A 288,358-nucleotide genomic window follows, 5' to 3' on the forward strand; every position below is an offset into this window, starting at 1 on the left:
TAGACAACGAATCGCTGCACGACCAAGTTTAAGACGTGTGCTATGCATGGCACGTGTGTAATTTTGCCCTGTTTCAATGCGCTAAGCAGATTGGCACCGTTGTCACACACCACTTTACCAACTGTCAAATTGAGCGGTGTTAGCCACTGATCTGCCTGTGAACACAAAGCTGAAAGGAGTGCAGGGCCAGTGTGGCTCTTGGCTTCTAGGCACAACAGACACAGCACAGCATGGCACCTGGCATGTCGAATAGGTTCTGGGGAGCTTGGGCGGTGCAGCGGAAGAGACGCTAGCAGCGGAAAAGGAGGAGTCAGCCGAGGAGGAGAGGGAGGAGGATGGAGTAGGAGGAGGAGAAGAGCAGGCCTGCACGCAATCCGTGGCGGTAAAACCAAATCTACACGGGTGCCACGGGTTTACATGCTTGACGGCCATCAGAAGGTTCACCTAGTGGGCAGTAAAAGTTATATACCTTCCCTGCCCGTGTTTGCTAGACCACGTGTCTGTGGTCAGATGTATCTTGGCACTGACACTGTGTGCCAGAGATACATTCACTTGCCGCTGAACATGGCCATATAGCTCTGGGATGCCCTTCTCTGAGAAATACTTCCTTCTGGGACCTTCCATTGTGGTGTTCCAATGGCCACAAATTTTCAAAAGGCCTCCGAGTCCACCAGTTTATATGGCAGTAGTTGACGGGCTATCAGTTCTGACAAGCCAGCCGTCAACCGTTGGGAAAGAGGGTTATCCGGCATCATCATTTTTTTTACGTTCGAACATTTGGCCCACCGAAGCCTGCCTTTTTCCAGATAAACGTGAGGACGGCATGATGGAAGGTGGAGTGGAGGACAATTGTAAGGAGAGAGGAGAAGGAGAAGTGAAGACGAGGCTGGACGGTGAGAGCCTGGAGTGTGGCTTTGTGGGTTCCGTTGCTCCCACTGGGCTCTGTGATGGCAGCTCATGTGCCTTCTTAAGGTGGTCGTCCCTAGGTGAGTGTTGGGCTTACCGCGACTTATGCGTTGACTGCAAAGTTTGCAGATGGCAACACTATTGTCAGCAGTGGACACGTTAAAAAAAGCCCACACTGCGGAGCCATGTGCCGTCGTCCTGGGACGCCAGATGTGACCATACATGGTTGATGCCTTGCTCCTGATACATTAGCAGTCTGCTTTGTCCCTCCTGTGCAATGTAAGTTCCGCCTGCTTCTCCGCCCTATCTGCTGGTCCATATCTCCCTCTGAGCTCCCCTCCTCTTCCTCTCTTGTGGGCACCCACGTGACATCACTAGACATGTCATCATCAACGTCACCTTCCCCACCGCTATAATTAGAGATCTTGGAGTAGGCAGCAACATCGGGGACCAACCTTCTCCTTTGGCTGATCTGGGTACTGTCGTCAGACTGCTGAGTGGTGGTTGTTGCTACCTCCTCTTCCTGATCCAATGCCAAGAATGACTGCGCATCGGAAATGTCTTGTGATGGATCAGAAAATAATTCCTGTGACTCTAGCGGAAGGTATATGGTGGTGGTGGTGTTGCTAGTTGTGTCTTTGGGGTGCACACAGCAGAGAGTGAAGAAGAGGGTGCAGATCGAGAGGATGAGGAGGGTGCAGAAGAGTAAGGCTGAGTGAGCCACTTAACTAAGTCTGGTGTGTCCTTTGATGTAATCGCACGCACCTTCTGCAATTTGCCACTTTGGCTCAAGTCTGTTGCTCTTGCCCTACCCCTATCACCCTTGCGGAAGGGCCTGCCTCTTCCTCTGCCTGTCATTTTTTAAATGACCCTGTGACAAAAGTCTCTCAAGGTGCAGTATATGTGGAAGAAAGTATATAACACCCCGCTTCAATCTGTCATTTTTGAGGGCCACTCGTCTATCACACCAGTTATAATACTTTTTTTTTCAATTGCGTTTGTCACTCTTTGTAGTATCACTGCAGAACCGCTCAGCAGTCACAATGCTGCACAGTGGAAATGTACTATACTATGCTTTCTATATGTGCAAGTATTTTATACGTGTATTACACCCCTATATACTGCACACGAAATAATGCACCTATACCAGTCCTTAAAAGGACCTTTGTGGACCTAGTAGCTAGTGATTTGCAGACTGTCCCTCAATCCCTACACTGATAAAAGACAGCTGCAGAATCGGTCAGCAGTCAAGTATAATAGGTTTTCTATATTTGAAAGAAAGCATATTATACGTGTACAACCCTATATACTGTACACCTATACCAGTCCTTAAAAGGACCTTTGTGGACCTAATAGTAATAGCTAGTGATTAAACTGACTGTCCCTGCTCCACACAGCGTCCTGTCCCTACACTGACAAAAGACAGCTGCAGAATCGGTCAGCAGTGCACTCAGCAATCACCAGCACAGCAGTCAGCAGCAGTGCACCAGAACCCTATATACTGTACACCTATACCAGTCCTTAAAAGGACTTTTGTGGACCTAATAGCTAGTGATTTGTGTCACTACAGTCTGTCCCTGCTCCACACAGCAACCTCTCCCTACACTGACAAAAGACAGAACGTAAAATGGCCGCCAGATCAGGTCTATTTATAAGGTGGGGGAATGTCTAATTGTCCATGTGCTGAAATGTCTCAATTGGCTGTCCTGTACCCCATGATGGATGGGTCAAAGTTCTTTCACAATGTAAAAGCATATGTCCGCCGCGCGAACAGCGCCAGAAGTCTGGCGGTTTGGCTAATCGCAAGCATGCAAAATTTGCCGCAAACTGACTGCCGGGCGAACCGCAAGGCCATCCTTATTTATTGGCCTTTAGCCTTTTCTTTAGATGTTGAATTCGAAGGATAGCCAGCCTCTTATTGTTTGGTAGTGTTGGTTGACTGTTGTCTTTGTAGGGTAACGGCATCTCATAGTGTCCATCTTTCCTTTTCATTATGGTTTCAGAGAGAAGCTGCACAAAACGAACGTCATCTTGAGACACATACTTATCTTCATAATTTCTTTCAGAGAAGTCCATTTCTAGAGCCTTTAACACTGCGACTCTGTGTACGAAGCTCTCGCTACCCTGTCTATCAAGATGTGGATTTGCTGATCCTATGATGCTCCAGCCGAGCATAGTTTTTTGAGCAAAGGGTTCATCTTCAGAGCCCATAATGACCTCCAAGGGAGCCAGTGCTGATGGGCAATCATAACCGAACAGCAGTCTGACTTCTCAGTCTTTAAGTGGCTGTAACTTGTTTGCCAAATGCTTGAGAAGTGGTCACTGAAGTGCAGTCTCCTTGGTAGGGATGTGAGACTTATCTACTGGAATGAAGTCTTTCGTATAGGCTTGACGCAGTTGGACTATAGCTTTAGAGTTGAAACCATGCACTTGCAGACCATGAGCAATTTGGCTTGATATAACTGTGTCAATGGCTGTCATGGTGCTGAGCTTTAACTGTAAGGGCTTGGTGCTCACACTTAGCTTAGATGCCAGGTCTGCCAAAATAAATGAATCACTCTGCGTGTCAAGTAAGGCTTAAGTGAGGATTTCTCTCTGAGGCTCCGCTGCAGCTGACAACAGAACTGGAACAATGCAAGAGTATGCCTTGTCAATGTATGGGACATAACTTTGGGAACATTGTCATTTACCTTATCTCCCGTAGCTACTGAATCATCATTTGGTGTTTTGACAGGCTCAATGTTTCTCTGTATGTGCAAACAGGTTGGATGACGATGACTGCATATGCTACATGTGTGTCTTCCTTTGCAGTCTTTTGAAGTATGGCCCTTTCTTAAGCAACCAAAGCAGAGATGGTTTTCATAAATGAAGGCCTTCTTTTCATCAATGGTCCTTGCTGCAAAAGACAGACATTTAACGACACTGTGCGTTTTGTCTTTGCAGACTAGGGAAGGTGGTTTTGGTCTTGAAGCTGAGATCTCTGGAACACTGGAGGTGGAGGGTTTCATTTGAATACTTGTGTTGAGAGCCTTGCCTCTCTTGAGAATTCTCTCATCTGTGGTCTTGGTACTGAAGAGGAAGGGGGAGGCAATGGGGGTTGCATGCTATCTTGGCTTCCTTCTGCAGGAACTCAAACGAGTAAAGGTTGGGTATTCTTGAGACGTGTCTAATTCGTCCACAACGATGCGACTCCATCTTTGCACAACCCATTCAGGCAGTTTCTTGAGAAGCTTGTGGTTTTCTTCACAATCATTTAAAATAGATAGGCCTTTAACATAGGGAATTGCCTCCACGCAGCCTTGAAGGAAATCCGCAAACTCTCTTAATGGTACAGGTTTGTTTGCTGATATCTTTGGCCATTTTGTCAGCCTTTCTCTGAAAGCTCTTTGCACTATGAATGGACCTCCATACCTGTCCTGTCGGATTCCCCAGGCACCCAGATAAGCGTCTTGTGAGTTCAGATAGAAAAACCTTCCACTGCCTTATGAGCTTCACCACCAAGAGAACTCTTCAAGTGCAGCATTTTTTCGCACACAGGGATTGGTTTTGGATCAATCAGCGCCATAAAGGATATCTTCCAATCTATGAACTTTAACCACTTTCAGACCGGACCATTTTGCTGGTAAATGACCAGAGGTCTTTTTACACTTTGGCACTGCGCTGCTTTAACTGGTAATTGCGCGGTCATGCAATGTTGTACCCAAACAAAATTTGCGTCCTTTTCTTCCCACAAATAGAGCTTTCTTTTGATGGTATTTGATTGCCTCTGCGATTTTTATTTTTTGCGATATAAACGTAAAAAGACCGCAAATTTTGAAAAAAAATGATATTTTCTACTTTTTGTTATTAGAAAAATCCAATAAACTCAATTTTAGTCATACATTTAGGCCAAAATGTATTCAGCCACATGTCTTTGGTAAAAAAAAAGTCAATAATTGTATATTTATTGGTTTGCGCAAAAGTTGTCACATCTACAAACTAAGGTACGTTTTCTGGAATTTACGCAGCTTTTAGTTTACGACTGCCTATCTCATTTCTTGAGGTGCTAAAATGGCAGGGCAGTACAAAACCCCCCCAAATGACCCCATTTTGGAAAGTAGACCCCCTAAGGAAATTGATAAGAGGCATGTTGAGCCCATTGAATATTTTATTTTTTTGCCTCAAGCGATTGAATAATGACAAAAAAAAAAATTTTTTTTTTTTTTTACACAAAGTTGTCACTAAATGATACTACCTATTACAGTTTTGAAGGTCATAAAATGCCAAGATGGCACAAAACCCCCACAAATGACCTCATTTTAGAAAGTAGACACCCCAAGCTATTTGCTGAGAGGCATGTTGAGTTCATGGAATATTTTATATTTTGCCACAAGTTGCGGGAAAATTACAAACTTTTTTTTTTTTTTTTTTTTTTTTTCACAAAGTTGTCACTAAATGATATATTGCTCATGCATGCCATGGGCATATGTGAAATGACACCCCAAAATAAATTCTGCTGCTTCTCCTGAGTACGGGGATACCACATATGTGGGACTTTTTGGGAGCCTAGCCGCGTACGGGGCCCCGAAAACCAAGCACCGCCTTCAGGCTTTCTAAGGGCGTAAATTTTTGAGTTCACTTCTCACTACCTATTACAGTTTTGAAGGCCATAAAATGCCAAGATGGCACAAAACCCCCACAAATGACCCCATTTTAGAAAGTAGACACCCCAAGCTATTTGCTGAGAGGCATGTTGAGTCCATGGAATATTTTATATTTTGCCACAAGTTGCGGGAAAATTACAAACTTTTTTTTTTTATTTTTTTTTTCACAAAGTTGTCACTAAATGATATATTGCTCACGCATGCCATGGGCATATGTGAAATCACACCCCAAAATAAATTCTGCTGCTTCTCCTGAGTACGGGGATACCACATATGTGGGACTTTTTGGGAGCCTAGCCGCGTACGGGGCCCCGAAAACCAAGCACCGCCTTCAGGCTTTCTAAGGGCGTTACAGTTTTGAAGGCCATAAAATGCCAAGATGGCACAAACCCCCCCCAAATGACCCCATTTTGGAAAGTAGACACCCCTAAATTTAGGGGTACACTAGTGAGACTAGGTAATAAATGGCGGGTGCCCTGAAACTATAAAAAAAATAACTAACCAACCAGCGTCACCTGTAACAGTTATATGGTGATCACTGGTAAAAGGGTTAACTAGGGGGCAATCAGGGGGCTTTATGCGGTAGTATATGGGGGTCCCTGGCGCTATAAAAAGCTGCGGCGAACCTAAATACCTACCTGCCTAACTAGCGTCACCTGTGACACTAATACAGCGATCAGAAAAACTATCGCTTATTAGGCTGGGTTCACACTGGAGCGATGCGGGAACGCCACGAATGCGCGGCGGGTTCCCGCATCGCATGCCTCCCGGCGGCAGTTCACACTGCCCTATGCGAACTGCTGGGAGTGTCAGTGAAATGTTACTGACACCCCCAGATCAGTTCGCATATCGCAGTGCGATCTGCAAACTCGGATCGCATGGTGTGAACACCCATGCGATCCGATTCTGCTGCGGGCCAAAAAAAAGGGTCCCGTGCGAATTTGCGGCGGGTGCGGCGGGTGTGGCGGGTGCGGCGGGTGCGGCGAATGGCTGAACTCGAATCGCACAGAGATCGGATGTGATTTGCACTGCAGTGCGGTGCGAATCACATTCGTTCTCATAAACCGCTGCAATGTGAACCCAGCCTTAGTGACACTGGCGACGGGGGGTGATCACGGGGTTAAACCTTTATTGGGGGGGTTAGGGGGGTACATTAGAACTAAAGGGGGCTAACTCTAACTGCCCTAACAGTTATTACAGTCACAAATGACACCAATGCAAAAAAAAAAAAAAAAAAATTACATTGGTGTCACTGTGACTGGGGGGCAGGGGTAATTGGGGGGGTGATCGGGGGGTAAAGGGGGGGTGTGAGTGTGCCTGGCATGTTCTACTGTGTGTGTAGAGTGTTGGTGCAACTCACCGCTCCGCTCTCCTCCGTGTCGGAACGAAAAATACCGACACGGAGGAGAGAATACATCACTTCCTCTCCTGTGTTTACATTACAGGAGAGGAAGTGATGTCACGGGGGATTTCTATTTGTCGGGAGCGATCGCGAGGGGGTGGCCATGAATGAATGGCCGCCCCCTCATCCCGGATCGCTCTCGAAGGAATGCCGACCGCCGCAGGCACCGGGGGGGGGCCCGATCGGGCCCCCCACCCGCGGGCAGGCAGGGACTTATATATACGCCCATATGCCTGCCCGTGCCATTCTGCCGACGTATATCGTCGTGCGGCGGTCGGCAAGTGGTTAAAGGATCACCGGTAAATATGGTAGGTTCAGGTATAGGGACACGGTTGGAGGTGAGCAGACTTGCGAGTCCTTGAATTAGACTACCTTCTTCTTGTGGTCTTGTGGTGTATTTGAAGGTTGAAATGACACAGCTTTCTGATTCAATGAGGTTTGTGGTTCATTCCCTTTGTAAAGGTTTTGTATCTTGTAGTCTGTCTCCTGTTCACAATATTCAAAACTATCATAGGCGTTGTAAGCTTTCACTCTTGCTGCAGCTACCTTGACTTCATTTTCTGCTTGTAGCTGTTGCAGTCTGGTCTTTTCTTAGCTTAACTTGTTGCTCACGCATCTGTTGCATCGCCTTTGCCTGTTTTATCTTGGCTGCAAGGTCGGCTTCTGCATCTGCACGTTTGCTAGAAGATCTGGAAGTGTCTCTTGAGCTTGAGCTAGAGTCTGGTAAAGACTCTGAGAGGACAGTTTCTGTTTCCGTGTTTCCAAAGACTGACTCGTGCTCTTCTTTATTAAGTACCATCCTCACTCTTTCCTTCTCAAGTTGATCGTTTTTTCCACATTCTCTAGCCGTTTGTTGGTGAGGTTGCAGATTTCAGCTGTTAATGTGATGCATGCATCCATTCCTTTAACAACGTATGGGCTAGTGGTATGATTATGGCAAATGGACTCATACTGTTGGTGTACTAACGATTCTTTGGCTTTAATCTACTTCATTCTCGTATCAAGGTCTTCGGCTGGGCAGAAGTTTTTTAATTTCATCCTAATTTCTTTTGCTAGCTCCTTCCAAGAGTCGTACACCTTGTTAAATGCTATTTCATTTTTCTTAACTGTTTCTTTGTGCATTTCTTGGCCCTTTTCTGTTAATCTTCGCTCTCTGGAGCTGGACTGCACTTGTTGTGACTCAGTGGGTTTGTCTGTTTCTTTAGGTGCTGAAAACATTTTGTTTTAGTGTTCATTTGCCTTTTCAAGTGTGTGTGTGTGCCTGAAGCCTAATCTGAATGAGAGTTGGCTCAAACTTGCTACCAATAGGCTACGAAAGAAAATAGGCATTTACACCAAAGATTAGCAAACAATGCATACCATATGTCAAATGTTGTTAAACGATTATACTGCTCATAATTTTTAACCAGACTATTTACCCTTACGTAATTAACAGTTTAGTGGATTAGGAGTTTAGGAGATAGCGTTGTTTACAATTTGACACTAGGCCTCATATCACGAATACAATAACAATCATTGCTTTAGTAATATATTAATTATTTGGTTTGTATACTAAATGAAGGTGATTTCCAGTCTGCGTGTAAAGCAGCCTGCAATATTTTAAATGTCCATGTGACGCGTTTACTTTTCAGCCTATTCTCTGTTGCTAAAATGGCATCCGCACATGTCCTTGCGAGGCATTGGGAAGCCCTTGCTCACAGTTTGATGAAAACAGCGATGCAGCTGGCAATGCCAGAGATGTGGCCTTGAGTCTCCACCTCAGCGACAAATTTTCACTCAGCATCAAGTTTTCATCTCAGCGACAAGTTTTCACTGTAGCGGCCCCATTGGCTTTAAGTAAATAACGAGAGGAGAGCTTCGGACGGGTGCAGTGCGTTTATTCTTTTGCCTCAATGATGTGCATTAAGGTTGAACACCACAGAGGTTAATCTTTTGACTCCTTAAACACCATAAGCACTATATGCACCATATGCATCGTGAAAACTTGCTCCGCTTGCCAAGGTGTGCTGAACTTTAAACTTTAGAAAAAACTTCCATAGACTATCGCCTTCCCATGAGATGCTGCTGCTTGCCTGGATGCTGAATAAATGAGAAAGCCCCTTGCAAACTAGAAGAAACATGAAGTGTCTGGTGATTAAAACATTCCCCAGGAGAACAAAAGTAAGGCAATAAAGATTCCACCTATATTCAGTGCTGAAAAAGACACAAGTCCACCCAGTTCAACCATAAAAAAATAAATAAAATAAAAAATATTGTACAATCCAATATACCCAATTCTATACCCACAGTTGATCCAGAGGAAGGCAAAAAAAAACAGCATAGCATTCTTCAATTTGCTACAGCAGGGGAAAAAAATTCCTTCCCCCCAAGAGGCAATCGGTTTTTCCCTGGATCAACTTTACCTATAAACGTCAGTACCCAGTTATATTATATACATTTAGGAAATAATCCAGGCCTTTCTTAACCACTTCGCCCGCACGCTATAGCCAAAAGACGGCTACAGCGCGGACGCTAACTGCCGGGTGGACGTCCCTGGATGTCCTGCTGTTTACTTCCCCTCTGCGCACTGCCGCGGGTGCGCATTGGAGAAGTTCTGTGTTGGCCATGTCCCTTGGACACAGCCAATCACAGATTGTGCCAAATGGCCAATCACAGTGGCCATTTAGCACTCGATTGGCGTGTCCAATGAGAGGTGATCTCATAGATCATCTCTCATCAACGGCTCTCCCTCCTCACACAGAGACAGCGACAGCAGAGGGAGAGCTTCCATGCTGCAGCATCAGTGAACAGTAAGTTACCACTCACACAGTGAAACACACACACTCCCACCTGTCCCCAGTGCCACCTGTCAATGTCATCTGTCCCCAGTGCCACCTGTCAGTGTCATCTGTCCCCAGTGCCACCTGTCAGTGTCATCTGTCCCCAGTGCCACCTGTCAGTGTCATCTGTCCCCAGTGCCACCTGTCAGTGTCATCTGTCCCCAGTGCCACCTGTCGGTGTCATCTGTCCCCAGTGCCACCTATCGGTGTCATCTGTCCCCAGTGCCACCTATCAGTGTCATCTGTCCCCAATGCCACCTGTCAGTGTCACATGCCATTAGTGCCATCTCTCACCAGTGCCACATATTAGTGCCATCTGTCATCAGTGCCACGTATTAGTTCCATCTGTCATCAGTGTCACGTGCCATCAGTGCCACGTATCAGTGTCACGTGTCATTCTCCTGGTGCTCCAGGGCCCTCAAAAGTGTAATGCCGCGTACACACGATCGAATTGTCTGGCAGACTTAGTCCGGCAAACAATCCGCCGGACTTTCTAACGAACGGACTTGGCCACACACGGACACTCCGAAAGTCTGGCGATTTCTAACGCGATGACGTACAGCACGTACGACGGGACTAGAAAAAGGAAGTTCAATAGCCAGTAGCCAATAGCTTCCTTCTCGTACATGCTTCTGAGCATGCGTCATTCTTAGAAATAGAGTTATGAGGTATTCTCACGCCAAAATATGGATAGAAATAAACTAAAATTAAACTATGGTTGCAGCAAACCACCGACAGGGGTACAAACCCTCCCCAAATGTGTATATTAAAAAATCAATGAATGGTGTTGCGCTCCAGATAAATAATCAGTATCACTCCTAAATATCAAGGAATCATAATATCATGCCTATAAAAGTCCTTAGAATAATATAAGTGCAAAGTTGTGCTAAATAATAATTATGACTGCTACATATATTCAGCTTCTAAAGTGCATAAGTGCCTAATCCTTTAAAACATTCAATAAAGTGCATAGTCAAGTGCAAAAAAACGAATTAATACAAGACGTTATTCAAACACATATACCATAAAGTGCATCAGTGACAGCTTAAATAAAATAAAAAATGTCCAATAGAAATTTGATGTATCTGAATCCACAACACTAAACCATCTATATTAGATCATGCAATCTGTGAATCCACACAGTGCCAAAAATACTAGGAAACTCCGTGAACAGGTAAGTGATTCCAAAGGTGATATTGCAAATCCTCAAAGTGTTCACACAATGGGTGCAGTGGCCACCTTACCTCACTGCTGTAAGGTAAACAGCATTATTGGCTCCAGGAATCTAGGTGTTGCTGACAACTGCTGTAAGCACTGCAGATATTTCCCCACTAGATGCTTAGTCATTCGTTGATTACCAAGAAGGAACTCCAATAGTGAAGTATGCAACAATATCTCCGTTTACAAAGTCCTGGGTTCTCACATTTAATAATAAAGATCATAGATAATAATCATAAAGATCATAGGTAAAATACAAAACGAGCACCGCACTCGTGCTCCGGACGTCAAATGCCATAAACTATCCCTTATTTTGTAGACACTATAACTTTTGCGCAAACCAATCAAGATCCGCTTATTGCGATTTTTTTTTTTTTTTTTTACCAAAAATATGTAGAAGAATATATATTGGACTAAAGTGAGGAAAAAAAAAAAAAAAATGGGATATTAATTATAGCAAAAAATAAAAAATATTGCCTTTTTTTTCAAAATTGTTGCTTTTTTTTGTTTATAACGCAAAAAATAAGAACCGCAGAGGTGATCAAATACCACCAAAAGAAAGCTCTATTTGTGGGAAAAAAAGGACGCCAAATTTGTTTTGGTACAGTGTTGCACGACTGCGCAATTGTCAGTCAAAGCGACGCAGTGCCGTATCACAAAAAAATGGCCTGGTAATTGAGCAGCTAAATCTTTTTGGGGCTGAAGTGGTTAAAACGCTCCTAGACGCACACGCGGCAAAACGAGGCATATAAATGCTGCAAAACAGATGTTTTTAAACATCAGTTGCTATCCGTCAAGTCGAATCATTCAGGAGAGGTTGTAAAAATGTCCCGTGTACATTAAGCCTAACGATCCGAAAATCGGCAGATCATTCGTCGAACAATTTATCTTCCAATTTTCGTATCGTGTGTACGGCCCTTTGGAGTTTGGGTTTTGGCTAAATACTTTCTCTCAGGTTTCACAAATTTTTCACAATTGGATCCAATCAGAGAAATGTGAGGATCTTTGTGAATTTTGTGTGACAACAATGACAAAAACAATTCCTTTTTCTTGCTTTCAGTTTCGTTCCTCTGAATCAGTATTATTTCTTCATTAGCTCCTCCCCTTACAGGCTCCTCTGTACAGCATTCCTTTTAAGCTAAAACAGAATAGAACTCAGAATCTATATATTTCTGCAAAGTGAAGTTGTGCCATATGAGCGTAAGTTCTGCTGACTTTTATCATTCAATCACGTGCAAGAAAATATGCATTTTTTTTTTATTTAGCTTGCAGGTAATTTGATATTATTTTAAAAGTGAAGCTTTACCTCATTTACTAAGCTGTGGAGCTACTGCACTTGCAGAGTACACAGTCTATTGGCCTTTAGTAAATCAACCCCAATACGTCACCTCCTCACTGCCTGCTGTAAAGTGGTTTTAAAAGCTAAAGTTTTTTTTTACCTTTGTGCATTCTATGCATGAAGGTATAAAACCTTTAGTGTGAAAGGAAAATTTGAAAAAAAACAAAAACAGCATTTTGGCTTGTACATGATTGGATGATGGATGTCAGCAGAGCTTCTGCTCATTTACTAAGCTCTGGAGCAACTGTAATTGCAGAGTGCAACTAAGTGGCGTCAGTATGGGTGTACGGGGGAGGGGGAGGAGGGGTGTGTGGCTCCCACCCGAGTGACACCCACAGAGGGGTAACAGTGATAGGAGATCTGTACTGAGGGGGGTCTATACCGAGGGAGGGGGGTCTATAGTGATAGAGGGGGTCTGTACAGATGGAGAGGGGTCTATACTGATGAAGGGGGTCTATACTGAGATAGGACTATACATGGAGGGGGGTCTGTACTGAGGGAGGGGGGTCTGTACATGAGGGAGGGGGGTCTATACTGATAGAGGGGGTCTGTACAGACGGAGGGGGTCTATACTGATGAAGGGGGTCTATACTGAGATAGGACTATACATGGAGGGGGGTCTGTATTGAGGGAGGGGGGTCTGTACATAAAGGAAGGGGTCTATACTGATAGAAGGGGTCTGTACAGACGGAGGGGGGACTATACTGGAGGGGGGTCTATACTGAGATAGGACTATACATGGAGGGGAGTCTGTATTGAGGGAGAGGGGTCTGTACATGAGGGAGGGGGGCCTATACTGATAGAAGGGGTCTGTACAGACGGAGAGGGGTCTATATTGATGAAGGGTGTCTATACTGAGATAGGGCTATACATGGAGGGGAGTCTGTACTGAGGGATTACTATACTTGGAGGGGGGTCTGTATTGAAGGAGAAGGGTCTGTACTGAGAGAGGATTATAATTGGTGGAGGGGGGTCTGTACTGATGGAGGGGGATCTGTACTGATAGAAGGTATTTACAGATTTACTGAGGGGGGGCTCTGTACTAATGGAGGGGGACCTATTCTGATGATGGGGTCTGTACTGAGGAAAGGGGGTCTATACTGATAGCGGGGTCCTTGCTGAGGGGGGTCTGTACTAATAGAGAGGGGTCTGTACTGATGGAGGGTCTGTACTGAGGGAGAGGAATTTGTACCAATGAAGAGGGGGTCTGTGCCGGGGGAGGGTTGGTCTATACCGATGGGAGATCTTTACTGAGGGGGAGGTCTATACTGAGTGAGGGGGTCTATACTGGAGGGGGGTCTATACTGGAGAGGGGTCTATACTGATAGAGGGGGTCTTTACTAAGGGAGTCTGTACTGATGAAGGGGGTCTATACTGAGGGGGGGTCTGTACTTATAGAGAGGGGTCTGTACTGAGGGAGGGGGGTCTATACTGGAGGGGGGTCTATACTGATGAAGGGGGGTCTATACTGAGGGAGGGGGTTTGTACTGATGGAGGTGGGTCTGTACTGAGGGAGGGGGTCTGTAGTGAGGGGATACTATACTTTGAGGTGGGTCTGTACTGACGGAGGGGGGTCTGTACTTAGTGAAAAGTCTGTACTGAGGGAGGACTATAATTGGTGGAGGGGGTCTGTACTTTGTGTAGAGTGGTCTGTACTGAGGGAGGGGGGTCTGTACTTAGTGTAGAGTGGTCTGTACTGAGGGGCGACTATAGTTGGTGGAGGGGGTGTGATATCATGTTTTAACACACCAGGTGACACCAACCCTAGTGACATCACTGGCGCAACTGCACTTTGTAAAGTGAACAGTCTCTTTGCCTTTAGTAAATCATCCCTAATGATCACTGCTGATGGCTACAGATGCTGGCAGTTATTGCATGAAAAATATCTGTCCGGCTGGTTGTACAGAAATCGATTAGTTCTGCCTGCCCATAGATGGATCAGAATTCAGCCAGATCCTTCTGGCAGGATCACCAAGTGAAAATAAAGGAGTAAGGGGTTAATTTACTAAAGACTGTGCACTTTGTAAGGTGCAGTTGCACTTTTCAATTGCAATTGCTCCAAAGCTTAGTAAATGAGGAAAACATTCACTTTGGAAAGAATACTCAATCATGTGCAAGCAGAGTTTAGAAAACAGCGTTTTGCTTGCATACGATTGGATGATCATATCATTTGTTAAGCTCTGGAGCAACTGCTCTTGCACAGTCTATTTGCCATTAGTAAATCAACCCTTAAAAGTCTAAAAAAGAAAACGAATGCAGCCATCACATCTACGAGTCCATTCACACAGGGGCAACATGACTTCCAGCAAGACTTTGGGAGGCAACTTGGACACGACTTGAGTATAAATCACAGCGCGACTTGGGGCAACTTACTTAAAGTTGCCTCCGGGACAGGGGATTTTTCCAGTGGCCAATCACATAATAATCAGCTCTGTGGGGGGGGGGAGGGGGGAGGGGTTTGCCTAGAAAACTATTATTACTTCCTGGAAAGTTGCTTCAGTTATGACAGGGGATCCGACTTGTAGGCAACTTCCATTGAAATCAATGGGTACTGGTCGCCTAGAAGTCGGATTGAAGTAGTACAGGAACCTTTTCTGAAGTCGGAGCGACTGCAGTAGTGTGCAGTAAGACGGCTCTCATTCACTTACATTGATTTTATCATGTTGCGCGATTTAAGGCGACTTGGGACGACTTCAAGTCCGATCCAAAGTTGCCGCTGTGTGAATGGACTCTAAGGATCGGTAAACTGCAATATATTAACACATTTTGTTCTTGAGATTAGATATACTTTACAGTGATGTGTGATCAGATTTCATTGTGCAGTGGGCTTTAAATTGTTTCTGAGGGTTACAGACAGGGGCGGACTGACCAGTCGGGCTCTCAGGCACTGCCCGAGGGCCCCATGCCACTAAGGGTCCTCATCAGGGTTGCCACCCTCAATAAAACCAGAGGCAATATGTAAAAAATCTGTGTTTTTTCTAAAAATCCCAAGATTATAGCTGCCCCGCCTCTCCAGTACCTTTTCAGTGTGTGTATGTGTATTCTGTTTGTGTATATAGTATGTGTATATTGTGTGTCTGTGTGTGTATTGTGTGTGTATATTGTGTGTCTGTGTGTGTATATACTGTATGTGTGTGTGTGTGTACTTTGTGGCCCCATAAGCTATTGCCTGGGGGCCCTATAATCTCCTATTGCCCAGGGGCCCCATAATCTTCTCCTATTGCCCGGGGGCCCCATAATCTCCTGTTGCCCGGGGGCCCCATGAGTTGTCAGTCCGCCCCTGGTTACAGAATCTCTGGGCAACTACCTTGGACCTGTGGCAAAAAGTGACTCTTTCACAGAAAGAAAAAACTATTAATGAAGAAAAGGTCAAATAAAATGACAGCAAAAGAACACAAATAATAATCAAATAGTTACATAGTTAGTCAGGTTGAAAAAAGACACACGTCCATCCAGTTCAACCAAAAAAAAAATAATATATATAATAAATATCATACCAGCCCATATACCCAATTCTATACCCACAGTTGATCCAGAGGAAGGCAAAAGAAACCCAGCAGAACATGATCCAATTTGCTAAAGCAGGGGAAAAAATTCCTTCCTGATCCCCCGAGATTACACACATAGGGGAAAAAAATTAAATACAAACAACACTACATTGAAATCAGCTAAACTACCCCGACTAGGTTGTCTTAAACCCCATACACATGATCGGACTTTTTGACAACAAAAATGCTAATTAGCTGTTTTAAGGCAACATCCGACCGTGTGTGCACGCCATTGGACAAACTTTTTCAGTTTTCATCAGACAAATGTTGGCTGAGCGAACGGACAAACTTGGCGGCAACAAAAGTCTGACGTCGGTTAGTCCAATCGTGTGTACACAAATCCATTGGACTTTTGTACAAAGTACAAACACGCATGCTTAGAACCAATGCAAAAGATCAGACAACAATACAGAAGTTGACCAAAGGGTGGCGCCGGAGAATTGAACGTCCTCAGTGCTGCTTTCTTTTTACATTTAGTGCTATTATTTACATGTAGAGATGGCCTTGCGGTTCGCCCAGCGGTGAGTTTGTGGCGAATTTTGCATGTTCGGGATTCGCCAAACCGGCGGACTTCTGGCGCTGTTCATGCGGTGGACATATGCGTTTACATTGTGAAAGAACTTTGACCCATGATAACACATCCATCATGGGAGACAGGACAGCCAATTGAGACATTTCAGCACATGGACAATTGGACATTCCCCCTACCTTACAAATAGACCTGATCTGACGGCCATTTTACATTCTGTCTTATATCAGTGTAGGGACAGGACGCTGTGTGGAGAAGGGAGAGACTGTAGTGACACAAATCACTAGCTATTAGGTCCACAAAAGTCCTTTTAAGGACTGGTATAGGTGTACAGTATATAGGGTTCTGGTGCACTGCTGTGCTGCTGATTGCTCATTGCACTGCTGACTGATTCTGAAGCTGTCTTTTGTCAGTGTAGGGACAGGACGCTGTGTGGAGCAGGGACAGTCAGTTTAATCACCAGTTATTACCATTAGGTCCACAAAGGTCCTTTTAAGGACTGGTATAGGTGTACAATATATAGGGTTGTGGTGCACTGCTACTGACTGCTGTGCTGCTGATTGCTACCCGATTCTGCAGCTGTCTTTTATCAGTGTAGGGACTGAGGGACAGTCTGCAAATCACTAGCTACTAGGTCCACAAAGGTCTTTTTAAGGACTGGTATAGGTGTACAGTATATAGGGTTGTATACGTATAATATAATTTCTTCCAAATATAGAAAGAATATTATACTTGACTGCTTACCGATTCTGCAGCTGTCTTTTATCAGTGTAGGGAATGAGGGACAGTCTGCAAATCACTAGCTACTAGGTCCACAAAGGTCCTTTTAAGGACTGGTATAGGTGTACAGTATATAGGTTTGTACACGTATAATATACTTTATTCCAAAAATAGAAAAAATATTATACTTGACTGCTGCCCAATTCTGCAGCTGTCTTTTATCAGTGTAGGGGCTGAAGGACAGTCTGCAAATAACTAGCTACTAGGTCCACAAAGGTCCTTTTAAGGACTGGTGTAGGTGTACTATTTGGTGTGCAGTTTATAGGTGTGTAATACACGTATAAAATACTTGCATAACTCTATAAACAATTTATTTAATCGAGCACACAGACCTTTTTTCTACCTTTGGCTCACTTCCTTGTACAAAAAAAGCACACCATACTATATGCCCGTACCCTCCTGTTTGAAGAGGTTGAGCGGTGTCATATTTTTGGGTCCCACAGCGAGTTGCTGGTATCAGTGCTGCTGTCAGTGCTCTCTATCTCGGTGCTGGTGTCAGTGCTCTCTCTCTATGTCTTTGCTGGTGTCAGTGCTCTCTATCACGGTGCTGGTGTCAGTGCTCTCTATCACGGTGCTGGTGTCAGTGTTCTCTATCTCGGTGTTGGTGTGGTCTCAGTGTTCTCTATCACGGTGCTGGTGTCAGTGCTCTCTAACTCGATGCTGGTGTCAGTGCTAACTCGATGCTGGTGTCAGTGCTCTCTATCTCAATGCTGGTGTCAGTGCTCTCTATCTCGGTGCTGGTGTCAGTGCTCTCTATCCCGGTGCTGGTGTCAGTGCTCTCTATCTGAGTGCTGGTGTCAGGGCTCTCTATCTTGCTGCTGGTGTCAGTGCTCTTTAACTCAATGCTGGTGTCAGTGCTCTCTATCACAGTGCTGGTGTGGTGTCAGTGCTCTCTATCTCGGTACTGGTGTGGTCTCAGTGATCTCTATCTCAGTGCTGGTGTCAGTGCTCTCTATCTCGGTGTTGGTATGGTGTCAGTGCTCTCTATCTCGGTACTGGTGTGGTCTCAGTGATCTCTATCTCAGTGCTGGTGTCAGTGCTCTCTATCTCGGTGTTGGTATGGTGTCAGTGCTCTCTATCACTGTGCTGGTGTGGTGTCAGTGCTCTCTATCTCAGTGCTGGTGTCAGGGCTCTCTATCTTGGTGCTGGTGTCAGTGCTATTTAACTCAATGCTGGTGTCAGTGCTCTCTATCACAGTGCTGGTGTGGTGTCAGTGCTCTCTATCATGGTGCTGGTGTGGTGTCAGTGCTCTCTATCTCGGTACTGGTGTGGTCTCAGTGATCTCTATCTCAGTGCTGGTGTCAGTGCTCTCTATCTCGGTGTTGGTATGGTGTCAGTGCTCTCTATCACTGTGCTGGTGTGGTGTCAGTGCTCTCTATCTTGGTTCTGGTGTCAGTGCTCTCTATCTCGGTGCTGGTGTCAGTGCTCTCTATCTCGGTGCTGGTGTCAGTGCTCTCTATCTCGGTGCTGGTGTCAGTGCTCTCTATCATGGTGCTGGTGTCAGTGCTTTCTAACTCAATGCTGGTGTCATTGCTCTCTAACTCAATGCTGGTGTCAGTGCTCTCTATCTTGGTGCTGGTGTCAGTGCTCTCTAACTCGATGCTGGTGTCAGTGCTCTCTATCTCGGTGCGGGTGTCAGTGCTCTCTAACTCAATGCTGGTGTCAGTGCTCTCTATCACGGTGCTGGTGTCAGTGCTCTCTATCACGGTGCTGGTGTCAGTGCTCTCTATCACGGTGCTGGTGTCAGTGCTCTCTAACTCAATGCTGGTGTCAGTGCTCTCTAACTCGATGCTGGTGTCAGTGCTCTCTAACTCGATGCTGGTGTCAGTGTTCTCTAACTCGATGCTGGTGTCAGTGTTCTCTAATTCGATGCTGGTGTCAGTGCTCTCTATCATGGTGCTGGTGTCAGTGCTCTCTATCTCGGTGCTGGTGTCAGTGCTCTCTATCTTGGTGCTGGTGTCAGTGCTCTCTATCACGGTGCTGGTGTCAGTGCTCTCTATCACGGTGCTGGTGTCAGTGCTCTCTAACTCGATGCTGGTGTCAGTGCTCTCTAACTGGATGCTGGTGTCAGTGCTCTCTAACTCGATGCTGGTGTCAATGTTCTCTAACTCGATGGTGGTGTCAGTGTTCTCTAACTCGATGCTGGTGTCAGTGCTCTCTATCATGGTGCTGGTGTCAGTGCCCTCTATCTCGGTGCTGGTGTCAGTGCCCTCTATCTCGGTGCTGGTGTCAGTGCCCTCTATCTCGGTGCTGGTGTCAGTGCCCTCTATCTCGGTGCTGGTGTCAGTGCTCTCTATCACGGTGCTGGTGATCATCTCCTGCACCCTCTTCATAGCCTGCCCTGACCTTGCATCTCCTCCATGGCCTTCATGCTCTCTTGAGTCCTCAATTGTCACAATTTCACAGATAAAAAAAGAATGCTTGTCGTCGATCCCAGATTCACTTCATACTTTTGTTATGTCAGTGGCCATGTGGTGGGACTATGTGTGCACAGCTAGTAAGTATTTTGTGGCTGAAAATATGACCTGTAGGTTTTTAAGGTTCGCCTGCCATTAAAGTCAATGAGGCCTGTCACAAACTTTGCGGTTCTCAAACATTTGGCTGCGTTCTCGATTCGTGTTCACGAAAACGTCCCGTCGGAAGTTAATCCATCACTTTTACATGTATGTTTTTCTTTCCCTTTTACATTACAAAAATACATCTTTTTATTTTTTTCTGATTTTTTTTTTTTTATTATTTATTTTTTTACTTCTGTATCAATGCAGTTTTTTATTAATTTTTTTTTTTTTTTTTTTTTGTATTTGTGTTTTTTCTGTGTATGTGATCAGTGTGTGCTCTGTTAGATATTTTACAACTTTCTGAATTTGGAAAGAGGGGCACCTACTAGAAAACATAATATAAAACAAAGGACACGCTCTTCACACACAGAGAATTAATACACTAAAATGATCAGTTAAACTGACAAGTCCTTTTCTTTTACCACAATTATTCCATTCCTTTATTGTGTCTTTTGAAACTCACAAATGCAACAATGTAGCGAATGGATGTAGGGAGGTTTAGCAGTGTAAAACTCTTTTTGATAAATTTAGACCAAAATGAGAGACAGGAAAGAGGGATAGAAAGACTGTCCCTTCATGTTGTTGCTACAAATTTTGTATTTTATGTAATTATATATATATATATATATATATAATTATTTTTATTTTTTTAACTGGATAACTGGTATATGTGTTTTTTTTTTTTTTTCTTTTTTGTATTTGACAATTTTTTTTTTTTTTGTGCCCTGTCATCATCAAATCATAAAAAAATAAGTCGCCAATTTTTTCACTACAAATTCAAGGTTGACTGGAGCTTCTGTAACTCTCTAAGGCTAAGTTTCCACTATTGCGTCTTTGTACCTCAAGTCACATCAAAATGGGACCAAAGTAGTGCAGGGACTACTTTGAAGTCACTGCGACTTGAAGTCACACAGATATGAACGGTACTCATTGGAAATCATGGAGTACGACTTGTCATGCGACTTCTCAGTCCCAAGTCGCATGAAAAGTCGCACTAGTGGAAATATAGCCTAAAGCTCATTGCATGCTTTAAAGACTGAGAATTTATCAAAACTTGAGCAGGCAGAATCTGGAGCAGCTCTGCGTGTCAACCAGTAAGCTTTTAGCTTTTATTTTCAAAGTTCAACTGAACAAGCTCAAGATAGAAGCTGATTGGTTGCTGTGCACAACTGCTCCAAATCCTGTCTGTTCTAGTTGTAGTAAATTTCCTTCCGTATCTAAGAACATTTTACATGAGACTTTCTAACAATGTAATCTGACGGGTTGGCTGAGAAGTGGTGATTACAAGAATGTATAGGATTTAACCAAAGCCATACTGTCTAGAACAGAGTTTTTTTTTTCACAACTTTCCAGTGATAATACCAATAAAAAATATGAAAAAATAATAATGCAAAAAAGTCCCCAAAAAAATAAAAAGTATGGGAACTAAAATGATGATACTGCAATAATAAATAATATACCAAAATACAAACTTTCCAGTGATAATCAAATATGTAAAAAAAATATAAAAATATAAAAAAAAGAAAAAAGAAATAAAAATAAATGAATGCAAAAAAAAAGTCCAATAATCAATAATGAGAAATCCTCCACAGTGATGGTTCTTCTAAACAAAACTTTATCCTGAGTGCTCCCACCACAACATGCACCTCCTTTATGTGACCCCTAGGCGTCAAACACTCCTTTGCACTTTGCTTATTAGCGCGCCAATTCTTTTTTTTTTTTTCTCTTTTTTATTACATTTCAAACAGGTTACCATCATATGACACAGCTCTTAAAACCCACCATTGCAAACAAGATACAAAAAACAAAGCACTTCATACAAAATTACATTTTTTATAGAATACCATTATCTTACCCCAAAACCCATCCTAACCCACCCACCCAAATGCACACCGCTTGTACCAATTAGCTCCAATCCAGATGTTCCTCGATTGGTTGGGAGAGAGGAGACAAGGGCAATGGGAGGGGAGTCCCCGGGCCCTGCTGGGTGATATGCCCTAGGGCTCGACCGAGAAAGAGAGGGGGAGATGCTCACCCCCCCCCTCCCTCCACCCCACCCCATTCCTCCCGCCCAGGCAGAGGGTCAGCAGAGCAGGGGCTCAGACCGCCCCCCAGGCACCACCCATAACGGACAACCCATCTCATTCAACCAAAGGCTCCACAGGTCCCAAAACTTCTTTAAATTGTTTTGTTTAGTATACATCACCCTCTCACACCAAATTGTAGAGCTGATGGCTTCAGCCCAAGCCTCCGAAGAAGGGGGGTTCTTGGCCTGCCAGTTCAGTGCTATTATACGCCTGGCCTGGTACAAACCTCTTAATACTGCAATTCTTGTCGAGGAAGGCAATCTATCCTCCTCCAGAATACCTAAAAGACAGGCCTTGACCTCCGGCTTTAATGTCATTTTAAAAGTCCTATTTATCCTCTGGACTATTTCAATCCAATATCTATAAAGCTTTGGACATTTCCATACCATATGGAGAAGGTCTTCAGAGGCTTTGCACCTGGGACATTCATCCCTAGGTACTCTGCCAAACTTCCACATTTTTTGGGGGGTGTAATATGCTCTATAGATAAGGAACAGGTGGGACACCCTCTGCGAGGGGGATATTGAAACCAGACTCCCTTGTTCTAAAATGTTCCCCCATTGTTCCTGAGTGATCAGCCCTACATCTCTGGCCCATCCCTCCCTACTCTTCTCAGGTCCTTTACCACTTAGGAGTTTATCCCCTAGCTTGGCAATTAGTTTGGAAATCAAGCCTTTCACCTGAACTCGTTCAACAATTCCTTGAAGGGGAGTTTTAATCCTTTCAATAATTAGGGACCTAAATTGTGCTTGAATTTCATGCTTGATCTGTAAATATTTGTAAAATGCCCTGCTTGAAATATTGAATTCTTGCCTAAGATCTTCAAATGATTTCATAAAATTTCCTTCATACAATTGCATCAGCCTGCTAATTCCTTGGCTTTCCATTCCCGAGGTCTTTCTATATTACTTATTTCAGCCAAATTCTTATTGTACCATAGGGGGGTATAATCTGTCACTCCTGTGTATCCCACCAGCGAGTTTGTTACCTGACACACTTTACTCATTAAGTCGCTAGTGGGACACTTATGGACAAACAAGTTCGCCTCCAACACCTCAAGCTCAAGATAGAAGCTGATTGGTTGCTGTGCACAACTGCTCCAAATCCTGTCTGTTCTAGTTCTAGTAAATTTCCTTCCGTATCTAAGAACATTTTACATGAGACTTTCTAACAATGTAATCTGACGGGTTGGCTGAGAAGTCTTATATTTGGTGAGCTGACTAATGATTACAAGAATGTATAGGATTTAACCAAAGCCATACTGTCTAGAACAGAGTTTTTTTTTTCTTCACATTTTTATTTTATTCTATTTTTCTTGTTATTATTTTGTCCTATCAAATACACAATGGGGGTTATTTATTAAAGGAAAATGCACTTTGCACTGAAAGTGCACTTGGGAGTAAAGTCGCTGTAGATCCGAGGGGAACATGCAAGGAAAATAAAAAACTGAATTTTATCTTACTCTTGATTAGATAAAACCAGCAGAGCTTCCCCTCATTTTAGATCTACCCCTTAGATTTAGAGCGACTGCACTTTCAAGTGCACTTGCAGTGCAAAGTGGATTTGCCTTTCGTAAATATCCCCCTATGTCCAGTGAAATGGATATTTTGTAGATAGGCAACTCCTATCCTCATATTGATTAGTGGTTCCAAATTAATAATAACTACTGCAGTAGGGAACAGGCACAAAATATACGCTCAGCATCTTTCCAAATAACTGTTCTTTATTATGACGCATTTGAAGGTTTTTATACACATGATTACGTAGGTATCACATTAATATTACAATTGTACGTTTATGGTAACAAGGGGCGTTACATAGGCAGGCTAATTCTAATCAGGACTCGAAAGAATGCAAAACATGTACTGAAAACATTATCAGTGCTGTGTGCACAGTGAGGGCATTGTGCAATACATATATAAATAGAATACAATTATATACAGAACCTACAAATTTCCATTACACCGGATTGGTGAATTCTGCTTTTTAAAGAAAACAATGTTTAACTGCTTGCCGACCAGCCGCCGCAGTTGTACTGCGGAAGAATGTCACGGGCAGGCGAATACAAAGTATGAACAGCGATCTGTCATCTCCCCTAGTAAGTCCCATCCCCCCCTCAGCTAGAACACACACTAGGGAACACAATTAACCCCTTAAACGCCCTTCACTGTCAGTGCCATTTTTACAGTAATCAATGCATTTTTATAGCACTGATCGCTGTATTAATGACAATGGTCCCAAAATGTGTCAAAATGTGTCCGCCATAATGTCACAGTCATGATAAAAATCGCAGATCACTGCCATTACTAGTAAAAAAAAAAAATCTATAAAAATGCTATAAATCTATCCCCTATTTTGTAGACACTATAACTTTTGCACAAACCAATCAATATACGCTTATTGCAATTTTTATTACCAAAAATATGTAGAAGAATACGTATCGGCCTAAACTGAGGAAAGAAATAGCTTTTAAAAAGAAAAAAATGGGGATATTTATTATAGCAAAAAGTAAAAAATATTGTGTTTTTTTTCAAAATTGTTGCTCTTTTTTTATTTATAGCGCAAAAAATAAAAACCGCAGAGGTGATCAAATACCACCAAAAGAAAGCTCTATTTGTGGTGAAAAAAGGACGTCAATTTTGTTAGGGAGACACGTCGCACACCCGGATAATTGTTAAAGTGACGCAGTGCTGAATCGCAGAAAGTGCTCTGTTCAGGAAGGGGGTAAAATCTTCCGATCTGCTGAAGCGGTTAAGGAGGCGTGGCTTCCTGGTTTGAGAAAAGAAGGAACAAAACAACACGTAGACATCTACTGCTGCCAAGTTTTTTTGTCGAGTCTAGGGAATGAGTAGCCAGCGATACCATATGGTATACAATTATGTTGTGTCTTCAGCCCTATAACTGCAAGAGGCAAGTAATACAAAAATGTGTCATATACCTGTTCACAAAATTTAAAACTTTACGGCAACTACTTTTATGTGGGAAAAACAGCAAATAAAATAATGTAGTGTATACATTTGCTACACAAGTCATATTATAATTGAATATTATTAAAAATGACTTTTCCTTTTCAATCTGCAGCTCTCTCATTTTCTTTAAAATTCAATATGACAACCTGGAGGTGTTCTAAAGTGGAAAGTGGCAGGGTCTGCATCCCTTTAGACATGTTTCTATTGGAAGTATCTCACCAAACATGGCATTTTTGTTGCAGGGGATGCCTGAAATCTGACTTGTATCTTAGTGTAGACTTCTAGGAAAATCAGAGAGCCAATCACACAAGCAAGAAATTACATTTTTGGGGGGGGGGGGGGGGGGCGTTCTGTATACCAACTTGTGTGTTCCACTGTTCAACAATGGTTTCAATGCAGACTATTGAATTCAAATATGTCTGTCAATTCTATGCATAGAATGAAGCTGCACAATTGTCATATTCAAACTTTTTGGCAGCATTCACAACCGTACACATGGTCGGAAATTCCAACGGAAAAGATTTGAGAACAGGACCTCAAATTTTCCGACAACAAAATCAGATCAGACTTTTTCCGATCGTTTGTAGAGAATTCCGATCGAACAAGGTGCCACGCATGTTCAGATCAAATTACGAGACCAAAGCTATTGGCTACTAGCTTCTACGTAGTCCCGTCGTAACAAACAGACGTCGTCGCATTCCGAACGATCGGATTTTCCGACAACGTTGTCCAACCGTGTGTATGCAAAACCACTTTCAGACAAAATCTGGCAAAAAACCTGATGTATTTTGTGGGCGGAATGTCTGACCGTGTGTACGGGGTATTAGGGTTTATTGGCAGGTAGGTATACTGGGCAAAGCTGGAAAGGTTAGCCAGGAAAACATGGAAAGGATCCCCAACTGCTAGTTTTAAATAATATAACATTTCCTATTCTATATCCATGTTAACAAATATATATATATTTTCAAATATTATTCAGTCCAGACTATAAAAAAAAGGAAACTTTACACAAAACCGCACATTGCCTTTAATGAGATGGACTTTGGCTTTCAACACAGTTTAATGCTGAAACAGTTAAAGTAGATCTATATTTACTTCTGCTCCACAAATGCAAATTTTTGAATAAGCAACAGCCTTGGCAATAGAACAAACTTATCTGGTTTGCAACATGAAACCAAACAGGAGCCAATGCCTAATATGCCTATTATGAGAAACAACCACAGTATGAGGCATTGAGTTAGAGAAGGGGGGCCTTAGGGTTGCTGTGAGATGCAACATGAAGCACTTTGCAATGAAGTGCACAGGATTCTGAGACAATAACATACATTATTTATACCAGCAGTAATTAAATTAACCTCCCTGGCGGTAATCACGAGTGTGTTTCCATTAAAAAAAAAAAAACAATAAAAATATAAGTGTGACAGTGATGCAATACTAATATAACAAGATATGACTTTCCAGTGATAATACCAATAAAAAATATGAAAAAATAATAATGCAAAAAAGTCCCCAAAAAAATAAAAAGTATGGGAACTAAAATGATGATACTGCAATAATAAATAATATACCAAAATACAAACTTTCCAGTGATAATCCAATATGTGAAAAAAATATAAAAATATAAAAAAAAGAAAAAATAAATAAAAATAAATGAATGCAAAAAAAAAAGTCCAATAATCAATAATGAGAAATCCTCCACAGTGATGGTTCTTCTAACAAAAACTTTATCCTGAGTGCTCCCACCACAAGATGCACCTCCTTTATGTGACCCCTAGGCGTCAAACACTCCTTTGCACTTTGCCTATTAGCGCGCCAATTCTTTTTTATTTTTTTTATTTTCTCTTTTTTATTACATTTCAAACAGGTTACCATCATATGACACAGCTCTTAAAAACCACCATTGCAAACAAGATACAAAAAACAAAGCACTTCTTACCCCAAAACCCATCCTAACCCACCCACCCAAATTCACACCGCTTGTACCAATTAGCTCCAATCCAGATGTTCCTCGATTGGTTGGGAGAGAGGAGACAAGGGCAATGGAAGGGGAGTCCCCGGGCCCTGCTGGGTGATATGCCCGGGGGGCCCGACTGAGGGAGAGAGAGGGGGAGATACTCACCCCCCTCCCTCCACCCCACCCCATTCCCCCCGCCCAGGCAGAGGGTCAGCAGAGCAGGGGCTCAGACCGCTCCCCAGGCACCACCCGTAACGGACAACCCATCTCATTCAACCAAAGGCTCCACAGGTCCCAAAACTTCTTTAAATTGTTTTGTTTAGTATACATCACCCTCTCACACCAAATTGTAGAGCTGATGGCTTCAGCCCATGCCTCCGAAGAAGGGGGGTTCTTGGCCTGCCAGTTCAGTGCTATCATACGCCTGGCCTGGTAAAAACATCTTAATACTGCAATTCTTGTCCAGGAAGGCAATCTATCCTCCTCCAGAATACCTAAAAGACAGGCCTTGACCTCCGGCTTTAATGTAATTTTAAAAGTCCTATTTATCCTCTGGACTATTTCAATCCAATATCTATAAAGCTTTGGACATTTCCATACCATATGGAGAAGGTCTTCAGAGGCTTTGCACCTGGGACATTCATCCCTAGGTACTCTGCCAAACTTCCACATTTTTTGGGGGGTGTAATATGCTCTATAGATAGGGAACAGGTGGGACACCCTCTGCGAGGGGGATATTGAAACCAGACTCCCTTGTTCTAAAATGTTCCCCCATTGTTCCTGGGTGATCAGCCCTACATCTCTGGCCCATCCCTCCCTACTCTTCTCCGGTCCTTTACCACTTAGGAGATTTTCCCCTAGCTTGGCAAATTGTTTGGAAATCAAGGCTTTCACCTGAACTCGTTCAACAATTCCTTGAAGGGGAGTTTTAATCCTTTCAATAATTAGGGACCTAAATTGTGCTTGAATTTCATGCTTGATCTGTAAATATTTGTAAAATGCCCTGCTTGAAATATTGAATTCTTGCCTAAGATCTTCAAATGATTTCATAAGATTTCCTTCATACAATTGCATCAGCCTGCTAATTCCCTGGCTTTCCATTCCCGAGGTCTTTCTATACTACTTATTTCAGCCAAATTCTTATTGTACCATAGGGGGGTATAATCTGTCACTCCTGTGTATCCCACCAGCGAGTTTGTTACCTGACACACTTTACTCATTAAGTCGCTAGTGGGACACTTATGGACAAACAAGTTCGCCTCCAACACCTCAACAAGTAGATTATGGGGTGCGTTCTCGATCACCATTTTATTACTGGGTCTCTCACTCCCTTGTACCCCCCCCACCAGGTGCTGGAGTTGAGCTGACAGAAAATATAGACTCGGTGTGGAATTGCCACTCCTCCTCTCCTAACAGGAAGCTGCATAGTTTGCAAGGGAAACCGAGCTTGGTCCTTCCTCCAGATGAAGTCACGAAATAACGATTCGAGCTTCTTATACCATTTCTGCTTAATACAAGTTGGAGAGTTATGAAGGATATATAGTATTTGTGGGAGCCAGATCATTTTAACCACTTTGCGACCGGCGCACGCCGATGTACGTCGGCAGAATGGCATGGGCAGGCATATTGGTGTACAGGTACGTCCATTTCTATATGCCGCCCTGCCATCGCTCGTGTGCCAGTCGGGACCCTTGTGTGCCGGTCGTGGACTCGATCGCCATGGGGATACCCACGATCGTCTCACGGGGGAGGCTGAACGGGGAGATGCTGTTGTAAACAGCATCTCCCCGTTCTGCCTAGCAACAAGTGACACTGATCTCTGCTCCATGTGATTGGAGCAGAGATCAGTGTTCACTAACACAAAGCCCAGCCTCCCACAGTTAGTAACACGCCCCTAGGAACACTTAACCCCTACACTGCCACCCCCTGGTTAACCTCTTCACTGCCAGTTTCATTTAGACAGGAATCAATGCATTTGTATAGCACTGATTGCTGTATAAATGACAATGGTCCCAAAAATGTGTCAAAAATGTCCGATGTGTCCGCCATAATGTCGCAGTCACAATAAAAATCGCTGATCGCCACCATTACTAGTAAAAAAAAAATATTAACAAAATTGCCATAAAACTATCCCCTATTTTTAAATGCTATAACTTTTGCGTAAACCAATCAATAATCGCTTATTGCAATTTTTTTTACAAAAAATATGTAGAAGAATATGTATCGGCCTAAACTGAGGGAAAAAACTGTATTTTTATATATTTTTGGGGGATATTTATTATAACAAAAAGTAAAAAATTGTCGCTCTATTTTTGTTTATATCGCAAAAAATAAAAAACGCAGGGGTGATCAAATACCACCAAAAGAAAGCTCTATTTGTGGGAAAAAAGGACGTCAATTTTGTTTGGGAGCCACGTCGCATGACCACGCAATTGTCAGTTAAAGCAACACAGTGCCAAATCGCAAAAAGTGGTCTGGTCTTAGGCCAGCAAAATGGTCCGGTCTGAAAGTGGTTAATTAGATTGCAGCGTCTTGCCATGGAAAAGGGGAGGCGACACCAGATATCCACTTTTTGTTTTAATTTCACAAGTAATGGTATTAGGTTCTCAGTAACATAGTGATTTACTTCACCGGAGATCCGCCTAGATATTTCAACTTGATCACCACATCCAGGCCCGGAATTATAGGGAATGGTTGGCCCCCAATTCTAGTCAACGGTAGTAGGGCTGACTTGTTCCAATTAACTAAAACCCCTTAATAGTGCAATTCACATGTGAAACAAATATACTAATCAAACATTAAAAGGAGATAAGGCAGAAGTGTGAGAGGAGAAAAACAGGGGGTGTTTTTCTCCTTCCCCCTCCCTCCCCCCCCCATGTCATACAGTACCTCTCCCAAACCTCTCTTTACCTTGTGCATTTTCCACGTTATGCTATAAACAGCTTAGTAATACATTTCATATATAATGAGAAAACCCTCACCATCCTCAATCCAATCCCCACCCCTGCACATAATTAGCTCCAAGAGTATAATAATCCTACAAGTCCCCTTTATGTTCCTCCAGCCACCTATCGACCTCAGATGGAACATTGAAAAATAAAGTTGAACCCAAGACAGTCATTCGTAGTCGAGAAGGATACAACAATGCATAAGTGATCTATTTTTGAAGAATGCGCTTAATAGGGATAAACTCTGCCCTCTGCTTCTGTAAGTCCAGCGAGTAATCCAGGTAGAAAGACACTCTAGACCCCTTATAGAAAATGTCCCCCAGTTCTCTAGCCTTACGCAGTAAAATCATCCGATAATTATGATTCATAAATTTCAATAGTAATGGTCTAGTACATTCCTCAGGCTGCCGAGCCCTAGAGGGGACTCTGTGGGCCCTTTCTATAGCAAATAATGGTGTAAAGATGGTGTCACCAACTAGCTCTTTGAACCAACTTTCCAAAAAGGCTATGGGTTTGGAACCCTCGCTCCCCTCTGGCAAGCCTATCAGATGGACATTATTTCTGCGATTTCTATTGTCCATTTCATCGATTTTTGATGCCTGCATAGCGAGCTGTTTCTGTAATCCCATGATTTTTTGTTTTAATGGAAACAGCCGTGCTTAATCTTCCCTCAAGCGCAGTAGTTCTTTCCACAGTATTACTTAACATTTGGCTCATAGAATATAATTCATTTTTAATACCGCTCATCTGATTGTCAAGATCAACAATAGAGTCTTTACATTCATTGACTGCCTGCAATATTTCCCGCAACGTGGGTTCCCCTTCCCCTGTCTCAGGGCGTTCTAACAAATTTACTGTAGTATATGCTGTTTTGCCCTCTCCTGGACCCAAATTATTCACATTTTTCCTAGTAGATGGGGTGGTGGGATTTGATGCTAGTTGGTTAATCCTTCTCCTTTCTGAAACCACTCCCTGCAGCTTTGTTTGCCCCACTGACTGGTGATGTCCTCCCTTTGTTTGTGAGGTTGCGCCGGCAAAACTTTCAAGTTGTTCGGCCGCTGCTACCGCAGAGGCCTGATTTGCCTTTTATTTTTCTTTTGCCGCATGGGTTTTTTGGCTCCCCTCATAGTGTGGCATATCCTCAGTGGCCCTTTTGCTGAGCATAGTCTATCTCCTAAAGGTTAGTACAAGCTGGGCTAGCAGTATAATAGAACCCTAACAGGGGTTCAACCAATGGTAGGGGAAAGAGCCAGACCCTCTAACAGGGAGGAGAGGGGGACACTGGTTCCATACAACCCCCCAACCACTCACCACTTCCCCACGCTTGCTCAGCTCCCAACTTGTCCACACTGTATTTTGATATAATTTAATATAGTGTCCTCGTGAAAACAGTCAAGCAGTCTGGCCCCATAATAAATATCCACAAGTACTGCTAGGGGGGAGGGGGGGGAGAAAGATGCTGCTTCATAACGCCCAACCTTACTTATTACTGTTAAAAGTCCTTTTCCACCCCTTCCTCATTTATCCGCATTACCTTTAGCCCATGCCGTTGCTGTTAGGTTATTGAAAGGCACCCACCAACTCACAAGTACTTCTCGGAACGAACAAAAACTGGGACCGGGACCTCCGTGATATTCGATTGTGCTTTCGGTCTCCACCAGTGGATCGGAGCGCTCTCTCTCTTTGCTGTGCCACTCAAAGGTCTCGCAGTATCCAAAACAGCGGCGGGGCTTCCTTCGGGTATACTCAGCGGCTATGGAGAAACATCGGAAACACTCTGGAGAGCATGGCTCTGTTCGCTGTATCAACGAGTATCAATGAAACCCTCCAAGCCCGTGCGATCCACCGCTCTCTACCCCGCCACACAGTTAGGGGTCTTTGGAGCTCTGTAGGGAAAAAGGGAAGCAACACAGGCACTGGACAGCAGGCTGCTCAGTTCAGGCACCCATTGCAATGCAGGTATCCATCAGTGGGAGTAGAAGCAGGTGTAGGTGAGACACCCGGACACGCTCACACCCACCCTCCTCTATTCGGCCACACCCCTCCCCCAACGCACCAATCACGAGTGTGGCTCGGGGTGAATTTTCTTTACCAAAAGCGGTAACCCCGAGCCACACTCGGGATCGCAGGATCCAGACAAAGTTACCTACCTTGTCCCCAGGATCCTGCGATGTCTCCCGCTGTGTGTGCGGGCCGTGTCCTCCGCCAGATCTATCACAGTGCCAGGCTCCGTTCCCTCGCAAAGCACAAGGGCAGAGCCCGGCACCAAATTCAAAAAGTGAAAAACACATAAAGCATACAGTCAGGGCAGCTATCAGAAATTGTGGGGCCCCTTACACAGCTTTAGGCCTGGGCCTGCCCCCCCCCCCCCCGAGCCTGACCACCAACATTCCCCAGGGTCCCACCCACTGGTCGCCCCATACACTCCCAGCACCACTCACATGTGTATATATAACATGCACATACACACGCACACACACAGGCATGTATGCACACACAGGCATGTGTATACACACACACACACACGACATGTACAGACACACAGAGGCATGTACACACACATACACACAGACATGTACACACACACACACACATATACACACACATGTACACACACACAGGCATACACACACACGTACACGCACGTACACATACACACACAGGCATGTACACAGACAGAGGCATGTATACACACACAGAGACATGTACACACAGGCATGTACACACACACGTACACACACACACACACACACACACACACACACACACGTACACACACAGACATGTACACACACACACACACAGACATGCGCAGTGCCGCATTGCAAAAAATGGCCTGGTCATTGAGCTGCTAAATCTTTCGGGGCTGAAGTGGTTAAAACGCTCCTAGACACAAACGCGGCAAAACGAGGCATGTAAATGCTGCAAAACAGATGTTTTTAAACATTGGTTGCTATCCGTCAAGTCGAATCGTTCAGGAGAGGTTGTAAAAATGTCCCGTGTACATTAAGCCTAACGATCCGAAAATCAGCAGATAATTCATCGAACAAAATTTATCTTCCGATTTTCGTATCGTGTGTACGGCCCTTTGGAGTTTGGGTTTTGGCTAAATACTTTCTTTCAGGTTTCACACATTTTTCACAATTGGATCCAATCAGAGAAATGTGAGGAACTTCGTGAATTTTGTGTGACAACAATGACAAAAACAATTCCTTTTTCTTGCTTTCAGTTTCGTTTCTTTGAATCAGTCTCGTGAAGCTTTACCTCATTTACTAAGTTGTGGAGCTACTGCACTTGCAGAGTACACAGTCTATTGGCTTTTAGTAAATAAACCCCAATACGTCACCTCCTCACTGCCTGCTGTAAAGTGGTTTTAAAACCTGAAGTTTTTTTACCTTTATGCATTCTATGCATGAAGGTATAAAACCTTTAGTGTGAAAGGAAAATTAGAAAAAAAACAGCATTTTGGCTTGAACGTGATTGGATGATGGATGTCAGCAGAGCTTCTGCTCATTTACTAAGTTCTGGAGCAACTGTAATTGCAGAGTGCAACTAAGTGGCATCAGTATGGGTGTACGGGGGAGGCAGTGGAGGGGTGTGCGGCTCGCACCCGGGTGACACCCACAGTGGGGTAACGCTGATAGGAGATCTGTACTGAGGGGGGGTCTATACTGAGGGAGGGGGTCTATACAGACGGAGGGAGGTCTATACTGATGAAGGGGGTCTATACGGAGATAGGATTATACATGGAGGGGGGGTCTGTATTGAGGGAGAGGGGTCTGTACATGAGGGAGGGGGGCCTATACTGATAGAAGGGGTCTGTACAGACGTAGAGGGGTCTATACTGATGAAGGGAGTCTATACTGAGATAGGACTATACATGGAGGGGGGTCTGTACTGAGGGGATAATATACTTGGAGGGGGGTCTGTACTGAGAGAGGACTATAATTGGTGGAGGGGGGTCTGTACTGATGGAGGGGGGTCTGTACTGATAGAAGGTCTTTACAGATTTACTGAGGGGGCGCTCTGTACTAATGGATGGGGATCTATACTGATGATGGGGTCTGTACTGAGGAAAGGGGGTCTATACTGATAGCGGGGTCCTTACTGAGGGGGGTCTGTACTAATAGAGGGGGGGGGTCTGTACTGAGAGAGGAGGGACTATACTGGGGGGTTCTGTCCTGAGCGGGGGTCTGTACTGAGGGAGAGGAATCTGTACCAATGGAGAGGGGGTCTGTGCCGGGGGAGGATTGGTCTATACTGATGGGAGATCTTTACTGAGGGGGAGGTCTATACTGAGCGATGGGGGTTTGTACTGAGGGAGGGGGTCTATACTTGTGGGGTCTATACTTGTGGGGGGTTCTATACTGAGTGAGGGGTTCTATACTGATAGAGGGGGTCTTTACTAAGGGGCTCTGTACTGAGGGAGGGGGGTCTGTACTGAGGGAGGGGGGTCTATACTGATGAAGGGGGGTCTATACTGAGGGAGGTGGGTCTGTACTGAGGGAGGGGGGCAGGGGAGTAACTATAGGGGGTGCAGCAGTTGCGACCGTAACTGGGCCCTGTGATGCAGGGGGCCCATGCAGCCCCTCTAAATATGGCCAGCAGCAGCAGCATAGGCAGCTAGGGTTACCAGTGCACCATGCACACGGATGACTGGAGGTGGAGGGTGACTAGCAGAGCTCCATGCTCGACTATCACACTGGCTGCTCTTTAGTTGTGCATTCCCCGCATGACCTGTGTCCTGGGACAGCTCTTCAGAGTACCCCTCTCCTGCTCCGTGCATTGCCGCTCAGTCCGATGTCTGTTCTCCCCAGCCAGAGTCCCGCCCCCCCTGAGTCTGACCCACACTGCACTGCATACTTCTCCCGGGTAAACAAACGTTAAGCACAAAGATGCAGTGCAGCCCTATGATAGCCGGCTCCCCGGAGGACAATACAGGCTTGTCTGCCAGCCCACCTCCTCCCCCGTCATACACAGATGATGAAAGGTCTTTCTGGGAGATATGCTGATCACCCGTCCAGCACACTGGATGGCGCCCAGGCCAACATGGATGAGTGCGTGGCCTACAGCTTGGTCATGGTGAGTGAGAGGACCCCATCCCCCACACACCATTACATACCCCCTCCATCTCCCCCTGGGGACAGGGACCCCTTCTCACGTGGGGATAGGGACACCCACCTCCCCTGGGGACAGGGACCCCTTCTCACCTGGGGGCAGTAACTTCATCTGCCCTGGAGAAAAGGACCTCATCTCTTCTTGGGATGGGGACCCCATCCTGCCTAGGGACAGTCCCCCAATGGGGCACCTAAAAATTAAAAAACATACAAAAAAAAAAACGACTTATACCAGTGGTGGAACTACAGGGCTCACAAAGGTCATACCTGTGGCCATGCCCTGGAGTTCCACCACTGGACTCGGAGGGAAGGGCCCTGGCTGGGGTTTAGGGGGGGCCTTCATGGTTTCTTGCATCGGGGCTCTGAAGGTTCTAGTTACGCCACTGGAGGGGGGTCTATACTTAGTGAAAAGTCTGTATTAAGGGAGGACTATAATTGGTGGAGGGTGGTCTGTAATGAGGGAGGGGGGTCTGTACTTAATGTAGAGTGGTCTGTAATGAGGGAGGGGGGTCTGTACTTAATGTAGAGTGGTCTGTAATGAGGGAGGGGGGTCTGTACTTAATGTAGAGTGGTCTGTAATGAGGGAGGGGGGTCTGTACTGAATGTAGAGTGGTCTGTACTGAGCGAGGGGGGTCTGTACTTAATGTAGAGTGGTCTGTAATGAGGGAGGGGGTCTGTACTTAGTGTAGAGTGGTCTGTAATGAGGGAGGGGGTCTGTACTTAGTGTAGAGTGGTCTGTAATGAGGGAGGGGGGTCTGTACTTAGTGTAGAGTGGTCTGTAATGAGGGACGACTATAGTTGGTGGAGGGGGTGTGAAATCAAGTTTTACCACATCGGGTGACACCAACCCTAGTGACGTCACTGGCGCAACTGCACTTTGTAAAGTGAACAGTCTCTTTGCCTTTAGTAAATCATCCCTAATGATCACTGCTGATGGTTACAGATGCTGGCAGTTATTGCATGGAAAATATCTGTCCGGCTGGTTGTACAGGAATCGATTAGTTCTGCCTGCCTATAGATGGATCGGAATTCAGCAAGATCCTTCTGGCAGGATCACCAAGTGAAAATAAAGGAGTAAGGGGTTGATTTACTAAAGACTGTGCACTTTGTAAGGTGCAGTTGCACTTTTCAATTGCAATTGCTCCAAAGCTTAGTAAATGAGGTAAAGATTCACTTTGCAAAGAATACCCAATCATGTGCAAGCAGAGTTTAGAAAACAGCGTTTTGCTTGCATACGATTGGATGATCATATCATTTGTTAAGCTCTGGAACAACTGCTCTTGCACAGTCTATTTGCCATTAGTAAATCAACCCCTAAAAGTCTAAAAAAGAAAACGAATGCAGCCATCACATCTACGAGTCCATTCACACAGGGGCAACACGACTTCCAGCAAGACTTTGGGAGGCAACTTGGACACGACTTGAGTATAAATCACAGCACGACTTGGGGCAACTTACTTGAAGTTGCCTCCAGTACAGGGGACTTTGCCAGTGCCCAATCACATAATAATCAGCTCTGTAGGAGGGAGGGGTTTGCCTAGAAAACAATTTTTACTTCCTGGAAAGTTGCTTCAGTTATGACAGGGGATCCGACCCGGAGGCAACTTCTATTGAAATCAATGGGTACAAGTCGCCTAGAAGTCGGATTGAAGTAGTACAGGAACCTCTTCTGAAGTCGGAGCGACTGCAGTAGTGTGCATTAGGATGGTTCTCATTCACTTACATTGATTTTATCATGTTGCACGATTTAAGGCGACTTGGGACGACTTCAAGTCCGATCCAAAGTTGCCGCTGTGTGAATGGACTCTAAGGATCGGTAAACAATATAACAATATAACAATATGTGGTATGGTATAACAATATATTAACAATTTTTTTCTTGGGATTAGATATGCTTTAAATTGTTTCTGAGGGTTACAGACAGGGGTGGACTGACCATTCGGGCACTCAGGCACTGCCAGAGGGCCCCATTCCACTAAGGGGCCTCATCAGGGTTGCCACCCTCAATAAAACCAGGGTAGTATGTAAAAATCTGTGTTTTTAAAAAAAAATCCCAAGATTATAGCTACCCCGCCTCTCCAGTACCTTTTCAGTGTGTGTATGTGTATTCTGTTTGTATATACTGTGTGTGTATATTGTGTGTCTGTGTGTGTGTATACTGTGTATGTATACTGATTGTGTATATTGTGTGTGTGTATACTGTATGTGTGTGTGTGTGTATACTGTGTGGTCCCATAATCTCCTATTGCCTGGGGGCCCTATAATCTCCTATTGCCTGGGGGCCCTATAATCTCCTATTGCCCAGGGGCCCCATAATCTCCTATTGCCCAGGGGCCCCATGAGTTGTCAGTCTGCCCCTGGTTACAGAATCTCTGGGCAACTACCTTGGACCTGTGGCAAAAAGTGACTCTTTCACAGAAAGAAAAAACTATTAATGAAGAAAAGGCCAAATAAAATGACAGCAACAGAACACAAATAATGATCAAATACACACATAGGGGAAAATTTTTTAATATAAACAACACTACATTGAAATCATCTAAACTACCCCGACTAGGTTGTCTTAAACCCCATACACATGATCAGACTTTTTGAAAAAAAAAAAATGCAAATTAGCTGTTTTAAGGCAACATCCAACCGTGTGTGCACTCCATTGGACAACCTTTTTCGGTTTTCATCAGAAAAATGTTGGCTGTGCGAACGGACAAACTTGGCGGCAACAAAAGTCCGACATCGGCTAGTCCGATTGTGTGTACACAAAACCATCGGACTTTTGTACAAAGCACAAACACGCATGCTTAGAACCAATGCAAAAGATCAGACAACAATACAGAAGTTGACCAAAGGGTGGCGCCGGAGAATTGAACGTCCTCTTTTGAAGTGTCGTCAGTATGTTGAAACGTCACTACGTTCGTGTTTGTTGTCTAAAGCCGCGTACACACGGGCGGACTGTCTGTCCAACTTAGTCCGCTGAAACACATTTCAGCGGACAATCTGCTCGTGTGTGGGCTTCAGCGGACTTTTTCAGCGGACAGTCTGGCGGACTAAGTCTTTCGGAATTTCCGTAATATTGTCCGTCCAACTTTGGTTTCAGCGGACAGTCCGCTCGTGAGTAGGCAAGTTGGACGGACTAAGTATGGCGCATGCTCAGAAAGGATTTACACGGCGAAAGGTTGCATTGCAGTGTATTGGACGTCCTATTTCTAGTCCCGTCGTACGTGCTGTACACGTCATCGTGCAAGCTTTCAACGGACTGTCTGTTCATCATGTGTGGTCAAGTCCGTTCATTCAAAAGTAGGACGGACTGTCCGTCGGATTGTCTGACGGACTTAGTTGGCCAGACAGTCCGCCCGTGTGTACGCGGCTTAAAGAGGAAGTAAACCCTTCCAAACGACTTGGACCTACAGGTAAGCCTAGATTAAGGCTTACCTGTAGGTCCAAGCAATATCTCCTAAACCTATATGGTTTAGGAGATATTTGCCCGAAAATGGGCACCGCTGTCTACGGCGCATGCGCCGTAGACAGCGGCGCGCAGGCGCACTAAATGCGGCAAATCCATGAATGGATTTGCCTAATTTGTCGACTCCCGTGCGCATGCACGGGAGTGACGTCATCGCGGCTTCGCCGAGTGGCAGCGGCGGAGCTGCGAGACGCGACTCCCGTGCGCATGCGCGGGAGTGACGTCATCGCGGCTTCGCCGCTGTGATTCGTCGGAGCTGCGAGACGCCACCAGCAACATGGATGCGGCGGACTACAGGAATCAGCGGCGACTTCGCTGGCTCCTGTGTCAGGTAAGTGACACATAATGGACTACTATGCGATGCATAGTAGTCCATTATGCTTTACCTTTGCAGGGAAAAAAAGAGGAAGTAAACCCATCAGGGTTTACTTCCTCTTTAAGAAGTCTGGCCAACACTCTTGGTACAGAAATCCACAGGAAAGTATGTGCAAAGTGCAATCCTGTGTCTGAGGCTTTAGTCTGCACAATGAATGTGAGCATATGTATATCCAGGGTAGGGACTAGGGAGGAGCTTCTCCACTATGTACAGTGTGTGTTTCCTCCTCTCTACAGCACTTGTACAGAACACTTGGAGGATACACATCCAGCCTAAGATGGAGTTTGCAAATCACAGTGGAGAGCCCAAGGACAAGGCATTAGAAGAGGGCGAGAGTCTCCTTTCCTTCGCACTCAGAGCAGTAATAGTCACAGCTCCTCTAAGACACATCACCATTACTCAGCACCAAGCTGAAGCTGTTTCTACTGAACAATATCTCAAAAGAAACCGAGCAATTACTCTAAAATATGGACAAAGTCTGCAAGCTTTTAACTGAAAGTGCTGCTTTCTTTTTACATTTAGTGTTATTATTTACATTTATGTTTTTCTTTCCCTTTTATAATACAAAAATACATCTTTTTATTTTTTTTCAGAATTTTTTTTTTTTTTTTTTTACTTATTTATCAATGCAGTTTTTTTATTTATTTATTTTTGTTTTGTTTTTCTTTTTATGTATTTGTGTTTTTTCCTTTTCTTTTCTGTGTATGTAATCAGTGTGTGCTCTGTTAGGGTCCGTTCACACAGGGGCAACACGACTTGGGGCGACTTGAAGTCGGATCCCAAGTTGCCCCTGTGTGAACGGACCCTTAGGTACTTTCCAACTTTCTGAATTTGGAAAGAGGGGCACATGATATAAAACAAAGGACACGCTCTTCACACACAGAGAATTAATACACTAAAATGATCAGTTAAACTGACAAGACCTTTTCTTTTACCACAATTATTCCATTCCTTTATTGTGTCTTTTGAAACTCACAAATGCAACAATGTAGCGAATGGATGTAGGGAGGTTTAGCAGTGCAAAACTCTTTTTGATAAATCCTGTGTTTATTTTTTTATTTTTTTCATGCAGATATAAAAATCAGACCAAAATGAGAGACAGGAAAGAGGGATAGAAAGACTGTCCCTTCATGTTGTTGCTACAAATTTTGTATTTTATGTAATATATATATATATATATATATATATATATATATATATATATATATATATATATATATATATATATATATATATATATATATATATATATATATATATATATATATATATATATATATATATATATATATATAATTTTATTTTATTTTTTTATTTTTTTAACTGTATAACTGATATATATGTTTTTTTTTTCCTTTTTTGTATTTGACAATTTTTCTTTTTTTTTTTGTGCCCTGTCATCATTAAATCATAAAAAAAAAAAAGTCACCACTTTTTTCATTACAAGTTCAAGGTAGTTGACTGGAGCTTTTGTAACCCTCTAAGGCTAAGTTTCCACTATTGTGTCTTTGTACCTCAAGTCGCATCAAAATGGGACCAAAGTAGTGCAGAGACTACTTTGAAGTCGCTGCGACTTGAAGTCACACAGATATGAACGGTACTCATTGGAAATCATGGAGTACGACTTGTCATGCGACTTTTCAGTCCCAAGTCGCATGAAAAGTCGCACTAGTGGAAACATAGCCTAAAGCTCATTGCTTGCTTTAAAGACTGAGAATTTATCAAAACTTGAGCAGGCAGAATCTGGAGCAGCTCTGCGTGTCAACCAGTAAGCTTCTAGCTTTTATTTTCAAAGTTCAACTGAACAAGCTCAAGATAGAAGCTGATTGGTTGCTGTGCACAACTGCTCCAAATCCTGTCTGTTCTAGTTCTAGTAAATTTCCTTCCGTATCTAAGAACATTTTACATGAGACTTTCTAACAATGTAATCTGACGGGTTGGCTGAGAAGTCTTATGTTTGGTGAGCTGACTAATGATTACAAGAATGTATAGGATTTAACCAAAGCCATACTGTCTAGAACAGAGTTTTTTTTTTTTCACATTTTTATTTTATTCTATTTTTCTTGTTATTATTTTGTCCTATCTAATACACATTGGGGGTTATTTATTAAAGGAAAATGCTTTTTGCACTGAAAGTGCACTTGGGAGTAAAGTCGCTGTAGATCCGAGGGGGACATGCAAGGAAAATAAAACACTGAATTTTATCTTACACATGATTAGATAAAACCAGCAGAGCTTCCCCTCATTTTAGATCTACCCTTGAGATTTAGAGCGACTGCACTTTCAAGTGCACTTGCAGTGCAAAGTGGATTTGCCTTTCCTAAATAACCCCCTATGTCCAGTGAAATGGATATTTTGTAGATAGGAAACTCCTATCCTCATATTGATTAGTGGTTCCAAATTAATAATAACTACTGCAGTAGGGAACTGTTGTGAATTCATTAAGAAAAAATCATAATAATACATTTAATATTTACTGTCAGAGAGCCTGGTAACATTTAAATCAGCAAACCAAAGGACCACTTTCCCCTCCCATCAGAATTAGGTGACCAATTTATATGACCCCTTGAAAAGCTGGGCTGCGACAAACAAAAGTCTCAAGCTGACTCAGACTGGAGCCACGATAACTTTTAAGTCAAGGAAAGTTTAAATAAATAAACCGATTGTATTAGAGAGTGAACAGATATCCTAAAGTCAACCTCAATATGGACTCAGATGCCAATGAGACAATGGCTAAGATACGAAATGGAGATCTTCCCCACAGGGCAATAAGACATCTCTATTAGAAAAGTAAACAATGGGACTGTATGCATGAATGTTCACTGTTCAATTGAAGACACGACGAGGAAACATTGAAAATTGTGTATTTTTTTTTATCATAATATACGTATATTAGAAGCAGGGATATGATATCTTACTATAGTACAATTGTCTCAAAACATGCTGTAAGATTCATATACCAGTATCATCCATATTTTTCTAAGCCATTCAAATTATACATGGGTCAACAAGGAGATATTGTGGTTTGGTACCTAGTGATCTGGGGAAATTTGTCATGGAGAGATTGTATATGAAAATGTGATCATAAGTAGAAGTGTTTTAGCAACAAAATAGTATTATGAAAAAACATATAATCATGATTAGAATTGTATAAGAATTTAACCTATGTTTAGATAAACAAATATTGATTGGATACCCAAATTATACATGTATCCATATAGATAATAATTGTATGTGATTTGTTTGATATATATCTAACCTGTGTCCTTTCTAAACAGACTAAAGATTAACAGATATACAGTGATATGCATATATATCACCAATTTATGCAAGTGATTATTGGAAATTTATGTTAAAGCGTATTCTACATTATGCCATAATTCTTGAACACTCAAATATATTCGTTAGAACATATAAATAACGAACACATATTACAGAATTAGAAAAATATTCACTTAAAGAAATAAAACACCAAACATAGGTGAGACACCTGGTGGTGGAAGGTGCTATTACCTTAAAATCACAAGACTCCCGGGAAAGCTAACCATTAAGTCTGCCGGCCAATGAGGGGGGAACACATACCCTCTGGGCAGAACTTAGTATAATTTTATGATCCTTTTGTTTAAAAGGATATTTAAGAAACTAGAAAGATGGAGAAAAAAAAAAGGAAGCTCGGAGGAGAGCTGGGGGGAGAGAGTCAGGGGGAAGCTTAGGGACCCCCCCTGAGAAGGGACACTGGAAGACATGCATGAATACACATTTTACATTCATGAAGATCCCTGCTCCTTGGAATGTTGAAGCCACGGCAGCCATCTTAAAATTCCTGGTAACTAATACTCCACACTAATAGCCATATTGGAAATGGGTAAATATATATTTATCATCTATTTTATGTTCTCTTAAATATTGATGTTTTTGAAGATTCTATTATTGAAATACTTCTCCCGAATCAATAACCGCCTTTTAGATTTTTCTCTAAATTAAATTTTTCATACATTTCTTTTTGCATAGATGCCAATTTTATTGACAACAAATGTCTAATTTATTTCACATTGTTAACCACTTACTTACCTGCAGTATAGTAACGGTTGGATGTGTGAAATACAGACATTCTGTTTAATTGTCAATTATCAAAAGGTTATTGATTCTACCGAGAAATGATAATGGTGATAATTGTGTCCAAGGTACTACTACGCCCAGTTTTAGGGTGTTCCCAGTAATTGTCAAAATGATCAAGTAATGTAATCTGTATTTTAATATTTCATGTAAATATTTGTTTTCTGTCAACCAATAAATGTAGCTATTTTGTATGATCACTCGTCTCCGTGAATAAGTTTCACATATATAGACTGTGTCATATAGACTGATTCGGTATCTTAAAAATATCTTCGTTAAAAATTACTTAGGAAATATTGTGCGGGAAAATTCCTTAAAAAGCACAACAGAACAGACACAAAATATACGCTCAGCATCTTTCCAAATAACTGTTCTTTATTATGACGCATTTGAAGGCTTTTATACACATGATTACGTAGGTATCACATTAATATTACAATTGTACATTTATGGTAACAAGGGGCGTTACATAGGCAGGCTAATTCTAATCAGGACTCGAAAGAATGCAAAATGTACTGAAAACATTATTAGTGCCGTGTGCACAGTGAGGGCATTGTGCAATACATATAAAATAGAATACAATTATATACAGAACCTACAAATTTCCATTACACCGGATTGGTGAATTCTACTTTTTAAAGAAAACAACATTTAACCGCTTGCCGACCAGCCGCCAGAGTTGTACTGCGGAAGAATGTCACGGGCAGGCGAATACAAAGTATGAACAGCGATCTGTCATCTCCCCTAGTAAGTCCCATCCCCCCCTCAGCTAGAACACACACTAGGGAACACAATTAACCCCTTAAACGCCCTCTAGTGTTAACCCCTTCACTGTCAGTGCCATTTTTACAGTAATCATTGCATTTTTATAGCACTGATCGCTGTATTAATGACAATGGTCCCAAAATGTGTCAAAAGTGTCTGATGTGTCCGCCATAATGTCACATTCATGATAAAAATCGCAGATCACAGCCATTACTAGTAACAAAAAAATAATAATAAAAATGCTATAAATCTATCCCCTATTTTGTAGACACTATAACTTTTGCACAAACCAATCAATATACGCTTATTGCAATTTTTATTACCAAAAATATGTAGAAGAATACCTATCGGCCTAAACTGAGGAAAGAAATAGCTTTTAAAAAGAAAAAATGGGGATATCTATTATAGCAAAAAGTAAAAAATATTGCGTTTTTTTTTCAAAATTGTCGCTCTTTTTTTATTTATAGCGCAAAAAAATCAAAACCGCAGAGGTGATCAAATACCACCAAAAGAAAGCTCTATTTGTGGGGAAAAAAAGGACGTCAATTTTGTTAGGGAGACACGTCGCACACCCGGATAATTGTTAAAGTGACGCAGTGCCGAATCGCAGAAAGTGCTCTGTTCAGGAAGGGGGTAAAATCTTCCGATCTGCTGAAGCGGTTAAGGAGGCGTGGCTTCCTGGTTTGAGAAAAGAAGGAACAAAACAACGCGTAGACATCTACTGCTGCCAAGTTTTTTTTGTCGAGTCTAGGGAATGAGTAACCAGCGATACCATATGGTATACAATTATGTTGTGTCTTCAGCCCTATAACTGCAAGAGGCAAGTAATACAAAAATGTGTCATATACCTGTTCACAAAATTTAAAACTTTACGGCAACTACTTTTATGTGGGAAAAACAGAAAATAAAATAATGTAGTGTATACATTTGCTACACAAGTCATATTATAATTGAATATTATTAAAAATGACTTTTCCTTTTCAATCTGCAGCTCTCTCATTTTCTTTAAAATTCAATATGACAACCTGGAGGTGTTCTAAAGTGGAAAGTGGCAGGGTCTGCATCCCTTTAGACATGTTTCTATTGGAAGTATCTCACCAAACATGGCATTTTTGTTGTAGGGGATGCCTGAAATCTGACTTGTATCTTAGTGTAGACTTCTAGGAAAATCAGAGAGCCAATCACACAAGCAAGAAATTACATTTTTTTGGGGGGGCGTTCTGTATACCAACTTGTGTGTTCCACTGTTGAACAATGGTTTCAATGCAGACCATTGAATTCAAGTATGTCTGTCAATTCTATGCATAGAATGAAGCTGCACAATTGTCATATTCAAACTTTTTGGCAGCATTCACAACCGTACACATGGTCGGAAATTCCAACGGAAAATATTTGAGAACAGGATCTCGAATTTTCCGACAACAAAATCAGATCAGACTTTTTCCGATCGTTTGTAGAGAATTCCGATCGAACAAGGTGCCACGCATGTTCAGATCAAATTACGAGACCAAAGCTATTGGCTACTAGCTTCTACGTAGTCCCGTCGTAACAAACAGACGTCGTTGCGTTCCGAACGATCGGATTTTCCGACAACGTTGTCCGACCGTGTGTATGCAAAACCACTTTCAGACAAAATCTGTCAAAAAATCTGATGTATTTTGTGGTCGGAATGTCTGACCGTGTGTACGGGGTATTAGGGTTTATTGGCAGGTAGGTATACTGGGCAGAGCTGGAAAGGTTAGCCAGGAAAACATGGAAAGGATCCCCAACTGCTAGTTTTAAATAATATAACATTTCCTATTCTATATCCATGTTAACAAATATATATATATTTTCAAATATTATTCAGTCCAGACTATAAGAATCAGTTCACACAGCGAGGCGAGGCGAGGCGACACGGCTCGGCTCGCCTCGCTCCCGCAAGTCGCCCCCATTCAGTACTATGGAACCGTTCTGAGAGGAGCGACTCGAGTCGCTCCGACTCAGAAAAAAGGTTCCTGTACTACTTCGGGGCGACTTCGGGGGCGACTTGCATTGACTTCTATACAGAAGTCCTCTGCAAGTCGCCGCTGAGCTCCCCGCAGGTCGCGGCGAGGTAAGTCGGAGACGCCTCGCCGCGCCTCGCTGTGTGAACCGGCCCAAAAAAAGAAGGAAACTTTACACAAAACCGCACATTGCCTTTAATGAGATGGACTTTGGCTTTCAACACAGTTTAATGCTGAAACAGATAAAGTACCGTATATACTCGAGTATAAGCCGAGATTTTCAGCCTCTTTTTTGAGGCTGAAAGTGCCCCCCTCGGCTTATACTCGAGTCATCGCTGTCTGCCTGCTCGATCAGCGTGTCGAGCAGACAGACAGCGGCCATTCTATAATTCAAAAGCCGCGCCTCCGGCTCCGCCTTCGCCTGTGATAGGCGGAACACTGAATTTCCCAGCAGCCTGTGTTCCGCCTATCACGGACATCGTCTCATCCTCGTACTACGGACGAGGATGAGACGATGTCCGTGATAGGCGGAACACAGGCTGCTGGGAAATTCAGTGTTCCGCCTATCACAGGCGAAGGCGGAGGCGCGGCTTTTGAATTTTACAATGGCCGCCGAGGCGCCGACGAAGAGCGGCGATCCTGGCAAGGCACGGGACGGAGGCAAGGCAAGGCACGGCACGGGACGGGACGGAGGCAAGGCACGACACGGGACGGAGGCAAGGCACGGCACGGGACGGAGGCAAGGAGGCAAGGCACGGGACGGAGGCTCGGGACACAGGCTCGGGACACAGGCTCGGGACACAGGTAGGCTGGACACACACACACACACACACACACACACACACACACACACACACACACACACATGGACACACACACACAGGGATGGATGGATGGAGACACACACACACAGGGATGGATGGATACACACACACACAGGGATGGATGGATGGATGGATGGAGACACACACACACAGGGATGGATGGATGGAGACACACACACACAGGGATGGATGGATGGATGGAGACACACACACACAGGGATGGATGGATGGATGGATGGACACACACACACACAGGGATGGATGGATGGATGGACACACACACACACAGGGATGGATGGATGGATGGACACACACAGGGATGGATGGACGGATACACAGGGATGGACGGACACACAGGGATGGACGGACACACAGGGATGGACGGACACACAGGGATGGACGGACACACAGGGATGGACGGACACACAGGGATGGATGGACACACAGGAATGGACGGACACACACACAGGGATGGACAGGCATGTCTCACCCTCGGCTTATACACGAGTCAATAAGTTTGCCAGTTTTTTGGGGGGTAAATTGGGGGCCTCGGCTTATATTCGGGTCGGCCTATACTCGAGTATATACGGTAGATCTATATTTACTTCTGATCCAGCAATGCAAATATTTGAATAAACAACAGCCTTGGAAATATAACAACTTAACTGGTTTACAACATGAAACCAAACAGGACATGCCTAATGTGCCTATTATGAGAAACAACCACAGTATGAAGTAATGAGTTAGAGAAGGGGGGCCTTAGGGTTGCTGTGAGATGCAACATGAATCACTTTGCAATGACGTGCACAGGACTCTGAGACAATAACATACATTATTTATACCAGCAGTACTTAAATTAACCTCCCTGAGGTAATCACGAGTGTGTTTCCATAAAAAAAAAAAAACAATAAAAATATAAGTGTGACAGTGCTGCAATACTAATATAACAAGATACAACTTTCCAGTGATAATACCAATAAAAAATATGAAAAAATAATAATGCAAAAAAGTCCCCAAAAAAATAAAAAGTATGGGAACTAAAATGATGATACTGCAATAATAAATAATATACCAAAATACAAACTTTCCAGTGATAATCCAATATGTGAAAAAAATATAAAAATATAAAAAAAAAGAAAAAATAAATAAAAATAAATGAATGCAAAAAAAAGTCCAATAATCAATAATGAGAAATCCTCCACAGTGATGGTTCTTCTAACAAAAACTTTATCCTGAGTGCTCCCACCACAACATGCACCTCCTTTATGTGACCCCTAGGCGTCAAACACTCCTTTGCACTTTGCTTATTAGCGCGCCAATTCTTTTTTTTTTTTTTTTGCTCTTTTTTATTACATTTCAAACAGGTTACCATCATATGACACAGCTCTTAAAACCCACCATTGCAAACAAGATACAAAAAACAAAGCGCTTCATACAAAATTACATTTTTTATAGAATACCATTATCTTACCCCAAAACCCATCCTAACCCACCCACCCAAATTCACACCGCTTGTACCAATTAGCTCCAATCCAGATGTTCCTCGATTGGTTGGGAGAGAGGAGACAAGGGCAATGGAAGGGGAGTCCCCGGGCCCTGCTGGGTGATATGCCCGGGGGGCCCGACCGAGGGAGAGAGAGGGGGAGATTCTCACCCCCCCTCCCTCCACCCCACCCCATTCCCCCCGCCCAGGCAGAGGGTCAGCAGAGCAGGGGCTCAGACCGCCCCCCAGGCACCACCCGTAACGGACAACCCATCTCATTCAACCAAAGGCTCCACAGGTCCCAAAACTTCTTTAAATTGTTTTGTTTAGTATACATCACCCTCTCACACCAAATTGTAGAGCTGATGGCTTCAGCCCATGCCCCTGAAGAAGGGGGGTTCTTGGCCTGCCAGTTCAGTGCTATTATACGCCTGGCCTGGTACAAACATCTTAATACTGCAATTCTTGTTGAGGAAGGCAATCTATACTCCAGAATACCTAAAAGACAGGCCTTGACCTCCAGCTTTAATGTAATTTTAAAAGTCCTATTTATCCTCTGGACTATTTCAATCCAATATCTATAAAGCTTTGGACATTTCCATACCATATGGAGAAGGTCTTCAGAGGCTTTGCACCTGGGACATTCATCCCTAGGTACTCTGCCAAACTTCCACATTTTTTGGGGGGTGTAATATGCTCTATAGATAAGGAACAGGTGGGACACCCTCTGCGAGGGGGATATTGAAACCAGACTCCCTTGTTCTAAAATGTTCCCCCATTGTTCCTGGGTGATCAGCCCTACATCTCTGGCCCATCCCTCCCTACTCTTCTCAGGTCCTTTACCACTTAGGAGATTATCCCCTAGCTTGGCAATTAGTTTGGAAATCAAGGCTTTCACCTGAACTCGTTCAACAATTCCTTGAAGGGGAGTTTTAATCCTTTCAATAATTAGGGACCTAAATTGTGCTTGAATTTCATGCTTGATCTGTAAATATTTGTAAAATGCCCTGCTTGAAATATTGAATTCTTGCCTAAGATCTTCAAATGATTTCATAAAATTTCCTTCATACAATTGCATCAGCCTGCTAATTCCTTGGCTTTTCATTCCCGAGGTCTTTCTATACTACTTATTTCAGCCAAATTCTTATTGTACCATAGGGGGGTATAATCTGTCACTCCTGTGTATCCCACCAGCGAGTTTGTTACCTGACACACTTTACTCATTAAGTCGCTAGTGGGACACTTATGGACAAACAAGTTCGCCTCCAACACCTCAACAAGTAGATTATGGGGTGCGTTCTCGATCACCATTTTATTACTGGGTCTCTCACTCCCTTGTACCCCCCCCCAACAGGTGCTGGAGTTGAGCTGACAGAAAATATAGACTCGGTGTGGAATTGCCACTCCTCCTCTCCTAACAGGAAGCTGCATAGATTGCAAGGGAAACCGAGCTTGGTCCTTCCTCCAGATGAAGTCACAAAATAATGATTCGAGCTTCTTAAACCATTTCTGGTTAATCCAAGTTGGAGAGTTATGAAGGATATATAGTATTTGTGGGAACAAGATCATTTTAACCACTTTGCGACCGGCGCACGCCGATGTACGTCGGCAGAATGGCATGGGTGGGCATATTGGCGTACAGGTATGTCCATTTCTATATGCCGCCCTGCCATCGCTCGCGTGCCGGTCGGGACCCTTGTGTGCCGGTCATGGACTCGATTGCCATGGGGAAACTCGCGATCGTCTCACGGGGAGGCTGAACGGGGAGATGCCGTTGTAAACAGCATCTCCCCGTTCTGCCTAGCAACAAGTGACACTGATCTCTGCTCCATGTGATTGGAGCAGAGATCAGTGTTCACTAACACAAAGCCCAGCCCCCCACAGTTAGTAACACGCCCCTAGGAACACTTAACCCCTACACTGCCACCCCCTGGTTAACCTCTTCACTGCCAGTTTCATTTAGACAGGAATCAATGCATTTGTATAGCACTGATTGCTGTATAAATGACAATGGTCCCAAAAATGTGTCAAAAATGTCCGATGTGTCCGCCATAATGTCGCAGTCACAATAAAAATCGCTGATCGCCACCATTACTAGTAAAAAAAAAATATTAACAAAATTGCCATAAAACTATCCCCTATTTTTAAATGCTATAACTTTTGCGTAAACCAATCAATAATCGCTTATTGCAATTTTTTTTACAAAAAATATGTAGAAGAATATGTATCGGCCTAAACTGAGGGAAAAAACTGTATTTTTATATATTTTTGGGGGATATTTATTATAACAAAAAGTAAAAATTTTTTTTTTTTTCAAAATTGTCGCTCTATTTTTGTTTATAGCGCAAAAAATAAAAAACGCAGGGGTGATCAAATACCACCAAAAGAAAGCTCTATTTGTGAGAAAAAAGGACATCAATTTTGTTTGGGAGCAATGTCGCACAACCTCGCAATTGACAGTTAAAGCTACACAGTGCCGAATCGCAAAAAGTGGTCTGGTCTTAGGCCAGCAAAATGGTCCGATCTGTAAGTGGTTAATTAGATTGCAGCGTCTTGCCATGGAAAAGGGGAGGCGACACCAGATATCCACTTTTTGTTTTAATTTCACAAGTAATGGTATTTGGTTCTCAGTAACATAGTGATTTACTTCACCGAAGAGCCGCCTAGATATTTCAACTTGATCACCACATCCAGAACCGGAATTATAGGGAATGGTTGGCCCCCAATTCTAGTCAACGGTAGTAGGGCTGACTTGTTCCAATTAACTACTAGCCCGGATTGTTGTCCAAACTCTCCCATTATATGCATCACCTTGTTTAGGGTGGAGTTTATATCCCCGATAAAGAACAAGACATCATCCCCGAACAGCGCCGCAACCCCTGGATGTCCGGAGGCCACCTCGTCAGGATTGCCAGGGGTTCCATTGCCAAAACAAACAGGAGACAGGAGGCAACCTTGTCTCGTCCCTCTCTCTAACTGAAATATTTCAGAGAATGCCGTATCCATTTTGACCTTCGCCCTGGGCTCGTTATAGAGTAATTTTACCCATCTAATAAATACAGGGCCAAAGCCAAATCGCTCCAGCACTATCAAAGGCTTTAGTGCCATCCAAGGCTAATATAGCCCTGGCGCCATTGTTGTCAGTTGGAATTTGGATATTTAGGAAAACTCTTCTAATATTGGTGCTGGTTGATCTGCCCGGAATGAAGCCTGACTGGTCTGGATGTATTAATTTATATATATATTTATTTAAGCGGGTCGCCAAAACTTTAGCTAGAATGTTAACATCCGAACATAACAAGGAGGTTGGACGATACGAGGAAACCTCCTGCTGATCTTTCCCCTCTTTGGGGGTTAGAATGATATTAGCTTCGAGCATCGAAGCAGGGAGTTTACCCACGTCCAATGCCCACTTCAATGTTTGAAAAAGCTCCGGCAGTATCGCTTCACAATAACGATTATAGATTTCTATTGGCAACCCGTCCGAGCATGGGGCTTTTTGATTGGGCATTCTGGCTACTGCACTTCTTAACTCGTCTAATGTCAGTGGTGCCTCAAGATCTATTTGATCATGTTCTGATACGGTTGGAATTGTCATTTGATGTAGAAAATCAGCTACTGTTACCTCACCTTCCCTTGTAGCTGATTTATATAAAGTTTGATAATAGTCACCAAGTACTTTCATTATTTCTGGCGGACTCTAAATAAGATCCCCATTTGAAGCCTTGATCACCTGCATCGCGGCAGGGGAACTGTTTGTTTTGATCAAAAGGGAGAGGGTGCGAACCACCCTCTCCACCCTCTCCCCTTAGCCAAAATAATGTTGGCGTTGAAAAATTCTCCTATTCTCTGCCTGCTTTATAAGTAGCATTTTATAGGCTTGTTGACTATTTAACCATTCCTTCTGTTTAGCAGGCATGCTGTCTAGACACCACATATGGAGATTGTTTGTCACCCCAACAGCATAATATAAGACTTATGTGCGGGTTTGATGCGGGCCACCTATGGGTCCCTAGCACTTTTTGGCTGTGCATCTCCATGGGTAATCTATCACTAATTCTGGCAGACAACATCTTTGATATACATTTATATATATACTCACACACAACTATTTACTCTTGATATGAGATTTATTCTCAGTTGTTTTGCTCATTTACAAATAAATGACTACAGCTATTTGTTCTCCTTAGATATGCCTCTGAAGAAGGGAATGTTTTCCTGAAACATGTCAGGCATTTTGGAGTTCACATTATAAAACCATATATAAAACCTTTGATGTTGTGCAGATTATATATTTATATGTATGATTCCACACATTGATATATGTATGGATTTTTATACTGTTCTGTAAAACGATTTTGTGTATCATTTTTGTGAATAAATTTGTAATATATTTTTTACTCATATTTTGGTCTGCCTTAAATGTCCTGCTGTACTGGGGGGGTACTGTGATCTTTGTTAGGTGATCTTTCTGTTTAGCAGGCGTCGGGTCTGCTATATATGCTCTCTCAGCTTGTACAGTTCCATTTTGTGCTTCCCTTTCCTGCTCCCTTGACTTACTCTTAATTATTGCCACTTGTTGTATTAGCATGCCTTTAAGGTAAGCTTTTAGGGAGTCCCAGACCACTCCAGGTGCAGCTGAACCCCCGTTAATTTGCAGGAATTTCCTTATCCTATCAGTCAAGTCATTTGGGTTATCCATCAGTTCCAAACAACAGGGATTGATCTTCCACTCCCCGGGGCAAATTCTACCCCCTGCACTTATAGTGATGGTCAAAGGGGAGTGATCTGAGACCCCTCTTAACCCATATTCTATGTCCTGCACTAACGGGGACGCCTCCCCATTCCCCAGGACTATATCAATTCTTGAGAGAGTACGATAGGAACTTGAGAAGCAGGAATACTGCCTTTCTTGTGGATGTCACATACGCCAAAGGTCGCTTAGCCTTATTTCTGACAAACTGCAGCAGGCCGCTCCCCCCCACAGCCCTGGACCCAGCAGGCATAGGGAATCTATCCAGGCTATTATCTAATACTTTGTTGAAGTCACCTAATATTAATATTGGAATTCCTGGTTTATCCAAACTAAACACAAATAGTTTGAACATGACTTCTAACTTGAAGGGGGGGTATGTAAATGTTTGCCAAAATATAAGGTTGTTTACCAATCAGACAATATGAGAATACATACCTCCCCTCTTCATGAATAGAGGACTCCCTACAAGAGAATTCCATTCCCCTCTTGACTAAAACACTCACACCCCTTGAATAAGAGGAGTGGAAAGAGTGATAATAAGCCTGGAACTTTCGACTAATTAACTGTGAGGCAGTGCTCGGTGTCTCCTGCAGAAATAATAAGCCAGGTCGCCTCCCCTCCATTTCCGACAGGACCATGGCTCTTTTGTTTAGATCATCCAAACCCCTAACATTAAATGAAGTAATGCTTACTCTATTTGTTTGCATACGTAATGATATAATCAAAGTGAGAAAAGGGGATAGGGAGGGGAGGAACAGCACCACCGCCATTTAGTGGTACAGCTCTTCCCCCACCCCCCCCACACCCTGCCGCGCCCCAGCTCCCCCAGTACCTGCGGTGTGCATTGTCTAACCACCCACCCTTGCCCAACTGAGCTACCACTAGGGGTCTCTCCTGTGACCGACTTATTCTCAATTCTCCCAAACTCCAAGGTGCCCCCCCCCACTCCCATCCTCCTACCAAATTTAATTACAAACCCGCCTTCCCTTTTCCCTTGGAAAATTTTAATTGGCAATTGACATCACCCCTACCTGAAACAGGGAGGGAGGAGAAAAAAAAAACCTTAATAGTGCAATTCACATGTGAAACAAATATACTAATCAAACATTAAAAGGAGATAAGGCAGAAAAGTGAGAGGAGAAAAACAGGGGGTGTTTTTCTCCTTCCCCCTCCTCCCCCCCCCCCCCCATGTCATACAGTACCTCTCCCAAACCTCTCTTTACCTTGTGCATTTTCCACGCTATGTTATAAACAGTTTAGTAATACATTTCATATATGAGAAATAATAATGAGAAAACCCTCACCATCCTCAATCCAATCCCCACACCTGCACATAATTAGCTCCAAGAGTATAATAATCCTACAAGTCCCCTTTATGTTCCTCCAGCCACCTATCGACCTCAGATGGAACATTGAAAAATAAAGTTGAACCCAAGACCGTCATTGGTAGTCGAGCAGGATACAACAATGCATAAGTGATCTATTTTCGAAGAATGCGCTTAACCACCTTCAGACCGGACCATTTTGCTGGTAAATGACCAGAGGTCTTTTTACAATTTGGCACTGCGCTGCTTTAACTGGTAATTGCGCGGTCATGCAATGTTGTACCCAAACAAAATTTGCGTCCTTTTCTTCCCACAAATAGAGCTTTCTTTTGATGGTATTTGATTGCCTCTGTGATTTTTATTTTTTGCGATATAAACGTAAAAAGACCACAAATTTTGAAAAAAAATTATATTTTCTACTTTTTGTTATTAGAAAAATCCAATAAACTCAATTTTAGTCATACATTTAGGCCAAAATGTATTCAGCCACATGCCTTTGGTAAAAAAAAAGTCAATAATTGTATATTTATTGGTTTGCGCAAAAGTTGTCACATCTACAAACTAAGGTACGTTTTCTGGAATTTACGCAGCTTTTAGTTTACATTTCTTGAGGTGCTAAAATGGCAGGGCAGTACAAAACCCCCCCAAATGACCCCATTTTGGAAAGTAGACACCCTAAGGAAATTGATAAGTGGCATGTTGAGCCCATTGAATATTTTATTTTTTTGCCTCAAGCGATTGAATAATGACAAAAAAAAATATATATTTTTTTTTTTACACAAAGTTGTCACTAAATGATATATTGCTCACACATGCTATGGGCATATGTGAAATGACACCCCAAAATAAATTCTGCTGCTTCTCCTGAGTACGGGGATACCACATATGTGGGACTTTTTGGGAGCCTAGCCGCGTACGGGGCCCCGAAAACCAAGCACCGCCTTCAGGCTTTCTAAGGGCGTAAATTTTTGATTTCACTTCTCACTACCTATTACAGTTTTGAAGGCCATAAAATGCCAAGATGGCACAAAACCCCCACAAATGACCCCATTTTAGAAAGTAGACACCCCAAGCTATTTGCTGAGAGGCATGTTGAGTCCATGGAATATTTTATATTTTGCCACAAGTTGCGGGAAAATTACAAACTTTAATTTTTTTTTATTTTTTTTTCACAAAGTTGTCACTAAATGATATATTGCTCACACATGCTATGGGCATATGTGAAATGACACCCCAAAATAAATTCTGCTGCTTCTCCTGAGTACGGGGATACCACATATGTGGGACTTTTTGGGAGCCTAGCCGCGTACGGGGCCCCGAAAACCAAGCACCGCCTTCAGGCTTTCTAAGGGCGTTACAGTTTTGAAGGCCATAAAATGCCAAGATGGCACAAACCCCCCCCCCCAAATGACCCCATTTTGGAAAGTAGACACCCCTAAATTTAGGGGTACACTAGTGAGACTAGGTAATAAATGGCGGGTGCCCTGAAACTATAAAAAAAAATTAACTAACCAACCAGCGTCACCTGTAACAGTTATATGGTGATCACTGGTGAAAGGGTTAACTAGGGGGCAATCAGGGGGCTTTATGCGGTAGTATATGGGGGTCCCTGGCGCTATAAAAAGCTGCGGCGAACCTAAATACCTACCTGCCTAACTAGCATCACCTGTGACACTAATACAGTGATCAGAAAAACGATCGCTTATTAGGCTGGGTTCACACTGGAGCGATGCGGGAACGCCACGAATCCGCGGCGGGTTCCCGCATCACATGCCTCCCGGCGGCAGTTCACACTGCCCTATGCGAACTGCTGGGAGTGTCAGTGAAATGTTAATGACACCCCCAGATCAGTTCGCATATCGCAGTGCGATCTGCAAACTCGGATCGCATGGTGTGAACACCCATGCGATCCGATTCTGCTGCGGACCAAAAAAAGGGTCCCGTGCGAGTTTGCGGCGGGTGCGTCACGAATTCAGCCATACTATCTGTATAGCTGAACTCGAATCGCACAGAGATCGGATGTGATTTGCACTGCAGTGCGGTGCGAATCACATCCGTTCTCATAAACCGCTGCAATGTGAACCCAGCCTTAGTGACACTGGCGACGGGGGGTGATCACGGGGTTAAACCTTTATTGGGGGGGTTAGGGGGGTACCTTATAACTAAAGGGGGCTAACCCTAACTTCCCTAACAGTTATTACAGTCACAAATGACACCCGCCGGGTGATCAGGGGGTTAAACCTTTATTAGGTAATAAATGGCGGGTGCCCTGAAACTATAAAAAAATAACTAACCAACCAGCGTCAACTGTAACAGTTATATGGTGATCACTGGTGAAAGGGTTAACTAGGGGGCAATCAGGGGGCTTTATGCGGTAGTATATGGGGGTCCCTGGCGCTATAAAAAGCTGCGGCGAACCTAAATACCTACCTGCCTAACTAGCGTCACCTGTGACACTAATACAGCGATCAGAAAAACTATCGCTTATTAGGCTGGGTTCACATTGGAGCGATGCGGGAACGTCATGAATCCGCGGCGGGTTCCCGCATTGCATGCCTCCCGGGGGCAGTTCACACTGCCCTATGCGAACTGCTGGGAGTGTCAGTGAAATGTTAATGACACCCCCAGATCAGTTCGCATATCGCAGTGCGATCTGCAAACTCGGATCGCATGGTGTGAACACCCATGCGATCCGATTCTGCTGCGGGCCAAAAAAAGGGTCCCGTGCGAATTTGCGGCGGGTGCGGTGGGTGCGACACGAATTCAGCCATACTATCTGTATGGCTGAACTCGAATCGCACAGAGATCGGATGTGATTTGCACTGCAGTGCGGTGCGAATCACATTCGTTCTCATAAACCGCTGCAATGTGAACCCAGCCTTAGTGACACTGGCGACGGGGGGTGATCACGGGGTTAAACCTTTATTGGGGGGGTTAGGGGGGCACATTAGAACTAAAGGGGGCTAACCCTAACTGCCCTAACAGTTATTACAGTCACAAATGACACCAATGCAAAAAAAAAAAAAGCAATTGGTGTCACTGTGACTGGGGGGGCAGGGGTAATTGGGGGGTGATCGGGGGGTAAAGGGGGGGTGTGAGTGTGCCTGGCATGTTCTACTGTATGTGTGGTGTGTTGGTGCAACTCACCGAACCTCTCTCCTCGGTGCCGGAACGAAAAATACCGACACGGAGGAGAGAATACATCACTTCCTCTCCTGTGTTTACATTACAGGAGAGGAAGTGATGTCACGGGACATTTTCATTCGTCGGGAGCGATCGCGAGGGGGTGGCCATGAATGAATGGCCGTCCCCTCGTCCGGGATCGCTCCCGAACGAATACCGACCGCCGCAGGCACCGGGCGGGGGCCCGATCGGGCCCCCGACCGGTGGGCAGGCAAGGACGTACATGTAAGCCCTTATGCCTGCCCGTGCCATTCTGTCGACGTACATCGTCGTGCGGCGGTCGGCAAGTGGTTAATAGCGATAAACTCTGCCCTCTACTTCTGTAAGTCCAGCGAGTAATCCAGATAGAAAGACACTCTAGACCCCTTATAGAAAATGTCCCCCAGTTCTCTAACCTTACGCAGTAAAATCATCCGATAATTATGATTCATAAATTTCAATAGTAATGGTCTAGTACATTCCTCAGGCTGCCGAGCCCTAGAGGGGACTCTGTGGGCCCTTTCTATAGCAAATAATGGTGTAAAGATGGTGTCACCAACTAGCTCTTTGAACCAACTTTCCAAAAAGGCTATGGGTTTGGAACCCTCGCTCCCCTCTGGCAAGCCTATCAGATGGACATTATTTCTGCCATTTCTATTGTCCATTTCATCGATTTTTGATGCCTGCATAGCGAGCTGTTTCTGTAATCCCATGATTTTTTGTTTTAATGGAAACAGCCATGCTTAATCTTCCCTCAAGCGCAGTAGTTCTTTCCACAGTATTACTTAACATTTGGCTCATAGAATATAATTCATTTTTAATACCGCTCAGCTGATTGTCAAGATCAACAATAGTCTTTACATTCATTGACTGCCTGCAATATATCCCGCAACGTGGGTTCCCCTTCCCCTGTCTCAGGGCGTTCTAACAAATTTACTGTAGTATATGCTGTTTTGCCCTCTCCTGGACCCAAATTATTCACATTTTTCCTAGTAGATGGGGTGGTGGGATTTGATGCTAGTTGGTTAATCCTTCTCCTTTCCGAAAACCACTCCCTGCAGCTTTGTTTGCCCCACTGACTGGTGATGTCCTCCCTTCGTTTGTGAGGTTGCGCCGGCAAAACTTTCAAGTTGTTCGGCCGCTGCTACCGCAGAGGCCTGATTTGCCTTTTATTTTTCTTTTGCCGCATGGGTTTTTTGGCTCCCCTCATAGTGTGGCATATCCTCAGTGGCCCTTTTGCTGAGCATAGTCTATCTCCTAAAGGTTAGTACAAGCTGGGCTAGCAGTATAATAGAACCCTAACAGGGGTTCAACCAATGGTAGGGGAAAGAGCCAGACCCTCTAACAGGGAGGAGAGGGGGACACGGGTTCCATACAATCCCCCAACCACTCACCACTTCCCCACGCTTGCTCAGCTCCCAACTTGTCCACACTGTATTTTGATATAATTTAATATAGTGTCCTCGTGAAAACAGTCAAGCAGTCTGGCCCCATAATAAATATCCACAAGTACTGCTAGGGGGGGGGGTGGGGGGGAGACAGATGGTGCTTCATAACGCCCAACCTTACTTATTACTGTTAAAAGTCCTTTTCCACCCCTTCCTCATTTATCCGCATTACCTTTAGCCCATGCCGTTGCTGTTAGGCTATTGAAAGGCACCCACCAACTCACAAGTACTTCTCGGAACGAACAAAAACTGGGACCGGGACCTCTGTGATATTCGATTGTGCTTTCGGTCTCCACCAGTGGATCGGAGCGCTCTCTTTTTGCTGTGCCGCTCAAAGGTCTCGCAGTATCCGAAACAGCGGCGGGGCTTCCTTCGGGTATACTCAGCGACTATGGAGAAACATCGGAAACACTCTGGAGAGCATGGCTCTGTTCGCTGTATCAACGAGTATCAATGAAACCCTCCAAGCCCGTGCGATCCACCGCTCTCTACCCCGCCACACAGTTAGGGGTCTTTGGAGCTCTGTAGGGAAAAAGGGAAGCAACACAGGCACTGGACAGCAGGCTGCTCAGTTCAGGCACTCATTGCAACGCAGGTATCCATCAGTGGGAATAGAAGCAGGTGTAGGGGTGAGACACCCGGACACGCTCACACCCACCCTCCTCCATTCGGCCACACCCCCCCCCCCCCCCAACGCGCCAATACTTTACTTGCAATCATGAGTGTGGCTCGGGGTAAATTTTCTTTACCAAAAGTGGTAACCCCCGAGCCACACTCGGGATCGCAGGATCCAGGCAAAGTTACCTACCTTGTCCCCAGGATCCTGCGATGTCTCCCGCTGTGTGTGCGGGCCGTGTCCTCCGCCAGATCTATCACAGTGCCAGGCTCCGTTCCCTCGCAAAGCACAAGGGCGGAGCCGGCGCCAAATTCAAAAAGTGAAAAACACATAAAGCATACAGTCAGGGCAGCCATCAGAAATTGTGGGGCCCCTTACACAGCTTTAGGCCTGGGCCTGCCCCCCCCCCCCGAGCCTGACCACCAACATTCCCCAGGGTCCCACCCACTGGTCACCCCATACACTCCCAGCACCACTCACATGTGTATATATAACATGCACATACACACGCACACACACAGGCATGTATGCACACACAGGCATGTGTATACACACACACACACACACGACATGTACACACACACAGAGGCATGTACACACACATACACACAGACATGTACACATACACACACACACATATACACACACATGTACACACACACAGGCATACACACACACACGTACATGCACGTACACATACACACACAGGCATGTACACAGACAGAGGCATGTATACACACACAGAGACATGTACAAACAGGCATGTACACACACACACACATGTACACACACACACACACACGTACACACAGGCATACACACACACGTACACACACAGACATGTACACACACACACACACAGACATGCGCAGTGCCGCATTGCAAAAAATGGCCTGGTCATTGAGCTGCTAAATCTTTCGGGGCTGAAGTGGTTAAAACGCTCCTAGACACAAACGCGGCAAAACGAGGCATGTAAATGCTGCAAAACAGATGTTTTTAAACATTGGTTGCTATCCGTCAAGTCGAATCGTTCAGGAGAGGTTGTAAAAATGTCCCGTGTACATTAAGCCTAACGATCCGAAAATCGGCAGATAATTCATCGAACAAAATTTATCTTTCGATTTTCGTATCGTGTGTACGGCCCTTTGGAGTTTGAGATTTGGCTAAATACTTTCTCTCAGGTTTCACACATTTTTCACAATTGGATCCAATCAGAGAAATGTGAGGAACTTTGTGAATTTTGTGTGACAACAATGACAAAAACAATTCCTTTTTCTTGCTTTCAGTTTCGTTTCTCTGAATCAGTCTCGTGAAGCTTTACCTCATTTACTAAGCTGTGGAGCTACTGCACTTGCAGAGTACACAGTCTTTTGGCTTTTAGTAAATCAACCCCAATACGTCACCTCCTCACTGCCTGCTGTACAGTGGTTTTAAAAGCTGAAGTTTTTTTACCTTTATGCATTCTTTCTGGGAGATATGCTGATCACCCGTCCAGCAAACTGGCTGGAGCCCAGGCCAACATGGATGAGTGCGTGGCCTACAGCTTGGTCATGGTAAGTGAGAGGACCCCATCCCCCACACACCATTACATACCCCCTCCATCTCCCCATGGGGACAGGGACCCCTTCTCACGTGGGGACAGGGACACCCACCTCCCCTGGGGACAGGGACCCCTTCTCACCTGGGGGCAGTAACTTCATCTGCTCTGGAGAAAAGGACCTCATCTCTTTTTGGGATGGGGACCCCATCCTGCCTAGGGACAGTCCCCCAATGGGGCACCTAAAAATAAAAAAAAACTACTGATACCAGTGGTGGAACTACAGGGCTCACAAAGGTCATACCTGTGGCCATGCCCTGGAGTTTCACCGCTGGACTCGGAGGGAAGGGCCCTGGCTGGGGTTCAGGGGGGGCCTTCATGGTTTCTTGCATCGGGGCCCTGAAGGTTCTAGTTACGCCACTGGAGGGGGGGTCTATACTTAGTGAAAAGTCTGTATTGAGGGAGGACTATAATTGTTGGAGGGTGGTCTGTAATGAGGAAGGGGGGTCTGTACTTAGTGTAGAGTGGTCTGTAATGAGGGAGGGGGGTCTGTACTTAGTGTAGAGTGGTCTGTACTGAGGGAGGGGGTCTGTACTTAATGTAGAGTGGTCTGTAATGAGGGAGGGGGTCTGTACTTAGTGTAGAGTGGTCTGTACTGAGGGAGGGGGTCTGTACTTAATGTAGAGTGGTCTGTAATGAGGGAGGCGGTCTGTACTTAATGTAGAGTGGTCTGTAATGAGGGAGGGGGTCTGTACTTAATGTAGAGTGGTCTGTAATGAGGGAGGGGGGTCTGTACTTAGTGTAGAGTGGTCTGTAATGAGGGACGACTATAGTTGGTGGAGGGGGTGTGACATCATGTTTTACCACATCGGGTGACACCAACCCTAGTGACGTCACTGGCGCAACTGCACTTTGTAATGTGAACAGTCTCTTTGCCTTTAGTAAATCATCCCTAATGATCACTGCTGATGGTTACAGATGCTGGCAGTTATTGCATGAAAGATATCTGTCCGGCTGGTTGTACAGAAATCGATCAGTTCAGTCTGCCCATAGATGGATCGGAATTCAGCCAGATCCTTCTGGCAGGATCACCAAGTGTAAATAAAGGATTAAGGGGTTGATTTACTAAAGACTGTGCACTTTGTAAGGTGCAGTTGCACTTTTCAATTGCAATTGCTCCAAAGCTTAGTAAATGAGGTAAAGATTTACTTTGCAAAGAATACCCAATCATGTGCAAGCAGAGTTTAGAAAACAGCGTTTTGCTTGCATACGATTGGATGATCATATCATTTGTTAAGCTTTGGAACAACTGCTCTTGCACAGTCTATTTGCCATTAGTAAATCAACCCCTAAGGGCCGGTTCACACAGCGAGGCGCGGCGAGGCGTCTCCGACTTACCTCGCCGCGACCTGCGGGGAGCTCAGCGGCGACTTGCAGAGGACTTCTGTATAGAAGTCAATGCAAGTCGCCCCCGAAGTCGCCCCCCGAAGTAGTACAGGAACCTTTTTTCTGAGTCGGAGCGACTCGAGTCGCTCCTCTCAGAACGGTTCCATTGTACAGAACGGGGGCGACTTGCGGGAGCGAGGCGAGCCGTGTCGCCTCGCCTCGCCTCGCTGTGTGAACCGGCCCTAGAAGTCTAAAAAAGAAAACAAATGCAGCCATCACATCTAAGAGTCCATTCACACAGGGGCAACATGACTTCCAGCAAGACTTTGGGAGGCAACTTGGACACGACTTCAGTATAAATCACAGCGCGACTTGGGGCAACTTACTTGAAGTTGCCTCCAGGACAGGGGACTTTTCCAGTGGCCAATCACATAATAATCAGCTCTGTAGGAGGGAGGGGTTTGCCTAGAAAACAATTTTTACTTCCTGGAAAGTTGCTTCAGTTATGACAGGGGATCAGACTTGTAGGCAACTTCCATTGAAATCAATGGGTACAAGTCGCCTAGAAGTCGGATTGAAGTGTTACAGGAACCTTTTCTGAAGTCGGAGCGACTGCAGTAGTGTGCATTAGGACGGCTCTCATTCTTACATTGATTTTATCATGTTGCACGATTTAAGGCGACTTGGGACGACTTCAAGTCCGATCCAAAGTTGCCGCTGTGTGAATGGACTCTAAAGGCCCGTACACACGGTCGGACTTTTTGACAACAAACATGCAAATTTGCTGTTTTGGAGCAGCATCCGACTGTGTGTACGCTCCATCGGACAAACTTTTTCTGTTTTCATCGGACTTTTGTTGGCTGTGCGAACGGACAAACTTTCTGGCAACAAAAGTCCGATGGAGCAAAGTCCGACCGTGTGTATGCAAAAGCATCGGACTTTTGTACAAGGTACAAACACGCATGCTCAGAACTAGGGATGAGCTTCGTGTTCGAGTCGAACGTACGTTCGACTCAAACATTGGCTGTTCGTGCGTTCGGCGAATTCCGAACGTTTTGGCCGTTCGCGTCAAAATTTGAGTGACGCGCGCGCGGACCACAATGCACTGCGTTGGCGCAGTGCATTGCTGCCCGATGATTGGCCAAGCATGCACTGTGACCCCGCATGCTTGGCCAATCGCAGCGCCGGCAGCGAGGAGAGCCATGATTGGCCACAGGCATCCTGCCTGTGGCCAATCATAGCTTAGGCTGTGTAGTGCACGCCCCACACTATATAAGGCCGCCTTTAAGGCGGCCTCCTGTAGTGTGTTACTTTGCATCTGAAGCAGTGGGTGTTCTGTGTACCTTCAACACAGTACACACCAATCGTTTTTGGCTGATTTCCTATCTTGCTGCTGTGTAGTGGTTGTTGTCTGTGCCCTGACTGCAGTATACACCACTATATTCACCTCACCTATATAGCTAGTGATCTAGCTTTAACCACTTAACAACTGCCCATTGCCGATTAACGGCTTCAGGGCGGTTGTTTAACTCAGAGAGGCCGTTAATTAACGGCCTCCCAGAATTCTGCTCTCGCGTGCCCCGAGGTGTGCGCACTCGAGAGCATCCGTGACCGCCGGGTCCATAGGACCCGGCGCATCACGGTAAACGGCCGCTCATAGCGGCCGTTTACCACGTGATTGCTCCGTCAAATGACGGAGTGATCACTTGGAAACAAACCGGCGTCATGTTATGACGCCTGTTCCTCCCTCCCCTTTCTGTACCGATCGGTACAGCGGAGGGGAAAGAGATCGGTGTCAGCAGCGATGTGGGCTGCATCTGCAGTGCCCACATCGCTGCTCACCGAATTTAACCCCTCAATTCCCTGCCAATACTCTGCAATACCAGTGCATACTCTGCAGTACCCTGCCATTACTCTGCAGTACCCCGCCATTACTCTGCAGTACCCCGCCATTACTCTGCAGTGCAGTACCCCGCCATTACTCTGCAGTGCAGTACCCTGCCATTACTCTGCAGTACCCCGCCATTACTCTGCAGTACCCCCCATTACTCTGCAGTACCCCGCCATTACTCTGCAGTATCCCCCATTACTCTGCAGTAACCCCCATTACTCTGCAGTACCCCCCAATACTCTGCAGTACCCGCCATTACTCTGCAGTACCCCCAATACTCTGCAGTACCCTGCTATTACTCTGTAGTACCCCGCCAATACCCCGCCAATACTCTGTAATACCCTGCCATAAATTGCCATACCCAGCCATACTCAGAGATACCCAGCCATACTCGGTGATACCCTGAAATACCCAGCCATAGACGCCCCCCACCCCTCACCGCCCTCCGGTGCTTCTACCAACTCGCCAGTACAATCAAAGACAGAATCTTTTTTTTATTTTTTATTTCAGGCTTCCCAGCCTAGAGGTGAGATGTGGGGTCATATTGACCCCCCAGATTTCACTGTAAAGAGGACCTGTCACCCCATATTCCTATTACAAGGGATGTTTACATTTCTTGTAATAGGAATAAAAGTGATCAAAAATATATTTTTGGGAAAAAAAATGTCAAACTAAAATAAATAAAGTAAAATGAACAATAAAAAAATAAAATAAAAATTAAAGCGCCCATGTCCCCATGTGCTCGCATGTGCCACACATGTGAGGTATCGCCGAGAATGTTAGAGCGAGAGCAATAATTCTAGTCCTAGACCTCCTCTGCAACTCAAAACATGTAACCAGTAAAAAAAAAATTAAAGCGTCGCCTATGGGGATTTTTTAAGTAGCGACGTTTGCCGCCATTCCACGGGCATGTGCAATTTTGAAGAGTGACATGTTTGATATCTATTTACTCAGCATAACTTCATCTTTCACTTTATGCAAACATTGGGCTAACAAGTGGTTAATAATAGAGCTTGCAGTCAGTAGTGTTAGGAGATAGTGCGTGCTGTCTGCGTGCTCTGTACCCAGTACATACCGCTATAATATAGGGCAGGCCCCTACTTTCAAACACCCAACTTACAAACATCTCCTACTTGCAAACGCAAGGAGACAGCAGCAAGTGAGATGAAAAAAGATGGACGACAAAACAAATTATACAGGGGTGATAACCCTTCCCTATGTTTTCCAAAAAGCTTAAAGATATTTTTTTTGACTGGAGCTACACTTTAAAAATGTACCGGTTGAAAATGACAAACAGATTCAACTTAACACAACAAACCTTCACAGTCCCTGTCTTGTTTGCACCGCCTGTATACTGCTGTTCTGAGTATATAGGGCCTGGGGGCCACACGCATTTCCTTTTTTTAATATGGGTACGGGGTTCCCCTTAATATGTGTACAAGACCCAAATAGGCTGGTAATGGGCAGGGAGGGCTACCCATGCCATTTTTCTCAATGATTTTCAACCATATTGCAGGAACCAGATATAACATTAAAACCGCAAGCAGTTTTAAATGGTGTTATTTCCGTTTAATGTCATTTTGTGCAGGGACTGTTCTAAACACGGGAAACACGTGGCACTTCACAGGCATACTATAGACACCCCCCAGGCACCATATTTAAAGGAATATTTCACTTTTTTTTTTTCACTTTAATCGTCATTAAAATCAGTGCTCCCGCCAAAACGGTAGTTTTTAAAACTTTTTTTTGCAGTGACCCATGTCCCCTGAGGCAGGAGGCAGGTCGCCAAACCCTTTTTAGGACACTATCTTGCATATTAGCCGTTAAAATTAGCACTTTCCAATTCGAACGTTCGAGTCCCATAGACTTCAATGGGGTTCTAACGTTCGTACCGAACGCGGGGGGTCGTTCGCAAGTTCTGGTGCGAACCGAACCGGGGGGTGTTCGGCTCATCCCTACTCAGAACCAATGCAAACGATCGGACTGCAATACAGAAGTTGACCAAAGGTGGCGCTGGAGTCATTGAACGTCCTCTTTTGAAGTGGCGTCAGTACGTTGTGATGTCACTACGTTCGTGTTTGTTGTCAAAAAGTCTGATCGTGTGTATGCAATACAAACTTGTGGACCACACCCTTTGTACAAAAGTCCACGGGAAAGTTTGTACAAAATCCGATCGTGTGTATGGGGCTTTAGGCCGCGTACACACGGGCGAATTGTCTGCCCAACTAAGTTCGGCAGACAATCCGACAGACAGTCCGTTCAAAATTAGCATGAACGGACTTGACCACACACGATGAGCAGACAGTCCGCTGAAAGCGTGCGCGATGACGTGTACAGCACGTACGACGGGACTAGAGAAACGACGTCCTATACACTGCAATGCAACCTTCGGCCGTGTAAACCCTTTCTGAGCATGCGCCATACTTAGTCCGTCCAACTTGCCTACACACGAGCGGACTGTCCGCTGAAACCAAGTTTGGACGGACAAAACCAAGTTTGAACGGATGTCTTACGGAAATTCCGTAAGACTTTGTTCGTCAGACTGTCCTCTGAAAAAGTCCGCTGAAGTCCACACGAGCGGATTGTCCGCTGAAACACTGTTCAGCGGACTAAGTTGGGCAGACAGTCCGCCCGTGTGTACGCGGCCTAAGGATCGGTAAACAATATAACAATATAACAATATGTAGTATGGTATAACAATATATTAACACATTTTTTCTTGGGATTAGATATGCCTTAAATTGTTTCTGAGGGTTACAGACAGGGGTGGACTGACCATTCGGGCACTCGGGCACTGCCAGAGGGCCCCATTCCACTAAGGGGCCTCATCAGGGTTGCCACCCTCAATAAAACCAGGGCAGTATGTAAAAAATCTGTGTTTTTTAAAAAAAATCCCAAGATTATAGCTGCCCTGCCTCTCCAGTACCTTTTCAGTGTGTGTATGTGTATTCTGTTTGTGTATACTGTGTGTGTTTATATTGTGTGTCTGTGTGTGTGTATACTGTGTATGTATACTGATTGTGTATATTGTGTGTGTGTGTGTGTGTGTGTGTGTGTGTGTGTGTGTATACTTTGTGGCCCCATAATCTCCTATTGCCTGGGGGCCCTATAATCTCCTATTGCCCAGGGGCCCCATAATCTCCTATTGCCCAGGGGCCCCATGAGTTGTCAGTCTGCCCCTGGTTACAGAATCTCTGGGCAACTACCTTGGACCTGTGGCAAAAAGTGACTCTTTCACAGAAAGAAAAAACTATTAATGAAGAAAAGGCCAAATAAAATGACAGCAACAGAACACAAATAATGATCAAATACACACATAGGGGAAACATTTTTAATATAAACAACACTACATTGAAATCATCTAAACTACCCTGACTAGGTTGTCTTAAACCCCATACACATGATCGGACTTTTTGAAAAAAAAAAAATGCAAATTAGCTGTTTTAAGGCAACATCCGACTGTGTGTGCACTCCATTGGACAAACTTTTTCGGTTTTCATCAGAAAAATGTTGGCTGTGCGAACGGACAAACTTGGCGGCAACAAAAGTCCGACATCGGCTAGTCCGATTGTGTGTACACAAAACCATCGGACTTTTGTACAAAGCACAAACACACATGCTTAGAACCAATGCAAAAGATCAGACAACAATACAGAAGTTGACCAAAGGGTGGCGCCGGAGAATTGAACGTCCTCTTTTGAAGTGTCGTCAGTATGTTGAAACGTCACTACGTTCGTGTTTGTTGCCTAAAGCCGCGTACACACGGGCGGACTGTCTGTCCAACTTAGTCCGCCGAAACACATTTCAGCGGACAATCCGCTCGTGTGTGGGCTTCAGCGGACTTTTTCAGCGGACAGTCTGGCGGACTAAGTCTTTCGGAATTTCCGTAATATTGTCCGTCCAACTTTGGTTTCAGCGGACAGTCCGCTCGTGAGTAGGCAAGTTGGGCGGACTAAGTATGGCGCATGCTCAGAAAGGATTTACACGGTGAAAGGTTGCATTGCTGTGTATAGGACGTCCTATTTCTAGTCCTGTCGTACGTGCTGTACACGTCATCGCACAAGCTTTCAACGGACTGTCTGTTCATCGTGTGTGGTCAAGTCCGTTCATTCAAAAGTAGGACGGACTGTCCGTCGGATTGTCTGACGGACTTAGTTGGCCAGACAGTCCGCCCGTGTGTACGCGGCTTAAGAAGTCTGGCCAACACTCTTGGTACAGAAATCCACAGGAAAGTATGTGCAAAGTGCAATCGTGTGTCTGAGGCTTTAGGCCCGGTTCACACCGCTGCGGGGGGAGATCCAGATGTGATTCGCACAGCAAATCACATCCGATCTCCGTAGCGCTGCGAGTTCAGCCATACAGATAGTATGGCTGAACTCGCAGCGCTCCCGCAGCGAACTCGCACAGGACCCTTTTTTGGGTCCGCAACAGAATCGGATCGCATGGGGGTTCACACCATGCGATCCGATTCCTGTGCGAGTCGGCAGATCGCACTGCGATATGCCGACGGATCTGGGGGTGTCATTAACATAACATTGACACCCCCAGCCGTCCGCATAGGGCAGTGTGAACTGCCGGCGGGAGGTGAGCGATGCGGGAAAACGCCGCGGATTTGCGGCGTTCCCGCATCGCTATAGTGTGAACCCAGCCTTAGTCTGCACAATGAATGTGAGCATATGTATCTCCAGGGTAGGGACTAGGGAGGAGCTTCTCCACTATGTACAGTGTGTGTTTCCTCCTCTCTACAGCACTTGTACAGAACACTTGGAGGATACACATCCAGCCTAAGATGGAGTTTGCAAATCACAGTGGAGAGCCCAAGGACAAGGCATTAGAAGAGGGCGAGAGTCTCCTTTTCCTCGCACTCAGAGCAGTAATAGTCACAGCTCCTCTAAGACACATCACCATTACTCAGCACCAAGCTGAAGCTGTTTCTACTGAACAATATCTCAAAAGAAACCGAGCAATTACTCTAAAATATGGACAAAGTCTGCAAGCTCTTAACTGAAAGTGCTGCTTTCTTTTTACATTTAGTGTTATTATTTACATTTATGTTTTTCTTTCCCTTTTATAATACAAAAATACATCTTTTTATTTTTTTTCAGAATTTTTTTTTTTTTTTTTTACTTATTTATCAATGCAGTTTTTTTATTTATTTATTTTTGTTTTGTTTTTCTTTTTATGTATTTGTGTTTTTTCCTTTTCTTTTCTGTGTATGTAATCAGTGTGTGCTCTGTTAGGGTCCGTTCACACAGGGGCAACACGACTTGGGGCGACTTGAAGTCGGATCCCAAGTTGCCCCTGTGTGAACGGACCCTTAGGTACTTTCCAACTTTCTGAATTTGGAAAGAGGGGCACATGATATAAAACAAAGGACACGCTCTTCACACACAGAGAATTAATACACTAAAATGATCAGTTAAACTGACAAGACCTTTTCTTTTACCACAATTATTCCATTCCTTTATTGTGTCTTTTGAAACTCACAAATGCAACAATGTAGCGAATGGATGTAGGGAGGTTTAGCAGTGCAAAACTCTTTTTGATAAATCCTGTGTTTATTTTTTTATTTTTTTCATGCAGATATAAAAATCAGACCAAAATGAGAGACAGGAAAGAGGGATAGAAAGACTGTCCCTTCATGTTGTTGCTACAAATTTTGTATTTTATGTAATATATATATATATATATATATATATATATATATATATATATATATATATATATAATTTTATTTTATTTTTTTATTTTTTTAACTGTATAACTGATATATATGTTTTTTTTTTCCTTTTTTGTATTTGACAATTTTTCTTTTTTTTTTTTGTGCCCTGTCATCATTAAATCATAAAAAAAAAAAAGTCACCACTTTTTTCATTACAAGTTCAAGGTAGTTGACTGGAGCTTTTGTAACCCTCTAAGGCTAAGTTTCCACTATTGTGTCTTTGTACCTCAAGTCGCATCAAAATGGGACCAAAGTAGTGCAGAGACTACTTTGAAGTCGCTGCGACTTGAAGTCACACAGATATGAACGGTACTCATTGGAAATCATGGAGTACGACTTGTCATGCGACTTTTCAGTCCCAAGTCGCATGAAAAGTCGCACTAGTGGAAACATAGCCTAAAGCTCATTGCTTGCTTTAAAGACTGAGAATTTATCAAAACTTGAGCAGGCAGAATCTGGAGCAGCTCTGCGTGTCAACCAGTAAGCTTCTAGCTTTTATTTTCAAAGTTCAACTGAACAAGCTCAAGATAGAAGCTGATTGGTTGCTGTGCACAACTGCTCCAAATCCTGTCTGTTCTAGTTCTAGTAAATTTCCTTCCGTATCTAAGAACATTTTACATGAGACTTTCTAACAATGTAATCTGACGGGTTGGCTGAGAAGTCTTATGTTTGGTGAGCTGACTAATGATTACAAGAATGTATAGGATTTAACCAAAGCCATACTGTCTAGAACAGAGTTTTTTTTTTTTCACATTTTTATTTTATTCTATTTTTCTTGTTATTATTTTGTCCTATCTAATACACATTGGGGGTTATTTATTAAAGGAAAATGCTTTTTGCACTGAAAGTGCACTTGGGAGTAAAGTCGCTGTAGATTCGAGGGGGACATGCAAGGAAAATAAAACACTGAATTTTATCTTACACATGATTAGATAAAACCAGCAGAGCTTCCCCTCATTTTAGATCTACCCTTGAGATTTAGAGCGACTGCACTTTCAAGTGCACTTGCAGTGCAAAGTGGATTTGCCTTTCCTAAATAACCCCCTATGTCCAGTGAAATGGATATTTTGTAGATAGGAAACTCCTATCCTCATATTGATTAGTGGTTCCAAATTAATAATAACTACTGCAGTAGGGAACTGTTGTGAATTCATTAAGAAAAAATCATAATAATACATTTAATATTTACTGTCAGAGAGCCTGGTAACATTTAAATCAGCAAACCAAAGGACCACTTTCCCCTCCCATCAGAATTAGGTGACCAATTTATATGACCCCTTGAAAAGCTGGGCTGCGACAAACAAAAGTCTCAAGCTGACTCAGACTGGAGCCACGATAACTTTTAAGTCAAGGAAAGTTTAAATAAATAAACCGATTGTATTAGAGAGTGAACAGATATCCTAAAGTCAACCTCAATATGGACTCAGATGCCAATGAGACAATGGCTAAGATACGAAATGGAGATCTTCCCCACAGGGCAATAAGACATCTCTATTAGAAAAGTAAACAATGGGACTGTATGCATGAATGTTCACTGTTCAATTGAAGACACGACGAGGAAACATTGAAAATTGTGTATTTTTTTTTATCATAATATACGTATATTAGAAGCAGGGATATGATATCTTACTATAGTACAATTGTCTCAAAACATGCTGTAAGATTCATATACCAGTATCATCCATATTTTTCTAAGCCATTCAAATTATACATGGGTCAACAAGGAGATATTGTGGTTTGGTACCTAGTGATCTGGGGAAATTTGTCATGGAGAGATTGTATATGAAAATGTGATCATAAGTAGAAGTGTTTTAGCAACAAAATAGTATTATGAAAAAACATATAATCATGATTAGAATTGTATAAGAATTTAACCTATGTTTAGATAAACAAATATTGATTGGATACCCAAATTATACATGTATCCATATAGATAATAATTGTATGTGATTTGTTTGATATATATCTAACCTGTGTCCTTTCTAAACAGACTAAAGATTAACAGATATACAGTGATATGCATATATATCACCAATTTATGCAAGTGATTATTGGAAATTTATGTTAAAGCGTATTCTACATTATGCCATAATTCTTGAACACTCAAATATATTCGTTAGAACATATAAATAACGAACACATATTACAGAATTAGAAAAATATTCACTTAAAGAAATAAAACACCAAACATAGGTGAGACACCTGGTGGTGGAAGGTGCTATTACCTTAAAATCACAAGACTCCCGGGAAAGCTAACCATTAAGTCTGCCGGCCAATGAGGGGGGAACACATACCCTCTGGGCAGAACTTAGTATAATTTTATGATCCTTTTGTTTAAAAGGATATTTAAGAAACTAGAAAGATGGAGAAAAAAAAAAGGAAGCTCGGAGGAGAGCTGGGGGGAGAGAGTCAGGGGGAAGCTTAGGGACCCCCCCTGAGAAGGGACACTGGAAGACATGCATGAATACACATTTTACATTCATGAAGATCCCTGCTCCTTGGAATGTTGAAGCCACGGCAGCCATCTTAAAATTCCTGGTAACTAATACTCCACACTAATAGCCATATTGGAAATGGGTAAATATATATTTATCATCTATTTTATGTTCTCTTAAATATTGATGTTTTTGAAGATTCTATTATTGAAATACTTCTCCCGAATCAATAACCGCCTTTTAGATTTTTCTCTAAATTAAATTTTTCATACATTTCTTTTTGCATAGATGCCAATTTTATTGACAACAAATGTCTAATTTATTTCACATTGTTAACCACTTACTTACCTGCAGTATAGTAACGGTTGGATGTGTGAAATACAGACATTCTGTTTAATTGTCAATTATCAAAAGGTTATTGATTCTACCGAGAAATGATAATGGTGATAATTGTGTCCAAGGTACTACTACGCCCAGTTTTAGGGTGTTCCCAGTAATTGTCAAAATGATCAAGTAATGTAATCTGTATTTTAATATTTCATGTAAATATTTGTTTTCTGTCAACCAATAAATGTAGCTATTTTGTATGATCACTCGTCTCCGTGAATAAGTTTCACATATATAGACTGTGTCATATAGACTGATTCGGTATCTTAAAAATATCTTCGTTAAAAATTACTTAGGAAATATTGTGCGGGAAAATTCCTTAAAAAGCACAACAGAACAGACACAAAATATACGCTCAGCATCTTTCCAAATAACTGTTCTTTATTATGACGCATTTGAAGGCTTTTATACACATGATTACGTAGGTATCACATTAATATTACAATTGTACATTTATGGTAACAAGGGGCGTTACATAGGCAGGCTAATTCTAATCAGGACTCGAAAGAATGCAAAATGTACTGAAAACATTATTAGTGCCGTGTGCACAGTGAGGGCATTGTGCAATACATATAAAATAGAATACAATTATATACAGAACCTACAAATTTCCATTACACCGGATTGGTGAATTCTACTTTTTAAAGAAAACAACATTTAACCGCTTGCCGACCAGCCGCCAGAGTTGTACTGCGGAAGAATGTCACGGGCAGGCGAATACAAAGTATGAACAGCGATCTGTCATCTCCCCTAGTAAGTCCCATCCCCCCCTCAGCTAGAACACACACTAGGGAACACAATTAACCCCTTAAACGCCCTCTAGTGTTAACCCCTTCACTGTCAGTGCCATTTTTACAGTAATCATTGCATTTTTATAGCACTGATCGCTGTATTAATGACAATGGTCCCAAAATGTGTCAAAAGTGTCTGATGTGTCCGCCATAATGTCACATTCATGATAAAAATCGCAGATCACAGCCATTACTAGTAACAAAAAAATAATAATAAAAATGCTATAAATCTATCCCCTATTTTGTAGACACTATAACTTTTGCACAAACCAATCAATATACGCTTATTGCAATTTTTATTACCAAAAATATGTAGAAGAATACCTATCGGCCTAAACTGAGGAAAGAAATAGCTTTTAAAAAGAAAAAATGGGGATATCTATTATAGCAAAAAGTAAAAAATATTGCGTTTTTTTTTCAAAATTGTCGCTCTTTTTTTATTTATAGCGCAAAAAAATCAAAACCGCAGAGGTGATCAAATACCACCAAAAGAAAGCTCTATTTGTGGGGAAAAAAAGGACGTCAATTTTGTTAGGGAGACACGTCGCACACCCGGATAATTGTTAAAGTGACGCAGTGCCGAATCGCAGAAAGTGCTCTGTTCAGGAAGGGGGTAAAATCTTCTGATCTGCTGAAGCGGTTAAGGAGGCGTGGCTTCCTGGTTTGAGAAAAGAAGGAACAAAACAACGCGTAGACATCTACTGCTGCCAAGTTTTTTTTGTCGAGTCTAGGGAATGAGTAACCAGCGATACCATATGGTATACAATTATGTTGTGTCTTCAGCCCTATAACTGCAAGAGGCAAGTAATACAAAAATGTGTCATATACCTGTTCACAAAATTTAAAACTTTACGGCAACTACTTTTATGTGGGAAAAACAGAAAATAAAATAATGTAGTGTATACATTTGCTACACAAGTCATATTATAATTGAATATTATTAAAAATGACTTTTCCTTTTCAATCTGCAGCTCTCTCATTTTCTTTAAAATTCAATATGACAACCTGGAGGTGTTCTAAAGTGGAAAGTGGCAGGGTCTGCATCCCTTTAGACATGTTTCTATTGGAAGTATCTCACCAAACATGGCATTTTTGTTGTAGGGGATGCCTGAAATCTGACTTGTATCTTAGTGTAGACTTCTAGGAAAATCAGAGAGCCAATCACACAAGCAAGAAATTACATTTTTTTGGGGGGGCGTTCTGTATACCAACTTGTGTGTTCCACTGTTGAACAATGGTTTCAATGCAGACCATTGAATTCAAGTATGTCTGTCAATTCTATGCATAGAATGAAGCTGCACAATTGTCATATTCAAACTTTTTGGCAGCATTCACAACCGTACACATGGTCGGAAATTCCAACGGAAAATATTTGAGAACAGGATCTCGAATTTTCCGACAACAAAATCAGATCAGACTTTTTCCGATCGTTTGTAGAGAATTCCGATCGAACAAGGTGCCACGCATGTTCAGATCAAATTACGAGACCAAAGCTATTGGCTACTAGCTTCTACGTAGTCCCGTCGTAACAAACAGACGTCGTTGCGTTCCGAACGATCGGATTTTCCGACAACGTTGTCCGACCGTGTGTATGCAAAACCACTTTCAGACAAAATCTGTCAAAAAATCTGATGTATTTTGTGGTCGGAATGTCTGACCGTGTGTACGGGGTATTAGGGTTTATTGGCAGGTAGGTATACTGGGCAGAGCTGGAAAGGTTAGCCAGGAAAACATGGAAAGGATCCCCAACTGCTAGTTTTAAATAATATAACATTTCCTATTCTATATCCATGTTAACAAATATATATATATTTTCAAATATTATTCAGTCCAGACTATAAGAATCAGTTCACACAGCGAGGCGAGGCGAGGCGACACGGCTCGGCTCGCCTCGCTCCCGCAAGTCGCCCCCATTCAGTACTATGGAACCGTTCTGAGAGGAGCGACTCGAGTCGCTCCGACTCAGAAAAAAGGTTCCTGTACTACTTCGGGGCGACTTCGGGGGCGACTTGCATTGACTTCTATACAGAAGTCCTCTGCAAGTCGCCGCTGAGCTCCCCGCAGGTCGCGGCGAGGTAAGTCGGAGACGCCTCGCCGCGCCTCGCTGTGTGAACCGGCCCAAAAAAAGAAGGAAACTTTACACAAAACCGCACATTGCCTTTAATGAGATGGACTTTGGCTTTCAACACAGTTTAATGCTGAAACAGATAAAGTACCGTATATACTCGAGTATAAGCCGAGATTTTCAGCCTCTTTTTTGAGGCTGAAAGTGCCCCCCTCGGCTTATACTCGAGTCATCGCTGTCTGCCTGCTCGATCAGCGTGTCGAGCAGACAGACAGCGGCCATTCTATAATTCAAAAGCCGCGCCTCCGGCTCCGCCTTCGCCTGTGATAGGCGGAACACTGAATTTCCCAGCAGCCTGTGTTCCGCCTATCACGGACATCGTCTCATCCTCGTACTACGGACGAGGATGAGACGATGTCCGTGATAGGCGGAACACAGGCTGCTGGGAAATTCAGTGTTCCGCCTATCACAGGCGAAGGCGGAGGCGCGGCTTTTGAATTTTACAATGGCCGCCGAGGCGCCGACGAAGAGCGGCGATCCTGGCAAGGCACGGGACGGAGGCAAGGCAAGGCACGGCACGGGACGGGACGGAGGCAAGGCACGACACGGGACGGAGGCAAGGCACGGCACGGGACGGAGGCAAGGAGGCAAGGCACGGGACGGAGGCTCGGGACACAGGCTCGGGACACAGGCTCGGGACACAGGTAGGCTGGACACACACACACACACACACACACACACACACACACACACACACACACACATGGACACACACACACAGGGATGGATGGATGGAGACACACACACACAGGGATGGATGGATACACACACACACAGGGATGGATGGATGGATGGATGGAGACACACACACACAGGGATGGATGGATGGAGACACACACACACAGGGATGGATGGATGGATGGAGACACACACACACAGGGATGGATGGATGGATGGATGGACACACACACACACAGGGATGGATGGATGGATGGACACACACACACACAGGGATGGATGGATGGATGGACACACACAGGGATGGATGGACGGATACACAGGGATGGACGGACACACAGGGATGGACGGACACACAGGGATGGACGGACACACAGGGATGGACGGACACACAGGGATGGATGGACACACAGGAATGGACGGACACACACACAGGGATGGACAGGCATGTCTCACCCTCGGCTTATACACGAGTCAATAAGTTTGCCAGTTTTTTGGGGGGTAAATTGGGGGCCTCGGCTTATATTCGGGTCGGCCTATACTCGAGTATATACGGTAGATCTATATTTACTTCTGATCCAGCAATGCAAATATTTGAATAAACAACAGCCTTGGAAATATAACAACTTAACTGGTTTACAACATGAAACCAAACAGGACATGCCTAATGTGCCTATTATGAGAAACAACCACAGTATGAAGTAATGAGTTAGAGAAGGGGGGCCTTAGGGTTGCTGTGAGATGCAACATGAAGCACTTTGCAATGACGTGCACAGGACTCTGAGACAATAACATACATTATTTATACCAGCAGTAATTAAATTAACCTCCCTGAGGTAATCACGAGTGTGTTTCCATAAAAAAAAAAAAACAATAAAAATATAAGTGTGACAGTGCTGCAATACTAATATAACAAGATACAACTTTCCAGTGATAATACCAATAAAAAATATGAAAAAATAATAATGCAAAAAAGTCCCCAAAAAAATAAAAAGTATGGGAACTAAAATGATGATACTGCAATAATAAATAATATACCAAAATACAAACTTTCCAGTGATAATCCAATATGTGAAAAAAATATAAAAATATAAAAAAAAAGAAAAAATAAATAAAAATAAATGAATGCAAAAAAAAGTCCAATAATCAATAATGAGAAATCCTCCACAGTGATGGTTCTTCTAACAAAAACTTTATCCTGAGTGCTCCCACCACAACATGCACCTCCTTTATGTGACCCCTAGGCGTCAAACACTCCTTTGCACTTTGCTTATTAGCGCGCCAATTCTTTTTTTTTTTTTTTTTGCTCTTTTTTATTACATTTCAAACAGGTTACCATCATATGACACAGCTCTTAAAACCCACCATTGCAAACAAGATACAAAAAACAAAGCGCTTCATACAAAATTACATTTTTTATAGAATACCATTATCTTACCCCAAAACCCATCCTAACCCACCCACCCAAATTCACACCGCTTGTACCAATTAGCTCCAATCCAGATGTTCCTCGATTGGTTGGGAGAGAGGAGACAAGGGCAATGGAAGGGGAGTCCCCGGGCCCTGCTGGGTGATATGCCCGGGGGGCCCGACCGAGGGAGAGAGAGGGGGAGATTCTCACCCCCCCTCCCTCCACCCCACCCCATTCCCCCCGCCCAGGCAGAGGGTCAGCAGAGCAGGGGCTCAGACCGCCCCCCAGGCACCACCCGTAACGGACAACCCATCTCATTCAACCAAAGGCTCCACAGGTCCCAAAACTTCTTTAAATTGTTTTGTTTAGTATACATCACCCTCTCACACCAAATTGTAGAGCTGATGGCTTCAGCCCATGCCCCTGAAGAAGGGGGGTTCTTGGCCTGCCAGTTCAGTGCTATTATACGCCTGGCCTGGTACAAACATCTTAATACTGCAATTCTTGTTGAGGAAGGCAATCTATACTCCAGAATACCTAAAAGACAGGCCTTGACCTCCAGCTTTAATGTAATTTTAAAAGTCCTATTTATCCTCTGGACTATTTCAATCCAATATCTATAAAGCTTTGGACATTTCCATACCATATGGAGAAGGTCTTCAGAGGCTTTGCACCTGGGACATTCATCCCTAGGTACTCTGCCAAACTTCCACATTTTTTGGGGGGTGTAATATGCTCTATAGATAAGGAACAGGTGGGACACCCTCTGCGAGGGGGATATTGAAACCAGACTCCCTTGTTCTAAAATGTTCCCCCATTGTTCCTGGGTGATCAGCCCTACATCTCTGGCCCATCCCTCCCTACTCTTCTCAGGTCCTTTACCACTTAGGAGATTATCCCCTAGCTTGGCAATTAGTTTGGAAATCAAGGCTTTCACCTGAACTCGTTCAACAATTCCTTGAAGGGGAGTTTTAATCCTTTCAATAATTAGGGACCTAAATTGTGCTTGAATTTCATGCCTGATCTGTAAATATTTGTAAAATGCCCTGCTTGAAATATTGAATTCTTGCCTAAGATCTTCAAATGATTTCATAAAATTTCCTTCATACAATTGCATCAGCCTGCTAATTCCTTGGCTTTTCATTCCCGAGGTCTTTCTATACTACTTATTTCAGCCAAATTCTTATTGTACCATAGGGGGGTATAATCTGTCACTCCTGTGTATCCCATCAGCGAGTTTGTTACCTGACACACTTTACTCATTAAGTCGCTAGTGGGACACTTATGGACAAACAAGTTCGCCTCCAACACCTCAACAAGTAGATTATGGGGTGCGTTCTCGATCACCATTTTATTACTGGGTCTCTCACTCCCTTGTACCCCCCCCCAACAGGTGCTGGAGTTGAGCTGACAGAAAATATAGACTCGGTGTGGAATTGCCACTCCTCCTCTCCTAACAGGAAGCTGCATAGATTGCAAGGGAAACCGAGCTTGGTCCTTCCTCCAGATGAAGTCACAAAATAATGATTCGAGCTTCTTAAACCATTTCTGGTTAATCCAAGTTGGAGAGTTATGAAGGATATATAGTATTTGTGGGAACAAGATCATTTTAACCACTTTGCGACCGGCGCACGCCGATGTACGTCGGCAGAATGGCATGGGTGGGCATATTGGCGTACAGGTATGTCCATTTCTATATGCCGCCCTGCCATCGCTCGCGTGCCGGTCGGGACCCTTGTGTGCCGGTCATGGACTCGATTGCCATGGGGAAACTCGCGATCGTCTCACGGGGAGGCTGAACGGGGAGATGCCGTTGTAAACAGCATCTCCCCGTTCTGCCTAGCAACAAGTGACACTGATCTCTGCTCCATGTGATTGGAGCAGAGATCAGTGTTCACTAACACAAAGCCCAGCCCCCCACAGTTAGTAACACGCCCCTAGGAACACTTAACCCCTACACTGCCACCCCCTGGTTAACCTCTTCACTGCCAGTTTCATTTAGACAGGAATCAATGCATTTGTATAGCACTGATTGCTGTATAAATGACAATGGTCCCAAAAATGTGTCAAAAATGTCCGATGTGTCCGCCATAATGTCGCAGTCACAATAAAAATCGCTGATCGCCACCATTACTAGTAAAAAAAAAATATTAACAAAATTGCCATAAAACTATCCCCTATTTTTAAATGCTATAACTTTTGCGTAAACCAATCAATAATCGCTTATTGCAATTTTTTTTACAAAAAATATGTAGAAGAATATGTATCGGCCTAAACTGAGGGAAAAAACTGTATTTTTATATATTTTTGGGGGATATTTATTATAACAAAAAGTAAAAATTTTTTTTTTTTTCAAAATTGTCGCTCTATTTTTGTTTATAGCGCAAAAAATAAAAAACGCAGGGGTGATCAAATACCACCAAAAGAAAGCTCTATTTGTGAGAAAAAAGGACATCAATTTTGTTTGGGAGCAATGTCGCACAACCTCGCAATTGACAGTTAAAGCTACACAGTGCCGAATCGCAAAAAGTGGTCTGGTCTTAGGCCAGCAAAATGGTCCGATCTGTAAGTGGTTAATTAGATTGCAGCGTCTTGCCATGGAAAAGGGGAGGCGACACCAGATATCCACTTTTTGTTTTAATTTCACAAGTAATGGTATTTGGTTCTCAGTAACATAGTGATTTACTTCACCGAAGAGCCGCCTAGATATTTCAACTTGATCACCACATCCAGAACCGGATCTATAGGGAATGGTTGGCCCCCAATTCTAGTCAACGGTAGTAGGGCTGACTTGTTCCAATTAACTACTAGCCCGGATTGTTGTCCAAACTCTCCCATTATATGCATCACCTTGTTTAGGGTGGAGTTTATATCCCCGATAAAGAACAAGACATCATCCCCGAACAGCGCCGCAACCCCTGGATGTCCGGAGGCCACCTCGTCAGGATTGCCAGGGGTTCCATTGCCAAAACAAACAGGAGACAGGAGGCAACCTTGTCTCGTCCCTCTCTCTAACTGAAATATTTCAGAGAATGCCGTATCCATTTTGACCTTCGCCCTGGGCTCGTTATAGAGTAATTTTACCCATCTAATAAATACAGGGCCAAAGCCAAATCGCTCCAGCACTATCAAAGGCTTTAGTGCCATCCAAGGCTAATATAGCCCTGGCGCCATTGTTGTCAGTTGGAATTTGGATATTTAGGAAAACTCTTCTAATATTGGTGCTGGTTGATCTGCCCGGAATGAAGCCTGACTGGTCTGGATGTATTAATTTATATATATATTTATTTAAGCGGGTCGCCAAAACTTTAGCTAGAATGTTAACATCCGAACATAACAAGGAGGTTGGACGATACGAGGAAACCTCCTGCTGATCTTTCCCCTCTTTGGGGGTTAGAATGATATTAGCTTCGAGCATCGAAGCAGGGAGTTTACCCACGTCCAATGCCCACTTCAATGTTTGAAAAAGCTCCGGCAGTATCGCTTCACAATAACGATTATAGATTTCTATTGGCAACCCGTCCGAGCATGGGGCTTTTTGATTGGGCATTCTGGCTACTGCACTTCTTAACTCGTCTAATGTCAGTGGTGCCTCAAGATCTATTTGATCATGTTCTGATACGGTTGGAATTGTCATTTGATGTAGAAAATCAGCTACTGTTACCTCACCTTCCCTTGTAGCTGATTTATATAAAGTTTGATAATAGTCACCAAGTACTTTCATTATTTCTGGCGGACTCTAAATAAGATCCCCATTTGAAGCCTTGATCACCTGCATCGCGGCAGGGGAACTGTTTGTTTTGATCAAAAGGGAGAGGGTGCGAACCACCCTCTCCACCCTCTCCCCTTAGCCAAAATAATGTTGGCGTTGAAAAATTCTCCTATTCTCTGCCTGCTTTATAAGTAGCATTTTATAGGCTTGTTGACTATTTAACCATTCCTTCTGTTTAGCAGGCATGCTGTCTAGACACCACATATGGAGATTGTTTGTCACCCCAACAGCATAATATAAGACTTATGTGCGGGTTTGATGCGGGCCACCTATGGGTCCCTAGCACTTTTTGGCTGTGCATCTCCATGGGTAATCTATCACTAATTCTGGCAGACAACATCTTTGATATACATTTATATATATACTCACACACAACTATTTACTCTTGATATGAGATTTATTCTCAGTTGTTTTGCTCATTTACAAATAAATGACTACAGCTATTTGTTCTCCTTAGATATGCCTCTGAAGAAGGGAATGTTTTCCTGAAACATGTCAGGCATTTTGGAGTTCACATTATAAAACCATATATAAAACCTTTGATGTTGTGCAGATTATATATTTATATGTATGATTCCACACATTGATATATGTATGGATTTTTATACTGTTCTGTAAAACGATTTTGTGTATCATTTTTGTGAATAAATTTGTAATATATTTTTTACTCATATTTTGGTCTGCCTTAAATGTCCTGCTGTACTGGGGGGGTACTGTGATCTTTGTTAGGTGATCTTTCTGTTTAGCAGGCGTCGGGTCTGCTATATATGCTCTCTCAGCTTGTACAGTTCCATTTTGTGCTTCCCTTTCCTGCTCCCTTGACTTACTCTTAATTATTGCCACTTGTTGTATTAGCATGCCTTTAAGGTAAGCTTTTAGGGAGTCCCAGACCACTCCAGGTGCAGCTGAACCCCCGTTAATTTGCAGGAATTTCCTTATCCTATCAGTCAAGTCATTTGGGTTATCCATCAGTTCCAAACAACAGGGATTGATCTTCCACTCCCTGGGGCAAATTCTACCCCCTGCACTTATAGTGATGGTCAAAGGGGAGTGATCTGAGACCCCTCTTAACCCATATTCTATGTCCTGCACTAACGGGGACGCCTCCCCATTCCCCAGGACTATATCAATTCTTGAGAGAGTACGATAGGAACTTGAGAAGCAGGAATACTGCCTTTCTTGTGGATGTCACATACGCCAAAGGTCGCTTAGCCTTATTTCTGACAAACTGCAGCAGGCCGCTCCCCCCCACAGCCCTGGACCCAGCAGGCATAGGGAATCTATCCAGGCTATTATCTAATACTTTGTTGAAGTCACCTAATATTAATATTGGAATTCCTGGTTTATCCAAACTAAACACAAATAGTTTGAACATGACTTCTAACTTGAAGGGGGGGTATGTAAATGTTTGCCAAAATATAAGGTTGTTTACCAATCAGACAATATGAGAATACATACCTCCCCTCTTCATGAATAGAGGACTCCCTACAAGAGAATTCCATTCCCCTCTTGACTAAAACACTCACACCCCTTGAATAAGAGGAGTGGAAAGAGTGATAATAAGCCTGGAACTTTCGACTAATTAACTGTGAGGCAGTGCTCGGTGTCTCCTGCAGAAATAATAAGCCAGGTCGCCTCCCCTCCATTTCCGACAGGACCATGGCTCTTTTGTTTAGATCATCCAAACCCCTAACATTAAATGAAGTAATGCTTACTCTATTTGTTTGCATACGTAATGATATAATCAAAGTGAGAAAAGGGGATAGGGAGGGGAGGAACAGCACCACCGCCATTTAGTGGTACAGCTCTTCCCCCACCCCCCCCACACCCTGCCGCGCCCCAGCTCCCCCAGTACCTGCGGTGTGCATTGTCTAACCACCCACCCTTGCCCAACTGAGCTACCACTAGGGGTCTCTCCTGTGACCGACTTATTCTCAATTCTCCCAAACTCCAAGGTGCCCCCCCCCACTCCCATCCTCCTACCAAATTTAATTACAAACCCGCCTTCCCTTTTCCCTTGGAAAATTTTAATTGGCAATTGACATCACCCCTACCTGAAACAGGGAGGGAGGAGAAAAAAAAAACCTTAATAGTGCAATTCACATGTGAAACAAATATACTAATCAAACATTAAAAGGAGATAAGGCAGAAAAGTGAGAGGAGAAAAACAGGGGGTGTTTTTCTCCTTCCCCCTCCTCCCCCCCCCCCCATGTCATACAGTACCTCTCCCAAACCTCTCTTTACCTTGTGCATTTTCCACGCTATGTTATAAACAGTTTAGTAATACATTTCATATATGAGAAATAATAATGAGAAAACCCTCACCATCCTCAATCCAATCCCCACACCTGCACATAATTAGCTCCAAGAGTATAATAATCCTACAAGTCCCCTTTATGTTCCTCCAGCCACCTATCGACCTCAGATGGAACATTGAAAAATAAAGTTGAACCCAAGACCGTCATTGGTAGTCGAGCAGGATACAACAATGCATAAGTGATCTATTTTCGAAGAATGCGCTTAACCACCTTCAGACCGGACCATTTTGCTGGTAAATGACCAGAGGTCTTTTTACAATTTGGCACTGCGCTGCTTTAACTGGTAATTGCGCGGTCATGCAATGTTGTACCCAAACAAAATTTGCGTCCTTTTCTTCCCACAAATAGAGCTTTCTTTTGATGGTATTTGATTGCCTCTGTGATTTTTATTTTTTGCGATATAAACGTAAAAAGACCACAAATTTTGAAAAAAAATTATATTTTCTACTTTTTGTTATTAGAAAAATCCAATAAACTCAATTTTAGTCATACATTTAGGCCAAAATGTATTCAGCCACATGCCTTTGGTAAAAAAAAAGTCAATAATTGTATATTTATTGGTTTGCGCAAAAGTTGTCACATCTACAAACTAAGGTACGTTTTCTGGAATTTACGCAGCTTTTAGTTTACATTTCTTGAGGTGCTAAAATGGCAGGGCAGTACAAAACCCCCCCAAATGACCCCATTTTGGAAAGTAGACACCCTAAGGAAATTGATAAGTGGCATGTTGAGCCCATTGAATATTTTATTTTTTTGCCTCAAGCGATTGAATAATGACAAAAAAAAATATATATTTTTTTTTTTCTTTTCAATATTTCTTTATTGATTTTCAGTATTTGAAACAAGATAAACAATTGTAACAGCTTAACAGATGTTCCGACTAGAGAAAACAAATACAGATCATATACAGTAGAGTAAAGTAACACATAGCTAGTCAATTATGCAAACTAGTTAAAATAGAATTTGGTACAGGCATTAGAACAAGAGAGTATAAATATAATATCTCCAGTCGGGGGGAAAGGGGGAAAGAGTACAGGTAGGAGAGCACCAGTTAGGAAATATAATGGATACATCAGGGAGGAATGGTTACAAAGGAAAGTACATCAGTCGGACAATAATATTTATAAGGAATAGCAAGTAAGATCTAAAATTATGCAGTTACCGTACATTTCGGGTGTGAAAGCCAAATACGCCAGTCAGAAAAAAACTTTTTCATACTTAATTGTTTTCGAGCTATTATCTTTTCCATCTCACATTGAAAGTTTAGGTCTGCAATTGTGTGTGTGAGAGAAGGAGAAGAAGAGGCTTTCCAAAGTTTAGTTATGTTCAATTTCGCTGCAAGGAGTAGGTGGATAATCACAACTCGTGTATGTGTTGGAAATTTGTCAACGCCGAGGTGTAGAAGAGCCAATGATGGCTCGGGGAGTGTAGGGATTTGTGACAGGTTGGATATCAAGGCAAAAATTTGTTTCCAGAAGGAGCTCAAAGATTTGCAGAACCATAGAATGTGCGCTATGGTACCGGTACTTCCACATGATCTCCAACAGGTAGAAGGATGATCAGGGAAGAATTTAGAGAGACGATAAGGTGTGAGATACCATCTATGGAGTGTTTTTTGATATGATTCCCAATGATTAGAGCAGCGGGAGGCTGTGTAAGTGTATCTAAAGGCACGTGTCCACATGTCAGGTGTGACCTTAGTGTTTAGTTCGTCCATCCATCTGGATAGAGACGGTATTTGCGAGTAAGGCCGATTATCATTCAAAGTAGAGTACATCAATGAAATACCGCGTTTAGGGTATGTTGAATTGGTGTAAAAGTTGTGGAATTTCTCAGGGAAAGTCAGTACTGTAGAAAAGTTGGCTTGGCGAAGGAGGTGTGAGATCCTAATATATGTGAAGGTTTCATCGTCGGGAAGGCCAAATTCATTTTGGAGAGTAGTGAAGGTTTTCAAATTGTGGTTAGTGTGGTATAGATCTGATAGAGTAGATATTTTACGTTTCAACCAGTTGCTTAAATTTATGTTAGGTATTTGTGACAGTATCGATCTAAGTGGAATTTGTAGTAGGTGACATGGTTGATCTAAGATTTTCATCTGGGTGACTTTTTTCCAGACTGTTAAAGAGGCCATTATGGCTGGGGATTTATGAGTTGAAAGAAGAGGGAAGCCTGCCGAAATAGCGATCAGAGATTCATGCAAAGTATTAGGATGGAATGACAAGGATTCTAAAACAGACCAAGCCTTATTAGGATTTGGGTGCCACCAATAGTATAGTTGGTCTAAAATGGAGGCGTAATAATAGTTCTGAATATTAGGAAGGCTGGTCCCTCCTTTTCTGTGATGTCTAGTTAGGATATATTGGGCACATCTAGGTGGTTTATTGTCCCATACAAATCTGGAGATTTGTTTTTGAATGGAGGTGAAGAAGGATTGGGGTATTGGTGATATTACGGTCCTAAAAAGATAAAGTAGTTTAGGGAGAATAAGCATTTTAAAGGATGCTATACGACCAAGTTTGGAGAGACCAGTTGTGCGCAGTTGATTCAATATTTGGGGTAGCCGTTTTTGGAAGGCACGATAATTAAGGTCATAGAGTTGGGACAGAGTAGGGGCCAAATTTATTCCGAGATATGGGAGGGAGCTTTTAGTCCAGGAGTAGGGGAGATTACTCTCTAAGAGAGATTGTTGTCCATGTGAGAGATTAAGTGGAAGGATTAAGGATTTAGAAGCATTAAGTTTGTAAAAGGAGGCCGAGCTAAATTGGCTAATGATGTCTTGGATTGCAGGCATGGAGATAGTAGGGTTCGTGACCATTAAAATGACATCATCAGCAAAGAGGCTGATTTTATGTTCAGTGTCTTTATGTATAATTCCGGAGATGCGTTTGTCTGCTCTAATCTTTGCCGCAAGGGGTTCCATTATTAGGGCAAAGATGAGAGGGGAGAGCGGGCATCCTTGGCGAGTACCATTAGAAATCTTAAAGGGATTAGAAAGAGTACCATTAGTCAGTACTCTGGCTGAAGGGTTTGAGTATAATGAGAGTATGGCCGCTTGGAACCATCCTGTGATGCCAAATTTGGCTAGTACTTCTCTGAGGAAGCCCCAATGTACCCTGTCGAACGCCTTCTCTGCGTCTAGTGACAACAACAGAGAAGGCGTTCGAGTTTGGGTGACTTGGTGAATCAGGTTAAGAACCCGTCTAGTGGCGTCCGGGGCTTGTCTGTCTGGCATAAAGCCAACTTGATCAGGGTGTACAAGGTCGGGAAGATAATCTACAAGTCTGGAAGCAATAATTTTAGCAAATAATTTTATATCGGTGTTGAGGAGAGAGATAGGTCTGTAATTTTTTGTGGAGGTGTGGTCTTTTTCCGGTTTGGGGATAGTGGTGATGGTGGAACGCAGCATATCTACCGGTAGAGAACCAGAGGTGGCAGCAAAGTTGAAGAGGTCCGTAAGATGGGGAGCAATAATGGAGGCAAAAGATTTATAGAATTCATTAGTGTATCCGTCTTCACCCGGAGATTTGTGAAGCGGAAGAGAGTTGATGGCCTTTAGGGTTTCATCTAAGGAGAATGGACGGGAGAGCTCCTCTAGTTGGTGGCTATTTATAGTCGGAAGATCCAGTGAGGATAGAAAATTTTGGATAATTTGGTCATTTGGTTGAGGGGTATCTACATCGTCAGACAAGTTGTAAAGCGAAGAGTAATAGTCGCTAAAGGCATTAGCTATATCCTGAGGATTTGTCAAGAGTGTGTCGGAGGAAGGGTGCCTGAGGGAACTTATCTTATTTTTAAGGCGTTGGGCTTTGACCTGTCTGGCTAGTAGAGCACCAGCTTTATTGCCTAAGGCGTAGTATTTGGCTTTGGTAAATTTGAGGTTGTGCTCAAATTTGGAAAGTAAAAGAGATCGGAGTTTCTGCCTCTGTTCTAGGAGCTCATTAGTCAATTTTTGGGAGGGTTTCTGTTTGTTTTGATGTTCTAGGAGAGCAATGTGACGGAGGACCTCGTCAACTTGCTTTGACCTCTGGTATTTAACATTACTATGTAGCTTAATTAGGATGCCACGCATGTAAGCTTTATAGGCTGACCACAGTACAAACTTATCAGTATGCGGTTGATCATTGGCTTGGAAATACAGTTGGTGTTCAGTAGTGAGAAGTTGAATAACCTTGGGATCCGAGAGGAGAGAAGAGTCAAGTCTCCACAATCGAGCAGTTTTAAGTCTACAGTTTCCCACAAAGAGGGAGACAGGTGCGTGGTCCGACCATGTGATACTGCCAATCTCAGATTTCGTTATATCTTGCAAAGTGAGTCTATCAACAACAAAGAAGTCAATTCTGGAATAGGAAAGTTGGGATGAGGAGAAGTAGGAGAAGTCCCGTTCATTGCTGTGTTGGCACCTCCAAGGATCATAAAGATCGTTTGCATGAAGAAAGGGATTTAGGGTGGAGCGTTGGGTTTTAGGCGTGGAGGTAGTGTCCAGAGAGGAATCCCCAATAATGTTAAAGTCTCCGCCTATGAGGAGCCTCCCCTTCCGAATTTGCGTGACTTTTTTATACAATCGGTTATGGAATCGTAGTTGATGTGTATTTGGACCGTATACATTTACCAGGGTGTAGGTAATTTGGTTAATGTCACAGATGATAATTAGGAATCTGCCTTGTGGATCGACAATTGATTGATGTAGCGTAAACTGTACAGTGTTTCGTATAGCAGTGAGGACACCATTTCTCTTCTTCGGTCCTGAGGCTAAGATAATATGGTCATAATTTTTCATCTTGAGTGTAGGCGATTTTGCAGCAGCAAAATGAGTCTCTTGTACTAAGAGGATGTCAGCCTTTTGGTTGGTAGCCTCTTTAATGAGTGCAGATCTTTTTTGTGGGGAGTTTAGGCCCCTAGCGTTGATAGAGACTAGTTTGAAAGCCATGCTTAGTATTGTAAAGAAGTGTGGAGTAGTAAAATATGTTGGGCTGTTATTGCCAATCCGGCTATGTGAGGAATACGCTGTACTTTATAGTGCTAGGTGCCTGATGTAACTTGTTAGGGGAAGTGAAAGAAGGGTAACTGGTGCTAGGTATGAATGAGGGATAGGGGTTAAAAAATGAGAGCCCAGTAACAAAAAAAAGGGTCTGAGCTCAATGTGCAGACACTACTGCAAAAAAAAGTGGGGTAGAGAGATCTTATGTCCACAACGTGGGACAGGGATCTCTGAACAGGCAGGCAGGTGCTGGATAGGAATGCTGCAGTTAGCCAGCCATAATTGTTTAGTAGAGAGGGGTAACTTTACGCTGGATGTCCATCAGAAGGGTCTCCTCCGGTTTCCATAAGAGTCGGCATTTGGGCATAGGGGATCGGCAAGTCTTCTGGGATGATACGCCATTGTTTCAGGAGAGAAAGCCCCATAGGGAGGGTACGCACTGCATGGGTTTTGTTTTGGTGCGTGATAAGAAGCTTAGTAGGGAAGCCCCATTTATAGGGTATATTATGATTTCGAAGTGCTTTTGTGATGGTCGCCAGCTGTCTGCGATTATCCATCGTTGCTTTAGAGAGATCTGCATACAATGCAATGTTAGTGAAGGGGTCAGGAAGATTCGTTGCTCGTTTGGCTGCGTTTAGGATTCTGTCTTTGACAGAAAAAAAGTGGATGCGCGCCAATACATCCCTAGGAGTGGAGTCAGGAAGATGTGATGGCTTGGGGATTCTGTGCGCTCTGTCAATTTCCAGATCTCGGGCAGTCAGGTCAGGTAGAAGAGCCTGCATCATAGATTGTATAAATTGTATGAGCTCGGATTGTTGGATCGATTCTGGGACATTGCGGAATTTAATATTGTTCCTTCTGGAACGATCTTCCAAATCTGCGATTTTAAGGTTGATTGCTTGTAGTTCATCTTCATGGTCTGCAAATCCGTCAACCAAATCATTATGTGCAGTAAGCATGTCTCCCAATTTATTCTCTATATGTGTGATAGCATTATCATGTTGCTGCACTACAATAGAAAGGGATGAGACTGCTGAGGATATATCAGAGTACAGTGTCTGCCTCAGAGATAGCAGCATGTTCTTCATGGTGCTTTCAGACAGAGGTTGATCTGAGGCAGGGAAAGTCTCTAACACTGAGGCCTGTTGCAGTGAGGGGAGGGAGGACAGGCTGGGAGCTGAGGGGGGTTGTAATGGCTCTTCCGTCCTGAGCCTGGATTTAGCAGGGCTGGAGGTTGTGGGAGAGTTAGGTGGGGAACACTCACCCTGTGCGGTATGGAGACTCTGAGGTCCCGAAGGCAGCAGTGAGCTCTGAGGCGTCTGTGAGGAGGAGGACCGCGCTGAGGAATCTCGGCCGCCGCCGCCGCCATTTTGGCTGCTCAGCGCTTCAGGTGAGGGGAAATAGTCCGTGAGTTTTTTAGGCAAAGAGGATCTTTTTCGTCGTTTAAGCATGTTCGCTTGCTGTGAGGAGCCTTCGGATGGTCCGTGGGTGTTTTTCCCTCTCTCAGTATTCGTTTAAACTGTCGCTATGGCTGGGTTCCTGCGGAGCAGAGGAATCAGTCAGCCATCAGCACAAGCCGGCAAGCCACGCCCCCCTATATTTTTTTTTTTACACAAAGTTGTCACTAAATGATATATTGCTCACACATGCTATGGGCATATGTGAAATGACACCCCAAAATAAATTCTGCTGCTTCTCCTGAGTACGGGGATACCACATATGTGGGACTTTTTGGGAGCCTAGCCGCGTACGGGGCCCCGAAAACCAAGCACCGCCTTCAGGCTTTCTAAGGGCGTAAATTTTTGATTTCACTTCTCACTACCTATTACAGTTTTGAAGGCCATAAAATGCCAAGATGGCACAAAACCCCCACAAATGACCCCATTTTAGAAAGTAGACACCCCAAGCTATTTGCTGAGAGGCATGTTGAGTCCATGGAATATTTTATATTTTGCCACAAGTTGCGGGAAAATTACAAACTTTAATTTTTTTTTATTTTTTTTTCACAAAGTTGTCACTAAATGATATATTGCTCACACATGCTATGGGCATATGTGAAATGACACCCCAAAATAAATTCTGCTGCTTCTCCTGAGTACGGGGATACCACATATGTGGGACTTTTTGGGAGCCTAGCCGCGTACGGGGCCCCGAAAACCAAGCACCGCCTTCAGGCTTTCTAAGGGCGTTACAGTTTTGAAGGCCATAAAATGCCAAGATGGCACAAACCCCCCCCCCCAAATGACCCCATTTTGGAAAGTAGACACCCCTAAATTTAGGGGTACACTAGTGAGACTAGGTAATAAATGGCGGGTGCCCTGAAACTATAAAAAAAAATTAACTAACCAACCAGCGTCACCTGTAACAGTTATATGGTGATCACTGGTGAAAGGGTTAACTAGGGGGCAATCAGGGGGCTTTATGCGGTAGTATATGGGGGTCCCTGGCGCTATAAAAAGCTGCGGCGAACCTAAATACCTACCTGCCTAACTAGCATCACCTGTGACACTAATACAGTGATCAGAAAAACGATCGCTTATTAGGCTGGGTTCACACTGGAGCGATGCGGGAACGCCACGAATCCGCGGCGGGTTCCCGCATCACATGCCTCCCGGCGGCAGTTCACACTGCCCTATGCGAACTGCTGGGAGTGTCAGTGAAATGTTAATGACACCCCCAGATCAGTTCGCATATCGCAGTGCGATCTGCAAACTCGGATCGCATGGTGTGAACACCCATGCGATCCGATTCTGCTGCGGACCAAAAAAAGGGTCCCGTGCGAGTTTGCGGCGGGTGCGGCGGGTGCGTCACGAATTCAGCCATACTATCTGTATAGCTGAACTCGAATCGCACAGAGATCGGATGTGATTTGCACTGCAGTGCGGTGCGAATCACATCCGTTCTCATAAACCGCTGCAATGTGAACCCAGCCTTAGTGACACTGGCGACGGGGGGTGATCACGGGGTTAAACCTTTATTGGGGGGGTTAGGGGGGTACCTTATAACTAAAGGGGGCTAACCCTAACTTCCCTAACAGTTATTACAGTCACAAATGACACCCGCCGGGTGATCAGGGGGTTAAACCTTTATTAGGTAATAAATGGCGGGTGCCCTGAAACTATAAAAAAATAACTAACCAACCAGCGTCAACTGTAACAGTTATATGGTGATCACTGGTGAAAGGGTTAACTAGGGGGCAATCAGGGGGCTTTATGCGGTAGTATATGGGGGTCCCTGGCGCTATAAAAAGCTGCGGCGAACCTAAATACCTACCTGCCTAACTAGCGTCACCTGTGACACTAATACAGCGATCAGAAAAACTATCGCTTATTAGGCTGGGTTCACATTGGAGCGATGCGGGAACGTCATGAATCCGCGGCGGGTTCCCGCATTGCATGCCTCCCGGCGGCAGTTCACACTGCCCTATGCGAACTGCTGGGAGTGTCAGTGAAATGTTAATGACACCCCCAGATCAGTTTGCATATCGCAGTGCGATCTGCAAACTCGGATCGCATGGTGTGAACACCCATGCGATCCGATTCTGCTGCGGGCCAAAAAAAGGGTCCCGTGCGAATTTGCGGCGGGTGCGGTGGGTGCGACACGAATTCAGCCATACTATCTGTATGGCTGAACTCGAATCGCACAGAGATCGGATGTGATTTGCACTGCAGTGCGGTGCGAATCACATTCGTTCTCATAAACCGCTGCAATGTGAACCCAGCCTTAGTGACACTGGCGACGGGGGGTGATCACGGGGTTAAACCTTTATTGGGGGGGTTAGGGGGGCACATTAGAACTAAAGGGGGCTAACCCTAACTGCCCTAACAGTTATTACAGTCACAAATGACACCAATGCAAAAAAAAAAAAAGCAATTGGTGTCACTGTGACTGGGGGGGCAGGGGTAATTGGGGGGTGATCGGGGGGTAAAGGGGGGGTGTGAGTGTGCCTGGCATGTTCTACTGTATGTGTGGTGTGTTGGTGCAACTCACCGAACCTCTCTCCTCGGTGCCGGAACGAAAAATACCGACACGGAGGAGAGAATACATCACTTCCTCTCCTGTGTTTACATTACAGGAGAGGAAGTGATGTCACGGGACATTTTCATTCGTCGGGAGCGATCGCGAGGGGGTGGCCATGAATGAATGGCCGTCCCCTCGTCCGGGATCGCTCCCGAACGAATACCGACCGCCGCAGGCACCGGGCGGGGGCCCGATCGGGCCCCCGACCGGTGGGCAGGCAAGGACGTACATGTAAGCCCTTATGCCTGCCCGTGCCATTCTGTCGACGTACATCGTCGTGCGGCGGTCGGCAAGTGGTTAATAGCGATAAACTCTGCCCTCTACTTCTGTAAGTCCAGCGAGTAATCCAGGTAGAAAGACACTCTAGACCCCTTATAGAAAATGTCCCCCAGTTCTCTAACCTTACGCAGTAAAATCATCCGATAATTATGATTCATAAATTTCAATAGTAATGGTCTAGTACATTCCTCAGGCTGCCGAGCCCTAGAGGGGACTCTGTGGGCCCTTTCTATAGCAAATAATGGTGTAAAGATGGTGTCACCAACTAGCTCTTTGAACCAACTTTCCAAAAAGGCTATGGGTTTGGAACCCTCGCTCCCCTCTGGCAAGCCTATCAGATGGACATTATTTCTGCCATTTCTATTGTCCATTTCATCGATTTTTGATGCCTGCATAGCGAGCTGTTTCTGTAATCCCATGATTTTTTGTTTTAATGGAAACAGCCATGCTTAATCTTCCCTCAAGCGCAGTAGTTCTTTCCACAGTATTACTTAACATTTGGCTCATAGAATATAATTCATTTTTAATACCGCTCAGCTGATTGTCAAGATCAACAATAGTCTTTACATTCATTGACTGCCTGCAATATATCCCGCAACGTGGGTTCCCCTTCCCCTGTCTCAGGGCGTTCTAACAAATTTACTGTAGTATATGCTGTTTTGCCCTCTCCTGGACCCAAATTATTCACATTTTTCCTAGTAGATGGGGTGGTGGGATTTGATGCTAGTTGGTTAATCCTTCTCCTTTCCGAAAACCACTCCCTGCAGCTTTGTTTGCCCCACTGACTGGTGATGTCCTCCCTTCGTTTGTGAGGTTGCGCCGGCAAAACTTTCAAGTTGTTCGGCCGCTGCTACCGCAGAGGCCTGATTTGCCTTTTATTTTTCTTTTGCCGCATGGGTTTTTTGGCTCCCCTCATAGTGTGGCATATCCTCAGTGGCCCTTTTGCTGAGCATAGTCTATCTCCTAAAGGTTAGTACAAGCTGGGCTAGCAGTATAATAGAACCCTAACAGGGGTTCAACCAATGGTAGGGGAAAGAGCCAGACCCTCTAACAGGGAGGAGAGGGGGACACGGGTTCCATACAATCCCCCAACCACTCACCACTTCCCCACGCTTGCTCAGCTCCCAACTTGTCCACACTGTATTTTGATATAATTTAATATAGTGTCCTCGTGAAAACAGTCAAGCAGTCTGGCCCCATAATAAATATCCACAAGTACTGCTAGGGGGGGGGGGGTGGGGGGGAGACAGATGGTGCTTCATAACGCCCAACCTTACTTATTACTGTTAAAAGTCCTTTTCCACCCCTTCCTCATTTATCCGCATTACCTTTAGCCCATGCCGTTGCTGTTAGGCTATTGAAAGGCACCCACCAACTCACAAGTACTTCTCGGAACGAACAAAAACTGGGACCGGGACCTCTGTGATATTCGATTGTGCTTTCGGTCTCCACCAGTGGATCGGAGCGCTCTCTTTTTGCTGTGCCGCTCAAAGGTCTCGCAGTATCCGAAACAGCGGCGGGGCTTCCTTCGGGTATACTCAGCGACTATGGAGAAACATCGGAAACACTCTGGAGAGCATGGCTCTGTTCGCTGTATCAACGAGTATCAATGAAACCCTCCAAGCCCGTGCGATCCACCGCTCTCTACCCCGCCACACAGTTAGGGGTCTTTGGAGCTCTGTAGGGAAAAAGGGAAGCAACACAGGCACTGGACAGCAGGCTGCTCAGTTCAGGCACTCATTGCAACGCAGGTATCCATCAGTGGGAATAGAAGCAGGTGTAGGGGTGAGACACCCGGACACGCTCACACCCACCCTCCTCCATTCGGCCACACCCCCCCCCCCCCCCAACGCGCCAATACTTTACTTGCAATCATGAGTGTGGCTCGGGGTAAATTTTCTTTACCAAAAGTGGTAACCCCCGAGCCACACTCGGGATCGCAGGATCCAGGCAAAGTTACCTACCTTGTCCCCAGGATCCTGCGATGTCTCCCGCTGTGTGTGCGGGCCGTGTCCTCCGCCAGATCTATCACAGTGCCAGGCTCCGTTCCCTCGCAAAGCACAAGGGCGGAGCCGGCGCCAAATTCAAAAAGTGAAAAACACATAAAGCATACAGTCAGGGCAGCCATCAGAAATTGTGGGGCCCCTTACACAGCTTTAGGCCTGGGCCTGCCCCCCCCCCGAGCCTGACCACCAACATTCCCCAGGGTCCCACCCACTGGTCACCCCATACACTCCCAGCACCACTCACATGTGTATATATAACATGCACATACACACGCACACACACAGGCATGTATGCACACACAGGCATGTGTATACACACACACACACACACGACATGTACACACACACAGAGGCATGTACACACACATACACACAGACATGTACACATACACACACACACATATACACACACATGTACACACACACAGGCATACACACACACACGTACATGCACGTACACATACACACACAGGCATGTACACAGACAGAGGCATGTATACACACACAGAGACATGTACAAACAGGCATGTACACACACACACACATGTACACACACACACACACACGTACACACAGGCATACACACACACGTACACACACAGACATGTACACACACACACACACAGACATGCGCAGTGCCGCATTGCAAAAAATGGCCTGGTCATTGAGCTGCTAAATCTTTCGGGGCTGAAGTGGTTAAAACGCTCCTAGACACAAACGCGGCAAAACGAGGCATGTAAATGCTGCAAAACAGATGTTTTTAAACATTGGTTGCTATCCGTCAAGTCGAATCGTTCAGGAGAGGTTGTAAAAATGTCCCGTGTACATTAAGCCTAACGATCCGAAAATCGGCAGATAATTCATCAAACAAAATTTATCTTTCGATTTTCGTATCGTGTGTACGGCCCTTTGGAGTTTGAGATTTGGCTAAATACTTTCTCTCAGGTTTCACACATTTTTCACAATTGGATCCAATCAGAGAAATGTGAGGAACTTTGTGAATTTTGTGTGACAACAATGACAAAAACAATTCCTTTTTCTTGCTTTCAGTTTCGTTTCTCTGAATCAGTCTCGTGAAGCTTTACCTCATTTACTAAGCTGTGGAGCTACTGCACTTGCAGAGTACACAGTCTTTTGGCTTTTAGTAAATCAACCCCAATACGTCACCTCCTCACTGCCTGCTGTACAGTGGTTTTAAAAGCTGAAGTTTTTTTACCTTTATGCATTCTTTCTGGGAGATATGCTGATCACCCGTCCAGCAAACTGGCTGGAGCCCAGGCCAACATGGATGAGTGCGTGGCCTACAGCTTGGTCATGGTAAGTGAGAGGACCCCATCCCCCACACACCATTACATACCCCCTCCATCTCCCCATGGGGACAGGGACCCCTTCTCACGTGGGGACAGGGACACCCACCTCCCCTGGGGACAGGGACCCCTTCTCACCTGGGGGCAGTAACTTCATCTGCTCTGGAGAAAAGGACCTCATCTCTTTTTGGGATGGGGACCCCATCCTGCCTAGGGACAGTCCCCCAATGGGGCACCTAAAAATAAAAAAAAACTACTGATACCAGTGGTGGAACTACAGGGCTCACAAAGGTCATACCTGTGGCCATGCCCTGGAGTTTCACCGCTGGACTCGGAGGGAAGGGCCCTGGCTGGGGTTCAGGGGGGGCCTTCATGGTTTCTTGCATCGGGGCCCTGAAGGTTCTAGTTACGCCACTGGAGGGGGGGTCTATACTTAGTGAAAAGTCTGTATTGAGGGAGGACTATAATTGTTGGAGGGTGGTCTGTAATGAGGAAGGGGGGTCTGTACTTAGTGTAGAGTGGTCTGTAATGAGGGAGGGGGGTCTGTACTTAGTGTAGAGTGGTCTGTACTGAGGGAGGGGGTCTGTACTTAATGTAGAGTGGTCTGTAATGAGGGAGGGGGTCTGTACTTAGTGTAGAGTGGTCTGTACTGAGGGAGGGGGTCTGTACTTAATGTAGAGTGGTCTGTAATGAGGGAGGCGGTCTGTACTTAATGTAGAGTGGTCTGTAATGAGGGAGGGGGTCTGTACTTAATGTAGAGTGGTCTGTAATGAGGGAGGGGGGTCTGTACTTAGTGTAGAGTGGTCTGTAATGAGGGACGACTATAGTTGGTGGAGGGGGTGTGACATCATGTTTTACCACATCGGGTGACACCAACCCTAGTGACGTCACTGGCGCAACTGCACTTTGTAATGTGAACAGTCTCTTTGCCTTTAGTAAATCATCCCTAATGATCACTGCTGATGGTTACAGATGCTGGCAGTTATTGCATGAAAGATATCTGTCCGGCTGGTTGTACAGAAATCGATCAGTTCAGTCTGCCCATAGATGGATCGGAATTCAGCCAGATCCTTCTGGCAGGATCACCAAGTGTAAATAAAGGATTAAGGGGTTGATTTACTAAAGACTGTGCACTTTGTAAGGTGCAGTTGCACTTTTCAATTGCAATTGCTCCAAAGCTTAGTAAATGAGGTAAAGATTTACTTTGCAAAGAATACCCAATCATGTGCAAGCAGAGTTTAGAAAACAGCGTTTTGCTTGCATACGATTGGATGATCATATCATTTGTTAAGCTTTGGAACAACTGCTCTTGCACAGTCTATTTGCCATTAGTAAATCAACCCCTAAGGGCCGGTTCACACAGCGAGGCGCGGCGAGGCGTCTCCGACTTACCTCGCCGCGACCTGCGGGGAGCTCAGCGGCGACTTGCAGAGGACTTCTGTATAGAAGTCAATGCAAGTCGCCCCCGAAGTCGCCCCCCGAAGTAGTACAGGAACCTTTTTTCTGAGTCGGAGCGACTCGAGTCGCTCCTCTCAGAACGGTTCCATTGTACAGAACGGGGGCGACTTGCGGGAGCGAGGCGAGCCGTGTCGCCTCGCCTCGCCTCGCTGTGTGAACCGGCCCTAGAAGTCTAAAAAAGAAAACAAATGCAGCCATCACATCTAAGAGTCCATTCACACAGGGGCAACATGACTTCCAGCAAGACTTTGGGAGGCAACTTGGACACGACTTCAGTATAAATCACAGCGCGACTTGGGGCAACTTACTTGAAGTTGCCTCCAGGACAGGGGACTTTTCCAGTGGCCAATCACATAATAATCAGCTCTGTAGGAGGGAGGGGTTTGCCTAGAAAACAATTTTTACTTCCTGGAAAGTTGCTTCAGTTATGACAGGGGATCAGACTTGTAGGCAACTTCCATTGAAATCAATGGGTACAAGTCGCCTAGAAGTCGGATTGAAGTGTTACAGGAACCTTTTCTGAAGTCGGAGCGACTGCAGTAGTGTGCATTAGGACGGCTCTCATTCTTACATTGATTTTATCATGTTGCACGATTTAAGGCGACTTGGGACGACTTCAAGTCCGATCCAAAGTTGCCGCTGTGTGAATGGACTCTAAAGGCCCGTACACACGGTCGGACTTTTTGACAACAAACATGCAAATTTGCTGTTTTGGAGCAGCATCCGACTGTGTGTACGCTCCATCGGACAAACTTTTTCTGTTTTCATCGGACTTTTGTTGGCTGTGCGAACGGACAAACTTTCTGGCAACAAAAGTCCGATGGAGCAAAGTCCGACCGTGTGTATGCAAAAGCATCGGACTTTTGTACAAGGTACAAACACGCATGCTCAGAACTAGGGATGAGCTTCGTGTTCGAGTCGAACGTACGTTCGACTCAAACATTGGCTGTTCGTGCGTTCGGCGAATTCCGAACGTTTTGGCCGTTCGCGTCAAAATTTGAGTGACGCGCGCGCGGACCACAATGCACTGCGTTGGCGCAGTGCATTGCTGCCCGATGATTGGCCAAGCATGCACTGTGACCCCGCATGCTTGGCCAATCGCAGCGCCGGCAGCGAGGAGAGCCATGATTGGCCACAGGCATCCTGCCTGTGGCCAATCATAGCTTAGGCTGTGTAGTGCACGCCCCACACTATATAAGGCCGCCTTTAAGGCGGCCTCCTGTAGTGTGTTACTTTGCATCTGAAGCAGTGGGTGTTCTGTGTACCTTCAACACAGTACACACCAATCGTTTTTGGCTGATTTCCTATCTTGCTGCTGTGTAGTGGTTGTTGTCTGTGCCCTGACTGCAGTATACACCACTATATTCACCTCACCTATATAGCTAGTGATCTAACTTTAACCACTTAACAACTGCCCATTGCCGATTAACGGCTTCAGGGCGGTTGTTTAACTCAGAGAGGCCGTTAATTAACGGCCTCCCAGAATTCTGCTCTCGCGTGCCCCGAGGTGTGCGCACTCGAGAGCATCCGTGACCGCCGGGTCCATAGGACCCGGCGCATCACGGTAAACGGCCGCTCATAGCGGCCGTTTACCACGTGATTGCTCCGTCAAATGACGGAGTGATCACTTGGAAACAAACCGGCGTCATGTTATGACGCCTGTTCCTCCCTCCCCTTTCTGTACCGATCGGTACAGCGGAGGGGAAAGAGATCGGTGTCAGCAGCGATGTGGGCTGCATCTGCAGTGCCCACATCGCTGCTCACCGAATTTAACCCCTCAATTCCCTGCCAATACTCTGCAATACCAGTGCATACTCTGCAGTACCCTGCCATTACTCTGCAGTACCCCGCCATTACTCTGCAGTACCCCGCCATTACTCTGCAGTGCAGTACCCCGCCATTACTCTGCAGTGCAGTACCCTGCCATTACTCTGCAGTACCCCGCCATTACTCTGCAGTACCCCCCATTACTCTGCAGTACCCCGCCATTACTCTGCAGTATCCCCCATTACTCTGCAGTAACCCCCATTACTCTGCAGTACCCCCCAATACTCTGCAGTACCCGCCATTACTCTGCAGTACCCCCAATACTCTGCAGTACCCTGCTATTACTCTGTAGTACCCCGCCAATACCCCGCCAATACTCTGTAATACCCTGCCATAAATTGCCATACCCAGCCATACTCAGAGATACCCAGCCATACTCGGTGATACCCTGAAATACCCAGCCATAGACGCCCCCCACCCCTCACCGCCCTCCGGTGCTTCTACCAACTCGCCAGTACAATCAAAGACAGAATCTTTTTTTTATTTTTTATTTCAGGCTTCCCAGCCTAGAGGTGAGATGTGGGGTCATATTGACCCCCCAGATTTCACTGTAAAGAGGACCTGTCACCCCATATTCCTATTACAAGGGATGTTTACATTTCTTGTAATAGGAATAAAAGTGATCAAAAATATATTTTTGGGAAAAAAATGTCAAACTAAAATAAATAAAGTAAAATGAACAATAAAAAAATAAAATAAAAATTAAAGCGCCCATGTCCCCATGTGCTCGCATGTGCCACACATGTGAGGTATCGCCGAGAATGTTAGAGCGAGAGCAATAATTCTAGTCCTAGACCTCCTCTGCAACTCAAAACATGTAACCAGTAAAAAAAAAATTAAAGCGTCGCCTATGGGGATTTTTTAAGTAGCGACGTTTGCCGCCATTCCACGGGCATGTGCAATTTTGAAGAGTGACATGTTTGATATCTATTTACTCAGCATAACTTCATCTTTCACTTTATGCAAACATTGGGCTAACAAGTGGTTAATAATAGAGCTTGCAGTCAGTAGTGTTAGGAGATAGTGCGTGCTGTCTGCGTGCTCTGTACCCAGTACATACCGCTATAATATAGGGCAGGCCCCTACTTTCAAACACCCAACTTACAAACATCTCCTACTTGCAAACGCAAGGAGACAGCAGCAAGTGAGATGAAAAAAGATGGACGACAAAACAAATTATACAGGGGTGATAACCCTTCCCTATGTTTTCCAAAAAGCTTAAAGATATTTTTTTTGACTGGAGCTACACTTTAAAAATGTACCGGTTGAAAATGACAAACAGATTCAACTTAACACAACAAACCTTCACAGTCCCTGTCTTGTTTGCACCGCCTGTATACTGCTGTTCTGAGTATATAGGGCCTGGGGGCCACACGCATTTCCTTTTTTTAATATGGGTACGGGGTTCCCCTTAATATGTGTACAAGACCCAAATAGGCTGGTAATGGGCAGGGAGGGCTACCCATGCCATTTTTCTCAATGATTTTCAACCATATTGCAGGAACCAGATATAACATTAAAACCGCAAGCAGTTTTAAATGGTGTTATTTCCGTTTAATGTCATTTTGTGCAGGGACTGTTCTAAACACGGGAAACACGTGGCACTTCACAGGCATACTATAGACACCCCCCAGGCACCATATTTAAAGGAATATTTCACTTTTTTTTTTCACTTTAATCGTCATTAAAATCAGTGCTCCCGCCAAAACGGTAGTTTTTAAAACTTTTTTTTGCAGTGACCCATGTCCCCTGAGGCAGGAGGCAGGTCGCCAAACCCTTTTTAGGACACTATCTTGCATATTAGCCGTTAAAATTAGCACTTTCCAATTCGAACGTTCGAGTCCCATAGACTTCAATGGGGTTCTAACGTTCGTACCGAACGCGGGGGTCGTTCGCAAGTTCTGGTGCGAACCGAACCGGGGGGTGTTCGGCTCATCCCTACTCAGAACCAATGCAAACGATCGGACTGCAATACAGAAGTTGACCAAAGGTGGCGCTGGAGTCATTGAACGTCCTCTTTTGAAGTGGCGTCAGTACGTTGTGATGTCACTACGTTCGTGTTTGTTGTCAAAAAGTCTGATCGTGTGTATGCAATACAAACTTGTGGACCACACCCTTTGTACAAAAGTCCACGGGAAAGTTTGTACAAAATCCGATCGTGTGTATGGGGCTTTAGGCCGCGTACACACGGGCGAATTGTCTGCCCAACTAAGTTCGGCAGACAATCCGACAGACAGTCCGTTCAAAATTAGCATGAACGGACTTGACCACACACGATGAGCAGACAGTCCGCTGAAAGCGTGCGCGATGACGTGTACAGCACGTACGACGGGACTAGAGAAACGACGTCCTATACACTGCAATGCAACCTTCGGCCGTGTAAACCCTTTCTGAGCATGCGCCATACTTAGTCCGTCCAACTTGCCTACACACGAGCGGACAGTCCGCTGAAACCAAGTTTGGACGGACAAAACCAAGTTTGAACGGATGTCTTACGGAAATTCCGTAAGACTTTGTTCGTCAGACTGTCCTCTGAAAAAGTCCGCTGAAGTCCACACGAGCGGATTGTCCGCTGAAACACTGTTCAGCGGACTAAGTTGGGCAGACAGTCCGCCCGTGTGTACGCGGCCTAAGGATCGGTAAACAATATAACAATATAACAATATGTAGTATGGTATAACAATATATTAACACATTTTTTCTTGGGATTAGATATGCCTTAAATTGTTTCTGAGGGTTACAGACAGGGGTGGACTGACCATTCGGGCACTCGGGCACTGCCAGAGGGCCCCATTCCACTAAGGGGCCTCATCAGGGTTGCCACCCTCAATAAAACCAGGGCAGTATGTAAAAAATCTGTGTTTTTTAAAAAAAATCCCAAGATTATAGCTGCCCTGCCTCTCCAGTACCTTTTCAGTGTGTGTATGTGTATTCTGTTTGTGTATACTGTGTGTGTTTATATTGTGTGTCTGTGTGTGTGTATACTGTGTATGTATACTGATTGTGTATATTGTGTGTGTGTGTGTGTGTGTGTGTGTGTGTGTGTGTGTATACTTTGTGGCCCCATAATCTCCTATTGCCTGGGGGCCCTATAATCTCCTATTGCCCAGGGGCCCCATAATCTCCTATTGCCCAGGGGCCCCATGAGTTGTCAGTCTGCCCCTGGTTACAGAATCTCTGGGCAACTACCTTGGACCTGTGGCAAAAAGTGACTCTTTCACAGAAAGAAAAAACTATTAATGAAGAAAAGGCCAAATAAAATGACAGCAACAGAACACAAATAATGATCAAATACACACATAGGGGAAACATTTTTAATATAAACAACACTACATTGAAATCATCTAAACTACCCTGACTAGGTTGTCTTAAACCCCATACACATGATCGGACTTTTTGAAAAAAAAAAAATGCAAATTAGCTGTTTTAAGGCAACATCCGACTGTGTGTGCACTCCATTGGACAAACTTTTTCGGTTTTCATCAGAAAAATGTTGGCTGTGCGAACGGACAAACTTGGCGGCAACAAAAGTCCGACATCGGCTAGTCCGATTGTGTGTACACAAAACCATCGGACTTTTGTACAAAGCACAAACACACATGCTTAGAACCAATGCAAAAGATCAGACAACAATACAGAAGTTGACCAAAGGGTGGCGCCGGAGAATTGAACGTCCTCTTTTGAAGTGTCGTCAGTATGTTGAAACGTCACTACGTTCGTGTTTGTTGCCTAAAGCCGCGTACACACGGGCGGACTGTCTGTCCAACTTAGTCCGCCGAAACACATTTCAGCGGACAATCCGCTCGTGTGTGGGCTTCAGCGGACTTTTTCAGCGGACAGTCTGGCGGACTAAGTCTTTCGGAATTTCCGTAATATTGTCCGTCCAACTTTGGTTTCAGCGGACAGTCCGCTCGTGAGTAGGCAAGTTGGGCGGACTAAGTATGGCGCATGCTCAGAAAGGATTTACACGGTGAAAGGTTGCATTGCTGTGTATAGGACGTCCTATTTCTAGTCCTGTCGTACGTGCTGTACACGTCATCGCACAAGCTTTCAACGGACTGTCTGTTCATCGTGTGTGGTCAAGTCCGTTCATTCAAAAGTAGGACGGACTGTCCGTCGGATTGTCTGACGGACTTAGTTGGCCAGACAGTCCGCCCGTGTGTACGCGGCTTAAGAAGTCTGGCCAACACTCTTGGTACAGAAATCCACAGGAAAGTATGTGCAAAGTGCAATCGTGTGTCTGAGGCTTTAGGCCCGGTTCACACCGCTGCGGGGGGAGATCCAGATGTGATTCGCACAGCAAATCACATCCGATCTCCGTAGCGCTGCGAGTTCAGCCATACAGATAGTATGGCTGAACTCGCAGCGCTCCCGCAGCGAACTCGCACAGGACCCTTTTTTGGGTCCGCAACAGAATCGGATCGCATGGGGGTTCACACCATGCGATCCGATTCCTGTGCGAGTCGGCAGATCGCACTGCGATATGCCGACGGATCTGGGGGTGTCATTAACATAACATTGACACCCCCAGCCGTCCGCATAGGGCAGTGTGAACTGCCGGCGGGAGGTGAGCGATGCGGGAAAACGCCGCGGATTTGCGGCGTTCCCGCATCGCTATAGTGTGAACCCAGCCTTAGTCTGCACAATGAATGTGAGCATATGTATCTCCAGGGTAGGGACTAGGGAGGAGCTTCTCCACTATGTACAGTGTGTGTTTCCTCCTCTCTACAGCACTTGTACAGAACACTTGGAGGATACACATCCAGCCTAAGATGGAGTTTGCAAATCACAGTGGAGAGCCCAAGGACAAGGCATTAGAAGAGGGCGAGAGTCTCCTTTTCCTCGCACTCAGAGCAGTAATAGTCACAGCTCCTCTAAGACACATCACCATTACTCAGCACCAAGCTGAAGCTGTTTCTACTGAACAATATCTCAAAAGAAACCGAGCAATTACTCTAAAATATGGACAAAGTCTGCAAGCTCTTAACTGAAAGTGCTGCTTTCTTTTTACATTTAGTGTTATTATTTACATTTATGTTTTTCTTTCCCTTTTATAATACAAAAATACATCTTTTTATTTTTTTTCAGAATTTTTTTTTTTTTTTTTTACTTATTTATCAATGCAGTTTTTTTATTTATTTATTTTTGTTTTGTTTTTCTTTTTATGTATTTGTGTTTTTTCCTTTTCTTTTCTGTGTATGTAATCAGTGTGTGCTCTGTTAGGGTCCGTTCACACAGGGGCAACACGACTTGGGGCGACTTGAAGTCGGATCCCAAGTTGCCCCTGTGTGAACGGACCCTTAGGTACTTTCCAACTTTCTGAATTTGGAAAGAGGGGCACATGATATAAAACAAAGGACACGCTCTTCACACACAGAGAATTAATACACTAAAATGATCAGTTAAACTGACAAGACCTTTTCTTTTACCACAATTATTCCATTCCTTTATTGTGTCTTTTGAAACTCACAAATGCAACAATGTAGCGAATGGATGTAGGGAGGTTTAGCAGTGCAAAACTCTTTTTGATAAATCCTGTGTTTATTTTTTTATTTTTTTCATGCAGATATAAAAATCAGACCAAAATGAGAGACAGGAAAGAGGGATAGAAAGACTGTCCCTTCATGTTGTTGCTACAAATTTTGTATTTTATGTAATATATATATATATATATATATATATATATATATATATATATATATATATATATATATATATATATATAATTTTATTTTATTTTTTTATTTTTTTAACTGTATAACTGATATATATGTTTTTTTTTTCCTTTTTTGTATTTGACAATTTTTCTTTTTTTTTTTTGTGCCCTGTCATCATTAAATCATAAAAAAAAAAAAGTCACCACTTTTTTCATTACAAGTTCAAGGTAGTTGACTGGAGCTTTTGTAACCCTCTAAGGCTAAGTTTCCACTATTGTGTCTTTGTACCTCAAGTCGCATCAAAATGGGACCAAAGTAGTGCAGAGACTACTTTGAAGTCGCTGCGACTTGAAGTCACACAGATATGAACGGTACTCATTGGAAATCATGGAGTACGACTTGTCATGCGACTTTTCAGTCCCAAGTCGCATGAAAAGTCGCACTAGTGGAAACATAGCCTAAAGCTCATTGCTTGCTTTAAAGACTGAGAATTTATCAAAACTTGAGCAGGCAGAATCTGGAGCAGCTCTGCGTGTCAACCAGTAAGCTTCTAGCTTTTATTTTCAAAGTTCAACTGAACAAGCTCAAGATAGAAGCTGATTGGTTGCTGTGCACAACTGCTCCAAATCCTGTCTGTTCTAGTTCTAGTAAATTTCCTTCCGTATCTAAGAACATTTTACATGAGACTTTCTAACAATGTAATCTGACGGGTTGGCTGAGAAGTCTTATGTTTGGTGAGCTGACTAATGATTACAAGAATGTATAGGATTTAACCAAAGCCATACTGTCTAGAACAGAGTTTTTTTTTTTTCACATTTTTATTTTATTCTATTTTTCTTGTTATTATTTTGTCCTATCTAATACACATTGGGGGTTATTTATTAAAGGAAAATGCTTTTTGCACTGAAAGTGCACTTGGGAGTAAAGTCGCTGTAGATCCGAGGGGGACATGCAAGGAAAATAAAACACTGAATTTTATCTTACACATGATTAGATAAAACCAGCAGAGCTTCCCCTCATTTTAGATCTACCCTTGAGATTTAGAGCGACTGCACTTTCAAGTGCACTTGCAGTGCAAAGTGGATTTGCCTTTCCTAAATAACCCCCTATGTCCAGTGAAATGGATATTTTGTAGATAGGAAACTCCTATCCTCATATTGATTAGTGGTTCCAAATTAATAATAACTACTGCAGTAGGGAACTGTTGTGAATTCATTAAGAAAAAATCATAATAATACATTTAATATTTACTGTCAGAGAGCCTGGTAACATTTAAATCAGCAAACCAAAGGACCACTTTCCCCTCCCATCAGAATTAGGTGACCAATTTATATGACCCCTTGAAAAGCTGGGCTGCGACAAACAAAAGTCTCAAGCTGACTCAGACTGGAGCCACGATAACTTTTAAGTCAAGGAAAGTTTAAATAAATAAACCGATTGTATTAGAGAGTGAACAGATATCCTAAAGTCAACCTCAATATGGACTCAGATGCCAATGAGACAATGGCTAAGATACGAAATGGAGATCTTCCCCACAGGGCAATAAGACATCTCTATTAGAAAAGTAAACAATGGGACTGTATGCATGAATGTTCACTGTTCAATTGAAGACACGACGAGGAAACATTGAAAATTGTGTATTTTTTTTTATCATAATATACGTATATTAGAAGCAGGGATATGATATCTTACTATAGTACAATTGTCTCAAAACATGCTGTAAGATTCATATACCAGTATCATCCATATTTTTCTAAGCCATTCAAATTATACATGGGTCAACAAGGAGATATTGTGGTTTGGTACCTAGTGATCTGGGGAAATTTGTCATGGAGAGATTGTATATGAAAATGTGATCATAAGTAGAAGTGTTTTAGCAACAAAATAGTATTATGAAAAAACATATAATCATGATTAGAATTGTATAAGAATTTAACCTATGTTTAGATAAACAAATATTGATTGGATACCCAAATTATACATGTATCCATATAGATAATAATTGTATGTGATTTGTTTGATATATATCTAACCTGTGTCCTTTCTAAACAGACTAAAGATTAACAGATATACAGTGATATGCATATATATCACCAATTTATGCAAGTGATTATTGGAAATTTATGTTAAAGCGTATTCTACATTATGCCATAATTCTTGAACACTCAAATATATTCGTTAGAACATATAAATAACGAACACATATTACAGAATTAGAAAAATATTCACTTAAAGAAATAAAACACCAAACATAGGTGAGACACCTGGTGGTGGAAGGTGCTATTACCTTAAAATCACAAGACTCCCGGGAAAGCTAACCATTAAGTCTGCCGGCCAATGAGGGGGGAACACATACCCTCTGGGCAGAACTTAGTATAATTTTATGATCCTTTTGTTTAAAAGGATATTTAAGAAACTAGAAAGATGGAGAAAAAAAAAAGGAAGCTCGGAGGAGAGCTGGGGGGAGAGAGTCAGGGGGAAGCTTAGGGACCCCCCCTGAGAAGGGACACTGGAAGACATGCATGAATACACATTTTACATTCATGAAGATCCCTGCTCCTTGGAATGTTGAAGCCACGGCAGCCATCTTAAAATTCCTGGTAACTAATACTCCACACTAATAGCCATATTGGAAATGGGTAAATATATATTTATCATCTATTTTATGTTCTCTTAAATATTGATGTTTTTGAAGATTCTATTATTGAAATACTTCTCCCGAATCAATAACCGCCTTTTAGATTTTTCTCTAAATTAAATTTTTCATACATTTCTTTTTGCATAGATGCCAATTTTATTGACAACAAATGTCTAATTTATTTCACATTGTTAACCACTTACTTACCTGCAGTATAGTAACGGTTGGATGTGTGAAATACAGACATTCTGTTTAATTGTCAATTATCAAAAGGTTATTGATTCTACCGAGAAATGATAATGGTGATAATTGTGTCCAAGGTACTACTACGCCCAGTTTTAGGGTGTTCCCAGTAATTGTCAAAATGATCAAGTAATGTAATCTGTATTTTAATATTTCATGTAAATATTTGTTTTCTGTCAACCAATAAATGTAGCTATTTTGTATGATCACTCGTCTCCGTGAATAAGTTTCACATATATAGACTGTGTCATATAGACTGATTCGGTATCTTAAAAATATCTTCGTTAAAAATTACTTAGGAAATATTGTGCGGGAAAATTCCTTAAAAAGCACAACAGAACAGACACAAAATATACGCTCAGCATCTTTCCAAATAACTGTTCTTTATTATGACGCATTTGAAGGCTTTTATACACATGATTACGTAGGTATCACATTAATATTACAATTGTACATTTATGGTAACAAGGGGCGTTACATAGGCAGGCTAATTCTAATCAGGACTCGAAAGAATGCAAAATGTACTGAAAACATTATTAGTGCCGTGTGCACAGTGAGGGCATTGTGCAATACATATAAAATAGAATACAATTATATACAGAACCTACAAATTTCCATTACACCGGATTGGTGAATTCTACTTTTTAAAGAAAACAACATTTAACCGCTTGCTGACCAGCCGCCAGAGTTGTACTGCGGAAGAATGTCACGGGCAGGCGAATACAAAGTATGAACAGCGATCTGTCATCTCCCCTAGTAAGTCCCATCCCCCCCTCAGCTAGAACACACACTAGGGAACACAATTAACCCCTTAAACGCCCTCTAGTGTTAACCCCTTCACTGTCAGTGCCATTTTTACAGTAATCATTGCATTTTTATAGCACTGATCGCTGTATTAATGACAATGGTCCCAAAATGTGTCAAAAGTGTCTGATGTGTCCGCCATAATGTCACATTCATGATAAAAATCGCAGATCACAGCCATTACTAGTAACAAAAAAATAATAATAAAAATGCTATAAATCTATCCCCTATTTTGTAGACACTATAACTTTTGCACAAACCAATCAATATACGCTTATTGCAATTTTTATTACCAAAAATATGTAGAAGAATACGTATCGGCCTAAACTGAGGAAAGAAATAGCTTTTAAAAAGAAAAAATGGGGATATCTATTATAGCAAAAAGTAAAAAATATTGCGTTTTTTTTTCAAAATTGTCGCTCTTTTTTTATTTATAGCGCAAAAAAATCAAAACCGCAGAGGTGATCAAATACCACCAAAAGAAAGCTCTATTTGTGGGGAAAAAAAGGACGTCAATTTTGTTAGGGAGACACGTCGCACACCCGGATAATTGTTAAAGTGACGCAGTGCTGAATCGCAGAAAGTGCTCTGTTCAGGAAGGGGGTAAAATCTTCTGATCTGCTGAAGCGGTTAAGGAGGCGTGGCTTCCTGGTTTGAGAAAAGAAGGAACAAAACAACACGTAGACATCTACTGCTGCCAAGTTTTTTTTGTCGAGTCTAGGGAATGAGTAACCAGCGATACCATATGGTATACAATTATGTTGTGTCTTCAGCCCTATAACTGCAAGAGGCAAGTAATACAAAAATGTGTCATATACCTGTTCACAAAATTTAAAACTTTACGGCAACTACTTTTATGTGGGAAAAACAGAAAATAAAATAATGTAGTGTATACATTTGCTACACAACTCATATTATAATTGAATATTATTAAAAATGACTTTTCCTTTTCAATCTGCAGCTCTCTCATTTTCTTTAAAATTCAATATGACAACCTGGAGGTGTTCTAAAGTGGAAAGTGGCAGGGTCTGCATCCCTTTAGACATGTTTCTATTGGAAGTATCTCACCAAACATGGCATTTTTGTTGTAGGGGATGCCTGAAATCTGACTTGTATCTTAGTGTAGACTTCTAGGAAAATCAGAGAGCCAATCACACAAGCAAGAAATTACATTTTTTTGGGGGGGCGTTCTGTATACCAACTTGTGTGTTCCACTGTTCAACAATGGTTTCAATGCAGACTATTGAATTCAAGTATGTCTGTCAATTCTATGCATAGAATGAAGCTGCACAATTGTCATATTCAAACTTTTTGGCAGCATTCACAACCGTACACATGGTCGGAAATTCCAACGGAAAATATTTGAGAACAGGATCTCGAATTTTCCGACAACAAAATCAGATCAGACTTTTTCCGATCGTTTGTAGAGAATTCCGATCGAACAAGGTGCCACGCATGTTCAGATCAAATTACGAGACCAAAGCTATTGGCTACTAGCTTCTACGTAGTCCCGTCGTAACAAACAGACGTCGTCGCGTTCCGAACGATCGGATTTTCCGACAACGTTGTCCAACCGTGTGTATGCAAAACCACTTTCAGACAAAATCTGTCAAAAAATCTGATGTATTTTGTGGTCGGAATGTCTGACCGTGTGTACGGGGTATTAGGGTTTATTGGCAGGTAGGTATACTGGGCAAAGCTGGAAAGGTTAGCCAGGAAAACATGGAAAGGATCCCCAACTGCTAGTTTTAAATAATATAACATTTCCTATTCTATATCCATGTTAACAAATATATATATATTTTCAAATATTATTCAGTCCAGACTATAAAAAAGAAGGAAACTTTACACAAAACCGCACATTGCCTTTAATGAGATGGACTTTGGCTTTCAACACAGTTTAATGCTGAAACAGATAAAGTAGATCTATACTCACTTCTGATTCAGCAATGCAAATATTTGAATAAACAACAGCCTTGGAAATATAACAACTTAACTGGTTTACAACATGAAACCAGACAGGAGCCAATGCCTAATATGCCTATTATGAGAAACAACCACAGTATGAAGTAATGAGTTAGAGAAGGGGGGCCTTAGGGTTGCTGTGAGATGCAACATGAAGCACTTTGCAATGACGTGCACAGGACTCTGAGACAATAACATACATTATTTATACCAGCAGTAATTAAATTAACCTCCCTGAGGTAATCACGAGTGTGTTTCCATAAAAAAAAAAAAAAACAATAAAAATATAAGTGTGACAGTGCTGCAATACTAATATAACAAGATACGACTTTCCAGTGATAATACCAATAAAAAATATGAAAAAATAATAATGCAAAAAAGTCCCCAAAAAAATAAAAAGTATGGGAACTAAAATGATGATACTGCAATAATAAATAATATACCAAAATACAAACTTTCCAGTGATAATCCAATATGTGAAAAAAATATAAAAATATAAAAAAAAAGAAAAAAGAAATAAAAATAAATGAATGCAAAAAAAAGTCCAATAATCAATAATGAGAAATCCTCCACAGTGATGGTTCTTCTAACAAAAACTTTATCCTGAGTGCTCCCACCACAACATGCACCTCCTTTATGTGACCCCTAGGCGTCAAACACTCCTTTGCACTTTGCTTATTAGCGCGCCAATTCTTTTTTTTTTTTTTTTTCTCTTTTTTATTACATTTCAAACAGGTTACCATCATATGACACAGCTCTTAAAACCCACCATTGCAAACAAGATACAAAAAACAAAGCGCTTCATACAAAATTACATTTTTTATAGAATACCATTATCTTACCCCAAAACCCATCCTAACCCACCCACCCAAATTCACACCGCTTGTACCAATTAGCTCCAATCCAGATGTTCCTCGATTGGTTGGGAGAGAGGAGACAAGGGCAATGGAAGGGGAGTCCCCGGGCCCTGCTGGGTGATATGCCCGGGGGGCCCGACCGAGGGAGAGAGAGGGGGAGATACTCACCCCCCTCCCTCCACCCCACCCCATTCCCCCCGCCCAGGCAGAGGGTCAGCAGAGCAGGGGCTCAGACCGCTCCCCAGGCACCACCCGTAACGGACAACCCATCTCATTCAACCAAAGGCTCCACAGGTCCCAAAACTTCTTTAAATTGTTTTGTTTAGTATACATCACCCTCTCACACCAAATTGTAGAGCTGATGGCTTCAGCCCATGCCTCCGAAGAAGGGGGGTTCTTGGCCTGCCAGTTCAGTGCTATCATACGCCTGGCCTGGTAAAAACATCTTAATACTGCAATTCTTGTCGAGGAAGGCAATCTATCCTCCTCCAGAATACCTAAAAGACAGGCCTTGACCTCCGGCTTTAATGTAATTTTAAAAGTCCTATTTATCCTCTGGACTATTTCAATCCAATATCTATAAAGCTTTGGACATTTCCATACCATATGGAGAAGGTCTTCAGAGGCTTTGCACCTGGGACATTCATCCCTAGGTACTCTGCCAAACTTCCACATTTTTTGGGGGGTGTAATATGCTCTATAGATAGGGAACAGGTGGGACACCCTCTGCGAGGGGGATATTGAAACCAGACTCCCTTGTTCTAAAATGTTCCCCCATTGTTCCTGGGTGATCAGCCCTACATCTCTGGCCCATCCCTCCCTACTCTTCTCCGGTCCTTTACCACTTAGGAGATTTTCCCCTAGCTTGGCAAATTGTTTGGAAATCAAGCCTTTCACCTGAACTCGTTCAACAATTCCTTGAAGGGGAGTTTTAATCCTTTCAATAATTAGGGACCTAAATTGTGCTTGAATTTCATGCTTGATCTGTAAATATTTGTAAAATGCCCTGCTTGAAATATTGAATTCTTGCCTAAGATCTTCAAATGATTTCATAAGATTTCCTTCATACAATTGCATCAGCCTGCTAATTCCCTGGCTTTCCATTCCCGAGGTCTTTCTATACTACTTATTTCAGCCAAATTCTTATTGTACCATAGGGGGGTATAATCTGTCACTCCTGTGTATCCCACCAGCGAGTTTGTTACCTGACACACTTTACTCATTAAGTCGCTAGTGGGACACTTATGGACAAACAAGTTCGCCTCCAACACCTCAACAAGTAGATTATGGGGTGCGTTCTCGATCACCATTTTATTACTGGGTCTCTCACTCCCTTGTACCCCCCCCACCAGGTGCTGGAGTTGAGCTGACAGAAAATATAGACTCGGTGTGGAATTGCCACTCCTCCTCTCCTAACAGGAAGCTGCATAGTTTGCAAGGGAAACCGAGCTTGGTCCTTCCTCCAGATGAAGTCACGAAATAACGATTCGAGCTTCTTATACCATTTCTGCTTAATACAAGTTGGAGAGTTATGAAGGATATATAGTATTTGTGGGAGCCAGATCATTTTAACCACTTTGCGACCGGCGCACGCCGATGTACGTCGGCAGAATGGCATGGGCAGGCATATTGGTGTACAGGTACGTCCATTTCTATATGCCGCCCTGCCATCGCTCGTGTGCCAGTCGGGACCCTTGTGTGCCGGTCGTGGACTCGATCGCCATGGGGATACCCACGATCGTCTCACGGGGGAGGCTGAACGGGGAGATGCTGTTGTAAACAGCATCTCCCCGTTCTGCCTAGCAACAAGTGACACTGATCTCTGCTCCATGTGATTGGAGCAGAGATCAGTGTTCACTAACACAAAGCCCAGCCTCCCACAGTTAGTAACACGCCCCTAGGAACACTTAACCCCTACACTGCCACCCCCTGGTTAACCTCTTCACTGCCAGTTTCATTTAGACAGGAATCAATGCATTTGTATAGCACTGATTGCTGTATAAATGACAATGGTCCCAAAAATGTGTCAAAAATGTCCGATGTGTCCGCCATAATGTCGCAGTCACAATAAAAATCGCTGATCGCCACCATTACTAGTAAAAAAAAAATATTAACAAAATTGCCATAAAACTATCCCCTATTTTTAAATGCTATAACTTTTGCGTAAACCAATCAATAATCGCTTATTGCAATTTTTTTTACAAAAAATATGTAGAAGAATATGTATCGGCCTAAACTGAGGGAAAAAACTGTATTTTTATATATTTTTGGGGGATATTTATTATAACAAAAAGTAAAAAATTGTCGCTCTATTTTTGTTTATATCGCAAAAAATAAAAAACGCAGGGGTGATCAAATACCACCAAAAGAAAGCTCTATTTGTGGGAAAAAAGGACGTCAATTTTGTTTGGGAGCCACGTCGCATGACCACGCAATTGTCAGTTAAAGCAACACAGTGCCAAATCGCAAAAAGTGGTCTGGTCTTAGGCCAGCAAAATGGTCCGGTCTGAAAGTGGTTAATTAGATTGCAGCGTCTTGCCATGGAAAAGGGGAGGCGACACCAGATATCCACTTTTTGTTTTAATTTCACAAGTAATGGTATTAGGTTCTCAGTAACATAGTGATTTACTTCACCGGAGATCCGCCTAGATATTTCAACTTGATCACCACATCCAGGCCCGGAATTATAGGGAATGGTTGGCCCCCAATTCTAGTCAACGGTAGTAGGGCTGACTTGTTCCAATTAACTAAAACCCCTTAATAGTGCAATTCACATGTGAAACAAATATACTAATCAAACATTAAAAGGAGATAAGGCAGAAGTGTGAGAGGAGAAAAACAGGGGGTGTTTTTCTCCTTCCCCCTCCCTCCCCCCCCCCATGTCATACAGTACCTCTCCCAAACCTCTCTTTACCTTGTGCATTTTCCACGTTATGCTATAAACAGCTTAGTAATACATTTCATATATAATGAGAAAACCCTCACCATCCTCAATCCAATCCCCACCCCTGCACATAATTAGCTCCAAGAGTATAATAATCCTACAAGTCCCCTTTATGTTCCTCCAGCCACCTATCGACCTCAGATGGAACATTGAAAAATAAAGTTGAACCCAAGACAGTCATTCGTAGTCGAGAAGGATACAACAATGCATAAGTGATCTATTTTTGAAGAATGCGCTTAATAGGGATAAACTCTGCCCTCTGCTTCTGTAAGTCCAGCGAGTAATCCAGGTAGAAAGACACTCTAGACCCCTTATAGAAAATGTCCCCCAGTTCTCTAGCCTTACGCAGTAAAATCATCCGATAATTATGATTCATAAATTTCAATAGTAATGGTCTAGTACATTCCTCAGGCTGCCGAGCCCTAGAGGGGACTCTGTGGGCCCTTTCTATAGCAAATAATGGTGTAAAGATGGTGTCACCAACTAGCTCTTTGAACCAACTTTCCAAAAAGGCTATGGGTTTGGAACCCTCGCTCCCCTCTGGCAAGCCTATCAGATGGACATTATTTCTGCGATTTCTATTGTCCATTTCATCGATTTTTGATGCCTGCATAGCGAGCTGTTTCTGTAATCCCATGATTTTTTGTTTTAATGGAAACAGCCGTGCTTAATCTTCCCTCAAGCGCAGTAGTTCTTTCCACAGTATTACTTAACATTTGGCTCATAGAATATAATTCATTTTTAATACCGCTCATCTGATTGTCAAGATCAACAATAGAGTCTTTACATTCATTGACTGCCTGCAATATTTCCCGCAACGTGGGTTCCCCTTCCCCTGTCTCAGGGCGTTCTAACAAATTTACTGTAGTATATGCTGTTTTGCCCTCTCCTGGACCCAAATTATTCACATTTTTCCTAGTAGATGGGGTGGTGGGATTTGATGCTAGTTGGTTAATCCTTCTCCTTTCTGAAACCACTCCCTGCAGCTTTGTTTGCCCCACTGACTGGTGATGTCCTCCCTTTGTTTGTGAGGTTGCGCCGGCAAAACTTTCAAGTTGTTCGGCCGCTGCTACCGCAGAGGCCTGATTTGCCTTTTATTTTTCTTTTGCCGCATGGGTTTTTTGGCTCCCCTCATAGTGTGGCATATCCTCAGTGGCCCTTTTGCTGAGCATAGTCTATCTCCTAAAGGTTAGTACAAGCTGGGCTAGCAGTATAATAGAACCCTAACAGGGGTTCAACCAATGGTAGGGGAAAGAGCCAGACCCTCTAACAGGGAGGAGAGGGGGACACGGGTTCCATACAACCCCCCAACCACTCACCACTTCCCCACGCTTGCTCAGCTCCCAACTTGTCCACACTGTATTTTGATATAATTTAATATAGTGTCCTCGTGAAAACAGTCAAGCAGTCTGGCCCCATAATAAATATCCACAAGTACTGCTAGGGGGGAGGGGGGGGGGGAAAGATGCTGCTTCATAACGCCCAACCTTACTTATTACTGTTAAAAGTCCTTTTCCACCCCTTCCTCATTTATCCGCATTACCTTTAGCCCATGCCGTTGCTATTAGGCTATTGAAAGGCACCCACCAACTCACAAGTACTTCTCGGAACGAACAAAAACTGGGACCGGGACCTCCGTGATATTCGATTGTGCTTTCGGTCTCCACCAGTGGATCGGAGCGCTCTCTCTTTGCTGTGCCGCTCAAAGGTCTTGCAGTATCCGAAACAGTGGCGGGGCTTCCTTCGGGTATACTCAGCGGCTATGGAGAAACATCGGAAACACTCTGGAGAGCATGGCTCTGTTCGCTGTATCAACGAGTATCAATGAAACCCTCCAAGCCCGTGCGATCCACCGCTCTCTACCCCGCCACACAGTTAGGGGTCTTTGGAGCTCTGTAGGGAAAAAGGGCAGCAACACAGGCACTGGACAGCAGGCTGCTCAGTTCAGGCACTCATTGCAACGCAGGTATCCATCAGTGGGAATAGAAGCAGGTGTAGGGGTGAGACACCCGGGCACACTCACACCCACCCTCCTCCATTCGGCCACACCCCCCCCCCCCCCAACGCGCCAATACTTTACTTGCAATCACGAGTGTGGCTCGGGGTGAATTTTCTTTACCAAAAGTGGTAACCCCCGGGCCACACTCAGGATCGCAGGATCCAGGCAAAGTTACCTACCTTGTCCCCAGGATCCTGCGATGTCTCCCGCTGTGTGTGTGGGCCGTGTCCCCCGCCAGATCTATCACAGTGCCAGGCTCCGTTCCCTCGCAAAGCACAAGGGCGGAGCCCGGCACCAAATTCAAAAAGTGAAAAACACATAAAGCATACAGTCAGGGCAGCCATCAGAAATTGTGGGGCCCCTTACACAGCTTTAGGCCTGGGCCTGCCCCCCCCCCCCCCCCGAGCCTGACCACCAACATTCCCCAGGGTCCCACCCACTGGTCGCCCCATACACTCCCAGCACCACTCACATGTGTATATATAACATGCACATACACACGCACACACGCACACACACAGGCATGTATGCACACACAGGCATGTGTATACACACACACACGACATGTACACACACACACAGGCATGTACACACACATACACACAGACATGTACACACACACACACACACATGTACACACACACAGGCATACACACACACGTACACGCACGTACACATACACACACAGGCATGTACACAGACAGAGGCATGTATACACACACAGAGACATGTACACACAGGCATGTACACACACACACACACGTACACACACACGTACACACACACACACGTACACACAGGCATACACACACACGTACACACACAGACATGTACACACACACAGACATGCGCAGTGCCGCATTGCAAAAAATGGCCTGGTCATTGAGCTGCTAAATCTTTCGGGGCTGAAGTGGTAAAAACGCTCCTAGACGCACACGCGGCAAAACGAAGCATGTAAATGCTGCAAAACAGATGTTTTTAAACATTGGTTGCTATCTGTCAAGTCGAATCATTCAGGAGAGGTTGTAAAAATGTCCCGTGTACATTAAGCTTAACGATCCGAAAATCGACAGATCATTCGTCTAACAAAATTTATCTTCCGATTTTCATATCGTGTGTACGGCCCTTTGGAGTTTGGGTTTTGGCTAAATACTTTCTCTCAGGTTTCACACATTTTTCACAAATGGATCCAATCAGAGAAATGTGAGGAACTTTGTGAATTTTGTGTGACAACAATGACAAAAACAATTCCTTTTTCTTGCTTTCAGTTTCGTTTCTCTGAATCAGTCTTGTGAATCTTTACCTCATTTACTAAGCTGTGGAGCTACTGCACTTGCAGAGTACACAGTCTATTGGCTTTTAGTAAATAAACCCCAATACGTCACCTCCTCACTGCCTGCTGTAAAGTGGTTTTAAAAGCTGAAGTTTTTTTACCTTTGTGCATTCTATGCATGAAGGTATAAAACCTTTAATGTGAAAGGAAAATTAAAAAAAAAACAGCATTTTGGCTTGTACGTGATTGGATGATGGATGTCAGCAGAGCTTCTGCTCATTTACTAAGTTCTGGAGCAACTGTAATTGCAGAGTGCAACTAAGTGGCATCAGTATGGGTGTACGGGGGAGGCAGTGGAGGGGTGTGCGGCTCGCACCCGGGTGACACCTACAGTGGGGTAACGCTGATAGGAGATCTGTACTGAGGGGGGGTCTATACCGAGGGAGGGGGTCTATACAGACGGAGGGAGGTCTATACTGATGAAGGGGGTCTATACTGAGATAGGATTATACACGGAGGGGGGGGTCTGTATTGAGGGAGAGGGGGGTCTGTACATGAGGGAGGGGGGCCTATACTGATAGAAGGGGTCTGTACAGACGGAGAGGGGTCTATACTGATGAAGGGGGTCTATACTGAGATAGGACTATACATGGAGGGGGGTCTGTACTGAGGGGATAATATACTTGGAGGGGGGTCTGTACTGAGAGAGGACTATAATTGGTGGAGGGGGGTCTCTACTGATGGAGGGGGGTCTGTACTGATAGAAGATCTTTACAGATTTACTGAGGGGGGCTCTGTACTAATGGATGGGGATCTATACTGATGATGGGGTCTGTACTGAGGAAAGGGGGTCTATACTGATAGCAGGGTCCTTACTGAGGGGGGTCTGTACTAATAGAGGGGGGGGTCTGTACTGAGAGAGGGGGGACTATACTGGGGGGTTCTGTCCTGAGCGGGGGTCTGTACTGAGGGAGAGGAATCTGTACCAATGGAGAGGGGGTCTGTGCCGGGGGAGGGTTGGTCTATACTGATGGGAGATCTTTACTGAGGGGGAGGTCTATACTGAGCGAGGGGGGTTTGTACTGAGGGAGGGGGATCTATACTTGTGGGGGATCTATACTTGTGGGGGGTCTATACTTGTGGGGGGTCTATACTTGCGGGGGGTTCTATACTGAGGGAGGGGTTCTATACTGATAGAGGGGGTCTTTACTAAGGGGGTCTGTACTGATAAAGGGGGTCTGTACTGAGGGAGGGGGGTCTGTACTGAGGGAGGGGGGTCTATACTGATGAAGGGGGGTCTATACTGAGGGAGGTGGGGCTGTACTGAGGGAGGGGGGCAGGGGAGTAACTATAGGGGGTGCAGCTGTTGCGACCGTAACTGGGCCCTGTGATGCAGGGGGCCCATGCAGCCCCTCTAAATATGGCCAGCAGCAGCATAGGCAGCTAGGGTTGCCAGTGCACCATGCACACGGGTGACTGGAGGTGGAGGGTGACTAGCAGAGCTCCATGCTCGACTATCGCATTGGCTGCTCTTTAGTTGTGCATTCCCCGCATGACCTGTGTCCTGGGACAGCTCCTCAGAGTACTTCTCTCCTGCTCTGTGCATTGCCGCTCACTCCGATGTCTATTCTCCCCAGCCAGAGTCCCGCCCCCCCTGAGTCTGACCCACACTGCACGGCATACTTCTCCCGGGTAAACAAACGTTAAGCACACAGATGCAGTGCAGCCCTATGATAGCCGGCTCCCCGGAGGACAATGCAGGCTTGTCTGCCAGCCCCCCTCCTCCCCCGTCATACACAGATGATGAAAGGTCTTTCTGGGAGATATGCTGATCACCCGTCCAGCAAACTGGATGGAGCCCAGGCCAACATGGATGAGTGCGTGGCCTACAGCTTGGTCATGGTGAGTGAGAGGACCCCATCCCCCACACACCATTACATACCCCCTCCATCTCCCCCTGGGGACAGGGACCCCTTCTCACGTGGGGACAGGGACACCCACCTCCCCTGGGGACAGGGACCCCTTCTCACCTGGGGGCAGTAACTTCATCTGCTCTGGAGAAAAGGACCTCATCTCTTCTTGGGATGGGGACCCCATCCTGCCTAGGGACAGTCCCCCAATGGGGCACCTAAAAATTAAACTACTGATACCAGTGGTGGAACTACGGGGCTCACAAAGGTCATACCTGTGGCCATGCCCTGGAGTTCCACCGCTGGACTCGGAGGGAAGAGCCCTGGCTGGGGTTCAGGGGGGGCCTTCATGGTTTCTTGCATCGGGGCCCTGAAGGTTCTAGTGTCGCCACTGGAGGGGGGTCTATACTTAGTGAAAAGTCTGTATTGAGGGAGGACTATAATTGGTAGAGGGTGGTCTGTAATGAGGGAGGGGGGTCTGTACTTAGTGTAGAGTGGTCTGTACTGAGGGAGGGGGGTCTGTACTTAATGTAGAGTGGTCTGTAATGAGGGGGGGGGGTGTCTGTACTTAGTGTAGAGTGGTCTGTAATGAGGGAGGGGGGTCTGTACTTAGTGTAGAGTGGTCTGTAATGAGGGAGGGGGTCTGTACTTAGTGTAGAGTGGTCTGTACTGAGGGACAACTATAGTTGGTGGAGGGGGTGTGACATCATGTTTTACCACATCGGGTGACACCAACCCTAGTGACGTCACTGGCGCAACTGCACTTTGTAAAGTGAACAGTCTCTTTGCCTTTAGTAAATCATCCCTAATGATCACTGCTGATGGTTACAGATGCTGGCAGTTATTGCATGAAAGATATCTGTCCGGCTGGTTGTACAGAAATCGATTAGTTCTGCCTGCCCATAGATGGATCGGAATTCAGCCAGATCCTTCTGGCAGGATCACCAAGTGAAAATAAAGGAGTAAGGGGTTGATTTACTAAAGACTGTGCACTTTGTAAGGTGCAGTTGCACTTTTCAATTGCAATTGCTCCAAAGCTTAGTAAATGAGGTAAAGATTTACTTTGCAAAGAATACCCAATCATGTGCAAGCAGAATTTAGAAAACAGCGTTTTGCTTGCATACGATTGGATGATCATATCATTTGTTAAGCTCTGGAGCAACTGCTCTTGCACAGTCTATTTGCCATTAGTAAATCAACCCCTAAAAGTCTAAAAAAGGAAACGAATGCAGCCATCACATCTACGAGTCCATTCACACAGGGGCAACACGACTTCCAGCAAGACTTTGGGAGGCAACTTGGACACGACTTGAGTATAAATCACAGCGCGACTTGGGGCAACTTACTTGAAGTTGCCTCCAGGACATGGGACTTTTCCAGTGGCCAATCACATAATAATCAGCTCTGTGGGAGGGAGGGGTTTGCCTAGAAAATGATTTTTACTTCCTGGAAAGTTGCTTCAGTTATGACAGGGGATCCGACTTGTAGGCAACTTCCATTGAAATCAATGGGTACAAGTCACCTAGAAGTCGGATTGAAGTAGTACAGGAACCTTTTCTGAAGTCGGAGCGACTGCAGTAGTGTGCATTAGGACGGCTCTCATTCACTTACATTGATTTTATCATGTTGCACGATTTAAGGCGACTTGGGACGACTTCAAGTCCGATCCAAAGTTGCCGCTGTGTGAATGGACTCTAAGGATCGGTAAACAATATAACAATATAACAATATGTGGTATGGTATAACAATATATTAACACATTTTTTCTTGGGATTAGATATGCTTTAAATAGTTTCTGAGGGTTACAGACAGGGGCGGACTGACCATTCGGGCACTCGGGCACTGCCAGAGGGCCCCATTCCACTAAGGGGCCTCATCAGGGTTGCCACCCTCAATAAAACCAGGGTAGTATGTAAAAAATCTGTGTTTTTTTAAAAAAAATCCCAAGATTATAGCTGCCCCGCCTCTCCAGTACCTTTTCAGTGTGTGTATGTGTATTCTGTTTGTGTATACTGTGTGTGTATATTGTGTGTCTGTGTGTATACTGTATATGTATACTGATTGTGTATATTGTGTGTGTGTGTGTGTGTGTATACTGTATGTGTGTGTGTATACTGTGTGGTCCCATAATCTACTATTGCCTGGGGGCCCTATAATCTCCTATTGCCCAGGGGCCCCATAATCTCCTATTGCCCAGGGGCCCCATGAGTTGTCAGTCCGCCCCTGGTTACAGAATCTCTGGGCAACTACCTTGGACCTGTGGCAAAAAGTGACTCTTTCACAGAAAGAAAAAACTATTAATGAAGAAAAGGCCAAATAAAATGACAGCAACAGAACACAAATAATGATCAAATACACACATAGGGGAAAAAAATTAAATATAAACAACACTACATTGAAATCATCTAAACTACCCTGACTAGGTTGTCTTAAACCCCATACACATGATTGGACTTTTTAAAAAAAAAAAATGCAAATTAGCTGTTTTAAGGTAACATCCGACCGTGTGTGCACTCCATTGGACAAACTTTTTCGGTTTTCATCAGAAAAATGTTGGCTGTGCGAACGGACAAACTTGGCGGCAACAAAAGTCCGACATCGGCTAGTCCGATTGTGTGTACACAAAACCATCGGACTTTTGTACAAAGCACAAACACGCATGCTTAGAACCAATGCAAAAGATCAGACAACAATACAGAAGTTGATCAAAGGGTGGCGCCAGAGAATTGAACGTCCTCTTTTGAAGTGTCGTCAGTATGTTGAAACGTCACTACGTTCGTGTTTATTGCCTAAGAAGTCTGGCCAACACTCTTGGTACAGAAATCCACAGGAAAGTATGTGCAAAGTGCAATCGTGTGTCTGAGGCTTTAGTCTGCACAATGAATGTGAGCATATGTATATCCAGGGTAGGGACTAAGGGAGGAGCTTCTCCACTATGTACAGTGTGTGTTTCCTCCTCTCTACAGCACTTGTACAGAACACTTGGAGGATACACATCCAGCCTAAGATGGAGTTTGCAAATCACAGTGGAGAGCCCAAGGACAAGGCATTAGAAGAGGGTAAGAGTCTCCTTTTCCTCGCACTCAGAGCAATAATAGTCACAGCTCCTCTAAGACACATCACCATTACTCGGCACCAAGCTGAAGCTGTTTCTACTGAACAATATCTCAAAAGAAACCGAGCAATTACTCTAAAATATGGACAAAGTCTGCAAGATTTTAACTGAAAGTGCTGCTTTCTTTTTACATTTAGTGTTATTATTTACATTTATGTTTTTCTTTCCCTTTTATAAAACAAAAATACATCTTTTTATTTTTTTCTGAATTATTATTATTATTTTTTTATACTTATTTATCAATGCAGTTTTTTTATTTATTTATTTTTGTTCTTTTTTTGTATTTGTGTTTTTTTTTCCTTTTCTTTTCTGTGTATGTGATCAGTGTGTGCTCTGTTAGATACTTTCCAACTTTCTGAATTTGGAAAGAGGGGCACCTACTAGAAAACATGATATAAAACAAAGGACACGCTCTTCACACACAGAGAATTAATATGCTAAAATGATCAGTTAAACTGACAAGACCTTTTCTTTTACCACGATTATTCCATTCCTTTATTGTGTCTTTTGAAATCACAAATGCAACAATGTAGCGAATGGATGTAGGGAGGTTTAGCAGTGCAAAACTCTTTTTGATAAATCCTGTGTTTATTTTTTTATTTTTTTCATGCAGATATAAAAGTCAGACCAAAATGAGAGACAGGAAAGAGGGATAGAAAGACTGTCCCTTCATGTTGTTGCTACAAATTTTGTATTTTATGTAATATATATATATATATATATATATATATATATATATATATATATATATATAGAAAAAGTTATACAAACAATTCGTCAATATATATGAGAATATCAGTATAAAAACAGCGCTTTTTTAAAAAGAGTCCTTTATAGAAGTCGTAATATACGAAAAAATCACTAGACAGTTCCAAATGTCCAGATAAAGTGCCTATAGTGATCTAATCAGCGTTGTAAGGTGATCAAAGTACTGCCAAACTTTCTTCCACCATAAACCGGGAGTGCTTCACCACATGCGATGCATACCCCCCTCGGGGGTTAAACTCACCAGACACTGCTGATAAGGTAAGCCTTAAGGAGTAGTCACTTCATTGGATATAATAATATTCATATATATCCCCCTTTAGCGTTGAAGTCCCAAACAGTCCTCCAAGTTTATCATAAAAATGAAACAGAGTGTATACATAGCATAATACTGGTTTGAGAAAAGAAGGAACAAAACAACGCGTAGACATCTACTGCTGCCAAGTTTTTTTTGTCGAGTCTAGGGAATGAGTAACCAGCGATACCATATGGTATACAATTATGTTGTGTCTTCAGCCCTATAACTGCAAGAGGCAAGTAATACAAAAATATGTCATATACCTGTTCACAAAATTTAAAGCTGCACAAAAACTTTACGGCAACTCCTCTTACATGGGAAAAACATAAAATAAATAAAATAATGTAGCGTATACATTTGCTACACAACTCATATTATAATTGAATATTATTAAAAATGACTTTTCCTTTTCAATCTGCAGCTCTCTCATTTTCTTTAAAATTCAATATGACAACCTGGAGGTGTTCTAAAGTGGAAAGTGGCAGGGTCTGCATCCCTTTAGACATGTTTCTATTGGGAGTATCTCACCAAACATGGCATTTTTGTTGTAGGGGATGCCTGAAATCTGACTTGTATCTTAGTGTAGACTTCTAGGAAAATCAGAGAGCCAATCACACAAGCAGGAAATTACGTTTTTTTTTGGGGGGGGGGGGGCGTTCTGTATACCAATGGTTTCATTGCAGACTATTGAATTCAAATATGTCTGTCAATTCTATGCATAGAATGAAGCTGCACAATTGTCATATTCAAACTTTTTGGCAGCATTCACACACGTACACACGGTCGGAAATTTAGATGGAAAAGGATTATTTTGTCGGAAAATCCGATCGTGTGTGGGCTCTATCGGACTTTTTCCGTCGGAAATTCCAACGGAAAAAATTTGAGAGCAGGATCTCAAATTTTCTGACAACAAAATCCGATTGGACTTTTTCCGATCGTTTGTAGAGAATTCCGATTGGGCAAAGTGCCACGTATGCTCAGATTAAATTACGAAACCAAAGCTATCGGCTACTAGCCGCAACATAGTTCCGTCGTAACGAAAAAGGATATCATCACGAACGATCAGATTTTCCGACAACGTTGTCCAACCGTGTGTATGCAAAACCACTTTCAGACAAAATCTGTCAAAAAATCTGATGTATTTTGTGGTCGGAATGTCTGACCGTGTGTACGGGGTATTAGGGTTTATTGGCAGGTAGGTATACTGGGCAAAGCTGGAAAGGTTAGCCAGGAAAACATGGAAAGGATCCCCAACTGCTAGTTTTAAATAATATAACATTTCCTATTCTATATCCATGTTAACAAATATATATATTTTCAAATATTATTCAGTTCAGACTATAAAAAAGAAGGAAACTTTACACAAAACCGCACATTGCCTTTAATGAGATGGACTTTGGCTTTCAACACAGTTTAATGCTGAAACAGTTAAAGTAGATCTATATTTACTTCTGCTCCACAAATGCAAATTTTTGAATAAGCAACAGCCTTGGCAATAGAACAAACTTAACTGGTTTGCAACATGAAACCAAACAGGAGCCAATGCCTAATATGCCTATTATGAGAAACAACCACAGTAGGAGGAGTAGGTGGTGCTCCCACCACAACCTTCTTTATGTGACCCCTAGGTGTCAAACACGCCTTTGCACTTATTGCCAATATGCCTATAAAGGATTATTGATTATTGGACTTTTTTTTCGCATTCATTTATTTTTAGATTTTTTCACATATTGGATTATCACTGGAAAGTTTGTATTTTGGTATATTATTTATTATTGCAGTATCATCATTTTAGTTTCCATACTGTTTTTTTTATTTTTTTACTGTTTTTTTTTTTTTGCATTATTATTTTTTCATATTCTTTATTGGTATTATCACTGGAAAGTTGTATATATATTAGTATTGCAGCGTTGTCACACTTATATTTTTATTGTCTTTTTGTGGGAGCGCACTCGTGACAGCTGCAGTAAAATTTGAATCACAATATATTTGTCGCTATTTTATATAAATAAAAAAACGTTGTTTATTAGCGCGCCAATACTTTACTTACTTGGTGAATTTTCATTACCAAAAGCGGTAACCCCCGAGCCACACTCGGGATCGCAGGATCCAGGCAAAGTTACCTACCTTGTTTCCAGGATCCTGCGATGTCTCCCACTGTGTGTGCGGGCCGTGTCCCCCGCCAGATCTATCACAGTGCCGGGCTCCGTTCCCTCACATAGCACAAGGGCAGAGCCCGGCACCAAATTCAAAAAGTGAAAAACACATAATGCATACAGTCAGGGCAGCCATCAGAAATTGTGGAGCCCCCCCCCCCCAGCCTGACCACCAACATTCCCCAGGGTCCCGCTCACTGGTCACCCTATACACTCCCAGCACCACTCACATGTGTATATATGACATGCACACACACACACACAGGCAAGTATACACACACACACACACACAGACATGTACACACACTCAGAGGCATGTACACACACAGACATGTACACACACTCAGAGGCATGTACACACACAAGACATGTACACGCACAGAGACATGTATACACACACACACGTACACACAGAGGCATGTACACACACTCACACACATGTACACACACACATATACACACACAGACACGTACACACACACAGACATGTACACACAGAGGCATGTACACACACACAGAGGCATATACAAACACACAGGCATGTACACACACACAGAGGCATACACAAACACACAGGCATGTACACACACACAGAGGCATATACAAACACACAGGCATGTACACACACACACATGTACACACACATGTACACAGACATGTACATACACACACACACACACACATGTACACACACGCACGCACATGTACACAGACATGTACATACACACACAGACATGTGTACACACACACATACACACACACATGTACACACACAGACACACAGACACACACACACACACACACACACACACACAGACACACAGACATGTATTTGAATGGGGTAGTGCTGCGCAATAAGAAAGGGAAGGGAAAGCAATAAGGAGGAGAAAATGGTGAGATTAAAGAAGGGGGAGGGGAAGGAGGAAGGGGGAGGGAAAAAAAGGGGGAGTGTATATACAAATAAAAAATTCAGGCTACAGTTTTTTTGAACATTGCCCAGTGAGTCTTCCATAATTGCTGTTGTGTTAGCCTGTTAGGCCCTGACTGTTCACATTTAGCGATTTGGGATAGTGGGCAGAAACGGTGTGATTCTGTGCGCAATTCCAGATCACACTGCAATGTTGGCAAAACGCAGCAAATGTGTTTGTGTTCTATTCAATTTTAGTGGCACCAAAACGCTGTGTGGTTTTGGATGCTTGTTGTGCGATAAATCGCTCAACAATCACAGCAAAAAGACACGAGATTGTGGTGCCAGTGAAACAAAACGGAACACAAACACATGGGCTGCGTTTTGCCAGCATGCAATGTGATTTGGAATCGGGGCACAGTGGTGGCCAGAATCACAGCAATATTCTGCCCACGATCCCAAATTGCTGTGAACAGTCAGGATCTAACAGGCTAATACAACAGCAGTATGGAAGACTAAGTCCAGAGCCTCATTACCCAACTTTGCCAGCAGTTGCCACAATCTCAGATACCAGTAGAATGACTGGAAGAAATTCTGCAGCACTGCAGTTTTAAGCTAGCCTGACTGAGGAGGACACAAGGGAAAGAGGGACACACCTGGTGACCCGGGGTGGACTAGGTGGGTCAATGGACAGCAGCAGCACTTCAAAACACCATCCACATCCATGTCCACGTGGCAGTCTGGCATCTAACAGCACCCTTGAGGGTCCAGCTCCTCACCCAAGTGGCACTCTAAGGGGGGAAGCAGTACTGCAAGGAGACGGAACCAATGGAAATAGAGAGGACCGGTGGGCAGGTAGGCGCTGGCCACTCCCACTCTGCTCAGTGCCACCTCCTGTCCTGGTGGCTGCGGCTGGACAAGTCAAGAAGACATGATCTCATATAAAGGAGCCTGGAGGCACCGAGGTGCAGAGGCAGAGCAGCGAGATCCAGGGCCCTCTTTAAAATGAAATGGGCCCTGGGAAAACATTTTCAAAATCAGTTTACTGCGGCAGATCAGGCAGCAATTGTAATTGGTTGCCAGAGGTTACAACACGTTACTGATCACTGATTAGTTGCTAGAGGTTATAGCACATAATTTCTGCTTGTTGATTGGTTGCTAGAAGTTACTGCACATTATTACTGCTCACTGATTGGTAGCTATAGATTACTGCTTATCATTACTGCTCACTGATTGGTTGCTAGAGATTACAGCAGTGTGACAAATTACCAGCCCTCCTTGGATATAGTTGAAAAACAAATTCTGTTAAGCATGCCGGGAGAGTAGTGGGTATGACCAGATTGGGTATAGGAATGGCCTAAGCCCCGTTCACATTAGAGCAACTTGTGTGATTTGACCTGTCAAATCGCATGACAAGTCACACCCTATTGCTGGCAATGGCCAGTTTCAAATGCTGCACTCATTTGAAAAAGTAGTTCCTGCAACTACTTATGGTTATTTAAGGTGCGACTTGCATAGACATCTGTGCATGAAGCCGCACAGATGTCTTCCAAGTCACACCTGTGGCTTTGAATTTGTGCAATTTCAGATGAAGTTGCTCAATTTTAAAGCCGCAGTCAATGTGAACGGGGAGTCAGGGGATGATTAAAGAGAGCCACCCCTTGATGACCTACCTCTATATGAACATAGCAGCTGCATTGTTGACTACACATTGCCGTGATATCGATGCTTAGCTTCACAGTGCCGCAACGCGACATGTCAAGTTTCACAGGCGGCATCACCATTAAACTTGCCCATTGATGTCGCAGTCGCCACAGCCACAAGTCAAATGCACAGATAATCAGACTGCAGCTGAGACTACAGGAAATGACCAGAGACTGCGGATGCGACAACAGGAAATGACCAGAGACTGCGCATGCGACTACAGGTAATGACCAGAGACTGCGGATGCGACTACAGGAAATGACCAGAGACTGCAGATGTGACAACAGGAAATGACCAGAGACTGTGGATGCGACAACAGGAAATGACCAGAGACTGCGGATGCGACTATAGGAAATGACCAGAGACTGCAGCTGTGACTACAGGAAATGACCAGAGACTGTGGATGCGACTACAGGAAATGACCAGAGACTGCGGATGTGAAAACAGGAAATGACCAGAGACTGTGGATGCGACAACAGGAAATGACCAGAGACTGCGGATGTGACAACAGGAAATGACCAGAGACTGCGGATGTGACAACAGGAAATGACCAGAGACTGCGGATGTGACAACAGGAAATGACCAGAGACTGCGGATGCGACAACAGGAAATTACAAGAGACTGCGGATGCGACTACAGGAAATGACCAGAGACTGCAGCTGTGACTACAGGAAATGACCAGAGACTGCGGATGCGACTACAGGAAATGACCAGAGACTGCGGATGTGAAAACAGGAAATGACCAGAGACTGTGGATGCGACAACAGGAAATGACCAGAGACTGCGGATGTGACAACAGGAAATGACCAGAGACTGCAGATGCGACAACAGGAAATTACCAGAGACTGCGGATGCGACTACAGGGAATGACCAGAGACTGCGGATGTCTGACTACAGGGAATGACCAGAGACTGCGGATGTCTGACTACAGGGAATGACCAGAGACTGCGGATGTCTGACTACAGGGAATGACCAGAGACTGCGGATGTCTGACTACAGGGAATGACCAGAGACTGTGGATGCGACTACAGAAGATAACCAGAGACTGCGGAATGCGACTACAGGAAATGACCAGAGACTGTGGATGCGACTACAAGTCAAATGCACAGATAATCGGACTGCAGACGGACTACAGGAAATGACCAGAGACTGCAGCTGTGACTACAGGAAATTACCAGAGACTGCGGATGCGACTACAAGAAAAGACCAGAGACTGCGGATGCGACTACAGGAAATGGAAATGCATGTATTGTATGTCTCTGCTCTGCTAGTCTACAGATCAGAATGTATATAGAAGGGCTCCTGCGCTCTATGGCAAAAAAATTTGGGAAAGAAGCAAAGAATATGTTCTAATCGGAGCAGCAAACACTTTTTGAGTGAACTCTCAATAGAAAACAGAAAAAAAGAGGGATGTGTTGCGCTTCCTAAATACCAAGAAATAAAAATAGAAACTCATAAAGTAAATAAGAACTAATGATACTCAACAAAGTGTGAATAATCATATAAAATAGGTGCAGTAGTGCTTAATATGTAGCACTTAAAGCTTATAACGGTGCATTTAAATGAACATCTAATATATAATGTGCTTGTGCGTCACTCCAGTGTCTGGAAATAGGCAAAAAATTTGCTTAAAACCATAAAGTGCATGTAATAAAATAATATTGCAGTGTGTAAAAAAAAAAGATAAAGCATCTGTGATAAAACTGCAAGCAAATGTATACTATATATACAGATGAGTCTATGTGGTAGAATAATCTAAAAAAAGGTTCTATAAATGCTTTAAAAACAGTGATCTAAGACGTGCAAAAAACAGAGAAAAGTATTAGTATATTCCTTGATATAAAGGGAATGTAGTAGCAGCAAAAATGTGGATCTCAATAAAGTGTCCCATACACAGTCCAATTGCGCAACTTTAAAATGTGATTTCACAACCATATAGTGCATATATTTCATAACAATAAAGTGCAATGTGCCAAGATAACTCTCCTCCGTTCCCTTTATATCAAGGAATATACTAATACTTTTCTCTGTTTTTTGCACGTCTTAGATCACTGTTTTTAAAGCATTTATAGAACCTTTTTTTAGATTATTCTACCACATAGACTCATCTGTATATATAGTATAAATTTGCTTGCAGTTTTATCACAGATGCTTTATCTTTTTTTATACACACTGCAATATTAATTTATTACATGCACTTTATGGTTTTAAGCACATTTTTTGCCTATTTCCAGACACTGGAAAGACGCACAAGCACATTATATATTAGATGTTCATTTAAATGCACCGTTATAAGCTTTAAGTGCTACATATTAAGCACTACTGCACCTATTTTATATGATTATTCACACTTTGTTGAGTATCATTAGTTCTTATTTACTTTATGAGTTTCTATTTTTATTTCTTGGTATTTAGGAAGCGCAACACATCCCTCTTTTTTTCTGTTTTCTAGTCTACAGATCAGCTATTCTCAACCAGGGTTTGGTGGAACCCTGATGCCACCGGACTTTCCGGCGGACTAGGTCCGACAGGATTAGTCCGGCAGACAATCTGATTGTGTGTGGGTTAGTTTTGGGATAAAAATCCTATGGACTTAGAAATAGAACATGTTTCAAATCTGTCCGACAGACTCAAGTCTGGCGGACTCAAAATCGGGAAAACCGTTCATCTGTGTGCTGGTCCTACTGACCAAATACGACACAAGGGAAGCTATTGGCTACTGTCTATTGAACTTCCTTTTTTAGTCCTGTTTATGTCATCATGTTCAAACTGTATGGACTTTTGAACGGACTTAGTCCAGTCGTGTGTGGCCAAGTCCGTTGGTTCGGAAAGTCCATCGGAACTCCGCCGAAAGTCTGTCGGGAAGACCGTCTGACCTAGTCTACCGGAAAGTCCGGTCGTGTGTACTCGGCATGAGGTTTCTCCAGAGGTTGCTTAGGGTTCCTTGATCAATGAACAAGTTCTAACTTTCAGATAAGTAATCAGTGACACCAATTATCTCAATAGCTATCTGTAAGGGAGATTTTACCTACTGACCATTACACTTGTGTGTCATGAGTTGTAGATAGTAGTTATTAGCAGGAGTTCCCTGAGACTGGAAAGTTAATTCAAGGGTTCCTCTGTGTTAAAGAGGTTGAGAAAGGGTGATATAAATACACCATATGGCCAAATGATTGTGGACACCTGACCATCATACATTTTATGAGCTTGTTGGAAATCCCATTCCAAAGCCATGGCCTATCATTTGGAGTTGGCCTTACTTTGTGGCTATAACAGCCTCCACTCTTCTGGTAAGACATTCCATATGATTTGAGTCTCTGGAAATTTTCACTCATTCAGCTTCATCCCAGAGGTGTTCAGAAGAGTTAAGGTCAGGGCTCTGTGCAGGACAATTGAGTTCCTCCCCACCAAACTCTTCAAACAGTGAGGTTGATTTATTAAAGGCAAATAGACTGTGCAGTTGCTCCAGAGCTTAGTAAATGAGGAGAAACTCTGCTGACTTCCATCATCCATTCATTTGCAAGCAAAAGTACATTTAAAAAAAAAAAATTCCATGCATGTGATTGGGTTTTTGATTCAAAGTGAATCTTCACCTCATTTACTAAGCTCTGGAGCAACTGCACTTTGCAAAGTGCACAGTCTATTTACCTTTAGTAAATCCACCCCATGTCTTTATAGAGCTGGTCTTGTACTCGGGGGGTACAGTCATGCTGGAACAGAAAATGGCCTTGACCAAACACTTACCACAAGGCCTAAAGAGCCTAATTGTCTAAAATGTCTTTGTGTACTATATACAGTATTCTTCACTAAATACTCCTGACCTCAATAATTTGGAGGGAGATCCACAAACATTTGTCTATACTGTGTAGTTGTGTACTTTATTTGAAGCTGCTCCTATACTGTACATTGATATATTGATGTCCTAAGAGTCCATTCACAGAGGGGCAACATGACTTCGAGCAAGACTTTGAGAGGCAACTTGGACACAACTTGAGTATGAAGCGCGACTTGAGGCAACTTATAACGCAACTTGAAGTTGCCTCCAGGACAGGGGACTTTGCCAGTGGCCAATCATATAATAATCAGCTCTGTGGGAGGGAGGGGTTTGCCTAGAAAACTATTTTTACTTCCTGGAAAGTTGCTTCAGTTATGACAGGAGATCAGACTTGGAGGCAACTTCCATTGAAATCAATGGGTACCGGTCGCCTACAAGTCGGATTGAAGTCGTACAGCAACCTTTTCTGAAGTCAGAGCGACTGCAGTAGTGTGCATTAAGGCGGCTCTCGTTCACTTACTCATTTTATCATGTTGCACGATTTAAGGCAACTTGGGACGACTTCAAGTCGGATCCAAAGTTGCTCCTGTGTGAATGGACTCTAAGAGGAAATGTAAGACCAATTATTTTTTTTATTTTTTTTACAGGATGTTTAAATCCGCTCACAAACAAAGACACAAAAAATGGTGAACGAAATCATAAACAAGACTTAAAAAAACGTATGTATGTACAAAGATTGTGTACTGTACTGAGCTGTATTGATGTTACTTTTCTGGATGTTTTACAGCTTGGGTGGGCTTTGTTTGAACTTGTCCAGATATTTGACAGCAAGTGAGGCCTGGGACGGAAAAGACAGAAAAGAAAAATTAGTGCAGGGCCGGGCATGACAGTGTGTTTAGGGGAGACAATGTATGGGTTAATATAAAGAGATAAGAGGGGAGGGGACAGTGAGTAAAGTCCAAGGGGGAGTGGTAATATATAAGGAGGTGGGACTGGGCTGGGGAACAGGAAGTTGGGGAGAAAGAAAGGGGGAGGCAGTTTTTCCCACCCGCCCTCCCTATATGTTGTCTGGTTTATGTGTTTTCTTTCTTTCAGGAGCATGGCAGATGGCCGTCATGGCAGCTGTGGATTGGCGATGTTTTGTTGGTCTTTGACGGTGGCAGTAAACATATGTGATGGAAAGGGGTGGGGGGCTCATCGGTAGTATGTGCCCCTCCTGTGTACTCCAGCCAGGGCCGTCTTTAATATTGATTGGACCCTGGGCAAAAATTTTCTTGGGGCCCCCCCATGCAATTTTGCTTTCCACCATTCTGAGACATACAATAAATAGCAGCTAGACTTAAAATCAGTTTTCTGTATCAGATCAGGCAGCGATTGCGATTGGTTGCCAGAGGTTACAGCATATCATTACTGCTTACTGACTGGTTGCTAGAGGTTACAGAACACATTACAGATCACTGATTATTTGTTAGAGGTTACAGCACATGATTTCTGCTTGTTAATTGGTTGCTAGAGATTACTGTACAATAATACTGCTCACTGATTGGTTGTTAGAGATTACAGCACATCATCCCCTCACTGCAGGAGAGCATGATACACATAGGAATGCCGCCTTTATTTACATATCAATGCCGCCAGCAGCTATTTCCTTGATAATGCCACCACTATTTACATATGAATGATGGTTATTTACATGTAAACACAGGGTCTGCAGGTGAGCCATCTGTGCACAACAATAGGGCAGAGCTGGGCAGCATTAGTAACAGCACTTCATACTGAGATATCAGGACACAGCACAGGACTAAAACTTCAAGGGACAAGGGAATTTAAACTGGGATAGTTGGCAAGCATGATGCAGCTGCTTTGGGCCCCACTACAATGACAGGGCCCAGGGCAGATGCCCCTTATGCACTGCCTTAAAGACGGCCCTGATTCCAGCGAAAGGTTAGCTGGAATACTGTAATGGTTGCACTGCGGGAAGGGGGTTTTCTCCGAGCTGATTATCCGCTGGAGGCCTATTGTGTGGAAAAAAGTCCCGCAGTGCATTGGTGGAATATGTGTTGGAGTTCGGAGGTGCCGTCAAAGACCAACAGACTGGAGTTAAATAAGTTGTTACGGAGGTGATATTTTGGTATATATTTGATATTGGAGTTATTTATATGGTGTGAATAATAAATAGGCTGCTATGGCCATTTATACTCCAAAATTAATTGCGCGGTCATGAGACGTGGCCCCCTAAACAAAATTGATGTCCTTTTTTCCCACAAATAGAGCTTTCTTTTGGTGGTATTTGATCATCTCTGCGGTTTTTATTTTTTGCGCTGTAAACAAAACAATAGCGACAATTAAAAAAAAAACGCATTCGTTTTTACTTTTTGCTATACTAAATATCCCCAAAAAATTTATAAACATTTTTTTTCCTGGGTTTATTCTTCTACATATTTGTGGTAAAAAAAAAATCGCAAAAAGCGTATATTGATTGGTTTGCACAAAAGTTATAGCGTCTACAAAATAGGGAGTTTTATGGCATTTTTATTATTAATTTTTAGTAATGGTGGCAAGCTGCGATTTTTTTTATTGGGCCTGCAACATTTTGGCAGACACTTCGGACAATTTTGACACATTTTTGGGACCACTGGCATTTTTACTGCGATCAGTGCTATAAAATTGCATTGATTACTGTAAAAATGTCACTGGTAGGGAAGGGATTAACACTAGGGGGCAGTGAAGGGGTTAAGTGTGTCCTAGTGTGTGTTCTAACTGAAGGGGGGATGGGACTGTGTAAGGGAGATGACAGACTGCTGTTCAGTATTCTGTTCTCACCTCAGAGGACCGTAAACTGTGTGTTTACACACCCAGATCACGGTTCTCCGTGTGCCCCAAGTGATCACGGGAGCCAGACAGTGATCGCGACCGCCTGGCACTCGCATCGGCTCAGTGGGCGAGCATGCGCCCCCTAGTGGCCACAGGGCGAAGCAAGTGGTTAAGCCACTGTAGGTGTATACAAGCAATTTGGCTGCAATGGTAGAGATCAGCCCAGGAGACAAAGCAGCATTGTGTGATTACATTGTCACTATGCCAACCTCGGCTCTGGAGAATTTATATATAACATGGCTCCAATATTTTCCTTACCACTATTCTCCTTTAAAGCGGAGGTCCACCCTAAAGTGGACCTTCCGCTCATTGGAACACTCCCCCCCTCCGGGCGCCACAATTGGCACCTTTCAGGGGGGAGGGAGGTGCAGGTACCTGTATAGTACAGGTATCTGCACCCACTTCCGGCGTAGATTCTGCAGAAGCCACGCCCATTTCCACAGAATCTACGCCCCTTTCCGAAGGTCCCCTGCTGTCTGCTGGGAAACACACGGATCCCAGAGGCAGCGGGACCATCCTTATTGCGCAGCGCGACTCGCGCATGCGCAGTAGGGAACCCGGGAAATGAAGCCGCAAGGCTCCACTTCCTGATTCCCATACCCAAGATGGCGGCGGCAGCACCCGAGAGACGATCGAGAGATCGGCTTCGGGTGCCGACATCGTGGGCGCGCTGGGCGGGTAAGTGTCATTATTTTTAAAGTCAGCAGCTGCAGTATTTGTAGCTGCTGGCTTTTAAAAAAAAAAAAAAAAAACGGCGGACTCCCGCTTTAAGGCTAAACTCCAGAAATGTATAAAAGACACCAATGCACTTATTCAGAATTCTATTCATTACACTGTTAAACTTATTTTTTTTGTTTTTTAATGCAAGCAATGTAAATACCTACATTTTATCTGGTATCAGCCTCTTGAAGTCCATCCCACACAGCAGAGCTAAGGCTGTGAGAAGAAGAAGCAACATAATAAGTCAATAAGTTGCTCTCATGTGCTACATATTGAAAACTGGGAAAATCATGGACTTTAAAGGCATATTTGTTTAAAAATAACAAATTGTATTAATTTATATATATATATATTTTTTTTAATTGTATACAATATAACAGTTAAAGGGGTTGTAAAGGTAAATGTTTTTTTCACCTTAATGCATTCTATGCATTAAGGTGAAAAAACATCTCACACTGCTGGCGCCCCCAGTCCCCCCGTTTTAATTACCCGACCCCTCGAAAGTCCCGCTCTCGTCCCCCGACGTTCTCTTCGCCGCTCAGCCTGGCCGCTGATTTTGCTGCAGTGGATGGATTGAAAGCAGCGTAACCATTGGCTTGCGCTGCTGTCAATCACATCCAATGACTCGGCGCTCCTGGGCGCGGGGCCGTGTGATGCAGCGAGTGGCTATAGCCACCGGCTGTATCACGGGAGCGCGCCCGCAGGTGCTTCTCACCATGCGAAGGGAGCTCACATGAACGTGAGAAGTACTTGCGGGAGGAAGCAGAGCCTCCGAGGGACCCCAGAAGAGCAGGTTTGGGGCTACTCTGTGCAAAACGAGCTGCACAGTGGAGGTAAGTATAACATGTTTGTTATTTAAAAAAAAAAAAAAAAAAATTACTTTACAATCCGTTTAAATAAAAACTTTTTTCTGAACAGAAAAAGTTTTTTATTTAACTGTTATATTTTATATAAAAAATAAAATAATATAGACTAATAAAGACCCCTTTCACACCACACCGCCGATAGCGCGGGCGGTAAAACGCTGCTATTTTTTGCGGCGTTTTACCGCCGGATTTGCGTCGCATTTCGGCCGCTAGCGGCCGCGAAAGGGTTAAAACCGCCGGCAAAAAGCGCTGCCCCATTGATTTCAATGGGGAGCAGCGGTGGAGGAGCGGTAAACACACCGCTCCTTCACCGCTCCAAAGAAGCTGCTGGCAGGACTTTTTTCTGACGTCCTGCCAGCGCACCGCTGTAGTGTGAAAGCCCTCGGGGCTTTCACACTGCACACAATGGTGCAGCTTCTTTAGGGCGTTTTGCAGGCGCTATTTCCAACACTATAGCGCCTGCAAAACGCCCTGGTGTGAAAGGGGTCAAAATGTGTTGTTTTTATACAAATGTGCTTTAAAGTCCATGATTTTCCCAGTTTATAATATGTATCAAATTTAAGACCCGGCACTGCTAAGGTGCAAGGTACCCATGGGTCATTAAATGGTTACTTGACTCAAACTATTCAACTATTGACATGAAGCATGCCGATAGAAGGAGAGAGCAAATTGAGAGCTCATCAGTCACCTGCTTTTCATTTCACTGCCCAGTCAAAGGCTGGGGGAAGGACAAGACCTGTAAGTGTTAGCACAGGTCCCATGTCCTGGCACCAGAAGGAAATAAGTCAAAGTTTGGAGGAAAAGGGGAAAAGAAGACACAACTGGTTTTATAAATCCTTGCCTAATACAGGGATTGGTAGTAACATGGTGAGGGGGGAAAAGCCAGAAAATGTTGCTGGTGGGGTTTGAAGGCCTCAGGAAGGGGTGGCTCACTGGGTGCCCCCATCCTTTAGGCCCTACGACAACTGTGTAGGTTGATTTTCTTCATTAAACATACAAGCTGAGTACACTGACCTCCATTCATTCAGAGATCTTCTACAAAAAAAAAAAAACATTTGATGTGTTGTGTTCATCTGTGACTTCATTATGTTCTGTCTCTCTGATTTCTACACCAATAATGATAAATATCAGATTTACTGTATGTCCCTCTAATGTCTGATCTTTGTATAGTTGTAGGAATTTGGCAGAAACAGAAGTCAGTAAGAGTTCTTGTGCTCCGTGTTCTAGTTGGAGTATTGCTAATTGTGATAATCACCCTTGCTGTTCTTCTGTCTCTAAGAGGTAAGTCCTAATTGCAATGAGCAGAATTTTTATCAATAAGAAACCATCACCAGCACCGTCTCCGGAATCAGGGGAAGAGGACCTATCAAAAACAGGTCCCCATTCCCCCTTACCCCTGAAAGGTGCCAAATATGACACTGGAGGGGGGAGGAGACGGATAGGCGGAAGTTCCACTTTTGGGTGGAACTCCACTTTAAGAAAATTAAGGAAAGGCTGTGTCCCACTAAAACAATTATTCATGGAACCTGGCTGATTTTGCCACTTCTTTTTACGTTTTTCCTAGCTCAGAGGTCTTCATCTGGCCATACACTAGTAGATTTTCCAATGAATATCTGTACAAAAATTCAAACAAACGTTCATATGAAAGTTCTCAGCACATTTGATGATTTGTTGAATGTCATTTGAAAGTCTTCAAAATTATGTTTGCTTTTAACATTTGATTTAGGGAAGAATGGATTTTCCAAAAAGAAAGCCACATTCACTGTTAGGCTCCTATAATATATGCAGACCGTTTGTTTCATCAGTTCAGTCTCTTTTTTTCAAAGAAAAAACAAACAACATTTACATCAATTTTTCATCCTTTTTTACATCTGTTTTTTACATCTGCAAGCTAGAATCCTTAACCACTTGAGTCCCAGAGCCATTCTTTTTTTCAAAAATTGGGTGATTATCCGTCTACATCAGTTTTTCATCCGTTTTCAGTCTGATCCATTTTTGTAAGGCTACTTTCACACTGAGTCGATTTGCAGGCGCTATAGTGGTAAAAATAGCGCCTGCAAAGCACCCTGAAAGAACCGCTCAATTCACTTCAATGTGAAAGCTCCGAGGGCTTTCACAATGAAGCGGTGCACTTGGAGCACGGTCAAAAAATTCCTGCAAGCTGCATCTTTGCAGTGATATAAGAGCGGTGTATTCATTGCTTCTAAAGTGCCCCTTCCCATTGAAAACAATGGGGCAGAGCTGCAAACTCGCCAGCAAAGTGCTGCTTTGCGGCGCAATGCGGGCGGTTTTGACCCTTTTTCGGCCGCTAGTGGGGGTTAAACCTCCCCTCTAGCAGCCAAATAGCACCACTAAAGCGATGGTAAAGCGGTGCTAAATATAGCGCCACTTTACCGCCCCAGTGTGAAAGTAACCTAACGGAAGAAAAATAGGGCTTTAATCACTTCCAGAAAATGGATGTTGACAGAAGCGGATGTAAATGGATGATCATCCATTTACATCCATTTCCCATTCGAGACCCATTGATGTTTGTTTTTCATCCATCAACGGATGGATGAAAAATGGTCAAACGGTCCGCATGTGTGAAACGGGACTTAGAGATTTGTAAGTTTAAGAAAAGTTTTCCATCCCTCCTTTTTCAGATTTTCTTGAGACAGCGGTTGAAAAAAAAAAAACATCAATTTGACCCCACTAACAATGAAAAAAATGGTGGTTTAAAAAAAATATATATCAAACAAAATTCTACTATTGTGTGTCCAGCTTTAGCTTGGTCTTGCCGTCGTGAATCTGAAAATGTATTTAAATTCAAAAACCAAAAATGTTATATATTGCAGCTTATCGGTCATTGGATGTAATGGCTGAATTAGCTTTCTTTTTTCACCTATTTTCCCTTTTATTTTCACATTGTATCCTGCAAATAACAAACTTTCTGTCTCTTGATGTACACAAAATTTGAAGGGAGTTATGTTTGTAGTCCAGCTTGTGTGACAACCATGTCTGGCTTTGTTCATCCCAAAATATATTGGGGGGGGGGGAGGGGTTGATGGGACTTGTAGTTTGCACAATAGAGATAAGGTTCTTTGTGCTTTTTTAACAGCTTGCCGAAATGACAAGGACCCCGCATATACAGAAAGATCACCAGGTATTTTAATAGTTTCTACCACTGGAGCCCATGACAAATACACAGTGACCCTGATTTACTAAAGAAGTAGAACATGCTCACTTTTAAAGAGATTTTTTTTTTTTCTTTGTGAATGAGGTGGAACACAGTAAAGATTTACTTTGTAAACAAAACTCAATCGTGTGCAAGGACGATATAGATAAAAATGGATTTATGCTTACACATGATATAATGACTCCTCAATGGGTGATGTGGCATGTCTGCATCCACTGTCAGCTCAAACATTGGTTTTAGGTAGACTGACAACTTAAAATATCACCTTAAATATTCTGAAATTACAATAGAACAGATTGAGAATTTCTCTTAGCCCCTGTACACACGGTCGGACATTCTGCCAACCAAATCCGTCGGATTTTGTCCATCGGATTTTACCTGTCGGATCTTGTCCGAAACTGTTGCATACACACGGTCGGACTAAGTTGTCGAAAAATCCGATCATTCAGAACGTGATGACGTAATTTCGTTACGACGGGACTACGTTCAGGCTAGTAGCCAATAGCTTTGATGTAGGAATTTGATCTGAGCATGCGTGGCACTTGGTCCGATCAAAATTCTCTACACATGATCAGAGTATGTCCGATCGAACCAGTTGGTCGGAAAATATTTCCAACAAGTTGGAAAATTGGGTCCGACGGATATTCCGACGGAAACAGTCCGATGCATACCACACACAGTCGGATTATCCGACAACACGGTCCAATAGGACACATTCCGACGGATTCTCCGACCGTGTGTACAAGGGCTTAGGGAGAATCAGTCACCAATCGGCATTTGCAATAATATGAATTTTCACTCTTGAATTGTTTTAATAGTGCAATTCTGCTTCTAATTTGGTTTTTATTTTTTGTTATATGTAAGTAGGCCAGTATGGTAGCCTGAATTTATGGGAGGAGCCCGGACTGTATTTAACCAGCCTGCTCGCCTGTGGTCTTTGTCAGTTTCCTGTGCACGATATGTTTCGTCACTAGGCCGACTCTTCCAACTCGTTGGCGTTCGTGAGTTGTGCATTCAAAACTTTCAGAGGCTTTCGGTTCCCGTTCGCAGTTTTTCATACAAACGTGTCTGGCTCGGCTGTCGCAGATAGGGTTTCGTTGACATTTCTTTATTTTCATGCATCACCATTTGCTAGATATCTGTTGTCTCCCGAACCCCGATACGGAACTTACGACTCATTCATTAAGAAACCCAGCATGTAGCCGTAGCCGCCGATTCGTGCCTCTATCATTTCTAAACATTTCATTCATTTTTACATACCTTACTCTGATTCGAATCCAGTTGCATCCGCTTCACACCGGTTCATCCAGGTGTGTCTCATCCAGTTGTTCTTTTCTCATGTTCATGCGATGCTCCACAGCCTGGTTTGTTGTCAGTAGCAATTGCGGCACACCGATTTGTGCCTCTATCATGGCTTATCATTTCTATCATTTCACTCATTTCACTGTCAGGTACCATGCTCCGATTCGTATCTAGTCGCATCCGTGATGCACTGATTCATTCCGGCTTGCCCCAGTTTGGCCTCATTTCAATACATGCTCCAGAGTCTGGTTCATTGTCAGTCGTTGTCGCAGCATGACCGATTCGTGCCTCTGTCATGGCAATCATTTCAATAATTTCACTGTCACGTACTGCGCTCCGATTCTAATTCAGTCGCATCCGTGATGCACCGATTCTTTCTGGCATGCCCCAGTTGTTTGGCCTTATTTCAATACATGCTCCAGAGTCTGTTTCGTCAGCAGTCGCAGTCGTGGCATGAACAATTTGTACCTCTGTCATGGCAATCATTTCATTCATTTCACTGTCACGTACTGTGCTCATATTCGAATCCAGTCGCATCCATGATGCACCGATTCATTCCGGCATGACCCAGTTGTTTGGCTTCATTTCAGTACATGCTCCAGAGTATGGTTCGTCTGCAGTCGCGGCACGACCGATTCATGCCTCTGTCATGGCAATCATTTCACTGTCAAGTACCGCACTCCAATTCAAATCCAGTGGCATCCGCAATGCATTGATTCGTTCCGGTGTGCCCCAGTTGGCTTGGCCTCATTTCATTCTGTGCTCCACAGTTCGACACGTTGCTTGTCGTAGTCGTGGCACACCGATTCGTGCCTCTGTCATGGCAAATCATTTCACTAATTTCACTGTCATGTACCGTGCCCCGATTTGAATCCAGTAGCATCCGAGATGCACCGATTTGTCCTGGCATGCCTCAGTTGTCTTGGCCTCATTTCATTATGTGCTCCCCAGTCTGACTCATTGTTTGTCACAGTCACGACATAACAATTCGTGCCTATATCATGGGAAAACATTTCACTAATTTCATTTCACACACTTATCGCTTGAGTTGAATCCACTCAAAGCAACAACACATTGATTCCACCCATCATTTCAGCCTTACAGGTATCATTCGCATGTTGCCTGTCATTTCCCCCAGGTCCGGCTGTCACTTCATATCGAATCCTTTGTGCATTTCTCTATTTTCTTAAACACGGCGCCATGGATGTTCAACCTCTGATGCCTCTACGACCAAAAAAATTAAAAAAGAACCTTCCTTTGACGTTCAGTCAGGGTCTTGATTCGTTCGTTAAAACCTTTGCCTCACTGCTACTTCCCCTTATAGTCGCACAATCCGATTCATGTTGGCTTAATTTCATACACTTTACAACCGATTCATATCAGGATTCATTGCATATAATTTATAAATGATTCGTATCGGTTTAATTTCATACATGCTACAGCCCGATTCGAATTCAGTTGCATCGGCGGCACAGCAACTCATATTGGATCCATTTCATACTCTCCACAGTCCGCTTTATATCAAATTAATTTCAATACACTGTACAACCGATTCGAATTGGATTAACTTCATACACATCCAAGCACAACTTCTTGCAAACATTACAAGCACGCATACAAGCACAACTTCTTGCATCCTCATATGAGCCTCTCACCGTTTTCTGTCTGTCGTTTCTCCCTTAGGACAGTTGAGCTAAGCTTCTATTCTGCACCAGGTATCGTATTGCCACATGCATCTGGCTTCTTCACACTATCAGGCTATACCTAGCCATCATTCAGTATTTCCTGTCCTTACAGGATCCCGGAGAGCCATCTGTGTTTACGGCACATACAGTAAGATCTCTTCTATGTGGCATCCAGAAGCATCGGGCCATAGCCAACGGCAAACGCTCGCCCATCACAACTGCTATCTTTAGGGACATGTTAAAAAGTCCTCACGCATTCCCAATTCTAGTCATCCAAACGGCCATCTACCTGGCCCTTTACAGTTTTCTACGGGCTAGCGAATTCATCTTTAGTGGCACTGGCAGCCAGGTACTATATACACACCACCTGACTTGCTTTTAAAACCATTATGTCCTTCAGTTTGCAATCTCCAAAAATCAATAATTTAGACCCGAGGTCTACATTAACCTCTTTCGAACTAACGACTCCATACAGACCAGCCTTCCCCTTGACAAGCTGACCCCCATCAGGTCAGTTCTCCAAGACTTCACCCATACACGGGGGTATACTAAGAAGCAGCTTCAGTCTCTCTTGGGAATGCTCAAATTTGCAATACTTGTCATTCCCCAGGCTCAATCAGATCCTTATTTAGATACCATGGCAGTAGTGGACCTATCAATGTGGGAGGGTTCTGTACTACAGGGAACGGTATATCAATGTTTATACTGTCAATGCTGCAGCCTCCATAGGCTTCGCTGCAATTTTTGGCCACTATTGGTTTACAGGACCATGGCTTCCAGAGATACTCCTAAATATACTTAGCCAGTGTCCACTTTCTGGCATTACCAGATCCCCAAAACCATCTTTAGCTGCATCTCATGTGATGCGAGCCGTCTTATGTGGCATCCTAAAATGACAATCTGTGAGCAATGCCAAACATCTGCCTATAACAAATGCCATCTTCCGGGACATGTCTACTATCCTTGCTAGTTCTCCATTTGGCCTTCTCCCCAGCCTGGTCATAGAAGCGGCCATCGGCCTAGCGAGCTTACTTGCAGTAACCCTGCATAGATGTCACCTGGCTCGCTACCAAGACCATTTCATCCTCCACTTTGCAGTATCTAAAACCCAGCAATCAGGCTCCGGGTTAGACATTCACCTCTATAAAACAAACAATTTCTGGTGTCCAGTAACCATACTCGACCGCTTTCTGTCACTCCTACCGGAACAGTCAAACCCTAGTCCCCTACTACTTTTTCCAACCAAACCCTTAAGTGCCTGCCAGTTTGTCAAACATGCAAGGATTCTTCTTCGCAACCTACAGCTCAACCCCAGTCAGTACTCCGGGCACTCTTTCCGTATCAGAGCAGCCTCGACCGTGTCTCAGCATGGGGTCCCAGTTCATGTTATTAAGACATTAGGCAGGAAGCCTGCCTGCTTCGCCCGGTACATCCCAAATCCTCAGGTGGAAATGGCACAAGCATTCAACAAACTTGCTTAATGAATAACACTGAAAAATACTAAAACTACACCCCTACCTGAATGTTTTTGCCCCCTTATTTTGACATACCATCCATCAGACCAGGGCACACATTAGGTCCATTTCATGTTGTAAGTCTAATGGTAAGTCTATGTTGTTCATATCCGTATCAGCCATATTGGTTCAACCATAAGTAAGAAGGCCAGTATGGTGGCCTGAATTTATGGGAGGAGCCCAGGGGTTATTTAACCAGCCCGCTCGCCTGTGGTCTTTTTGGTTTCCTATGCGCAATACCCACCCTCCCATCCCCTTTTCAGGTAATTTCTCAAATTAATTTCTCTTCACAAAATATTAATTTCTAATCTTGGGTATGCCCACTTATTTTGGCATACCGTTCATCAGACCAGGGCACACATCAGGTCCATTTCATGTTGTAAGTCTTATGGTAATTCTATGTTGTTCATATCTGTATCAGCCATAGGGCTTCAACCATAAATATATATATTTGATTACTTGTATTGTCTCCCTGTCAGGACAGGAGTGTCAGTCTGTAAGACCCACATAGAGGTCCTTCTCCAGCCTGAGTTAACTGATAGTTGTCAAAGCCAATAAAAACTTATATAACAAAGGTAATGTCTGGATTTCATGAAAGAAAACTAAAGAAGTGTCAGTTAGCACCTCTGAGCTCTGGCAGGTGACAGGTCAGTGTCTATGGAGACCTTGGGCTAACGTGTCTGCTTTGGTAGGAAGGGAATAACAGAACACACCTATCATTAAGGCCTCATGCACACGGACGTTTTTACAGCCGCTTTTTTGAGCGTTTTTTGCAGCTTAAAAACGTCTGTCCATGTTAGTCTATGGCTTCATGCCCACCTTTTGAGCTGCAAATGCCATAGGTGTTTTTAAGCTGTAAAAAAAAAAACAGGACCAATGCGTTCCGTGACGCGGAGCTAGAGCTGTAAAAACGTGAATTGCGGAAAAACGCGCAAAAACATGCAACATATATTCTTTGTTTTCTGTGGCATTGTGGGAAATTTGGGAGTGCTATAGCCAAGAGATGTGTTTCTTTAAAAAACGCTACTTATCGCTAACGCTAAAAAAACACGCAAAAATGCGCAAAAACGCAAATGCAAAACGTGGTTAAGAGTTCAGACAGCAATAGTATCACTAATTAGAAACGGAGAGTCAAATTCTTACATACAGTATACATGTTCCTGACTATTTTTCTTTGGGTGGGTAACTGGATTTACTAATGGAAAATATTATTATTATTATTATACAGGATTTATATGGTGTCAGCAGTAGACATGTGCAAAAGGAAAAAATTTATTTTGTTTTGTTTCGTTTTAATTCGTTAAATCATTAATTTCTTTTAGTTATATTCGTTAACTTCCTTAAATTCGTTTTCGGATTTCGTTTAGTTCTCTACCAAATTCGAAAAATCGGCCACATTCGAAAATATTTCTACCGGATTCTAAATGATTTCAACATGATTCGACATTATTTCAACCACATTCGAAAATATTTTGTGACCCGACTTTAGGGCCATGTATCTCGGGTGCTAGAAACTCCAAATTTGGATATGTTGTAGTGCTAGTACTATTGTGTTTGCATACCAAATTTGGGGTTTCTAGCTATAAGTGACCCAGAGATATGTGATATATTTCGAATGCAGTTGAAATAATGTCGAATCATGTTGAAATAATTTCGAATGCGGTTGAAATAATTTTGAATCATGTCGAATTCATTCTAATTCATTCGTTATATTTCTTTCGTATTCGTTGTAATTTGTTATTTTTTATTCGGACATTCGGATGCATCCGAATGTCCGAAAGATGCAAAATTCGGCCGAATTTCAATTCGTTACGAAACGAATTGCACAAGCCTAGTCAGCAGTTTATGCAGCACTTTACAATAAAAAGGGGGACAGTATCATTACAATACAGTTCAAAAAGAAGGAATAGGAGGGTCTTGCTCATGGAGCTTACAATCTAAAGCAGTTTTTCTCAACTCCCATCCTCAAGGCACCCCGACAGGTCATGTTTTCAGGATTTCCCTCAGATGAAACGGCTGTGGTAATTACTAAGGCAGTGAAACTGATCAAATCACCTGTGTAAAATAATGGAGAGCCTGAAAACGTGATCTGTTAAGACACCTTAACCACTTCCCACCCGGCCAATGCACATATACGGCCGGGTGGGAGCCGCCTACTCCTGATAGGACGTTCAGGAACGTCATTCAGGAGTAGCGGGATCGCGCGCGCGCCCGCGCAGCGGCGCGATCCCGATGCGCCCGTGTCACCCGGACACGGCGCATCTCAGATCGGCAGGAGGGCTCTGTGATTGGCCCTCCTGATCACATGACGGCCGTGTCCAATCACGGCCGTCATGTGATGTAAACAAACAGCCGGTTGCTAGGCAATCGGCTCCTCCTCTCCTCACACAGAAGTCATCGCTGTGGAGAGGAGAGCAGATCGCTGCAGCCGGCTGCTGATCAGTGAGTATGAGCTGTTTTTACAGCTTTTTACTCACTGATCACCAGTCTAGTGTACACAGTAAACACACCACACAGTAAACACATCACACAGTATAAACACAATGTCCCCACACATGTCCCCAAAACATACATGTCCCCAAATAATAAAAACACATGTCCCTAATAATAAAAACATGTCCCCCACATATGTCCCACTAAAATCACATGTCCCAATGATTATCTGCACACATATGTACGTGATCACCTGCACACATATGTACATGATCATTTGCGTACATATGTCCGTGATCACACAAACCAATTATTATACACTTAACGGATTTTTTTTTACCAAAAACATGTAGCAGAATACATTTTGGCTTAAATTTATGACAAAATTTGATTTTATTGGATTTTTATTGAAGTAGAAAAAAGAAAATATTATTTTTTTTTCCAAATTTCCGCTTTTTTGTGCTTATATCGCAAAAAATAAAAAACGGAGTCGTGAATAAATACCACCAAAATAAAGCTCTATTTGTGCGAACAAAATGATAAAAATTTCATTTGGGTACAGTGTAGCATGACCGCGCAATTGTCACTGAAAGCGCTAGAGCGCTGAAAGCTGAAAATTGGGCTGGGAAGGAAGGGGGCGAAAGTGCCCTGTATTGAAGTGGTTAAGGAATGGATTTGAAAAGCACTGATCTAAAGGATTCCCCTGACTTTGGAGAGATTGTGTACTGATTTTCCCCAGAACTCGGTTATTATGGTAAATCTTCACTTTGCAAAGAATACCCACTCAGGTACAAAGAAATTTTTTAAAAAAAGGGCATTTTTGTTTGCACGTGATTGGATGATGGAAATCTTCAGAGCTTTACCACATTCACTTAGCTCTGAAGAAAATCGGTGCAACTTCACTTGCAAAGTGCACAGTCTATTTGTCTGTAATAAATCCACCCCTGTATATAGCAATTGTTTTCTTTTCAGTAGTACAGCACTGTTGGAAAGAGTTAAAACCCCCAGAAATGTAATCTTTTTCTACCTGTGACCCATTTGGGAGATTTCCTTTCACTACCTGTCAACAGAGACATATGAGGAAATGAGAGGAAATCTCTCCAAAGTGAGGGGGATTACCCTGGTAGACAGTTGTTACCTGAGCAGACGTTCCCATTGTGAGATTTTCCCTCACCTACTGCTCTGGTGACAACTCAACAATTATGCATTTCCCAAAACTTTCTATCAGAAGTAATAAGGTCAACAGGACAACAGAGAGGGTGAATCTCCCCACCTGGGACGCAGACAGCAGTAAAGACTTGGCAGATGTTCCAACCCCTCGCCACTTTAGTCACAACTAAAAAAAATAATAATATAATAACTTTAACCTTTACTGGAGGAGACACAGCCCTTCATCAGTATTGCCATTACTACCTTCTGATCGGGCCTTTCACCTCTACACACTAAACAAGCTCCATTTTGCTAACATTTCATTTTATGATTATTATTTGTTGTTTGATATTTCTGTTTGTATTTTTGTAATATCTTATTTCCTTTATAAAGTTTTGTCATTTTCTAATAATTTTTGTCTGATTCTTATTAATTAAACACATTGACTAAAATAAACTATTTCATGTATTTGTAGAAGAGACACCTGAAACAAAAGTGGTAGAAGGTTCAACAGCTGCTCAGTGTATGGATGACTGGGTCTTATACAGGGGGACATGTTACTATTTCTCAAACAAGACTGATACATGGAACAACAGCCAGAACTTCTGCAAATCACACGATTCATCCCTGGCAATTATTCATAATAAAAAAGAACTGGTGAGTAATAGACATGTGCATTCGTTTTCGTCCAAATGCATTTTCGTCCGAATTTCAGCTATTTTCGTTTTCACTTTGAGAAACGATAACGAAAGTGCAGAATCCGAAAAACGAAAGATCCAACATAAATAAATGCTTTATTTTCATTTTCGTTGTTACAACAGTACGATATAGAAAAGGAGATTCGACGTGACGTGAATCTGTGTCTATAGAACCTGTGGTCGAATGTGCCTAACCTTACCTCTATTAGTCCAACATTATATAGAGAAAAGATTCGACAGAGAGAAAAGATTCTGCAAGTTACTGTCCTAAAAAGTGTTTGGTGACCCGGGTCCTGCCCCTGGGGACATGGATCAATGCAAAAAAAAGTTTTAAAAACGTCAGTTTTTTCGGGAGCAGTGATTTTAATAATGATTAAGTGAAACAATAAAAGTGTAATATTCCTTTAAATTTCGTAGGGGAGGTGTCTATAGTATAGGTGTATAGGTCTATAGGTGACCCCGCACCCCTCTGATGTAACACAGGCAGGTTTCCGTTACATCAGAGGGGGCGGGGTCACCCATACATCACGGGGAAGCCTGGGTTTCCCCTTGCGTCAGATTGGGGCGGGGTCAGGTGACGGGTGGCCCCGCCCTCCGTATATAAGAAACGTCAGGCCGCCGGAATCCCCGCAGTGTCTCCTCCGTGGAGACAGAAGATGGATGGATTCGCTGCGCTGATTCAGTTCAGCCATCGTTGGATCCCGAAGAGATGATCGTCTGTCGCTGGATAAGTGGATTACCACCGCTGGAATCTTTATTTTTTATTTTTTTATTTTTAATAAAGGAATTTTTCAAAAATATGTTTGTCTTATTTAACTATTTTTTACACTTTCTTTGTTAAATGGTAGGGGTACATTTGTACCCCCTTACCATTTCAAACAGGGGGGGCCGGGATCTGTGGGCCCCCTTGTTAAAGAGGGCTTCCAGATTCTGATAAGCCCCCCCTCCCGCAGACCCCCACAACCACTGGCCATGGTTGTGGGGCTGAGGCCCTTCTCTGCATCAACATAAGGACAAGGTGCTTTGAGGGGTCACAGACCCCCAAAGCATCCTCCCAATGTTGAGGGCATGTGGCCTGGTACGGTTCAGGAGGGAGGGGGGCCGCTCTCTCGTCCCCCCCTCTTTTCCTGTGGGGGTCTGGTATGGATTTTTAGGGGGACCCCCACGTCAATATCTTTTTAAATTTGACGCGGGGTTCCCCTTAATATCCATTCCAGACCTGAAGGGCCTGGTAATTGAATTTGGGGGAACCCCACGCTTAATTTTAAATTTATTTATTTATTTTATCAATGACTTTCAATGAGTGTTCTCTGTATTACGGAGCCGACAATTCATAATAGCTGCGAGTGATTTTAAAGGACTTTTTTTCCTGCATAAATGACACTTTGTGCAGGGACAGTTCTAAGCACCAGAAACATGCGCCCCTTCACAGGTATACTATAGACCCCCCCCCCCCCCTACGAAATTTAAAGGAATATTACACTTTTATTGTTTCTCTATTAAAATCACTGCTCCCGAAAAAACGGCCGTTTTTAAAACTTTTTTTTTGCATTGATCCATGTCCCCTGGGGCAGGACCCAGGTCCCCAAACACTTTTTAGGACAGTAACTTGCATATTAGCCTTTAAAATTAGCACTTTAGATTTTGAACGTTCGAGTCCCATAGACTTTAATAGGGTTCTAAATTTCACACGAAGTGTGCTATATACTAGCTCCGTCTAATCTTCTTTATACATTCGACAGACACCATAAGCCTTCAAAGACAGATTGGACCGTAATTCATGTGGATTTTCGGACGAATGCAATTTTTGAACTAAAAACAAAATAAATAAAAACGAATTTCGGGAGTAACTAAATAAATTCATTTTTGGGACGAAAACGAAATTCCGAAACGAAATATTTTACCCTGCACATGTCTAGTGAGTAATAATAAACCAATTTCCACCCACCACCTGACACTCAACATCATCATAATACAATTCTATTACACTCTATACATAGAACACTACACCTCCAACATGACCCTCCACTGGACATGATTATAATACAATTCTATTACACTCTATACATAGAACACTACACCCCCCAACATGACCCTCCACTGGACATGATCATAATACAATTCTATTACACTCTATACATAGAACACTACACCCCCAACATGACCCTCCACTGGACATGATCATAATACAATTCTATTACACTCTATACATAGAACACTACACCCACAACATGACCCACCACTGGACATGATCATAATACAATTCTATTACACTCTATACATAGAACACTACACCCCCCAACATGACCCTCCACTGGACATGATCATAATACAATTCTATTACACTCTATACATAGAACACTACACCCCCCAACATGACCCTCCACTGGAAATGATCATAATACAATTCTATTACACTCTATACATAGAACACTACACCCCCAACATGACCCACCACTGGACATGATCATAATACAATTCTATTACACTCTATATATAGAACACTACATCCCCCAACATGACCTACCACTGGACATGATCATAATACAATTCTATTACACTCTATACATAGAACACTACACCCCCAACATGACCCTCCACTGGACATCATCATAATACAATTCTATTACACTCTATACATAGAACACTACACCCCCAACATGACCCACCACTGGACATGATCATAATACAATTCTATTACACTCTATACATAGAACACTACACCCCCCAACATGACCCTCAACTGGACATGATCATAATACAATTCTATTACACTCTATGCATAGAACACTACACCCCCCAACATGACCCACCACTGGACATGATCATAATACAATTCTATTACACTCTATACATAGAACACTACACCCCCCAACATGACCCTCCACTGGACATGATCATAATACAATTCTATTACACTCTATACATAGAACACTACACCCCCCAACATGACCCTCCACTGGACATGATCATAATACAATTCTATTACACTCTATACATAGAACACTACACCCCCAACATGACTCTCCACTGGACATGATCATAATACAATTCTATTACACTCTATACATAGAACACTACACCCCCCAACATGACCCTCCACTGGACATGAACATAATACAATTCTATTACACTCTATACATAGAACACTACAACCCTCAACATGACCCTCCACTGGACATGATCATCATACAATTCTATTACACTCTATACATAGAACACTACACCCCCAACATGACCCACCACTGGACATGATCATAATACAATTCTATTACACTCTATACATAGAACACTACACCCCCCAACATGACCCTCCACTGGACATGATCATAATACAATTCTATTACACTCTATACATAGAACACTACACCCCCCAACATGACCCTCCACTGGACATGATCATAATACAATTCTATTACACTCTATACATAGAACACTACACCCCCAACATGACCCACCACTGGACATGATCATAATACAATTCTATTACACTCTATATATAGAACACTACATCCCCCAACATGACCTACCACTGGACATGATCATAATACAATTCTATTACACTCTATACATAGAACACTACACCCCCAACATGACCCTCCACTGGACATCATCATAATACAATTCTATTACACTCTATACATAGAACACTACACCCCCAACATGACCCACCACTGGACATGATCATAATACAATTCTATTACACTCTATACATAGAACACTACACCCCCCAACATGACCCTCAACTGGACATGATCATAATACAATTCTATTACACTCTATGCATAGAACACTACACCCCCCAACATGACCCACCACTGGACATGATCATAATACAATTCTATTACACTCTATACATAGAACACTACATCCCCCAACGTGACCCTCCACTGGACATGATCATAATACAATTCTATTACACTCTATACATAGAACACTACACCTCCAACATGACCCTCCACTAGATTTCACATCCATTAGTATTCTCAGAAAATTAAATTAGAAATAGAGTTCGGCGAATAATGCCGTTTTGGCACCTCTGCAGCTTTAAGGTTTTATGGATATCCATAGTGTATAAATAACCCAAATGATTCCAGTTCAGTATTTTTTTCTAAGCAGTTTTTTTTATATTAATATATATTTCAATTAGATGTCTTTCTGTCTGGCAGAACTATATTAATCTCCTGAAATCTAACTACTGGATTGGACTGAGCAGGACACAAGATGACTCAGGCTGGGTCTGGACCGATGGAACGTTTCATTCAGAAATAAAGTAAGTTCCACGCTTAAAATGTCAGCTTCACCTAAAACCGATTATATAGGTTTGGTTCTATATTATTATATTTATTCATCCCTCCTTTTATTCATGAAGACCTTGATAGTTTGTAGTGTGTGCCAAGTCTTTGCTTAGCCTCTGCAGTGAATTACTAAGTAAGTTGTGGAGCCAGTACAAAGTCATTATTATTAGACCTACTTGTCTCAGTCTGGCACTGGTGGGGAACTCATTATCTCCTCCACTAAAGAGAGAGAGGCTTCACATGCCTTCTTCTAATAACAGGGCTACTATTAAGATTGTTCAGAGATCATACGATCAAGACTGCACATGTATTATTCAAAATATCACCTTAATTATGTACAGTAAATTAGATCTGCATTATTAAAGATGGATCTATATTTTTTGTTAGAGATCTGAACTCCGCGAAAAGACTTTCTTCACCAAAGCAGATAAGGATGAACAGGTAAACATGTGAAAACGAGAAACAAAGGATAGATCAGCCAGAGATGAGTGGAGCTAGGCACCACATTCCAAATAGTAATAACAATTAGACCATTCGCCATGCATTCACCTAGGAGCTCCTCTTCAACCTCTGCATTTTCAAAGACCTACTGAATCTGGAGCATGTGAACCCTGATGTCTTTGATGATGATTGTTGCCTGATTTCCCTCTGTGGACTGTCCGGTTTTTTATTTGCTTTAATTAGTGATACTTTTTTTGTCATCATAACATCTCAGTTTCCTCTGATGGTTGATAAAGGAAATGACAGCTTCCAAGTCCCAAGTCCTCCAAATCAGTTTTGTATATATATATATATATATATATATATATATATATATATATGATTTCGATTTTCAAATGGGCGCTGTGGTTCTCCTATGAACAGTGATGTAAGTAACTCAGTTAAAATAAACAGAGTTACTTAACGCAGTTACTTTAGAGCGTAACAAATAATCAAACTGATTACTCTTCCCCTCATTAGTGATGGCCGAACAGTTCGCCCGGCGGTCGTTTCGCGGCGAATTTCGGCTGTTCGCAGTCCGCCAGTTCGGCGGACTATTGGCGTCGTTCGCCCCGGCGGACTTCCGTGTTTTACTGTGTAAAGGAACTTTGACCTTATGACACATCCATCATGGGGTACAGGACAGCCAATTGAGACATTACAGCACATGGACACTTGGACATTCCCCCTAACTTATAAATACACCCGGTCCGGCGGCCATTTTACATTCTTTCTTCTGTCACTATAGGGAAAGGTTGCTGTTTGGAGCAGGGACAGATAAACCACTAGCTATTTTGTACACAAAAGTTCTTTTCAGGACTGGTATAGGTGTTAGGTGTATATAGGTTTGCTGTGCTACTGATTGTTGCAGCAGCCTGAGTGTCTTTTGTCAGTTTAGATAAAGGGACAGAGCGCTGTGTCTGCTGCTATTTTAGGAACAGCCAGATTAGTCATCATCATCATCATCATCATCATCATCATTAGCTGTTACTATCAGGTCCACAAAAGAGCTATTCGAGTAACCAGTAATTGTTCCAGTCTCCTCTGTTTTGCCAGTTTGTATAGGGAAAGGAAGGAAGCAGTGTGTCAGGCAGTGAGGGTCAGTTTAAACAGTTGCTGTTACTATTAGGGCCACAAAAGGTTCTTTTCAGGACTGGTATCAGTGGTATGGTAATAGGCTTGTACACGTATAATATTCTTTCTTCCAAATATAGAAAGAATATTATACTTGACTGCTGCCCTTCTGCTGCAGTCTGCTAATCATTCACAACTCACTTGTTCCACAAAGCTCTTTATCAGGACTGGTAACTTGGTCTGTGTAGGGTGCTACAGTACATAGGATTGAGTGCGGTACAGTCTGCTGTTCTGTAAGGACCGCTATCGGTCCACAATAGATAGGGTTGAGGTGCACCACTGCTGACCGCTGCCCTATACTGCATCAGTCCTTCAGCAGTATAGGGACTGACGTACAGTCTGCTAATCAGTCACACACAACCTACTTGGTCCACAAAGGTCCTTATAAGGACTGGTAACTTGGTGAAGGGTGCTACAGTACATAGGGTTGAGTGAGGTACAGTCTGCTGTTCTGTAAGGACCGCTATCGGTCCACAATAGATAGGGTTGAGGTGCACCACTGCTGACCGCTGCCCTATACTGCAGCAGTCCTTCAGCGGTATAGGGACTGACGTACAGTCTGCTAATCAGTCACACACAACCTACTTGGTCCACAAAGGTCCTTATAAGGACTGGTAACTTGGTGAAGGGTGCTACAGTACATAGGGTTGAGTGCGGTACAGTCTGCTGTTCTGTAAGGACCGCTATCGGTCCACAATAGATAGGGTTGAGGTGCACCACTGCTGACCGCTGACCTATACTGCAGCAGTCCTTCAGCAGTATAGGGACTGACGTACAGTCTGCTAATAGTCATGTCCGATATCGGTCCACAATAGATAGACCATCCCTGTGCTGTGCTGATTTTCTCCTGGGCCTGCTTATTATGAGGGGATCACACCATCCCTGTGCTGTGCTGATTTTCACCTGGGGGTTCTTATTATGAGGGGATCACACCATCCCTGTGCTGTGCTGATTTTCTCCTGGGCCTGCTTATTATGAGGGGATCACACCATCCCTGTGCTGTGCTGACTTCCTCCTGGGGGTTCTTATTATGAGGGGATCACACCATCCCTGTGCTGTGCTGACTTCCTCCTGGGGGTCCTTATTATGAGGGGATCACACCATCCCTGTGCTGTGCTGAGTTTCTCCTGGGCCTGCTTATTATGAGGGGATCACACCATCCCTGTGCTGTGCTGACTTACTCCTGGGGGTTCTTATTATGAGGGGATCACACCATCCCTGTGCTGTGCTGATTTTCACCTGGGGGTTCTTATTATGAGGGGATCACACCATCCCTGTGCTGTGCTGACTTACTCCTGGGGGTTCTTATTATGAGGGGATCACACCATCCCTGTGCTGTGCTGACTTACTCCTGGGCCTGCTTATTATGAGAGGATCACACCATCCCTGTGCTGTGCTGATTTTCACCTGGGGGTTCTTATTATGAGGGGATCACACCATCCCTGTGCTGTGCTGATTTTCTCCTGGGCCTGCTTATTATGAGGGGATCACACCATCCCTGTGCTGTGCTGACTTCCTCCTGGGGGTTCTTATTATGAGGGGCTCACACCATCCCTGTGCTGTGCTGATTTTCTCCTGGGCCTGCTTATTATGAGGGGATCACACTATCCCTGTGCTGTGCTGACTTCCTCCTGGGGGTTCTTATTATGAGGGGATCACACAATCCATGTGCTGTGCTGACTTCCTCCTGGGGGTTCTTATTATGAGGGGATCACACCATCCCTGTGCTGTGCTGAGTTTCTCCTGGGCCTGCTTATTATGAGGGGATCACACCATCCCTGTGCTGTGCTGACTTCCTCCTGGGAGTTCTTATAATGAGGGGATCACACCATCCCTGTGCTGTGCTGATTTTCACCTGGGGGTTCTTATTATGAGGGGATCACACCATCCCTGTGCTGTGCTGACTTACTCCTGGGGGTTCTTATTATGAGGGGATCACACCATCCCTGTGCTGTGCTGACTTACTCCTGGGGGTTCTTATTATGAGGGGATCACACCATCCCTGTGCTGTGCTGAGTTTCTCCTGGGCCTGCTTATTATGAGGGGATCACACCATCCCTGTGCTGTGCTGACTTCCTCCTGGGGGTTCTTATAATGAGGGGATCACACCATCCCTGTGCTGTGCTGAGTTTCTCCTGGGCCTGCTTATTATGAGGGGATCACACCATCCCTGTGCTGTGCTGACTTACTCCTGGGGGTTCTTATTATGAGGGGATCACACCATCCCTGTGCTGTGCTGACTTACTCCTCGGGGTTCTTATTATGAGGGGATCACACCATCCCTGTGCTGTGCTGAGTTTCTCCTGGGCCTGCTTATTATGAGGGGATCACACCATCCCTGTGCTGTGCTGATTTTCACCTGGGGGTTCTTATTATGAGGGGATCACACCATCCCTGTGCTGTGCTGACTTCCTCCTGGGGGTTCTTATAATGAGGGGATCACACCATCCCTGTGCTGTGCTGAGTTTCTCCTGGGCCTGCTTATTATGAGGGGATCACACCATCCCTGTGCTGTGCTGACTTACTCCTGGGGGTTCTTATTATGAGGGGATCACACCATCCCTGTGCTGTGCTGATTTTCACCTGGGGGTTCTTATTATGAGGGGATCACACCATCCCTGTGCTGTGCTGACTTACTCCTGGGGGTTCTTTTTATGAGGGGATCACACCATCCCTGTGCTGTGCTGACTTACTCCTGGGGGTTCTTATTATGAGGGGATCACACCATCCCTGTGCTGTGCTGAGTTTCTCCTGGGCCTGCTTATTATGAGGGGATCACACCATCCCTGTGCTGTGCTGACTTCCTCCTGTGGGTTCTTATAATGAGGGGATCACACCATCCCTGTGCTGTGCTGAGTTTCTCCTGGGCCTGCTTATTATGAGGGGATCACACCATCCCTGTGCTGTGCTGACTTACTCCTGGGGGTTCTTATTATGAGGGGATCACACCATCCCTGTGCTGTGCTGAGTTTCTCCTGGGGGTTCTTATTATGAGGGGATCACACCATCCCTGTGCGGACTTATTCCTGGGGGTTCTTATTATGAGGGGATCACACCATCCCTGTGCTGTGCTGACTTACTCCTGGGGGTTCTTATTATGAGGGGATCACACCATCCCTGTGCTGTGCTGACTTACTCCTGGGGGTTCTTATTATGAGGGGATCACACCATCCCTGTGCTGTGCTGATTTTCACCTGGGGGTTCTTATTATGAGGGGATCACACCATCCATGTGCTGTGCTGACTTTCTCCTGGGGGTTTCCTATTATGAGGGGATCACACCATCCCTGTGCTGTGCTGATTTTCACCTGGGGGTTCTTATTATGAGGGGATCACACCATCCCTGTGCTGTGCTGACTTACTCCTGGGGGTTCTTATTATGAGGGGATCACACCATCCCTATGCTGTGCTGATTTTCACCTGGGGGTTCTTATTATGAGGGGATCACACCATCCCTGTGCTGTGCTGACTTACTCCTGGGGGTTCTTATTATGAGGGGATCACACCATCCCTGTGCTGTGCTGATTTTCACCTGGGCGTTCTTATTATGAGGGGATCACACCATCCCTGTGCTGTGCTGACTTACTCCTGGGCGTTCTTATTATGAGGGGATCACACCATCCCTATGCTGTGCTGATTTTCACCTGGGGGTTCTTATTATGAGGGGATCACACCATCCCTGTGCTGACTTACTCCTGGGGGTTCTTATTATGAGGGGATCACACCATCCCTGTGCTGTGCTGAGTTTCTCCTGGGCCTGCTTATTTTGAGGGGATCACACCATCCCTGTGCTGTGCTGACTTACTCCTGGGGGTTCTTATTATGAGGGGATAACACCATCCCTGTGCTGTGCTGAGTTTCTCCTGGGCCTGCTTATTATGAGGGGATCACACCATCTCTGTGCTGTGCTGACTTACTCCTGGGGGTTCTTATTATGAGGGGATCACACCATCCCTGTGCTGTGCTGAGTTTCTCCTGGGCCTGCTTATTATGAGGGGATCACACCATCCCTGTGCTGTGCTGATTTTCACCTGGGGGTTCTTATTATGAGGGGATCACACCATCCCTGTGCTGTGCTGAGTTTCTCCTGGGCCTGCGTATTATGAGGGGATCACACCATCCCTGTGTTGTGCTGATTTTCACCTGGGGGTTCTTATTATGAGGGGATCACACCATCCCTATGCTGTGCTGACTTACTCCTGGGGGTTCTTATTATGAGGGGATCACACCATCCCTGTGCTGTGCTGATTTTCACCTGGGGGTTCTTATTATGAGGGGATCACACCATCCCTGTGCTGTGCTGACTTACTCCTGGGGGTTCTTATTATGAGGGGATCACACCATCCCTGTGCTGTGCTGATTTTCACCTGGGGGTTCTTATTATGAGGGGATCACACCATCCCTGTGCTGTGCTGACTTACTCCTGGGGGTTCTTATTATGAGGGGATCACACCATCCCTGTGCTGTGCTGAGTTTCTCCTGGGCCTGCTTATTATGAGGGGATCATACCATCCCTGTGCTGTGCTGATTTTCACCTGGGGGTTCTTATTATGAGGGGATCACACCATCCCTGTGCTGTGCTGAGTTTCTCCTGGGCCTGCTTATTATGAGGGGATCACACCATCCCTGTGCTGTGCTGACTTACTCCTGGGGGTTCTTATTATGAGGGGATCACACCATCCCTGTGCTGTGCTGACTTCCTCCTGGGGCTGCTTACGGTGCAGCTGTCAGTGCTGTATATCACGGTGCTGGTGTGAGTGCTTAATGTCACGCTGCTGATGTCAGTGCTCTCTGTCACGGTGCTGCTGTCAATGCTGTATGTCACAGTGCTGGTGTTAATGCTTTATGTCACGCTGCTGATGTCAGTGCCCTCTATCACCGTGCTGTTGTCAGATGCCTCTATCACGGTGCAGGTGTCATTGCTGTATGTCACGCTTCTGATGTCAGTGCTCTCTATCACGGTTTGACCTAAAGGTTTGCGAAGTTCGCCTCCCATTGAAGTCAATGGGGCCCGCCGCGAACGTTCGGTTTCGCGAACTATCGGCCGCGTTCGCGGTCCGCGTTCGCGAAACGTCCCATCGGAAGTTCGTCCATCACTACCCCTCATGATAACACCGCTCCCATTACTTGGGCGGCGTTACAGCAATTACATCTACCGCCCGGGACCAGGTAGACGGGACTAGCGAGGGAAGTGAATGCCACCGCCTCCACTGGTGAGATTGACACCTTGCGAGCCCCGTCGCCTGGTATGGATTTAAAGGGGAACCCCTACGCCGAACAAATGGGATGGGGGTCCCCCAAAGTCCATAGCAGACCCATATCCGAGCACGTAGCCCGGCCAGTCAGGAAAGCGTGTGGGGACCAGCGAGTGCCCGCCCTCCTGAGCCATACCAGGCCGCGTGCCCTCAACATGCCCTTGTCCCCATGTTGATGAGGACAAGAGCCTCTTCCCAACAACCCTGGCTGTTGGTTGTTGGGCTTTGGGGGCTTATCAGAATCCGGGAATTTATTAATCAGCTCCTGGGGTCTTCTTCCGACTCTGCTCTGTTCGGCCTCTTCTCTCGGTGTCTGGCCTCTTCTCCCGCTCTCCCGTGTCTTCTTCTGGGCTCCTCCACTATCTTCTTGCAGCTCTTTTACTAGCAGAGGAGCCGGTCTCCTCCGTCCTTCTTCCTCCTCTCTTTCTTCTTCCTTTTTCAGATGTTGACACGACACTCTCTCCCACCGTAATACCGCGTGAGCGCTGCGCGATCACTTATAAAGGAATGGGGCGTGGTCCGGGTGATGTCACATGGTGACCCCGCCTCTTATGATATCGGGTCCAGAGGGTCCATAAGGGGCAGGGCCACCGTGTGACATCACCCAGTGACCACGCCCCATTTCTATATAAGTGATCCACATCGCTCACACTGCATTACAGTGGGAGAGAGCGTTGTGTCAACATCAGAAGAAGAGAGAAGAAGGAAGGAGGACGGAGGAGACTGGGCTCCTCCGCTAGTAAAAGAGCTGCAAGAAGATAGCAGAGGAGCCCAGAAGAAAACGCTGGAGAGCAGGAAAAGAGGCCGGACACTGGGAGAAGAGGCCGGACAGAGCGGAGAAGTCGGAAGAAGACCCCGGAGCTGATTAATAAATTACTTTAAAACCTGTGTTGTGTTTTTTTTTATTAACAATTTTTTCCCCAGGTGAATGGGTAGGGGTACATCGTACCCCATACTCATTCACATAGGGTAGGGGGCCGGAATCTGGGGGCCTCCTTATTAAAGGGTGCTCCTGGATTCTGATAAGCCCCCACCCGCAGACCCCAACAAATAATGGCCAGGGTTGTCGGGAAGAGGCCCTTGACCTCATCAACAAAGTATGGCTGAGGAGGGGGGGCGCTCGCTTGTCCCCAACCCCTTTCCTGACCAGCTGGGCTACGTGTTTGGATAAGGGTCTGCTATGGACTTTGGGGGGACCCCCACGCTGTTTTTCCAGCATAGGGGTTCCCCTTTAAATCCATACCAGGCGACGGGGCTCGCGAGGTGTCAATCTCGCCGATAGAGGCGGCGGCGGCATTCCCTTCCCTCGCTAGTCCTGTCTATAGAATGTAGCAACCGAGTTACTAACGCAATTACTTTTTGGGAGATGTAATTTGTAACCTAACTAATTACTTTTTTAAAGTAAGATGCCCAACACTGCCTATGACACACTGATATCCTAACATTTGGCATTACTGTTGTCCTGGTGTGTTTGCATATTGACCTGAAATCAGTTTTGGGTGATATGTTGTACACAGACAATTACGAATCTCCTGAAGAAGCTATATACTTTAACAAAACATGTCCAGAATAACGTTTCTATACAGTAATGTATTACATCCATGAATGTTTTGGTCTGATCTATAACATTTTTTTCACGTAAATTGTTATGTCATTTTTAACCTATGTACCATAAAACTTTTTTATTATTTATGTTATAGCTTCATTTTGTTTTGCCACCTTCAAAGTCCCCCTCTCCCAACTTTCTATTTATGTGAAAAAGAGCCTGCAGCTCCACCTTCTGGTTTCATATGAACATACAAAATATGCATATGCTGTATTTCATATTCACCTAATAGAATTTTTTTTTAACCACTTCACCCCCGGGAAGATTTGGCTGCTCAATGACCAGGCCGTTTTTTGCGATATGGCACCGCGTCACTTTAACTGACAATTGTGCTGTTGTGTGATGCTGTACCCAAACAAAATTGACGTGCTTTTTTCCTACAAATAGAGCTTTCTTTTGGTGGTATTTCATCACCTCTGCAGTTTTAATTTTTTCTGCTATAAACAAAAGAAGAGTGACAATTTTGAAAAAAACACAGCATCTTTTACTTTCTATATATATATCTATAATATTGATTGGTTTGCGCAAACGTTATAGCGTCTATAAAAATAGGAGATAGATTTCTGGCATTTTTATTATTATTATTATTATTTTTTTTTACTAGTAATGGCGGCAATCTGTAATTTTTATCGGGACTGCGTTATTGCGGCGGAGACAAATTGGACACTTTTTTGACAGATTTTTGGGAGCCAAAAAGTAGACACGCTGGAGGCGGGATGGGGATATGACGTCAGATCATTGGGGGAGGAGCCTGATGCGGCAGCCGTGAGGGCTGATGAGAGACCAGTGTTCTGCCATATAGTGTCCGGCCATCATATAGCGTCCCGGCCGTACTGCGCATGCGCAGTACGGAGCAGACGAAGCTTCGGAAAATTTCCGAAGCTGAACGGCGCCTGCGCCGTGAGTGGAGGTGGTAGCCCCACCATCCAAGCGGACATAGGGTTGTGAATATTAGAGGGCCCTTCGCTTCGCTCGCCACGCTTCGTGCTCAGCCTCGTTGTGCTTGGCTCTTTTATATTCCTACTCTATGTCCACTTGGATAGTGGGGATAGAACCTGGACTCATGGCGCAGGCGCCGTTCATCCTCGGCAATTTTCAGAATCTGTGTTGCTGTGTACTGTGCATATGCAGTACACAGCGGACACTATCGGATGGGGGACCTTATATCATAGGACACCGGCATCCAAGGAGGTGGAGGACCCAGATGGATGGCCGGGGACACGGCGTGGAGGCCCTCCACTAGGACGATCTGACCCCCCTTGTACAGAGCAGGTTGCAGCCGGTATGGAGAGCGGTGGAGGCTGGTGAGAGCAGCCCTCCATCCACCAGACGGGAGAAGCAAGCAGGACCTGGCTACAGCAGTGTTTGGCTGGGGCTGGTGAGAGCACCCCCTCCCCCTCCCCCTGCTGGAAGAGAGAACCTATATAGAAAGGATTCGGCTACAGTGAGAGATCAGCAGTGGCTGGTGAGAGCAGCCCCCCTCCTCTCGGAGGTGATAAGAAGGAAGGAAGGAAGCCAACAGGACTACAGGTGACTCTGTCACATATCCTCTGTCCCCAGCTGTGAGACCTGCTGTACACTGTAAAAATGAAAGAGCTGCAAAGGCAACAGAGAGAATGTCACTATAAAATGGAAGCGCAAGAAAACCAAAATAGGCGCCAAAACTTAAAGCGGGAGTCCACCGGGACTCCGCGTTTTTTTTTTTTTTTTAAAAGCCAGCAGCTACAAATACTGCAGCTGCTGACTTTTAAATAGTGACACTTACCTGTCCAGCACGCCCGCGATGTCGGCACCCGAAGCCGATCGCTCGCTCGTGCCCCCGCCATCTTGGGTATGGGAATCAGGAAATTGAGCCTTTCGGCTTCATTTCCCGGTTCCCTAGTGCGCATGCGCGAGCCGCGCGGCGCAATCCGGACGGTCCCCGCTGCCTCTGGGAGCTGTGTGTTTCCCAGCAGGCAGCGGGGCACTTGCTGAAGGGGGCGGGCGCTTGCGGAAAGGGGCGTAACGTACGCCCCTTTCCGCAGAGAGCTAGCCCGGAAGTGGGTGCAGTTACCTGGATTATCCAGGTAACTGCACCCCCCTCCCCCCTGAAAGGTGCCGATTGTGGCGCCGGAGGGGGGGGGATTCCGATGAGCGGAGGTCCATTTTAGGGTGGACCTCCGCTTTAAGGATAAGGGCTATACCAGAGCAAAACGGAGAAAATCTGGAGGAAAAGATGAAGAAGATATTTAACCCCTTACTAGAGAGAGGAGAAGCGGAAAAGATAAAAATTGATAGAGTACATAGAGTGAGGAGACCACCTGGGCTAAAAGAGGATACTCCACGGGATGTACTTATTAAGTTTCATGAGTACTCAGATAAAGAAAAGATATGGAATAACCTAAGGAAGGGGCCCCCTCTACAGTACGAACAAAAGACTATACAAGTGTTCGCGGATCTATCGGCAGAAACCCTAATAAGAAGAAGAAAGCTCAAACCATTGTTGGACCAATTAAGAGAACTAAATATTACATATAGCTGGGGGTTCCACGGAGCATTGATAGTACATAAGGAGGGGAAGACAGTAAGGTTGAGATTTTTAGAAGATGTACAGGATTTTTGCAAAAATTTACAGATTCCAATCCCAAAAGTGTACGAAGGGTTAATAAGAGAAGAGTTGCCGGGGGGAGGAGGAGGATGGCGGAGGGTATGGGGTGGAGGGGGGGAGGGGAGGGAAGAAGTATCACAAAGACCGCCCAAAAGCTAAAGAAATATATTGAATATGGTGAAAGCTTTTCTCTGTGGGGGGGCTAGGGAAGGGCCTCTCTAGGAAGGCCCGCTCCGCCCCGGGATCCTAGGACCCGGGGGGGTGGACACGGGCGCCGGGTTGGGGTCTCCACCTCAAGGGGGGAGGTGCAGACACCAGGATGGGGGGGATATATCCAGGCTGGAGACACGAGGTCCGGAGGTGGGCCATGGGGGGGGGGGGGTAGAGGAGGAGGGAGGGAGGAGAATAACCTATAGCTCAAGACCTTGTGTAAAAAGGGCATTATCCGGGGTCTAGTATGACAATAGTAAACTGTGTGTCATATAACGTGAGAGGTCTGAATGTAGCAAACAAACGGTTTAAGATACTAAGAGAATTGGAGCAACTTAATGCAAAGGTTGTGTTCTTGCAGGAAACACGCTTAACCCATGAAAGTAAAATAAGACTGTATTCCCCAAGGCACCCGACCTGGTTCTCTGCAGACTGAGTTTCAAGTAGAACAAGGGGGGTAGCGGTGGGGCTGGGCCGGGATATACAATTTAAGGTAGAGGGCAGGATGGGGGATCCGGAAGGGAGGTTCCTGTTTTTAAAAGGAAAATTATGGGGAATAAAGTATACCTTGGCAAACATATATAGCCTGAATAAGAACCCAATAATTTATCTGAGAAAGATACTGGGAAAACTCTGGGAATTTAAGGAGGGGAGGGTGATCGTAGCAGGAGACCTGAATTTTCAGATGAATCCGAGACTGGATAGTTCGTCCCATGCACAGGAGACGGGGAATGTACAGCGGAATGTAATTAAACAATGGATGGCCGAGTTACAGCTGATAGACGTGTGGAGGATGCAACATCTGAAGAAACAAGATTATACGTTCGACTCCCCTGTGCATGGGACGTACACCAGGATAGATTACTGGTTAGTGGAACACCAGCTATTGGAGGAAGTGGTGGATACGGACATCGGAATCAGGACCCTGTCAGACCATGCACCCATAAACAAGAGAATTAATATTCCAGAGGTGAAAAAACCCCTGTTTACTTGGAAACTTAATAAAGAATTATTAGTTGTAGAAGGAGAGGAAATAATAAGAAAGGAGTTGGAATTTTTTTTTTGCCTCAAATGGGAAGGAAGAGATGGTGGAGAACATACTATGGGAGGCCTATAAGGCTTACATAAGAGGAATACACATTTCCCTTGGGGCAAAAAGAAAAAGAGAAAGGAATAACAAGGTAAAGGAATTAAGAGAAGAAATCAGAAGATTAGAATTAAAACATAAAATAGAGAAACAGAATGGACAAGGACAGATACAGGTGATACAACGGAATTTAGCTATTAAAAAAACTAGAGCTAGAGGAAATAATGGAGCAAGAAGTGAGGAGAGAATATTATAAGATAGCGAAAGAGCGATATATATGTGGGGAAATAAGAATGGTAAGAGCTTAGCCAGGATACTGAGGAAAAAGAAAACTTCATCGAGAAAATATTAGATAAAAATAGTGAGACCAAGTATAAGACTAAAGATATAGCGGAGGTATTCAGGGAATACTATGAGCAACTATACTGGGTTAAAAAAAAGGAGACAGAACAACAAGAGAACACCAGAAGGGGGAAAATTTAAGAATATATAATAAACGCCAAGGTCCCTAGATTATCACAGGAAATAGCACAGGAACTGGAGTCCCCTATAGCAGTATCTGAAGTAAACCAGGCAATAAAAGAAACCACAGGAGGGAAAAGCCCGGGCCCTGATGGCTATACAATAGAATATTTTAAGAAATTTGGGGAAATGTTGTCACCAAGGCTATGTGCGTATTTTAATGGCCTAGATATAAACTATGGTCTGAGTAAGGAAGCCTCTCTAGCAATTATTACTACAATACTGAAAGAAGGGAGTGAGGGCTTGATATGCTCAAATTATAGACCAATTTCATTGTTAAATAATGACATAAATCTGTTTGCAAAAATACTAGCTAGTAGAATGAAAAAATTTGTCCCGAACCTGGCCCACCCTGACCTAGTGGGGTTTATGGTGGGGCCTAGAGGGAAGAGATAACTTAGTGACGACACTATTGCTTCTCCAGAAAATTCAAGAGTGCAGAATCCCCAGTCTGCTTTTATCAATAGATTCAGAAAAAGCTTTTGATTGAGTAGACTGGGGATTCATGATGGGCACACTGAAGGAAATGGGATTTGGTACCCGAATCCTGAGTTGGATAAAGACACTTTATGAGTGTCCAATGGCAGTGGTAAGGGTAAACGGTAACTTGTCTGACCCCTTCAGGATGTACAATGGGACTAGACAGGGATGCCCACTTTCACCTATATTGTTCGTGTTGACATTAGAACCACTGTTGGAGTCAGGCCGCGTACACACGCGCGGACTGTTCGCCCAACTTTGTCCGCTGAACAGTGTTTGGGCGGACAGTCCGCTCGTGTGTGGGCTTTCAGCGGACAGTTTCAGCGGACAGTTTGACGGACAAGGTTTTTTCTTAAATTCCGTAAAACTGTCCGCTGAAACCTTGTTTCAGCGAACAGTCCGCTCGTGTGTAGGCTTGTTCGTCAAACAAAGTTGCGCGCATGCTCAAAGGATTTTCACACCGAAAGCTATAATGCAGTGTATAGGACGTCGTATTTTTCGTCCCGTCGTACGTGCCGTTCACGTCATCGCGCACGGTTTCAGCAAACTGTTCGTTCGTCGTGTGTGGCCATGTCCGTCCATGCTAAGTGTGTACGCGGCCACAGTGAGGAAAAATCCTGATATAGGAGGAATTGAGGTCGGGGAAGAGACACATAAGGTAGCCGCATTTGCGGACGATGTTCTATTTTATGTGACGAAAACCTAGAATCTCCATACCAAACCTGGTAAAGATGATCGAGCAGTACGGAGATTTATCAAACTTAAACTTAAAATAAACTCAAAGAAAACAGAAGTGTTAAATGTCAATACGAGCAATAGGGAAGAACAGGATATTAAGGGTGAATTTCCCTTCCTGTGGAAGAAGGAAATTAAATATCTAGGCATAAAATTGGTAGCCTCATTAAGGAAAATCTATGAGATAAATTATATTCCATATTCCATATATTGGATGAAGTAAGAGAAGACACGAAAAAAATAATGATGAAACCATTGTCCTGGTTTTGCCGGATAAACGCCCTTAAGATGATCATACAACCAAAAATATTATACAAGTTACAGATGTTACCGATATATATCCCTCCAGTCTATTTCAATATCATTAAATCCTTAATAACCAAGCTCATTTGTAAAAATAAGAAACCTAGAATAGCCTTAAAGGTATTACAATTGGGAAAAGAGAGGGGAGGTTTAAAGGTACTGGATTTTAAGAAATATTATGAATCTATAGTGTTAACACGGGTGGCGGAGTGGACAAAACTAGATAATGAAAAGAGATGGGTGGTAATAGAACACAGCTCTGCAGAGACACGATTAGGAAAGGAAATTTGGATACCCCCAAATCACAAACATAATAAATGGAAATACAATTCCCCATTAATGGCGTTAAAAGAAAATAATTTATTTCCACCAGGGAAGAGCACTATGGGGGGACATTGGATTAGAAGAGAAGACATTCAAGTGAGACAAATAATAAAAGCGGGTAAAATAATCACCTTAGAAACACTACAAAAAAGGGAAGGAGTATATGGATATAGACGGATGGCGGTACCTCCAGCTTTTCTTTGTATATAATGTTTTATATTTTTTGTATGGAAAAAAATGCTAAATAAAGAATTAAATATGTGAAAAAGAGCCTGCAGCTCCACCTTCTGGTTTTCATATGAACATACAAAATATGCATATGCTGTATTTCATATTCACCTAATAGATTTTTTTTTTAACCACTTCAGCCCCTGGGAGATTTGGCTGCTCAATGACCAGGCCATTTTTTGCAATATGGCACCGCGTCACTTTAACTGACAATTGTGCTGTTGTGTGATGCTGTACCCAAACAAAATTGACGTGCTTTTTTCCCACAAATAGAGCTTTCTTTTGGTGGTATTTGATCACCTCTGCAGTTTTTATTTTGTCTGCTATAAACAAGAGTGACAATTTTGAAAAAAACACAATATCTTTTACTTATATATATATATATATATATATATAATCTATAATATTGATTGGTTTGCGCAAACGTTATAGCGTCTATAAAATAGGAGATATATTTATGGCATTTTTATTATTATTTTTAATTTTTTACTAGTAATGGCGGCAATCTGTAATTTTTATCGGGACTGCGATATTGCGGCGGAGACAAATTGGACACTTTTGACAGATTTTTGGGACCATTGACAATTATACAGTGATTAGTGCTAAAAAAAATGCACTGATTACTGTATAAATGTCACTGCCAGGGAAGGGGTTAACACTAGGGGGGCAATCAAGGGGTTAAGTGTGTTCCCTAGGTGTGTTCTAATTGTGGGGGGATGGGACTGTCTAGGAGGAGAGAGAAATCGGTTTTCATACTTAGTATGAGCACACGATCTGTCTCCTTTCCCCTGAACGAACCAGGATTTGTGTGTTTACACATACAGATCCCGGTTCTCGCTCTGTCACAAGCGATGGCGGGTGCCCGGCAGTCATCGCGGTCGCCAGGCACTTGCAGCGGCTCCGGTCACACGCTGCAGGCGCCCCTAGTGGCCAAAAGGAAAAGCGTCGTAAGGTAATGTAGATTTGCCCAGCCGAACCAACCTGCCGCAGTAAAACTGCGGTGGCTGGTCCGGAAGTGGTTAAAATTTGTATGTTTTAGTCCTGACTAACAAAAGGCATATAAAGAAAATATATGGAAAACCACTATGTGATATGTGACCATTATGTAATAACAACAACATTTTTAAATAATATTATGTTTTGTTCTTTTTTTTCCAGATTTAAGATTGTAAGAACAAAACTAGATCCTGGTGAAGCAGAGCACGTTTACTACAATGATGAAGGTTTTAAAAGTGATAGCGGAAGATATAAAAAGAAATGGATTTGCAGCAACAGGTTTTCAAATCATTCTCCCTAACGCATATAGAGATTATTTAAAAAAAGGCCTAATTACATTCTCAGAGAATCCTAACTGCTATGCAGGGTTCCAAAAACCTGGGATGCAAAGAGTAACAGCAGGTACCTGGGTTACTTCTTCGGTAGCGCATGGAAAGCAACAGCTTGGGTTTACCGGATCTAGATCTCTCATGCACAGCTGGTACATCAGATTGAAGTAATAACCATCACTGGGGTCTAGTGCTCCACCACTCCAATTGTTCTGGTTTTATTTCTGTCTCCAATCCCACTGGGAAGCTTTTCTCATAGTTTTTGTTCTTGTAACCATTTTCTACAGATTTCAATGGAACTGCAAGTGAGGAGAAATTGTCCTATGAGGACCCCTCTTCTGGTGATCACTGTCTCTAGGCATATTTGCCATCACCTTCATTAAAGTTTATCTCGCCTCTTGTGTCTCCGAAACAGGAAGTGAGAAAAAATCTCCCAATTGGGGGTATACTGTAGGTCAGGGATATGCAATTAGCGGACCTCCAGCTGTTGCAGAACTACAAGTCCCATGAGGCATAGCAAGATTCTGACAGCCACAAGCATGACACCCAGTGACAGAGGGATGATGGGACTTGTAGTTTTGCAACAGCTGGAGGTCCGCTAATTGCAGATCCCTGATGTATATAGCAATACAAGTTTGGTAGAATTTCTAGCCATTCCCTAAGCTACTAAAAAGTAGAAAAAAAAAAAAGTTTTGAATGAAGCTTCACCTTTAAAGTCCAACTGAGCATTCATTTTAACCACTTTCCGCCCAGCCTATTGTCAAATGGCGGCTTTACAGGACATTCGCCATTTTAGGTGGATGTCATATGATGCCCTTCCAGGACACGCTTTGTGTACACCCCACAGCCCATACTGCAGTGTGATCTGTCACTGTCATCTGATGACTGATCAGTGTACCAGCCCGCTGCCGGTACCATGTGATCGCTGTGACCAATCACAGCAGATCACATGACAGTTGTAAACAATGAATGGCTTATGCCGCGTACACACGAGCGGACTGTATGGCGTACTTAGTTCGTCATACAATCCGACGGACAGTCCGCCGTACTTTCCACTGAACAGACTTGACCACACACGGATACTCAAACAGTCCGTCGAAAGCTTGCGTGATGACGTGTACAGCACGTACGACGGGACTAGAAATAGGAAGTCCAATACACAGCAAAGCACCCTTCCGCCGTTTAAATCCTTTCTGGGCATGCGCCATTCTTAGTCCATCGAACTAGCATACTGACGAGCGGATTGTCCGCTGAAACCAAAGTACGACGGACAGAATTTCGAAAAATCCGAAATTCTTAGTACGCCGGACTGCACACTGAAAAAGTCCGCTGAAGCCCACACACGAGCGGATTGTCCGCTGAAATGTATTTCGACGGACTAAGTACGCCATACAGTCCGCCCGTGTGTACGCGGCATTACTTTTATGCCATTCACTGTGAAAAATTATGTTGCTAGCTGGAATTGATCACAGCGATCACATGGTACAGGCAGGGCCAATCATAGCTCATCTGTAACGTGTAAAATAGAGAGGGTAGAACTGGCGCTGTTCTGGAGTGCAATATTACATGCCCCTCTACAACATTCGGATGGTCCCAATACAATAATACAAAAATAAAATTAAAGTGTCTCGTGCTTAGTGTAAACCAAATATGTGCAAATACTGGCAATGTATATGTGTAGCAATATATAAACTCCTACTAGAAGTGGCAAATACTCTGCAGACTGTTATCTCAGTGTAATTCATATAAATCAATATAATGCACAAACAAATATATATATCTATAATCTACAGTGCATTTACTAAAAATGATATATAAATGCTTTCATAAAGTGATTAGTGCCCTTCATATTAGTGCCTGAGTGATACTCCTATGCATCAATCTTAACAAACATATGTATTATAAAAGTGCTCATAAAAAGTCCATATTTTAAGAAGGGAAACATGATGGCATATATGGATAAAAAAGTGACAGGTACCCTTCAAATCTGTGCTCTGTGCTTCTTATAGGTGCTCTATAGATATTGTACTCATAGTAGTCCATTATGTGTCACTTACCTGACACAGGAGCCAGCGAAGTCACCACTGTCCCCTGTAGTCCGGAGCCTCCATCTTCTCGGTGGGTCTTGCAGCTCCGCCGCTGTCATTCAGCGAAGCCGCGATGACGTCACTCCCGCGCATGCGCACAGGAGCCGCCACTCGCGGAATATCGCCGTTGACAGCGGCGCGCTCAGCATGTGCCGTAGACAGCGGTGCCTGTTTTTCTGCAAATATCTCCTAAACCAGGTAGGTTTAGGAGATATTTCTTGGACCTACAGGTAAGCCTTAATCTAGGCTTACCTGTAGGTAAAAGTTGGTTGTAAGGGTTTACAACCACTTTCAGTAACAATGGTTGCTTATACTAATAATATTCACAGGAATAAGCAATCATAGCATGTCAAAAAAAAAACCCACACATCATGATCACTTCCCCAGAGTAGTACAGTGATACTGTGGTAACACTGTATTGCTCTGGTCACAGTGTGTTAAAAAATTTTGCACACTGATCACCACCACACCAGTCATATAATGACGCTGTACTGCACTGGTAACAGTATGTAAAAAAAAGTATTTTTTTTCATTTCTTCATTTTCCAAAAAATTATGACAAAATATTACAAATTCAAAAAGCTTCCCCTTTCTACTAAATACCACAGACTGTCATTTGGGGGGTATTTGGACGGTTCTGACATTTATGGGCCTCAAGAAATGAGATAGGCCGTAAGTACATCAGGATTAATCAATTTTCAGATATATACCATAGTTTATGGACTCTATAACTTTCCTACAGACTAAATCAGTTACGCTGATTTCGGTTATTTTCACTAAAGAAATGTAGCAGAATATATTTTGGCCTAAATTTATGAAGAAGGATTATCTATTTGCAAAATTTCATAACAGAAACAAAGACTTTTTTTATTTTATTTTATTTTATTCGTTTATTTAGCAAAAAAACACACGACCTAAAGAAAGCTTTATTAGTGGGAAAAAAAAGGATAAAAATGCTATATGGATACAGTGTTGCACAACTGCGCAATTGCCATTCAAAGTGTGAGAGCGCTGAAAGCTGAAAGTTGGCCTGGGCAGGAAGGGGGTGAAAGTGCCCGCTACTGAAGAGGGCAAATTAGCTAAATACATTCCAAGGTGTGAAAGGTCTTGCAGTCACAACCTGAATCAAAAAACTGGAATATGAATAGTAGCTGATAGTTGCCAACATCCTTTAACTATAGGTAAATAGGAAAACAAATCCTTTTTTGCTGTGATCGATGGGGAGGAGACATCCGAGGAAGAAGATATAATCTAAAGGACATATCAGCACAAGGGACACATCCTAAAGAAGGCTAGTAGTGCCCCGTGTGCTGTTTTTTTTTTTTTTTTAGCAAGATGTAGGCTTTAATAAAAATTCTGTGCTGAAAGAAATCCTTTCTATAGTCCAGCCAAGTAGTAACATATGTTTTAAATGTATATTCTCATGTTGGAGTGTGCTGTAATACTGGGATACTTCATTGCAATATGTGTATAAAATACTACTGAACCCAAATATATTGTATCTCCAGGTGCAACTGTACCACCACTGTAACTTACCTGTAATAATCAATAAAAACATTGAACAAGAAATATGACTATTTTTACAAGGTCTTGGATTTCCCATTGCAAAAATTGATTAATAACATCTAGAATGGTGATGATATGGGATATTCAGGGCTGTCTTTAAGGCAGGGCAAAAGGGGCAGCTGCCCTGGGCTCTGTCATTGTTGTGGGGCCCAAAGCAGCTGCCTCATACTTGCCAACTATCCCAGTTTACATTCCCTTGTCCCTTGAAGTTTTAGTCCTGTGCTGCTACTAATGCTGCCCAGCTCTGCCCTATTGTTGTGTACAGATGACTCACCCTCAAACCCTGTGTTTACATGTAAATACTGGCATTCATATGTAAATAGCTGAAGCCAACTGCATTGATATGTAAATAAAGGCAGCATTCATAGGTATATCATGCCCCCCTGCAGTGAGGAGAAGATGTACTGTAACCTATAGCAACCAGTGAGCAGTATTACTGTACAGCAATCTCTAGCAGCCAATCAACAAGCAGAAATGTGCTGTAACCTCTAGCAACTAATCAGTGAGCCTTAAGGAGTGCTGTAACCTCTAGCAACCAGTCAGTAAGCAGTAATGATATGCTGTAACCTCTGGCAACCAATCACAATCGCTGCCTGATCTGATACAGAAAAGTGATTTTAAGTCTAGCTGCTATTTATTGTATGTCTCAGAGAAGGTGGAGAGCGAAATTGCATGGGGGAGAGAGGGGCCCTAAGAAAATTTTTGCCCAGGGTCCAATCAATATTAAAGACGGCCCTGGGGATATTGGATGTGATCTTCCCGTATTACTCTGTATTGGGGGTGATCTGTGGTCTGTACAGAGTGTCTGTATGTTGGGAGGAATCTGTCAGATCTTCAGGGATCTCTTCTGACAAATCCAGCTGTGTTTAGATAGACAGTCATCCTTATTATATCCAGAACCTGCTTCCTGCCATACGCAGTCTCCGGAATATTCCTCTGATATCTGTAATCTGGGTAATAAATAACAATGAGGAGTTATGAGTATTTATTGTTTTCTGGATGAACATCATTCATATTCTCAGTGTAGATGAAGAGTCACTTACAGGCCGGGATTATAGAGGTGACCGTCCACCCATCTCCATCCATCTCCATCTCTGTACAAACCAATCCAGAACTTTCCATCTCTTTGTTGCTTGATGGATTTGTTTATAAACTCCTGGGAGAAGAGAACATCATCTGTCACCATCCAACCACAGACATCGGACACACACATTGGATAGAAATCTGAAGATGATTGGTCTATTCATCATTTCTAAAAGCTCCATTGTGGACAACCCCCCCCCCCCCCCCCCTCAACAAAAACAAAGGATCCCTGAACAGGAATTATTTGTCAATTTCCTAATATTCCATTGGAAATACAATCATTTTACATGTCTATTCTTTTATATTAAAGTAATAAAAAATCACATACAATATACAGGGTAGGTGCTCATTAACTGTAAATAGAAAGCATCACCCAATAATATCATCAGATGTGGAATGAATGATCTTTTTGGCAGGTAAAATTGTCCCTGTTTATGGAAATTTCTTGTGCTGTCACAGTGTACACATTACAATCTGGCCGTACAACCCTCATACAATCAACTTTATATTTACCATGACTATGTAATATAACCAGTTCAGCTATTGTACATTTATACCCCTATGGACCGGAGGAATTTTTATATTTCTGATATCGGCCCTCTAATTTGTCATGATTTAAGATAACAAAGTAATCATGTTTTGTTTTTTGGGGACAAACTGATTTCTTTTGGCAATATTTTTTGATAATTTGTCCTGTTTAAAATTAGGGAGCTGACATGTTCCCTCTGCGTTTCTTCCGGGTATCGCGTCTCCAGCGCTGTGAGTGGCTGTGCGCGGGAGATTTCTTCCCGGCAGGGTCCGGTGACCGCCGGGCTTCCAGCCGGGAATCCCCTGTGCGCATGCGCCACTGCAGTCAGCGGCGCATTGCGAGGGGAATATCTCCTAAGACATACAGGTTTAGGAGATATTTTTTTTACCTACAGGTAAGCCTTATTATAGGCTTTCCTGTAGGTAAAAGTCCCCAAAATGACTTTACAACCACTTTAACCTCCCTGGCGGGGTGATTCACTCTGGATTTAGGTACTGAAAGCGGTACAATTATTTTGCATGGAAATTTGGTGTTTTATATTGTAGTCCTGTAATTCTTAGGAATAACGCTCTTAAATCTGTTCAAACCAGAGTCTAGCAGACATCCCGGGTATGATAACGTTTATAATATAATAAAGAATAATAAAAATTATTCAATAATGTAATCAAATCCTAAAACACTGAAAAAGGGACACGTTTTGGTTGCTATGGGCAATCTCCAAATTCCAGGCAAAAAAAACTGTATTTATAATATAAAAGTGCATGCAGGGCACTGCACAGACCACTAGGGACAAAGGGGGTGTGTCATTTTTTTATACAGTACTGTAATCTGTAAGATTACAGTACTGTGTGTGTTTTGTGTGTTTTTACTTTTTTGAATTTGCCGCCGTTCTCCGCTCCCGTGCGCCGTAACGTCACAGGGAACGGAGCTCGTGGCACTTGGCACTGTGAATCGAGCGGAGGACATCACTGGATCCAGGAGACAAGGTAAGTAACTCTCACTGTGTCCTCCCTGTATCCAGCGATGCGATCCCGAGTCTGGCTCAGAGCAGTGGCGTAACTAGAACCTTCAGGGCCCCGATGCAGGAAACCATGGCGCCCCCCCCGACCTCCGGACAGGGCTCTTTTCTCCGAGCCCGATGGTGGAACACCAGGGCCCAGTCCCAAGTGGGTGGCTGCATATAAAGGAACCGATTTAAAAAACATCAATTACAGCCACTGTGCCCATCTAACGCCACCACTGTACCATCTAATGCCACCACTGTACCATCAAATGTCACTACTGTGCCCATCAAACTCTGCCGCTGTGCCCATCAAATGCCACCGCTGTGCCCATCAAATGCCACCACTGTGCCCATCAAATGCCACCACTGTGCCCATCAAATGCTGCTACTGTGCCCATCAAATGCTGCCACTGTGAATCCCCACTGCCCGCTCACTGTCTGCCCGCCACTTACCGTGTCTTGGTGGGGCAGCGGGTAACGGCCATGAGCAGGGTCCTCCATGCAGCTACTGCCATCCTCATCTCCCGTCCTCTCCTCCTGATGGGCGTCCAATAGCTGTGTCTATCGTTTCAGCCAATCAAGTGATGGGTAAAAGACCCGCACACCTGATTGGTGGAGAGGCGGTTCAGTGTTAGGAAAGTGAATATTAATTCACTTTTCTAACACACCTGGGTAGACTGTGAGCGTCAAGCATGGCGCTCGCAGTTCACCTATTTTGAAGCCTATTATAGCCCATGGCTCTAATCAGGCTCTGCAAAAACACCCCCCACCGCTGTAATTCAGGCACCCGGCACCCCAAAAGGAACCAGACACCTAAATATGGGGGTGGCAGCGGTGGCCATGGATAGATTCATGCTATGCTATGCATGAATCTATCCATTGGTCATAGAGGGGGTGGAACCTGTGCACCCTTTTGGATGCACCGCCACTGATAAACACATGCACACACACATGCATACATACACATACATATATGAACACACACACACATACATACATGCATGCTCTCTCACACACACACACACACACATACATGCATGCTCTCACACACACATACAAGCATGCTCACACGCACACACACAAGCATGCTCACACACACACATACATGCTCACACACATACATACAAGCATGCTCACGCACACACATACAAGCATGCTCACACACACACACACACATACATGCATGCTCACACACACACATACATGCATGCTCACACACACACGCATACAAGCATGCTCACACACACACACAAGCATGCTCACACGCACATACAAGCATGCTCACACGCACACACAAGCATGCTCACACACACATACAAGCATGCTCACACACACATACAAGCATGCTCACACACACGCACATACAAGCATGCTCACACACACACAAGCATGCTTACACGCACACACAAGCATGTCACACACATGCACATACAAGCATGCTCACACACACATACAAGCATGCTCACACACACATACAAGCATGCTCACACACACATACAAGCATGCTCACACACATACATACAAGCATGCTCACACACATACATACAAGCATGCTCACACACACGCACATACGAGCATGCTCACACACACGCACATACGAGCATGCTCACACACACATACATACAAGCATGTTCACACACACACACAAGCATGTTCACTCATACAAGCATGCTCACACACACACATAAAAGCATGTTCACTCATACAAGCATGCTCACACACACACATAAAAGCATGTTCACTCATACAAGCATGCTTACACACACACATACAAGCATGTTCACTCATACAAGCATGCTCACACACACACATACAAACACAAATACAGTAGATAGGCTTATTTAAAAAAAACAGCAGACATTTACCTCTTCCTGGCGGGTACTGCACTCTAGGGGGAGACAAAGAGCACACACTGCTTTCACTAAGCCTAATGTGAGGATCTGCCGCACAGTGCCAATTTCAGTTCGGCTGATGATTGTGAGCTCCTCTCAGCCTTCCCTCCTATCGCAGAAGTACAGGGGGCCCGGTCGCCATGGCGATCTTGGCGACCCCTATAATTCCGCCACTGGCTCAGGGTTACCGCTCCTGTCAGTAAAATCCCAACCCGAGCCAGACTCGGGATTACCGCTATGGGGGTTAAGAAACAATAGTTAAACTGAGAAGGTGAGGACAAAGTTAATTACGGCTGATTAGGTTTAAAGTGATTGTAAACCTCATACATTAAATATGAACAAAGCATATCCCTTTATAGTGTACAGTACTTGTCTCAATTAAGTGCACTCAGGGGTTGATTTACTAAATGCAGGTTGACTGTACTTTTCAGTTGCTCCAGAGCTTAGTAAATGAGGTAAAGTTTCCTTTTGCAAAAAGTACCCAATCGCATGCACGGAAAAAAAACAAAAAAACTTTTTTTTGCTTGCACATGATCGATTATAGAAAGTCAGCAGAGCTTTTGCTCATTTATCAAGCTCTGGAGCAACTGCTCTTGCAAAGTGCACAGTGTATTTTCCTTTAGTAAATCAACCCCTATGTGTCACTTTTACATGCTACTTTGTTCCTCTGCTATCAGCATGAGTCACTTCTGACAAGATTCTTCTGACACCAAGAGAAAAAAAGGTGACGGTGGAGGAAGCACTGTCACACAGCCTGCAATTGACAGCCTCATCTCTGTTGTTGTGTGCTATGTGACGGGGTACATGTCCCTGGCCGCTCCTCCAGTATAATACAGAGTGATGCTGAGTGATGTTGGTAAAGGTTGTTGGGTGGTGGGGGAAAAGAGCTGCACATAAGACATGCATCCTAAAATCTCTTTTTAATTTTTAAGAATGTATCTGTTATGGTCAAAATCCTCAACTGGATAATGACCTACCTAAACAGTCCAACTGGTTCGCATTCAATCAAACATGCCATCACATTACATATTATATAGCAGTGATTGCTGTATAAATGACAATGGTCCCAAAAATGTGTCAAAAATGTCCGAAGTGTCCGCCACAATGTCGCAGTCACAATAAAAATTGCTGATCGCCGCCATTACTACAAAAAAAAAAAATTATTAATAAAAATGCCATAAAACTTTCCCCTATTTTGTAAACGCTATAACTTTTGAGCAAACCAATCGATAATCGCTTATTGCGATTTTTTTTACCAAATATATGTAGAAGAATACGTATCAGCCTAAACTGAGGGGAATTTTTTTATTATATATAATATATTATAACAAAATGTAAAAAATAATGAGTTTTTTTCAAAATTGTTGCTCTATTTTTGTTTATAGCGCAAAAAATAAAAACCGCAGGGGCGATCAAATACCACCAAAAGAAAGCTCTATTTGTCAGAAAAAAAGGACGTCAATTTTGTTTGGGAGCCACGTCGCAGTTAAAGCGACGCAGTGCCGAATCGCAAAAAGTGGTCTGGTCTTTGACCAGCAAAATGGTCCGGGGCTGAAGTGGTTACTCTAAATGAATGATTGATTGTATAATCAAACTGACACATATGTGGCCACAATTAAGGTGACATGTCATAGTGTGATCTCATCTGTTCTGGTCATTCCTGTATAATAATCATGCAGATGATGGATTATATCATACCCCCTGTTGCGGGTCCTCTATGACCAGTAGATCGGCTCCCATCACTTCACACACTTCCCGGCTCTCCTTCCATGTTCTGCGATCTCCACCAGATGAAAAGTAATAACAGTTCTCTCTGTGCCACAACCAGCCACCGGGACACACTGTGCATTCTATAAGAAAATGTTTTAAAAGAGGAATATTGGATTTTTTTGGGGTGGGTCATACTTATCTAGTTGTATGCTGCATCTGTCCCCCACCGACTCTAAGGCCGAGAACTGAGCGATCAATCACCACCAATCACTCGGTTCTCAGAGCTCCCTGAGCAGAGAGCTTCTGACTGTCATTCACCACTCTCTGCTCTGCCCCCTCCTCCCCAAACTCTCTAGAGGGTTGGGCTGTGGAGGGGGTGGCAGCAGCTGGCTCAGGCTCTTAGTGGCTCTCTGAGAGGCTGAGCCGGGCAGATCCCAACCATATGGTTGTGATCTTTCCTGAGCCTGGACCAGCTCTGTGACCAGGGCCATCTTTAAGGCAGCTGCCCTAGGCCCTGTCATTGTTGGGGGGCCCAAAGCAGCTGCCTCCTATATGCCAACTATCCCGGTTTAAATTCCCTTGTCCCTTTAACTTTTAGTCCTGTGCTGTGTCCCAATATCTCAGTGTGAAGTGCTGCTACTAATGCTGCTCAGCTCTGCCCTATTGTTGTGTACAGAGGACTCACCTGCAGACCCTGTGTTTAAACAGCATTTTTGCTTGCACATGATTGGATGATGGAAGTCAGCAGAGATTCTGCTCATTTACTAAGCTCTGGAGAAACTGCACTTGCAGAGTACACAGTCTATATGCCTTTAGTAAATCAACCGCAAAATTCCCAAACCAGCATTTAAGGAACACACCTGTGCAATGTTATAGCTGAACTCCAGATAACAACAATTATTACAGTTATTTGTAAATTAGAAGTAATTTTATAAAGTGTTAATTATTAAAGTGTATGTTAACTGCAACTAGAACATAGTTGCCAACAGTCTCAGATTGTCCGGGACATTCCCGGAAATCACACAGAGCCTGTCCCGGGAAGATTATAGGCTCTGCCAAGACATCGGGAGTTTGCCCATATGAATAGACAGGCTGCACATTCCTGCCCTACCTCCTCCTACCTACTCCCCCAGTAGCTTTGGGCACTCATAGGTAGGGATGAGCTTCGTGTTCGAGTCGAACGTACCTTCGACTCGAACATTGGCTGTTCGTGCGTTCGGCGAATTCCGAACGTTTTGGCCGTTCGCGTCAAAATTCGAGTGACGCGCGCGCGGACCACAATGCACTGCGTTGGCGCAGTGCATTACTGCCCGATGATTGGCCAAGCATGCACTGTGACCCCGCATGCTTGGCCAATCGCAGCGCCGGCAGCGAGGAGAGCCATGATTGGCCACAGGCATCCTGCCTGTGGCCAATCATAGCTCAGGCTGTGTAGTGCACGCCCCACACTATATAAGGCCGCCTTTGAGGCGGCCTCGTGTAGTGTGTTAGTTAGCATCTGAAGCAGTGGGTGTTCTGTGTACCTTCAACACAGTACACACCAATCGTTTTTGGCTGATTTCCTATCTTGCTGCTGTGTAGTGGTTGTTGTCTGTGCCCTGACTGCAGTATACACCACTATATTCACCTCACCTATATAGCAAGTGATCTAGCTTTAACCACTTAACAACTGCCCATTGCCGATTAACGGCTTCAGGGCGGTTGTTTAACTCTGAGAGGCCGTTAATTAACGGCCTCCCAGAATTCTGCTCTCGCGTGCCCCAAGGTGTGCGCACTCGAGAGCATCCGTGACCGCCGGGTCCTGCATCACGGATCACGGTAAACGGCCGCTCATAGCGGCCGTTTACCACGTGATTGCTCCGTCAAATGACGGAGTGATCACTTGGAAACAAACCGGCGTCATAACATGTTCCTCCCTCCCCTCTCTGTACCGATCGGTACAGCGGAGGGGAAAGAGATCGGTGTCAGCAGCGATGTGGGCTGCATCTGCAGTGCCCACATCGCTGCTCACCGAATTTAACCCCTCAATTCCCTGCCAATACTCTGCAATACCAGTGCATACTCTGCAGTACCCTGCCATTACTCTGCAGTACCCCGCCATTACTCTGCAGTACCCCGCCATTACTCTGCAGTGCAGTACCCTGCCATTACTCTGCAGTAACCCCCATTACTCTGCAGTAACCCCCATTACTCTGCAGTACCCCCCAATACTCTGCAGTACCCGCCATTACTCTGCAGTACCCGCCATTACTCTGCAGTACCCCCAATACTCTGCAGTACCCTGCCATTACTCTGTAGTACCCCGCCAATACCCCGCCAATACTTTGTAATACCCTGCCATAAATTGCCATACCCAGCCATACTCAGAGATACCCAGCCATACTCGATGATACCCTGAAATACCCAGCCATAGACGCCCCCCACCCCTCACCGCCCTCCGGTGCTTCTACCAACTCGCCAGTACGATCAAAGCCAGAATCTTTTTTTTATTTTTTATTTTTTATTTCAGGCTTCCCAGCCTAGAGGTGAGATGTGGGGTCATATTGACCCCCCAGATTTCACTGTAAAGAGGACCTGTCACCCCATATTCCTATTACAGGGGATGTTTACATTTCTTGTAATAGGAATAAAAGTGATCAAAAATATATTTTTGGGTAAAAAAATGTCAAACTAAAATAAATAAAGTAAAATGAACAATAAAAAAATAAAATAAAAATTAAAGCGCCCATGTCCCCATGTGCTCGCATGTGCCACACATGTGAGGTATCGCCGAGAATGTTAGAGCGAGAGCAATAATTCTAGTCCTAGACCTCCTCTGCAACTCAAAACATGTAACCAGTAAAAAAAAAATTTAAAGCGTCGCCTATGGGGATTTTTTAAGTAGCGACGTTTGGCGCCATTCCACGGGCATGTGCAATTTTGAAGAGTGACATGTTTGATATCTATTTACTCAGCATAACTTCATCTTTCACTTTATGCAAACATTGGGCTAACAAGTGGTTAATAATAGAGCTTGCAGTCAGTAGTGTTAGGAGATTGCTGTCTGCGTGCTCTGTACCCAGTACATACCGCTATAATATAGGGCAGGCCCCTACTTTCAAACATCCAACTTACAAACATCTCCTACTTGCAGACGCAAGGAGACAGCAGCAAGTGAGATGAAAAAAGATGGACGACAAAACAAATTATACAGGGGTGATAACCCTTCCCTATGTTTTCCAAAAAGCTTAAAAATAGTTTTTTTGACTGGAGCTACACTTTAAAAATGTACCGGTTGAAAATGACAAACAGATTCAACTTAACACAACAAACCTACACAGTCCCTGTCTTGTTTGCACCGCCTGTATACTGCTGTTCTGAGTATATAGGGCCTGGGGGCCACACGCATTTCCTTTTTTTAATATGGGTATGGGGTTCCCCTTAATATGCGTACAAGACCCAAATAGGCTGGTAATGGGCAGGGAGGGCTACCCATGCCATTTTTCTCAATGATTTTCAACCATATTGCAGGAACCAGATATAACATTAAAACCGCAAGCAGTTTTAACCACTTTCAGACCGGACCAATTTGCTGGTCAAAGACCAGACCACTTTTTGCGATTCGGCACTGCGTCGCTTTAACTGACAATTGCGTGGTTGTGCGACGTGGCTCCCAAACAAAATTGATGTCCTTTTTTTCCCACAAATAGAGCTTTCTTTTGGTGGTATATGATCACCCCTGCGGTTTTTATTTTTTGCGCTATAAACAAAAATAGAGCGACAATTTTGAAAAAAACGCATTATTTTTTACTTTTTGTTATAATAAATATCCCCCAAAAATATATAAAAAAACATTTTTTTCCCTCAATTTAGGCCGATACGTATTCTTCTACATATTTTTGGTAAAAAAAATCGCAATAAGCGATTATTGATTGGTTTGCGCAAAAGTTATAGCGTTTACAAAAAAGGGATAGTTTTATAGCATTTTTATTAATAATTTTTTATTATTTTTTTTTTTTTACTAGTAATGGCGGCGATCTGCGATTTTTATTGTGACTGCGACATTGTCGGGGACCCATCGGACATTTTTGACACATTTTTGGGACCATTGTCATTTATACAGTAATCACTGCTATATAAATGCAGTGATTCCTGTGTAAATGACACTGGCAGTGAAAGGGATAACCTGTGGGTGGCAGTGTAGGGGTTAAGTGTTCCTAGGGGTGTGTTACTAACTGTGGGGGGGTTGGGCTTTCATTTAGTGTACACTGATCTCTGCTCCAATCACATGGAGCAGAGATCAGCGTCACTAGTTTCTAGGCAGAATGGGAAAATGTTGTTTATACAGCATTTCCTCCATTCGGCCGCTCCGTGAGACGATCGCGGGGATGCCCGCGGCGATCGAGTCCGCGGGTCCCGCGACCGGACTCACGGGGGTCCCGACCAGCGCGGGAGCGCGCCGCCGGCGGCGCGCTCCCGATGGCACGGCGGCAACGAATATTGGACGTACATGTACGCCAATATGCCTGCCCGTGCCATGCTGTCGACGTACATCGTCGTGCGCTGGTCGGGAAGTGGTTAAATGGTGTTATTTCCGTTTAATGTCATTTTGTGCAGGGACTGTTCTAAACACGGGAAACACGTGGCACTTCACAGGCATACTACAGACACCCCCCAGGCACCATATTTAGAGGAATATTTCACTTTTTTTTTTTTCACTTTAATCGTCATTAAAATCAGTGCTCCCGCCAAAACTGCCCTTTTTAGAACACTATCTTGCATATTAGCCGTTAAAATTAGCACTTTCCATTTCGAACGTTTGAGTCCCATAGACTTCAATGGGGTTCTAACGTTCGTACCGAACGCGGGGGTCGTTCGCAAGTTCTGGTGCGAACCGAACCGGGGGGTGTTCGGCTCATCCCTACTCATAGGGACTGTGGGAACATCCTCTAGGCGGAGCCTGCCTCCCCATTGCTTTCTCCTACAGTTTGAGTAAGCAGGATGGGGTGGGACTGGCCTTGGAGATCGCACCCGGAATAGATGATGATAATGGGAAGGTCCATTCATCCCTATGGACAGAGATATTTAAACAGACTCTATTTGGCCACACCCCCTTTAAGACACGCCTAATGTATAGCGTAATTTAACAACTTAAGGACCAGAAAGGATTTGCCCCCTTAATGACCAGGCCATGTTTTACAATAAGGCACTGCGTAATTTTAACTGACAATTGCGACGATGTATCCAAACAAAGTTGACACCTTTTTTCCCCACAAATAGAGATTTCTTTTGGTAATATTTGATCATCTCTGCGGTTTTTATTTTTTTTCGCTATAAACAAACAAAGACCGACAATTTTGAAAAAAAAAATAAAAAATATTTTTACTTTTTTGCTATAATACATATCCGAAAAATAAAAAAAAATATATATATATAACAAATTTATTCATCAGTTTAGGCTGATATATATTCTTCTAACATATTTTTGGTAAAAAAAAAAAAAAAACACAATAGATGTATATTATATTGATTGGTTTGCCAAAAGTTATCATGTCTACAAAATATGGGATGGATTTAGGGACTTTTTCTTTTTTCTTTTATTGTTTCTACTGGTTATGGTGGCTATCTTTGATTTGTAGCGGGACTGCAACATCGTGGTGGACAAATCTGACCCCAAATGACACTTTTTGGGGAACAGTGACATTATTACATTGGTCAGTGATATAAAAATGCAGTGATCAATGTAAAAATGACACTGGCAGGGAAGTGGTAACACTAGTGATCAAGGGGTTAACTGTGTTCCCTGGGTGTGTTCTAACTGTAGGGGGGATGGGCTGCCAGGGACATCACTGGGAACAGTAGATCTTTGTCATGTCATATGTCAGAATGGGGATCTGCCTTGTTTGATCCCCATTCTGCCTGTGTACTAGGCGATTGCAGTTGAGTCCGCCCGACCTGTAGGCATTCTGCCGCAACCGCCCGCAACTGTGCCTGCGCGAGCCGACATACAATGACAGCGATTCACGCAGGGGAGCCAACTACAGCGGGCGGTCGTTAAGCGGTTAAACCATGGCAATTAATCGCCGCAGCGTGCTTAGCACCCCACATATTCTTTACAGATAGGCCACACCCACAAAATGAATGCTCCACCCCTCATTTGCAAATGACTCCGCCTACACTGGCTTTCTGCAAAAAGGTGCCCCTAAAACATTTCTGGAATGTTGGCAATTATGCTAGTGTAAGAAACCAATGTAATGTAATATAAGCCTAATGTTTTTCCTTATACAGCAGTTCTTAGTCTGAGAGAAGAAGAGGCAGCATTAGGAGCCATTCATATCCTGACAAGGGACGTGCTGACAGAAGGAGAGAGCAGAATGACAGAGGGAATGGTTGCTTTGGCTTAGTCACTGTCCTACCCCTGGGGTGGGGCAGTGACCACACTGCATTGCTTAATTGCAATTGAGAAAAAAAATCAGGTCACTAGGCCTATGAATACATTCACAGGTAAAATGGAGACCTTCTTCTCCTCTAAGTATTTGTGATGTCATACTGATTTTAAAAAGCAATTCCAGGCAACAAATAGAAGCATTCAGTGAGGATAATGCCTTCCAACTAACACTAAGCTCCTGTACACACGGTCGGACATTCTGCCAACCAAATCCGTCGGATTCTGTCCATCGGATTTTATCCGTCGGATCTTGTCCAAAACTGTTGCATACACACGGTCGGACTAAGTTGTCGAAAAATCCGATCTTTCAGAACGTGATGACGTAATTTCGTTACGATGGGACTACGTTCAGGCTAGTAGCCAATAGCTTTGATGTAGGAATTTGATCTGAGCATGCGTGGCACTTGGTCCGATCAAAATTCTCTACACATGATCGGAGTATGTCCTATTGGACCAGTTGGTCGGAAAATATTTCCAACAAGTTGGAAAATTGGGTCCGACGGATATTCCGACGGAATCAGTCCGATGCATACCACACACAGTCTGATTATCCGTCAACGCGGTCCGATAGGACACATTCCGACGGATTCTCCGACCGTGTATACAAGGGCTAACCATGTTAAAATCTGAATTTTCACTTACTTCCCAGTAATCCATTGCAGCTAGATTTTGACAGATCATCAATTAGTGCCAGTAGGGGGCAGTAGGAGTATACTTCCTGAGCCTGCGCTGTGTAACTCCCCCTCTCAGTTCTTCCTCCATCACCGGCCACATTATCACTTCTCATAACTGGATCTATTCTGATAGTCAGTGTGAGATAATGGACAGATCTCTGATCACACAGGAACCTCTGGAGGGGTCCTTGTAGAAGCACGACGAGAGGATAGATAATAGAGGTGCTAATCGTCTAGTATGTGTTCAGAATATTTCTTTTTCATCCTTAGTTTAGTTTTGTTCGTTTCAGGGGTTGGAGGTTCTCCTTCATCAGAGCATAACATTGATAAAGCTGAATATTGACTGTGGTAATAGATATATAAACTAAAAGGGGTAAGACTGAACAACTAACTGGAACAAGTGCATTTCCATACCTGCCTTACCTGGGTTCTTCATTGTATTTATAAATGACCCCAGTGTAGATTTCATATCTATCATTTTCCAATCCAGGGGCCTTTTAAAGACCTTAAACACATTGGCCAACTTTGCTGACTACAATGATTTTTGGATTTGACAGTTTTGTCATCAAACCTCTCCTCATGCTCACTTTTACAGGCTTGAATTTGATTGGTGGCTGGCATTTTTTTGACACCAGGCTTTCAGTACGTGTGAGATGACAAGGAGCCTGCTGTGAGTGTTCCAGTTTTTGAAGTTAGATCAACCCAGCTTCACCAGATTAAGGTCAAAAGGTAATGGTGGGGACTGGTTTATTATTATTATTATTCTTCACGATTTATATAGCGCCAACAGTTTACGCAGTGCTTTACAATGTATAGGGGGACAACACAATTACAGTACAATACAAAAGGTACAGGAGGGCCCTGCTCATAGAGTTTACAGCATAAAGGGAGGGGGTGGTGGTACAAAAGGTAATAGCTGCAGAGAATGATTTGATGGGGGTTAACACATATCTTGGTGAAAAACAAAATTTCTGTAACACCCTCTACCATAGGTAAGTGCTAGAGTGAGGATTTTTTGGTAAGAGGCTGTCAGTACAGGTAAATTTAGGCAGGCCTATGCTTCAGGCTAGGCCTCTTTGTTTTGACCTGGTGGCAGGGAGTGGTTAGTGTAGCAGTGGGTGTGACCACCTGTGCTTCAGTGCTTGGGCGCCTTCCCTGCTTCCAGAAAAGAATGTTCTGCAAGTGGGGCAGGGCCTAGAACTGGAGTGGCAGGCAGCTCATGTGAGGAGGCCTGACCAATCCCCAACTGGAACTGGCAGGGGCAGGCTTCCCATATAAGCTCAGGTAACAGTTCGGGGGAAAGTGGAGAATGGAGTACTAGACAGCAGCAGGAGGTACCCCCATCTTTGCCTGGGAGAACTGTGAGGGAACTTCACCCTTACACGGTTATGGTAAAGTCCTCATCATTACACAGTCATTGATGAGGAGTTCCTGAAGCAGAGGGGCAGGAGAAGCTGTCAGAACGTACGGTCCGGTTAAAGAGGAAGTAAACTCTCCCACTCTGATGCTTCTTTTCATTTAGTCCATTATAATAAGTCATTATCAGACTATAGCCACTGTAATCCAGCCCAAATCGCATATTACTTACTGTTTAAAGAAACTTTAAAAAACTTGTTTCCAGGAGTTAGGCAGCACCATCTTAAGTATTGTTTTCTGAGTCCACAGTGGAGTGTATTTCCGCCCTTACATTGAGTACTTCCTGTACTGTTAACCAAGCCTCCTTCTCAATCCAACGTTTCTATGGCAACCCTGCTTCCCTGTTCATAGCTTACTTGTTTATTTCATAGTATTTACTTGTGCCAATGTCTAATGTTTCCCTCTGTCAGACTTATCAGCTTCAGTAATTGCAAAGTTTAGACTGTATGTGAGGCCACATGGTGTGTAGGAGGAAGCTCTGAGTGATTAGCAGAGTTTAGTGTTGTGCCGTAGGAAGTCCTGATAACAGATAGACAAGCATATAGAGAGTGTGCCTTAAATCAGGGGAGATCTGGGCATGCTCAGTGACTTCGTTCTACAGAACAACAAGGATTACAACAGTACTAAGCAAGTAAGGAGATATCTACAAGCAGTGTTCATTAGGGTTTTTTATGCTGATTTACATGGGACAAAGTTGTGGGGGGGGGGGGGGGGGTTTACAACCACTTTAAGTTCTCCATCATGGACTCGAGGCAGAGAAAGGCCAGTGAGTGTACCACAGTGGAGAGCTAAATGTGGAGACATGCCAGGAAGTCTGGGAGAGAACTTCATCCTTACACGGTCATGGATGAAGTCCTCTTCTTTACACGGTCATTGATGAGGAGTCCTGGAACAGAGGAGAGACTGTGGGGAATGCTGTCAAATCGATGTGGCCCGAGGGCGCAGGATTTGCAGGCTGGACTAGCTGGGAACAGTATTCCACCATTCAACACATGCTACTAAACTAATAAGCCTCCGGGGAGAGGTACTGCAGACCTCTGGCGTAGTAGCAGCAACTATTCAGAGTTAGCATTAGAGACTATTCAGAGTGGGTTCTTTTGCATGTAGAAGAGCATGTGTCAAGAATCATAATGTGCTACAGAATAAGTTTGTGCAGGAGGGAAGGATTCCTGGGAGCAATAGCCTGCAGGAGTTACACAGAGGAGGAGCAATAATCTGCATGGTGATGCAGGGAAAAGACTGTAGATGTTATACATGTGCATCTTCTCTTCAGGGCTCAAACAAAGGTCTAATTTATAAATATGATGGCATAGTATTTTGATCTATGGGCATCCCATATATCCTTTCCCCCAACCAAGTTACATTCCCCAATAAACAAAAACAAAACAAAGAAAATGACTGTTCATTGTCTCAGAAGCGATATATGGAGGTCTGACAGCAGGGTGATATGGTGGATGTTAGTTACTAGTGGCAACACACCGCTACATTTGGAGGTCCCACCGAGATTAAGCTGCTGGTCGTCGCCCCTAGCAACCATCAGAGAGGGAGGACTTTGCCCGTTTTGCCAAGTTTGGGGTTTACCTTCAAAATTGACTTTTTCCACATTCTGTTGCCCATAGCAACCAAATCCAGGTTTGTTGCCAAGTGTTGCCCATAGCAACCATCCAGAATCAGTGCTGCCATCACGCCCCTGCACCCAGTTGCCTCAGTGGACACTCACTACAGTGATAAACCCTGCAACCAGTGACTGTAACCATGTGCTATCACCCTTGGAAGCCACGGCGAGTGATCACGCTCCGGATTACAAATATGTACAGCGCTCTGTATGGCGTGGGCATTACACGCTGCATTACAGAAAATTCAAGTGACTTTATTAATCCTGCTTAACACAGTAAAATTAGTTTGTGAATGTCTGCTGTTGCCCCTAGTAACACGGTCAGTCCCATACAGTAGAATGTTACAGGAGAGACTTTACTATGTTAATGGTGATCGCTGTATAGTTTGCCTGCCTTCAGTTTCCAGCCTCAGTGATGCAGTTTCTAAAAAACTCCAGCCTGGACAGTGCCTGCAGTTTATCAGTGCCTGCCACCAAGTGTCATTACAACGCATGCTGCTTGAAACCTGCTTACAGTTCCTTGCATGCTGAACCAACGAGCGCATGGGTGGAATCACGCCCCAGCAGAGAACAGTGAAGGAGATCAGCGTGCTGCGCGCCAGACTTAAGGTGGATGAAGATGGCGGAGGGCGGTTGGAGGATGCCCGCTATGCAGTGGTTGTCTGAAATGCAGGATCGGGTACTGGTGGATACTAGCATCCAGCTGGAGCTCTGTCGAGGACTTGCCTTGGGGGTGATCGGAGGAGTGGAGCTGTTGTGTGTGCTATGCCCCAGGTGACATATACACACAATCGGGGTCAACGCCTGGTCCCGGTGCGGTCATTGTGGGAAGCCATTAACCCGCTTAGGACCGATCCAGCTGGTGTCGAGATACTATTCCATACATCTGCTCACAGGACTGTGCATGCCACAACCGCAGGAAACTTGGAGGGCCAGAGAGGGCCGAGGATCACCTGCCAGTGACGGAGGAGAGCTGCCATCAGGTATGTCCACCTTAGAGGTCCTGGACATATTGGAAAAGAAGAATGTTGCGGAGACCCGTGGCCTGGCCAGGGGCCCAGAGGTTGTAGGAGTCAGTGTGCAGCCTCCGATTGATCTCCCCAAAGAGTCGGCACCAAGTAAAACCCTTGCTGTGCCCATCTGGAAGGAGCCCATGTTGCAGGAGGAGGAAGGACCCTCAGGTAAGCTGGAGGAGGTGAATAAGGGCCGGGTCATTGACTGGGGTTCGCCCAGAGTATTGGAAAGGTTTGGATCAGTGGAGAAACTATTCTCTTGGTCTTCCCCAGAAGAGGGCTCCAGTGAGGAGGAGTGGGAGACAGGAGAGTCCCCATCTGCAGGTACCCCATCTGAAACAATGGAGGAACCACAATCCCGAGGAGGGCCCCCAGTGCAGACCAGCAGACTTTTTGTCAATCAGCCTACCATTACCCAGACCAGGGTACTCAAATACAGGCAGTGGGTCATCAAGGTCCCAGATGCCTGTGTCCTGCCTGGAAAGGGAAAACTTAAAGAGCTTCACCGGCTCTTCCTTTTCCAGCAGGAGCTACAACGGAGGGTTGCCTTTGAGTGGGGCTTAGATTATGCATATGTCCCAGCCCAAACTATGGATGTCATTGAAGACTCACGTGGACAGTGGGAGGATGACCTGGTTTGGGACTATTTGCATGTGTCCAAGCCGCGCCATGTGCCAGAAAGTGAGGTCTGGGCCTGGTTTAAGGACATTCAGCAGGAATGGAAGTTGGGCGTGCCATCTACAAAGACAGAGTCCTGGTTGTAAAGGCGAGTCGGCCTACCAGGAGTCATTCGGTCTCCATCAGAGGAGAGGGGGATAGCCAGAGGAGGTTGCCGTATTCACACTTTTATATGTGAGAACTATTGTGTTGTGCAGCCCACATAAAGCGGCCACAGGGACTACAAGGACAGGGCAGGGCCTGTGTGGTTTTCTCCACTGACAGTTCAAATTTTTTTACAGGGACAGACTTTTGACTGCCATCCAGGGTGTCTGATGGGAGGACAAGTGCATCATGGACACTAGGGTGTACTGTCCCTGTCAACCTCTTTGCTACCTGCTACTTCGGAAGGGGCCCCTTCACTCAGGAGTAGGGATGAGCTTGATGTCGACTCGGACATCGGCTGTTCGCACGTTAAGCAAATACTGAAAGTTATGGGCCGTTCACGCCAAATTCGCGTGGCACTCATGACCCACAATGCACTGCGCCATCGCAGTGCATTGCTGGTTCATGATTTGCCGAGCATGCACTGTGACCCCACATGCTTGGCCAATCACAGCTCCAGCAGCGAAGAAAGCAATAATTGGCCACAGGCAAGATACCTGTGGCCAATTATATCTCAGCGGGGTTTAGCACACGCCCCTCACTATATAAGGTGGCCAGCGCGGCAGCCTTGTGTAGTGTGTTCCGGCGTGCAGGGAAAGAGCAGCATAGACAGGGACAGTGTGTTCTTTTCTCAGGCATCTGCAGGAGTTAGTGGGTGTTCTGTGCCTCCAGCGTAGTATACACCTGTATCTACCCTTTTATTGCTGGTGTTCTCTCATACAGGCATCTGCAGGAGTTAGTGGGTTTGTGTGCCTCCAGCACAGCACAGTATACACCTGTATCTACCCTTTATTGCTGGTGTTCTCTCATACAGGCATCTGCAGTAGTTAGTGGGTATTGTGTGCCTCCAGCACAGCACATTATAAACCTGTATCTACCCTTTATTCTTGGTTTTCTCTCATACAGGCATCTGCAGTAGTTAGTGGGTTTTTTGTGCCTACAGCACAGCACAGTATACACCTGTATCTCCCCTTTATTGCTGGTGTTCTCTCATACAGGCATCTGCAGTAGTTAGTGGGTGTTGTGTGCCTACAGCACAGCACAGCACAGTATACACCTGTATCTACCCTTTATTGCTGGTGTTCTCTCATACAGGCATCTGCAGTAGTTAAGCCCCATACACACTATCAGATTATCTGCTGAGTTTTTCCGTCAGATTTACCAAAACCATGTAATATGAGGACAAACCTTAGGAGTTTCAATGTGTATGCAATCAGGCAGGCCCTTCTACTACATGGTTTTGGTAAATCTGAAGGAAAAACTCAGCAGATAATCTGATAGTGTGTATGGGGCTTTAGTGTGTGTTGTGTGCCTCCAGCACAGCACAGTAGACACCTGTATTTACCCTTTATTGCTGGTATTCTATCATACAGGCATCTGCAGGAGTCAATGGGTGCTGTGTGCCTCCAGCACAATATACACTACCCAATTGCCCAGCGTTTTGAAGGCTCTGATGATGATACCCAGCTAGAGGAAGGGAGTAGCGTGAGTGCAGTGAGAGGGGATACTCAAAAAGCACAGCAATCTGGCAGAATGTTCCACCAGCTGCAGCATACTGCCAGGTTTGCTCCAGTGATGAAGAGGGAGGGGATTATGAGGTCACTGACTCCACGTGGGTGCCTGATAGGAGAGGAGGAGGAGGAGGCACATCTCCAACAAGGCAGGATGCCCTCCGAGGGCCAGCTTAGGGGCAGCACACTGACTGAATCACATCGCAGAGCTCCGCCTGTGCAGGGCTCTGCCTCTGCGCGTTATTCCAAAAGTCCTTTGGTGTGGGCCTTTTTTGAGATGAGTGCATCAGATCGCACCGCAGCTATTTGCAACATATGTCTCAAGCGTATCTCGCGTGGCCAAAATATCAGCCGCTTGGGCACTACATGCTTGACCAGACATATGTTGACCTACCATGCAGCTCATTGGCAAGCATACCTTAAAGACCCACACAAAAGAACAAAGCGGACCTCTCCTTACCCCTCATCAGCTGGGATCTCCAACCCCACTGGACCTTCAGTCCTCTCTGAAACCTGCTCTGAGAGGAATGAAGGTGTAGAATTAGGTATGTCACAGCCAAGTACTTGTGGGCACTCTGTTAGCAGTACACCCACGTCCAATTGTAGCAGGCAAATTTCCCTGCCCCGCTGCTGCATCATCGAAAGAAGTTCACTCCCAGCCATCCACATACCCAGCGGTTGAATGCTAGCTTGGCTAAATTGCTAGCACTTTAACTGCTGCCTTTTCAGTTGGTAGACTCGGCCCCCTTCCGTGAGTTTGTGCAATGTGCGATTCCTCAGTGGCAGGTTCCCAAATGCCACTTTTTCTCATGGAAGGCGATTCTGGCTCTCTACCGGCATGGTGAAGGCAATGTCTTTGCCTCGGTGGACAGGGCGGTCAGCGGTAAGGTGCATATTACCACTGACTCATGGTTCAGCAGGCATGGACAGGGACGTTACCTATCTTTCACGGCCCATTGAGTCACTCTTCTGGCAGTTGGGAAGGATGCAGTTCAAGGTGCAGTAGTGTTGGAGGTTGTTCCTCCACCACGCCTCCAAAATGCTACTAATGATTGTGACACACCTCTCTCCTCCAACCCCTGCCTCTTCCAGTGCTCTGTCCTCGGAACCAGGAGTGCTCCGTAGGCGTTCAAGGGGCTACGCAAGTACGCAGGCAAAATGATGCCATGCTGTGCTTGCGCTGGTTTGTCTGGGGGACAGGAGCCACACCGGGGCAGATATTTTGTCAGCTCTGCAGGGGCAGGCCAAGAGGTGGTTGACACCACACCAGCTTAAGCCAGGAATGGTGGTTTGCGACAATGGCACCAACCTTCTCTCCTCCCTCTGACAGGGACAACTGACCCATGTGCCTGGTGTGGCTCACATCCTTAACCTGGTGGTGCAGCAGTTCTTGGGCAGGTACCCAGGCTTACAGGATGTCCTGAGACAGGCCAGGAAAGTCTGTGTGCATTTCCGCCGATAATTTAATGCCAGTGCTCGGCTGTCTGAGCTCCAAAACGAGTTGAACCTGCCCAAGCACCGCCTTATATGTGACTTGTCCAGCAGGTGGAACTCAACGTTGGCCATGCTGCAGCGGCTGCTCACGCAGCAGAGGGCCATCAATGAGTAGCTGTGCGACTACGGTACCAGGACAGGGTCAGGGGAGCTTGGTTTTTTCTCACCACGCCAGTGGGGCATGATCAAGGATGCATGCACTGTCCTGTCACCATTTGAGGAGGCCACAAGGATGGTGAGCAGTGACAGTGCATGCATCAGTGACACTGTACCTCTTGTCCACCTGTTGGCGCATACGCTGTGTGGAATAATGGACAGGGCACTTGAGGCAGAACTTAGGCAGGAAGAGAAGGACTTCCTTGCCTCTCAAGGCCCCCTTTATCCAGACAGTGTTCCCGCTGTCCCACCCATCACACAGGAAAAGGACGAGGAGGAGGATTATGTCAGCATGGAGGTGGAGCCTGGCACTCAGCAGCAGCAGTCTTTTAGGGATGATTTACAGTCTCAAGAAACCTGTGGACTTCTACGTGGCTGGGAGGAGGTGGCTGCGGATCATGTTGTCCTTCGTGACCCAGAGGACTCCGGACAGAATTCCTCAGCTAACCTACGCTGCATGGCCTCCCTGATCCTGCAAAGCCTGCGAAAGGATCCTCGTATTCTTCGGATCAAGGAGAGGGACCATTACTGGCTCGCCACTCTCCTTGATCCAGGGTACAAGGGTAAGGTTGCGGACCTTATCTTGCCATCAGCAGAGGGAGCAGAGGATGAGACACCTCTGGGAGGCCTTGCAGAAAGGTCTGTGCAATGCGTTCCCAGAGACTGGGAGGTTACAAACTCCTGGTCCTTTGCGTTGCTGAGACTTCGGTCAATCACAGAAGGAGCGGTGGAGAAGGTGGCCGTCTGACCGATGCGTTCAGACAATTTTTTAGTCCACAGCCTCAAGGTATGATCGGTTCCAGCAACCATCACCAGCGTCTGATTTACATGGTGCAGGAATACCTAGGGGCAAGTTCAGACACCTTTCCCACCGAAAGTCATCTGGCTTACTGGGTCTTGAGGATGGATCACTGGCCAGAGCTTGCACAGTATGCAATAGAGCTACTGGCCTGTCCTGCATCCAGCGTTCTTTCAGAATGCACCTTCAGTGCTGCTGGTGGCTTTGTAACCGATCACAGGGTGCGCCTGTCCACCGACTCGGTTGATCGACTGACCTTCATAAAGATGAATCAGTCTTGGATCACCACTAGCTACCAAGCACCTGAAGCTGATGTAACCGAATATTTTTTTTTTAAATGCCACATCTCTTCAAGACTGCCTATGCTGATGCTGAGTGACTGTCCTCTTATGTTGACTGACTATCCTCTTCCTCCTCAATGATCCCACTGATATCTTGGAAGAGCATTTTTGGTTCTGGGTGATGCCACCAGCCCAATTTTTCAGCCCCTGTTTAACAGGGGCGTGTAATTACAATTTTTGATGCAATGCTTTGCAGCAGGGCTCATTCCTGCACTCCAACTATAGTATTAGGTAGAGGTTGCAGTGTGAGTGTATAGGCCCAGTTTTTCAGCCTCTGTTTAACAGGGACATGTAATACAATTTTTGATGCAATGCTTTGCAGCAGGGCTCATTCCTGCACTACAACTAGAGTATATGGTAGAGATTGCAGTGTATAGGCCCAATTTTTCAGCCCCTGTTTAACAGGGGCATGTAATACAATTTTTGATGCAATGCTTTGCAGCAGGGCTTATTCCTGCACTCCAATTAGTATATCTGGGAGAGGTTGCAGTGTTGTGGCACCAGCAAGCAGTGCCTAAGGCCCAATTTTTCAGGGCATGTAATTACAATTCTTGATATCATATTTCACAGCAGGGCCTGTTCCTGCACTCACCGAGGGTAACTGTGAGGACTTATAGTGTTGTGGCACCAGCACCACCACCAGAACCACCAAAGGCCCAATTTTTCTACCACTGTTCAACAATGGCATGTAATTACAATTCTTGATATAATCATCCCAGCGCCCACCAAGAGTCAATTTGAGGGCTTACAGTATTGTGGCAACACCTTAGGCCCCCATTTCTGCAGAGCATATAGGGCAAGCCCCTACTTTTAAACATCCAACTTACAAACGTCTCCTACTTGCAAATGGAAGGAGACAACAGGAAGTGAGATGAAAAAAGACGGACGACCAAAAAAATTATACAGGGATGATAACCCTTCCCTATGTTTTCCAAAAAGCTTAAAAATAGATTTTCATTATTTTTTAAAAAATATTTTTTTTTGACTGGAGCTACACTTTAAAAATGTACCAGTTCAAAATTACAAACAGATTCTATTTAACACAACAAACCTACACAGTCCCTGTCTTTTGCACCGCCTGTATACTGCTGTTCTGAGTATATAGGGCCTGGGGGTCCCACGCCTTTCCTTTTTTTTTATTTGGGTATGGGGTTCCCCTTAATATCCGTACAAGACCCAAAGGGGCTGGTAATGGGCGAGGGGGGGGTAAAATATCTTGCATATTAGCCATTAAAATGAGCACTTTTTATTTCAAACGTTCGAGTCTCATAGACTTCAATGGGGTTCTAAAGTTTGCACGAATTTTCGCTCCGTTCGAAAGTTCTGGTGCAAGGAGGAGTTATCTGGTTGCACATGTATGTCTATCTGTTGCTCTGCAGGAGCTTCCCCTAGATCCCTCACGGTGGAGTGACAGCGGGCAGGTAAATGCATGTAGGAAATATAATTGATGTTTCACCAAAGGGAGGATTATAACCCCCTCTCAATGGTGAATTACTTGTACAGTTAGATTGTAGAATTAGGATGTAATATCTTCTGTCTTCTTTTAGGTACATCAGACATGGGACGGCTGTCCATCTCCATCGCCTAAGAGAATGAAGATTTGCGGGAGTCAGAGTATTCCTCCTGTGGAAGCAATGCTCTGGCTCTGGATTGTGCATATGTCTAGCTACAGGGACCTGTAGTTAGGATGTTATGTGAAAATGTATAATATAAATATGTTAAAAGAATGTAAATACCTATATTTTTGTACATAAGTTATTTGTAACATAGCCCTGTCCAAGTTTTTCTCCTTTCCCCCATCCAACGTGTAATATGGGATGCCCTTACTCCTGGGCCCAGGAGTAATTTTTTGAAAAAAAAAAAAAGAGTGCATTTTTGGGGGCCAGCTGTAAATTGTCGGGGGGTGAATGTAGCACCCTCTACCATAGGTAGGTGCTAGAGTGATGATTTTTTGGTACGGAACTGTCAGTACAGGTAAATTTAGGCAGGCCTATACTTCATGCTAGGCCTGTTTGTTTTGACCTGGGGGCAGGGAGTAGTTATTGTAGCAGTGGGTGTTACCACCTGTGCTTCAGTGCTTGGGCACCTCCCCTGCTTCCAGGAAAGAATGTGCTGTTCTAGAAAAGGGGCAGGGCCTAGAACTGGAGTGGCAGGCAGCTCATGTGAGGAGCCCTGACCAATCCCCAACTGGAATTGGCAGGAGGCATGCCTCTCATATAAGCTGAGGTAAAAGGCCATTGGGAGGAGTTGTCGGCCGGGAGAAGTGGAGAATGGAGCACTAGACACCAGCAGGGGGGCACCCCCATGTGGGGGGGGGGGGGTAAGCCGATCGCAGGATGAGAACTGTGAGGGAACATCACCCTTACACGGTCATGGGTGAAGTCCTCATCTTTGCACGGTCATTGATGAGTAGTTCCTGGAGCAGAGAGGCAGGAGAAGCTGTCAGACGTACGGTCCAGTTAAGTTCTCCATCATGGACTCGGAGCAGAGAAAGGTCGGTGAGTGTACCACAGTGGAGAGCTAAATGTGGAGACATGCCAGGAAGTCTAGGAGAGAACTTCATCCTTACACGGTCATGGATGAAGTCCTCTTCTTTACACGGTCATTGATGAGGAGTCCTGGAACAGAGGAGAGACTGTGGGAAATAGTGTCAAATCGATGTGGCCCGAGGGCGCAGGATTTGCAGGCTTGACTAGCTGGGAACAGTATTCCACCATTCAACACATGCTACTAAACTACTAAGCCTCCGGGGAGAGGTACTGCAGACCTCTGGCGTAGTAGCAGCATCTATTCAGAGTCAGCATTAGAGACTATTCAGAGTGGGTTCTTTTGCATATAGAAGAGGATGTGTCAAGAATCATAATGTGCTACAGAATAAGTTTGTGCAGGAGGGAAGGATTCCTGGGAGCAATAGTCTGCAGGAGTTACACAGAGGAGAAGCAATAATCTGCATGGTGATGCAGGGAAAAGACTATAGATGTTATACATGTGCATCATCTCTTCAGGGCTCAAACGAATTTCTAATTTATAAATATGATGGCAAAGTAATTTGTTCTATGGGCATCCCATATATCCTTTCCCCCAACAAGCAAGTTATATCCCCCAATAAACAAAACCAAAACAAAGCAAATGACTGTTCATTGTCTCAGAAGCGATATACGGAGGTATGGCAGCAGGGTGATACATGGTGGATGTTAGTTACTAGTTGCAACACACCGCTACATTTCAGAGAATGTTGGCTCTGCTCCCTGTATGCATCTTATAGATTCATGTTTAATCTTACCTGCATGTACATTATAATCAGAAAACCTCAATAAGCACCATCACTGTCCACTTCTCCTTCTCCCCCAAGTTGGATTAAAAGCCTTCAGTCTCCAATCAGATTCCAAATATCAGAATATGTACTCCTTCCTATAAGGAATACTCCATCCTCTATATACTCTTGTAAAGGAGAATGTTTGCCTACAACCTATGAAGCAGAACATTGTTTCTATTAAAAAGTAAGCTTGTGCAATTCGTTTCGTAACGAATTGAAATTCGGCCGAATTTTGCATCTTTCAGACATTCGAATGCATCCGAATGTCCGAATAAAAAAATAACGAATTACAACGAATACGAAAGAACTATAACGAATGAATTCGAGTGAATTTGACATGATTCGGTAATTCTTTAAAAATCTAATAAAACAAAAGGTCAGCTCAAAGTAAATCTTATAGTCCAATCAGCTAATAAATTTTTTACCGGAGGATGGATTACTGGCAAAGTGCACACCTGAAAACTGAGTTAGAAGGGTGTTGTATTGTATTTGAGCCAAGGAGAAGAGACGTTGTCATTGTGTGTGTTAAAAGATTCAATAAACAAGCGACTTTCCAAACTACGAATCATTATCACGAATGTCTATACATACATAAATAGCGAATTTCAACGAATACGAACGAATGAATTAGACACTCTACGAATAATAATGAATCATCCGAAAACGTATTAACGTAACATAACGAATATAACAGAACGAAATTATGTATTTTACGAATGACAGCGAACTGAAACTAAACTAAATTTTCCATTGTGCACAAGTCTATTAAAAAGACAGAAAAGAGACCTCCCTGGGAGCCACCTACCAAGTCTGTGTTCAGGGCTGTAGATATAAGAGATATGGGAAAGCACACAAGTGTGAGCCGTGTGAGTGTGTTTGTGCGTACCTGTTTTTTAGATGAAGTGGGGGCACTACAAGGCTCCAAATATACCTTAAAGTGGAGTTCCACTCATTTAAAATTCAGCAGCTACAAAAATTAAAGCTGCTGACTTTTAATAATCAGACACTCAGCTGTCCCAGCGATGTGGTGTATGAAGCCCTAATCCTCTCCCCCTCCTCTCCACTGCACCGGAATTCTGTGGCTTTGCAGCCAGGCACACACTGCACATTAGGGATGAGCCGAACACCCCCGGTTCGGTTCGCACCAGAACCTTTGAACAGACCAAAAATTTGTGCGAACTTTAGAACCCCATTAAAGTCTATGGGACTTAAAAGTTTGAAATCAAAAGTGCTAATTTTAAAGGCTAATATGCAAGTTATTGTCCTAAAAAGGGTTTGGGGACCTGGTTCCTGCCCCAGGGGACATGTATCAATGCAAAAAAGTAATTTAAAGCTGCTTGCGGTTTTAATGCATTGTCTGGCACCGGCAATATGGATGAAAATCATTGCGAAAAATGGCATGGGTAGCCCCCTTGCCCATTACCAGCCCCTTTGGGTCTTGTACGGATATTAAGGGGAACCCCATACCCAAATTAAAAAAAGGAAAGGCATGGGGCCCCCAGGCCCTATATACTCAGAACAGCAGTATACAGGCGGTGCAAACAAGACAGGGACTGTGTAGGTTTGTTGTGTTAAGAAGAATCTGTTTGTAATTTTGAACAGGTACATTTTTAAAGTGTAGCTCCAGTCAAAAAATCTATTTTTAAGCTTTTTGGAAAACATAAGGAAGGGTTATCATCCCTGTATAATTTTTTTTGCCGTCTGTCTTTTCTCATCTCACTTCCTGTTGTCTCCTTCCGTTTGCAAGTAGGAAATGTTTGTAAGTTGGATGTTTGAAAGTAGGGGCCTGCCCTATATGCTCTGCAGAAATTTGGGCCTAAGATGTTGGTGTTGCCACAACACTGTAAGCCCTCAAAGTGACTCTTGGTGGGCGCTGGAATGCCCTGCTGTGAACTATTGTATCAAGAATTGTAATCACATGCCATTGTTGAACAGTGGTAGAAAAATTGGGCCTTTGGTGGTGGTGGTGGGGGTGGTGCTGGTGCCACGACACTGTAAGTCCTCACAGTTACTCTTGGTAGGTGCTGGAACAGGCCCTGCTGTGAAATATTATATCAAGAATTGTAATTACATGCCCCTGTTAAACAGGGGCTGAAAAATTGGGCCTTAGGCACTGGTGCAACAACACTGCAACACCTCACAGAAACTCTAGTTGGAGAGCAGGAATAAGCCCTGCTGCAAAGTAACAGGGGATGAAAAATTGGGCCTTAGGCACTGGTGCTGGTGCCACAACACTGCAACCCCTCACAAATAGGGATGAGCCGAACACCCCCCTGTTCGGTTCGCACCAGAACCTGCGAACAGACCTAAACTTCGTGTGAACTTTAGAACCCTATTAAAGTCTATGGGACTCGAACGTTCACAATCTAAAGTGCTCATTTTAAAGGGTAATATGCAAGTTACTGTCCTAAAAAGTGTTTGGGGACCTGGGTCCTGCCCCAGGGGACATGGATCAATGCAAAAAAAAAGTTTTAAAAATGTCAGTTTTTTCAGGAGCAGTGATTTTAATAATGATTAAAGTGAAACAATAAAAGTGTAATATTCCTTTAAATTTCGTAGCTGGGGGGTATCTATAGTATGCCTGTGAAGGGGCGCATGTTTCTGGTGCTTAGAACTGTCCCTGCACAAAGTGTCTATTGTGCAGGAAAAAAAGTCTTTTAAAATCACTTGCGGCTAAATTGTCGGCTCCCCGTAATACAGAGAACATTCAATGAGTATTCTCTGTATTAGCCGACAATTCATTCATTCATTGATATATAAAAAATAAATAAAAAAAAGCGTGGGGGTTCCCCTAAATTCAATTACCAGGCCCTTCGGGTCTGACATGGATATTAAGGGGAACCCCGTGTCAAATAAAAAAAAAAAATTGACATGGGGTCCCCCTAAATATCCATACCAGACCCTTCAGGTCTGATATGGATATTAAGGGGAACCCCACATCAAATTAAAAAAAAAATTGACGTGGGGGTACCCCTAAAAATCCATACCAGACCCTTTATCCGAGCACACAACCTGGCAGGCCGCAGGAAAAGAGGGGGGGACGAGAGAGCGGCTCCCCCTCCCTCCTGAACCATACCAGGCCACATACCCTCAACATTGGGAGGATCCTTTGGGGGTCTGGGACCCCTCAAAGCACCTTGTCCCCATGTTGATGAGGACAAGGGCCTCATCCTCACAACCCTGGCCGGTGGTTGTGAGGGTCTGCGGGCGGGGGGCTTATCAGAATCTGGAAGCCCCCTTTAACAAGGGGACCCCCAGATCCCGCCCCCCCTGTTTGAAATGGTAAAGGGGTACAAAAGTACCCTTACCATTTCACAAAGAAAGTTTAAAAATGGGTAAATAAGACAAACACACTTTTAAAAAATTCCTTTATTAAAAAAAAAAAAAAAAAAAAAGATTCCAGCGGTGCTAATCCACTCTTGCTATCCAGCGACGAATCTCCGGGGTCCAGCGATGGATGATCATATCCAGTGACGGGGGATCTCTCAGTCCAGCGCTGTCCACACATGCGTCTTCTGTCTCCAGTGCGGAGACACTGCGGGGATCCCAGCGCTGACGTTTCCTATATTAGGAGGGCGGGGCCACCCGTCACCTGAAACCGCCCCTCTGATGCTGGAGAGGGAAGCCAGGGGTTCCCCAGTGACGTGTGGGTGACCCCGCCCCCTCTGATGTAACGCAGGTTTCTGTTACATCAGTGGGGGCGGGGTCACCCATACGTCACTGGGGAACCCCTGGCTCCCTTCACCAGCGTCAGAGGGGGCGGGGTCAGGTGACGGGTGGCCCCGCCCTCCTAATATAGGAAACGTCAGCGCTGGGATCCCCGCAGTGTCTCCACACTGGAGACAGAAGACGGATGTATGGACAGCGCTGGACTGAGAGATCCCCCGTCGCTGGATATGATCATCCATCGCTGGACCCCGGAGATCTGTCGCTGGATAGCAAGAGTGGATTAGCACCGCTGGAATCTTTTTTTTTTTTTTTTTTTTTTAATAAAGGAATTTTTCAAAAGTGTGTTTGTCTTATTTAACCATTTTTACACTTTCTTTGTGAAATGGTAGGGGTACTTTTGTACCCCCTTACCATTTCAAACAGGGGGGGCGGGATCTGGGGGTCCCCTTGTTAAAGGGGGCTTCCAGATTCTGATAAGCCCCCCGCCCGCAGACCCTCACAACCACCGGCCAGGGTTGTGAGGATGAGGCCCTTGCCCTCATCAACATGGGGACAAGGTGCTTTGAGGGGTCACAGACCCCCAAAGCATCCTCCCAATGTTGAGGGTATGTGGCCTGGTACGGTTCAGGAGGGGGGGGGCGCTCTCTCGCCCCCCTCTTTTCCTGCGGCCTGCCAGGTTGCGTGCTCGGATAAAGGGTCTGGTATGGATTTTCAGGGGGACCCCACGTCAATTTTTTTTTTTAATTTGACACGGGGTTCCCCTTAATATCCATGTCAGACCTGAAGGGCCTGGTAATTGAATTTAGCAGAACCCCCACACTTTTTTTTTTTTTTTAATCAATGAATGAATGAATTGTCGGCTAATACAGAGAACACTCATTGAGTGTTCTCTGTATTACGGGGAGCCGACAATTTAGCCGCAAGTGATTTTAAAAGACTTTTTTTCCTGCACAAATTACACTTTGTGCAGGGACAGTTCTAAGCAACAGAAACATGCGCCCCTTCACAGGCATACTATAGATACCCCCCAGCTACGAAATTTAAAGGAATGTTACACTTTTATTGTTTCACTTTAATCATTATTAAAATCACTGCTCCTGAAAAAACTGACATTTTTAAAACTTTTTTTTTGCATTGATCCATGTCCCCTGGGGCAGGACCCGGGTCCCCAAACACTTTTTAGGACAGTAACCTGCATATTACCCTTTAAAATTAGCACTTTAGATTTCTCCCATAGACTTGTATAGGGTGTTCCGGCTTTTCGAATTTGCTGCGAACAGCCCAAATTGTTCACTATTCGCTGAACAGGCGAACAGGCAATGTTCGAGTCGAACATGAGTTCCACTCGAACTCGAAGCTCATCCCTACTCACAAATACTCTAGTTGGAGCAAAGGAATGAGCCCTGCTGCAAAGTATTGCATCAAAAATTGTAATTACACGCCCCTGTTAAACAGGGGCTGAAAAATTGGGCCTTAGGCACTGGTGCTAGTGCCACGACACTGCAACCCCACAAAGATACTGTAGTTGGAGTGCAGGAATGAGCCCTGCTGCAAAATATTGCATAAAAAATTATAATTGCATGCCCCTGTTAAACAGGGCCTGAAAAATTGGGCCTTATGCACTGGTGCTGGTGTCACGACACTGCAACCTCTCCCATATACTCTAGTTGGAGTGCAGGAATGAGCCCTGCTGCAAAGCATTGCATAAAAAATTGTATTACATGCCCCTGTTAAACAGGGGCTGAAAAATTGGGCCTTAGCCACTGATGGCGGCACCCAGAACTCAAAATGTTCTTCCAAGCTATCAGCAGGATCATTGAGGAGGAAGAGGATAGTCAGTCAACATAACAGGACAGTAAATCAGCATCAGCACAGGCAGCCTTGAAGGGATGTGAAATTTAAAAAAAAATGATTTGGTTACATCAGCTTCAGGTGCTTGAGAGCTGGTGGTGATCCAAGACTGATTCATCTTTATGAAGTTCAGTCGATCAACCGAGTCAGTAGATAGGCGCACCCTGTGATCGGTTACAAAGTCTCCAGCAGCATTAAATGTGCATTCCGAAAGAACGCTGGATGCAGGACAGGCCAGTAGCTCAATTGCATACTGTGCAATCTCTGGCCAGTGATCCATCCTCAAGACCCAGTAACCCAGAGGATTTTCGGTGAGAAAGCTGTCCAAGTCTGACCTTACCCCTAGGTATTCCTCCACCATGTAAATAATACACTGGCGATGGTTGTCTGAACGCATCGGTCAGACAGCCACCTTCTCCACAGCTCTTTCTGTGACTGACCGAAGTCTCAGCAAAATGTTGTCCAGGACCAGGAATTTGTGACCTCCCAGTCTCTGGGAATGCGTTGCACAGACCTTTTTGCAAAGCATCCCGGAGATTTCTCATCCTCTGCTCCCTCTGCGACGGCAAGATAAGGTCAACCTTACCCTTGTACCGTGGATCAAGGAGAGTTGCCAGCCACTAATGATCCCTATTCTTGATCCGCTGAATACGAGGATCCTTCCGCAGGCTTTACAGGATCAGGGAGGCCATACAGCGTAAGGTTAGCTGAGGCATTCGGTCCGGAGTCCTCTGGGTCACTAAGGACGTCATGATCCGCAGCCACCTCCTCCCAGCCACGTACAAGTCCATGGGTCTCTTGGGACTGTAAATCATCCCTAAAAGACTGCTGCTGCTGAGTGCCAGGTTCCACCTCCAACACAATACTCCTCCTCTTCCTGTATAATCGGCGGGACAGCAGGAACACTGTCTGGATAAAGGGGGCCTTGAGAGGCAAGGAAGTCCTCCTCTTCCTGCCTCTGTTCTGCCTCAAGTACCCTGTCCATTATTCCATGCAGCGTGTGCTCCAACAGGTGGACAAGAGGTACAGTGTCACTGATGTATGCACTGTCACTGCTCACCATCCACATGGCCTCCTCTGATGGTGACAGGACAGTGCATGCATTCCTGATCATGGCACACTGGTGTGGGGGAAAAAAACGAGCTCCCCTGACCCCTTCCTGGTACTGTAGTCCCACAGGTACTCATTGATGGCCCTCTGCTGCATGTGTAGCCGCTGTAGCATGGCCAACGTCGAGTTCCACCTGGTGGGCATGTCACAGATAAGGTGGTTCTTGGGCAGGTTCAACTCCTTTTGGAGCTCAGCCAGCCGGGCACTGGCATTATAAGACCAGCGGAAATAAACACAGACTTTCCTGGCCTGCCTCAAGACATCCTGTAAGCCCGGGTACCTGCCCAAGAACCATTGCACCACTAAGTTAAGCACGTGAGCCATACAGGGCACATGGGTCAGTTGTTCCTGTCGGAGGGCAGAGAGGAGGTTGGTGCCATTGTCACAAACCACCATTCCTGGCTTAGGCTGGGGTGGCGTCAACCACCTCTCAGCTTGCCCCTGCAGAGCTGACATAATATCTGCCCCAGTGTGGCTCTTGTCCCCCAAGCGCACCAGCGCAAGCACGGCATGGCATCTTTTTGCCTGCGTACTTGCTTAGCCCCATGAATGCCTACGGAGCTTCCGAGGACAAAGCACAGGAAGAGGCCATGGAGGAAGAAGTGGAGGGGGTGGAGGAGAGGTGCGTCACAACCAGTAGTAGCATTTTGGAGGCCTGGTGGCGGAACAACCTCCAACACTACTGCACCTTGTCTTGCATCCTTCCCAGCTGCCATAAGAGTGACCCAATGCACCATGAAAGATAGGTAATGGCCCTGTCCATGCCTGCTGGACCATGAGTTAGCAGTAATATGCACCTTACCACTGACCGCCCTGTCCAGCGAGGCATGGACATTGCCTTCCACATGCTGGTAGAGAGCCAAATCGCTTTCCATGAGAAAAAGTGCCGTTTGGGAACCTGCCACTGAGGAACTGCACATTGCACAAACTCACGCAAGGGGGCCAAGTCTACTAACTGAAAAGGCAGCAGTTGAAGTGCTAGCAATTTAGCCAAGCTAGCATTCAACCCCTTGGCATGTAGATGGCTGGTAGTGAACTTCTTTCGACGGTCCAGCAGCTGGGGCAGGGAAATTTGCCTGCTACAATCGGACGTTGGTGTACTGCTAGCAGAGTGCCCGCAAGTACTTGGCTGTGACACACCTAATTCTACACCTTCATTCCTTTCAGTGCATGTTTCAGAGAGGACTGAAGGTTTAGTGGGGTTGGAGATCCCAGCTGATGAGGAGCAAGGAGAGGTTCACTTTGTTCTTTGGCATGGGTCTTTAAGATACGCTTGCCAACAAACTGCATGGCAGGTCAACATATGTCTGGTCAAGCATGTGGTGCCCAAGCGGCTGATGTTTTGGCCACATGAGATATGCTTGAGAAATATGTTGCAAATAGCAGCGGTGCGATCTGATGCACTTGTCTCAAAAAAGGCCCACACCAAAGAACTTTTTGAATAACGCGCAGAGGCAGCGCCCTGCACAGGCGGAGCTCTGCAGTGTGATTCAGTCAGTGTGCTGCCCTTAAGCTTGCCCCTGGAGGGAATCCTGTCTCCTTGGAGATATGCCTCCTTCTCCTCCTCCTCTCTCCTATCAAATACCCATGTGGAGTCAGTGACCTCATTATCCCCTCCCTCTTCATCACTGGAGCAAACCTGGCAGTATGCTGCAGCTGGTGGAACATGAATGCCAGATTGCTGTCCTTCTTGAACATCCCCTCTCTCTGGGCTCACTCTACTACTTTCCTCTAGCTAGGTATTATCATCAGAGCCTTAAAAACACTGGGCATCCTCCTGGAGCATGTACCCAACACTGTGCTCAAACAGTTCGGGGGACTCCTCAGGAGGACATGGTGGGTCTAGGGAAGGAGTGACTGATGCCATTGAGACGAGGGAAGAGGCGATGTTGGCAGCTGCTTTGCCAGTACCCTGAGCCTGGGTGAGAAAGGATGAGGAGGATGAGGAGGGCTTGGTCATCCACTCTACCAAGTCTTCGGCATGTTGCGGCTCAACATGTCCAGCTGCCGAAAATAAGAACAAGCGCATCCCATGGCCACGTGCTGATGATGATGACAATGCACCGTGTCCATGATCAGCACTGTTGCCTCTAGACACAGAGCCTGCTTGCCCTCTTTTATTGGCTTTTGACTGTCTGCCTCTCCTTGTTGGCCTTCCAGGCATACTAATGGCCTACTGGGAGATGAGAACACCAGAAATTGGGGTAGCTTTAAATGACGACTGAGCAGATGACACGGTACATGACTGTAATTCCTGCAGCTACCTGCCTGTGATATAGGATCTGAAGAACACAAGCAATTGGGGGTAGCTTCAGGTGTACATTGTGCAGGTGGCACAATACACAGACTGTAACTGCTGCAGCTGCCTGTGGTATAGCACCAGAACAACACCAGCAATTGGGGTAGCTTCAGGTAAACACTGTGCAGGGGGCACAATACACCGACTGTAACTGCTGCAGCTGCCTGTGGTATAGCACCAGAACAACATGAGCAATTGGGGTAGCTTCAGGTGTACACTGTGCAGAGGGCACAATAGACTGACTGTAACTGCTGCAGCTGCCTGTGGTATAGCACCAGAACAACACCAGCAATTGGGGTAGCTTCAGGTTACTGTGCAGGGGGCACAACACACTGACTGTAACTGCTGAAGCTGCCTGTGGTATAGCACCAGAACAACACCAGCAATTGGGGTAGCTTCAGGTAAACACTGTGCAGGGGGCACAATACACCGACTGTAACTGCTGCAACTGCCTGTGGTATAGGACCAGAGCAACACCAGCAATTGTGGGTAGATTCAAGTGTATACTGTGTAGGTGGAACAATACACTGACTGTAACTACTGCAGCTGCCTGTGGCATAGGACCAAAACAACACAAGCAATTGGGGGTAGCTTCAGGTGTATACTGTACAGGTGGCACAATACACTGACTGTAACTGCTGCAGCTGCCTATGGTATAGGACCAGAACAACACCAGCATTTGGGGGTAGCTTCAGGTGTATACTGTGCAGGTGGCACAGTACACCGACTGTAACTGCTGCAGCTGCCTGTGGTATAGTACCAGAACAACACCAGCAATTGGGGTAGCTTCAGGTGTACACTGTGCAGGGGGCACAATACACCGACTGTAATTGCGCTAGGTTCACAAGAAATTAAGACACTGTCCCTGCCTATCTGTCTCTCTATGAACGCCGCAACACACTATACAAGGCCGCCGCGCAGGCGGCCTTATATAGTGTGGGGCGTGTACTAAACCCCCTGAGCTATAATTGTAGTCAGAGTCTTCATACGGAAATACGATAACCCCAACTACCAAGGCCTGAGGTGTGCCTTGGCCTGGCTGGACAGTATGCCTAAAAGAGGGCATACCCTGAATGAATGTATGAAATGTAAATGAAATAATGAAAATATGGGGAAACGGGTAGGTGGGAACCCAGAAATGAGCCGACGAAGGCTCTGATGGAGGAGGAGGGATTTTAAAGCCCTCAGACTCCTCCTACAAATTCAGGCTAGCCTGCGGCCAGCCTTCCAACTTGTAGTCAGAGTCTTCAGACGGAAATACGATAACCCCAACTACCAAGGCCTGAGGTGTGCCTTGGCCTGGCTGGACAGTATGCCTAAAAGAGGGCAAAAAGACACAAAGTAGGTGTGATGTGAAAGCTACAAAGAAGGCCCGCAACAATCGTTTAGTCCGGAAAATGCGAATGCCCAGCTGACTACAGGAAAGGGGGTTACGTATGTAGCTGCTAACATGGAGGATCTCCAGCGCCCCATGAACCTGATGTAAAGAAAGGACCCCCTGCAAGACCTACCAAAATTGCCCAGGAACCAGATGAATAACCAGAAAAGGGGGGTTGAGGATTCCAGCCAGGTTTGGCAAGTAACCTGGGTGTAAGAACAACTGTTGGTAGTGAGAGGATGGAGAAAGCGCAGACCCACGGAATGATGCACAGAAGGCCAACTTACTGCCGACACCAAGGCTAAGGTACCGAAATATGACCACAAACCCCTAGCTTACAACATCCCCTTCATTGGTATAGATGGGTAAGTGGTAAGAGAGAAACTGCCTGGAGCACTAACTGGGAACTGCCAAGGAAGGAGACAGGAAGTCTGAAACACCACGAAGACCTGTCCGGTAACTGGTAGCCGTGCCAAAGAGAAACATCCCTGACTCTCCTCCCTTGATGGTTAGAGAGGGTGAGCCGCAAAAATGGACAGCTTGACAGGAGTTTGTAGGTCCTGAAAACTGGTCACCTGCTAGAAACTTCATGGAATTGGCAGATGAGGCCAAATTGCTGATGCAATACCCAGCGAAAGCCATAAACATGAACCTATGAGACCATCCCGCCTTGTGAGAAGCCCACTGCAAACTCTAGATAAGAACCAATGGCCAGATTGATTATGCGAGACCACACTGCCCCCAGTTCTACAAGCCACTGTGAGAAATTCCAACCACACCTGAAGGCGCACTGAGAAGAACAGGAGCCGCAGATGAGACCTCAGTGCAAGCCTAACGGGCTATGAACCCCACCATCCTGACTAACAAATAAGAGCGCCTAGAGAAACTTCATGAACTGGTTGAAGAATCCTGCACGAAACATGCGCTGCACTGGTGGATGTAAGAGGTTGAACAGAGTGGGGAATAACCCACTGAATACTGCCCCCCCCAGCTGAGGCCGGGAAAGGGGTACCCCGGCGATAACTGAGCTAAGAGAGTTTGGTCCCACCCCTAAAAATGGGGTGCTACCAAGCACTGAACCCTCATGTCATGGTGGAGGGATGAATGAGCACCGGCCTCCTCCGCAACCCACCCCAAACCCTGAATCAAGAAACACACAACAAGCGAAAAGAGAACAGACAACCAACACACGAAACAATACCCCTATGTACCTAACAAGTATGAGGATGCAAGTGCAGAAATGACAAGACCAACAGCGCGTGAATGTGAACCTAATGCTGACACAAACCCTAGTGTATGTAGTGAGTGAGCCCGAGCAACCTGCAGCGCCAAGACAGGTAATTAAAAAACGAATACTCAGGGCTAAGGTACCCACAGACCGTGGTGGGTAGTAGTAAAGGTATGGTGAATGTGCACGTATGACGTATGGTATACGGGCGAGAAAATTGTGGGACGACAATCAATTAAAAACGAAACCTCAGCCCGTATGGGTCCGTAGACGTGACGGACCCTGGATGTGAGCCCTAGCTAACCGACATACTACGAACATCAAGCTATGACATGAAAGTTACAAACGAAATGCTATGACAGAACAACAGCGACAGATAGCAAACAAACCCTCCGGGCTGGTGTACCCACAGACCGTGGTGGGTAGACATACAAGAGTGAAGAAATAAACGTGCAACGTATGACGTACAGTATACGGGCGAGAAGATTGTGGGACGACAATCAATTAATAACGAACCCTCAGCCCGTATGGGTCCGTAGACGTGACAGACCCTTGATGTGAGCCCCAGCTAACATACACTATGAACGACAATGCTACGAATGGAAAAGCTGTGACAGAACAACAGACACAGATAGCAAACAACCCTCAGGGCTAGTGTACCCACAGACCGTGGTGGGTAGACGTATAAGTGAGATGAAATAAGCATGCAACGTATAACGTATGGTATGCGGGTGAGAAGATTGCGGAACGGCAATCAATTGAAACGAGACCTCAGCCCGTATGGTCCGTAGGCGTGACAGACCAGGAAATGAGCCCTGGCTAACAGAAAAGCTACGTAAAAAATGCCATGACAGAAAGCAGACAGGTAGCAAACAACCCTCCAGCCTAGTATACCCACAAACCGTGGTGGGTAGACGTGCAAAGAAATGAGCGTGCACCATATGACGTGTGTTATATGGGAGAGAAAATAAAGGGACAACAAACAAAATGAAACAAACCTCAGCCCGTACGGATCTGACAGAAATGTTGGCAGAAAACGCTACGACAGAAACGCTGGCCAGAAAACGCTACGACAGAAACGCTGGCCAGAAAACGCTACGACAGAAAATGCTATGACAGAAAAGCTGGACAGGAAACGCTACGACAGAAATGCTGGACAGAAACGCTACAACAAAAATGCTGGACAGAAACGCTACAACAAAAATGCTGGACAGAAACGCCATGACGGAAAAGCTGGACGGAACGATATGACAGAAAAGCTGGACGGAACGATATGACAGAAAAGCTGGATGGAACGTGATGACAGAAATGCAGGACGGAACGTGATGACAGAAATGCAGGACGGAACGTGATGACAGAAATGCAGGACGGAACGTGATGACAGAAATGCAGGACGGAACGTGATGACAGAAGAACGCAGAGACAGAAACCTGGGGCCGAATGCCGTGAAAACCCCCCGTGACTGAAATGGGTGCGTGGACGCGCGGGGGGGCCTCCCCTCCATGGAGCATGGCGAGAGTTCCCGGGAGGTGAACTGGCTGGCAAGCGGCAAGTGGTAGGTGTAGGGTGAAGCCATGACTGAAAGCTGGACAGAAACGAAATGACAGAACACGCTGTGACAGAACATGCTGGACAGGAACGTTATGACAGAAAATGCTGGACAGGAACGCTGTGACCGAAAATACTGACAGAAATGTTGGACAGCAAACGCTGTGACAGAACAAGCTGGATAGAAAACGCTTACGACCGAAACCTGGACAGAACGCAGGCTGCGATCGACACATAGACCAAAGAAGCAAATTAACAAGACAGCAGTAACCCTGGCAGACCTGCCGTAGTAATATAGCTGTGGGTGGTCATGTCAGTGACCGTACACCCCAGAGCCCCGTCGCGCCCCCCCCCCCCCCTCCTGGAGGAGCCAGGGGAGAGGAGCAGGAGGGGACAGAATACTGACCCCCCCACCAGGTGTGAGGCACGGATGTGGGGGTGGACGCCGATCCCCCCCTCCAGAATCGGCCGGAGGCCGCCAGAGTGCATGGGGAGAGAGGAGCCGTCGGCGGCCAATCCCCCCCCCCCCACACACACACACTGGGAGAAAACGGCGGGTGCTCCGCACATGTGAGGGGAGAGGGGGAGCCAGCGGCTGCCGATCCCCTCCCCCTCCCCCCCACCAAGAGGAAAGTCGCAGATTCCAAAACTGACTGAAATGTAGGATAGAAAGACGGACCCCCCCCCCCATAAAAACGGGGAGAACCAGGCGGCGCCCCCCACATGGAGCCCGCAGTACATAGGGAGAGGAGCAGCCAATCAACCCCACCCCATCCTGACGTGAGTACCGAACGAAGCGGCCCCCTGTGAGCCAGCATTACATGGGGAGAGGAACAGGAGAGAGAGTGGACCAGAAGATGTGAGGGGGAGCAGGCGGCCAGCCGAAGACCCCCCCTCTCCCAGCGGAACACCGGGAGAAACAGGTGGGTGGCCCCCCATGTGGAGCCTGATCTACCCTGGACATGGGAGCTGACGGCAGCCGAAAGAACCCCCCACCCCCCCTCCCGGCGGAAACCAGGAGAAGCGGGCGACCCCCTCATGGAGCCAGACCCCCCCAGGACAGAGGAGCTGACTGCAGCCAAACCCCCCCCCCCCTACTCCCAGCGGAAACTCTACCCCCCACCAAGAGAATCAGCCGGCACTCCGCACATGTGAGGGGAGAGGGGGAGCTGATCACCTCCCCCTCCCCCCCACGAGGAAAAATCGCAGATTTAAATATATATATATGACATCTGCAGAGAAAGACGGACCCTCCCGCGCCCCGGGAGAGAGGGGCGGCTGCACGCTGCCCAGGAATGGCTGTGGGGAGACTGAGGTGGAGGTTGCAAGGACAGACAACCCCCCACTCCCCCGCCCCCCCCATGAGTGCCAGGAGAAATGGGCAGGCCGCACGCTGGCCAGAAAGGAGCTGAGTGACGAGGTGGAGGATGGAATGGATGGCCCCCGCTCCCCCCATGAGTGTCGGGAGAAGCGGGCGGGCCACACGGAACTGCACGAGGAGGTGGAGGAAGGAGTGATGGACGGCCCCCCCGCTCCCCCCTGGCACGAGCGCCGGGAGAAGCGGGCGGCATGGAAGAGCATAAGGAGGTGGGACGAATGAAAGACGCCCCCCCCTCCCCCACGGCATGAGCGCCGGGAGAAGCGGGCGGGCGGCTCGAAACTGCAAAGACGTGGAGGAAGGGGTGACGGTCGGCCCCCGCTCCCCCCCGGAACGAGCGCCGGGAGAAGCGGGCAGGCCGTACGGAACGGCATGAGCAGGTGGATGGGGGAATGATGGACGCCCCCCCGCTCCCCCCCGGCACGAGCGCCGGGAGAAGCGGGTGGGCCGCACGGAAGTGCATGAGGAGGTGGAGAGGTGGAAAGATGGACGCCCCCCCAGGTCGGTAGAACCTCAGGGCTGACAGGGGGGGGGGACGAGCGAGTGGTCCCTCGATGGTGCCCGGGACAGGAATAGACACCAAGCTGTGGCCGGAAGTGACGTGCATCAACCCAGAAATGAGCCGACGAAGGCTCTGATGGAGGAGGAGGGATTTTAAAGCCCTCAGACTCCTCCTACAAATTCAGGCTAGCCTGCGGCCAGCCTTCCAACTTGGCCACAGGCATCCTGCCTTTGGCCAATTATGGCTCTCCTCGCTGCCCGTGCTGTGATTGGCCAAGCATGCGGGTCACAGTGCATATATGGCACGAACGGCCCACAAAGTTCTGGCTTCGCCAAACGGGCAAACACCCAGTGTTCGAGTTGACCATGCATTCGATTCGAACACAGAGCTCATCCCTACTGCACATGCATGAGCCACGCTGTGTGCTATGAATGGCCGGGCAATCTTCTGGGACCTGTGTTGTGTCCCAGAACATTGCAGGGAGGGAGGGGGGATTGGTGATCTTCGGCGCCAGGGGAGGAAGTGGGAGCTGGATGCCTGTAAAAACAGGGTACAATCTCCCCCCTGCATGTCAGGGGGTCACCAGCACTTAAAGCGGAAGTTATATTTTTGGGTGGAACTCCGCTTTAAGAGCCATGACTTCTATACAGTATATTACCAAACCATCATGAGCTCTCCATCTCTTCACTTTGCCTGTAAAGGCCAGTTACCTTTCCATGTAGGCAGGGCCGGCGCTACCACTAGGCGGGCTAGGCAGCCGCCTAGGGCGCACTGCCGCCTAGGGAGCAGCCATGGCCTGTCACCTCCTCATCCCCGCTGGATGCAACCTATGGAGCTGATGTCCCCATGTGGTGGGTCTGCAGAAGTGTGTCTGGAGGTCCGGAGGAGGAGAGGGAATGTCTGTTGCCAGGGATGGTGCAGGGGCGCGGAGAGGGAACTATCACATGTATTACACTGACAGATCCGTCCCCTGGCTCCCCCTGGCTCCCCCTGGCTCCCCCTGGCTCCCCCAGCTGCAGAGCTGTTTGGCGGCTCAGGGCTCTGATTGATACCGAGGAGCTGGCCCACCTCCTTCATTGTCACTGGTCGGGACTCGTGAGGGGGTGTGGCCAGCCAAGGGATGATCCCACATGTCACTGGGGGATGGGGGACAGGGGGCAGAGCAGCCAGCCTCAGGGATGATCGCAGGTCCTTCTGGGCAGAGCATCATGGAGGTAAAAAAAGGCTCTAAAAATTCTGTTTTGTTTGTTTATGCAACCACTGGACTGGGAGAAATTGGGTTGAAATCTGCTCTGCCCGATATCTCAGTCAAGACAATGCTACAGGAAACTTTATTATTTCTATCTTTAGACTTTTAAACATAAGTAAAAAGTGATAAAGATCAAGATGATATCTGCTCTTTCCTGTAGCAATGTCTTGACTGAGATATTAGGCAGAGCAGTTTTCAACCCAATTTCACCCAGTCCTCTGCCCTGCTGTCACCCAGCCCCCAGCAGACCCCCAGCCCCCTGCTGTCACCCAGCCCCCTGCAGACCCCCAGCCCCCTGCTGTCACCCAGCCCTCTGCTGTCACCCAGCCCCCTGCAGACACCCAGTCCCCTGTTGTCACCCAGCTCTCTGCCCTGCTGTCACCCAGTCCTCTGCTGTCACCAGGTCCCCTGTTGTCACCCAGCCCTCTGCCCTGCTGTCACCCAGTCCTCTGCCTGGCCTGCTGTCACCCAGTCCTCTGCTGTCACCAGGTCCCCTGCTGTCACCCAGTCCTCTGCCCTGCTGTCACCCAGCCCTCTGCTGTCACCCAGCCCCCTGCAGACACCCAGTCCCCTGTTGTCACCCAGTCCTCTGCCCTGCTGTCACCCAGTCCTCTGCTAGCTGTCAGCCAGCCCTCTGCTGTCACCAGGTCCCCTGTTGTCACCCAGTCCTCTGCCCTGCTGTCACCCAGCCCTCTGCTGTCACCCAATCCTCTGCCCTGCTGTCACCCAGTCCTCTGCCCTGCTGTCACCCAGTCCTCTGCCCTGCTGTCACCTAGCCCTCTGCTGTCACCCAGTCCTCTGCCCTGCTGTCACCCAGCCCTCTGCTGTCACCCAGTCCTCTGCCCTGCTGTCACCCAGCCCTCTGCCCTTCTGTCACACAGCCATCTGCTGTCACCCAGCCCTCTGCCCTGCTGTCACCCAGTCCTCTGCCCTGCTGTCACCCAGCCCTCTGCTGTCACCCAGTCCTCTGCCCTGCTGTCACCCAGTCCTCTGCCCTGCTGTCACCCAGCCATCTGCTGTCACCCAGTCCTCTGCCCTGCTGTCACCCAGTCCTCTGCCCTGCTGTCACCTAGCCCTCTGCTGTCACCCAGTCCTCTGCCCTGCTGTCACCCAGCCCTCTGCTGTCACCCAGTCCTCTGCCCTGCTGTCACCCAGTCCTCTGCCCTGCTGTCACCCAGCCCTCTGCTGTCACCCAGTCCTCTGCGCTGCTGTCACCCAGTCCTCTGCCCTGCTGTCACCTAGCCCTCTGCTGTCACCCAGTCCTCTGCCCTGCTGTCACCCAGCCCTCTGCTGTCACCCAGTCCTCTGCCCTGCTGTCACCCAGTCCTCTGCCCTGCTGTCACCCAGTCCTCTGCCCTGCTGTCACCCAGCCCTCTGCTGTCACCCAATCCTCTGCCCTGCTGTCACCCAGTCCTCTGCCCTGCTGTCACCCAGTCCTCTGCCCTGCTGTCACCCAGTCCCCTGTTGTTGCCCAGTCCTCTGCCCTGCGTTTACCCAGTCCTCTGCTGTCACCCAGTCCCCTGTTGTCGCCCAGTCCTCTGCCCTGCGTTCACCCAGTCCTCTGCAGACACCCAGTCCCCTGTTGTCGCTCAGTCCCCTGCCCTGCGTTCACCCTGTCCTCTGAACTGCTGTCACCTAGCCCTCTGCTGTCACCCAGTCCCCTGTTGTCTCCCATTCGTCTGCCTATCACCCAGTCCCCTGATCTGCATCACCCAGTCCTCTACCTGCTGTCACCCAGTCCTCGGCCCTGCTGTCACCCAGCCCCCTGCTGTCACCCAGCCCTCTGCCCTGCTGTCACCCAGCCCTCTGCCCTGCTGTCACCCAGCCCTCTGCTGTCATTCAGTGCCCTTTTGTTGCCCAGTCCTCTGCCCTGCTGTCACCCAGCCCTCTGCTGTCATTCAGTGCCCTTTTGTTGCCCAGTCCTCTGCCCTGCTGTCACCCAGCCCTCTGTTGTCGCCCATTTCTCTAAAAAAAAGAATTTTAAATGTTGTCAACTATGCTCGCTTTGTACAGCAGTTCAATGAGGGGGAAACAAACATCACAGGGGGGTATAGATAGGGCTGGTGTTAGACTATTTTGTGCCCATTCTATACCGTATAGAGGTATATAAATTATGTTTTAGCGGTTTGGGGGGGGGGGGGGCGCAAGTAGCTGGTCTCGCCTAGGGTACAAAATAGTCTAGCACCAGCCCTGCATGTAGGTCCAAGGTTTGCACTTGTGCACCATTCTAGTTATTCTCTACTTGGTAAGATCACATGGACAATAGCTAACAGGACTTACCGGCAGGTTTTTCATTGATGTTCACACAGAGCTGCTTCTTTGTTTCTATAAGCAGAGAAAGCAATTGTAAAATAACACAATTCTTTTTGTAGAAATTATTTAATATTTATATTAATTTCTCTTGTGTGAATTAGCTTTAATATTTAGCATATTGTTAAGATAAAGAGGAAGCTGTAATGGTTTGGGGTCAAATTTATTGTAATGTTTTATATATTGTAATGGACGCCGTGGCTGGGTCCTGGAAGGACGCTATATTTCCCCTCTGTTTGGGTTGTGCTCTCTTTAGGGAATGAAAATTGATTAACCCACCTGTTAGAGGAAGTGTCTTTAAAAGGCAAGACAGGAAGTTGTAGATGGGTGTGGAGAACACATGGTGGATGGTGTTTGGCGTTTGTTTTGGGTTGCAGCAAATGAAGTGGACAGCAGTGTCCTGTTTGGAAGGCTCCTGGCAGGGGAAGCTGCCTGCCATCAAGACCAAGCTCTGTTTCTGATAAGGACAGCTGTTCTGGACTTTGCAAGTCGGTGAGACTACAAATCTTTTTCCTTTTGTTTTTGGCTGCTGTAAAGCTATTTAAGTTAATAAACCGTTTGTTGTATGAAAAGCCTGTGTCCTGCGGTCTACCTGGTCCCCCGAACATTACAATATATATACACAGCATTGTTGTTTTTCCAATAAACGCCTAATAGATTAAAAGAATTCCCAGAGCACTGTGGCTTAGTTAGAGACACCCTTGCAGAAGAAGCCTGCTTTTAGGCATACTGGCTGTCTATGAAACCTCAGAATAGGCCTTATGATGAGGGCGAGTCACTGCTCTAATTCATTACCTTGTGTTTTTATATTTAAAGGGAGTTCCGCCGAAAAGAAAAAAAGAAAAGTCAGGAGCTACAAATACTGCAGATGCTTACTTTTAATATTAGGACACTTATCTGTCCAGGGCTCCCGCAATGTCTTCACCCAAAGCCAATATGTTCCTCGGCTACCGGGTGCAGGCGCCGGCATCTTCAGTAAAGGAATCAGGAAGTGAAGCCTGGTTCCCTACTGCTCATGTACGAGCAGCGCAGCGAGTCCTCACTGGTCTCTGCTGTCTACTAGGACCTGTGTGTCTCCCAGAAGACCGCGGGGGGACGGAGGAGGGGCCGAACATGGCGTAGATCACTGCACATTCTGTGCCAGTCTTTCGCCGGAAGTGGGAGCACATACCTGTATTAGCGAAATTTTAGCATAACAACTTTACATCTTCCTCCACAGTGCAAAGCTCTTCAGTACCATCAATGCAGAGCAACAGAATCCAGCCATCTTCCCCTTCAGTCTAACGTGAGTCCCCCAGCAGTGAGTCCTCACACAAGGTGTCTCTCCAGGCCCAGGCCCAAAAGGACTACTACACTTCAGGCTACAGACCTACTTGTTGAAGGTCAGGGGTATCAAGTTCCCATCTACCATCTCCTCTGGGGCCACACAATTACTAGAATATAAAGGGGTACAGAACACCACTCACCAGCATTACCAAGGAAGTGGTATCTCTAAAAAGGCACTACCACCTGCCAACATGTATCTAATAAAAATAAACTTACTTGCAGATGACAGCTTCCACCGGCTAATCTCATTTTCCAAAGACTGACCTTTATAAACTGGAAGACAAAAAGACAAGTGACATTATAGGTAGAATTAAACTTTTACATGTTAGTTGGTCATCACTTAGCACAATCCGATTTATGTCTCTCCAACAACCAATCAGATTCTACATTTCATTATGCAGTTTGATAAAACGGGCCAAGAGACTCATTTATGGCCATTTCACACAGGCATTCAGATCAGGTTCAAAATAGTGGGCGTGACTTACATGGGGCGTGGCTCAAAGGGGTGTGGTTAGAGTCTGAGATGAATGCGGGATGGAGAGGGAAAGGGGGGGGGGGGAGAGGGAAAGGAGGGACAGCAGCCCCCCGATCCTACACCACAATAGAAATATGTGTTTTCCAGAGTTTGACAATCAGCAGGTAAAGATACTCCAAATACCTGGTGTTGGCGCTTCTATCATCCCGGTGCCATGATTGTTATGGTGTCAGGATGATTGAAGTGCATTATTTCTATTATTACATTGTAATATGAAATTAAATCATTCAACTCACCATAATGCCGAATCAGTGGGAGCCATGAGCGCGTCACTAGCCACGTTGCCTGCCACCAGATGCCATCAGGTGTCCCAAGCGGAGTCTGTCCTTACATCAGATGCCCCATCAGAGGTACCTTCTTCACATCTGTGTCCATCAGCGGAGCCCCTCCTTACATCTGGTGCCCCTCTGACATCCACAGACCGCCCCCCTCCACATCCTGCACACACCGGCCCCCACATCCTCCACAGACCGGGCCCCACATCTACAGACCGGGCCCCCGACAGCCACAGACTGGCCCCCGACAGCCACAGACTGGCCCCCGACATCCACAGACTGGCCCCCGACATCCACAGACTGGCCCCCACATTCACAGACTGGCCCCCGACATCCACATACCACTGGCCCCCGACACCCGACTGGCCCCCGCCCCGACATCCACAGTGACAGACTGGCCCCTGACATGCCGTCGTTGCTGCGCGGAGACATTTAACTGTGGCGCCCCCCACAGACCGCCCCCCCCCCCCCACATCCACAGACCGCCCCCCCACATCCTGCACACACCGGCCCCCACATACTCCACAGACCGGCCCCCACATCTGCAGACTGGCCCCCGACATCCACAGACTGGCCCCCGACATCCACAGACTGGCCCCCGACATCCACAGACTGGCCCCCGACATCCACAGACTGCCCCCCGACATACCACTGGCCCCCACATTCACAGACTTGCCCCCGACATCCACATACCACTGGCCCCCGACATCCGACTGGCCCCCGCCCCGACATCCACAGTGACAGACTGGCCCCTGACATGCCGCCATTGCCGCGTGGAGACATTTAACTGTGGCGCCGCCCACTGCACTTCACACACACTAGCAGCGGGGGTGGGCGGTGCCACAGGTACTCTATTGAAGACCAACTTCTGGTCTTCTTAAAAAAGGCGGCCGGCGGAGACATTGTCTCCGCCGGCCGCGGACCTCTAGCGCCCGGCGGCAAAAAAAACAGGAAATTCAATTTCCCGGGACAAACCGAATTTCCCGGGACATTTCCCGGGACAAAATTTATTTGGGACAAATGTCCTAATCCCGGGAAATTCGGGACAGTTGGCAACTATGTCATGGATCCCCTGCTGATCAGAGCAGACTCTGCTCTGTGTGAAAGAAGCCTCATTGATTGTTTTCGAGCATACTCTATAACTTACACAGAGCTTCAATGATGCGGATGAGGATGATATTGGATCCCACAAGGAGGGTTATAATGACTCCTTTCCAGGAAGGCCGCCAACGTTTTTTCCCACTGTTATCTGTAGAGATTATCGATACATTATTCATTAATCATAGTAAGATAAAACCCTTCCTACTTCAACTTTTGAGATTTTATATTTCAGTAAAGTGCAGAAATAAAGTGCAGTGTGGGCTTCCTATTGCATGAAGAGTCAGGAGCCAATCCTATCTTTCTTTATGGAGGAAGTGATGTTACTGTGATGTAACTTCTTCCTTTACAGAGTCACACATCCTGGAAGTAGAGAGGAGCTGTGGAGCTTCCTGGCCACAAGCCAATCAAATGTTCATAGCAACAAACCCGACGTCTCCTATAAAGTCTAAATCTAAATCCCAAAGCAAAAATGTAATTCATTGGAGCTCATAGGTTCTTAGAAGTGGGAACTTTAAAAAAAGAAAGAGGATGGATTGGTTGGTGGAGCTAATAGCAGGGCTAATAGCAGAAAAGTGTTAAGGAGATTAATGTAAGGTGACTAGATGTCCCCAGTTTAAGGGGACAGTCCCCAGATTGAGGACACTGTCCCCCGATTGAGGACACTGTCCCTGGACCAAGTCTGTCCCCGGTTTTGTCCCTGGATTTGACTTCAACAGGAGCTGGGGCAATTTTCAAAGACAGTCAGTGCAGAATAAAAAAACATGAATTCTGAATTACACCCCCCCCCCCCCCCCCTGCTCCTACTAGCTTAGGGGGTGTATTTTTTCCATTATCTGTGTCCCTTTCTGATGATGATGTGCTGGTCGGAGCGGATGGACTATTTCTTCAGTTTCCGGCGCATGCCCATTCAGCTCCGCTCACATGTTCTTCTGTCTCGGTTCAAATCAGAGTCATTTTCCTCCGCTCCCCACCCAGTAGTAGCCGGGACCCAGAGAGTGAGACCTGAGAGGCTGTGAGGCCGGCGGAGGCGACGGGCAGAGAGAGGCAGCTGAGCTCAGCTGATGATGTCCAGCAGCAGGAATAGAGGGGGAGGGGATCCAATCGTGGGGCTGCCAGTGCCTTCAAGGCTTCAACACAGGTGTGCTTTGGGGGTGTCTCTGAATAGACTACATTGCACTGTGTCTGTCTCTCAGGCATAATGGATGGTATCAGAACTCACAGGCAGCAGCACTTATTGGTCACAAAATCAGCACTCAGCAGTCATGTTATGTGACACACTATGACAGAGCCAGCCAGAGCCATGATAGAGCGCCCCCTGCCTGTGAGTTATCATAATGCTGATGAGCATAACCAGTTGCCAATTTACCTGATAGCTGATTTACTGCTACAGGGCTGTCGCACTGCGCAGGATCACTTATATATACGTGATCCTGCATTTCCGGGTATCAGAGCCAATCAGCGGATCCGGAGGACTCGCCTAGTGGTAGTGGCCTATGTAAACAAGGCAGTTCGCCATTCTGTCAGTGTGGAAGACATTGATCCTGTGTTCCTGCAAAGCAAGTACAGGGATCTATTTCTTCCCTTAGTAAAATCACCTCCCCCACAGTGAGAAAACACTTGTTAGGCACACATTTAACTCATTGATTGTCCTAGATGTTATCCCCTTCCCAGCCAGTGTCATTAGTACAGTGACAGTACATATTTTTAGCACTGATCACTGTATTAGTGTCACTGGTTCCCACAAAGTGTCTAAAGTGTCACTAATGCCGCGTACACACGAGCGGAATGTCCAACAGAAAAAGTTAGACGTAATCATTTCATCGGATATTCCGATCGTGTGTGAGCCTCATCTGACTTCTTTTTTTTTTTTTTTTTTTTTTTATTCTGATGGACCTAGAAATAGAACATGTTTTAAGTATTTCCAATGGAACCATTTCCTATAGGGAAAACCGCTCGTCTGTATGCTGTTCCGACAGACCAAAAACGACGCATGCTCTGAAGCAAGTACGAGGTGGATGCTATTGGCTACTGGCTATTGAACTTCCTTTTTCTAGTCCCGTTGTACGTGTTGTACATCACCTTGTTCTAGACGGTCGGACTTTGGTGTTATCGTGTGTAGGCAAGACAGTTTCAGCGGAACTCCGTCAAAAAAACCTTCAGAGTTTATTCTGGCAGGAAAACCGGTCGTGTGTACGTAGTGTCCGATTTGTCCACCGCAATATCGCAGTCCCGCTATGAGTCACTGATTGCTGCCATTACTAGTAATTTAAAAATCTGGTCACCTTAGATTAATGGGGTACCCCAAGTCCCAGGGGTGGTGGCCATATCTCCACAATAGTGATTGTTTAGTTAGGTATGCTCTGTGTGCTCTGCTGCTGCCAGTATGCTAGATGGCTCCATCTGTATCCAGGTAACTTTAGAAGTTTCTGGATGATAGATGTGGAGCTATGCAGATGGCAACATGAACATGGACACAGCCCCAGCCTATCCCAGAGAGGCAGGCTCTGATGCATGCTGGGAGCACATAGAGAGCACACAGAGGGAGTACACAGAGCTCTGGGTCTTTTCCCAGCCTGGGGGGGGTACACATTTTCCTCCCAGGTAGAAGCTGTTGTTGTTGAGTGCTCAAGTGTTTTGCCTGAGGGGATAAATGCTGAGACCTTGATGCTAAGAATAAGCTGACTGAGGGGAGCTGTCTGACAAAAGGTCTGTCTGGCATCACTGGAGGGTGTTAATTGGAAGATTGGAAGGAGGCTACTGTCTGTCCTTGGGCCTTGTGAGTAGTGATGGACGAACGTTTCGCCCGGCGGTCGTTTCGCGGCGAATTTCCGACTTTCGCCGTCCGCGGGTTCGAACGCCTTTTTCCGTCGTTCGCCCCGGCGGACTTACGTGTTTAATGTATACAAGAACTTTAACCTTTCGTGACACGTTTATCATGTGTTACAGGACAACCAATTGAGACATGACAGCTCATGGACACTTGGACATTCCCCCTAACCTATAAATACACCCGATCCGGTGGCCATTTTACATTCTTTCTTCTGTCACTGTAGGGAAAGGATCCTGTGTGGAGTAGGGACAGAGAAAACGCTAGCTATTTGGTACACAAAAGTTCTTTTCAGGACTGGTATAGGTGTTAGGTCAGCAGCCTGAGTTTCTTTTGTCAGTTTAGATAAAGGGACAGAGCGCTGTATGCTGCTATTTTAGGGACAGCTCAGCCAGATTAGTCTTTCTTCATCATCATCATCATCATCATCATTAGCTGTTACTATCAGGTCCACAAAAGAGCTGTTCCAGCTAATCGTTCCAGCCTACTCTTTTTTGCCAATTTGTATAGGGACAGGCAGGAAGCAGTGTGTCAGGCAGTGAGGATAATTTTAAAGACTTGCTGTTACTATTAGTTCCACAAAGGTTCTTTTCAGGACTGGTATCAGTGGTACGGTAATAGGCTTGTACACGTATAATATTCTTTCTTCCAAATATAGAAAGAATATTATACTTGACTGCTGCCCTTCTGCTGCAGTCTGCTAATCATTCACAACTCACTTGTTCCACAAAGCTCTTTATCAGGACTGGTAACTTGGTCTGTCTAGGGTGCTACGGTACATAGGCTTGGGTGCGGTACAGTCTGCTGTTCTGTAAGGACCGCTATCGGTCCACAATACATAGGGTTGCCGTGCACTACTGCTGACCGCTGCCCTATACTGCAGCAGTCCTTCAGCGGTATAGGGACTGACGCACAGTCTGCTAAACACTAATACACAACCTGCTTGGTCCACAAAAGTTCTTATAAGGACTGGTAACTTGGTATAGGGTGCTACGGTACATAGGCCTGAGTGCGTTACAGTCTGCTGTTCTGTAAGGACCGCTATCGGTCCACAATACATAGGGTTGACGTGCACTACTGCTGACCGCTGCCCTATACTGCAGCAGTCCTTCAGCGGTATAGGGACTGACGCACAGTCTGCTAAACACTAACACACAACCTGCTTGGTCCACAAAAGTTCTTATAAGGACTGGTAACTTGGTATAGGGTGCTACGGTACATAGGCCTGAGTGCAGTACAGTCTGCTGTTCTGTAAGGACTGCTATCGGTCCACAATACATAGGGTTGCCGTGCACTACTGCTGACCGCTGCCCTATACTGCAGCAGTCCTTCAGCGGTATAGGGACTGACGCACAGTCTGCTAAACACTAATACACAACCTGCTTGGTCCACAAAAGTTCTTATAAGGACTGGTAACTTGGTATAGGGTGCTACGGTACATAGGCCTGAGTGCAGTACAGTCTGCTGTTCTGTAAGGACCGCTATCGGTCCACAATACATAGGGTTGCCGTGCACTACTGCTGACCGCTGCCCTATACTGCAGCAGTCCTTCATTGGTATAGGGACTGACGTACAGTCTGCTAATCACTAACACACAACCTGCTTGGTCCACAAAAGTTCTTATAAGGACTGGTAACTTGGTATAGGGTGCTACGGTACATAGGCCTGAGTGCGTTACAGTCTGCTGTTCTGTAAGGACCGCTATCGGTCCACAATACATAGGGTTGCCGTGCACTACTGCTGACCGCTGCCCTATACTGCAGCAGTCCTTCAGCGGTATAGGGACTGACGCACAGTCTGCTAAACACTAACACACAACCTGCTTGGTCCACAAAAGTTTTTATAAGGACTGGTAACTTGGTATAGGGTGCTACGGTACATAGGCCTGAGTGCAGTACAGTCTGCTGTTCTGTAAGGACCGCTATCGGTCCACAATACATAGGGTTGACGTGCACTACTGCTGACCGCTGCCCTATACTGCAGCAGTCCTTCAGCGGTATAGGGACTAAGAGTTTTGTCACAGGGTGATTTAAAAAATGACAGGCAGAGGAAGAGGCAGGCCCTTCCGCAGGGGTGGTAGGGGTAGGGCAGGAGCAACAGCCTTGAGCCAAAGTGGGAAGTTGCAGAAGGTGCGTTCAATTACTTTAAAGGACGCACCAGACTTGGTTGAGTGGCTCACTCAGCCTTATTCTTCTGCACCCTCCTCATCCTCTCGATCTGCACCCTCTTCTTCACTCTCTGCTATGTGCACCCCCAAAGACACTACCACCAACAACACCACCACCACCACATACCTTCCGCTTGAGTGCAAATGGGGGCCTTCATGCTCCAGTGTTTTAATAGGGACCCCCGTATAAAAAGCATGAGGGTCAAGGACCAGTACTGGGTGGCAACGTACTTAGATCCCCGGTACAAACACAAAATGGCGGAAATGTTACCGCCGTCGCAGAGGGCTGTCAGAATGCAGCACTTCCAGGCCTTGCTTCGAGAAATGCTGCATTCTGCTTTTGCGTGCGCTGGCAGAGGAGCAATTCCCACTCCCAGAGAAGGATTTGCGGGTACCAATCCAACAGCGCCTGCAAGAAGAGGCCGGTTTGAAGATGTGTTGGTGACTTCGGATATGAGGTCATTCTTTCAGCCGACCCATCGACAGGTGTCATCCGGATCCAGCATCAGGGAACGCCTAGACCGTCAGGTGTCCGACTACATTGGGTTAACGGCCGATGTGGACGCTCTGAGGAGTGATGAACCCCTAGACTACTGGGTGGGCAGGCTTGACCTCTGGCCAGAGCTTGCCCAATTTGCAATCGAACTGTTGGCTTGCCCCTCATCCAGTGTCCTGTCCGAAAGGACGTTCAGCGCAGCAGGGGGGATTGTGACCGATAAGCGTACTCGCCTAGCTCACGACAGTGTTAACTACCTCACATTTCTAAAAATGAATGAGGCATGGATCTCGGAGGAATTCAACACATGTGATCAGTAGACCATGTATATGTCTATAAACAATTTTTGGAATCAAGCACACAGACCTTCTTAATTCATTTGGCTCACTTCCCTGACCCAAAAAAGCACACCGTACTATATGCCCCTACCCTCCTCTTTGAAGAGGTTGAGCGGTGTCATATTTCTACTGGGGCTGCTTATTATGAGGGGTTCCCACCATCCCTGTGCTGTGCTGACTTCCTCCTGGGTGTTCTTATTATGAGGGGCTCCCACCATCCCTGTGCTGTGCTGACTTCCTCCTGGGGGTTCTTATTATGAGGGGATCACACCATCCCTGTGCTGTGCTGACTTCCTCCTGGGGCTGCTTACGGTGCTGCTGTCAGCGCTGTATGTCACGGAGCTGCTGTCAGCGCTGTATGTCACGGAGCTGCTGTCAGCGCTGTATGTCACGGAGCTGCTGTCAGCGCTGTATGTCACGGAGCTGCTGTCAGCGCTGTATGTCACGGAGCTGCTGTCAGCGCTGTATGTCACGGTGCTGCTGTCAGCGCTGTATGTCACGGAGCTGCTGTCAGCGCTGTATGTCACGGAGCTGCTGTCAGTGCTGTATGTCACGGAGCTGCTGTCAGCGCTGTATGTCACGGAGCTGCTGTCAGCGCTGTATGTCACGGAGCTGCTGTCAGCGCTGTATGTCACGGTGCTGCTGTCAGCGCTGTATGTCACGGAGCTGCTGTCAGCGCTGTATGTCACGGAGCTGCTGTCAGCGCTGTATGTCACGGAGCTGCTGTCAGCGCTGTATGTCACGGAGCTGCTGTCAGCGCTGTATGTCACGGAGCTGCTGTCAGCGCTGTATGTCACGGTGCTGCTGTCAGCGCTGTATGTCACGGAGCTGCTGTCAGCGCTGTATGTCACGGAGCTGCTGTCAGCGCTGTATGTCACGGAGCTGCTGTCAGCGCTGTATGTCACGGAGCTGCTGTCAGCGCTGTATGTCACGGAGCTGCTGTCAGCGCTGTATGTCACGGTGCTGATGTCAGTGCTCTGTATTACGGTGCTGCTGTCAGTGCTCTGTATCTCCTGCACCCTCTTGTTTGCCTACCCTGGTCCCTGACCTTCCCTCTCCTCCATTGCCTTCATTAGCTCCATAGTCCTGAATTGTCAGAACAATTTCCCAAATAAAAAAAAAATGCTTGTAGTTATCGATCCCAAATTCACCTCATACATGTATTATGCTATTGTCCAGGTGGTGGGACTACGTGCTACCCCCTAATAATTACCCCGTGGCCGCAAATTCGACCTAAAGGTTTGCGAAATTCGCCTCCCATTGAAGTCAATGGAGCCCGCGGCGAACGGTCGTTTTCGCGAACGTTTGTGTCCGTTCGCGTTTCGCGTTCGCGAAACGTCCCGTCGGAAGTTCGTCCATCACTACTTGTGAGTACAGGCACTAAGCCCTTGTACACATGGTCGGACTTTCCGACGGAAAATGTCTGATCAGACTGTGTTGTCGGATAATCTGACAGTGTGTGGGCTCCATCGGACTGTTTCCGTCGGAATATCCGACAGACAAAGTTTTAGAGCTGGGCTATAAAACTTTCCGACAACATGATCCGATCGGACTTTGTCCGATTGTGTGTAGAGAATTCCGATCGGACAAAGTGCCACGCATGCTCAGATCAAATTCCTAGACCAAAGCTATTGGCTACTAGCCTGAATGTAGTCCCGTCGTAACGAAATAAAGTCGTCACGTTCCATACGATTTTCCGACAACTTTGTCTGACGGATTTTGTTGTCGGAATGTCCGACCGTGTGTACAAGGGCTAAGAGATCTCAGGGACCTTGTGCTCTAGCTACCCCTTTGTGCTTTATAGTCAGCTGTGGGTCTGTTAAAAGGGACACTGTCCAGATAATCTCCTACTTAAAGGGAATTTGCTCTTGTGGCTCTAACTGCTACTACTTAGACATGTGCATTTCGTTTCGTTCCAACTCAAAATTCGGACAAATTATTCATGATGCATTCGAATTACCGAATTATAATACTAACGATTTAAACGCATCTAAAATGTTTCAAATTGAAAAACCGCGGACGAAATTCGAATCGAATTCGAAAACAAATTTGAAATCTATTTGAATCGAAATCTATTCGAATCGAATTTGAATCGAATTCGAAAACAAATTCAAATCGAATTAGAAAAAAATATAAATCGATTTCTAAAAATGAAGACAATAAAATAGAATATAAAATAAAAAACAATAGAATAGAAATAAAAAAATAGTAAAGAATAGAATAGAATTGAATAGAATGTAATAAAATACAATAGAATATGACCGTCTTCTGACCGTCTTCTGAAATTCAAATTTCAAATAGTATAAATTTGAGAATAGATTGGAAAATAACAAATATCAAAACAATGGAAACTAAAATCATTTATATATCAATCAATATATATATAATTATTATTCTATTCTTTTCTACTCTATTCTAATCTTTTCTATTCAAATTTTAATAAATTCTATATGAATTTCGAATTTCAGAAGATGGTTTTATATATATATATATATATATATATATATATATATATATATATAACCATGTTCCAACATTCAAATTTATAGAAAATATTCTATTCTGTTCTATTGTTGTTCTATTCTAATCTGTTCTATGTAAATTTGAATTCATTCTATATATATGAATTTCGAATTTCAGAAGATGGTTTTATATATATATATATATATATATATATATATATATATATATATATATATATATATAATATATATATATATACACACACCATTTTCCGAAATTCGAATTTCATATAGAATGAATTCAAATAGAAAAGATTAGAATAGAAATCGAAAATAATAGACTAGAAAAAAAAATAGAACTCACGGAGCTCCCGGCGGGCGCACGCACACCCGCAAGCCTCCTCTCAAAGGGCAACGTACAGGTACGTTAATCTGCCTGTACGTGCCCTTCTGCAGCAGTATATCTGCGTGAGGTGGTCGGGAAGCTGTTAAAGATCAAGATCTGAAAATATTAATTTATTAATTTATTAATCTTCTCTGTTCTTTGTAATGTTCTTTGTAATGTATTGAAAGATTTGGGTGAAAGCAGCCTTAGACCCCTTTCACACAATCAATCCCACCCAATTAGACCCTCTATTCACCTCTATGGAGCAGCAGATGTAAAACAAACTGCTGTCCGTTTACACCCACCTACCAGAGTCTGCTCATTGTGGCCCGCGACCAGTTATCAAGTCACTTAAGTGGCCCTCGCTCTTCAAAAGTTCGGGCATCCCTGCCCTACCTTATCCTACATTTGAAAAATGAAGCATGGAGACAGAATTCCCTGAGTCATGTGAGACCCGTGAGATGACTACTAATACCAACAGTGGCAGCACAACCACCCTGTCTGTCACCAGCCCCGCACTTACCCCACCTAGGTTGGGGGCAGCTCTTCCTCCAGGGCTCCAGCTTCACCCTGCGTCTCCTCCTCCTCAGCTTCAACAGCTTCCCCTGCGTCTCCTCCCTCCTCCTTCTCTTCAGCAGCCAATAAGATTGCTCCTCCTTTCAGGCAATTGGGTGACAGGTCTCAGGACTCACTTCCTTATTGGCCGGGAGAAGAATCAGGAAGACAATAGCGAATATTAATTGACTATTGTAACACAACTGGGTGGGCTCAGTGTGCCCCAAGCCCACCCTTTTTTGAAGCCAATTAGAGCCTCTGATTTTAATCACGATCTTCAAAAAAAAAAAAAAAAAAGAAGCCCATTGCAATCCATGCTCTCGGTGCCCTGCATGTAGATTAGGGGCTGGGCACATGGATTAGGGGGGCAGCGACCCTGTGCTTCGTATGGATGGGCCGCCACTGAATACCAGTGATCACTGTTCTGAAATGAATCCTAAATCCCATCAATCATTTCTACATTATTATAAGACAGAAGAGCCTCTTTCTTACCTGTTGTCTTCATGTCTGATAACACAAGAAGAGTCTAATAGGCTCTATGTATGATATCACATACACTATACAAGGTGTGACTGCACTGCCACCCCCCTGTTCCTGTGTGGTCACCCAGACTGAGATCTGCCCAGTCCAGTCTAACCATGAAGAACAGTGTGAAGACCAACATCCTGTATTTCAGAATATGTATGAGGGTTTGTATGACTGTGTAAGGATATTATATAGTTAGTTCCCTCTGGGTGCAGAAATTGATGTGAACAGTGTGCAGTCATGTCAACTCACCTTAAAATCGAGAGTCACCCCACCCTGTACTTTACCACACATTGGATATCATTTCTGTTTTTTGTTTGCCATTGCAACTTCTAGTATATACTGCTTTATGTCTTCTGTATGTTGGGTGTAATTCTCAGTATCTGTTCTTATATTGTATGTATGTATGTACTCTGCACAGTACTACTTCTCTTGCCCTGTGTGTAGGCAGATGCCACTAGATGGCTCTGTGACAGAATAGTGTCTGGCTACAACAGGCAGTGTCATCAGGTCTTAGGCCTCTTTTAGGTAGAACCATTCCATACCGCCCAACTTTTTAAGATGAAAATGAGGGACAACTATTAGCAAAAGTATGCAAGCATATGACACAGCCCCTGCTACACCTTTTAAAGGAGAATTATACAAAAGAGTTATTAGTTAATACCCACAAGTAGTGATGGACGAACTTCCGACGGGACGTTTCGCGAACGCGAAATGCGAACGGACCCAAACGTTCGCGAAACCGACCGTTCGCCGCGGGCCCCATTGACTTCAATGGGAGGCGAACTTTGCAAACCTTCATGTCGAATTTGCGGCCACGTGGTAATTATTAGGGGGTAAAACGTAGTCCCACCATCTGGACAATGACATAATACATGTATGAGGTGAATTTGGGATCGATAACTACAAGCATTTTTATTTTATTTGGGAAATTGTTCTAACAATTCAGGACTATGGAGCTAATGAAGGCAATGGAGGAGAGGGAAGGTCAGGGACCAGGGTAGGCAAAGAAGAGGGTGCAGGAGATGATCACCAGCAGCGTGACATACCGGAATGACACATGCACCGTGATAGAGGCATCTGACAGCAGCACCGTAATACAGAGCACTGACAGCAGCACCGTGACATACAGCGCTGACAGCAGCACCGTGACATACAGCGCTGACAGCAGCACCGTGACATACAGCGCTGACAGCAGCACCGTGACATACAGCGCTGACAGCAGCACCGTGACATACAGCGCTGACAGCAGCACCGTGACATACAGCGCTGACAGCAGCACCGTGACATACAGCGCTGACAGCAGCACCGTGACATACAGCGCTGACAGCAGCACCGTGACATACAGCACTGACAGCAGCACCGTAAGCAGCCCCAGGAGGAAGTCAGCACAGCACAGGGATGGTGTGATCCCCTCATAATAAGAACCCCCAGGAGGAAGTCAGCACAGCACAGGGATAGTGTGATCCCTTCATAATAAGAACCCCCAGGAGGAAGTCAGCACAGCACAGGGATATCATAAGCAGCCCCAGTAGAAATATGACACCGCTCAACCTCTTCAAAGAGGAGGGTAGGGGCATATAGTACGGTGTGCTTTTTTGGGTCAAGGAAGTGAGCCAAATGAATTAAGAAGGTCTGTGTGCTTGATTAAAAAAATAGTTTATAGACATATACATGGTCTACTGGTCACATGTGTTGAATTCCTCCGAGATCCATGCCTCATTCATTTTTAGAAATGTGAGGTAGTTAACACTGTGGTGAGCTAGGCGAGTACGCTTATCGGTCACAATCCCCCCTGCTGCGCTGAACGTCCTTTCGGACAGGACACTGGATGAGGGGCAAGCCAACAGTTCGATTGCAAATTGGGCAAGCTCTGGCCAGAGGTCAAGCCTGCCCACCCAGTAGTCTAGGGGTTCATCACTCCTCAGAGCGTCCACATCGGCCGTTAACCCAATGTAGTCGGACACCTGACGGTCTAGGCGTTCCCTGATGCTGGATCCGGATGACACCTGTCGATGGGTCGGCTGAAAGAATGACCTCATATCCGAAGTCACCAACACATCTTCAAACCGGCCTCTTCTTGCAGGCGCTGTTGGATTGGTACCCGCAAATCCTTCTCTGGGAGTGGGAATTGCTCCTCTGCCAGCGCACGCAAAAGCAGAATGCAGCATTTCTCGAAGCAAGGCCTGGAAGTGCTGCATTCTGACAGCCCTCTGCGACGGCGGTAACATTTCCGCCATTTTGTGTTTGTACCGGGGGTCTAAGTACGTTGCCACCCAGTACTGGTCCTTGACCCTCATGCTTTTTATACGGGGGTCCCTATTAAAACACTGGAGCATGAAGGCCCCCATTTGCACTAAAGTGGAAGCGGTGTGGTGGCCTGGCTCCTGCTCATCATCCAGGATAATGTCGTCCTCTTCATTCTCCTCTCCCCATCCTCGCACAACAGGGATCCCAGAAAGGTTTAAAGCATGCTCTTCTTGCTCCTGCTCATCCGCCCCGGCACCATCCTCCTCTGACTCCTCATCAGACTCCTGTTGTTGACTTGTCTCAGATAGAGTAGCCCCCCCTGGGAATTCATCCAGCATTGCGACTTCCTCATCTTCCCGCTCCTGCTCCTCCACAGCCTGATCAATGACACGACGCAATGCACGCTCCAGAAAGAAGGCATAAGGTACCATGTCACTGATGGCGCCATGGCTGCGACTGACCAGTTTGGTGATCTCCTCAAATGGCCGCAGAAGTCTGCATGTGTCGCGCATGAGCAGCCACTGGCGCGGTGAAAAAAAACCCAGCTCCCCAGAACCGTTTCTTTCGCAGAGTTCATACAGGTAGACGTTAACTGCACGTTTCTGCTGGAGCAGCCTATCAAGCATATAGAAGGTTGAGTTCCATCGCGTCGGGCAATCGCAAATAAGACGTCTGACCGGCAGATGGTGTCGCCGCTGAATGTCAGCAAGGCGAGCCATGGCCGTGTAAGATCTTCTGAAATGGGCCGAGATTTTCCTTGCCTGCCGCAAGATGTCCTGGACCCCAGGGTATTTGACAAGGAATCGCTGCACGACCAAGTTTAAGACGTGTGCCATGCACGGCACGTGCGTGATTTTGCCCTGTTTCAATGCGCTAAGCAGATTGGCACCGTTGTCACACACCACTTTACCAACTGTCAAATTGAGCGGTGTTAGCCACTCATCTGCCTGTGAACGCAAAGCTGAAAGGAGTGCCGGGCCAGTGTGGCTCTTTGCTTCCAGGCACAACAGACGCAGCACGGCATGGCAACGTCTCACCTGGCATGTGGAATAGGTTCTGGGGAGCTTGGGCGGTGCAGTGGAAGAGACGCTAGCAGCGGAAAAGGAGGAGGCAGCTGAGGAGGAGAGGGAGGAGGATGGAGTAGGAGGAGGAGAAGAAGAGTCAGGCCTGCATGCAATCCGTGGCGGTAAAACCAAATCTACACGGGTGCCACGGGTTACATGCTTGACGGCCGTCAGAAGGTTCACCCAGTGGGCAGTAAAACTGATATACCTTCCCTGCCCGTGTTTGCTAGACCACGTGTCTGTGGTCAGATGTATCTTGGCACCGACACTGTGTGCCAGAGATACATTCACTTGCCGCTGAACATGGCCATATAGCTCTGGGATGCCCTTCTCTGAGAAATACTTCCTTCCTGGGACCTTCCATTGTGGTGTTCCAATGGCCACAAATTTGCGAAAGGCCTCCGAGTCCACCAGTTTATATGGCAGTAGTTGGCGGGCTATGAGTTCTGACAAGCCAGCCGCCAACCGTTGGGCAAGAGGGTTATCCGGCATCATCATTTTTTTACGCTCAAACATTAGGCCCACGGAAGCCTGCCTTTTTGCAGAAAAATGTGAGCTTGGCGTGATGGAAGGTGGAGTGGAGGACAATTGTGAGGAGAGAGGAGAAGGAGAAGTAGAAGACGAGGCTGGACGGTGAGAGCCTGCAGTGTGGCTTTGTGTGTTCCGTTGCTCCCACTGGGCTCGGTGATGGCTGCTCATGTGCCTTCTTAAGGCGGTCGTCCCTAGGTGAGTATTGGGCTTACCGCGACTAACGCGTTGACTGCAAAGATTGCAGATGGCAACGCTATTGTCAGCAGCGGACACGTTAAAAAAAGCCCACACTGCGGAGCCATGTGCCGGTGTCCTGGGAGCGCCAGATGTGACCGTACATGGTCGATGACTCGCTCCTGATACATTTGCAGTCTGCTTTGTCCCTGCTGTGCAATGTAAGTCATTGCTGCTTCTCCTCCCTATCTGCTGGTCCATATCTCCCTCTGAACTCCCCTCCTCTTCCTCTCTTGTGGGCACCCACGTGACATCACTAGACACGTCATCATCAACGTCACCTTCCCCACCGCTATAAGTAGAGATCTCGGAGTAGGCAGCAACACCGGGGACCAACCTCCTCCTTGGGCTGATCTGGGTACTGGCGTCAGACTGCTGAGTAGCGCTTGTTGCTACCTCCTCTTCCTGATCCAATACCAAGAGTGGCTGCGCATCAGAAATGTCCTCTTGATATGGATCGGAAAATAATTCCAGTGACTCAAGCGGAAGGTATGTGGTGGTGGTGGTGGTGGTCGTGTTGTTGGTGGTAGTGTCTTTGGGGGTGCACATAGCAGAGAGTGAAGAAGAGGGTGCAGATCGAGAGGATGAGGAGGGTGCAGAAGAGTAAGGCTGAGCGAGCCACTCAACCAAGTCTGGTGCATCCTTTAAAGTAATTGAACGCACCTTCTGCAACTTCCCACTTTGGCTCAAGCCTGTTGCTCCTGCCCTACCCCTACCACCCCTGCGGAAGGGCCTGCCTCTTCCTCTGCATGTCATTTTTTAAATGACCCTGTGACAAAACTCTTAGTCCCTATACCGCTGAAGGACTGCTGCAGTATAGGTGAGCGGTCAGCAGTGGTGCACGTCAACCCTATCTATTGTGGACCTATAGCGGTCCTTACAGAACAGCAGACTGTACCGCACTCAAGCCTATGTACCGTAGCACCCTATACCAAGTTACCAGTCCTTATAAGAACTTTTGTGGACCAAGCAGGTTGTGTATTAGTGTTTAGCAGACTGTACGTCAGTCCCTATACCGCTGAAGGACTGCTGCAGTATAGGGCAGCGGTCAGCAGTGGTGCACGTCAACCCTATCTATTGTGGACCGATAGCGGTCCTTACAGAACAGCAGACTGTACCGCACTCAAGCCTATGTACCGTAGCACCCTATACCAAGTTACCAGTCCTTATAAGAACTTTTGTGGAACAAGCAGGTTGTGTGTTAGTGATTAGCAGACTGTACGTCAGTCCCTATACCGCTGAAGGACTGCTGCAGTATAGGTGAGCGGTCAGCAGTGGTGCACGTCAACCCTATCTATTGTGGACCGATAGCGGTCCTTACAGAACAGCAGACTGTACCGCACTCAAGCCTATGTACCGTAGCACCCTATACCAAGTTACCAGTCCTTATAAGAACTTTTGTGGACCAAGCAGGTTGTGTATTAGTGTTTAGCAGACTGTACGTCAGTCCCTATACCGCTGAAGGACTGCTGCAGTATAGGGCAGCGGTCAGCAGTGGTGCACGTCAACCCTATCTATTGTGGACCGATAGCGGTCCTTACAGAACAGCAGACTGTACCGCACTCAAGCCTATGTACCGTAGCACCCTATACCAAGTTACCAGTCCTTATAAGAACTTTTGTGGAACAAGCAGGTTGTGTGTTAGTGATTAGCAGACTGTACGTCAGTCCCTATACCGCTGAAGGACTGCTGCAGTATAGGGCAGCGGTCAGCAGTGGTGCACGTCAACCCTATCTATTGTGGACCGATAGCGGTCCTTACAGAACAGCAGACTGTACCGCACTCAAGCCTATGTACCGTAGCACCCTATACCAAGTTACCAGTCCTTATAAGAACTTTTGTGGAACAAGCAGGTTGTGTGTTAGTGATTAGCAGACTGTACGTCAGTCCCTATACCGCTGAAGGACTGCTGCAGTATAGGGCAGCGGTCAGCAGTGGTGCACGTCAACCCTATCTATTGTGGACCGATAGCGGTCCTTACAGAACAGCAGACTGTACCGCACTCAAGCCTATGTACCGTAGCACCCTATACCAAGTTACCAGTCCTTATAAGAACTTTTGTGGAACAAGCAGGTTGTGTGTTAGTGATTAGCAGACTGTACGTCAGTCCCTATACCGCTGAAGGACTGCTGCAGTATAGGGCAGCGGTCAGCAGTGGTGCACGTCAACCCTATCTATTGTGGACCGATAGCGGTCCTTACAGAACAGCAGACTGTACCGCACTCAAGCCTATGTACCGTAGCACCCTATACCAAGTTACCAGTCCTTATAAGAACTTTTGTGGAACAAGCAGGTTGTGTGTTAGTGATTAGCAGACTGTACGTCAGTCCCTATACCGCTGAAGGACTGCTGCAGTATAGGGCAGCGGTCAGCAGTGGTGCACGTCAACCCTATCTATTGTGGACCGATAGCGGTCCTTACAGAACAGCAGACTGTACCGCACTCAAGCCTATGTACCGTAGCACCCTATACCAAGTTACCAGTCCTTATAAGAACTTTTGTGGACCAAGCAGGTTGTGTATTAGTGTTTAGCAGACTGTACGTCAGTCCCTATACCGCTGAAGGACTGCTGCAGTATAGGTGAGCGGTCAGCAGTGGTGCACGTCAACCCTATCTATTGTGGACCGATAGCGGTCCTTACAGAACAGCAGACTGTACCGCACTCAAGCCTATGTACCGTAGCACCCTATACCAAGTTACCAGTCCTTATAAGAACTTTTGTGGACCAAGCAGGTTGTGTATTAGTGTTTAGCAGACTGTACGTCAGTCCCTATACCGCTGAAGGACTGCTGCAGTATAGGTGAGCGGTCAGCAGTGGTGCACGTCAACCCTATCTATTGTGGACCGATAGCGGTCCTTACAGAACAGCAGACTGTACCGCACTCAAGCCTATGTACCGTAGCACCCTATACCAAGTTACCAGTCCTTATAAGAACTTTTGTGGAACAAGCAGGTTGTGTGTTAGTGATTAGCAGACTGTACGTCAGTCCCTATACCGCTGAAGGACTGCTGCAGTATAGGGCAGCGGTCAGCAGTGGTGCACGTCAACCCTATCTATTGTGGACCGATAGCGGTCCTTACAGAACAGCAGACTGTACCGCACTCAAGCCTATGTACCGTAGCACCCTATACCAAGTTACCAGTCCTTATAAGAACTTTTGTGGACCAAGCAGGTTGTGTATTAGTGTTTAGCAGACTGTACGTCAGTCCCTATACCGCTGAAGGACTGCTGCAGTATAGGTGAGCGGTCAGCAGTGGTGCACGTCAACCCTATCTATTGTGGACCGATAGCGGTCCTTACAGAACAGCAGACTGTACCGCACTCAAGCCTATGTACCGTAGCACCCTATACCAAGTTACCAGTCCTTATAAGAACTTTTGTGGACCAAGCAGGTTGTGTATTAGTGTTTAGCAGACTGTACGTCAGTCCCTATACCGCTGAAGGACTGCTGCAGTATAGGTGAGCGGTCAGCAGTGGTGCACGTCAACCCTATCTATTGTGGACCGATAGCGGTCCTTACAGAACAGCAGACTGTACCGCACTCAAGCCTATGTACCGTAGCACCCTATACCAAGTTACCAGTCCTTATAAGAACTTTTGTGGACCAAGCAGGTTGTGTATTAGTGTTTAGCAGACTGTACGTCAGTCCCTATACCGCTGAAGGACTGCTGCAGTATAGGTGAGCGGTCAGCAGTGGTGCACGTCAACCCTATCTATTGTGGACCGATAGCGGTCCTTACAGAACAGCAGACTGTACCGCACTCAAGCCTATGTACCGTAGCACCCTATACCAAGTTACCAGTCCTTATAAGAACTTTTGTGGACCAAGCAGGTTGTGTATTAGTGTTTAGCAGACTGTACGTCAGTCCCTATACCGCTGAAGGACTGCTGCAGTATAGGTGAGCGGTCAGCAGTGGTGCACGTCAACCCTATCTATTGTGGACCGATAGCGGTCCTTACAGAACAGCAGACTGTACCGCACTCAAGCCTATGTACCGTAGCACCCTATACCAAGTTACCAGTCCTTATAAGAACTTTTGTGGAACAAGCAGGTTGTGTGTTAGTGATTAGCAGACTGTACGTCAGTCCCTATACCGCTGAAGGACTGCTGCAGTATAGGGCAGCGGTCAGCAGTGGTGCACGTCAACCCTATCTATTGTGGACCGATAGCGGTCCTTACAGAACAGCAGACTGTACCGCACTCAAGCCTATGTACCGTAGCACCCTATACCAAGTTACCAGTCCTTATAAGAACTTTTGTGGAACAAGTGAGTTGTGAATGTTTAGCAGACTGCAGCAGAAGGGCAGCAGTCAAGTATAATATCCTTTCTATATTTGGAAGAAAGAATATTATACATGTACAAGCCTATTACTGTACCACTGATACCAGTCCTGAAAAGAACCTTTGTGGAACTAATAATAACAGCAAGTCTTTAAAATTACCCTCACTGCCTGACAACACTGCTTCCTTCCTGTCCCTATACAAATTGGCAAAAAAAGAGAACGATTAGTGGTTACTGGAACAGCTCTTTTGTGGACCTTGATAGTAACAGCTAATGATGATGATGATGATGATGATGATGAAAGACTAATCTGGCTGTCCCTGTAGCATACACCGTCCTTTCCCTTTCTCTAAACTAACAAAAGACACTCAGGCTGCTGCAAGAATCAGCAGCACAGCAAACCTATCAACACCTAACACCTATACCAGTCCTGAAAAGAACTTTTGTGTACCAAATAGCTAGTGGTTTATCTCTCCCTACTCCACACAGGAACCTGTCCCTATCTTAACAGAAGAAAGAATGTAAAATGGCCACCGGATCGGGTGTATTTATAGGTTAGGGGGAATGTACAAGTGTCCATGTGCTGTCATGTCTCAATTGGCTGTCCTGTATCACATGATAAACGTGTCACCAAAGGTTAAAGTTCTTGTATACATTAAACACGTAAGTCCGCCGCGGCGAACGACGGAAAAAGGCGTTCGAACGTGCGGACCGCGAATGTCGGAAATTCGCCGCGAAACGACCGCCGGGCGAACCGTTCGGCCATCACTACCCACAAGTGCTTTTTGTTTTTTTTACCACTACTATCTTTTTATTCTGGCTTTTGAAATTTACAAATACTCAATTTAGAAACTGGATGAAAGGTTTAGCACTGGGAAACACTTTTTTGAAAGATAAATAGTGCATTTTATATACAACTATATGGATCAGAACAAAATGAGAGACAAATGAGAAGGAAAGAGGGACAGGGGGACTTTATTCCAAATCAGGGACAGTCCCTCAAAATCAGGGACAGTTGGGAGCTATGCCATTCTGCTTTGATGCCATCAGTGAGTCAGTGCCCAGTTATAAGCCAGGTTGGGAGGAGCCCTAGTGGAGATGGGGCATGGGAGCCAAACACTCCACATCAGCACAGATATAACCAGCACTTGAAGGCCCTGGAAAGAACTGGAGGCTGGGAAGAAGTAGACCTCCATCCAGGAGAACCAGCAGTAGACTTCCTGACCCTTATGGAGGTGGAATCTAGGGCAGGTTACAAAAATGCCAGGCCAAGAGATCCCTGAGTGAGACTATTCCCCTGGAAGGTCCTTGGAGAGGTGTACCCATGGGCGAGGTGACTACATAGATCCTATTCCAGTGAGTACTGAGGACCCTGGGTGGGGGGAGAGATTATTAAGGGAATTTTTTTCATTTTAAATGACGCCCTCCCCTCTGCACATACATGAAAATGCAAACACATATCATTGCCAATACCAGAGTGAAAGCAATCATTTGGGGGCCCTAGATTATGATTAACTTTAAAATGATAACCTGTAAAGGCTTTTAGAGCTTCACTATGGACAATTTTAGATACCATAGTGTTGCCATTTCACTTGCATGCACAATTTTAAAACTTAACATGTTTAGTATCTGGTTAAATTATGCAACATCATCCCTTTAACAAAAAATAGGGTATTATATTGTGTTTGTGTGGCCGAAAATTCCTTTAAGTGTGTTACTTCCTTAAAATTAGCATTTGATAAAAGGCCTTGCAAATATTGTGTGACATACTGTATGTAGCCAGGTGTATGGCCAAGAATGAGAGAGAGAGAGAAAAGCTGCTCTCTGTGGCTGCTGTCCTGTGGTACTGAACTGGTTAACAGCTATATCATCCAGAGGAGGGAGCTGCTGAGCAGGAAGAGATGCTACTGTGTAATCAAAAGCTTTTGAACTACATTCCCCAGAGAGCAGATTGCAAGAGGAGGGGAAAGAGCTGTATTTTATCATGCTGTACAGGACACAGCTTCCTCTTGCTGGGAGGGGAACCGGAGAGTGCACATTGCTGTCAAGTGTGCACCATTACTGCTGCAGCCTGAGCAGGATCTGAAGAGCTGAACTCAGGGGTGCTGACAGATAGATACACCTGGGTGCAGACTGCAGAGCATAGAGTGGACTAATCGCTTTGTGTGACCGGATGGTAAGCTGCAATATCACTGGGACTGGTGAGCTGCTGCTGTGTGGATTCACTGTCTGCTGCTGGAGATACTGAGCTCTTTAGGAGCTGACCATCCAGTCATCCAGTAGCCTTAATGCCTCCTGCAGGCTTGACTGAGACTATTCTCAAGTGCACCAACAGTACACCTGGTCCCCAGCACTATCTGGCTGAAAAGACTGCACCTTTATAGTTGCATCACAAAGACATGTGCAACGTTTGAGAGTCACGCAGGACCCCTTCATCAGGCATGTGACAAAGGGGTCCTGCGTGGTTCCGAATTTTTTTGTGATGTGATCTTTCTGTAATAAAAACCTTTGGACGATAACTGAAGATTTCCTGATGTGCTGGCGAATATGTACATTATTCTTGGAGTCAAGACGCAGAACAGAGAATCCAAATTACCAAGTAGCTTCAGCAGAAATGGTGCTTACAGTCTGGGATGTTGTATAATTTCTTGTACAGTATCTCACAAAAGTACACCCCTCACATTTTTGTAAATATTTTATTATATCTTTTTTAGTGGCAACACTGAAGAAATGACACTTATGCCGCGTACACACGTAGCAGACTATCCGGCGGACTTAGTCTGACGGACTTCCCGCCGGACTGTCCACTGGATTTTCTGAACGAGCTACTTGCCCACACTTGGCACTTTTTCAGCGGACTAATACGGCGTACTAAGTCCGTCGGACTATCCGCCGTACTTTTGAAATGAACGGACTCGCCCACACACGTGGAGGAAAGTCCGCTCATTTTGAGCACGTCTCCAGGTAGCGTCGCTGGCCCCGTCACCTGGTATGGACTTAAAGGGTCCCCCCCAGGTCCACATCAGACCCTTATCCGAGCATGCTACCCGGCCGGCCAGCAAAGGGGGTGGGGACGAGCGAGTGCCCCCCCTCCTGAGCCGTGCCAGGCCGCGTGCCCTCAACATGGGGGGTGCCTTGGGGAAGGAGGGCCGCGCGGCCCCCCCACCCCAAAGCACCTTGTTCCCATGTTGATGAGGACAAGGGCCTCTTCCCGGCAACCCTGGCCGTTGGTTGTCAGGGTCTGCGGGCGGGGGGCTTATTGGAATCCAGGAGCCCCCTTTAATAAGGGGGCCCCCGGATACCGGCCCCCCACCCTAAGTGAATGAGTATGGGGTACAATGTACCCCTACCCATTCACCTGTGAAAAAAAGTTAAAAAAAACACAGCACACAAGGGTTAAAATAGTTTATTGCACAGCTCCGGGGGTCTTCCGTCTTGGGGGGTCTTCTCGCCGGACTCCTCCACTATCTTCTGCTAGCTCTTTTACTAGCGGAGGAGCCCGGCTTTCTTCTTCACCGCCGCCCTCTTCTTCCAACTTCGGGGGTCTTGTTCCCCTCTTCGGGGGTCCTGTCCCCCTCTTCGGTTCTTCTTGCCGGGCCACCGCACCTTCTTCTAGCTCTTTTACAGGCGGTGGCCCGGTCTTCTGTCGCCGCTGTCGCTGTCTTCTGTTCTTCTCTTCTTCTCTTCAGATGTTGCCTCGTCGCATCCTCCGCTCACAATGGCAGGGACACGGCGTGCGGTGACTTATATAGGGACATCACCGGATGATGTCCCCGCCTATTATGATGCCGGACTTTTCCACCGGATTGTTTGATCGTGTGTACGCGGCATTAGCTACAATGTAACTACATGGATGTAGAAATCAGTGCTGCTTTATTTTGCTAAATCTTTGATTAATTCTTGGTTTGTACTGAACCTAGTGATTTGGACTTTTATATTGTATATCAGGAGGTTATTGTGGTAATCCCTCCAGTTGTGTATATGATATAGCTATAGTCCCATAAGTTGTCCTGATAGGTCTCCTTGTACAGTATCTCACAAAAGTAAGTACACCCCTCACATTTTTGTAGATATTTTATTATATTTTTTTCATGTGACAGCACTGAAGAAATTACACTTTGCTACTAATACCACCAGTATTGCAAACAGCAATGGTGCGATCTGCTGCACATGTGTCAATAAAGGCTCACACCAAGGAACTTTTCAAAATCAGCAGGTACTCAGTAGCTACCTGCACCTGCAGAGCTCTGCAGTGTGATGCAGTAGGGTTGCTGCCCCCTAGAGGACATCCTGCCTCATTGGAGTTGTGCCACCTCCTCCTCCTCTCTTCTATCAGGCACCCAAGTAGAGTCAGTGACCTCATCATCCCCTCCCTTCTCATCACTGGAGCAAACTTGGCAGGATACTGCAGCTGGAGGAACATGACTGCCAGTTTCTTGTCCTTCTTGGGCACCCCCTCTCTCTAGGCTCAAATTACTCCCTTCCTCAAACTGGGAACCAACATCGGAGCATTCCAATCGCTGCGCATCCTCCTGCAGCATGTACCCAACACTGTGGTTGAATAGTTCGGGGGACTCCTCCGTGCATGATGGTGGGGCTAAGGAAGGAGTGACTGTGAACAAGGAGCAAGTGGAAGAGGCCGCTTTGGCAGCTGCATTGTAAAGCAAACTACTCTGAGCCTGGGTGACAGAGGATGAGGAGGTCTTTGTTATCCACTCCACCAACTCTTCTGCATGTTCTGGCTCAATAACATGGCCAGCAGCAGAAAAAAAGGACAAGCGTGCCCCATGGCCACCTGCAGAGGATGCAACATGTCCATGACCAGCACTGTTAACTGTAGACACAGAGGCTGTTTGCACTCTTTTGGTGGCCTGTGAGCATCTGCCTCTCCTTGGTGGCCTTCCGGACATGATGTATATTTTCTTTTGCAACACCACACTACACTATATTGTGTACTGGCACACCACCAGAAAAGTAGTAGCAACTGCACTAAGGCTACACTGTATTGTGTACTGTGTACACCACCAGAAAAGTAGTACCAACTGCCCTACAGCTGCACTATTGTGTGCTGTGTACACCACCAGAAAAGTAGTAGCAACTGTACTACGGCTGCACTGTATTGTGTACTGTGTACACCACCAGAAAAGTAGTAGCAACTGCACTACGGTTGCACTGTATTGTGTACACCACCAGAAAAGTAGTAGCAACTGCACTACGGCTGCACTGTATTGTGTATTGTGTACACCACCAGAAAAGTAGTAGAAACTGCACTATGCTTGCACTGTATTGTGTACTGTGTACACCACGAGAAAAGTTGTAGCAACTGCACTGTATTGTGTACTGTGTACACCACCAGAAAAGTAGTAGCAACTGCACTACGGTTGCACTGTATTGTGTACTGTGTACAGCACCAGGAAAGTAGTAGAAACTGCACTGTATTGTGTACACCACCAGAAGTGTAGTAGCAACTGTGCTACGGCTGCACTGTATTGTGTACGCCACCAGAAAAGTAGTAGAAACAGTACACCGCGGGATGCACTGTAGATATAGGCTACACTGGATGCAGAGTATATATATATATATATATATATATATATATATATATATATATATATATATATATATATATATATATATATATATATATATATATATATATATATATATATATATATATTATATTTACTAAAGCTGGAAAGTGCAAAATCAGGCTCACTTCTGCATAGAAACCAATGAGCTTCTAACCCCAGCTTGTTCAATTAAGCTTTGGTAATAAAACCTGGAAGCTCATTGGTTTCTATGCAGAAGTGAGCCTGATTTTGCACTTTCCAGCTTTAGTAAATAAACTCCATTGTGTACTTAAAAGTGGGGTATGCCTGTGTATGTGTATATATATATATATATATATATATATATATATATATATATATATATATATATATATATATATATATATATATATATATATATATATATATATATATAAAAATACACCGCCTGAAGTATATTAGAAATAGTACACCCTGGGATTGGCCAAAACATGCAGGTTAGGTGTCACCATCATACATACATACAGCAATGCACTGAAATCTTGCAGTGCATTATGGGGCATTCTGCGGGCGCTCAAATTTCCCACGAACACCCCATAATGTTCGTTCTTCGGCGAACAGGCGAACACCTGATGTTCGAGTCGAACTTATGTTCGACCCAAACATCGAGCTCATCCCTAGTCAGAAACCATGAAACCAGGCCGAGACAGAAGTACAGTTAAATCACACTTGTTTAATAATAAAAGTAAAAAGAACAAACATAGTCACAACATAACCAAAGTTTAGTAACCGGAACAGATATTCGACCAAGCCAGAAGTCAGGAATCAATGTAGTGGAAGAGCAAGCAAGATCGGGAGCCAGAAGGTATGTACAAAGCAAGTCTTGAACAGGATCGCAGGAGATGGTTTCTGTGATGTTGACCAAGGCAAAGGCAGAGATCCTCTGGGCTGAATGGCTTAAGTAGGCAAGGCTGACAAGCAGGATATCATCAACAGCTGAGTAACTGTGGAGAGATAGGAGCTGGCAATTAGCTGACAGCTGAGCGGCCAGCTCAGAGAAGGAAGGGGTGAGCCCAGCCCTGACAGCTTGTTAGTGACTCAAGAAATGAGATAGTCTGTCAGTACATCAGGTGTGATCAATTTTCAGTGATTGGCACTGATTTTTTTTTTTTTTTTTTACCAAAGATATGTGGCAGTATAAATTTTGGCCAAAATTTATGAAGAAAAATGACTAATTTGCTTAATTGTATAACCCAAACAAAGAAAAATGCTTTTTTTTTTTTTTTTTACAAAATGTACGTTTTTTTTTTTTTACATTTATAGCTCAAAAAATAAAAACGCAAGTGGTGATCAAATACCACCGAAAGAAAGCTCCATTTGTGTGAGAAAAAGGACAAGAAATTCATATGGGTAGCCTGACTGAATAATTGTCATTCAAAATGTGAGAGCACTGAAAGCTGAATATTGGTCTGGTTAGGAAGGGGGTTTAAGTGCCCAGTGGTCAAGTGGTTAAGAACTGGCCCAGCCACCCTGTCAGGACTGTATGCCTGAGAATTGGCCAGGTTCCCCTAAGTATGCAAATCAACTCTCCTGGCTTCTGCCCACTAGCTCCTATGAGTTTTTCCAAACTTCCAGAACCAGGGGGAGGCACCAGAGACTTGTCTGTATCCAGCTTGACCTGCAGTAAACCCCGATCCAGATTCCAGACTCAAACTTACCATGAGTCAATGCACTAAATTAAAGTGGAGTTCCAATAAAAACAAAAAAGTCAGCAGCTACAAATACTGCAGCTGCTGACTTTTAATAATCGGGCACTTACCAGTCTTAGGGTCCACACTCATCTCTCCCTCCTCTCTGCGGCGCCGGCATTGTCACTGTGGGTGCCTGGCTATGGCTTTACAGCCAGGCACGCAACGCATATGCACCAGCCACGCTGCGACTGGCCAGGCAATCATCCGGGACCTGGGACGTGTCCCAGATGATTGCCGAGAGGGAGGGGGAGAGGTGATCTTCCTTCCAGTGCCGTGGTGCCCCGGGAGGAAGTGGGAGCTGGAACCCTCTAAAAAGATGCCCCCCCCCCCCAAAAAAAATGACATGCCTAATGTGGAATGTCAGGGGGTCACCTTCCCTTAAAGCAGAAGTTCAATTTTTGGGTGGAACTCCGCTGTAATAGCACACTAGAGGGTGCTACACATGTCATCAGTTTTCAGCATCACCTATATTTGTGAGAACTATTTTCAAGGGTGAAGAACATGAAAGTCAAAATTAGAACCAAAAAATCTGATAAGCACCTTGAGAATTCATTAAGAATTGCTACTTAATCCATCAAACCAGATATTGATGTGCTAGTTTATCAAAAACAGTGTCAAATATCACACTCGTTATGTTCCCTCTTTTACTTTTATAGTTAAAAAAATGACAAAAAATAGATTTTATTACTCAGATACATTGGGGGAGATTTACTAAAGCTGTTACACTCAGAATCTGGTGTAGCTGTGCATGATAGCCAATCAGCTTCTAACTTCAGCTTGTTCAATTAAGATTTGACAATATAACCTGGAATGTTTTATATCCAGAGTTGCGCCAGATTTTGCCCTTTCCTGTTTTAGTAAATAAACCCCATTAACTATATCAGCGATCATTGAACTTGTCATCTGCCTGCCGTTTTCTGCTCATAAGCTACAGTATCCTTTTGTTAGCGTATTTTATGTGTGACCCAAGACAGTTCCTCTTCTTCCAATATGGCCTGGGAAGGTCTAAATTTGGACACCCTTTAGAGTATTATAATGTATTACTGTACTATCAGGAGAGAGGCAGACATAGAAAATGACATACATGAGTCAGTGCTTGACACACAGAGGAGGTTTCTTTAATACTCTCATTCAGTCCTAAATGGGCATAAATAACAAGTCTGACATATAAAACTCACCTATCTACAGCTCCTAGATTGTAAGCTCTAACGAGCAGGGCCCTCTGACTCTTCCTCTCTTGAATTGTATTGTAATTGTGCTGTCTGCCCTATTATTTTAAAGCCCTGCCCAAATTGTCGGTGCTATATAAATCCTGTATAATAATAATAATAATACATTTTGAAGGCAATAAATCTATATCCAATAGACATATTTGGGAACATATTTACATTTACATATAAATTAGGCTGAGCTTGATTCCATCTCTCTACCACTAGATGGCAAAAAAAGAATAAGGTTAATTGCAGCTTTATTTTGTTACATTGTATATCTTTCTTTTTATTTGGTTTATTGAAGTTTATGGTACTATTGATAAATATCTCTATGTATATGTGTATATATATATATATATATATATATATATATATATATATATATATATATATATATATATATATAATATGTAGCACTAACCCCCAAAAGAGCTGCTGGTTATTTTTGGGCTTACCGTTACCTTTCGTTCTCCTTGTTTTATGTCTAGGGGATGTCCCGTGGTAGATGGCCCAGTAACTTGAGACTGACTATAGATCCACTTGAATGGATTTTATTTGCAAATACTCAAACCATTGAACAGGCTTTCAACTTGGGATCAGAGGGTTGGAAAGGAAAGTTCAGGTACTCTCAATGTCAAAGTCCAAAACCGTTAAAGAACTTGTTTACTTTGACTGCATCCAGAGAATAGCCATTCGCAGCTGGATAAACACTCAGATTGGACAGTCCCTCTCTCACAAGGCCTAGCAGCCAACCAGGTGTTTACTCAGGAACAAAGTCTTTATCCCTGATGTTGTTGCAGAACACGTAGGAAAACTAAGCTGTAGAACACTTGTAGGATACCTGGATCTTTCAGCCTGCTTGGCAATATCCACAAGACCGTATTCTCTCGGTTACTTCAGCCCTTCTAGGCTCATGTTAAGAAAACCAACCCATACGTGGGGTTCTTCTAAAGAGTCCTCCCCTGGAATGCTCGAAGTTCACTGGGTCTCTCCAGACCGGAGACAGCACCCATCCACCTTGGAATCCTTCCTTAGTTCCCTTGCCTTGGGCTAGCTAGCCCCAAGGCATTAAAGCCGGGTGGATCCGCACCCCAGGCCATAGCCTTCCCGGGGGCTGGTCAGGAGGACCAGGACCATGTAATCAGCACAGCATACTGGACAGGACCCCGAACCACATGACGTCCGCATCTTAAATACCCTCTCCCAAAGGGCACAGCGAGAGGGCCGCTCCCACTGACCTGACTCCAAGGGAGAGTAAATTAAATGCCCAACCAGACCATAGTTCCACGCCTGCCACCAGAGAAAGCACCCCCCTGTGGCCAGGCTGAACATCTCACAGCCCAGTTAGACTGACACAGAAGTCAAATTTAGGCAAATAGACCCAAACCAAACTGTAGTTAATACCTTCTCATCCCTCCTCCTCCCCAACCTCTCACCCCACCAAGCCAGTGCCAGGACAAGGTCATCTAGAGCCCAGGGAGTACATGCCAAATTGCACCACCCCTCCCCATGAAGTATGGGTGTGTGGGTGTGCCAATAACCCCCCCCCCCCCCCCCACTAGGACAAATTTCCTTCCCAAAAAATAAAATTCCCCTTCTCCCCCACCATATTACCTCTTCTAGCACACCCCCACCCCCCTCCTAGCACAAATCCTCTACTCTCAACACAACCACTCCTAGCTCACCTCCCCACATTCCCCCTCCTGGAACAATTCTTACCCCCTGCTGCCCCCCCCAAATCTCCTTGTGGTGCCCCGTGCACCTCACATGATACCACAGTGCACAGGGCAGCCATCCCTCCTGCCCACCCCTTGTCCCAGCCCTGCCCCAAGCACAAATGATTGTAACCTCTCCATTGTGTTCCCAGTACAATAACCCCAACCCACCTCAAAACTTACAGGAGGAGGTGCAGGCTGTGCTTTACTCTCCTCCTCCTGTCAGAACAGCGCTCCTCTATACAGCAGATGACACAGGATTGCTCTCAGATGTGACTGTGTGTGATTTGATTATCCACTCGCTACCCAAATTTCCTGCTGCTGAGAGATGAGTAGTCCTTGGAGGAGATAGGGGGCAGGTAATCAAACTGTGTACAGTCCAAGCAATCCTGTGTTATCTGCTGTATGGAGGAGAATTGTCCTGACAGGAGAGGGAGAGCACAGCACAGCCCTCCTCCCAGCCCTCCTCTCTCTGCCGCTGTCATGTCTCCTGTCTGGAATTTACTGTTCACTTTAGTTTGCTGAGCCAGGCTACTCTCCCCTTGTCTCTGTCCTGAGTTTGGGGATGGGGGAAGGAGCTCGCAGGGTCAGGCACAACATTCATAGGGGGCCAGCCTGGGAAACACAACTGAAATCTGAGGGCGTGCAGCCCTCCCCAGCATCCATCTACATTTAACCATACCTTCCAACTTTTGGAGATGGGAATGAAGGACACTTATCAGCAAAAGTATGCAGGCATGTGACACACCCCTTGTCACGACCCCTTAAAGGAGAATTATACAGAAAATAAAAGATTGGTTAAACCCACTAGTGCTTTTTTTTTACCACTACTATTCCTTTATATTGGCTTTTGGAATTTACAAATGCAATTTAGAAATCGGATGAAATGTTTAGCACTGGAAAACACTTTTTGATAGTTAAAAAGTGCATTTTATATACAACTATATAAATCAGACCAAATTTTGGGAGCTGCTAAAATCCCCTTCCCCGTGTACTAGCATTGGGAGACTCTCAGTGTCTTCCCTGCTGCCCACTGCAGAAAGCACATATTGCAAAGTGGCAAAGTAGTTAGAGTGGTTCTAAAGTCTAGCAGTTTTTTTTTTACCTTAATGCATTCCCTGCTTTCAGGTAAAAACTTCCCACCGATTGTTCCCCCTATACCTTCCTAAACACATACCTGTTGGTGAGCCAGCACTGTCCCCGCTGTAGCTCTTCTCTTTTTCGCGTCCTGGTCTCACAGGTGACACAGGCAGCAGTGAAAGCCATAGGTTCCTGCCGCTGTCAATCAAACCCTGTGAGGAGGGAGTGGGTCTATGGATGCATGCAGCCTGACTTGGCAGCACGTGTGCATGGGTGCCCCCATAGCATATGACTTGCTATGTAGGCACCCACAAGAAGAAGAATCTGAAACCGCCAGCGGGGACACCAGAAGAGGCGGTAAGGGACCACTCTGTGCAATATCATTGCATAAAGCAGGTAAGTATAACATTTTTTTTATTTTAATAAAAAAAATAGGCTTTAATATCACTTTAAATAATTCCTGCACTCTCTCCTCCTATTCAAAACATTTGTTTATTATATTGACAGCACTGCTAAATGATTTAAAGCCTGATTAGCTGCAAATGCTGCCCCTTCCTCTCTCTCATCATGGGTCTAAAATTGTTCAGAGGGATTACAAAAAGCTAAACTGATAGGCCAGCTGAAGGAGGCAGGTTACCAATGCTGTGGCTTGGTGTTTGTCAGCCTGCAACAGGAAGTGCTGTTCCTGGCAGGATCAGGTAAGAAATATTGCAACAGAATCACAAAAATGTTTTTTTTAAAGAAAATTGTATGCAGGGAGGCATGATAGCAAGTAGTCTCAAAAATAAATATAGGGTATATTGAAGACTTCCACTCCACTCATGAGAAGAACTAAGCACTAAACCTCATAGGTTAACTCGTATATATGGGAGAGGGATGAGACTTGATGGTCCCAGTTGCTGCAAAAAACACTTGGAGTAGTGGACGCAATAAAGTAAACATACCAGATTGACAGCGCTCAGTACCTGTATATGTAGCTGTATTCAACACAGTTCCACAAAGAGTGAAGAGCAAGATCTCACTGTAGATGTCTTAACTTGTTGTTAAGGAGGGGCCAGGGAGGCGGCCGCCACGTCCTTAACAATGGAAGCCCACTGACAGCTGAATTTAAAAAAAATGCAATTAAAAATTCTTTAAAAAAGCAGACTGGCAGGCCAGGAAAGGGGGGGGTCTAGCGAACACCCCCTTCTGAACCATACCAGGACACGTGCCTTCAACATGGGGGTGTTAATGAGGACACCAGCAAGGGTTGTGGGAGGTCTGTGGGCAGGTGGCTTATCGGAGTCTGAAAGTCTCCTTTAACAAGGGGGCTCCCAGAAAGGGATGGCCTTGCGGTTCGCCCAGCGGTCGGTTTGTGGCAAATTTTGCGTGTTCGCGATTTGCCAAACCGGCGGACTTCTGGCGCTGTTCGTGCGGCGGACATATGCGTTTACATTGTAAAAGAACTTTGACCCATGATGACACATCCATCATGGGGTACAGGACAGCCAATTGAGACATTTCAGCACATGGACAATTGGACATTCCCCCTACCTTATAAATAGACAGATCTGGCGGCCATTTTACATTCTGTCTTTTGTCAGTGTAGGGAGAGGTTGCTGTGTGGAGCAGGGACAGACTGTAGTGACGCAAATCGCTAGCTATTAGGTCCACAAAAGTCCTTTTAAGGACTGGTATAGGTGTACAGTATATAGGGTTCTGGTGCACTGCTGCTGACTGCTGTGTTGCTGATTGCTGAGTGCACTGCTGACCGATTCTGCAGATGTCTTTTGTCAGTGTAGGGACAGGACGCTGTGTGGAGCAGGGACAGCCAGTTTAATCACTAGCTATTACTATTGGGTCCACAAAAGTCCTTTTGAGGACTGGTATAGGTGTACAGTATATAGGGTTGTACACGTATAATATACTTTCTTTCAAATATAGAAAGCCTATTATACTTGACTGCTGAGCTAAGTGCTGACTGATTCTGCAGCAGTCTTTTATCAGTGTAGGGACTGAGGGACAGTCTGCAAATCACTAGCTACTAGGTCCACAAAGGTCCTTTTCAGGACTGGTATAGGTGTACTATTTGGTGTGCAGTATATAGGGGTGTAATACACGTATAAAATACTTGCACATATAGAAAGCATAGTATAGTGCATTTCCACTGTGCCGCATTGTGACTGCTGAGCGGTTCTGCAGCTATACTACAAAGACTGACAAACGCAATTAAAAAAAAGTATTATAACTGGTGTGATAGACCAGTGGCCCCCAAAAACGACTGATTGAAGTGGGGTGTTATATACCTTCTTCCACATACATACTGCACTTCTCTAGAGACTTTTGTCACAGGGTAATTTAAAAAATGACAGGCAGAGGAATAGGCAGGCCCTTCCACAGGGGTGGTAGGGGTAGGGCAGGAGCAACAGACTTGAGCCAAAGTGGCAAATTGCAGAAGGTGCGTTCGAAGGACGCACCAGACTTGGTTGAGTGGCTCACTCAGCCTTACTCTTCTGCACCCTCCTCATCCTCTCGATCTGCACCCTCTTCACTCTCTGCTGTGTGCACCCCCAAAGACACTACCACCAACAGTGCTCTCTATCTCAGTGCTGGTGTCAGTGCTCTCTATCTCAGTGCTGGTGTCAGTGCTCTCTATCATGGTGCTGGTGTCAGTGCTCTCTATCATGGTGCTGGTGTCAGTGCTCTCTATCTTGGTGCTGGTGTCAGTGCTCTCTATCTTGGTGCTGGTGTTAGTGCTCTCTATCACAGTGCTGGTGTCAGTGCTCTATCACGGTGCTGGTGTCAGTGCTCTATCACGGTGCTGGTGTCAGTGCTCTCTATCTCGGTGCTGGTGTCAGTGCTCTCTATCTCGGTGCTGGTGTCAGTGCTCTCTATCTCGGTGCTGGTGTCAGTGCTCTCTATCTCGGTGCTGGTGTCAGTGCTCTCTATCTCGGTGCTGGTGTCAGTGCTCTCTATCTCGGTGCTGGTGTCAGTGCTCTCTATCACGGTGCTGGTGTCAGTGCTCTCTATCTCGGTGCTGGTGTCAGTGCTCTTTATCTCGGTGCTGGTGTCAGTGCTCTTTATCTCGATGCTGGTGTCAGTGCTCTCTATCTTGGTGCTGGTGTCAGTGCTCTCTATCTTGGTGCTGGTGTCAGTGCTCTCTATCACGGTGCTGGTGTCAGTGCTCTCTATCTCTGTGCTGGTGCCAGTGCTCTCTATCTCTGTGCTGGTGTCAGTGCTCTCTATCACAGTGCTGGTGTCAGTGCTCTCTATCACAGTGCTGGTGTCAGTGCTCTCTATCACAGTGCTGGTGTCAGTGCTCTCTATCACAGTGCTGGTGTCATTGCTCTCTATCACGGTGCTGGTGTCAGTGCTCTCTATCAAGGTGCTGGTGTGGTGTCAGTGCTCTCTATCTCGGTGCTGGTGTCAGTGCTCTCTATCTCGGTGCTGGTGTCAGTGCTCTCTATCTCGGTGCTGGTGTCAGTGCTCTCTATCTCGGTGCTGGTGTCAGTGCTCTCTATCTCGGTGCTGGTGTCAGTGCTCTCTATCTCGGTGCTGGTGTCAGTGCTCTCTATCACGGTGCTGGTGTCAGTGCTCTCTATCTCGGTGTTGGTGTCAGTGTTCTCTATCACGGTGCTGGTGACAGTGCTCAGTCTCTATCGCGGTGCTGGTTTCAGACAGTGAGGGAGATAGCAGCGGAGAAGCCAATCAGCAGGCAGTGCCAGCACCGTGGCTGAGGATCAGCACTGGACTAGCACCTCCGGACCACCGCAGTGGAGCCCTGCATAGGTGGGGTAAGGGCCGGGCAGAGGGAGGGGCTCAAGCACAGGTTGGCACAGTGGGACACTGGCAAAGGACTGCACTGCCCTGACTGTGGCACTGATCATCTCCTGCACCCCCTTCATAGCCTGCCCTGACCTTGCCTCTCCTCCATGGCCTTCATGCGCTCCTGAATTGTCAAAATTTCACAGATAAAAAAAGAATGCTTGTCGTTGTCGATCCCAGATTCACTTAATACTTTTGTTATGTCAGTGTCCATGTTGTGGGACTATGTATGCACAGCTAGTAAGTATTTTGTGGCTGAAAATATGACAATGGGGTCCGCCGCAAACTTTGCAGTCCGCCAACTTTTGGCCACGTTCGCGGTTCACGTTCGCGAAACGTCCCGTCGGAAGTTCGTCCATCACTACTCCCAGATCCCGGCTCCCCCATGTGAATGAGTAAGGGGTAAATTGTACCACACAAGTGTTTGACAATTCCTTATTTAAAAAATCCCCCAAAAAATATCCCCAATGTAGAGCCATCGTAAATCATGATGCCCGCTACCACTGCTGACCCGGAAAAAGAAAAAAAACTCTGGTCCCGATGAAGGCTCCTACCATCTGCCAGCTCTGCTGTCTGATAGCTTTTAAATAACTAAGGGGCGTGACCACCTGGCACCATCACCAGTTGACCCCACCCCCTTGTGACGTCACTGGTCAGGGGCATGCTCATTCACATGGGGGTCTTTCAATAAGCCCCCCACCCGCAGACCCCCACAACCACCAGCCAGGGTTGTGGGGACGAGACCATTGTCCCCATCAGCATGGGGACAAGGTGCTTTGGTGGGGCAGAGTCCCCCTTACTCCAAAGCACTCCACCATGTTGAGAGCATGTGGCCTGGTATGGTTCAGGAGGGGGGGGGGGGCGCTTGCTCATCCCCTACCTTTCCTGACCTGCCTGGCTGCATGCTCGAATAAGGGTCTGGTATGGATTTTGGGGGAACCCCATGCCATACCAAGTGATTAGACCCTAGCGGCATCATCCAGAGTGAGTCCCAGTATAGGTACTTACAAGTAGGTGGTACTATTTTAGAGAACAAACAGTCAGAGATTGCCCCACAGAGAAAACACACTTCTCAGTCATCCATTAACTCCTATTCGCATAGATAGGGGATTATTTCAAAAAAAATTGTCCTTCGCCACAGATGTGAAAAGGAGGAAAGGCATCTGGTGCAGTCCCTGGTGTTCCAATATACTATGCATGCGCGTCGTGATGACGTCATTCGTTGCCACGTCATATCCGGTCTCTGTAATGACAACATCTGGAATCCAGTATGCAGCCATATTGGAGACAACACGCCACTGACACAAGATATCTTAAGTGTTTGGGAACTATGCCAGCTCTCCCAGCATACCAGAGAATTAAAGAAGGCCCCGATCAACATTGCAGGGACCTTCCCGTGGCGGGTACAAACACGAAAGGTGCATAAAGTTGTGGGATCCCTAAATTTAACCTGGAGTTTCTTCAAGATGATATTTTATTTATGCAAAAAAAAAACTAAAAAGTCCAAAACAACAAAAACACAAAAAATATATATGTTAATCAATAATAAGGAAACCCAAAACGTGTGATCCTAGCATCTATTTTCTCCATCATATAGATCTCAATCATCTACAAGTCAGATAGAAGGTTATGTCGCTATCAAGATTAATATTTAGCTGTCAAATAGTTAGTAGAATGTCAGTTAGTCCATTTTACCTGAATTAAAGCCCTCAAGGAAGGGTATGTAGCTTTGTGCTTTATTTAAACCAAGGAGGGTTGTGGCATTAAGATACCTAATCCACCACATTTGGAGTAGGATCTTATTCCAGTCCCCTCCTCTGGATGTAATATGAACCCGATCCAATACTGTGGAATTAACCTTTGACATTCTATACTAATGTCTTCTGGCTACATGTCGACCCATAGGCAAATATAGATTGCCAATTTGCACGCTATGCATGTGTTTGCTAAAACGTTGTCTTAATTCCTGTTGGGTCTTTCATATAAAACTTCCAGAGGTCCCAGCACCAACCCCAACCCAAAAATGAGCCCATACACTTTTCTGTGCAATTTTATGGGCTATCACACTAAACTGGCGTTCTCCTACAGTGCCTTGGACCCAGGTGCTCCAGGGAATGGGAACTATAAGATTAATGGAGTGTGTGCATCATACCATCCTAGATACAATGCATATCTTTGATTGCAAATGGGCAAGCTGGGAATCATATGGTTGCTAAATAGGTCACAGATAATAAAATAAAATAAAAAATAGGTCACAGATAGCCCATGGTGCTATGGTGCTAGAGTTTGTAGTCCCATGACTGATGCTCTCCCCACACAGTCTCTAGCTGCATTCACAGCTTCTGACAACCCTGCCTCAGAACACTCTCTCAAAGCAATGCTGGTATTGTTACAAGCTGACATGCAGAGAGAATTCAGGGCTTCCATTAACCATTTACATGATAGACTTGATCACTTGGAAGACCACACTGACCAAATTGAGCAGCATTTTTCAACAGCCACCGCAGCCCACAATACTGTAGTGGATATACAGGACGAATACTCTGAGGCTATACAACAACTCTGCCTGAAAATTGCCGACCTGGAGGACTGCTCCAGGTGGAATAACATAAAATTTAGGGGGTGCCAGAAGCCATATCTACTGCTGAAATAATACCTTATCTGCACCAACTTTTCCACAAAATCCTACCATCCATTACCACTCAGGACATGTTCATAGACCAGGCCAACAGGATCCATAAGCCGCAGCAATTCCCAGCCTCCCTTCCAGGGACACCCTAGACCATATCCATTTTTTCCAGTCTAAGAAGCAAATCATGAGGGTACGGCTAGGTCCATGCACACTCTTCCTGAACCTTTTTTCAAAATACCACTGTACAACAATATCTTGGCAGCCACATAACAGGAATGTAAATCGTTTGCGCCAGTCACTACAATACTCATGGAGCACAAGATCACATACAAGTGGGGGTTTCCTACCAAACTACTGGTCACCTTTCAAAATCAACAAATCTCCATCCTGGCCCTTAAAGATGGGATTAAAGAACTCCATAACTGGGGCATAATCCCTAACCCACCACCTAAGACTCCCACTAACAAGCAGTCATCTAAAATCAAACATCTAGAAGCCCTAGCTCAACCTTTCTCACATCAAGAACTCCAGGACGCCATAAAAACCCTACCCCTACACAAGGCCTCAGAACCTTATGGCTTTAGTAATGAATATTATAAAACATATCACAAGCAACTCGTGCCCCATCTTTACAACCCCCTCAATAGGTTCTTAGCCACAAGAGAAATCCCAACTGAATCACTTGAAGCCATCGTCACCACCATCCCCAAACCCCCCATGAACCAGCCAACTACCGTCCCATCTCCCTCCTTAATACCAACCTCAAACTGCATGCCAAATTGCTAACAACTCGCCTTGCCCAACATATGCCCCAACGTATCCATTCAGACCAGGTAGGCTTCATTCCACATCGCTAGGCCTCAGACGGAACCAGACGTTAAGTGTATCTTATACACTGGATTGAACATCATCGAAAGCCTTCTCTGTTGATCTCCCTTGATGCAGAGAAGGCATTCAATAGGGTACATCAGGAGTACCTGGAGGCAGTACTGCAAGAATTTGATATTGAAGGTAAATTCCTGCATGCTATATTAGGTCTCTACCCCCAGTGCAAAAGTATGGACCACATGCTGATATTTGCCTTGGTGATTGAACCTCTGGCCCAGGCAATTTGATCCAATCATCTCATCTCCGGAATTTCAATAGGGAATACTCCTCATAAAATTGGATTATATGCAGACTACATTATCATCTCACGCACAGACCCATCGCGCTCCTTTCCCCCACTCTGCTAAGTACTTGAGGACTTCAGCAAGATCTCTTTATATAAATTTATTCACTCTAAATTATCCATGATTGGGATTTGACTTCTGACCTCACTCAAAACTGATATCTCTAAGATTTGCCCTTTCTCTGGGGGGCCCAAGTCAACCTTGACCTATCTGGGCATCCAACTCACATCCCCTCCTCTATGCTCCTTTGTACAAATCTTACCACTCTGTAGGGATGAGCCGAACACCCCCCGGTTCGGTTCGCACCAGAACTTTCGAACGGACCCCAAATTCGTACGAACGTTAGAACCCCATTGAAGTCTATGGGACTCGAACGTTCGAAATTAAAAGTGCTAATTTTAACGGCTAATATGCAAGATACTGTCCTAAAAAGGGTTTGGGGACCTGGCTCCTGCCCCAGGGGACATGGGTCAATGCAAAAAAAAGTTTTAAAAACTGCCGTTTTGGTGGGAGCACTGATTTTAATGACGATTAAAGTGGAAAAAAAAGTGAAATATTCCTTTAAATATGGTGCCTGGGGGGTGTCTGTAGTATGCCTGTGAAGTGCCACATGTTTCCCGTGTTTAGAACAGTCCCTGCACAAAATGACATTTAACGGAAATAACGTCATTTAAAGCTGCTTGCGGTTTTAATATTATATCTGGTTCCTGCAATATGGTTGAAAATCATTGAGAAAAATGGCATGGGTAGCCCTCCCTGCCCATTACCAGCCCCTTTGGGTCTTGTACGCATATTAAGGGGAACCCCGTACCCATATTAAAAATAGGAAATGCGTGTGGACCCCAGGCCCTATATACTCAGAACAGCAGTATACAGGCGGTGCAAACAAGACAGGGACTGTGTAGGTTTGTTGTTATAAGTTGAATCTGTTTGTAATTTTCAACTGGTACATTTTTAAAGTGTAGCACCAGTCAAAAAAAAAAATGTTTAAGCTTTTTGGAAAACATAGGGAAGGGTTATCACCCCTGTATAATTTGTTTTGTCGTCCATCTTTTTTCATCTCACTTGCTGTTGTCTCCTTCCGTTTGCAAGTAGGAGATGTTTGTAAGTTGGATGTTTGAAAGTAGGGGCCTGCCCTATATGCTCTGCAGAAATGGCGGAACAAGGTGTTGGTTTTGCCACAACATTGTAAGCCCTGAAAGTGACTCTTGGTGGGCGCTGGAGCGCCCTGCTGTGAACGATTATATCAAGAATTGTAATTACATGCCATTGTTGAACAGTGGTAGAAAAATTGACCTTTGGTGGTTGTGGTGCTGGTGCCACAACACTATAAGTCCTCACAGTTACTCTGGGTGGGCACAGGAATGGGCCCTCCTGTGAAATATTATATCAAGAATTGTAATTACATGTCCCTGTTAAACAGGGGCAGAAAAATTGGGCTTTAGGCACTGGTGCTGGTGCCACGACACTGCAACCTCTCCCATATACTCTAGTTTTATTGCAGGAATTAGCCCTGCTGCAAAGCATTGCATCAAAAATTGTAATTAAACGCCCCTGTTAAACAGGGGCAGAAAAATTGGGCCTTAGGTACTGGTGATGGTGCCACCACACTGCAACCTCTCCCATATACTCTTGTTTTATTGCAGGAATTAGCCCTGCTGCAAAGCATTGCATCAAAAATTGTACTTAAACGCCCCTGTTAAACAGGGGCAGAAAAATTGGGCTGATGGCATCACCCAGAAACAGAAATGTTCTTCCAACATATCATCGGAGGAGGAAGAGGATAGACAATCAACATAACAGGACAGTCACTCAGCATCAGCATAGGCAGTCTTGAAGGGATGTGATATTTCCAAAAAAATTATTCGGTTACATCAGCTTCAGGTGCTTGGTAGCTGTGGGTGATCCAAGACTGATTCATCTTGATGAAGGTCAGTCGATCAACTGATTCGGTAGACAGCCGCACCCTGTGATCGGTAACAAAGCCACCAGCAGCACTGAAGGTGCCTTCCGAAAGAACGCTGGATGCAGGACAGGCCAGTAGCTCAATTGCATACTGTGCAAGCTCTGGCCAGTGATCCATCCTCAAGACCCAGTAAGCCAGAGGATTTTCGGTGGGAAAGGTGTCCAAGTCTGACCTTGCCCCTAGGTATTCCTGCACCATGTATATCAGACGCTGGCGATGGTTGCTGGAACCGATCATACCTTGGGGCTGCGGACTAAAAAATTGTCTGAAAGCATCAGTCAGAGGGCCACCTTCTCCACCGCTCCTTCTGACCGATGCCTCAGCAACACGTTGACCAGGACCAGGAGTTTGTAACCTCCCAGTCTCTGGGAACGCGTTGCACAGACCTTTCTGCCTCCCGGAGATGTCTCATCCTCTGCTCCCTCTGCGATGGCAAGATAAGGTCGGCAACCTTACCCTTGTACCGTGGATCAAGGAGAGTGGCCAGCCAGTAATGGTCCCTCTCCTTGATCCGAAGAATACGAGGATCCTTCCGCAGGCTTTGCAGGATCAGGGAGGCCATGCAGCGTAGGTTAGCTGAGGCATTCGGTCCGGAGTCCTCTGGATCACTAAGGACAACATGATCCGCAGCTACCTCCTCCCAGCCACGTACAAGTCCACGTGTTTCTTGGGACTGTAAATCATCCCTACAAGACTGCTGCTGCTGCTGCTGATGCTGAGTGCCAGCCTCCACCTCCATGCTGACACATTCATCCTCCTCCTCCTCTTCCTCCTCCTCATCCTCTTCCTGTGTAATTGGTGGCACAGCAGGAACACTGTCTGGATAAAGGGGGCCTTGAGAGGCAAGGAAGTCCTCCTCTTCCTGCCTCTGTTCTGCCTCAAGTGCCCTGTCCATTATTCCACGCAGCGTATGCTCCAAGAGGTGGACAAGAGGTACAGTGTCACTGATGCATGCACTGTCACTGCTCACCATCCTTGTGGCCTCCTCAAATGGTGACAGGACAGTGCATGCATCCCTGATCATGCCCCACTGGCGTGGTGAGAAAAAACCGAGCTCCCCTGACCCTGTCCTGGTGCCGTAGTCGCACAGGTACTCATTGATGGCCCTCTGCTGCGTGTGCAGCCTCTGCAGTATGGCCAACGTTGAGTTCCACCTGGTGGGCATGTCACATATAAGGCGGTTCTTGGGCAGGTTCAACTCCTTTTGGAGCTCAGCCAGCCGAGCACAGGCATTAAATGATCGGCGGAAATGCACACAGACTTTCCTGGCCTGCTTCAGGACATCCTGTAAGCCGGGGTACCTGCCCAAGAACCGCTGCACCACCAGGTTAAGGACGTGAGCTACACAGGGCACATGGGTCAGTTGTCCCTGTCGGTGGGCGGAGAGGAGGTTGGTGCCATTGTCACAAACCACCATTCCTGGCTTAAGCTGGCGTGGCATCAACCACCTCTCGGCCTGCCCCTGCAGAGCTGACAAAACATCCGCCCCAGTGTGGCTCCTGTCCCCCAAACAAACCAGCGCAAGCACGGCATGGCATCGCTTTGCCTGCGTACTTGCGTAGCCCCTGGAACGCCTACGGAGCACCGCTGGTTCTGAGGACAGAGCACTGGAAGAGGCCATGGAGGAAGAAGAAGAGGAGGGGGTGGAGGAGAGAGGTGTGTCACAACCAATAGTAGCATTTTGGAGGCGTGGTGGCGGAACAACCTCAAACACTACTGCACCTTGTCCTGTATCCTTCCCAGCTGCCAGAAGAGTGACCCAATGGGCCGTGAAAGACAGGTAACGTCCCTGTCCATGCCTGCTGGACCATGAGTCAGCGGTAATATGCACCTTACCACTGACTGCCCTGTCCAGCGAGGCAAGGACATCGCCTTCCACATGCCGGTAGAGAGCTGGAATCGCCTTCCGTGAGAAAAAGTGGCGTTTGGGGACTTGCCACTGAGGAACCGCACATTGCACAAACTCACGGAAGGGGGCCGAGTCTACCAACTGAAAAGGCAGCAGTTGTAGTGCTAGCAATTTAGCCAAGCTAGCATTCAACCGCTGGGCATGTGGATGGCTGGGAGTGAACTTCTTTCGCCGGTCCAGCAGCTGGGGCAGGGACATTTGCCTGCTATGATCGGACGTGGGTGTACTGCTAGCAGAGTGCCCGGAAGCACTTGGCTGTGACACACCTAATTTTACACCTTCATTCCTCTCAGAGCAGGTTTCAGAGAGGACTGAAGGTCTAGTGGGGTTGGAGATGCCAGCTGATGAGGAGCAAGGAGAGGGCCGCTTTGTTCTTTGGTGTGGGTCTTTGAGGTACGCTTGCCAACGAGCTGCATGGCAGGTCAACATATGTCTGGTCAAGCATGTGGTGCCCAAGCGGCTGATGTTTTGGCCACGCGAGATACGCTTGAGACATATGTTGCAAATAGCAGCGGTGCGATCTGATGCACTTGTCTCAAAAAAGGCCCACACCAAAGAACTTTTAGAATAACGTGCAGAGGCAGCGCCCTGCACAGGCGGAGCTCTGCGGTGTGATTCAGTCGGTGTGCTGCCCCTAAGCTGGCCCCCGGAGGGCATCCTGCCTCGTTGGACATGTGCCTCCTCCTCCTCCTCTCTCCTACCGGGCACCCACGTGGAGTCAGTGCCCTCATCATCCCCTCCCTCTTCATCGCTGTAGCAAACCTGGCAGTATGCTGCAGCTTGTGGAACATGACTGCCAGATTGCTGTCCTTCTTGAGCATCCCCTCTCTCTGCATTCACGCTACTGCCTTCCTCTAGATGAGTGTCATCATCAGAGGCTACAATACACTGGGCATCCTCCTGGAGCATGTACCCAACACTGTGCTCAAAGAGTTCAGGAGACTCCTCAGGAGGATGTGGTGGGTCTAGGGAAGGAGTCACTGATGATGACATTGAGAGGAGGGAAGACGATGCGTTGGCAGCTGCTTTGCTAGTACCCTGAGACTGGATGAGAGAGGATGAAGAGGATGAAGAGGGCTTGGTCATCCACTCTACCAAGTCGTTGGCATGTTGCAGCTCAACATGTCCAGCTGCCGAAAAGAAGGACAAGCGTGTCCCATGGCCACGTGCTGATGACAATGCACCGCGTCCACGACCAGCACTGTTGTCTCTAGACACAGAGCCTGCTTGCCCTCTTTTATCGGCTCGCGCCTGTCTGCCTCTCCTTGCTGGCCTTCCAGACATGGTAATGGCCTGAAGGGAGTTGGGTAAAAAAGCAGTTGGGTAGTGTATATTGTGCTAGAGGCACACAACACCCACTAACTCCTGCAGATGCCTTTATTATAGAACACCAGAGATAAAGGGGTATATACAGATGTATACTGTGCTGTGCTGGAGGCACACACAACTTCCAATAACTCCTGCAGATGGCAAGTGGGCTCAAATAGAGAAGAGCTATGTAGGTGGATATAGCGGTGTGTACTGGGTACAGAGCACGCAGACAGCACGCACAAGCTCCTAACACTACTGACTGCAAGCTCTATTATAAAATATAGATCACTAGCTATATAGGTGAGGTGAATATAGCGCTGTATACTGCGGTCAGGGCATGCAGACAACAACCACTACACAACAGCAAGATCGAAAATCAGCCGAAAATGATCGGTGTGTACTGTGTTGAAGGTACACAGAACACCCACTGCTTCAGACGCCAACACACTACACAAGGCCGCCGTGCTGGCGGCCTTATATAGTGTGGGGCGTGCACTACACAGCCTGAGCTATGATTGGCCACAGGCATCCTGCCTGTGGCCAATCATGGCTCTCCTCGCTGCTGGCGCTGCGATTGGCCAAGCATGTGGGGTCACAGTGCATGCTTGGCCAATCATGAGCCAGCAATGCACTGCGCCATCGCAGTGCATTGTGGGCCGTGAGCGCTACACGAATTTGGCGCGAACGGACCAAAACGTTCGGACTCCGCTGAAGGGGGCGAACAGCCGATGTTCGAGTCGAACGTATGCTCGACTCGAACATGAAGCTCATCCCTACCACTCTGTTACAGAAACTCCAATCTATCAGTTCATCTATGTCGACCATCAAAGCATCCTGGGCCTGGAAGAATTGCTCTGGCCAAGATGTTCCTTCTTTCCCATGTTCTTTACTTTTTTAGGAAGCTGACAATACCAATCCTACCAACTGACTTACCAAAAATTCAAAACATGATCAACACCTTCATACAGTATGGGCAGCTCATAACCACAGGCTAAAATCCTTACTACTGAGCACCCCCACAGTCTATGCTGGTCTGGGAGTTCCCAATATCAAACTATACTATAAGGCAGTCACCCTGGATCAAGCTAAACATTGGTGGACATCTCCTACACTCTCTTGGCTCCAGATTGAATCCACAACAGACTCACAACCCCTCTATCTACTTCTGGCAGTGCCCTTTGATGAACTTTCATGCTCCTTGCTCCTTTATGTCCTCTGTCACCACCAAAGCAACTACCTGGAAGGGCATACAACAAGCATCCAAAGGGATCCACATAGATGCCTTATTATCACTCCCACTTCTTCCCTGCAACCCCTATCTTCTGACCTGCAGTTCCAACATTGGACCACAGCAGGAATCACAACAATTGGGGACCTGTTTCAGAGACAACAACGCCAACGTTTTTAGCAACTCTCAACCTCTTAAAACCTACCCAGCAAAGACTTCTACATCTTCCTCAGGGTTCAATATGTTCCATCTATGCTAACCACCAGTGAGGAAACAATTTCCGAAGACTTATTTTCATTCTGTACTCAGCTGTCCACTTATTCTAAAGGAATCTCATACTGTACATCTACAATCTCCTTCTCCAAAAATGTATCCCAAACCCTCACGAAAATCTTTTTTCATAAATGGTACTAAATGCCTGATAAACGTGCCCGTATTTTTCCATCCAAATTACTGAACTGTTGGAGGAATTGTGATACTACTGGTGACATTTGTCATATTTGGTGGGGTTGTCCCATCATAGCCTCCTTTTGGAAGGAAGTTTCCACCTTAATTGCTGATATCACTCACACTACACAAAAGTTGACCTTGCAAGTGGCTCTCTTTGGTCTGCCATCTCTCCCTCTTCACAATCCTTCCCACTATAACACATATCCTGATAGCAGCACGTACAACCCTAGCGCATGCATGGAAGGACCCACATCCACCATCTTTTTCCTTCATAATTTTTACCATTAATGACCATTGCCACATGGAAATTCTCTTTGCCAAAGCTCATTTGCAAAGTGACAAATTTCTCATACACTGGTCTCCCAGGCTAGCCAATCCTAGAAGTATTAAACTACCATAACTGAACATTATATCCTATGTACTGGACCCACTCACAGCAACACTCTCTCTATCCTATAAGCACAGGACCAAATAGAGACAAAAGTGAATCTACAGTATTATGTTTTCTTGGTTATGATATACCTTTGAGCTACCATATTCCCTTCACATTTGAAAGCTTGAATCTGCTATCCTATTCAATCTTTAAGTTTTCCTCTCCACTTTTACCTACTTCCCCTTATACTTTATTTTTTTTATCACCTTAACACCCCCTGTGGGAGTCTGGTGTTGAGGTAACATAACTCAAATATGTACACCCTATCACACATGACATATTCATGTAGAAACTTGCTAGATGTCAATTTACTGTCCTATGTTGTAATTCACTGCTTTTCTAATGCATTTACCTTCTTTGTATTTGCTTTTAATACATCAATAAAATCTTTAAACTTAAAAAAAAATGAGCCACATTGACATTACATCAGATAGACTACCCCCTTAGTTTCGCAATTTGCGAAATTTTTGGCCAAAAAACGTTCACCGTTTGGTAGAATCAAATTACTCATTCTCTTGACAATTGGGCAATATTCACATGTCCCACAGGGAAAATTACCGTGTGTTTTACAAGGATCCTTTTTAGACTCCTCCCTGTATTCACTTTGTACAATTCCCCAATCGACCCTGCTTTTTTTTATATGTGATTTGGGGATTTTTTGTCACTAAATTTCCAAGGACTGGGTCCTCAATAAGAATGGCCCAGTATTTTGTAAGGATTCTCCTAATTTTTTCATGTTCATTTGAGTATCACAATATTATTCTGGTGGTATTGTCTTTCTTCTTCTTTTTCTTGGGCTTAAAGATTAAATTCTGTCTGTTGGTATTTTTAACTAAAATTAAAAGCCTTCCTTAATGATTATTTAGTGTAGCCTCTCACAAGAAATCTTTTTGTCAGCTCATCTGCCTCCCTCTGAAAATCTTCATTTGTGGTGCAGTTGCGTTTATTATGCAAACACTGACTGAATGGTATGGATTTTTTGAGTGGTTCAGGATGGAAGCTGTCGGCATGCAACAAACTGTTGTTGGCAGTCATCTTCCTAAACAGCTTACTAGTTAATCTAAAATTTTGTTCTTTTAATATACTGATATCAAGAAAATCAGCTCTATGATTATCATAGGTCATTGTGAAAAAGAGATTAAGATCGTTGATTCATCTGGTCAAGACAAGACTTCAATTTGTCCTCTGGACCATCCCAAACAAAAAATATGTAATCTATGTATCTCTGACACACAGTTGTGTGTTGCGTATACATAGATAATCTATAATCGGACAAAAAAATATTCTCCCACTCCCCAAGCTACAGGTTGTCATATGAAGGGGTGCAACACGTCCCCATAGCCACACCCTGTACCTGGAGTTAGTGGGAGCCTTTGAAAATAAAGACATTATGCTGAAGGATGAAATCCAACATTGGTAAAATTAAATGGTTAAATTTCCATTCTTGTGTGGCCCTTTGTTTAAGGACATGCCCCACAGCGGCAACTCCTTTATCATGCAGAATGCTCCTATAGAGGTACTAGAATTGCCAATTTTGGAATTTCCAAAATTTTCAGTATCTGTAGCGGGTGAATCGTATCTTTAGTGAAAGAGGCCATACTCATTATATGTGGTCTCAAATGGGCATCAATAATCTGGCTAATTCCCTTTGAGATGCTGCCATTCCCAGAAATAATAGGTCTTCCTGGCGAGTTACATAAGTTTTTGTGCATAGAAAGTTGCAATTTTTAGGCACATATTTTCATATATTTCGTTGATCATTAAGGCTAATGTATATTACCTCCCTTATCTGACGCCTTTATAGTTATTTTCATGTTGTCATCTATCTCTTTGGTAGTTTGTTTAACAAAAAGGGCCAACGCTGGATTTTGGTTTAGTTGTGGGAATCTGTGTGATTTCTTATGAAACTTTTGTTTGGAACTTATTTGTTCCTCCTCCTCATCTTCCTCCCCCTCCTCTAAATCTTCCTATCAAATATCACTGAAAGGTTCACTTTCTTGAGGCGGTAAATTCAGATCCTAAAGGGCCTTAAAATCCGCTGCAGTCAGGTTAGGCTCTATTTTATCCTCTATGGTTGTATGCTTAGCATATAAACTTTTCAATATTAATTTCCAGACAAATAAATTAATATCCTTTACTGCCTCAAATTTGTCCAATTAATAATCAGTCTCCCTTTGGTGTTATCTTGCCTATGTGGGGTTCTGATTTGGTCAATTTCGCTTTGTCTAAAAAATCATCCAATTGTGTTTTAGGGATGGCTCACAAATCTCTTTCCATTTTCTGTGTTGTATTTTGAGTGGCATTTGAATTCCTAGTTGTGCCTCTACCTTGTGCAACTCAGTTTTGGTGTTTTTATACCCACCACCATGTGAAGATTCTGTTTGATGTGTGCTCATTGTGTGCTTTTTATTGGCTTGTTGCAGTTCCCCACTCACCTTGTGTTGTCTCGAGAGGGGATGCTTTCTTTTGTGAAAGGGACAATCTGTATGGGAGGAGACTGAGGAAGAGAACATAAAGACTGAGCCAGACAGATAATCACAATTTTTTTGGTTCTCTTGATTGCTATTTGCTTGAGTTCTTGGAAATGTTTTGTCTTTGTTTCATTTGTATGCTCGACCCTCACCGAAAGCATTTTTATCTCTCCAATATTTTTTCCTGTAATATTTGTTTACCATCATTTTCTAGAAGTTCTTTAAGCTTTTTTTCCTAATTATTGTAGTCATCACGAGTCTTCAGTAGAATAAGTCGAGCATACAAGGAACCAGTGTTGCCAACCTACCAGAAATTTACTGACATGACACCCAAAATTTACTGGCATAACCAAGTTTTTACTGGCATTTCCAAAAGTTAGAAAATTACAATTTTAAGTGCAAATTTCAGTATTTGGGCTACAAATAAGTATAATATGCAATTAGCAATGTGATTTAAAGTAGCTATTCAGGCAAAAAGCATATTTATTTTATTTTCAATATAGTAAGTAAGTGGCTCAGGGACAAGAAATTACAATGAGCGGCACACACACAGACACAGCGCGTCCCCTCCTGAGTCACAGTGATAGTCTCTCTCCATGCCAGGTGGTCTCTTCAGTCCACTCTAGTCCAAACAGCACTGACAATCCCGCTCCCGGACTGCCTTGCACCCGTCTGGCTCTGACCGGTCAACTCCCTTGCACCATGACAACACACAAAACGCTCAGGCACCGTTTCCGCCAGACCAGCCCCCCACCAGTACTGCCCGAACACACTGTAGCAGACACTTTTATGGTCTCGGCTGGCTCTGGACCCAAGCTGCGCATGCCCAGTTCTGAGCCAAGCATCAGAGCCATATTTTTTACTGGCAAACTTTTCCTCTTACTGGTTTTTACTGGCAGGAGAAAAGTGACAGTTTTTTACTGGCTGCCAGTAAAAGTACTGACGGTTGGCAACACTGCAAGGAACTCATTTCCTTATCCAAGTTGTTTAATTGTTGTAAGTACTCTGTAATAGCAACATCAAGTTTTTGGAACATTCATTTAATTAACCTTCCCAACTTTTTTTAAGATTGCTGGTAATATGGCCAAGTATAGGAAAAATTTGGATTCTCAACCCAACAGGGTTGCTATCCTCTTGCATATATCTTTGTAACAATTTAAAGTGCCAATGCAAGGCTGATTTCTTCTCCAGAATCTTTGTTAGACTGGAGAAGAGCAACGACAGATCTGATTCTACTTGCTCTTTGGCTTGATAGCTTGTCTGGATGTTAGACATTAATTCTTCCCATTCCCTTTCCTGAAGGTCCCCCATTTTTGAAACCAAACAAGGGAGGAAGGACAAGGAATCAACAAATATTTAGTTTCAACCCCAGCTGATGGTTAATATCAGCAGGGTAAATCATTAAGACCAATAGTTAAATAAAAAAAAATCTATAACTAATTAATACACCTTATATGAGTCCACCCACAATCACTGGAGTTAGAGAGGAATGGGTGTTTTTATCCACCCTAATTATATTAAACAAGAAAACTCATGTGGTTGTGGGTGTAATTGCAATCATCCCTTTGGATCATTAGGAAAATATGTCCTCATTTTGGGATTTTTAAGGCGATTCAAACGTTATTTTGTAAAACAAATATTTTATTAAATAACTTTTAAAAATTGTAGACAATTTTATTTGAACTCTATTCAGGGCTCTCTGGCTATTTGGATTTCACCAAACACGGAGCTATTAATCTTCCATCATTGCCACTGGGTTTCGGATATTGTAGCAACTGGCTTCTGACGTTTATGCTTATGAAGCTGAATAAATGACGTTATACCATCTACAGTGTGATCTTGCTATTCACTCTTTGTGGAACTGTATTTAATACATCTACATATATAGGTCCTGATCGCTATCAATCTGGTTCACTTGTGAGAGTTTTTTTTTGGACATAATTGATATAGTGGGGTGTTGATATATTCATGATTGTGAAGTGTTGCTATATTCATTGGGCTGAAAAGGTGTAGCACTTTTCATGGTACTGGATTAGTAATCCCATAGGAAAGTCTTTCTGTCACAAGGCAGAGTGCTACCATGCTGCCATTGGAATAACCAGGGCTTTTTTTCAGCAGGAACATGGAGGAACGCAGTTCCGGTACCTCTAGCACTGAATGCACGTAATAGCAAGGGGTTCTAGGGTGTGCTAGAGGGCTTGTTGATTCTGGTTGCTGTAGGATCTTGGAGGGAACTATTGTTGCTGGTGGGTGAATTGTTCCTGGGAACCATCTACTGTTGAGGGAGGAGTCTACTGTTGCTGGCTGCCGAAGGGTCAATTGATGCTGCCTGCTGAGAGTCTATTGTTGCTGGTGGGGTCTGTTGTTACTGGGTCGGATCTATTGTAGCTGGGGGAGGGTATTTTGTTGTGAGGGGTCTCTTGCAGGGATGGATCTATTGCTGGGGAGTCTATTGTTGTTGGGGGGATGTTGTTGCAGGAGGTATGTTGTTTCTGGGGGATCTATTGTTTCTGGGGGGGGGGGAATTTGTTGGGGAATCTATTGTTGCTGGAGGGGTGTATTGCGTCTGGCGCAGGGGATCTATTTTACTGATTTTCTTGCCATCACTAACAAATCCCATACAAATTACTTAGCCCCACAAAATTATACTTGCTTATGTATTCTCTAAAAGGGGCAGAACTGTCAGGTGGGTATGGGGTCGAACCAAGGGATGGTGCACAGAAGTGGGTAGGAGGCGGAGACAAGGAGAGGATCAGAGGGGGGGGGGGGGGGGTACCTTACATAGTTACATAGTTACATAGTTAGTCAGGTTGATAAAAGACAAGTCCATCCAGTTCAACCACAAAAAAATAATATATATATATATATATATATATAATAAATATCATACCAGCCCATATACCCAATTCTATACCCACAGTTGATCCAGAGGAAGGCAAAAAACCCCAGCAGAGCATGATCCAATTTGCTAAAGCAGAGGAAAAAATTCCTTCCTGATCCCCCGAGAGGCAATCGGATTTTCCCCTGATCAACTTTACCTATAAGTGTTAGTACCCAGTTATATTATGTACACTTAGAAAATAATCCAGGCCTTTCTTAAAGCAGTCCACTGAGCTGGCCAGAACCACCTCTGCAGGGAGTCTATTCCACATTTTCACAGCTCTCACTGTGAAGAAACCTTTCCATATTTGGAGATGAAATCTCTTTTCCTCTAGACGCAACGAGCGCCCCCTTGTCCTCTTTTTTTGACTGTAAAGTGAATAATTCGACACCAAGTTCCCTATATGGACCCCTTATATATTTGTACATGTTGATCATATCCCCCTTAATCTAATCTTATCAAGAGTGAATAAATTCAGTTCCTCTAATCTTTCCTCATAGCTGAGTTCCTGCACCCATTCTCTGAGAAAAAAAGCACTGGGAATAACAATATATATATATATATATTGAGTAACAAACCAAGCAGATATCAGTCTATGTAGAAATAGAAGAGGGCCTTCATGCACTTTCGGCAGCACTGGAAGAGAGAAGTAAACTCTGGAAGTAAAATGAAAAGAAGAAAGGGTGCCTCTAAGTGCAAAAGTAAAACTTTATATTTCCCAAAAGGGTTCAAAACACTTACAATAGGGTGGATGGGTAGAAGCACATCATATTAGTAATATGACAGGTGGTCCGGTGTTCTGGGAGTCCCAAGGAGTCTCAGTGATATCCAGAGGTGTCATTCTATGGCAGCATATTCTGAAGCCGACAGATGGAAGCCACAACTCTCCTGGATACTGGGAAGACAGCTAGGCTGGAAAGAATATGGTTCTTTCCAGGGGATGTGGCAAATAGTATCCTATTTATTTTTAATCTTTGGCTCAGTGTTATGGGATACAGACATTTGAAGGTGTTTTTATATATTTGTATATATTTTATTTTTCTTTATATTTTGATTTATTAGTGGATCTTGGTGGACACCTGAAGCTCTTTACATTTTGTTATATTTATTATTTGTATAATGACATGGGGGGAGAAATGACTACTGCAGGGGACTGGAACCTGTAAGCTATAAAACAAAGAATGTTTCAACAGACCAATGTCCAAGCGGAAATGGCGCTGTTGGAATAGCTGACCATTAGCTTTTGACTTTAGACCTAAATGTCTTCATAGTACAATGTTCCATGGTCTACATCAGGGGTCTTCAAACGTTCTGAACAAAGGGCCAGTTTACTGACCTTCATACTTTTAAGGGGGCTGGACTGTGGCCAGTGTGAGTAGAAAATGCCCTGAAGTCAATGGGAGTAAAGAATGCCCCATCATTCATATCAGAGAGTGGAATGTTGCTCCATTGTTGGTATTAGGAGTAGAAATAGTGCCCCATCATTGGTGTCTTTGGAAATAATAGTGCACCATTGTTGGTATCGGTTGGAGGAATAGCGTCCCACCTTTGCTATCAGTGGGAGAAATAAGGCTGCATTGTTGATATCAGGGCATGGAATAGAGCCGCATCATTAGTGTCAGTGGGAAGAATAGAGCAAAAGAATGTCACTAGCACACCAAGGATCTCCAGAGTGGATCCAAAGCTTTAATCAACGATCACATCGTTACAGCAGATTGCTGATTGCTGGGCCGCAGTTTGGAGACCACTGGTGTACACCCAAGCTGTATCATGCTTTTTGGGCAGATCAAATGAGTATCCTTGTGTTTGAAACATGTTAAGATGTTTTTAGAAATCAGAACATTTTTAAAAGTACAGAAGACTTAATTTAACTGCTCAGAATGGATCAATGTACCATCAGGAGAGAGGCAGATTATAGAAACATTACAAACATGATTGATGAGGCTCTATGAACCATGTATGAGACTCTCTGGGAAGCATTGGACAAGGAAATGATGGGAAAACTCCCACAGAGACAAAGACAAGAACATAATCACATTTTGGTAAGGTGCTGTAAAAAAAAACTGCACAACCAAATGTGAAGATTACATTCTCAGCAGAGGCTAAATGTGTAGTCTTCACATATGACAAGATTTTTTACACTTATTTCATATACGTATTTTGAAAACATTCTTGCAGCATATGTATCTGTTTGTATAGTGCCTCGAAGGTCTTCTCCATCTCTGTGTGGTCATCATCTGTTATCACACACCGGGTACTGGTGGTTTTGTTTCCTTTGTACAACCTGTTTTTCCATCCACAGAAATGTCTCTTTTCAAAAGAAATGAAACTTATTTTCTAGCTTGATCTGAATTGAGTAGACCCGTCTCCTTTTCATTGCCAGTTTGATGTTTTTTCAGATGGAGTGAACCCCTCCATGATCCCCCACTTTAAATTAACATCCTGTAAGCAGGTGTTTACAGGTGTGTGGTACAAAATTAAATGAATTTTATTTCTACAATGTTGTTCAAGAGATGTAAAATATGTATGGGTACATCTGTTATGTCAGTATTGTGTTAGGAAGTTAGCAGGCTTCCCAGGAGTTAGGAAAGGGTTACGTTTGCCTACTTCTAGGTGTTCATGGCTCAGCCAGAAGACAACAACAAAGAGAGGCACATAGACCTAGAGTATTACTATAAGAAAATTATATTAAATCAATATTACAAATTTTATACTCACAAATGCATGACAAGCATATCCAGGATTGCAAATGAGACTGACTCCAGGTCCACAGCACTCAACTCATTACATGGGAAGACCTCATAGCATCTAAAATGGCTTTCGAGGGTTAAGCCCTCTTCCCCAGAGCCAAAAGTATAGATAACTGAACGCCAGCTTATACGGTATCTCACAAAAGTCAGTACACCCCTCAAATTTTTATAAATATCTTATTCTATCTTTTCATGTGACAACACTGAAGAAATGACACTTGTCTACAATGTAAAGTAGTGAGTGTACAGCTTGTATAACAGTGTACATTTGCTGTCCCCTCAAAATAACTCAACACACAGCCATTAATGTCTAAACCGCTGACAACAAAAGTGAGTACACCCCTAAGTGAAATTGTCCAAATTGGGCCCAATTAGACATTTTCCCTCCCAGTGTCATGTGACTCATTGGTGTTACAAGGTCTCAGGTGTGAATGGGGAGCAGGTGTTAAATTTGGTGTTATCACTCTCACTCTCTCATACTGGTCACTGGAAGTTCAACATGACACCTCATGGCAAAGAACTCTCTGAGGATCTGAAAAAAAGGATTGTTGCTCTACATAAAGATGGCCTAGGCTATAAGAAGATTGCTAAGACCCTGAAACTGAGCTGCAGCATGGGGGCCAAGACCATACAGCAGTTTAACAGGACAGGTTCCACTCAGAACAAACCTCGCCATGGTTGACCAAAGAAGTTGAGTGCACGTGTGCAGCGTTATATATCTAGAGGTTGTCTTTGGGAAATAGACGTATGACTGCTGCCAGCATTGCTGCAGAGGTTGAGGGGGTGGGGGGGTCAGCCTGTCTGTCCTCAGACCATATGCCGCACACTGCATTAAATTGGTCTGCATGACTGTCATCCCAGAAGGAAGCCTCTTCTAAAGATGATGCACAAGAAAGCCCGCAAACAGTTTGCTGAAGACAAGCAACGTAAGGACATGGATTACTGGACCCATGTCCTGTGGTGTGATGAGACCAAGATAAACTTATTTGGTTCAGATGGTGTCAAGCGTGTGTCGCGGCAACCAGGTGAGGAGGACAAACAAAAAGTGTGTCTTGCCTACAGTCAATCATGGCGGTGGTAGTGTCATGGTCTTGAGCTGCATGAGAAGAGAGAGACAAGAAAGGCGCCACCAGATTAAAAACAGTTGCATTTATTTGAAACACATAGGTGCATTCATCCACTTACATATAGTATCGAGAATTTCCAGCACAAAAGTCCTCAGCAGTGTCGGCATGCATTGGAGAGCCTATAGATGTTTTTCCCATCAGATGGAGAGTCCCGACCCGCAGAACTTCCCTGTCTGAGGGCGTACACCGAGATCGAGACTTGGCTCAGGTCCACAGTGAAACGCAGGCGTCGAGTGTGGTGACGTCACTGCAAATAGCAACGACGTTTCGGAGCATGCGCACTGCATGTAAACAAACAGGCGCGCTCCTTCCTCAAGCTTAGGGGAACTCAGGCTATATTCAGCCTTAAATGTGCTGCCCAGTTTTGCCGCCATCTAACGACTGCAGTAAAAAACAATTACTATCAGGTTGAAACACAGCTGCAAACTTTTAACCTATTAATTACTGCAAATGCAAAGTGATTCCCTAGTTTGGGCCTATATATACATGGATAGAAATACTAAGGCCGCGTACACACGGGCGGATTGTCTGCCCAACTTAGTCCGCTGAACCATGTTTCAGCGGACAATCCGCTCGTGTGTGGGCTTCAGTGGACTTTTTCAGCGGACAGTCTGACGGACTTAGTCTTTCGGAATTTCCGTAATTTTGTCGGTCCAAACTTGGTTTCAGCGGACAGTCCGCTCGTGAGTAGGCAAGTTGGACGGACTAAGTATGGCGCATGCTCAGAAAGGATTTACACGCCGAAGGTTGCATTGCTGTGTATTGGCCTGAGGCCGCGTACACACGGGCGGATTGTCTGCCCAACTAAGTTCGTCAGACAATCCGACAGACAGTCCGTTCAACTTTTGAATGAACGGACTTGACCACACACGATGAACCGACAGTCCGCTGAAAACTTGCACGATGACGTATACAGCACGTACGACGGGACTAGAAAAACGACGTCCAATACACTGCAATGCAACCTTCGGCGTGTAAATCCTTTCTGAGCATGCGCCATACTTAGTCCGTCCAACTTGCCTACTCACGAGCGGACTGTCCGCTGAAACCAAGTTTGGACGGACAAAATTACGGAAATTCCAAAAGACTAAGCCCGTCAGACTGTCCGCTGAAAAAGTCCGCTGAAGCCCACACACGAGCGGATTGTCCGCTGAAACACGGTTCAGCGGACTAAGTTGGGCAGACAATCCGCCCGTGTGTACGTGGCCTAAGAATAAAAATAGTGGGAAAATATATAAAGAAATAATATATAAAGAAAAGGCCAGGAAAAATGGGGAAAATTATTCAAAACAAACAAATATCCATGTGTTTTTTTGCTTTTTTTTCCCTGCACACATAATGTATACATAAAAATGCAATCATATATTTGGGGTTAATTAAAAATATATATCGAATATATAACGAATCTGATATTGCAACACCTTTAGGTATACTACACAGATGAGTTAAAAACTAAACTACTTTAAAAACAATTAATATATGTTATATTACATTAGTGTCACCAGAGCATGGTTAAAATTCATTACAGATAAATACTTTATTATTTAAATATCTAAACTAATTGTCAAACCGAGATATACGTGATACCAAAATACATTAATAGAATAAAATATAGTATAAATAAAGATTCAAAATTAATACTTCATACTAGTTTGTATCATTTTGTATAAATTTCCATAAATCCAAATTATTAACACATTATATGATGGCTTCTAAGGTAAATTATGTAATTTATCCTTCCAATATTACAGAAAATATATATATATATATATATATATAATATATATATATATATATATATATATATATATATATATATATATATATATATATATATATATATATATATATATATATATATATATAAAAAGTAAACTAACGAACCAAAATGAAAAATAGTTTTATAAAATCGTGGATAGGGATGAGCTTCGTGTTCGAGTCGAACATACGTTCGACTCGAACATCAGCTGTTCGCCCGTTCGGCGAATTCCGAAAGTTATGGGCCGTTCGCGCCAAATTCATGGATGCCTGTGGCCAATCATAGCTCAGGCTGTGGAGTACACGCCCCACACTATATAAGGCCGCCAGCGCAGCGGCCTTGTGTAGTGTGTTGGCGTCTGAAGCAGTTAGTGGGTGTTCTGTGTACCTTCAACACAGTACACACCGATCGTTATCGGCCGATTTTTCGATCTTGCTCTTCTGTAGTGGTTGTTGTCTGCTTGCCCTGACCGCAGTATACACCGCTATATTCACCTCACCTATATAGCTAGTGATCTAACTTTTATAATAGAGCTTGCAGTCAGTAGTGTTAGGAGCTTGTGCGTGCTGTCTGCGTGCTCTGTACCCAGTACACACCGCTATATCCACCTACATAGCTCTTCTAACTCTTTTGAGCCCACTTGCCATCTGCAGGAGTTATTGGAAGTTGTGTGTGCCTCCAGCACAGCACAGTATACATCTGTATATACCCCTTTATCTCTGGTGTTCTATAATAAAGGCATCTGCAGGAGTTAGTGGGTTTTTTGTGCCTCCAGCACAATATACACCTGTATCTACCCTTTATTGCTGTTCTCTAATAGAGCCATCTGCAGGGCTTAGTGGGTGTTGTGTGACTCAATTACAGTATACCCCTTTATCTCTGGTGTTCTATAATAAAGGCATCTGCAGGAGTTAGTGGGTGTTGTGTGACTCCAGCACAATATACACCTGTATCTACCATTTATTGCTGTTTTCTAATAGAGCCATCTGCAGGGCTTAGTGGGTGTTGTGTGACTCCATTACAGTATACCCCTTTATCTCTGGTGTTCTATAATAAAGGCATCTGCAGGAGTTAGTGGGTGTTGTGTGCCTCCAGCACAATATACACTACCCAACTGCTGTTTTACCCAACTCCCTTCAGGCCATTACCATGTCTGGAAGGCCAGCAAGGAGAGGCAGACAGGCGCGAGCCGATAAAAGAAGGCAAGCAGGCTCTGTGTCTAGAGACAACAGTGCTGGTCGTGGACGCGGTGCATTGTCATCAGCACGTGGCCATGGGACACGCTTGTCCTTCTTTTCGGCAGCTGGACATGTTGAACCGCAACATGCCAACGACTTGGTAGAGTGGATGACCAAGCCCTCTTCATCCTCCTCATCCTCTCTCACCCAGTCTCAGGGTACTAGCAAAGCAGCTGCCAACGCATCGTCTTCCCTCCTCTCAATGTCATCATCAGTGACTCCTTCCCTAGACCCACCACGTCCTCCTGAGGAGTCTCCTGAACTCTTTGAGCACAGTGTTGGGTACATGCTCCAGGAGGATGCCTAGTGTTTTGTAGGCTCTGATGATGACACTCAGCTAGAGGAAGGCAGTAGCGTGAGCGCAGAGAGAGGGGATGCTCAAGAAGGACAGCAATCTGGCAGTCATGTTCCACAAGCTGCAGCATACTGCCAGGTTTGCTACAGCGATGAAGAGGGAGGGGATGATGAGGGCACTGACTCCACATGTTTGCCTGGTAGGAGAGAGGAGGAGGAGGAGGAGAAGGAGGAGGAGGCACATGTCCAACGAGGCAGGATGCCCTCCGACCGACTGACTGAATCACACCGCAGAGCTCAGCCTGTACAGGGCGCTGCCTCTGCACGTTATTCTAAAAGTTCTTTGGTGTGGGCCTTTTTTGAGACAAGTGCATCAGATCGCACCGCTGCTATTTGCAACATATGTCTCAAGTGTATCTCGCGTGGCCAAAACATCAGCCGCTTGGGCACCACATGCTTGACCAGACATATGTTGATCTGCCATGCAGCTCCTTGGCAAGCGTACCTCAAAGACCCACACCAAAGAACAAAGCGGACCTCTCCTTGCTCCTCATCAGCTGGCATCTCCAACCCCACTGGACCTTCAGTCCTCTCTGAAACCTGCTCTGAGAGGAATGAAGGTGTAGAATTAGGTGTGTCACAGCCAAGTGCTTCCGGGCACTCTGCTAGCAGTACACCCACGTCCGATTATAGCAAGCAAATGTCCCTGCCCCAGCTGCTGGACCGGCGAAAGAAGTTCACTCCCAGCCATCCACATGCCCAGCGGTTGAATGCTAGCTTGGCTAAATTGCTAGCACTTCAACTGCTGCCTTTTCAGCTGGTAGACTCGGCCCCCTTCCGTGAGTTTGTACAATGTGCGGTTCCTCAGTGGCAGGTCCCCAAATGCCACTTTTTCTCACGGAAGGCGATTCCGGCTCTCTACCGGCATGTGGAAGGCAATGTCCTTGCCTCGCTGGACAGGGCGGTCAGCGGTAAGGTGCATATTACCACTGACTCATGGTCCAGCAGGCATGGACAGGGACGTTACCTGTCTTTCACGGCCCATTGGGTCACTCTTCTGGCAGCTGGGAAGGATGCACGACAAGGTGCAGTAGTGTTGGAGGTTGTTCCGCCACCACGCCTCCAAAATGCTACTATTGGTTGTGACACACCTCTCTCCTCCACCCCCTCCTCTTCTTCTTCCTCCATGGCCTCTTCCAGTGCTCTGTCCTCAGAACCAGCGGTGCTCCGTAGACGTTCCAGGGGCTACGCAAGTACGCAGGCAAAACGATGCCATGCTCTGCAGGGGTAGGCCGAGAGGTGGTTGACGCCACGCCAGCTTAAGCCAGGAATGGTGGTTTGTGACAATGGCACCAACCACCTCTCCACCCTCCGACAGGGACAACTGACCCATGTGCCCTGTGTAGCTCACGTCCTTAACCTGGTGGTGCAGCGGTTCTTGGGCAGGTACCCCGGCTTACAGGATGTCCTGAAGCAGGCCAGGAAAGTCTGTGTGCATTTCCGCCGATCATTTAATGCCTGTGCTCGGCTGGCTGAGCTCCAAAAGGAGTTGAACCTGCCCAAGAACCGCCTTATATGTGACATGCCCACCAGGTGGAACTCAACGTTGGCCATGCTGCAGCGGCTGCACACACAGCAGAGGGCCATCAATGAGTACCTGTGCGACTACGGCACCAGGACAGGGTCAGGGGAGCTCGGTTTTTTCTCACCACGCCAGTGGGGCATGATCAGGGATGCATGCACTGTCCTGTTACTGTTTGAGGAGGCCACAAGGATGGTGAGCAGTGACAGTGCATGCATCAGTGACACTGTACCTCTTGTCCACCTCTTGGAGCATACGCTGCGTGGAATAATGGACAGGGCACTTGAGGCAGAACAGAGGCAGGAAGAGGAGGACTTCCTTGCCTCTCAAGGCCCCCTTTATCCAGACAGTGTTCCTGCTGTGCCACCCATCACACAGGAAGAGGATGAGGAGGAGGAAGAGGAGGAGGAGGATGATTGTGTCAGCATGGAGGTGGAGGCTGGTACTCAGCATCAGCAGCAGCAGTTTTGTAGGGATGATTTACAGTCCCAAGAAACACGTGGACTTGTACGTGGCTGGGAGGAGGTAGCTGCGGATCATGTTGTCCTTAGTGATCCAGAGGACTCCGGACCGAATGCCGCAGCTAACCTACGCTGCATGGCCTCCCTGATCCTGCAAAGCCTGCGGAAGGATCCTCGTATTCTTCGGATCAAGGAGAGGGACCATTACTGGCTGGCCACTCTCCTTGATCCACGGTACAAGGGTAAGGTTGCCGACCTTATCTTGCCATCGCAGAGGGAGCAGAGGATGAGACATCTCCGGGAGGCCTTGCAGAAAGGTCTGTGCAACGCGTTCCCAGAGACTGGGAGGTTACAAACTCCTGGTCCTGGACAACGTGTTGCTGAGGCATCGGTCAGAAGGAGCGGTGGAGAAGGTGGCCGTCTATATGATGCTTTCAGACAATTTTTTAGTCCGCAGCCCCAAGGTATGATCGGTTCCAGCAACCATCGCCAGCGTCTGATTTACATGGTGCAGGAATACCTAGGGGCAAGGTCAGACTTGGACACCTTTCCCACCGAAAATCCTCTGGCTTGAGGATGGATCACTGGCCAGAGCTTGCACAGTATGCAATTGAGCTACTGGCCTGTCCTGCATCCAGCGTTCTTTCGGAACGCACCTTCAGTGCTGCTGGTGGCTTTGTTACCGATCACAGGGTGCGCCTGTCCACCGAATCAGTTGATCGACTGACCTTCATCAAGATGAATCAGTCTTGGATCACCCACAGCTACCAAGCACCTGAAGCTGATGTAACCGAATAATTTTTTTTTAAATATCACATCCCTTCAAGACTGCCTATGCTGATGCTAGTGACTGTCCTGTTATGTTGATTGTCTATCCTCTTCCTCCTCCGCTGATATGTTGGAAGAACATTTCTGGTTCTGGGTGATGCCATCAGCCCAATTTTTCTGCCCCTGTTTAACAGGGGCGTTTAATTACAATTTTTGATGCAATGCTTTGCAGCAGGGCTAATTCCTGCAATAAAACTAGAGTATATGGGAGAGGTTGCAGTGTGGTGGCACCAGCACCAGTGCCTAAAGCCCAATTTTTCTGCTCCTGTTTAACAGGGGCGTTTAATTACAATTGTTGATGCAATGCTTTGCAGCAGGGCTAATTCCTGCAATAAAACTAGAGTATATGGGAGAGGTTGCAGTGTGGTGGCACCAGCACCAGTGCCTAAAGCCCAATTTTTCTGCCCCTGTTTAACAGGGGCGTTTAATTACAATTTTTGATGCAATGCTTTGCAGCAGGGCTAATTCCTGCAATAAAACTAGAGTATATGGGAGAGGTTGCAGTGTGGTGGCACCAGCACCAGTGCCTAAAGCCCAATTTTTCTGCCCCTGTTTAACAGGGGCGTTTAATTAAAATTTTTGATGCAATGCTTTGCAGCAGGGCTAATTCCTGCAATAAAACTAGAGTATATGGGAGAGGTTGCAGTGTCGTGGCACCAGTGCCTAAGGCCCAATTTTTCTGCCCCTGTTTAACAGGGACATGTAATTACAATTCTTGATATAATATTTCACAGGAGGGCCCGTTCCTGTGCCCACCCAGAGTAACTGTGAGGACTTATAGTGTTGTGGCACCAGCACCACAACCACCAAAGGTCAATTTTTCTACCACTGTTCAACAATGGCATATAATTACAATTCTTGATATAATCGTTCACAGCAGGGCGCTCCAGCGCCCACCAAGAGTCACTTTCAGGGCTTACAATGTTGGGGCAAAACCAACACCTTGTTCCGCCATTTCTGCAGAGCATATAGGGCTGGCCCCTACTTTCAAACATCCAACTTACAAACATCTCCTACTTGCAAACGGAAGGAGACAACAGCAAGTGAGATGAAAAAAGATGGACGACAAAACAAATTATACAGGGGTGATAACCCTTCCCTATGTTTTCCAAAAAGCTTAAAAATAGTTTTTTTGACTGGAGCTACACTTTAAAAATGTACCAGTTGAAAATTACAAACAGATTCAACTTAACACAACAAACCTACACAGTCCCTGTCTTGTTTGCACCGCCTGTATACTGCTGTTCTGAGTATATAGGGCCTGGGGGCCACACGCATTTCCTTTTTTTAATATGGGTACGGGGTTCCCCTTAATATGCGTACAAGACCCAAAGGGGCTGGTAATGGGCAGGGAGGGCTACCCATGCCATTTTTCTCAATGATTTTCAACCATATTGCAGGAACCAGATATAACATTAAAACCGCAAGCAGTTTTCAATGATGTTTTTCTGTTTAATGTCTTTTTGTGCAGGGACTGTTCTAAACACGGGAAACACGTGGCACTTCACAGGCATCCTACAGACACCCCCCAGGCACCATATTTAAAGGAATATTTCACTTTTTTTTTCACTTTAATCGTCATTAAAATCAGTGCTCCCGCCAAAACGGCCATTTTTAAAAACATTTTAGGCATTGACCCATGTCCCCTGGGGCAGGAGCCAGGTCCCCAAACCCTTTTTAGGACAGTATCTTGCATATTAGACGTTAAGATTAGCACTTTTAATTTCGAACGTTCGAGTCCCATAGACTTCAATGGGGTTCTAAAGTTCGTTCGAATTTGGGGTCCGTTCGAAAGTTCTGGTGCGAACCGAACCGGGTGGTGTTCGGCTCATCCCTAATCGTGGACAATTCCAATGCTTTGTTTATTCCACCAGGTGACAGGGCATCAAGGGAATATATCCAAAAAGTTTTGCGTTTGCAAAGCTTAAAATATCTTTCTGCGTCTGACATATTTTTGGGCATTTGTTCTAATACCCAAATTTTTAGGCCATCCGTAGAACCTTTGTGACACTGTGCAAGATGGCGAGGGACACTGTGCTTGTCCTTGCCTGCCTCAATTTTCCTATGGTGTTCACCAAACCTCACTTAACTCCAGGTCTAAAAATGCCAATCTTTTGTCTGAAACATATGTAAAACTTAAACCATATGGGTTATTATTGCAATGGTTAACAAAATCTTCTGTATCCTGAGGGGAGCCATCCCAAATAATGACAATGTCATCTATATATCTGCCATAATAGATGAGATGTTTAGAATGGGGATTATTGCTCCATATGTATTTGTATTCCCAAAGTCCCATTGCGAGGTTTGCGTGCGAGGGAGCAAAATTCGCTCCCATTGCCGTGCCTTGAACCTGCACATAGAATTGATTGTTAAAAACAAAATAGTTGTGCTCAAGGCAAAATTTTGTACACTCTACAATGAATGCAGCTTGTTTACTATTCATATATTGGTCTAGAAACAAAAAATGATTCAATGCCTCAAGACCAAAACTATGTGGGATCAACGTGTACAGGGAACTTATATCTAGTGAAATCAAGATGTAGTTACTACTCCAAGAATAGGGTTTTAATGTTTCAAGCAAATGAGTACCATCTCTAATATAAGATTGTAACCCCTGATTTTCTCCTACTTGCTTTTCAATCACTATTATTTCATCTCAGAACTGCATCTCTCTGAATGGACAATAAAATCCTAAACACTATTAATCGAGTAACAGCGCCACTTTCCCATTTGTTTTTTCTTTGGGCTGCATGAGTGCTGCCGGCACTGGGGAACTACAGTTGGTAACATGTACTGTGACATACTGAAGTAGAGCATCATCCCCTCCCTTTGGAGACTGGGCCGCAGGGCAGTGTTCCAAAATGATAATGACCCCAAACACACCTCCAAGATGACCACTGCCTTGCTAAAGAAGCTGAGGGTAAAAAAAAATGGACTGGCCAACCAGACCTAAACCCTATTGATTATCTGTGGGACATCCTCAAACAGAAGGTGGAGGAGCGCAAGGTCTCTAACATCCACCAGCTCCGTGATGTCGTCATGGAGGAGCAGGATGCATGGAAGAGGTAAACTCTATGCACAGGAGGGTTAAGGCAGTGCTGGAAAATAATGGTGGCCACACAAAATATTGCCACTTTGGGTCCAATATGGATATTTTCACTTAGGGGTGTACTCACTTTTGTTGCCAGTGGTTTAGACATTAATGGCTGTGTGTCGAGTTATTTTGAGGGGACAGCAAATTATACAAGCAGTACACTCACTACTTTACATTGTAGCAAATTGTAATTTCTTCTATAATTTGTATATTGTGGGATACCAGATATAGTGAATGCAGAGTCCTGGGTTTAGGAACAATTTAAGCACCACTAGGGGCATTGCAAGGTCTACAAAAGGTCTGTGGCTAGAGCACATAGTAGCGAAGTAAAGAAAGTCATATGCTTGGGCGGGTATACACATGTATATTATATATGTGTTTGTGTGTGTGTCTCTCTCTATCTCTCTATCAGTGGCGGCCCGTCCATAGGGGGTGCCCGGGCGCTATCCCCTCCCCCTCCTGTAGTCATCAAAAAATATGTTTTTTTGTAAAAAATAAAAATTCTAAAAAATGTCCTTTAACCGGTTCCCGACCAGCGCACGACGATGTACGTCGACAGAATGGCACGGGCAGGCATATTGGCGTACATGTACGTCCAATATTCAATGCCGCCCTGCCATCGGGACCCCCGTGAGTCCAGTCGCGGGACCCGCGGACTCGATCGCCGCGGGCATCCCCGCGATCGTCTCACGGGACGGCTGAATGGAGGAAATGCTGTGTAAACAGCATTTCTCCATTCTGCCTAGCAACTAGTGACGCTGATCTCTGCTCCATGTGATTGGAGCAGAGATCAGTGTTCACTAAATGAAAGCCCAACCAGCCCACAGTTAGTAACACACCCCTAGGAACACTTAACCCCTACACTGCCACCCACTGGTTAACCCCTTCACTGCCAGTGTCATTTACACAGGAATCACTGCATTTATAAAGCAGTGATTACTGTATAAATGACAATGGTCCCAAAAATGTGTCAAAAATGTCCGATGGGTCCCCCACAATGTCGCAGTCACAATAAAAATCGCTGATCGCCGCCATTACTAGTAAAAAAAAAAAGAATAAAAAATTATTAATAAAAATGCTATAAAACTATCCCTATTTTGTAAACGCTATAACTTTTGCGCAAACCAATCAATAATCGCTTATTGCGATTTTTTTTACCAAAAATATGTAGAAGAATACGTATCGGCCTAAACGGAGGGAAAAAAGGTTTTTTTATATATTTTTGGGGGATATTTATTATAACAAAAAGTAAAAAATAATGCGTTTTTTTCAAAATTGTCGCTCTATTTTTGTTTATAGCGCAAAAAATAAAAACCGCAGGGGTGATCAAATACCACCAAAAGAAAGCTCTATTTGTGGGAAAAAAAGGACGTCAATTTGGTTTGGGAGCCACGTCGCACGACCGCGCAATTGTCAGTTAAAGCGACGCAGTGCCGAATCGCAAAAAGTGGTCTGGTCTTTGACCAGCAAAATGGTCCGGTCTGTAAGTGGTTAACTGAATGCACTGTGTTCGGGCGCTGGACACAGTACACTATGCAGACGTGGCGCTTCATTTGCAGTATTTTTAGCTGCTTTGCGGAGCAATCCAAAGCACAGAGTAGCTTCCGCCTTCTACCCATAGTATACTGCAGGCGGGAGCTTAGTTGTTTACGTTTAAACTAGGTTACTTCTAGGTTTCCTGGACCAGATGGAAACCGGAAGGGACGTTTGGCGGAGCTGCCACATTGATTTCAATGGGTGTGGGCCCGTTAGGAGCGGTGTATACACCGCTCCTGCAGCGCTGCAAAGATGCTGCTTGCAGGACTTTTTTGACCATCCTGCAAACGCTCCACTCCAGTGTGAAAGCCTTTGGGTTTCACATTGGAGTGACAGGAGAGGATCTTTACAGGTGCTATGCAGGTGCTATTTTTAGCACTGTAGTGCCTGTAAAGTGCCTCAGTCTGAGACCCCTTTAACACCAGAGGCATTTTTCAGGTGCTACAGCGCTAAAAATAGCGACTGCAAGCGCCTCAGCTGCAAACCCTGTTTGAAAGCCCAAGTTCTTTCACACTGGGGCGCTTCGCTGGCAGGGCATCACAAAAAGTCCCGCAAGCAGCTTCTTTGCAGCGCTGTAGTTTGCAGCGCCGCAGTAGCACCAGCAAACCACTGCTGCAGCGCGCTTTGTGTTAACATTTTCAGTAAATCGACGGTAAAGCGGTGCTAAAAATAGTGCCCATTTACCGCCGATGCCCGGGCACTGGCAGTGTGAAAGCACTGAAATTGTTTTTCCAAGATAAACTGAAAATTTATGGCTATGTTTTTTCACATGGCAGTATTGAATAAACATGCATTCAGAACAGCTGGAAAAATTTGGTGATCAGATTGAACCTACTGTACATAATGTACCCTGCATACTTCTGAAGTCTGTTGCCAGAGTATAAAACCCAGCCAGGAGCTCAGCACAGGGATGGGGGGAACCCCTTTTAATGAGCATAGCAGCCAGCAGGTGTACATACCCGGAAACTCAGCCCAGGCATGGTGGGAACCCCTCATTATGGGCACAGTGAGGCTGCAATTGATGAGCACAGTGAGGCTGCATTTGATGAAATAGACACTTGCATTTGGCAGCGCCATACCTATCTCTCTTTTAAACTTACCCAGATTTTCATTTGACTCATAGGTACTGATCATTGTGGAAATTTTTTTCAAAATGAGTGAAAATGCGGTTCCATCTTTGAAACTATTTCCCTTCACAAGTTGTTCAGATGAAGAAAAAAAGACGATAAAGGAGCTTGGACCACATCAACCCAAATTGCAAATTCAGCAGAGGTCAAGTGATCGTGGTCGAGTTTACACTCAAAGCTTTTCCACCAATTCTTATAGTAAGTGGAGTTGGCTAGCTAGATGTGATGTGATTGTTTTCCCTGTTTGCTATTTCAAAGTCATGGCACCGACACGCTGTGGATATCAACAGGGATTTGTGACCTAAAGCATCTCACTGAAAAGTGCAAACGGCATGAAACTACCCAAAGCCATCTTGACAACATTATGAGGCTCGAGTTTTTTGGGAAGCGTAGCATTGGTGAACAGCTAGATGCAGGCTACAGAATTGGCATTAGAAGACACAATGAAGGAAAAAAAATCGACACATTCTGTCTAGAATAATAGACTGTGTGAAATTTTGTGGTGCATTCCAGCTGGCTTTGCGTGGCCATGACAAGAGTGAGAGATCAGATAATCCTGGGATATTCCGTGGTTTGGTCGATTTTGTTGCTTCCCTTGATGGAGTTTTGAAAGAGCACCTTGAGAATACCACTGTTTTTAAGGGAACTGTTGGACTGTATGTTGTCTGTTGTGAAGGAGCACCACATTATCCAAGACAACAACAATCCAGGCCGACAGGACCACTGATATTGCCACACAGTGCCAACTTGTGCTTGTACTGCACTACATCGAGGTTTTTTTATTCCTCTGCATTCGACTAATGCGGATTCCATCACTACAACACTACAAGAGCGTCTTGCTGTCATCCTTCCAGGGGATTAGAAGCATAAACTCATCTCCCAAGCATATGATGGAGCCAGCATGATGAGGGGTGCCACTGCAAGGGTTCAAAAGAAAATTAAAGATATGTACTGTGGCAGCACGCAGGTAAAGTCACCTGGTTGTATCCAGGATGGGAAATATGTGTGCCCTAGATTCAGGCTTTATGCAGACTTTTACAATTAGAGGGGAAGAGTTAATGAGCCCAGCTGAAGTAAGTGGGCTCATTAAGACCTCTACAAAAAACCCCAGCATGCTTAGGGAGATGCTCCATCCTGGAACCAGTTTTGTATTGTATAGACTGGGGAGTGTGACACCTGTTCTGTGCGGTGAGTTAACGCATGTGTGGCAAACCTCTACAACAGAGACAGGGACTGGTGCAGCACAAGGCTGCACTCACTTGTTAGATAGGGAATCTAAGTGTGTAATTAGAGGTCAAGCTGACCAGGATTTATTTTCATGTTTTATTTTTGTTTGGCTGTTATATGTTTCACTGCATGTAGCATAAATAAACTTTGTTTTTTTTTGCACCTACAACGCTGTCTGCTGTGCCTGATTTTGTGTTGTGAACCCATCCAGGGGGACACACACACCCGCTGCCGAGCTAAACCCCTCACAGTACCCACATTCCCATTACATCCACTGCTATGCACATCAGCTTAGTCTGATAATGCAACAGGCCCCTTCTCAAATGCCCAAAGTGAGACTTTTTTTTGCAAACCTTGGAGGATTTGCCAGCTTTTTTGTGAGATCACTCAAGCGCACAGATGTTCTTGATAAAGTAGTTGCCCATAGATTACGTGACCTCAAACAATGTTAGTTGGAACTTCCACAGCCGTGGCGTCAATACAGTGTTTGAGCACAGAGAGGACCTCATCCGCTGTTTTTGAAACCATGCAAGGCTCAAATGACTTTGACCTTGTTACCATGAGAGAGGCAGCAGACTTTTTATATTGATTTTAAATATTTTCCCACACTTTTCCACAACATCATGCCGCATGTGGAACACCTCTATACCAAACTCCAGAAGAGGGGCATAGATTCAGTGCAGATCCAGTCCACATTCAGCAGTTCCAGCAGGACATACAGAAAGATCAGGTAGCAGCTGTATACTCCTTTTCCAACTGTTGTTGTTATTATTTATTATTATTGCTCATATATTTTGCAGAGATTCTATCCCATACCTGGTTGACCAAAGCAGTGAAGGTGGTTCTCAACCGAAGAGGCGGTGCTAGCTGAATCCAGGAGAACATAAACGCAATGCAGCCGAGGTGAGTTTTTATTTGTTGCAACATTTCTCTTTTTGATAGCTCCCTCTTTTAAATATGAAGATTGGAAAGAAAATAT

At 45.0% G+C, this 288,358-nt stretch overlaps 2 protein-coding genes across 2 annotated transcripts; one reads left to right on the plus strand and one right to left on the minus strand.

Moving 5' to 3' along the window:
- The first annotated feature begins 119,725 nt into the window (after positions 1–119,725).
- Positions 119,726–173,115, plus strand: LOC143930938 (C-type lectin domain family 2 member H-like). The gene is made up of 9 exons (XM_077455629.1): positions 119,726–119,743; positions 122,718–122,810; positions 133,119–133,190; positions 138,102–138,212; positions 140,029–140,073; positions 148,665–148,846; positions 153,057–153,160; positions 153,573–153,626; positions 169,294–173,115. Exons 2-9 carry the CDS (start codon positions 122,759–122,761, stop codon positions 169,430–169,432), a joined length of 759 nt encoding a protein of 252 aa, XP_077311755.1. The 5' UTR covers positions 119,726–119,743; positions 122,718–122,758; the 3' UTR covers positions 169,433–173,115.
- On the minus strand, positions 172,409–230,407 carry LOC143929838 (killer cell lectin-like receptor subfamily B member 1B allele B). Its single transcript, XM_077453813.1, has 7 exons — positions 230,395–230,407; positions 220,719–220,820; positions 218,978–219,034; positions 217,406–217,450; positions 179,318–179,469; positions 174,156–174,268; positions 172,409–174,062 (listed from the first exon to the last, which is right to left on the minus strand). Exons 1-7 carry the CDS (start codon positions 230,405–230,407, stop codon positions 173,939–173,941), a joined length of 606 nt encoding a protein of 201 aa, XP_077309939.1. The 3' UTR covers positions 172,409–173,938.
- Positions 230,408–288,358: the final 57,951 nt, after the last annotated feature.

This window comes from Lithobates pipiens, unplaced genomic scaffold (assembly GCF_037356315.1).
Source record: "Lithobates pipiens isolate NorthernLeopardFrog02 unplaced genomic scaffold, aLitPip1_a1.2 Scaffold_25, whole genome shotgun sequence".
Taxonomy (NCBI): Eukaryota; Metazoa; Chordata; class Amphibia; order Anura; family Ranidae; genus Lithobates; species Lithobates pipiens.

Bases quoted from the DNA above. Each gene is read 5' to 3' on its own strand.
- LOC143930938 (XM_077455629.1), top strand. From the start codon at position 122,759: ATGGAGTTTGCAAATCACAGTGGAGAGCCCAAGGACAAGGCATTAGAA. The intron at 133,191-138,101 runs GTATGTATGTAC...ATCTTTGTATAG, and splicing joins TAAACAAGACTTAAAAAAAC to TTGTAGGAATTTGGCAGAAA. The intron at 148,847-153,056 runs GTGAGTAATAGA...TCTGTCTGGCAG, and splicing joins TTCATAATAAAAAAGAACTG to AACTATATTAATCTCCTGAA.
- LOC143929838 (XM_077453813.1), bottom strand. The intron at 219,035-220,718 runs GTAAGTTATAGA...TTTGTCTTCCAG, and splicing joins CCGCATCATTGAAGCTCTGT to TTTATAAAGGTCAGTCTTTG. The intron at 174,063-174,155 runs GTAAGTGACTCT...TTTATTACCCAG, and splicing joins CACCTCTATAATCCCGGCCT to ATTACAGATATCAGAGGAAT.